The sequence below is a fragment of the Varroa destructor genome, unplaced genomic scaffold (assembly GCF_002443255.2).
Source record: "Varroa destructor unplaced genomic scaffold, Vdes_3.0 BEIS01000007.1, whole genome shotgun sequence".
NCBI classification, from domain to species: Eukaryota; Metazoa; Arthropoda; class Arachnida; order Mesostigmata; family Varroidae; genus Varroa; species Varroa destructor.
The window spans coordinates 5544191-5809408 of record NW_019211460.1 but is presented as its reverse complement, the minus strand read 5'-3'; the positions used below and the strand labels follow the sequence as shown (position 1 = coordinate 5809408).

Sequence of the window (265218 nt, the reverse complement as noted above, 5' to 3'; positions counted from 1 at the left end):
TATATATATATAATGCTGTATCAGAGAACAGTAAAATAAATTAGACACGACTACGTTATTGTATTGTTTGTTTGTTTGTTTATCCTGTAGTACACACAATTAAGCTTATAAATTTTGTTTATAAATTGCAATATACCAGAGAAATACAGCATATATATATTCACAATTCGTCAGCCCAACAATTTATGTGATCTGTATATCAAAATCTTAAGCCTAAGACATTGGCATAAAAACACCGTTCAGAGCTAATGCAAATTATTTTTTAGCATTATAATACAACAACAGTCTGTATACAGATTATTTGTATCAAAAATTTTAGTACGGCATCGATAAAATTCCACATTTTTCTTTGCTACAAAACAATTGCAAGGCCCATATAGTTTCGAACCACTAGTGTACAATATAAACAATACTCCTCGTAGCACATCCTCAAGACGCAAATCGAATATATAAAACCCGGCCTACAATGACCAACATCACGCAAGAGTTTCAACGGACCTTTTTCGCTGGTTCCTTTCAGTGTCCTCAGCCACGGATCATCTATCATCATTGTCATCCCCTGTGTCTTAACCCACTGTTTTCCACCAATATATCAGTTGCGAAAGCAAAACTTGGCGCATATTATGAATAGTTTAGACGTCATGTTTACGTTATGCTCATCGCAAATTACCTTTTAATAATGGGCAATTTTATTCTGGCCGCTATCTACTCTACAAGAGCAGCTCTTTTGATAGGAACCCTGGTAAAGTCACATATAACCAACGATATATGTCACCTAAGAATAGCAAATGTAGACATAATTTTTGTAGAGTATAGTTGTCTCTGACAACTTTAAGATTAAGCTGAAAACCTTTCTTAGTCAAACAATTAGAACATATGGACAACCTTTTTATATAAATGTACGTAGCAACACGAGTTTCCGCTCCCGTTCAATTTCAAGAATTCTATATTTATTTTAGAGCAAAGGATTACTAGTAAAGCAAAAACTGCCCCTAAAAATGCAACCTTACTGTTCCAGTTTTTACGAAAAAGGTGGCAGGGTATAGTTCTTACAGTTGCATTTTCCTCTCTCTCTCTAGGGATTCGACAGGGTTAATCAACGTATTCTATTTATCAACTTTTTAGACTTGAATGTAGGTATCAGGACTCACAGTAGGTTGCTAATTAAAGTCGTGAACTCAGCACTTTCAAGAACCTTGCCTAAAGCATGTGAGTCAGATGAATATGATCTCTTTTTTTCTTGAGAGAAAATAAGACTTTTAAATATTAAGACCAACCGCAATCTCCAGCAAGTATGAAAAAAGTATAATGATACGATAATCTGCCTGCTCCTACCCCTGATTCAGCCAATTGGTCCCGTACGAAGTAATTTGAAGCTTGTCGCCAGAAGTCTGAAGCCATCAGTCCATATTTTGCGAGTACAATTTACCCGCAGGTCGTCTGAAGCTCACCGAACACAATTTCGTAACGTACATTCTACAAGTAAAAATGTCATAAAAAATTACTTGAGAAGATCATTGGCTATATTCAAAGCATTTATATTTTTACAATTTAAAAACGGAAACCTTTATTCACTTATATATCTTTTCAAGATAAGAGGGTTTGTGGTGACAAAGAATATCAACGGCATGCAAATAATAAAATTACGTTATAATAGGTTATTTCTTATAATGCCGAACTTCTGAGAATTTTCGAATGCCACCATGAATGTTGAAATATGCTCATTGTCCTTACCAGTGAGTGGCAAAGCAATTTTTAGGGTTCATGGAATCAAGCAATACCGTAACGGATGATACATAGAACCCTGTCAAGCGATTGCACAAACGCTAAGCTTGCCCATCCTCGAGCGGCACCCACCTATCGAACGACTTCGACGGTACGGAAAAACCAAAAAGTTCATGGCATTCATGGCTTTCTGCTACCACGACAAATTCAAGAGGCTTTTACTTTGCGCTGATGCTCTCAAATATCTCACCTCGATCGATAACACGTAAAATAAAAGGAAAAGACGTAGAGGTTCTCAACATCTCCATTTACTAGGAAAAGAATACTATTGCGTGCCCCACACAGCAAAAATTCAAATAGAAATACACTATTTGAGATTTTTTTTGTAATATTCGTGGATCGACATTTATTGATGCGGTAAACACGCATGAAGAAGTTTTTTTTGTTGTTCAAAAAAGCTTGCATTTTCAAGAAGTAGTCCTCCAATTACTTCTTAAAGACGATTATTGGCAGAAAACTATAGTGTATGCCGAACAAATGCAAATATCTCAGGCAATCCAAAATGTATCCGTAATTAGTTCAATGACGAAAAAGTTATTTACGGAACCTTTTCACGAATCACCGCAGAGACTGGTAACTGAAAAACAACATAACTTTTCCTATCACTCTCATCCATAATTATAAAGCTCACATGCCCTTAAGTTATAATAGAGGATATTAATCAGAACTCAAAAGATTTCGATTACCAACTGCTCAATATAAACACTAACATAATGAAAACGCCGACATTCTGCAGGAGCGATATGACTAATACAATGCAATTATGAGCCACTTTTATATACGCAATAAAGGAAACTCCGGACCGATGTTCGCAGTTGTCTAGAACAAGGCAGTCGCCTAATGATCTTCAGCGATTGTTCAGGTGTAAAAGGTATAACCTTTGTTACCAATCTAACGTTAAGCAAAGTAAATAGGACGGGAGCGTATCTGAGAAACAGTAGTCCTAAGGATGCTTGGTTTTGCGAAGGAAACGGATTCGCCCGCCGAAAGTCGCTAGAAAGCTTCTTGGTGTAGTCCTACGCAGATTGACAATTAGCTGTCTCTCCATCAGGGTACATATCAGGCGTAAGTAGAGAGGGTGCAGCCATGAAAGGAATGGGCTCAGAGTGCACAGCGCGTGTACTAGCATGTATAAATAAGCCTATGTAGTTGTTGACCGTACCTCCACGAACACGGGTGAAAAACGGCCTACAAAAATCTAAATCGTTGGTTGAAGAAGGCATAATAAAATTTACCTTATGTGGCTAAAAAGATGCGTGTACTTCGTCAGTGGCTGCTGACAGGTTTTGCAGCAGACTACGCAGCTACGAAACAGAGACTTAATGACTTGATGACAGCGAATTGGCCAAACATGTTTTCGAAGTGCCAACAATATGACGTTGTGGTGATGCAACACTAGCATTGCAGCCAATGGAGCTTTTCGGCATGACGAGGGATGTTTCTCGTCATGCGTCATACGTCAACTGAGCCTTCGCTCTCAACGAATCCTCATCATCGAAGAAGAGTGTAAAAAACGCTAGTGTAGGTCTTAATGGAAGACGCTCACTTGTTCGGATGATGACTATTTTATCATTGCAAGATCGATGTATAAATAAAAAAACATTGGCGATTACGTAAAGCGCACTTTTCTATGTACTAATGTGGTTAAGGCCAAGAGGAACCGCGGGCTGGCAAACGGACGTCACAACGTTGCGCAACTCGATGACGACCTCTGACGGATCCGATAACGGGTTGATACGAGGTTAGGAAATTGGCCGGTTCTTCTCTGCCTTTGATAGCCAATTTGATCTGAGCATATACTTAATGATGAGCTTAAGGATACTAGCAGACACTCCGCGAGTAGCGAGGTCGGCATTGTTGGACAATACTAGCACGTGGAAACATTCGTATGGGGATGAAGGTTGCTGAACCTCTGCGGCGCGGTTGCTGATAAACATCTTTCATTTTGACAGCTGCTCGGATGTGCACTTCTAATTTGGTACTCTTCAATCAATATCAATAAACAACTCGACTAACCTTAGTTGATAACCGTTCGACGACATATGTTCGAAATCGAGTCACCATAAAAGAGGCAAGCAGTTCCAACCGAGATAGTAAGAGTTTATCACGAGGCGCTAGCTATAATTTTACTGTTTTCGTAATTCTACTACAGGCACACGGCTTTGACATCAGCGAACGTGTGCAGGTGATATGCTACAACTTGCTCATTACTGAAACCGCATTGACGTGGAATGCTCATTTGGTGACCTAACATAATTTACAGACTTGGATGAGCTCAGCAAGTTGGAATCAGAAACGATCTTTATAAAGAGCCCAAGGAATGCCCTCAACAAGGCAATCGGATACCCAACGTCTCTGCCTGAATTGAGTCGCTAGATGACGGTTGGAGGGTTGGGTTTCCACCTGGCTAGCTTCATATTGGCAGAATCCGTCTAAGGAACAAGTCTCTCAATTAATGTAATGTCAAGGTTTGACGCGAAGTTCCGTAGTATATCATGGTGGTACAATGGTTCACGAAGTCCATGAGTCGATGTTGGATCCATCCGTTTGAAAACTGCGCAGTGTTACTACGTAAAGAGAAGCACTGAAAGCTGCCCCAATGTGATCTTTTTCAGTCGGTAATAACGAACTTCTGTGTTATATGGCCCTTGTCAGAAGAAGCGGAATACCGGATGCTACTCCGCGGCCATGTTGATACTCATGTAGGCTTGAGTGATGTGTGTTGGAAGTACATGGCGGTGTAGGCAGAAGATAACCAGTAGGCTGCCGAAATTCTGCCTGAGGTTTGGACTCGGCAGGAAGAGTGTCTTGAAAGATATCTCTCCAAAAAAAAACTGCAGAACAATCCAATATAATCCTCTATTTTTCTTTGCTGTGCAAGGTTGAAATGATTTGATGGTCAGACAGGTAGTAAAAGCGATCATGGGTACCCCGTGGTAAGGGAATTACATTACTAACTTCCTCGGCATGTTCCTCTTTAATAGGTTGTGGTTTCCGTAACGTGCATATGTAGCAGGGGTGCGGCGCAAAGATCAGATGTCCGAAATGAGACGATAGCGGGTAATTTCCATGCTGTTAGCAATTGTCAAGCGCTTTTGCATCGAGACCGTATAGGTTTTGCTATCATCGACGAGTTTACCCTAAATTAATAATCGTAAGCGAGAATATCAGTGCCGAAGTTGTTGTAATTAGCATAGCTCGAATTTATCGATTGGCCAAACGTCAACCAGCCGTGACGCAACGACAGTGAGCGTCCTACCTGTATCATAAGTACGTGTATGGAAGATAAAGAATTCTGGAAAGCTCCGTGAGCAGATATCAGGTGGATAAGTGACGCACTTGGGCAGCTGCACAGGCAGTCTGACTGTAGCTTCAGTCATTATTGCGATCGGCGAATGCGTCGATGAGTAGTGGCACAAATTCGATATTTCTATAGAGCATCTCGTGCAAGTTCCATGGTCATTCATTGAATAGCTGGCATTGTCATTGACAGATGAGGCTTGCACTGCTAGGAGCCATGGCAAAGAAGATACGGTTTGAAAATTTTTAGACAACATTGCGACAATAGAGGGTCTGTTAGCTCAAGTAGAACATTTGGCAGATCGTGCTCGCTGTTGGCAATATTCAAGATTGCGGATTTACTTTTTTTTGTAGGATTTCAGGAGAATTGCAGCGGGATGTCGTACGTCCCAAATCCCGCTATAGTTTGTTTAGCTCTACTTAACAAGTATAACACTCGTTCATACCGACAAAGGCCTATGAAATAACTGGAAAACGGTGACAATTTCAATGAAGCACGGCAACTGCCACCATCCAAACCATCCTCATAGTGCTCGTCTTAGGTTGGTTCTCTGTGGGTTCCTCAAGTATTCTAGCGTAACCGGCGCGTAGCATCGAGCCGCTTGGCTAGGTATTTTTTTTTACTGAGGAGATCTTCTGTCTTTTATAAAGCTTGTTTACAGCTGCAAATGACCACTTTTCAGTACATAATAGCAGAGTGACTACACTAGTAATTTCTCTATGTTTCTGTACATACAATCTCGTTTATTTAACGGGGCGGGGCAAAACCTATCAGTTTGGTCCATCGTACCAAAGATGATAAATAGTGTGTTTGTCCCACTCGAAACGATCCGCTAAAGAAGTCAGATTAACATGATTTTTTGTAGATCTTTAATCTGAAAAGCTTTGCGGGCTCGTTGGAAAACTGATTTCTCCTTAGAGAGAAGAATTTACTTTTTGCCATAAAGCATAATGTTTGTCGCAAAACGGACATCAACAACTTTGTCACGTTCTACATGCCGCAACAGTATTTACAAACACCGAAATGACCACTGTCATTGTCCTCACTGGTATATAATCAGCAAGAAAATTGTGTTGGATGAATAAGGTTGCTCAGCTTGCGTTTCGTGGCTAATATTTAACATAATATTTTTCTTAACGTATGTTCTATGAGAAACGGTGTCAAACAATACACCAGCTGACACATATAATTTAAAGCATTTCTGGTTTGTTTGTTTGACTATTGCTACTATAAAAAAAATTATACGGTGTAGTGATCGATAATAATATGCACTACTAACAAGTTCTAAGTTGTAACAACCGAAGTAAGCTGAGAATTATTTTGTAGAGTTTGTTTTTCTAACCAAACGGTATTATTTTTTACGTTGAAGTTTATGTAACGAGGGATCATTCACGTGAAGAATCGAAAACAAACGTTTAGCAATATGTTAATGACAGACAAAGCCGCAGGCTGAGCCAGGTAGGTTGTTAATTACTGCGCTGCGTGTATCAGACCATCCAGGTTTACTTAGCCCACGATTAACGGTGCCGCGCCGCGCCATTCAACTCCAATCATACCCAGATAAAGCCAGTTAAAAACCGTCGCCCGTAGACAGAGAGACGTGGTATGACTTCCCCAACTTGCCAGTAGATTTGACCCGGCAATGACAGCGACAGCTTAAATACTCAACTTAGCGCGACTCTCTGGAGCCTTTGGACCGTGTTATTGGACTTCCACTATAGGGTAACACGGCAGCACTGCAGGCAGCCCGGGACGTTTCCTCCCTGCACTCATAAGTATGCTCGGCTATCGCCGTCGCCTCTGCTCCAAGGACCTGCCCACTTACAGCCGCGCCCTTGCCTAAATTGACAGTGGGAACCCACTCCCTTTAAGCAGGGAGGCTTGAGATACAGATTCATTCCCTTGCACCGCGGAAAATGGCCTAGAGGAGGGCTCCAATTCGTCTTTCGGGTACCCTTCCTTACTAAGTTCGCGATCACTATTCGCCGACAGGCCTATTTGCACCCAGGGGCCGGGAAATAGCCCTGAAGGGGAGAAAACGGCCTGACACAAGCAAGGAAAATTAGCGCCTTTTGTAATGCCCGTAGGGGAAGATAAAGTTAGCTGTCATACAAACTTCCGCGGAAGCGGACCATCTACACAGAAGCAACACACCGGCCACCCAGGCCAAATTCCAAAGAAGCAATTGGCACTACAATACACTCCTTCAAATGATGGGTTTGAGTGAATGGGGAACTCGAGTGCACGTAAAACCTAATATACACGCCTATACAGGACGTAGTATACCATAGAGTGGGCCCGCTAACGCTACTTTGCAATGAGCCATATCAAATTCTACAAATCTACCTGATTAGAACAGGGTGGAACGTCGCCTACAAGTCATGCACCAGCCTGAGTGCCGTGACACCGATGAAATCCCTGAAGGTAGTCTCGGACGGGTCAGTCTGTATATTCGCCTTGCTACGTGATGAGTGCCAAAGCGTTTACCTTTGACCTTCAAGACGCTCACATCATCATCATTGACTCGGACAGGCGGCCAGTGGAGACTCATAATTGACATAGTTGACGAGGTCAGATGCATTGTTTAAACCGGCTTGGCCTCCTGAGTCATACCGTGTCACCCTAGTACCATGATACCGTTTACTAGAACACTCATTGCAACAGACACTTCATGCACTTCGTTTCGGAATCACGACTGGTTGCCGTACGTCCTATTTTCACGCGGGAAGGACAACTGCCATTTTTCGATACTGTCTGTCTAAAAATATGAAACGTATCGCCTATCGGTACTGATATTTACCATACGTGATTCGTGCTAGTTCATTTAATCATATCATACACGCAAAGCGATTGTTTCAGTGGTACTTGGAACAGATGGTTGCGAAGATTTAATCGGGTTGATGTAGAAAAGGTCTTCTCTATTCGGATAAAACAAACACAGTTCTCGAACTATTATAAATCGGGGCTTCATTGCCGTAGTACAAAATTACGATGATGTATCCAGTGCCAAAAAACACTACGTCCCTTCATATTCCTTCCTATATATGTCTAAGTCATGCTACAGTGTACGTTCGTGTCTACGGCAACGCGTCTGTTCCTCACGATAACTTACATCGCACCGCGATTCGAAGTTGTACTGAATTCCACTGAGGGCCAAATCCCGCATGTGCGCATTCTCCTCACAAGCGTGATTTGTTTTCATTTGGGTTGGAATACTTAGGAAAGTAGACCCTCAAAGTTAGTGCTTAAACACATAATACATGGGCGGTTCTACGTGGTGACATTGCTGTGTATTTAAGACTGCTTTTGCTCTAAAGGATTTCCTAAGCCTTACACTATCTGCAAATTTTACCTATCTAACGCATGAATGGAGCTTACCAGAAATGAACGGCTTTGTTGGCTACAAAAAGAGCGAACGCAAGGCGAATCATCCAGCTACTTTAGAGTAAATTGTGCTATATAACTCCTTCTGAGGGTGTACGACTGTCACCTTAACGTTGACGTATGCTCTTCGGTGAAGTTAAGTATTCCGTGACCAACGAAGTTAACATCTTTTATGTCTTTTGGTCAGCTCGACGGGTTCATCAAATCACTGCTTTATGCAGAAACACTGAAGTTCTACACCTGGATGAGTCACACAGGGGTCAAACGCAAAAGAAGCGCGTCTATCCCATACCCTTTACAACACTACCAAGTGAACGTTCTCGGTCGGCTCTATACAACAAGCCCGCGTTAGGCCGAGGTCTACCATTTGCGCTTCCTAGCCCACCATGCTCACGGGCCAGTCTCTTTCGATACATTGAAAACATATGACGGCGCTCTTTTTGCTTCTTTTAAAAAATCTTTCTGTCGTAGATTAATATTGGCTGCAGATTTGCACAACATATATTTGAAGAGGACTTTAACACTTTTTTAAAAATTGGGATGCAAGCAAGAACTGAGAAACGATTTTTGCTGAGAGTTGCTGGGACAGCTCAGGTTGGACTTGTAACACTACCGCGCCCGTGATTTCTCAAGCCTTCTTTCCAATGGAGGATAATTTAGATAGAGGCTGACATAATCGTGTTACAACAGCTACCAGTAGGTTGCAAGAGTTCCAGATTTTAGGTATTATAGACTCTTCGATAATGATAAGGAGACAGCCTGACCCAGGGGCGACATAGAGTGTCAGAAAAGAAAAACAAGACGAGGCATTTGTTGCAGAGGGAACTAGGATAGTCATCGATCAGGCCACGATGGTCAATGCAATCACCCTGAACTTGAATAACATATCAACCATCACGGATAATGAAACTAAAAAGCAAAACTGCACGAGCGACAAGCAAAGAAGAATAAAGAAATGGTCTGTCTCGGGTGTACCCGAGGCATCGAGCCTGCCCATTCATGTGGAAATACTAGCAAGAGGGAAGCCAATAGAAAGAACAAACTAGACACCCGGATGAACCTAGGCGCTGATCTACTACCTGACTATGATTAGGTTTTCAAGAAAGTTGAAAACTTGTTAAATCTACTAATAGCCTTTTAAAGAGATATATCACCACTCAAAGCTTAACGAAAGCGGCCATAACAGTATACAAAGTAGTCGTTTTGCGGCATTCCGAAGAGTACAAGAAGAGAGCAGATTCTTCAAGGTAACGTTGGACAACCTACAGAAAAATAAACTGGACCTTGAACAGTGAAATGATACGCTTGCATCGCAGAGTGAGGACCTGGGCAGCTGTCGAGGTGCATGAAGTGCATACATGAAAAATACCTAGCAGCAATTATGAGTGGTTACATTTGGCAACGAAATTAAAAACGGGATCCGAAAAGCGCACATGTTTGACGACCTAACTGTTTGGTTTCCAAGGAATGTTTTTGCATGGACATGTATTCTGGGTACATAGGAGACACGCATAATAATTGTCATCCATATGCTCTCATCGAACAACTGGCGGCACAGCTTCCCTCTGCTCTCGCAGCCAAGTGACTGTCACTGGGCGCTGTAGCGATGAAATGGAAAGAGTACACGCCGAAGGATAAAAGGAAGACACCTCTGCAAAGTCAAACGTTACATTTACGGATCACTCATAAATGAGCACCCCCTCGGCCTTCAAATTTCCGGATCTTCAATGAAATAAGCCACCGAGGTTTGTCGAAGAAAGAGCGAACGCAAAAAGGAGCTGACCGAAAGAAAACTCTGGTAAACCCAACACATTTGGCATAGGGGATAAAAAGACGAATACAGATAAAACGGAGCAGTTTGTAAGGACTATTGTCAAAAAAGATTCAAGGATATCCTTCCCAATATAAGAGCTCATGTATAAACAAAAGAAGCAGAGATAACACTCAGTACAGTCAAAAAGACCAGGAAAGGAAATGTTGTCATAAAAGAAGTGAGCAGGAAGTGAGAAAAGCTAAAGTGAGTGGAAATAAAACTTTTGCATAAACATCGTGTGGCCGAAAGTAAGTACAATAGCGGACGTGCAAAAAGTCTTACGAGCTTACTCCATTATTGTATTGGTGGGTGTGGATCCTTTTTTAGTTATCAGCCAGATCACAAAGGAATTAAAATCTACACTGATCCTATTTGAGGGCGTAGGATATGCATGGAGGATCCTCGCACGGGGAAAAATGGAGTAATGCCTGGATACCTTCTCTCGGATTGCTACAAATAGGCTACGCTCACAGAAACGAATCACATTAGGGAACCGGGATTGTGAGATTAAAAGGTAAATTTCGCTGCCTACGTGCTCCAATTGCTAGACGCTGAGCCGCTTTGCCAAGGAGTACAAAAGCGACAAAGTCGAAGGGCGGCCATGTTACACGTGTGGAGCAATCGAACACACTTTCAGAATGTATTCAGAGAATGTCTCATATTTTTATAGAGTCTAAAAAAGACAGTCACACTATGAACTCGATGACTTGCCCCGCATTTAAGAGGGCAGTCTTGGAGTAGACGCACGCGGCAACGGAGAAAACTGCCCCAGTCAAGACACAAGCAGAGAAAAGGAAAAAGCGGCCCGCAACAGAGGTAATCGCAAATCATTCATGGTTCGATTCTCATTATTCAACGTAGAACTGTTAACGGTCAAGAATGCCTTCAAATTTTTTTTGTGAAGATTAAAATAATAGTTGAAACAATGGTTAAAAAAGCTGTCGTCGAGTTTATAGCGGTCTTCTGATTCTTAGTTTAGATTTTTTGCAGGTTTCAAAAAGAGTAAAAAAACTCCCCCTTAAGACATAAAGACGGCTAAACTGCACATTTCTCAAGCATATTAGACAATGGGTATGTATCTCATTGGCCCTTACCTTTGGCGATATACCCCTATAGGACTTAAAAGGAGGAAGCGACCAAACAAAGGTGACCCTGAAAGGTTCGAGGAAGCTGAGCGTTTGGGCAGAACTATTATAGAAGGGTGGCAAATCGGGTGAGTGGCCATACTAGCCGGAAATCCGGGAGTTGGATACCATAACCTAATCTCAGATATCGGGAAATGACTGGAACGATCCGGAGGAGAGGTAGGCTTTTATGTAACACTAATCATTACGAATTATGGGGATTTCCTATCTTACTTACACAGGATTAAAGAAACCTTATTCGATATGTAACAGCTGCTATTAAGGGGAAGGACATGACTCTGCTCACACTTTCCGGGCTGTGTGAACAAGAGCCAGAAACAAAGTTCTGAGTAAGCGAAACACAGAGGCCCTTTCTGTAGGAGAGGATGGTTTTTTGAGTTGCTTAGAACAGTGCTAGCAGAACGTATACAGACAAAGGAGACGCCATGAATAGAATTCCAGGTTCACAGGTACTAGGTACATAGCGTCGGATGAGTGAGGCACCACCAATTGGCACATAGGCATCTACCGCTTCTCCTTTCAGTCGGTAGTACCATTCAATGCAACTCTGAGCTGCCAAAGAGTGAAACTAAAGCAAAAAAGTACGTGACCCAGTATTAGTCTCTATTAAGTCAAGTCCACCGTTAGGAATGGGTCTGATACTACACTGGGTGTTCATGTATCATGTATCCTTAGTTATATGCGTCAATGAAATAACTCCGCTTACTAGAAAAACCCGCACAAGAGTGCCATGGTTGAAGAGGGATAAATTTACAATAAAGTCTGCGTTTAGATCTAGGCAAAAAGTTTGAAAGAGAGTGATGTTTATTAACGTACTTGGTGGTACACACCAGACTTTAACAAAATAGGTTGGTTCGGGTACGAGGACATACACACACGGGACAGCCCCCTGCCATTACTTTCTCCGGCATCGTAGCAACATTAATAGTCGACAGCCGCACTGTTTATCCTCTATTCGAAATTCCAATTTAGGTTCATGAGGAATGTGTGTAACAAATAAAAAGCTGAGGATCATTGACCTTTTTTGCGTAACAGCACTCATTGTTTGGAATGAGTGCCCTTCAATTAGACGGGGCTTTCACAATCGTCGATCGTTCGTTCCAAGATGTACGCTGGTGCCCCTTTCGGTGAAGTCCTAACCCTATGCTCAGACACTTCTGCCAGTTTATTACCTGTTGTGCAGCAAAGTCCAGATGTCGACATTGAGGGCGCCTGCATGAAACACTAGCACCTATGATAGGTTGTTCTTCGTACGCAAGTTGACCGCTGACATGCGGCTTGCTATGTCTGCCACTGCATATTCTGACTTCCTGTTTGAACTTGACGAAGTCTTATGCGTCTCGAGAACCGAATACTACGTATTTATGATGTCAAGAACGATACCGACGCAGCGGACTTCTTCAATAGTTCAGAGCAGGTCTCTAGGTTATGGAAGAGGGTTTAACGTTTTGTAAGCTTAAAAAACGAATCAAATTAGATAAATTAATCAACGCCAAGACTAAATTTTTTTCTCCTTCGTTTTGCGTTTTATAAAGGATGACGTCATTCATTCGAATTGATCCTTTTTTTGCGATATGCTTCATTATTGTTAAAAACTTAATTTTTCGTACTCAATAAAATGGGCACAACGTTGGTTTCGGGGAGTAATTTTCGGCGAGATAATTCATAACTGATAATGTATGAACCGTCGCAATTCGTACTTTTTTTTTTATATGGGATAGTTTCTTTCTCTCATAGGAGGCATGATGCCAATGCTGTCGATTTGGAAAATGATTTACGAACTTTAGGCTATTTCCCCTTAATTGGGTGAAGCTCGTTCAGCGAATAGGTGTTTTTCTATTTCTAAGAGCGTAGAGCTAATTTGACCAAGTTAACGCTTTCTCGACATTTTGTTTTTTGTTGTTGAATTTTTTAAAAAGTTTGGTTCTTTTAAGTTGTACAAAACAGGCAAAACAATTAAAACTGGAAGTTTGAGAACGAATAAATTAAAATAATAGAGGAGGATGTATGCAACTAGATATCGTAACTGAAACAAATTTCAATTGAAGAACGAAAATAATTTCAGAAAAGTGCGGGGTTTGGGTTAGGTAAGATCTCAGCGTGGCGCTAGGTGCACAATCGCAGTTTAACTTTACATGAAAAATCATCTAAGATTTGTTCGAATTTACATTTGCGACTTTGAAATTAGGCAGAGTTGCTTCCTTAAATAGCAGAACACATAGAGAACATTAACCTGTTAATTAAATGAAATATTCTTTCCAGCTATTAGTGGAATTAGAATTAACGGAATAGGAATATAGAAGAATTACACCGACGTATGAAAAAAATTAGATAAATCAAAAAAATACTTTTTTTCCTATGACCAAAGAGTTGCAACAGAAAAGAGAGTTGTGTTACAGATCTCTAAACTATTTGTAGCACAACGAAAATGTACGGAAGAGAAAAGGTACTATGATGGGATAACCGCAAAATGGCAGCAAGGCTGTTAGAACATTTCAGTGGGAGACTTGCATGAATGTTGCCAGAACATTGCTAATAGCTGAATCATGGAAAGAATTACTTTCTGAGGACATCTATAACGGAATAACAAAACTGGTGCTGCTGGATCTCTAACCAAAAAACTGTAAACAATCGAACTATAGTTTATATTACGCCAGGTATAATAGAGCTGAAATTTAGGGCTTAGGAAGTGAATACAATATAATGGCAAAGAGTGGGCTCTTCGTGGACTAATGTTGCCACTCGTCATAAAAGCGAACCTTTAACTATGCTAATAGTGACGACTACTAGTAGTGAGTACTGATGGACACTACCCAGATCGTTTCTTCATTTCAACTAAGCCCGCGGACCGTCTGAAGGTCTATATTAAAACGGGCTAATAAAATAACTACCGAACAGTAATGTACTAGGCGGAACGAAATAATTACAACGAGATAACTATTGGTGTTTATCTTAGTTTATATTAAGTTGGACGTGACGTCCACAAATGACATAAATCAAATCGACGGTGACGGGAGCGCGAAGCAACGTCCGCGGGATCCGTCGAGTTGTTTTGCCTATTTTCGGCACGCAGTCGAGACGTGTGCAACTATTTTTCTTGCCTAGAACAGGACAGTCGAAGCTCACAAATAAATACGGTACGACAGTAATGCAGGCCATACCACCCGCAGCGAATCACTTGGTTTCGCTAAGTACTAATGTTTGAGCCGGTTGGACTCTTGAAGAATCCACAGTCAATGGGGTAACTTTCAAACATCTCCGACAGCATCTCTCAAGCCTTCCTTTCGTTACGTCTGTAACAGCAGTAGATATGGAGTTGTGTAACACTGTAACTTTCATTCTATGTTTAGGCTGTTCTTTTCACATCGTCCTGGATCTTAGGATGGAGCCACACTGACTAGCTGACGCATAAACGTGTCAAAGGAGGTCAGTTTTGAATCAGTTTAGTTCAAATTATCATACACTAAATTCCAAATCGTCAAACACACGCAGTCTGCGAAATCAACTGAGCTCGTGCAACCCGGAATGGCCATTCGGTTGTGCATCACTAACGAAGACCTTTTATTTTGGAATAAAAATTAATGTATTATGTGATTGTGTATAGGCAGCAACATTAGGTAGTAGGAATGGAATGAAAAGCTTGCGCATTGCTTATTTAGTGGGGAGTTTAAAACGTGTTGAAGTTTATCTTAGTCGTATCCCACGGGTCACAGGCATAGGTTGTCATACAGTTACCTCAGCCCATAGGATAACCTCTCAGAGATGAAACCTCAAAGATAATAAACAACGAACCAATACATCACTTTTAATATCCCTTTATTCTGTTATTGAATTTATAGCATAACACATAACAGTTCATTCAGACACAGAATAAGATCTTAATGCATGCAGACTGCGGTGCCGAAAAAGGGATAGTAATTGAATTACAAAACGACTAATAATCTAGCTCCTCTCGAATATACAGGATAAGATAAACATCTCAAAAAAAAAAAAAAATTCTTTTGAGAATCTTTATTTTGCATCTGTTCAAGTAGAAAAAATTACGCATGCCGCAGGAATACCATTAGTATATTACTAATGTTATAAACTTAATACAGTATACAATATGGTGTAGACTGCGACTGGTCACCGCTCAATCAGCTCGTTTGATGAATCCCCAATTTCTTTTGAATATGTCAGCTGTATATTTGTGCATTTCTGTAGCCAATACGCAGTACTAATAGGCCTGCGGGCCGAGCGCAGTGTTTTTCTTTGTACAGTTTGAACTGGGCGATCTTTTATTTCAATAAAGTTCGAATCACAACAGGGATGAGGCATGTTCACGTAGGGTTTTATATCTACAGGGCGCGAATTATACACGAACTGTTTGCGTTCATATCTTACTCAAAAATAGTCTCGCTTCTGAGCGCAAAAATATACTACGATTTTTTATTTGAAATGGACCAGCAGCGCCTTGTACGACGGGCATCAGTTGCCACCTAGCGACTATTGCCTAGAACTTCCATTAATTGTATTCCTATTTTATCTTATTGAATGTAAACACTAAGAAAAGACAGCATTCAAACAAAGGTGAAAGGAAAATAAGCGTGGAGCACTTGCTTATAATTAAGTGTCCTCCATTTTTTTCGACATAGTTTTCTTCTAAAACTACATTTCCTACGTTCCTGGAGTTCTCGAAATCCATAGAAGATGGCTCGAGAAGTGACAGGCTGCGAACAACTACCCTGGAAGGAAATCAAGCATTGGCTCTCGTAGGTTGGACATTTAAAACGACATTTAAAGGCATTAAACACTTTGGAAAAACTACATGCAAAGGCTCTCTTGACTTAGATTTCCCGGATAACTTTTCGGTGTATATGTACTAGACTGGATATGCAAGCAATGAAATTGTTGAATTCGACTATTTGTGGTCTGATACATAAACGGTGTACTCCTGATATTAGACGCAACATGACAATGTTATAATATATTTCAAATATGTTATTCAATGTTGAATATCTGTGCCCCGTACACTCATTGTTGTACAGATGTGAAAAGAAGGTCTAAAAACTTCCTTTCTGTTAGAAAGCTTTTCAAATTGTCTAGAGGCTTTTGCTTCATTGCATATGTTTTTTGAGGAACGGGCCAAAACATTTATCCACTATCGGAGACATCCAATGCTATAATTTATCAGTTGAATGTCTTCAAGAGTTCTGGTGTGATAAAGCCCTCAGACTTCAGTTTAGTACACGTATACTTTTAAGACTAAACTTCAAAAATGAAATGGATTATAAGAACGAAACACAGGACCCAACCAGCGTTGTGGTGTGAATTGGGTTAAATTAGGAGGATCTACTCTTAAACCATAGCCGCCGGTTGTGAGACTATGGAGTTGTTTTTGGTAAAGCTTTTCGTCTGAGGTAAACATATGGTTAACAAATAGTTTCTTAAACAATAGCACAACTGTCTATTGTCAACAATATTCGACTTGACAGCTTCCAAAGGACAAAAGTAACGACCAAGTACCTAACGTATTCGGTTATAATTCCCTTTTCGTATGATGCACAAAACAAAATGTTCAGCGCTCCAGTGTAGTATTAAATGCTGCTTTCTTGTCAACGCAACGAGGATATCAACGCATACCTACTAAACAACACTTGTTTAACAATGACAACTACAAAAATGAATGATACTGAATGTAAAGCTTGAAAAAAACAGAAATTGCATGCACAATATAAAGCCAAAATAATTGCTTCCCCAATAACAACCTTCGTTTAACGAAGAAAAACATTTAGAATCCCTAAAATCTGCTAATTAGGTTATGCGCTTCTCCTTTGTAGCTTTAGTTCATACAAGCGACTTACACTATTAAAGGCTTAGCTAATTATTAAAACAGCAAGCAGCGTTGAAGTACGTCTAACGATAACACCATATCTACAATTTACAACGCACGTAATTACAGAATAATTTAAGGAAAAAATTTATTTGTGCGAGGGTATGTTTTTTACTATCGTAATCTTACTTTCAATAAATATCTACCATTATCTGAGTTTGTTCATCTCTCCATGCATGCTTCAAATGGTGCTGCTTTCTCATCTGATTTGTTAACTACGTTTGAATCAGAAATTAGCGAAATGTCACTAATATTGCTGGTTTGGTATTACTTGAAATGTTTGAACCGTGTGACCCAGCTCAATAATTGACACACATTTTATCAAAGAATAGCTACAGGCCATTTTCCACACAAAAATTTACAAAAAGGCTTTGATGTTGTGGTCTGAGAAAACATTTGGCCAATATTTAGAACGTTGAATTTTCTGCAGGAAACGATAGGTTTATTAACGTCATACAGGAAATAGAAAGAAGCACAAACCCTTTGTTATCTTCTGTGCACTGAGCAGGGATCCCCGCAGTGATTTAGTAAAAGGGCATAAACCAGGTAACATCTGAATTATCTATGTGAAGCACGATATAAATTTTTACGTTACAGCATCCTGTCAACTTTTTCATTAAGATCCGTACTCCACCACTACGTCTTTACACGGAATTGCGTATCGATCCTTGTACGTCAGTTCCCTGTCACAAATACTATTTCCAGCCTACATCTGTGCTGTAATTATCGTTGCGTCAACGTCATGGAAACAGATGATGAAGAAATGGGATTTACTAGACAGGCATTAAGAAAGTGTACGTAGGAGTGGAACTAGAGATAAAATGAAAAAAAAAAAAAAACATAAAGGTGAAGCAACGAAAGGTGGAGAACAGGAGAAAACCTCCTGACGGGAGCTGGGACTTGGCGTTTCAACTAAGATAGGTGAAATGCTATTTTACAGTGTTTCATAGGTCATATTTTAGGCGTTATTTACATGCCGAATGATCACGAAATAATAATGATTATGAAAATTTAAAGCTTCCCTGCAAATTCTGAATATATTTTGAAACTTTGAAGATTTCACTCTATTTCCTCCCGAACCACTGCTTTTAATAGTGAGCCTATATATGTAATAGAAATTTTCCCGATTTCTAGAAGAGTCAACATCGAAGACCACGCGTTTGTTTTTCAGTTTTATTCGTATCCAACATGGCAAACCATAGTTTTTTTTCTTCATGCAAATTGGTGTGAAAATGATATGTGGTGTCTGACGTGTTAATTTCTATAGGTCCGCTTTTTAGCTTTGATGAAAGAATAATCGCACATTAGACGCAGGACTCAATAATTTTAATAACTTTATTACTTTTTAAAGGTCATAAGAAAACATTTATTTCAACAACTAAGCCTAAGACAACGCTTAAAAATTAGGGACTAATCTTATACTGTGCTCTTCCAATTTTTAAACTTTAAGGTTTATTCACGGAATAGGTAGGGGCTGATTGTACCGTCTGGACCACGATTGCATAACGCGACAACTAACTATTTTACTCACATTTTAACGTTGTTTACATGTTCAGAATATATTTTGCACGTTTTAGCTTATCTTGTAATCATAACTGGTTTTGTTATTTTTAATATGCTAATTCATTGTTTGTATATATATATATATATATCAGCTTGTATTGTAAATAAAAAGCACGACCTTAGACTTCGTATGAGTCTATTGTTCTAGAGGTAGTCGTGTCATTCAGTGAGAATACTGTGGTATTTCTAAGTATACTGATGTAAGATTATACCAGTATAATAAATAAATGTTTGGGTTTTACGCCCGATATTGCCGCCAAGTATTGCTTCAGACAACCCGCCCTTTTCAGCAGGAAGTGAAGGATGTGTACGCTTGGCTTTGAACCTAGACCACCACATATCAGTTCGTAGATTATAGTCGGACCGCCATAACCACAGACGAAAGTCAGATCACACAATACCTCGCACGAAATATACAACTGATGCATGCGTTGAAAAACAGGATTGACCACCTTATCAAATGAAAGAACAAAATGACAATACAACTTTAGGTCAAAGCAGGTTGTAAAATCGCAGACGACCATTGAACCTTTGGAACAATAAGTTTTTTCCCAGATTGGCTAGAATAACCAACATTACATTGGATCCAATGAAGATGTCGTGTGTGACCGTGAAAAGGTGAATGTACTGAAGCAGGTTGCTGTCATGTTGCAGTTCTGTATCAAGTTAATTGGATGGAGGAAAGGCTTATTGTACATAAGTTGATTTAAGCATTAGATGAGTTCGGTTGCCTAAACGCTTAACTTTTTTATGGAAATGAATTTTGATGCAGATTCGTGAATCATTAATTAGAACTTTGTTGAGTTACTCCACTTGTGCTAGCCAGCGGTATAGCTTTACACCGGAAGGGACACTTTTTGGGTCAATACCCCTAAAATGGTTACCGTCACAGTCCAGTTATTTTATGAGGTCTCTCGCAGCTTCGTAGGGACAAACAACTATAAGCATCTTCAAAACACATCGTAACGGTCCACGCCCTCACAGCAGACAGCCTTTATCTAAAGGAGATCGCTATCAGAATCGATGTGCTTTGCTCTAGAGTTGGTCAATGCGTTAGGTGAAAGCAACGTTTTAATTCGTGGCAGATTATTGAGCCGGCATTCAAGAAAGCAATGCAGCTGTCCTTGCAAGGATTCATTGGATTGCAAGGATCTTAAACTAATTGACCCGGTTGATCGGCAAGCGTAGGTAGAGTACACCGCTTGCCGCTCCTATTGAAGAATAGAATCAACAAAAAATAGCTATGTGATAACAACAGTATTGGAACTCAGTTCTACTGGGTCCTCAGTACTCAGCAGTAGAAGCTATTCTTGCCGGTGTCCTTTTTGTCTTTAGGTACACTTTAGCAAAACAAGTAAATGTAGAGTTTGAAGAAAAAGCGCAGGCATTTCTCGTAGTCGATGCGAGAAGGGCTTTAATTACTTTCCCATTCATATGGAGTTAAGATCGCACTGTCACAAGTTCCACATATGTACAGAAAACTTATAGGCACCATGCCGCTCGTAGCTTCCAGGTACCATTCTATAGATGCCACCTAAATTTATCAAAAGTTGAACAAACTAAACTAGATCTGTGTTCCAATGTTTTTATGTATACTCTGATGTGCGGTTAACTTGGAGAATCATTAGAGAAGACATTTTATCGCTGGACGCCAGCTTTCCAAACAAAAAACAATAGGCCACGTGTTTGGTCGATTCTCTTAGTAAGAACAGAAGTTTTTTTTTAACAAACAGTTTTTTTATTTGTTCAGTCATTTTCGAAACTTTTATTATCAAAACATAGAAAAAAAAAAAAAAACTCTTGTGTGTAAGAATGGAGGATTGAAAGATTGGCCACGTGCCCGCAAAAATAAACTGAAACAATGACTACTTCAACGTCCGAACGAAACATGAAACTGGTATTGGACTACCCTAAAGAAACACGCAAAAAGCTTGTTTATGAAAATACGCAATCATTCAATTGCAAATGCCCACGACTGAGTTGGTTGCCTTTTACAATCCTAGCTGAGTTTTTTTTGAATGTGAGAAAGGTCGTACATCAATCGTAGGGCATTTTTTTTTTATTGAAGCGAACATAATATGTGTTTGGACTGATTTTGTGTCAGACTTAATGCGCAGAATAAAAAAGAAATTAAGCGTAGATCATGAAATCGTACAATTCGAATCGAATTAATTTGACATGAGTGAAACCACCACTTGTTCTTTACCATTGACAGCGACAGCGGTGCGAGCTTACAACTAGTTAAGTAGTACAGAAACGCAAAGGGGGACGAGGACCACTTGTCGAAACACGTCTGCAGTGACATATTGAACAAATTGCTATCTCAAGGGAAAAGTGCTTAGACCAAACAAGTGAGGTGAAATTCTTGCTTGGTTTGCTTACTTGAGCCACCGGACGAAAATCAGCTACTTCAACCGAACGAGAGGTTTGTGGCTCAAAGTATAAGAACAATCTCAGAAAAAGTAAGTGGAGAATCTGGTAGGAAGTTAAATCGTATTGAAGAATCGCTGCTTTAAAATGAAGAATGACGGGGAAATAGAGAATTAATGGAAAACAATTTCGATTTCCTTGCAAATACAAAGAAGTGACATTAAGTGGTACAGGAAAGAGCTCTACTGAGAAAATAGAAACATTCTTTAGACTTTTCGCGTGTTTTAAAGAACAAGTAAAGTTTACGAAATTCGGCTACCTATGAGAATAAGAAAACTCTGTACCGAAATATTAATACGTAAACTTACCGATGATTATTTTACGCCTGTTTTCATTTCCCATGCCAGATCAAATCGACCGATCTTAAGTTAAATGCAAATCTTCGATGATATTTCAATGGCGATACGATAATACTGAAATATGTGCAGCTCCAAAAGCTTTATAGACGTCCAACTTGATCCCTAGTGGTAGATTATGTTGAAGTTCATCATTTATCGCCTCTCATCAGTTCCAGTGGCTAAGACTGCCTGCTACAACTAATAGAATGGATTGCATCGCGCTAATGTGTCCCATGCATATTCGCCAATCATTTTAAATGTGTCACATTGGCAATTACATGATTACCTGGGGGTCGTTTCTAAACCTTTGTGCCGCCTGGCAACGAAAAGCCAAAATCAGCTTCTGATTTTTTTCAACCTATTGCTGTCAATGTACTCTGAGATTGAAGTTTATTTTACATCTAATTGGCAAAATAATTATCGGTGAAAAGTCGCCTGTCAAACGTGAGAAGTGAACAAACAGAGCAGAAAACAAAAGCCAAATATTCCTTAAAACAGATTGAAAACCATTATAATCATTAAGATAAAGCTAACCGTGAAAACTCAAGTTTATCGGCGCATGGCACAAAAATATAGTATCATAATCAAGTTATAACTTATTCTTTTATAGTAATACCTTAAGATAACGCGGATAAGCGTATATGTTGTCCTACCCAAGAAGCTAATTTCGTTTCTAAATATTGTAATCTTCACTGAAATAATGTTAGAAAAGGCCTAGCAATAATATCTATTCAAGTAAAAACCAAAGGAATAAGTAATGCTCATAGGGAGAATACACTAGTAAGCAAAATCGAATACGCAAAGGCCATTCGGTATTTATAAAGAATGTGATAAGATAAGATCGTAAGGCTTTCTTACTTAAATTTGAAAAATCCATTAATATGAACATGTCTCCGGGCTCATCCCAAAATTTGCGGCGTCATCTAACTGCAGCAATATAGAAAGCTTGAAGTTGCTTACGACATTTCTGCTTCTTGAAGTATTCTTGAAAAAGCAAATAAGCAATTATTCTGTATATCAAACGAACTTCATTTATGATTGTAAGAGAAGGTCGACGACATTCAAACTGAATGATTAGACCTGAAACTTCATAGCAACCGCTAAATGACATTTGGGTTCAAAATGCTTGGGAGCTCTTATTTTTAAGGAAATCATCTTTATGTGGCAAAGGGTTTGCGATATGTTACATATACATGATTCATACGTATTCTTACAGGCTATAAAGTGTCACTTTTTTAATTTTACGTATATAATAATAAATATAATATTAATAATAACAGTAATTAATTCGGAGCGTGGCTCAAAAGTGGCAAGAGGAACATACGCTGAGCGTCAACCTTCTCAAGCAAAAGAAAATGGAACTTTAGAGATTAAAGATCAGGCCTATTGACTAAATTAAATACTCTACTGATCTTGATTATCTTAAGGAGACACTGCTTTATCTTTTCTATAAATCTGGCTCATACCTAAACATTCAGAGTTTCAGACTCGTGGGGAGCACAGCTAGCGATCAAGGTGTCCAAACAAAGGAAAACACTTAAGGTGTAATTTTAACAAATTATTTTATCGCCATTGCCGACGGCTTAAACACAGGCACATCAAAATGTCTACAGTCATGATTTAGACACAACTTGGGCCTTGTAAGGCTCACTCTATTCGGAGCTGAAAGTGTAGTTCAGTCTACAGCCCAAAAAGCTGTGCTTTCATTAACACATGTCCGGTTACCAGTAGCTTCAAACAAATTTCGATTTGCCAAATAAAAATATGCCTCGACAGATTTTCTCACGCCTGCGTTTGTATATCAGCAATTAAGCGCACTCTAGCATAGCCTATTTGCCCCGCTCGCATCGCGTTCTTTTCTTGCCCACGACTGGTGCTTCTATATAGTGCACCATAACTGTCTGGTTTAAGCGTTCCTCTCGTGAACCTTCTACAGATACAGCAACACCTTGATAATTTGGAACTTCCTAATAGCTCTTCTCTTTTTTTTGACTGAAAATACAAAATGCAATTAAAAAATAAAGTAGAAAGCGCTCTCTAATGACTATTAGAGCAAAAGGCATTTACTTCGACGATTTCTGCACACTCCAACCGATGACTCCTAAAGAAGCAAATAATTAGTTTAACAGCGTTTTCCTACCGATAGAATCCTAGACCTGCAGGCAGTTGGTAGAAGTTGAGAACTAAATTAAAGAAATAGTCAGCCAAAGCATTGGCATTAGTATGAATTCATGATACCTAAGAAAACCGTATACGTGTGGGAAAAATACTAACAACCTCTGAAACGATAAGTACGCTTGATTTACGAAATATAGTGGCGACATTAGCGACGTCTTATATTACGTTTTGTTTAGATTCACGCAGGCTTCGTGTCTGTTTGCGACTATCTGAGCCTTTAAAAAGAAAAGCAAAAATAACGGAATGTAAAATTGAAAAGAAAATCTGCACTTTACCCAAGTATTTTTATTACAACCGTGGTAACCTAAGTACTTTGAGTATATAGAGTGATGGCAAAATAAGTATAATACCATTGATCTAAGCCTATCGATCAATTAAAATTAGTAGACATTGAGATAGTTAAATTGGACAACAGATCTGTTCCTATCTACTGTCTTTGCGGTATAATAATTTTTTTGCCAAAGAAACAAAGGTAAAATTAACGTGTAATTCGGGTACTCCTTTTATATACTCTAATGGCCGTAATATCCTTGTATGAAAAAGTGGTCTTGAGTAAATCGTCGCCATGAAGTTCACGAACGATTATGATCTCCTTATCGCCTAAACTTCGTTGAACAAGCTTTCCGTTTTCTAATGTACATGTAGTTTTTACCTAAAACAAAAAGTAACATTTAAAACAATAGATACTAGATAGGCAACATGCTGAACTTAAAGCCGTTTAAAAAGGGCAGCTTGCTTACACATAGGTAACAATTATATTTAGCACAGGCGAACGTATTTCTCTTATGTATGAAAGAAAAATTAGTAGTTTTCTTCCATGATCCTAATTATTTAAGAACTTTAATAGAACATCTGGGTTTAGGCAAACTGCATTTTCATGCTAGTCCTATAAATCCATACATTTTCCACTCAACTATTTAATATGATACTTGTTTTGTTCCGCGTGTATTATTTTCTCCAAATTTAAAAGATGAAAATCGTAGATATATAACTTTTCATTACGAATAATAATTTTAAGCGAACGTATTTTTCCATTAATAGACGGAGTCTACATATATAAAAAACAAAAAAAAAAAAAAGATTTTATCTCGATTTGAAGAATTTTGTTTCAGTATAATTTGCAGTTAGATTTGAATCAACTTCTTATGCGATGTCAATGTTGTTCGTTATATGATTCAGATAAGGTGAGATAGGGTCTCAATCAGGTGTCGCCGTTCATTCGATGATGCTTTATGTACACTACGTAATATTTAAAGTTCAATATAGGGGAAGCGCAACTTGTTTATAATTAGTAAACATTTCTAGCTAACGAAAAATAGCTAAAAAATTGATAGACAGAAACGCATTCGATATACTCACCCTGACGCCATCGAGTCTTGTCTCAATGAATTCTTCACCGAGTGTGAATTTCAACTCATGCGTTTTCAACAACGTGTGCGTCTTTAGAGTCCACTGATTTCCATTTATCGCAATTTCAATAGAAGGCTTCGAACCTGATGAAAGTACCCTCCATGTAATGCCGACGTCAACCGCCTTCAGAAAATCTTCATAATCCACCGACTCAACCGTTTTCCATATTCCATTAAACAGAGAAATAGCTTTAACCTCGGTGTTTCCAGGCTCGCTCATGGTTATAGCACACGATTTGGTATATCTATAGGTTCAATCCCTAAAATATTACATTGGAACGTTAGCAATGTAATGTTCACTGAAACATTCGCTATTTTATTTTAAATATTATGCAGAATATATGCATTTTTTACACACTGACAGTACTAGCGAAAAATATGCGCGTGTTTAGAAAGGGGGAGGGAGGACTTTAAACAAGCTAGTAATACATGGCCTGTGGTTCAATACTGCGGGAAGACATCTAGATCTGTCTTATATACAAAAAGGCTAAACTATGGGAAGGTGGCTAGTTATATTTGCTACTGGATTGAGTATAAAGTTCCCGTTAACAGATAGCGTTTATTCGAATGGTAATATCTAGCTGAAACTTTCAAGGATGATTGCTTTGAATTTTGAGCCGTCGTGGAGCTCTAGGAGGCGCGTATCCGACATTTTCTACTTCAAAGAAAAATAATTGTTTGCGAAGGCAAGCATGCAGCAAAGTTTCCACTTGCCGCTTTAAAACTAGACATTTCGACAAACGATGATCCGACCGGTAAAGAAAAACAAACGACGGAGGACTGCAGGCATCCCTTAAACGTGCGGTCAACCCCAGAGCTAGTTGCACAGACGGAAGTAACCCAGATGATTATAGATAAGGTCGAAAAGGAAGTAAAGTGAACTTTACAGAAAAGGACCTCGGACTGGCAAAAGGGTGACGCAATCCAGCGTAAACAATGGCTCGAACGAAAGCCCCTTTTTTTCGTTAAAATTAACTTAATTTGCGCTATCAGAGTTTTCAAATTTGATGGCTCTGTGAGCGATAAAAGACCTCCAATGGAAAACCTGTTGGATCCGGCGTACAGTCCGCACATCGTTCCATCTGATTATCAATTGTTTCAGCTAATGCAACTAGGCAAACACTTCAAAACAGAAGCCGAAGCCCGCTAATGGGTCAACGAATAAACGATAAAATGTATTGTATCTGTCAGCCGATACCGAAAATGCACATTAAAGCGTTATCCTCGTCTAAGAGAGAAAGTACCTAAAAAAAATAATATTGTTTGTTCTTAACACAACACTTCTATCACCAATTTGCGAATTCATTTTTCAAATGTATATGCATTTTAAATTGAATTTTACAACATAAAATAGGTTATTTCAGTGTCTATAGAGCTGCAGATTCAAATCCAAATAGAACTTCTACATTCTTTCGCATCATGGGTTTGCCTGGTTTGCTTTTTTTCGATATTTCCAATAATTTCGATCGCGTAAGCTCCCACGGAATCTGTTTGAAGACCGACGTTTTTATCTTGCTAGTCCTGGTTTGAAAATTGCAGGGAGTAAACCCCATTATTCACTTTGCTAAGTGGTTTCATATAATTAAGAAATTACTTTGCGCTTAGCGGATCCTGCATTACAATTTTGTTCACCATTTACTTTTTAACTGCCATTATGATGGGTGGCAAGCAAAACACTGATAGCCAGCTCGTTTGGCATTTAGGTATAGTTGGAAGCTCAGGCCAGAGGGAAAGCCAGCACTCTCTAGCTTCTTCTAGAGTAACTTTCTAAATTAGTCAGCCGCGGTCTGAATGAACGGTTCATCCTTTTCAGTGAATTCGACCCTGTTTTTCTATAATCAACTTTTTTTTTAGGAACGAATATGTATGCGGTAGAGTAACATATATGTGATGAAACTCTTAGCTTCTAACTAGAGCTTATAGCGCATTTAGCGCTTCTTTCAATGGCCAAGAATACGCGTCTCCGCTTGGTTTTCACGCTTGAATTTCCGTCACACTCCATTTTAGTTCCCAACTTAGATTTTTACAAGGGTGTCTGGCGCAGTACGCTAGGTTGTTCTCAGGAATTTCTGACCCATTATGCTATTTTTTCTTGTTAAATAAGGATTCGGGCAGATTTGGTAAAATCATTAGGGAGGAATTGAGAATTGGTTGGTAGCAGTCTCGAAGCAAAAAAAATCCAGCCATTCCTGCACAAGCTAAAATTATGCTTTTGTAGCACCGATCACACATAACTGCAGATTTCTTTTTTACGTACTAGATTTATGCAAGGACATTTAGTTTGTGTGCATATCCTTGGGTGGTAGCAGATGGCTTCTGACTCGTGACGAGTTTAACCGAAACCGGTTATAATAGAAATCAATTTTAATGCAAAAAAAAGTAAAATAAACAATGATAACGGTATCCTAAAGGATGTCTTAGGTTCTCTGTCGTCAACAGAGCTTCTTACAGGCTTTTTAAATATTTGCCAGCTAACAAGAATCGTATTAAGTCAAAACCTTAGCTGCCTTTAGTAATAAGGGTTTGATAGATGGCGGTGTCTCTCTTTTCTACCCGGAAGAAAGAATTTTCGAACTAAAGCGAACTTGGATTGCAATTTTGGGTTATCACATCCCGTATTCTTTAGATTAGGATGAGCAGGTCAACATACAAGGCCACTTTATTTTCACATGAATATCTTTCGCTTTAGCAAGGGAGAAACTATTCTGGGTCAGTTGAACCGTACCGTTTTCGTATTTGCTTCTAATACTGTCGTATAAAATAGTTTCACAAATGCGGGCCGAAAGCAATGCGGAAGATTTTTTATCGACAAAGAGCTGACTAAGGTCGATTCAATATGAAAATTACTATTTTTTCAACTTTAAGGTAGTGGTCTATAATTTGTTTTTTCAGTGACAAAATTATCTTAGCGATATTCGTAGGGCAAGAACTGTGAGGTCTGAGTAAAATATGTGGTTACAGAAACGTACGCACTGAAGTTGGGCAATTAAGATCATAACAAATGCTTTACATTAGAATGGAGCAAAGAGAAAAGTTATAATAGAGTGCAGGAAATCTTACAAGTTTTGATTTATTCAAGAGGCTAAATTTATATAATCTTAAATTATAATTTTACGCATTTTCTTTTCTCATTTTCAGTTTAGTAAAATCGAACTACATATATAACAATAAATCCCTTAGCATTCGGGAAAATTTCATTATTTTAAATAATACTGGCTATGTCATTGACCTCAGACGGATTTGACATGAGCCCACCCAAGAGACGAAATCAATGGCCGGCGGTCTCATTAGCTCTGCATGATTCTTTTTTAATTTTAAATTAGTTTTTTTCTGATTTATTAGCTGCAAAATATAGTGGCGACTTTTGTTTGTTATTCCGCTTTGCTAAATCTTCATATGCTTATGGTCAATTGTTATAAATTCCTGAAAAGCTTTTTCCGCTCTGTATTTTAGCTCTACGTTGTAACAGATTTGTCCGGGTTACAAAATTTTACCGTGAGTTTGGATTCTATAGACTACGCCACCGGGTAAATACAGAACTTGCGATATCAACTTCTCGCCAATATCAAAGTACTGCGGAAGCAACTCAGAAATTTGTTTCGCGTACGGTGAAGATTTTACACCTAGGAGATACGGGCTAATCTAACAATTACATTTTCACAAAACTTGTTCAGAGCTGTTTTTGTCGAACTGGCGCGGTGAAATGAAGTAAGTCCTTTACGTGGAACACGCGATGCGTAAACGAAGCATGCCATTTAGTAGGAATACTCTCAGTTATAGAGTCGTCGTTTTACGCTCCACACCCATTTTAGGGTTATTCTGGCAGCTTTTTAATTTGAACGTCGAACAAATAACACTTACCTATTTTTGAGTATAATACGTTACTTATATATATGATAAAACAAAAAGGTACAGGATCGGAACAGGAAAACAAGAACCGCCATTGCTTCTCGAACAACGTAGGGCAATCTATAGAGACTTCACAAAACGATTACCATCGAAAGAGGCAGTTTCACGCTACTAGTACTATTACTAGTACCAAAGCCAAACTGCTATTGTAACGCGATATATCTGTTGGTAAAACGAGTCTAACTATAGTTGTTAACGAGGTCATTTTAATGGTAAAAGGAACTTTGTATAAGCCAATTGGTGCACGTGCGCTTTGAAAATAAAAATTGCGTTTTTGTTGTCGCTCACATATTGCTCCTTTTTATTAAATGGCTTTCAACGAAATTTTAAGCGGGAAATAAGAAGTGCTTAAAAACAATTGCCGCTATGGCTGTATACTGTTAGAATCAAACAGACGTGCTGCCATAAAAACATAGGACACTTTTTTTGTAGTGGTCAACATTAACGTGATATTTTTATGCTGGAGGTGCCAGGTCCATATGTTATTATAGATTTTAGCTTTTTTATCATACATAATAGGGCAACTTAATATTTCTTATTTACAGGACCTTATTCACTTTCTTTTCATCCTGTCATCTAATTTGTAGCTTTTTAAATTGATAGAATTCAAATTTTGATTGGTTGACAGGAAATGTACAGACGACTCGATTTTTTCGCAATCGTTCGTTTACGTTACGTAAAAGAGCAATGACCCTTCTTAGCGATTCGCGTATGGATATACAATAGCAATGTATTAACTTTTTGTCTTTTCGTGCTCTATTTTATTATTTTACATAGAGCGTATCTTTAAGAAAAATCGCCACTCTCTTACGTAATGTAGGCGAACGCTGAGGAGCTTTATAGTCAGGAAATGGGCGTCGTCTGTACACTCCTTGTCAACAAATCGAAATTTAAATTTTAGCCCTGCTAACTGACATCTTTGTTGGCTATAATATGTATTATCTTATTCGCAAAGAAGAAGTGAATGTCGAATAATTATGAGTATCTATAAAATGGTTACTACTTTCAAAAAACGTGTTCTTTTTTAAAAATAGCGCTAAAAAACTCTTAAATTGTCTCTACCTATGTTTCGCACTCTCGTAAATGCTCGAGACTCCTTCTGTTATTACGTCATAAGCTTATAGTTGCTTTAATTTGGTAGAATACAGTCCGTGTTTCAAAGACGATCTCAAAACTGAGACATGTAACACCCGAGTAGAATAGTTTAGCATTTACGAGCAACTGTTTTCTTCTTAGAATAGATTTAGATAGTTTTTATGGACAAAATTGCGAAAAACACATCTGCATCACACGTATTATAGCTGGCATGCCAGGCTTATTTGAACAACATACATTTTACACAATCGTTATCTGCTGTTTTCGCATTCTATTAGAAGAAGCTGTCGTGAAGCTATGAGGCAACCTTTGGATTTACAAAACTGACCATACATCGTAACCAGTCGAAGAGAGGGTATACCGTCAAGCTTTGACAAAATTTTTGTATTATTTCTGAGATTTCGCTTAGCAGGGACAGACGTGACTCTTACGGCTACACCAAACTCGGCCTCCGTTAGAACTTATATGCAGTATGGCTCACTTATATATAGTAACGATTTAACGCCTGCTGAAGTTGTAAAGCTGGCCTTACCCCATAATGGTTCGAAAATAATGAGCGAAAACACACGTAAACCACTGAAAATCGAAGATCTACGGTTTATAATGCCGCTAACTTTAACACCAGGTTGAAAAGGAAAGTAACGATCATGTATATCAGTGGCCGAATACACAAGAACGCTGAGTGTTCTTATTTTATACCTACTTATCCTTTGTAACAATCGTACTGTGTCCACTGACTCCTAACAGGACGCTTAATACACTGTTCACAGCAATGGCTTGCAGAGTATGAAACCTATAGTGGCGCACGGATGCGTGGCGCACGGATGCGTGACGCCTGAATATTGTCTCACATTTGATCGCACAAAAGCAAGCAGGAGTTGGTATTCGTTTGTGCTGCAATATTTGTTATTAATAGCTTACTGTCGCACACCTTCTCGCCACTTGTTGTTCTGCTGCTGTTAGATGAGAAAGAAGGACGCGGCGAAACGGAGCAAGGATGAACATTCGTATCTGAAGCAAACACGTAAAAAAGAAGAGGGAAAAATAAATGTGAATGGCCGAAGCGTTGGGAGAGGGACCTGAGCATAAGTCCGGAGTTATTGCAGTCCAATGCTGACAGCTAAAAGATAACGTTGCACAACATGAGCTGTTATGCAACTTAGCAGTGAATTGATACAACACCATAATTACAGACCATTTTATATGTATAAGGTGTCCTTAGTTAGGAATATTCCGTAGCGTTCGGGCCCGACCCCATCTTACTCTAGAAGCTTTTTAATTCGACATAAATTAAATAGGGTTTCTTACTTGCCTCCTTCAAGCGTATTTACTGAGCCAAAATGATTCGAGAAAAACTAAAGTCCAAGAATCTACAGCATTATGTATTGTACCCACTAACTTTCTAGGCATGGCATGGTCTGGATGACCAAAGTCATGCCGCCATCGCTGGCTCAAATTTGGGTATTGGCAAATAGTTATCATGACATATGGTAAAAAAGTTGTCTTATAGGTCTGTTGGTGAAACGCCACCTCGACTAGACCTTCTAACGGGTGCAAGCACCTGTTGCTATACTGAAGACGTGCTTTACTATTATAAGAGGAGACTGGTGACATTAGAAGGGCCGGCCAATATAGTAATTATCTATGACCTTCCTTTTCGCTTCACTAAGAAACCAAACTGTCTATACCTTCTTCCGGATTCGAGCTTAAACCATCTGTGCCCCTTCGATTACTAGGCAAACGCGTTAATACTGCCCCATTGCGAGGATCAGAATTTAATTACAGTTGGACTATATGTGCGTGCAAGTTACTAGCGAACTGAGTATATGTTGGACAGCCTAAATCCAAAGCGTCATCTAATTTTTGTCTGACTCAGTAGTGTTCGCAACAACAACGAAAGAGACGGTGAAAATCGTGCCTCTAGTGCCTTTCCTTCTTTGGGGGCACAAGTCATGAAATATCTTCAAAAAAAGTTGTTCTTCCATACTTTCTCTATTGAGGTTGACATTTTTTAAAAGAAGATTGACTAGTCTTCGAAATAGCTAGGGTTGACATTGCTCACAGACAAGAGAAATAACGGCTAAAGCATAACGCTAAAAAACGGTCACCTGCTAAGGGAGATGAACGGGTCATAATTGTTCTTGTCTCTGCCCATTCTTTTGTTCTCTTCTAAAGACTACTTTCACAACCGTTATGACGTTCTTCGAATAGTTTTCTCAATGAAAACGTACCACTTATTTCTCATTATCCGTTGTCTGCTGCTCTGGCCCTCAATTTTTTACAGCTCGTACGATATAAGCGCCACTGTGAGCAAGGGAGCAAAAACTGGACGTTCCGAGTTTTGCAAGCCTGCTTCATCTTTTCAATTGAGATAATATAACAGCGACCATAATAACGTAGACTACGAATGTACAATAGAATAAACAATCATGGTTTATTTTAAGTCTAGGCCAAATAGGTAAAGGATCATGGATCCCGTTTTTGCAAGGAGTATAGAAAAGTAACAAATGCATATGTTAAAGCAAGTGATGACAAAAATTTTAATAAGCTTAAGTTTCCGACGAATTGGATAAACCTCGTGCGATTTATACTATTCCGGCAAGGCAATCTCAAAGTACCCAGATGAGATTTTAACCGTAATAAAAGCCCTGTAATTAAACCCAGCTACTAAATCAGGCACTACATATCTCCAGCCCCTACATTTATAGCGCAATTTTCATTAGCACGGCCACTTTCTTTCATATTCATGTCTACCAGCGGAAATTTCGAAAGCCAAAAAGTAAAAATGTCACTAACTTGTCTAAAGCATATGAAATTTACTTATTTATTTATTTATAAAAAAAAAAGTTTCTCTTGCGTTTTATTTCCAGAAACATCATAAATCTTATTTTTCGTCGATTTTTTTTAACCAAATCTCGTTAATCAACCAATTCCGGTGTATACATATTATCTTTGAAGGACAACAATTCTGTTAACTTTTTGAATACAAAAACTTAGTCAGCTTGAAGTTGGCCTGAAAGATTATACTTTTAAAAATAAGAGAGCGCATAGTGTGATAACAACGATGCCTCTGCTTTGATCGCGATAAGTTGATTGCCAACTGAACGTTTAAGGCCAAATCAATTAATATGAATCGTAATTTGTACACAAAACTGATCAGAAACACACCAAAGCAAAACTTGTACCATGAAACTTGTCCACACAGTATAAAGTTATACAGTCAATGTTTCCTTTGGGGCTATGATTATGCGCAAGTGATACTACCTTAAACGGTAAAAATACGGCCTTTGTGCCTTGTCGCCACTGAACTTATAAATTATGTGGCTATCAACAGTCTACTTGATGATGTCGTAAGGCCTCGAATATAGGTTGTCTATCCAGCTGATTGTTTGTGGTCAGCATAGTCAGAGATTCTGCGCATTGAGAAACTATACTGTAGTGGCATCAGCGTATAAGAGCATATAAACTGGGCACTTAAGTGCCCAGTTTATATGCTGGACGTCCGCTAGCCGACCTAGTTTAGGTGTGTGAAATCTGTGTGCTCCATTTACTAAAGATATCTGCTGCTTACGATTCAGTTTCTGTCATCAATGGTTATCATCAGTTATCTGAGCTGTCTTAAAATACGGACCAAGGAGTTCAAATGGTACGTGGGTCATTGGGTTCTGACACACAAAGTCTAAGTAAACTGAAAACATATCTGTGAATGTTCCGTAATTAAGAGATCAGGTACTCATGCTTTTTGGCATAGATTATCCGAAACATAATGACTTATTCCTAGTTAAGATGAAGCCAGAAAGAATTTTGCTGGTTGCCTCAAGTTATGCTGACATGTATCTGGGTGTAGAAGCGAAAGAATAATTAACTTTTCGATAAGTGAACACACCCACAAGTGAATAAGGAGTAGTTTCCTTCACTTCCTACAATTTTTGCCCATATCGCGTACCCCACGAAGGAGAAGCCTTCATTGTTAAGAGCAATCAATTTCTTGACCCATTTGCAGACTTTGGCCTCTGTTCAGTAATTTTTCTATAGCTATACTGCATTGATTGACAAAAGTGATGATCAGACGGAGGGATGTCCGCCCTGTACACCGGGCGGAGCAGAGTTCTTCATTAGAGATCTGTTAGCGCTCACTGGGTTACCCAAGCAGTATGTAGCGTAGCGTTATCAAGCAGCAATTTCACCTTACGCCGCCTTTTGCCGCTCCAAAATTTTTCTTCTTAATTTCATTGCTTAGACGGATTTGAGTTGCGCGATCCCTTGTGACTCTTTCCTCGGATTTGAGTGGTGGTACTTTTTTTTTTATCCAACTATATGCAAAGGCGCAGCGTTTAGCCATATTTCTTCGTAGCGTCGAATTGGAGAGATATGCAGGGTAAGATATTGTGGGAAATTCATCTTTTATCTCCGGCAAAAGTCTTCTACAGAGATTACTTTTTCTGTCGTGCTAGCCACGAAAGGAATTGTCAGGACGTTGAGATGTTTTTCTCTTTCATTTTGTAATATTTTTAGCGCATGGATTGACAACAGTCATTTGTGTCATCTCTAGCTGTGCAGAGAGCTCTCGGGTCATTTGCGTAGGAGTTCCTGCACTTCGTCGTCGTTGACTTATTGTTTGTTGTCTATGTGGAAACCTTTCGTTCGAAGGCCATTCGTCGCACCCTTTCAACTTCACAAACAACCGTTTAATATTCGCAGCAAACATTGAGCAAGTTACGATGTGAGCGAATTCAGAATAGAAGGAAATATATTTTCTCTTATCAGCAAGTTAATGTACTTTTAAGGTCCTTTGCACAAATTTGCAAGACTTTATCCATGTGAACACTGACGGGTACAAATGAGGGTTAATATTCCAGGATTTACTAAAATGTATGCCATGTTGTTGAACTTGTATTCATATCTATGTTTCTAATGTATTTCTTATTAAAACTTTTTTGGAAAAGCTTTGAGTGTGCAATTTTAGCCATCAAGCCACTAGACTTATTTTACACACATCGTAGTCCGGCATATTAAATTCCATTGTTTCCTCAGTTATCTTCTATACATTCCATATTGCAATGCTCAGTACCATTATTAAGATGACACGATGAGCTGACGTATGCTGATATGTTTAGTTTTAGTTTATGCAATTGTAAATGCTACACTTAAAACTATGCAGAAAGAGTTACTTTTTATAAGATTGGCGTAATATAGCAATTTTTACAGTATACAGGGTTCATACCTTTAGGGGCAACTGGAGTTTCTGGTTTGGACTGCCGGGATACTTTATTCCTGAAGACCTTATTGGTTTGGCTTTCACGTGAACACGTGAAAGAAACGTGGCTAGCTATGATAAGACTTTTCGCCATCAGAAGCGAGTATCTACGAAAGAAACATGGACCATCAATTTCGTGGTCTAGTAGGTCATTAACGTTACAAAGGAAGTTCTGCTTAAGTTTAGGCACCGAGACCATCTGTCGGACGAGCAGTGGGACACCTCTCACCATCTGTTCTCGAGGGAGCAGAGGCAAAAAAACAACGAATGGCTCAAGCCAACTCTTCCGATGAATATTAAATAAAGACTAAAAGGTACTTTGTTTCCGCAAAGTGAACGAGGGATAAGAAGCAGTCAGGGTTATAGAAAAATTTGAATGGCAAGGTTAACTCGCGAGATTTTGACAGATGATCAAGTTGGATGGGTGAAACTTGAAAAAAGCGTTGTATACTTGGTAAAAGTAGAGGACGCGGTGATGGCTGTGCAGCAATGGGTAAGTGTCCACTGTGTACTTAGCTACCTTGGTAACGAAGAGGATCTTAGCGATATTATGTTGGGGTTCAGAACCAGTTTAGTGCGGAAGTTTATCGGTAGCGAGGGCGTTGGATTAATAAACAATAAGGAAGTAATAAATCAGTGGCGACATATAGCAGTGTGGACTGGTAATGCAGTTTAATGAAATGGTATGCATACTGTTTACTATAGAGAAAAGTATCAAGGGCTGTGAGCGCTAGCAATATTAAGAAAACATACACAGAGGATCTGAGGCCATTAAAAATTATAGCTATAGTAGTGACCAGTGATCCTCTAAATATGACGCTATATTGTGTACTGCATACGTCGACGCATGTCTCCGATTGGCACACGCACGCTTACCGCGCTACAGATGTTAAAACGCAGTATCAGTGAGTTGAAGGCTTAAACAGCTTAAATGCTTCTCATAAAAATGCCTGTAAAGCTGTGACAAATAATAAGGCCTTAAAGTTACAGCTGACTCATCGAGCTCTCTTTCTTCTTTCCGACTGTGTCGTTCAAGGACTAGAGCGCGACCTTTGAAGTTATTCTTATACATGGATTCATTGCTCATAACGATTGTACGTATGCTGATCTAGAAGCGGCTAATTCTATCTCTGGTTTCATAAAAATTTTATTTTTTTCTTAGTCAAACGTCGCTTCTTTCGGTAATAGACTACGACGCAATTGTGCTAGGGGCAGATATCATAAGTGATTTGCCAATTTTTGGTGTAAAATATATCATTACGGAGCAAATATCCGAAATACTGCTATAGTCAATTGGAAAAGCAACAGACAGTGATGTAATGTCAATAATTACGCATAAACAATGCTGCGCTGAGCGTAGGCGCTAGACGGGTGAAATGGTACGCATTGGTTGCTCGAAATGTCGGGCAGGCAAAAGAAGAGCGTTCAGTTATCAAGTTTACAGTAAGAATAGCCAGCAAGCTGTAAAGTTTTGTACTGGTACCTAGTAAGCCCTAGAAGAACATAAAGCGAAAAGAAGAGAGTTAGACAGAAACAACCAAAAAGCGGAAAAGATAGCGTTTTCCTATTCACCGTTATTTATCGATCATTTGTCACCGCCTAATCGGTTGCCATGCGCCAATTCGCTCGTTAACTACTCATTGGTTGAAAACATAAAATGCTTGTGACATGTTTATAGGCGAAAGCGTGGACTTATGGAAAAAGGCTGGTCTCTGTTATGTTTGTATGTAAGCGAATGTATATGTGCTCTTGGTGTCGTTCGATATAATCGCCAGTAACGAAAGAATCTAAGTAAGAATGTTCGTAGAAAATGTTTCCTACTGCACAGTACGACCAAATTGTATGATGGCAGCAGTATTTTCTACAATTTTTACGACCATGGACTTCAAAAGTTAGATTGACATTGAGCATTGCACAAAAACTTAGTATCATTTAGCATACTGAGAATTAATCTTCGGAGTCAGGGTTCGCTTAATTTATGGCTGCAAATCTGCCCAGCTGCAAAAACTCCTATCATCTCTATTTTTGACCTGTTTACCTGTACTTTACTGATCCAACTTGAAGGCCTTCTAGCTCATCCTAGATCACATGGATGATCCAAGCTGAGTTCTCATTGAGCGCAGTTGGGTCGTCAGCATACTGGGTAAGCTTTACATGCTGCAGCACCTTGAATATACCATCACTCAATATATTCATCGATGGCGTGGCGGAACCTCCCTTTTTCCTTACGCCATGAGTCTCACGTAGGAGTATAACTTCAACGCCCTACTGTTCTTGGCGCTTCTGAAGGATCTTTCAACGAAAGTCCGCAGGCACAGAAACCTTGTGAAAATACACTTGCACGCCAATAACTTTATAAATTTGAGGAGCTGTTTTCAAATCGATTGAACTGGGAATTTGGCGAAAACGGCGACTATAAAGATTGGGAGGGAAGGGCATACTGCTTCCAAGACGCGTTTTCTATCGCGGAATCGTCTTCTTGCTTACGTGAACAATTTTTCCCATTTCGAGGTACTTCTTTGATTCGATGGTAGAAGGTTTTCACGTCCAAAAAAATGCGGAAAGGCAACGGTAGCGAAGTGTACCGTCAAGAAAGCCATCTCCACTCGCTGACTATCGGTTTTCGTATGTTCGATCTCAAATAGCTTTACTAGTTGCCTACAGGCTATGAATCATATCGGGGACTTGTTTGTTACAATCATAAAGCATCTAAATAGGTTCAAAGCTATTTATCTTAAGTGTATTCTTCGACTTCACCGCACGGTTTAAAATCGGCTCATTTATCTTCTCGCTGAAACAACTTTGTTTACCGAAGACTCAGAACAACGCGTTCATCTACCGTCTACTACGACTTGGCAACTTAGCTGTTTAATATAAAGTTCTACATATTAGGAACTATGATAAATCGCGCATAAGTAGCACTTGCAACTAGCTACGGAAAGCATAGCTTTCGTCGTAAGCTCTGTGCCCCTGAGAAATTTGAATCAATATATTATAAAAGAGTGGGCCACCTGTTAAATCTGAACCACTGATGTCCGCTACGATCCGCCACATAGGTAGCGCTTAGCTCATCTTTTCTTGCCTTCAGTTAGTTAATCTGTTTATAGAACAACAAGTCCAAAAGCGCTGCCATAGCAAACAGCCCTTCTCCGTATTTCTTTGTAACTCAACGTTCTTAATTACGCAAATACGAATTACGAAATAAAAGCAGGCAGGTCAATACAGATTGATTCTATGTCCACTCATCGTTCGAGTTCAACATTTTTCAAGTAAGTCTTTTTCCCGTTGGTGAATAACTTCACGAACCGAAACAGCCATGTCCGGTCTCATAAAACATAAATAGTTCGACCTGAACGATCTAAAATTTACTTCAATTAATAAATATTAAAAATGAATCAAATATTTATTTGAATAATTTACTTTCCATATGACTATTGTATTTCCTGAGATTTTTGTAGGCTGAAGTACCAGCCAATAGGAAAGTAAGGCTAAAGTCAAGATTAAATATGGAGTCAACCAACACTGGAGCATATAAACGAGGTTATGTCCAAACAAAAATAAACTGCCTTCGTGCATGGAATTGATAAGACCAGTTTGAGTGTATATAAAAGACTAAAAGAAAGTATGAAAAACCAGAACAATACAACACGCTATGCGTTAGAAAGATGGCTTCTCTGCCAGTAGAAAATTTGCTAGAAGAGTACTATAAAAATTATGTATAGCGAGCTAAATTATGGTCTAGCAAGGAATACAACCATATAATTTGTATGCGCGTACGTCTACGCTGTAGGCAAACAATTGGCTCCGCAGCTTCGAAAGCTCCGTAATAGATTAATGGGTAACGTATTTGCTCTCTAACCTTGTCGTTCAAGTTCGGGTATCGACACTGGACGTTTCTGTCAAGGAGCCAGCCGTTTGATGCAAAGTCTAACGGTTACACTGTAAGACTGAAAGAACTGTGAGCTCGAAACACAAAGGTTCTTCAAAAGGAACCCAGAGGTCAGCATCGCAATGCCGGAGGTCACCAATCTCTCAAAAGGGACCGGTTTTAATATTAAAAAAAAAAGTATCAATAAATTCTTCGAGAATTTAAGACGTGTCAGGAGAAAATTTTAATTCGAACTCAAAATATCTAATGATGACGAGACTAAGCGCTCGACAGCGCACTAAAGAGCACAACTGGCAAATAGTCTCGTTAAGCGCGGCGAGCAATTTCTGTCGAAGCAGTAATCTTTTGCCATCAAGGCAATACAATGCGCCCGTTCTTTATGTTTTGTCGGGTAAAATACAATGAGGTCTTATCCAGATGAATCAAACGGAACTATTTATTTTAGTCATTGATTGTTTGAAGTGTCTCGTCAAATTACTACAACATTTTTTGCAATACGTAACTGTCTCCCAAAAAAAAAAAATTAAGCTTTATTTTATTTTAGATGATTGCGGAAATCACGTGAACATTAAAGGGACTCGCTTTGCTAACGAGCACAGAATAACATTGTTGACTATTCCACTGTACTACAGCGACAGGCTGTAACTGTTAGACATCTCAATCGTTTCGTCATTTAAGAGCACTGACAGTGATTTACTCCAACAGGAAAGAAATTACATAGAGCCAACGTAGCTTTAAGCACTTCGCAAAGACCATCGACGTCCACATGATCGCAAGCCGCTCTAAATTCTAACGAAAGTATATTGATCTATAATATTTGTCAAAATATAAACGTAGCTCTTGTTGTGGTAGCCTTGAGCATTTAAGATGTCGTTGGCACCTTTGTGGGGCTCTTCATGCGATAACTAGACTAAAGTTAGCCCCGTCAAGAGGAAGTATTCGTAAGAGAGCTTCGCCGAACAGTTTACGCTTTGTGATTTTAGAGATGAGACACAACTCGGCAGCCGGACGATTGGCACGTACGTAACTTATCACTACATTTTATAAATTACATAGTTCAATAGGCATTCGGCTTAGCACAACATTTTGATCAGCATCCAACACTAGCCATAGTAGTAAATAAACACACTAGGTAGTCAGTGTATTTACCGAGCAACGAATGTTGTCAATCAATCAGAACTAGGCAGGTTCATCTCTTAGCTTTAATTTAGATTCGGATGGATGATAATCTGTCTTAACTTGGCCCAATGTTCGGGTAAGTTAATCCTCCTTTTTGCAGACTTAGCATAGTAGTTTAAATTAGTCAGAATAGCCAAATAACGTTACTATGTTACTACAAATCTGTATGTTACCTACACTAAATCTTCTCCCTAATATTATACATACAATTTCACATCTAATAACTTATACGTTCATCTCTAGAACGAACGCAAAACCTTCAAGTAACACGCTTTAATCATGCAATCACCGCTCTGTCCATTTGTTCGAATAATTATTTTTTTCGTTCCGCTCAGGTTAATAGGCTTGTTCGCAGCGGTTTGAACCGGTTCCGAAACATTTAGGGTACTCGACAGATATAACTTCGTATTTACCTGCTAATCTTAGGGACAGGTTATAATTTGGGTTTGGGTTTGAGCCCGACACACTTCGTTTTGTGCTACTACAAGCCGGCCGTCTGAGGGAATGCCAAAACTCGAAACATAGAGACACGGGACAGGAAATAAGGGACTTAACATATAACAATATCTTGAGCTGTAGTGGTTAAATGAGCTGGTTTGTATAGTCGCGGAAATTGATGAGCCTGAGTTATCTTCTCTTTAGAGTTAGCAGCAACAGATTGCACTCAATTTTTAGCTGTACGCCGTGTTTACGGAAACATGTATTGAAATATATGTTTCTTATATATGTATATCACTGACCCAGACGTTGACAGACGTTAGAAGGGAACACCGAAACTGATAAAACTTAACAACAACGGGAAATGAGAAGCCAATAATCACCAGAGTTCTTGCAAGTAAAGAACTTTATCCACTACAGACCGCCTACACATATTGCTTGTCATTGTCTCAGTGGTGCCTTGGAAAAAGTTCGATTGCAGCAACCACAGATGTACGTCATGTCTATTCTTTTGCATGTAACTAGCGGTCAGCTTAAGTATGCTTTTTATAAAAATCAAACTCGCGTTTTAAAAAAAAGCTTAAAGTTTTTCTAAGTCACTCAAGTTCATCTGGCCATATGGCAGCCCTTATAATAATCCAGCACGTCTCAGTGTTCGAAGTTTTGTGTTCGGTATCGTCATTAGGCATCCCACCAGAAACGGTTGGTTCTCAGAATCAATCGAAATGTGTTCATGCATGGATTCGAACCTAGACCAAAACGTGTCTATAATAGTAGGCAAACACGTTACCAACAATGCTGCCATGGGGGCCGATATACACACACTACAAAAGCTTCCAAGTCCTTTTCCTAACTAATTAATTTTTCTCACGACACCGGCACCTGGTCGTCTAATGCGGTCAGAGATGTAGGTTTGTAATTTCTCAAACGGGCTCACTAAACTAAAAAGTCTTGCGATTTTTTTGACTTGCTAGAGAGCTACGGTATTGGTGATTTCGCAATATTGGCTTTTATCATATCTGCTGTACGGATTGATAGATCAGTCCGCTGTTATACTTGTTACCGCTACCATCTTCCTATCCTGAACCAACTATAGTTGTTACTCTGTTACAGAATATCGTAGTTTAGTCGTCTAGTTCAACGTTTATCGACCCACCATGCGGACCCATGTGTATATATATATATGTGTGTATATACTTTTTTTAGTCAAACATTTCCTCAGTTGACTATTTTTGTAAAGAAAACATTTATATAAATATTCACTATAATTCATTTTTTCATAGCTAAAGCGAACTAGCCCACATTTTCAACAAACAGGTTATTCATATTGGTTTATGAAAATGACGGATGATTTAGAAGCTCAGTCTGCCCTCGTGACAAGATGGAAATCGGCAACAGAGCCTCCGTACCTGAGGATGAACAAACTATCACTCATTGTCATTGAGAAAAAATCTTCTGCAGAAAAATATTTGCCCTCGTAAATTATTTTTTCTACATAATCTTTGCCATTTCAGTCTCATAGATTGTAAGTCTTCCTTTGAAGTATATAGTTGGTTCCGCCGAGCTGTACGAGGTCGAGGCTTAAATGACCCAAAGCTTGCCAGGTCTAGAGTTTGTAGCTTAGTCGAGTAGTACGAAGGAAGCGTAATGATCTGGTCCCTTAAAGCCAACATGATCACATTTGAAGCCTCACACAATTAGCAGGTTTTTTTTTAAACAAGAGCAAATGACTGCAAACTTTCTGTGTAATATATCTCGACGGGTTGGCGCAGACGAAGACAACTATTGTAAAAAGGATTCCGCTTTCTTGTGATGTCGTCTAAGCAATTAGTAGGCGCAATCAATTTTTGGAGGATCTATTACCGTAATAGACGTCTCGTTTCGATTAAAAATATTTGGCGGAATGAAATTGCATGGCTTCACCAAAGATTTCGAAAAAAACTTTGACTTCGCGTTAGGTATAGTACGTTCTCGCGTGACTTTTAGGCATTGGATAAGGTATCTGCTAATGTAGCCTCTTGAAATGTATCAAACACACAAAACGAATGAACGTATGTTTACGCAAGCTCCTTTAAGGCATCAGTCGTTACAATTTTTACAAGAACCTTGAGCTGTCTTTGAAACTTAGTATTTCTCAAACTAAATCTGCAAACTGCTTCGCTAAAAAAAAAAGCTCACTTTCTATAACGGCAGCTACTTGTCGTATAGTTTCGTGCTGCATTCTATCCCTATCAGTCTTTTTTGTATGTACACGCCATTTTGTGATATCGAACGCACCACAAGTTAAATATACAACACATTCTACAAGGCAAGGTATAACCTCGGTCACTCGTGCATAAGCAGTGATAGTAGGTAAAATGATTGTCTAATGTATAGAATCTAACGCTGATCAAAGGGACATGGTATTTAAGTAATATAAGAATTTCAAAAATTGGATGCAGTCTCGGTACTATGAAAATAGGGTCGTTTTACTGAGCTGTTGAATAAATCTGCCGAGTAAAATCAAGGAAACAAGCACTCCGAAAAGTACTTATAAAGATTGATATTTGGACCCTGAGTGGGTTGAGAGTCGTTAGTCATCCATTGTTTGTAATTCAACATTAATCGCCAAAATAAAGCACATGTATCGTATTGGCGATAGCGTTCCTCTGTTTGATGAAAATGCCAGTTCATAATTGATTTCAAGCGTCAAAAAAACATACGATATGTTAATTTACTTTTCTATTTTCTTTCACGTAAGTTCGAAATAGCCTCAGAATAATATGAAGTAGTGATAAATAAAAAAAAAGGCCGGCTTTTCTTTTGACATCGAGAATGTAATTTCGGCACAGCCAAGGCTGTATTGAAGAAAAGAGTGATTAATTTGCGTTCAATGAAATTCTTACCTTTTCCTTACAGCCTCACTTTTTGGAATCCGGGCAAAGAAAAAATCCAATAGCATAGATTGCACTACATATCCGATTATGTATTAGAAATTTAATAGAAATGAAATTCTAAATTAACGATGCCTGGTTAGAAAGCACAGGGTGGGCCGTATAGACCCACCCTTTTCAAAATTAGGTTGTAATACATGTGCCCTTGTTACAAACGAGATCTTTATTTTTTACCCCTCCATTGTTTGCTTCCCTGTATATACGCTTAACAGTTGCTGCCTCTTCCAGTTGATTGTAGTGGACCAGCTTTACGTTCGATTCGGGTTTTAAAGATGGTTTCACGTCAAATACAAGTGCATCTTCAGCACCTACTTTATTTCGCCTTTTGCTAAGGTCAAAAAGCTGCTGAAACAGCGCAGAATATTTCTGCCGTGTACGGTATCTACGCAATACTTAAACGGGTCATTTAAAGTGGTCTTCACAGTACAATAACGGTACTTTGCAACTGCAAGATGAACCCCATCCCTGTCGGGCGCCTGAGGTAGATTTTAATAGGCTGAAAACATTTTTGAAAAAGGGCTGCTAAGAAATAGCGTGTAAATAAACAAGAAGTTAGTCAGTGGTCATCGGCAGTGCAGTCCTATGGTTATCGACAAACAACTTCAATATATGTGATTTACTTAAAGCTTCAGATCATGGGTGTCCCACGAACCAAGTAAACAGTATGCGAAAAACCGGGCTTCTTATATATCGACACTTCGCTTGCAGCGAACAACACGCAGACGAAATAATCATTCATTCCCGGTGTTTTCACGAAGGTATAAAGCAGAGAAAGGAATGGGTAGCTTCGTAAAATACGCCTCAGATCAGAATCAAGCTAGCTTTTTTTCTCATAAAGACCGTACGTTATGTCTGCTCAGATTGAAAAGTTCTTACACACTAAAGAACGCTTAAAAAGAACAAGACGGTGAATTAGGGTTTTTAGTTTGGAAACTATGGACGAATGAATTTGCGCGCAACTCGTATACCGAAAACTATTACTCTCGTAGTCAATAATAGGAAGCCACATATGGGCTTCCCTAAAAGTCATTTCGGAACAGCTGAAATCCTGATGAGATTCAGCCTCGCTGTACTCATTTTATCGGCGACCTTCAAGCTAGGCAAAATCGTCCTTCTTAGGCAACCTTAGCTCCCTGAAAGCCTGCCTGGTGTCAGGCCCCTCCCCTTCTTTGTTCTTCAGTTTCCTCTTTTCTTGTCATCGCACGGTTAAAAAACGCTCAATCCTTTTTCTAGGTTTTTTCTGATTTTGTCATATGTCTGAGCTATGTCCAATTAGGCTCATTCGGCTCCCTATCTTCAGCCCTCCCGTGGTCAGTACCTTAATAAAGATAGCATTTTGGCCAAGACTAGCGTAACTTCTGTAGACAGCATTTTATAATCGTCTTAAGAGAGATTATCCTCTGAGCGTCTATCAGCATCTTTTTGATTGTTGCATTTCTTAAGGCTCTATTTGCGTAGGCCAGAAACGCACAAGGACATCGTAGTTAGCAGATGCTTAATGTCCTTATTTGGGCCTCTCATTTGTGGCATAAAACCGGTAACGCACGTTCTTAGTTTTTCGTTTGCATGTGGCTGCAAGACCAAGGTCGAGATCAACTTCGAGGTATTTCACCTTCTTTTTAATCCTGGCAAGCTTCTCGTCCACATGTGGATTCACTTCTTTGTAAGTAGTGCTTTATCCAGTACGCTATGGCAGCAAACATTTCGTTTGTCTTGGACTCAAAACAGGTGTAACCTGCTCCAGCTTGTAGATATCCCACATGCATCGGCAGACGTATAGTATTACTTTGGATACATGAAGAGTTGCTCAATTCCTACTATGTTTTGTGCCTCTTTGGGCCCTTCGGCGCTCTTCATTGCTAAATCTTCGTTTTTGAATTTTTCCTATTTCTTTCTTTCTCGTTATATCTTCAAGAAAAACTATTCCAGGCACACATAAGTCCTGCACGTTGTTGATAATTTCTTCCTGCTCCGCGGGCGACAGCGCTCAGTTTCGCGCCATTTCTTAGAAACCTCTACATCCAAACATTGTGTGTTACGTCCATCTTTTATTTGTTGTAACCAGTAACCCAAATTAAGGCCACATATTCAGCTTCATCCAGGCTCTTGACAGCCTTTTTTCTAGAAACTGCCTGGCAAGCCTTTACTCCACGTTTTCTGATATCGAAGCGTGATCCAACTGAATCACACGCACGAACATGCGCGAATTCTTTTGCAAGACTAGCAAACAGAAAGAAATTCCTTTCATCCAAGTACACACTGACATACAGCCTTTTTACGAACAACAAACAAAAACTAACTACGCATACTTTCATGCACTGTATCGAACAAACCTTTCTTCTTCCCGTTCGACAGGTGATATATATAGAGACAGCATATAAGATATAAATTTTAAAAGCACGTTGTTGACTTACAGCTTCGTGATGGAGCCAGCCAGAATGATACTGCATAAAAATACATCTTAATTGAGGATTTTGAAACGAGTATATTCATAGTTCCGAAAGCTAATTTTGAACACCCTTAGTAATAATTGGCGCCTTTATTGCTGGTTTGATTTGATCAGGAGTTAAGCCTCTGTCATTAAAATATTCTACGTTTAGGGTATCTACAATAAAACGCAAGTACCTGGAGCCGGACTCATCCGATACCATGACTGAATCCTTGGCGGTGTTAGATACCTCAGTATTACTCATTTTCTATATTTGCTATACAGAACTTCCAGTACGACTTTTTAGATAAATACAGAAAGCATTTCATTAAGACAACGTCAAGAGAACTATAACAGAAGCGTCTGCAAATACCAAATTTGAACGCTAAGCTTTTTGGCTATAAAACAGAGCACTGGTTTTGTCCGTTTGACTACTGGGCCTTTTTATGTACGTAAAACGTCCAGTATCGCCATTGCGTACTCGGTCTATGTGACATGGGCCAGTGGATATTGACATGCGGCGTGATGTCTGCTAATTGGTACTCCTATTCTTACTGGAGCGGCCCTTTTCTGTTAATGGGCAGTTCAAAAACACAACAGCCCGTTAGCGGTTCGTGCTATATACGCATAAAGACAAATGATGGATATCGATTTTTCGCGTTATATGCATAGATCTTAAATACAAAATATTCGGTACAATTTTGAGTAACCTGTACACTATAGAAAAAGGGTAAGGGGCATGCTTACAGACCGTGCATGAGAATAAACGGTCCATATTTAGCTTAGAGATTCTTAATCTTCTATTTTTCATTCTAACACATTTTGTTTGAAATTATAGCTATTTTAGTTAGCAATTATAGCATATATGGCAGTCGATTTATAATCTATTTCATTTCTAAGGCTCCTGTTCATTCATGATATTCACGACTCAAGGCAACCTATAATAACTATGCCTGTAGTGATACACTAAGCGCACGCATAAGTTGCTTCTAATTTTCGTATGGTAAACACTAAATAAAATCACCAATAGACCTAATCTAGAAGAGAGTTTTTTTTTTATACAATTTATACTTTACATTTTCGGATTAGCTTTACAGATCACCCACAAAAGTAGGAAGCACGTACGCTTACATAGAAAATAAAGTAAAAGCATTAAAGGGTAAATCACTAGATGTACTCGTACGACGGAACCAACTACATTTTTAGAGATAGAATGTAAATAGAGTTTTTAACGACATTTTACAAGCACATCTACTTTATGAGACTACCAACTTATAGCGTTCAAAATTATAATCGGCTGATCGTTTCATAATTCTGTATCGTTCTTCTGTTTCGTGTAATGTTTACGCTGCCTTAGGTACATAGTGGATGACGTCGTAGTCATCTTAGCCTATTATAATTACAAACTATTATTTTGCAGAATAGCAACTGCAAGCCTACTTTTTTTCCTTTTCGACTTCAGCTCTAGGTTTCCTCATGTTTTTCACTCGCTGTTGCCCCAAACGACATTTGACTGTTTCTCTTTACCAAATCTCCTTACATAAGCATTAGTCTCTTGCCGGCCAGAAACCATCGCCTATGTCGCTCCGCAATTGAGATACCTGGTACTAGCGGTTACGTCGGGCTTTGTCTAGCTTAGCCTTGTCGGCCTGCCTTTATTGGTCATCACGTCGTCTTCAACGGCATGTGAGTTGGTAGCCTACTTCTCTTGACGGCTTAACCAGTAACGTCTGCATTTCCGGTTTTGTCTACCATTATCTGCGGCATTAGCTGTTATCGACTAAAGAAACAGGTGTACTTAGCCTACAAAAGGCTCAAGTATTTAATTAGGAAATATTTCTTTTCTTTATCAATAACGAACATAAAACTACGTTCTGGAAAAATGGACGAGAAGCCTGTCTAGAACAGACCGGTAAAGGTGTCGGCAATGACTTAAGACAGAGTTTAGGTGACACGAGTCGGCCGGAACTGAAGCGGTAGCAAGGTTAGCAACACAAGGCAATAAAGCTGTAAAGGTCATGTGTTCGAATTCAAACATCCAACAAGAACGTTATTAATGAGCCATTTTCCACGAGAGACTATTTTCTTAGGAATTATAGACGGAAATTGCATGGCTATGTAGATCTCGATGCGTGTAACTTACGGCTTCTATAGTGGTGTGCGGGGAAACTTCACATCCAACAATGGTGAACATTAAAAGTCAAGAGTATGCCAAAAGAAAATTAAGATGAGCTGGAGAGCTTTAGCAGCCGCAAGATTTGATAAAATCTACGAGGTTAAGGTGGAAGAAAAAGTTCAAACTGAACGGGACGCTGGGCTAAATCCTTATTGCAAAACTGAAAGTTGGGTATCGTCTTCATCAAAAGCGGTTGTACATTCCTCTGAATTCGGGGATCTGGATACTGGAGATTTGGTGGCGCTGGCTGAGGCGAGATTTCAGAATACTGCGTGATATAGATAACTAATGCTTGGTGAATAAGAGGCCACGAAACCCGAAAAGATCTAAAGAGCGAGTACGCTTCAGAGCCAAGAGCGAATAAAGCCAGTGAACGAGCTTCCTAAGAAGACAGAATTAACCTGTGTAAAAAGGCCAAGCTTAACAATGAAAAAAGTAGTAGAGGTTACCAAGAGAATGCAGCGTGACTCTATCCAACAAAGTTATATGATAGACCGAAATAAATTAAGTCGAGAGCCTCCTAAACTCTTAAACTAGCTGACCAGTGAGACAAGAACGGTTTGTTATAAGAAGAGAAGGAAGAGATATTGAAATCCATGGTAGTCTGAGCTCATGCGTTAAGAACGTTATCGAAGCGGATGAGAAAAGTAACATTGAAGAAAGTAGCAGAACTGATTGATTTACTAGCGGAGGTTGCAAGCCGATCATCCGGGAACCTGCTGGACGACTAATCTTCATCACTGAAGTGCGAGAACACACTTCCCAAAATACAAGAAAAAAAAACTAGGCATACCAGAACTTGTTGAATCTGTTGGACGATCAGATTCAATAGGCCAGTTCGGTTCAACGGGTGCAAAAACGGGTGCCCCACCCGTTTGCTTCCTCAGTACAGAATGTAAGTCGCAGCAGGAGTTGACGAGCATTGTCCCAAACGCGAAAGCTCATATCAGAAATCAGGGTGGTACTCGAGGGCATCGGAAGAACGACTTACCACTTACCACGGATTCGTTCCAAAAAGAGATGCCAAGTGGCGTGCATAATGCATTGGTAATAATATTTTCCGAGTTTTATGTTTTGACCGCCAAGGTGAAGGGACATGTTTTTCTTTGCGAAAGGATTTTTTTTAGTAATTTTTGCTGCGCAAGAAGACCCTTCGGTGTAATGCTCTTACGTTCGTTTAAAGTACTTTCTTTGTTTTTATAACAACACTTGTGGACGGAAGGTAAATGGTCCTCCGTTATAGTTGGTCCTTTTTAGGCTTTGTGCCCTGTTTTCCTTTCTTGAGACTTAAACTTAGGGCTAGAAAAATTTTTCTACATCAGCGCTTGTATATACATAGAGGTCAACACCTAATTCTGACATAAATGGACCTCGTAAAAGAGCGAAACCTGCATGATTAGCAACAGTTGATAGGATTCCATGACGCGAGGGTGGACTGGATTATTTCTCCAGGTTTCCTAAATAATTTTTCCTGTCGTCTTTTGTTTCGAAATAAGGAAAGAAGAAAAATAATTATTATTATGGGAAACCCGAATAAAGATCGCGATTTGGAAGGTAACACAAGTGTCGACGGTATGTTAAAATAAATATGCCAAAAAAGGCAAGATAGAGGTGATGGCGACCTAAGATCTGACAAAAAGACTTCTGCGTTTGGGCATTGAAGCAAAAGCTAGAACTAACAATTCCATAAGTAGATTTCTAAAAAAAAAAACACACATAATGGAGGCCTCGATTCTGGAACGTTGTGTCTGAAAGCGAAGAACAACACTAACACGTGCGAGCTGACAACGTCAAACGTTCTATTGACAGCCTCAAGATTCTGCGGTTCTAACAATTGTTTTGCTCTTTTGCAAAGTCCACCCGAACCAGAATTAAGTGCTAGCTTGTCTAAGAAGTATGAGAATAAACAGTGGTATCACGAGACTTGGGTTAGTTGCGTAATGGCTTGATGGATAGGATAAGCGGAGCGGTTTTCTTGAAGATGCGGAAAAGCTCAAGGAACTTTGCGGTCACAATAGGAACTTAGTTGGTCTAAATAGCGAACTACAAAAATAGTCCAAAGATCTTGAGGAACAGACTGAGGTGCTACAAAACAAAGAACTCAAGCATGGCCTAAAAAGATGAGACACCAACCATTCGATGCACAAGGCAGGCTCTCATCATCTAAGAAACGAACTACCTACGTTTTGTAAAAATACAAAAACCAAATAGAAAGTCAGCGCCTGGAAGGACTTAGGCCAACTAATATACATAGCCAAATCGCCGTTGCCATTGCAAAAAGCAAAGATAATAGCGAAACTGGCAAACTTCGTCACGAGGCTTGAAAGCACTCTCAAGAGTTTAACTCTCGCACATAGCAGAATAACAATTGCCCGAGATATGGGAACCATGGTAACTAGAATAAGTAAGGTTCTTTACCAACGCACTTCCAATATCCGTCTGCGAAGTTAATCATGGTCACCGACACCGCCACCTACTAATTTTCAATTTTCCTCCTATGCTTTACTCTGAACCAATTTGTACCTTCATGCACCCTTACTGCGGGTTTGCAAGAGGGAAAGGCAGGCACCTGCAGGGTCGAGTGGCCATGGCCGTTCTTAAGTTCCCCGTTTTACCAGACGCATCTTGTCCCGCTCGAGGATTATAATACTCCTAAACAACCTGTGAGTGGTTTGGTTTTTTTTTAACATCTTTGCTATTTTATTTATCGTTTATTGATCTGTTTTTCCAGTTGTTTAGAGTACACCTGAGCCATAACCGATGAATCAGGACGCTATAGTAAATAGCGTCTGTACTAGACTAACTACACACCGTAAGCTATTTCAGCTACACATTTGCTCTAGAGTGATGTCCTGCGTATGTGACCGTCTGCCAGCATGGTGAAAGACTCATTTTTTATCAAAAGTGTCGATTCATTCAAAATGGATCGCTGTTGTAACGTGAAACTAAAGGCAAGCATCTCTACATCTCTGTTTCTGGTCCTCGCTTAAGCCTTGCGGCACTCATTAGTTCAATCTTTTTAACTAAAGTGAACAAATGTAGTATTTTTACATACGCTAACACTAAATGCCAGGTATCTTATGTTTTAACCAGGGCTCTGAACACTTCGTAATCCACCCTCGCATAGAGTTTTTTTCGAGACTCATTTTCTACTTCAAATTTTTTTCAAGACAACGGCTCATGGTGTTTTTAGTAAATTCTTCCCCAAACACAATATTTACAGGGCTCCCTGTCTCTGCCGGCATAGCTCCAATATTGAACTCATAATCGTAGAATATTTGAATATTCGGATTTTCCGTAGCTTGCTGCAAATGCTAAAGGCCTGACTTATTATAGGGAATTAAGCACCCTCAGATATTAAAGAGTGCTAGTGCTTAGAACGACTGAATTATATTATATAAACTGAGAAATGTAATTTTGAGGTCGGTGAACCCCACTAGAGGAATTGTCCAATTGCTACGTCTGGTGCAGATACGCATTGTTCCTAGCAGATGAAAGCCCACTGTGCTACACATGATGCGATGAACCATGTGCACTGCAGAATGTGCCAATGTGTTTTCTCTGCCATCCTTCTCTCCCATGTACTTCCCAGGCAACGGTGATGAGGACTTTGTTTCTGCTTCTCAGCAGCGGATTCCGTTTATTAATTTAAAGAAAGCGCGGTTTAGAAACTAAGGTTTAATTCAGTAAAGTCTTTCGAGCTACTTTAATGAGACGTGACCCAGTGGGGTCATTCTGTTATTTACGCTTATCAAGTTTTCCTGTAATATCGTCCTAATTAAGTGCAGCATGTTCTGTAAGACTCCGCATTCTGCAAGCCTTATTAACAATATTGTCAATAGGGGCTATATCAAACGTCGACCTAAAATTTCCAAACACAGCGACGAGCGCCTGTTTTGGTCTGTGAGAGACACGGTGCACCTTCTCAAGCATTATGCCTCATGGATAAGGGTGGAACAACTCGTGCGAAGTCCTTGCTGTTAAACCGAAATACATGAAAAAGCTTGCAGGAATTTCCTCAGCCAACGTGGGATGAGATAAGCCAGACGCTTGTAACAGCAGATTTTCTTCGTGATCGTCCTTCATAAGGATGGGAGAAGATGATAATTGTTCCAGATAGGGCAGTATCTCAAACTTAGAGAACTTCCCCAGATTTTCGCGTATCATAGAAATATGCTCATACCATGCATTAGTATATAAAGGCAGCAAACATATTCCTGAAGCGCTCTGTGTGTTCTAAAGCACGGCGCTGATTTTTCTTTTCACACCCATTTGTATAATACTTTTTACTTGCCCTCCTGCAGGTAGAGATGATCGGTAGATGCAAAGTATTCGTCGATACCAGCTTCTTAGGATGCTACAAAGCGGCTTTTTAGCCAGGTAAAGCTTGGTCGATCCCCGTATTTTGCGCAGTGCAACAGCGGCTAACTTACAGCTTTTACTGAACCACTGGCGCTGTTGTGGAGCTTTCTAGTAAGCTGCGAATGATTTTTGTGCCCTAGCATTCCTACTTTGAAAGGTTGTTTTTCGCTGAGGGAGCAGTTCGACTTGCATATTCCATCCCACAGTGCTTACCTTCAATGTATTGACCTTTTCCGACTGATCTCGTCATGTAGCACTCAAACGTTGACATGTTGCTATTGAGGAGTAAGTGAAAATCGTTCAGCAAATCTAGTAGTGCGTGGTTTAGGGGTTTTTCGATTGTAAACCCTCGTGTTCAGGTCAACAAGTGCTGTGTTCAGTAAAGACAGTATATGCATAGCATGAGTGATTTTTGTTGCTCGGGAAGCGAACATATGCTACTATTGTCCTACAACTATTGCGACCTCAGTACCACATCGCTCTATGCAAGTGAGGTATTAATTTCTCCAAGTGTTTGATTATACAACACTAGTATTCATTCACTAAAGCGGTTTTACCCAGCATATAAGCGTGTGAATGAATGGACACTTCCTACTTATTAACAGTTTTTCCTATTTCGAATTCTTGATTAGCCAGTCTGACATGCTGCCACCCTTTCCGTCCTGTTAATAGCAAAGCCGCGCTTTTGACTGAAGTCTGCAAGGAACAGCACAAGATCTTTATGTTTATAGCATGGGTAACTGATTTGTGTCACTTAAAGATTATGTGAAGTTCATGCGTATACCGTCACTGCGAAGTCGTCAACTTTGGCTATCCTTATCATGCTTCAGAGTAGATTTCTTAGGCGGAAGATCCTGTCATAGACAATGTTTCGTAGCCGAAACTCAACCATGGATCCTTGCGCAACACCTATCATATGGTATGTTTCGTAGCTCTGAATCTACCGATTTCCAAAGCACCTCGCAACCAATTCTTATCAGATACAGCAGAGCGTTTCTTTCAGTCCACGCAGCATGACTTTCCACAGAAGGCTGTGGAATTCGTTCTGACGTCCAAAGAATTGTGCTAAAGTGAACGCTTAAAACCACTAAAAGCACGTAGATCTTCCCGCGTTTCCGACTCTCAAAATGATACGGGTAACGCTTATAAAACCGAATCGTAAATTGGCTTTATAAGGGCTCTGTGGTAGAAATCAAGGAGCGACCAACCATGGAAGGATCTGAGATTCATCGGCATTTTTGTCAAGCCCGATGGAGATAGAACTTGGATGAGGGCAGTCACAAGAAATAGATGGCAGTTTATTAGGATGGTAGAAACTATGTTTGGTAACGAGGCCGTTTTCGCTACTATAACCCTCCGAGGACTGATATTGATTCACCAGCATCACAGATCTTGCCATGCAGTTTTACTGCTAGATGTGGACTCTTCCCTGGACACGGTTAAACTTGAATCAGCTCTTCACGCCAGTTTAAACCTCCCGGAGAATTCACAAGTATGTACAGAAGACTCTTGACTGAGCAAAATTGGTGTTGGCAATGCATCATTGCCCCTCTAGCAACAGCAGAAAACTCAATAGCACAAGAATGACTGGCATTTGGAAACACCTGCTTAAGTTAATAGACTGATTTTCCCCTATTTACATTCTATAACTGTCAAAAATTAAAGCATCTCACCTATCAATGAAAAAATGATAGGCTTTGTCGTGCAAGGATTCAAAAAAAGGGGGGGCTCAGCGGACGAAGCTGCATCAAATTCGGTTCTCTTGAATGCATGCTGAACATTTTTCCTTATTGTTTTAAACGTTTAATCAAAGAACACAAAGCTAACTCCCAGATTTTCCTGGTCTTTAGAAAAAAGCTGTTTGAAATCACAAACGTCTTAGGTAAAAATAGGGTAAATATAAAATTAAAGAAAAATCCGACTGGGTTACTAGGATTATGGCACATGGTTTGTTACCAATAAATGTATGGTTATGTCTGGGTTAAAATGGAGAAAGTTTACAGGGTTTCCTTCCGCTATGTTATTTCAAACTCAGAAAAAAAGAATTTAGACGACTTCTACTTATCTTTCTATGGGGACGTTCCCGAGGTAAATGAATTAGTTAATTAAAACTAACGGCCTCTTCATACAGAACACAAACTGTTTTTACAGAGGAGCGTTTTTAGCTCACATATCAGCCTAATTATATGCAAAGAAGAAGTAAATGCACATTTTAGTGGGTCACCGGTTTTCAGAAGAGGATCTGAGCAATCATTTTTGTATAGAGTTCGTCATAATTATCGACAATCACGTTTTCCTGTAGCTCATACTCTCAATTCAAACAACCTGACAAGGAGGTGCTTAGAAAGGTATTACACAAGATAGTATAATGAACTTCCTCGATACCCTGACTCATTACAGGGAATGCAAGTGAAATCATAAGATCCGAAGCAATGCTTAAGGACAGTATTAGGTGTAAAACTCGAAGTACTTAGTAAAAATAAGCGAAAGGGCCAACAAACCAGAAAATCGTTAGCCAGTTCAACCAAACTATTGGTGAAACACGGACATCGTACAGCCGCAGAACAAGCATGTAACTAAAGAGCACCATTACCTGATCTGAGGAACCATTACCTGACTTAAACTGCAACGGGCCGCTGCAGCCGTTTTTAAAGAACGACTGCAGGTAACAAACGAACTTGTTAGGAGGCATTCCTGGCTGAGGCAGATCATGTCTAAGAAATGGAGAAGAACAACGAATCCAGCTTGTCTGACCTAAAAGACGGTAAGGTCCTGAAGAAGTTTCGGGTTGCGTTGATTTTTCTGGAGTAGAATATAATTCCGATCAATTTTCTTTTTATTAAGTTCCGCATGGTGAAATAGGAGTAATGTAATATACGGCAAGTGGTCATATAGTCATTAGATTCGCACATTTAGTAATTCTGTGGCGATTTCCTTTAGACGTATCTTTATACTCATTACGATTGTCGAACAATCCTACGTTGATGTCAGCGCTCTTACCCCCATAGGGCTCGATGAATCCTTTGTACTCTCAGGTTCCTGTTCCTGGTAGCCTTCACTATTTTTATTTTTTTAATTCCTTAGTAAAGACAGGCGTGTCTGCTAGTAAGTTAATAAATCTGTCTTCTGGTTGTAGGGTGTAAGCCCACTGAATAGAGCCAATCTGGCTTTCTTTAAATGCTGATAAATGAAAGTGTTCCCAGTAAAGGTGTGGATAGTAGGAAGCCGTCGGGCTTCACTGGGAAGAGTTCCAGCACAATCTTTCTATGCAGACTACTAATCGGTATTACTTAAACTAATGCTTTATGCATCTTCCTTTCAATATACGCTTTACATACTCCTGATTCAGCTAGTCATTTTCTACGTCGGAATTCCGGGGCTTCGGTCCTATGTCAGCTTCCAATCATCTCAGAGGCATAGATAGTGAGGGGAACCAGGGATTTCTGGACGCGGAAACGGCTACTGCCGTGTATAATGAAGTTGTCTACGTACATTTTGACTTTTGCAAATGTATGCCTATTTATAATCCGTTGCAGGGGATCGATACGAGAAGAGCAAATAGTGAAGACTTTGCTAGTTTGATAGGAAAAACTCATATTTTGCCACGCCGTTGTCTCTTTACTTAGCGTTGATTTGTAGTAAGATCCACGATAAATTCAAATTTTTACTGGAGATTTTCAAATGAGGTTATCAAACACACCAGATTATTTTGGATGTCTTCTAGAAGTATTTAGCATGCCAGCATTATAGATCCTTAAGCGAGAAATTCGTGCCGGTCTTGGACAGTGTGTCCTTATAGTCCTTATATTGAGTTAACCGTTACACGAGTTTATATACATTGCTTTTATCGCTATCCGCCGCCACATTTTTAGGTCTGTTGGGTTTCGTTTACTCGTTGAAATCAATGTCAGTGAGCGTGCCCTCCAAGTCACCAATATAGTCCCGATATGTAAGCTGGTGTTGAACAGTATCATCCAGCACAGGACTTTTATGCCTCGTACAGAATATCGTCTGGTCCTGAGAATTTGTTACTCATAAAAGTTGCTTCGCCTCAACAATATCTTACACTGTGAAATCACATTGCAGGGTTTCTTGCCAGTAAATATCATTTTCCAACCAGGAACTGCAGAATTTAGGAATTATATTGCGAAATACCAGTTACTTCAGCAAAAAGTAACTGCGCATTCGAGGCCCAAAGGCAGCCAGTTCTTTAGCCTGCTGTTGTGCAGTCTTAATCCTTGAATATTCATCGTTCCATGAAGGCTCGCTTTCCTTCCTTTTTGCTTCTGCCTGTGATGTATAACGCTGCAGTGAGTTGACTAGGATATCACTGTACGACTTGACATCTGGTGCTTGCGGATGTAGGACTATTGTCAGAGCCATTCCTTGAAGACGATCTTGTCTAAATCGTCTTGCTGCAAAGCTTGTAGTTGTGTTTACGATAGTTGTATATACATATGCCCCCAAGTATGTCGTAGTAATTAATTTCCGTTTTCCAGCTCGTCATCTTGGCTAATCTAGCTTGTGACGTAAATAAATCTTTGCAAAAACATCTTACAAAAGGATCCTATAAAGGTCGCAAGTGAAATGTAATTTACCACCCAGAGACCCAGGTTTCCTAAAGTATCAAGTAGCGGAATTGTCTGGTTACATGTCAAAACTTGCATTAAAATATTCAGCAATAACTATGAAGCTCACCCGACGCGGAAGACTAACACACCGAGTTTGCTTCTCGATAAACTTGGATCGTATCTTGGCTGCCAGCTGGTTCGACATACATAGCATTCATGATGCGTATGACATTAATATGCTTTCCTTCGATAACTACACAGTTTCCTCTGCGACAAAGACTTTCATCTGACTAAAGCAATGATTGTACATAGCGATGTGTCACCACTTGGGCGGCATGGGACATTTATGCGTGTCGCTAGGGGATGAACTAGGTAATATACCTGAATGCTAAAAAATATGAAGCTCTACCTTTTGATTAAGCGATATCTATTATACAAATCAAACGTAGTATTCGTAACCTGGATTTGTGGCTAAGCCTCCTACTAGTCTTATCACTTGCTAGTAGCCAATTGTAGTAAAAATTGAGGGTCGACAAAACAGGGACACTTCCAGTATCATTAAACGACGATTGGATTACCCTCTCCTAAAGTATTACCACTCGTCTTCTCGCGCGCCTACTTAAACACTGGCACCGCAGTACACAATCAGGCATCTTTTGCGTGCTTGTTTCATTGTGAAGGAGAATCTTTATGAAACATAAGATATTCAAAGCGTTAGATCACAGGATAAAGCGTTCGAAGGTAAAAGTCGCCTGCTGGTAGTGTATTATAACAGAGCTGTATTTTCAATAATTTTCACAATTGAGCCCGCAGATAGCATTATGAATTTGTTCTGTATTAAGGTACATAATGAAATATTCTGATGACAGGAGTCGATTGATTACATAGGTCAGCTTTTCTATTCTTGATCACTCTGGCATTGGATCTTCTGTCGCCTTTATTTTGTCCACAGAAGCTCTATTTAGTGACAGTAATGGAGAAAATTGACTTCCCTTTGTCTCTGTTCAGTGACTTTAAAAGAATAGTAGTTCGCAGCTATTCTAAGGCAACCAAGTTAAGAGCGTTGAACAGAATAACGTCGTTGAAACGATAAGCAGAAATTACAATGGTGAAGTAACTGACTGAGCTCAACACAGAACACACTATCTGAGTTCACTTGAGTTATTAGTTGACACTTGAGCCCAAGTGGAGGCAAGCGAAAAGCAGATATAGAAGTGGAAATTCAGAGAACAAAGAGAAAAGATAGAAGGAGTCATGCCGATTCTAGTGACTCCATTGAAATAATGAGATGTTTGCGATTTCTTCTATTTCCAACTCTGGCGGCTGGGAAGTCGTCTCTGACGACGAGGAAAGTCTCAAGAGTCCGTACGTCCGTTTTCAGTTGCGATAGAAGGGAGAGAAGAGAGCTAAGATACGGGGAAGAAAGCGACGCTGTTTTCGTACAGAGAAAAGGAAGCAGCAAAACGCAAAGGGAAGAGTATCCGGTAGAAAGACGAAAGAGTAACACTGCTACCGTTAGCGGTCTGCCAGATTCAGCTAATCGAGACAAATTTAATGATGATAAACGGCGTTTCTCGCTCCCTTCATGGCTTTCTCGACTTGTGAGGGGATGAGCAAACGAGAGCGTCGGCGGGGCTAAACAGTTTCGCTAGAGGCCTTCTACTGTTGTTGAAGCCCCAATTCAAGGTAGTAGCAACTCAAGGGAATGGAGTAGAGCGGTTCGCGCCCCCGGTCGAAATAGCGGCTCATGTCTAAGCAGCATTATCGCATACTATTGAGGCTCAGAAGATATGTGAAGGCTTTCCTTTTCAAAGGCCCATCATTGGCTTCTTGCAGTCAGTCTTAGTTTCCAAACTTGAAGAAACTGAAGTGTGAATGATATCAAGTGAGAGAAGCGTGAACATGGTACTTGATAGCGTATTGTTCTACCAAAAGCAAATTCTCTGTATCACAGAAGCTTACTGATATTTGTTTCGGACCTACGCATCCGTCGTTAATGGACTGTAAATTAAAAACTGACGAACCTACCGACGAATTATATTTGGTTGCGAAAGGGACAGCGGTATGCAGGAAAAAAGCTGGGTAGCAGTACTGCGCTTGTAAACTGGTAACGTACGTATGAGACAAAAAAACAACAAAGAATTAAATTAAGCACAAGAAACAGTTTGTAACAGAGTATGACGCGCTGAAATTATTAGAAAAGCTAATAAAAAGGTAATCAAGACAGACTGAGACTTAACCTCAAAAGGTATCTATTATTTTGCCCGAACTGACAGATGCGGCTTAGAACGCTGATCTTATTATTAGATTTTAAGTAGATTTTATCTTCTTAGAGTGTATTTTATTAGGGCTTTCAATTGGCGTGTTATTGATATTATGGAAAATACTTTTCCAACTATTTTATTCCAATTCAGCTGTCAGGTAATACTATGAGTACTTTTGAGTAGTCTATACACACACATATATATACATGATAAACATTATACAATGTTTACTCAATTAAACCTATCGTTACGAAGATAAAAAAATGACAAATGTATATATAGACACGGACTCATGATCTACGGCTCGCGCTTCTTTTCGATTGATCCAATTCATCTGACTCGTTCGTATTTACCATACTAACATTCCGTTGCAATTACCTAACCCGTTATCTTCACGGTTATTTTACCCGGTTCTTGTTTTAGCGATTTTGAATCAAAAAAATATGAACCAAATTCGTATGAATTCGATTTGTGCTACACCTAGTGCAATATAATCATAGTACAACGACGGACTTATATTTCAATTTTGCTGAGATCATGCTCCAGCAATTCCGTTATCCCGTCACAACTTTCTCGCCATAACAATTTAATTTTTTTGATTCGCTAAATTTTCACCTTACTTACAGATCCCGTGCCTTTCTAATCTGGGCCAATGCTGCAGTGCCGATTTGAATTTGGCATAAAACGAACGAATCTTTTGTTAATTTATTTTGTCAATGTTGCACTTAGCCTAGTTAAGTATATAGTAGTAGAAGTTAATATATACCAACATTGCCCCTATTAAACTGACCCTGTTCCATCAGCCTGTTCTAATATGAACGGATTTGATTCGTGTTACATCTAGCCCAACAAAAAATAATTAAATTGCAAATTTACACATCTTTGCAATTATCCAGTTTTCTAAAGATTCTACAGTACGAGTTTCGCTTTCCTGTTGCAGTAATTCTATTTTCTTGATTCGATCGATTTATTAACAACATATCTGCCCCCTAGAGCTGCTAGCTTGTTCTACGTACCCTATTCTCCCATTAGATGTTCTAAAAATCTCGCTGTCGTATTGCAAGCTGTTCATCAGCGGGTCAAAAAAATCAGAAAACTTTTAATATGAAGTCGTTAGAACTCATAACCTAACGCAAATGGTTGCTTAATTGCAAGCCGACTTCTCCGCAGACCTTACGTTGCAGTCCCCCTGAGCCCCGGTTGTATCCGTTCTGTTATCTAATATACTTGAAGTTCACTTAAAAATTCTCAATATAAACCGATACAGATTACACTCAACTTGTACATATATAATTTAAGCTCTAGCCGTGCACGCGATGCCAGTCCGAAACCTCGTTTAACCCATATCCCGGATTGTTCGACAATTAATCTCCCAAATCAGTTAATTCGGAAAAAAGTATTAATTTAATTCAAGAATATCAGTTCATATTCTATATTTTTAACGACCCACCAAAAAATCATCCTAGCCTGATTATTCTGCGGAGTCGATTTGGGCCAAACAGACGATCGTATACAGACCCCCCATGCTATACATCAAAGTTATGAAATAACTGCCCCTGTAGCCACATCACCAATCTATTCTGATATGATAGCTGAACAAACTAATTTGACTGAAGGCCCACTGAAGGTCCTGTTGCACTTCTCCGGAATCTTCGATTCCAGCAACATTTACCATGCTCCACTTATTCTATTCTACATTTTCAATCCTTTTATTAGATTTTTCCAACAGTCTACTAATGGCCATTTCGCAATGATTTGATTCCCCCTCAACCTAACACATTAACACCGACACTTCCACAGACGTACTCCACTTTAAACACTGATACAATTTTTGTAGTTCAAAGCTTTGTAGATTCAGTAGATTTTCTCTCTGTTCGCAATCCCGTTACCTTGGTTCAATTATCCCTTTGCTTCAATAATCACTTGCATTGCTTGTCCCAAATGAATGTCCCAATAATTTTTACTTTTAATAGGTACAAAATCTAGCTTAATACTACTTTATAGGCCACTTAAGTTGAATATAATTCTTCATGTAACACTTGGTTATCCGCACGTATATAATGGTTGTCAACAGCTACATCGATCAGCGTCGTTGTTTGCAGCGATCTTTTGTTGTCAAATCAAGCAACGTTTATCGTTCGGACCGCTTCTATAACAATACTATGAAGCCACTTTTACAGCGGAGGAAATCACTCCTGTAAATACACCTCTAAACCTTTCATAGATTCTCGAACAAATTGTTTGAATCAGTGTCGCGGTCTATGGAATGGGAAAAACAAACTCAAAAAATATTTATTCGATCGATTCCATTTTACGGCTTGACTAGAGCGCCAACCGCGAACTTCACGACCGTTTTGCTAATAAACACATCTTAGATGTACAGGTAACGATATTTACAATAGCGTTAATATTAAATAGCAACTTCTTAGTACATATAACCCAATAGCTTTTTTCTCAATACAGCTGGTAATGCGCACTTATTTATTCAACACAAGTTGATCACATTTTTTCGTGCAGCGCAATCTTCACACTGATAATACTTTAATGTGGACGATGCTATGGCCGCTTTTTAAGTAGGCCGGTGTGGCGTTGTTTTCAAACACAGTACATGAAAAATTTCTTCCGTTTATGACCAATTAAATATGCTCTATCAAAAAAAAGCAAATTTTCTCTCTAAGGAAAACAATATTTGGCTAATCGGTTCCGCTTTTTTGCACAAATTTTCCGAGCACGAAATTTTAGCGACCCCCAGAGGATCAGCTACTTCGAGGAATGAACTTGGGTATTACAAACAAGCAGACAGATACGTATTATATCAGTATAGTGAACGCATACGTTAGAACTTCACCAAAGAACTTGGTATTTATTTTGCTAACGACGTAGGCCGCGTTTGTGTTTGTAAAAGGTGATATGGCGTTGTTTTCAAGTGTGGAAAATAAGAAAAAAGTTACTGGCGTCAATTTACGACGAGTCAAATGAACGTTGCGTTTTATAGGGAAAAGCAAACTCTTGTCTTTATGTATAATCGATTCTTCACTGCACTTTCCATGATATACCCCTAGCTGGCCATGAAAAATGAGCTCGATCGGTGCCCTCTAAAGTAGCATTTTAGGTCGGACAAACCTGCTTTCCTAGACTATAAGGGCCCTGATGGCATCGTCCCAGGCTTGTTATCCCATTAAATACATTTAATTTTACCTTCTTACGTGTAAAAGGGAAAAAAGTGTCTATATCAGAAGTAACCTCGAATAATGTTAGCTATTTAGCTATAATATTTATTGTCTTTATACCTAATTGCTTCCTTCATAATAGAACGTAGCCACAGGTTTCCACCAAACAAACGTTGAGCGCACTTTAAGCTGACCGTTGAAGACCTGGCTGACTTCGCTCTGTTCTGTGCAAGAAAAGACATCATATATAGATTATATTATTCTTACTTATGCAGAACATTTTTGACCGAGGGCGCGAAAGTGGTCGTCCGCTGGAAACACGTAAATAAGAAAAATATGGCAATGCAGGTAGGTATCCCGCAATTTAAAATATGGTAAAGAAAACGCAACAACATGTAAGCCAGAAATTGGCAGCGGTAGTTTATTAATAAATAATATCGGGTTCAATGTTGCGCTTGACGTCAGGTACCACCTGGTGAAAATATCCTTATTAAGATTCCACCGAATGGTTAGACAAGACTGTATGGGTCAAAAAGAAATCGGTCAACGTTCTCTAAGACTTCGCGTTTAATTATGGGGCATTCGTCCATACAATAAATACTGTCAGGTGAAGAAGGTCAGCTGTTTTCGAGTTCTTGTCAATAGCACATAGAGCGTTTTTGGTAAGCGGCTTAGGGATCCTGAAGTTAGAGTGCACAGAATGGCCGCCAAGTATCAAGGTTGCAGTGTTGCCTGAAGGAGTTACTGCGAACACTTTTCCCGACAAAGCGCATTTTTTCGAGGAGTAATTTAGTAGGAAAGGTTTTATTCATGCTTCCCGGCGCATCGAAAAAAATAACTTTTCCCAGACATGCTTCTAGGCTTCGATATCTTTATAGACAGCTCATAGTAAGAGAGAGTATGGAGACATGGTAAGAGTCCCGATTAATAGGTAAGTGTGGTAGGTAACGTTGACCGACGTGTATACAACCTTATTTCTATCAATAACCTTTAAAAAGTTTTAGATGCTGCTGCGCATGCTTCTTTCATATTCATCCTAGTGTCGCTATTTTGCAAAATCTTAGTTTCTGTGACCCCAGCCTTATGTTGCAGCGGTTTACATCCCACTGAAGCTTCTTGAAGATACTTGCAAGTGATATGTGTTCGTCTTTATAAAACTGTAGGCGGTGTCGAATGCCTCTTTAATATTGTTGTTTGTTATCGCCAGGTTCAGGTGCATCCCGTAAACTGCAATATTAAGAATATACAATACGCCAGAAACCTGTCGTTTCCCGTACTCAGATTTATAAAGCATAATATTGTACAGTCCGACGGGCGATTTACTGACTAGAAGGATTCGCTAAAAAAATTTCCAATCTCGTTTCGTGAGGCCTTTTGTCTCAGACTGGATGCAACTACTGTTCTTTTAGATATGCTAGCCCAATCTTCACCCTCTTCTTGTATCGTACGGAATATAGATCTTCCTATAAGTGCCGCGGAGTCCAGACCAAGTTTCTCTAATCTCCCTTTCTGACGATCGGCACCTGTAAGGCGTTATCAACGCGTATGTTAAACTTCGACCGCCTTGCGGTTCTGTAAGCTTTTTCAGACCACTTTAAATCTAGCACGAACTCAAGCTTTGAGTCCGAGTTGCACTTGTTTATCGCTGCTTTATGTCCATAAGGCTTCTAATGGCTTCATGCAAAGCTTGAATGTGCAGGTCTGCATTTTCCGTCGAGCATACTGATCGTTGTTCTTGTTTCCGTAAAGATTTTTTGTAGGTAAGAATCGAATTCACCGTTTGAATAAATGTCGAATTGCTCAGCTTCCTGATCATGTCTACACTCGATTCTAAGTATCTGGGAACAACTTACTGTTACTTACCCACGAAACAACCCACATAGCTTTTCGCATTTCTCTATTTATTTCTATGCAAAGACCTGCAAGACCGGCAGAATTTAGGTCTCCCTTTTGCCATGCGTAAATCGTAAAACCCGGCAAACATGCTCTTCACGTACTAATCAATCCAACTAAACCCGACTACCGTAATGAAACCATTTTAACTGCAACGGTTGTCACTTTAAAATTACTATCTGTTATTTGACTCGTTACGTGTTTGGTCTGATAGACCGCGTGGGGGGTCCTTTTGCCAAAAAACTTCAGGCCGCCCTAGTATGAAGCAAAAAAAGGCTGTTCAAAAACGATCCTTTTGAATGTCGTAACTCTTCTGTACAGTGCATGCAGGGTTAGGATAACAATCTGTAGATTTGTCCAATCGCATTTCGCGTTGCTATTAGTAATTGGCTCGAGCCGCTTGTCTGTCTGATACTACAGTAACCACGACGTAGGAATTATTAAACTAAAGAAAAAGTATGGACAGACGAAATATATTGCATGAATCACCAAATTACCATTTTCTTTGTAAGGCATGAGGCACGCAGACTAAAAGGCACTAACAGCTCACACTTCACCAGCCTTTGGGAGCCTACGTCAACCACAAGCGCTCTCCCTAAAACCGTAACCAGATTTATTAGGCACTTGTATGAGTTGGTTCTGGTCGATGCGTCCCAAATTCTCATTATTTATAATAAAGTAATTATTTATAATCCTATTCTCTTCATTTTTGGAAGATCTGTAAAAATTGACTGCGAAATGGGAAGATAAATTATGGCCGACGGTAACGAGCACCAAATTTTTCATTTGAGTTCTTCGAGAGATTTAGTCGGTTCACGTAGTAAGTAATCTATAACCACAAGTTCAAAAACTCTGACTTCCTCGTCGGTTGCTCGTAATCAGACCACCCGTAATCCATACGAGGATGATAAGTCTTTGATGTGTTAGTAATATTTGTAGCATCTTTATAAGGTTTTGTTAATATATGTTTTATTTATTTTCCAGACCCGTTCCGTATAATAACTACGAAAAGATTTTTTATCACAGGAATTTTTCAACCGGTTTTCTTTTCAATGTGTTTGTATCGCTTCTACAAATAATATTGCAGAACGTACGTGCATACATAAAAGGCCGTGGTTTCGTCTTCCAAACTACTATTTGCATTGCTGTATATCTAGACCTCTACACTTAAATTGGTTCATTCAAATATAAATTGTATTGAACAAAGAGCACTTATACAGATAAACTCTATGCATAGCTTCCGTTAGTAAATGCGGTCCAATGAACGGTCCGTCAAACTTCAGATTGACAAGTGTGCTTCCGATTTACAACAAGGCAAATCTTAAAATACTTACAGTTCCGCTTTTGAAAAATCTTGGAACGAACCAAGTTATCATTTAGTGTATAGATGAACCCGGTTTCGAGTAGACATTGAGCGACCCTAAATTTACAACGTGCTTTCAACCCCACGAAAACAGAAGCATTACTAAAACGTGTATCTTTCGCCTTAAAATCTAACCTTAGGGTTAAAATCTTGGTGCCTCGCGCACCGCCGGCAGCATTCGCTTAAGCTACATACAAACCACCATGGATGTCCCTCATGAGCCCTGTATCTGCAGTCTCGTATTTGATTGTTTCATTAATGCTACAGAAAAAGTAGCTAGCTACGATAAAGCTATTGGAAGTTATACTTAAAATCTGTCTCAGTAACACAGCTTATATCGTATCAGTTAGTCGTCTAGTCAAAGCTAGAAACTCTACTTGTTCTCAAAAAAACAATATACTATGCCATAACATGAGGACGTAGGCCAGAAGAGTATGTGATGAGTCTGATGAGTGAACACTTCAAAAATAATTATAAAGGGCGTGAAGAAAGCTTTAGGTAAAACAGCAAAAGAGTAGTTTGCAGTAGTATTAGAACCTGTTACGAGCCAAGCCCCAAGCATGTAAAGTCCAGAGTTTCTACACTAAATGGCACCGTGAACCGCCACTTCTTGATACAAAGGAAATTCTGTTAATTAAGTGGCGCAAAAAACATATTTTGGGTTTCCACATTTATTTAAAATGGAAAAAGAAATAGGTATTACCATCAAATACGTCTAAACTCAAAATTAGACCATTCGAAGGATTCGAAGGAAAAAAACGTAGTTTTGTTTGATAGAACTGCAAAGCTCTGCAAAATACTTAAGAACAATAAGACTGTCGATGAAAGCCTATATATGGTCTGGTTACATCGGTCGAATGAGGCTATTCAACATAAGACCCAATAGATGGAGCGAAGCCATCCTTCTCTATAACAGTCGCAGGCAGCGCAGGGCAAAAATCGCTCAAGCTGCTCTGGAAAAGCTTAGGTGGAGAGTTTTCCGCACTCACCATACTCTCCAGGCCTCGCTTCGAAGAATAATTATATTTTGCGATCATTGGCAAATGACTTCCGTATCCCCAAATTTGTCGATGAAGAAGGTTTCAAAGCTTGGTTGCATGATTTCTTTAATGTCAGACCTGAAAATTTTCGGCGTCTTTGTATTCTACGCCTCTTTAAAGGTGAAACACAATAGCAAATGTCACCTCTTTAATATTGAATCGCATGTCAAAAGATTAATATTATGTTACGCAGAGTTATTTAGCGAGCCGGGGAACTTGTATGACCTTTAAACGATGATATCACCATTAACATCATAACATAAAAAGATCGATAATTAATTTAAAGAAATTTTTTTAAAGGTTTTGATTCATGCAAGATATAAGCTCTTCTTTTATTTCCACATTGGGATTTTCTACAATACTACAAAGATTTTATTACCGATGGTTTGTTTAAGAATACGAAAAACTACGGAAATTTAAATATCTAGACAATATAGAGGCTAAAACCATCTCGTTTTTCCTTGAGGCCATAGCTGAAGCGTGATGATGAGGTTGTGCGTTGTTGCCAAGTAATTACACTGTGTGCTATAGGTTGCCACGCTACTTTGAAGCTTTTTAGGAATTTGAGATATTTGGCAGCTCTGGTCATTGTTTTTCCGGCCAACATCGTGTAGTTACGCGCGTGACCGTCAAATTCAGCCTGAACCATTCAGTACTATCACCGAAATCGCTTTTTTTCTTGTTGGACGCTTCTTCTAGCCTGGCCCTTATTTGGTGGGCAGCCCAGTATCATCTAGGCGACGGCGAGTTATAGCTCGATTTTTTGCTGAAAATAATTGCGAAATTATTTCTTTCATCTGCCCTGAATTTGATTCATGAGGGACCCATTTTTTTCCATCTTGTCTTTTCGTTACAATTTCAGCACATGTATTTCGTATCAAATTATCGATATAATTATTTGCCGTGTTGCCTGTTAATGGTGCAACACTTTAAAGTCATTTAGAAATTTTCACCAGCTAAATAGCTCCGAAAAACAAGGTAGTAAGTCCATTCTATTCCTTGTTACGGTCGACGACACGAGCAGAGCGATACGAACAATGTGCAAAGGTGTACTAGAACACGAATATGCCAGAGGTTACAGATAGTAAAAAAAATTGTCCCAAATCGTCTCGAAGACTATATACGAAATTGAGCTATGAGTAAAATTGTGCTCTTCAGTGCGGCACTTTAAAACCGTTGTCGTTAACTTCAGAATATTTATTAACAACACTAGAAAGTCGGTGGCACTGCAGGCCGAGAATTAGTCATAAAAGGTTCTTTTAATTATATATATATATATATATATATATATATATATATATATATATATATATATATATATAGGTTGTTACGTAAGGAGAATGAGTCAGGGTATTCGTTGGATGTAACTGAAATCGGATGAGAAAGTCCTAAAAGAGGAACATCCAAATATGCAATAAACTTTCAAAGATTCAAAACATGGACCTGGCTTCCCACGGATGACCTCTATCTGTGGAAAACGAGTAACATGTAAGGCCGTAATGGGTTGCTATGAAGGCGAAGTGACTAAAACGCAATATTAGTGTTTGGTAAGTAAAACCTTGGATAGAAACTGGAGAAAATAAATTTCCTATAGTTACTTATGATACACTAATAGCTAGTTAATTGTATTAATCGCTAAGCAGATATCCATCTTGAGCTTATATATCTTGAAACTAACTCTGACAGTATGGGTACGACTCTGGCTAACTCTACTTTTCGATACTAAGAATCGATACTAAACACTCGCTCACTTTCTGCAACCCTTTATTGCCTCCCATGTACCAAAACGATCTTTGCATACACTACCGTTGACGCCTACAATAACCGGATTATCACTTCATTTACTCACTGATCTTGCGTACCAACTTCCTAGTTAAGGTTTCTTAAGAAACTGCGACGTGGTACAACCAGCTGCTGGCATCTCATTAGTTGAAGCTCAACATGAAGGGTTTTCGAACATGCAAAAGAAGGGCGGTATATGCGCAGTGAATTTGCCCCTTATGGTTACCGGCAATCAACTGTGAGTAATTACATGGAAAAAAACATTTTCAACTACTTCTAATAACAATACGTTGTTTTTGGTAAAAGTCACTCAGATGCTGCTCACCGGACAGTCATGGGCCTCGATATCAGGGTGACTTTTGAATAGGAGATTAAAGAATTTACGACCTGGATTGACATCTGAGTTGCACCCCCCAAAAATCGACCTCCGATTCAGTTTAGGAAGCAACGTCTTTGGCAAGTCTTGGACATCAGCTTTAAAAAGTTTTTTAGGCAGGAGTGCTACCCTGTTTTTGGGAAAAGCATCGTAACTTCCGTTTACTAAAAAGGACAACGCTCAGATGCTAAGAACCATCGTGTTTCTGCTCGTAAGTCCCTATTTTGTGCTGTTATAAAGGGTATCGTTATAAAAAAAAAAAAAAAGAAAAAACCTTTATTCGTCTAGTCTTTGGATCGCTTTTTGGAATCAATGGGTTCATTAGAGGGAGGTCAATCTGTGTTCAACTATTGGTACTCGCCTACAGTTGGGTAGTCTCTATAAAAGAACAAAATGCACTCTGTGGAGTGAATTTTGCTATTTAGTTTATTTTGACTTTTTTCTTGTTCTTTAAGTAGTGTACTGTGGCCCTTTACTTTCGACAATATTTTCCCCCGGAATGGGTTTCAGAATTACTAACTGATATCGCGTCTACTTTAGAGTTTAATTTTTTGGGTCGGATTCTGCGGAGGCTCCGTTTGAAATACCACCGAGTTCTTGTCAAGGCCCTATTCTATACTCATTTAGCGAACATCTAAGAAAAATGCTTCTACTAAATAAATAGTGCATGCCAAGAACCAAAAAATCTGCACCAAAAGAAGTGACCTATTCACACAAAAATGTCCTGATATTAAGACTATTTAGGATGTCACTGTGCATTTCAAAAACGGTACTATATGTGTCGCTACATAACCACTTACATGTTATTTTTGACGCTGATGTCAGTTTCTGGGATCTTGTTGTTTAAATGTGTAGTTTTATATTACGTACTTTTATTTCACTGATCCGCAGGGTGAAGGTAGACTTTTATAGTGCCATTATCATTTCTAGATGGTTATATTGCTCAGAAATGTGGTCCCTATTTCGTAATACGGATCGAAAAAAAGGACGAAGATATGGGTAGCCTACAATATGTTGAAGAAAATGACCTGCAGGCGCTCAATGATGTACATGATAACCTCGAGATTAAAAAAAATCTACGTAGTGTGTCCATTAAGGTTCCAAAAACCACTGTTAATAATTTTTTTCATAGAAAATGGCAAGATCAGTCGACAGGGAGCCCACTCTATGTAATTATGACGTTATGGCTTTGTAAACCCCTTGAATAAAGAAGGCTTTGTATTTCCGTAGTTTCATCTTCAGCAACTTCAGTGCTATGTAAACTTTAAGAAGAGAATTTACAACAATATCTAGGTCGGCAATCGTACGTACTTCGGAAGTGAGTTACTCGTTCGGAGTATATACTCACAAATATGTTGACCACAAACAAAACTCCACACTTAGGCGTTGATAATAACATTTTGTTGTTATCTCACCATTTTGATACTACGTTGATAGAAAATTACAAAAAGTCGTCTCCTTTATTACCATCATTCATCAGTCATAATGATTTTCGTTAGACGATTTACGACCATTTGTCCGCACGCAGTCTAAAAGCTGTAACTTTTAAAAGCATTTATTAAATAGCAAAAGTGCACAAAACAACAGAAGAGCAACATAATTATTTCTACATCCCCGATGGACTTTTCCCCAAACAACTGAACTTTCCATTTACCTTGAACATTTTGTTGCATAAACAAGCTGCAGTCAATCTGGAGTTCAACACATGCGAGTAATAGAAATGTTAAACTTCAATTCGATCTTTATTACTATATATTATTATTATTATTATTATTATTATGATTTTTTATGATTTTCTGATATTATTATTTTGGTGTCAGTTTGTCTAACTGTAATCGTAAGCACAATTGTAACCAGTATCCCTTAATCGTTAGTTGTATTTGGGTTAACAAAGATCGCGAACAAAAACTCGCGAAGAGATCTTAAAACTTTCAGTTTTTTCAGCATTCTACTTTACAATATCATTTAGCTGAACCGATTTATTCAGCCCCATTCTTTTCTTTATTTTCATATCTGAACTCTTCACAGTTTTAAAAATTTTTTATTTTAAACTTCTGAGTTACACTAAGTTTTAAGGTGGTGTATCTTTTTATAAAATCAATTTATTTTGCCATACAGAAATAATGCGGGTACATAATAACCGGTTAAATCTCTACCTAGGCATCGTTTTTATGTTTTACTTCTCATACCCTTAGCGGTTTGGCATTATTTTAGACGGCTGACTCCATTATAAAACACTGAATGTTTACGCTCAGATTCGCATGAACGCCACCGTGTGGTTTTAAATTAAGCAAGTAAGCACGTTGCCCATTACGCTATTAGCGAAAAATTCGAGCTCGTAAAGGACGTCTTGTTATTCCTGTTGGACCTGACTAGCAAACGAGAAGATCAAATTATTCCTATTTTTACTTATCGTTTTCCAGATGCCATTGGCTACGCATCAAACGGTAATATATTGCGAAAAAGTGACTCAGAAGCTTTGAGGAAATTACTATCCTTTCTCTAGCCGGTTCAGGAATGCGTCGATATTCGTTGCTGTTATTATCTTTAGACCAACGACGATTTTGTAACTTTAGGTTAATCTTCGACTATTTCGTTTTTATTTAAAGTCAACTTCCACCGCTACGTTATTATCTTGAAAGTCTCGCCTATATGATAAGTCTAGTGAAAGTTTGGCGATAAAGTCGAGTTTAAAAAGTGTGTATTCTATTTCAAATAAGTATCACTAAGTAAGGATCACTTTGGTATATAAATTTATATCTACTACGCTTCTTCCTATAGAAGCATGCATTTTGATGATAGCTTTTAAACTGTTATTGTAGCTTTCAAGAGGCATTATCTATATTAAAGGGTATATCTTGCTTTTGTACCATTAGACCTCGTTTCGCACTATCATTACTCATAAGTATTGCTAATTTGCTTATATTTTGCCTACACCTTTGAGAATTTTACATGTCAGATTTACGAATTTACGAATTATTGAAAAAAGAGGTAAATCACAACTTAGACGACCTTAGCATTTTTCAATGTAAAAGCAAAAAAGTTCTAGATTTCTTTCTCCAATACTGGTGCATAGCTAGTACTTTAATGAAGACTAATGTTTTCTCAAAAATATTTTGATTTATTGACAAAAACTGATATCTTGCTGAACTAACTTATAGAAAGTGTTTCAATCTCAACCCCTAAAATGCACTACAACTAAATGGCTGTAGCCATCCGTGCTGAACCAAGCCTTACGCTGACATATTACCTCTATTTTTATCACTGCGCATACCTAGACCTTTTTTTCATTATTTACTGCTACACACTAACTAGCGACCTACCTTTTTTCATTCAAGTGTTCCATATCTTGTAAGATATTCTTGTAAGACTGTCCTGCCATTTTTTTACGATACAGTCTGCGCTGCATCGAGAATGTAGATCTGCTTTGTTTCGTTAGTTAGAACTAAATTTTTAATAGTCTAGTCACAATGTTATACCGAACTGTTCTCGTTAGCCCGTTCTAATTCTCTTAATTTCTTTGAACTGATTTTTCCGAACCGGTCGCTTTGTTATCATTCAGTTGTCATTATCCTCATTTAACTGTTTCCGTCGTCCTTGAGTCACTTGCGTAGAGGTTAGTTAATAAAGCAGTAATTTTCAACACCAAGAACGCAACACATGCTCCTACCAAAAGAAGAGAATATTGTTTTAAGGGAAATTCAATCCTTTGTTTTTTTAGATCTCTAAAATAAAGAACTTTCATTTTTGAATTTAAGCACTGGTGAAACAATCATCCAAAGATGCCGTGTTCTTTCCACCACAGTTGTTTTTTGTGAAAAGGTTAGTATTCACGAATCAAATTCATAGAAGTCAGTCAATAAGTTGGTGAGTTTTTGATTGTTCCGAAAATAATGTACTGCACATATCTACATTCATAATGGATATTTTGTACCATTACAAAAGCTGTCCATGATACTATGATAGTTAGATAGGTCTAAATAAAAACAATAACAACGTTTTTAAAGTAATTAAAAATGTAAAAAACTATTTACTCGCGGATGAGAATTCAAAAGATGGCCGAAGCTCAAGCAGCATTGTTTAAGTCAGTTGCTCTACTTGGGTTTGTGCACGCTTTTTAAGGAAATCAAAAGTACTTCATGAATCAAGTATTCCACAAATTTTCAAGCATCTTTAATCAAGTTGGTTGTTTGAGGTGTGTACGTTAGTTCCACCCCTTAGCCAAAAGGCATTTGAAACATTAATCCAATAACGTTCGAACTATAAGTGACGTTTACTTATTAAAAAATACTCAGCCGAGTCGGAGTACTTGATTTGACACAGATTGTTTGTGAGTTCTGTCCGGCTTTAAAGCAAAATTCAAGTTGATTTAACAAAAAAACCTTTAAAAGGTCCCTTTGAAGAAATTTATCTGCCATTTCGTAGGTTCTTCTATCAACTGCTCTTTTTATCACGTTTAGTTATTTTCTCTGCGTGAAGAAATCCCCGGAATCATTTCTTTTTTTTTAGAAATAACATCAAGGACTTAGTCCCATTAGGTCCCCTAACGAGACTGTTTTTGCTTGAAGAGAGGTGTTTCTGCACCAGACCTATAAAACGATACGCCAGCTATACAAGTTATTAAATTTTATATTAAAAAAAAGTATTATATTTTCTTTATTATCTTATTTTCCTAATTGTTAGTTAGAGATTAGAATCAGCGTAACGTAACGTTGACAACACGCTCAAATAAATGGGTATTAAACACCTACGACGCTACCGCTTTTGCTTCCCTTGAGATTAAGCAATTAACGAGTTGTTTGCCAATTGCTCATTCTGTTAAGATCCTTGTGTTGGCTTATTAGCGTATTAGCTTATTATTATATTATTATAAATAAAACTAAATCGACCCTGCGTCTAGAAGGATCCTGGCTTGGTCACTAGTGTTCATTTGTCCAACGTGTATTGTTTTTCATTGATAACTACACAACTTTCCTAGAAAAATCGGTTCTAACTTAGCATTCACTAAAATTTCCAAAAAGTATTCAAGAAGTATACTTTGCGAAATTAATTTGTACTTAAAGTAGTAGCGGTATGATCCATACCTATGATACAACATATAAACGAATAAACGATAATCGCATTACACGAAAGCATTTTATCGTATACAAATATTTAATGAGCGACCAGGTAGCACTCAAACAAATACTAAGTTCCATAAGTATGCGAATAGTAGCAAGTTGAAAAATGCCACGAAGCTATACAAAATGATATGCAAGTTTTCATTTAATATGTTGTTACGTATTATGCTTAAATCAAAGCCACAGAAACGTGATAGTTGGCCGAAAAGAATATTGTATTTTAAAGAAGTTAAGAACTGGTTCACATACTACAAACAGATTCAACAAACGATATTTTCCACTATACTTTTTATTTATTATATTCAGCGTGAGTAAGCAGAGCATAAAAGCTAATTAATAATAACAGTAGAAGAATTAAATGTACATGCACTTCATTACCGCGAGCCCTACCTCTGCTTCGACGTTCGATATGTCCATCGAATATCGAAGCGATATGTCTGTTGAAATGACTATGTGAAAGAGGGAACGAGTTTTCCATACCAATTCAAAGCTTATCGTAGTAGCCATTGAGCTTGTTGCTGAGCTTAAGCCATTCCTTACAGTAAGATGCCCTGAAATGCGAACTTCGTAAAAGCAAACGGACAAGCCAACCTCCAGTAAAGACAAATATTAGTGGATGGCATATTTGGCTTTGAACGTACAATGTAAACGACGCAGTCTTTTCTTGACGGTATAATATTTACAGGTAAAAATATTTTCAGTATATAGGTATATATATATATATATATATATATATTTGTTTCTAATTTACGTTCTTTTCACCACGAATGCTTACTATTCCATCATGGTCATGACAGTTGCTAAAATTATAAATCTAAACTATATACTGGCAAGTTTAATATTCTATGTGCAGATACGATAGGACATAAGGACGTATACGCTTATCAGTGTCATTAAGTGATTTAACATCGACTATCGAATATATTATTAGCCCTTTGCACACAAAATGCAGCTTACACGGCTACAAAAAACCCATTCAGAATATTCCACGACCAGGGAATAGGGTTAATTGTAACATGAATAATGTCAAATCAAATACATGCAAATTGTATAGCAGCACACGAAACTATTATTCCTTTGGATTTGGAGTGTGACGGTTCAACCCAGTTTGCATATCGTTTGGAAGCGGAAAGACTACCCTACAATGCTGATGTCTTCTACTACTAGATCCACATCTAGTAGTCTCCACGCAGGTTATTCATAATGAAACTTGGTGGCTCTAATCTCTTCTAATCAAGCTCGGATATATGGAACCTCATGACATATATCTCTTGTAACGTCGTATCCCACTTCTCAGCCGTTTTGAAATGGCCACGTAGCCCCATCTGGAATATTATAGCTGTCTTAGTATTGTTTTTGCAACGCTCTACGATGCAGTTTAGCTTTGTATTTATAGCAGAAAATCACCTGATAAGATCAAAAGGCTATATCTCGCGATAATTATGTCATGACTCACTCTAATCGTTCCATTGACGAGTGCACCGAAACAAGTGCAGTGTATATCAGTACATGACCAACAGCGATTTGCATTGTATGTGTTGAAACGATTTGCACTTTCTGTGTAACTGACTACTCACTGGGAAGTACTTCGCGCATATTTTTAGGGTCACGCTTGTCCTAGCGACATGTAGGCATACCTCAGATTGTTATTTATCATTTAATGTATTAAGGCGATCTTAATCGTGATCCAAAGTGGCGTATTTCTTGGGCGACCGGCAAGTTTTTGTATTAGTACATGAGCTCTATCAATATTTGAAATTATTGATGCATGATATTTAATTGCTTTTATTAATGATACAATAATTTTCTGTTGGTCGCCCTGCTCTCGCTTCTTGAGCGCTTTATTCTTTGCATTAAAAAAAAACTCACCGTAGACGTTCGGTATATTTGTTCCCTACTCCCATGTGTGTCAAGCGCATTTGTCGTGATGTTTGAAACACCACCTTTTTTTTTATATCCAGTATTTGATTTAGATAACAATTTAAACAGAGCTTCTACCTTGAGGTCGCTACTGGCGGATTGCGAAATCGAGGTTGAGTTTTGATTCGCCTGTTTTGCAATACCCCTCGCATTTTGATTGTTCGACTTCATGAATGAATTCGTAATATAAATGTCTTCACGCGCATTTTTCTCACTGTGCCGTTTGCAGGTCACTATGTTGGCGATTACAAAGCTCGCATCATTTGTTTCGCCTTCGTCCAATAAGACGTACTGTGCGAGCGTCGCAACCTTTATTGACTGTAAAGTTAACTTACCGACCAATGGAGGAACCTGCGACTAATGTAACGAAGTGCTTTGGTCATCTGCAAGCAGTTGTTGAAAAAAAAGTGTTTCTTCAAAAATGCTTACGGTTCTCCGGGCTGTGTTCACGCAGTCGGCGATCCCATCGCTATAGTTTCGAACGGACTACCTAACTGCGGATTTACGTAGCTGGTAAGGCCTAGAGAATCAGAGATAAAATCGAAACAAGATCCACCTGGGCAGCCATTCTCTCGACAATTTTGAATAATAGGAAACAATAATTCGGAAACTAGGCCCCGCGCTCAGTGAATTCAACGAAACTGCATCAAACATGTGTCACGTACATTCACCACATGAAGTTCCACTGCACAACCTGTTTTTGTAAAACGTCTCTCAGCCCCGAAAGTTAGCCGCAATTTGGATGTCAGACGATGCCGCTAAACTAGCGGATCAACCAGGATGCAACTCTAAAAACCTATGGGCTTCATTTTGAGAATTCACCCTTGAACCTCAGTATCTCAAACATAGTTTTTTTTATAGATTTTTGACCTTTTACTATTACATTATTTATCTTGCACGAATGTACCCCTTAAGCTCTATATGAAAAATTTAATAAAAGTTCAAAGCTTCTTGCTAGAATGCATGCCTTCTTCATCTAGCCGAACCGCCTAAACCCTGCTCACTCTCAAAATTCAGTCACACGTCAGAAAGTAAACAAGCATACTGTCGCGATATCATACTGAGGAATGAAGATACGACTCGAAAGTCAATCGTCAGTGAATTATTAAACCGTCTGTGTAGTAAAAAGAAGGGGTGGTAAGTTAATGTAACAGTAGTGCCGATGCGAAGCTTAAATGAACTTGCTTCCTTATGTGACACTTATATATATTTAACTTAAAAAGAAGCCCACTGTGATCTGTCTTCGGAATGTACCGCAGCGTGTTTATGGTGGCCGAGAAGCCATCGCTAGCTCAGTCACTAGCGAATATATTATCAAATGGCAGCTGCAAAACGCGCAAGACGATCAATGGCGCCTGTTCTGTACATGAGTGGTCCGGATCTTTCTTAGGCTCGAACGGAGCGCGCTTCAAAATGACAGCTGTGTGCGGGCACATCATGACAACTGATTTTCCCTGTATATATAACCATTGGGATAGAGTGGATCCCGCTGAACTATTTCTTATACCTGTAGAAAAGAAAGAAGCGTCTCCAAAATTGCAAATGCCAAGGATGCTTGCTAAAGAAGCTACTAATTGTGACACGGTGGTTTTGTGGCTTGATTGTGACAAAGAAGGCGAAAATATATGCTTCGAAATATTGGATGCAATCCAGGGAAGCATCAAACGAGGAGCATCGATTTTCCGAGCAAGGTTTAGTTCTATTACGGAGAAGGATGTCAAAGCCGCGATGAACAACCTCGGCAAGCCGAATGAGAACGAGGCACGATCAGTGGACGCACGCCAAGAGCTCGACCTGCGAATCGGCTGTGCTTTCACGCGCTTCCAAACTAAATATTTTCAAAATAAATATGGAAACCTTGACTCATCACTTATTTCGTATGGCCCTTGCCAAACACCAACGCTCGGATTTTGTGTTGAACGTCATGACAAAATCCAGTCATTTAAACCGGAAAACTACTGGGTACTTAGCGTGCAAGTAAGGCTTTACCTCATTAGTGTATGGTATAATGCAAGCTAGATTGCTTACAAATAATAATCGGCATGAATTTGTGAACATGCATGCAGCTACGTTTATACTGATCGTTTAAGCCACAAACAAGAAATACCATCGATTGTTCGCTAAAGAAAAGGCTCAGTTATTACACCAATCGGTTTTTAGCTTTTGCAGTATGGTAAGTTTTCATTCATTAGAATATTTTTCACATGCTTAAGTGGACTTCAGTACTTCGTGCTTTGTGTATCAAGTTTTTTCCTGAATTCCTTTATACAATATGTTGCTTTGTTTTAAAACACTAGCTTAGGACGTTCAAAGTAAAATTTAAATACTATCGACCAATACCTGGGTGAGTTTCAGATATTATTAAGCTTTCTTCAGTTTTATGTTTAACGCACACACATAATGTTGGCCCCTACTAATTTAAAACAATGGATGCCTAATGTTGATTCAAAAGTATTGTCATTAATGTTCACATTTTTTCTACTGTGTTATTTAAGGTGAAGCTCCCCAATGGCAGCATAGTGGTTCCTGAGTGGGACAGGGGCCGTATCTTCGACCAGGAAGTGGCTTGCCTGTGTTTGACTATGGCTAAGGTGTCACAACATGCAAAGGTGCTATCAGTTCAAAATAATGATAGAAGCAAGCAGAGACCTCTGGCGTTGAACACAATCGAACTGATGCGTGCAGCCAGCGCAGGACTCGGAATGGGTCCCCATCACGCTATGCTTTTAGCGGAGAAATTATATATGCAAGGCTACATATCATATCCACGTACTGAAACGACGTCGTACCCAGAAAACATGGACCTAAGAGGAACCGTGATTATGTTAAAAAATGTCAACGATGTGTCAAGCTATGTGCAGCAGTTGCTAACGCAAGGCATAAATAAGCCGCGCAAGGGTACCGATGTAGGTGATCATCCTCCAATCACCCCCACTCGAGCTGCCAATAGGGGAGATTTGGATGGCGAAAGCTGGCGTCTCTATGAATACATCGTAGCGCACTTTCTTGGTACATTAAGCAAGGACCTAAAGTATCGCCATTTGCAAGCAGAACTTCAGATCGGATCAGAGCATTTCACGTTAACTACGAAAAAGACTACTGATCCTGGCTATACGGCTATTATGACTTGGCAGTCAGTGTCCTCAGATGGCGCAGACTCACAGTTTAATTTAACACCGGGTTCACAGCTTGAGGTCGTTTCGATTAAGTTAGACGACAAACAAACATCTCCACCAGACTACCTGACGGAATCTGAGCTGATTGGCCTTATGGACAAACACGGGATTGGCACGGACGCTAGTATCTCTACTCACATTAACAACATTTGTCAACGTCATTACGTTACGATTGAAAGCGGCCGAAAACTCAAGCCCACTAACCTTGGAATCGTGTTAATCCACGGTTATCAGACTATAGATAAGGACCTTTGCCTACCGTGGATGAGAGCGGCTGTAGAGGAACAGCTGAACTTAATTGCTACAGGTCATGCTAACTTTGATGCCGTTTTGCGACACACGTTAACAGTGTTTCAACTTAAATTCCACTACTTTGTAGCTACAATGCCTGCTATGGACGGTCTCTTGGAATGTACATTTAGTCCGCTTAGCGCATCAGGCAAGCCGATCTCACGCTGCGGCAAATGCAGGCGATACATGAAGTTAGTAAACAGCAAACCGACCCGGTTGCATTGCCCAGCTTGCGATGAGACGCTCTCCCTTCCGCAAAATGGTGGGGTACGCATGTTTCGGGAACTAAAATGTCCCCTGGACGAGTATGAATTATTGCAATGGTCGGGTGGAATCAGGTGCAAGTCATTTATTTTCTGCCCATATTGCTATAATCACCCCCCTTTCAGGGATACTAAAAAGAACTCTGGTTGCAACGCCTGTACGCATCCTACCTGCCCGCATAGTATGATGTCGAACGGTATCTGTGGATGCCCTGAATGTGCAGCCGGCGTACTCGTTCTTGATCCAGCATCCGCACCGAAGTGGAAAATTGCCTGTAATCGCTGCGAAGTTCTTGTCAGCTGTTTTGAGGATGCTTGTCGTGTTACCGTCGAAGAAGAGCGATGTGAGACTTGTGATTCCCAGGTAGTGTTTTACTCCTTAACTTATGTCTTATATCTGCAGGCGAACGTGCATTCGGATACTATTTTTTTTCGACTGTTTGTCTGTCGACTGTTGTCGAATTCTGCCCTGTTTCGACATAATTAACAAGGGAAGGTCACTAACTTACGCACACTACCTGTGTTCTCAATTTTGTCTGGGTTGCGGAATCAGTTCTGCAAGTGCGTAATTATCAGATCGCTTATCTTGCAATCGAGGAATTCCAACATGAATTTTTTGAAAACTATATGAAAAGAAAAAAAAATTATATCTATATATATATATATAATTTTTTTCGATGGATGTTGATTTTGGTACTTCTCACACACTAAAGAAGACGTGAGAAGTACCAAAATCAACATCTATCGAAAAAAAAATCTAAAAAAAAATGCAAAACTAAGATCTTTTCATTGAAAAAATCTTAATGTTTAGCAAAGTCAAATAATTTCATATGATTCTCCGTAATCTTTTACTGTGGCACAATCCTACAATTAAATAAAAACAGCAATCTTGTTTGATGTAAAAATGCTACACATACAATATGATCCGTTGTAAAGCTATGTAGTAGTGCCCAGCGGTGTTGTTCAAGCAATTCAACAAAGCGCCAGTGCCCTAAAATTGTTTACCGAATGGTTTCCTTGTAGTTGCTAGTCTTCGTTGTTTACAAGACAAGCCTTTGTCGGTAGCAAAGAAACGTGATCATTGCCGTCTTATTATACTTTTTTTCCAATTCAGTTGTACAGTCAGCTCTGTCCCATCAGTCTCTAATAACCAGTACCGATAATACACCTTTTGGCTTCAACATGTTTGCCGAGTAGCAGGAACACGGCAGAATAATTAAGCAAGCATATTTTCACTCTTCGGGCGCATAAATTTAGGCGCGGAATGCTAGTATCTATAGATAACAAAATAAATAACAAAATCTGAAAATTGTTGCTTTCTTGGTGAGTTGAGATTATTGTCGAAATATGCAATGTTATTTTACAACTAATTTCTACAAGTTCTGCCTATGCGATTTATTAAGTAATATCATTGGACTGACTATTTTTTTGAAAAATACTTCACATAGTCATATCAATTTATCTAAGTGGTTCTGATTAAGAGCCAAAAAACAAATCTGCACAATGGTCTTTTTCTTTGTAAAATCTTTATTATTTTATACGACAGAATGAGGTTAATGCGACAAACCTGTAGCTAAATCGTTTTTATGCAGTTAATGAGGAGGTCGACTAAGTTAGGCTTTTTTTACAAGTCATCATATCTGCTAAACTTCAATTATATCAATGATGGCGGCTAAAGGAATCGTTTATGTTTGGCTATAGCGTTATAGTATCAAATTTTCCGTTATTTGATATTCCGTTGACAAGTTAACAGAACGGCAACGCAGTCGTTGACCATTCTGTCGCTCCGTGTTCAATGCGGCGTATTGTTAAAGATTAAAATTGTAACTGAATAATTTTTCATTATTGTGAATTGCTTGCGGCTATGTAAATTATGGTAAAGGAATTTGGCAATCTCCAAGCTTCCTTGTGTAAATAAAACTTGAACTTTATCAAAGATCCATTCAAAAACTTCAGTGTGGAAAGTAATGTTTTCACAAAAATTACCTCTTACGCCGAAAAACTTATATCCTTTTTATAAAGCCAATTTATAACCATATATAATCGGTCTAAATTTATGAAAAGTTTTTGAAAAATGGTTCTGTAATTCTGGCATGCGATTATTTTTAATACCTAACCTTTTTCGGTAAAGCAGGTAAATATAACGTTGACATAATTTCACCTTTCAGGTCGTGACTGTTGAATATAAAAGCCTTGAGCGCACTCGACTTAGTGGAGCTTTGCAGGAAGCCACAGGTTGCGTATTTTGTGATCCAGTACTGACCCCGTTGGTGGAAAAAAAAATGGCGTTGAAACCACGCATTATTCGCAATCGACCCTCACGACCCGCTGGCTCTAAAGGAAAATCTAAAAAAAAACCAAAACCCAAAGACAAGATGGCGCAGCTTGCCGCTTACTTTGTCTAGCGCCCCAATTGTAGAGAATATTCTTAAAACAATAGAGATCTCCCAACGAAGATTTACGATGTAACATCGGAAAATTAGTAATTATTTCTTTTTTTTTTGTGGGAATTTAAATTATTATAACATCATCACAAAGTTGGTCTACTCTAAAGATAAAAGTTCCACCGAATGATCACACGTAAACAGTCTATTCGTCTTGAATGACTTAGAACTGACCAGAATCGCTGACCGAATCCTGAGTAATTAAGCTAAATTTATATAGTTGACCACATAGCGAATTCGAGCTAGCTCTATTTTCCCTATCGTCGAAAATATTATTACATTTAAGCGAAAACCCTATTGTGGCTACAGAGTTTATATAAAAAAGAAAAACATTAATTTATTATGCATAACATAAGTAGAACGTGTCTGTTATTAAGAGTTAGCTGTATGTAAAGTGCCGATCAAAAATTTTTCACCGTTTGCAATGTTGACATGCCAGAGTCCTAAAACCATGCTGAACATACAGAATCACACTATGCCTTCATACATCACTAATTAAACGGTGACGTAGGTGGCGCGCTAGTAGTGTCCTTATAGACAAAGGCTTATTTCTCCGCCAAAATACCAAATAGTTTCGAAATTTGCATTTTTGGAGCACCCGAATTTACCGTGACTCACAAGTCCGACTACCAGTAGGTCTGTGGATTTATTAAACAAAGTCGTAACACGCAGTTTCTTCGAACGAAGATAACCAGTGACTGTTCGGGTGGAAGCCTACTGTAAAGGTCATACTTCTGTATATATGATATACTACGAGTCTAAAAAAGCATGTATTTCTGAGTATACATCTGTATATGGTGGCGTTTGTAGCGTTTTCGGTTTAGACGTTATCCGGAGGATTGAAGCATACCAATGCGAGTGCCTTATATATACCATTTTAAGAAAATAACAAACGTCCTTACAAAGTAATAGGTTTTCCAAAAGTTCAATAGCTTAAAACACTCAATATGTCTAGTCACTGAGTATCTTTGCACGTGGGAGTTCCGTTTGATAAAACTGTTTGGTAGGTCCACAGATCTAAACGCAGGACAAAATGTATGTACCAGATTGCATACTGGTGCTGCGAGTATACAAGAAATGGGATGATGGAGTTCGGTCTTTTGGGTAAGGGGTAAAACATATGGTGTTATTTATGATCATGATACACAAAAAAGCGTTTTACTATTCACCAAGTAAAAATAAAACCGATGGGGCAAAATATAATTGTATTGATTTCTATGCAGCATGTCTTTACCTCATTTAAGTTAGACTCAAATATATATTATTCCTTTTTCGTTGGTACCAAATTCATTATGCAAAAACGGCTCTCTCTTTCCCTTTATATATATATCGCTGTTAAAACTAGTGCTAAGTGTCACCTATTGCTATTTTTTCGGCAACTGATACCTCCCTATTGATTCTTTCTACTATTTATTTCTACTATTGATTCTTTAGACTGCATTATGTAGCTATTCCAGTATCATCAATACTCGCTGCTTGCATTACGTTCGGGCATATATCGCAACGTATGGCCCTGTATTCTCGCATTCATTAGTGCTTTCGAGTAGTGGCGACCCTATAGTGTGTAGTGCAAGTCTGTTTATGTTGTCATTAGTAGCTAATGATGTAGTAGATCATTTACTTTGAAACGTGATAACGTACTTTTTCACTTCTTTATAGGTTAACCTACAACTTTATAATATAATAATAAAGATAAGTATAATTTCTGACTTCCTGCCATTTAAAGGTAACTTATTCTTTCTGCAGCTATAAAAGCCAGAGGTTTAAGAGTTCACGAAGCCCATAAGCAATTTTAACACGTTCGGATTTGAATAATTTTCTAACGTCAGTATTTAAAAAAATAACAATTAAAAAAATAACAATCATGATTTTTTTTAATCGTTAATAGCATACTTTAGCAGTTTTTGTAAGTAAGAATCTAAAGCCGGTGATAATACCTGCATTAGACAATCATAAGTTTTCGCAACTGTACATCTGTTTTAGGGTAATGTCCTGCCGGTTTAGTTGCATCCAGCCATCGTTTGCAGTCACCGTAAAAGATAAATTTTTCATAGTAGATCTGCAATTCGAATGAATTGTATCGTGAAGCAAAGGGAAGTAAGCGTCTTCTCGTTCTGTTTGGCCATCATTCAAATTATGCTCGCCTATTTGTTAAATATTTTTATCACCGAGGTGGACAAATATGCTATTTTTTTTATATATCCCAAACCTAAGTGCTAACTCCAAAGCATTTTGGGATGGGTATACTTCCATTACAGTTCTTAAATTGTTGTTATGCACCTTCGCAGAAATATTAGATTTTCGAGTATTAAATTTCTTTTCCGAAATATTTTTAACAAACCCTCAAGGTGTTTCTAGTCGTAAAACCTTAACTTGCTTTATACGGCTGTTTATATTGCAGATAGTCATACATAATCCTAATGCATTATTTGATTAAAAATGAGCTCACTATGTTACATCGTCACAAACGTCCTAATTCTTCTATATATTAAAACAGATTGGCTAAACTTTTTCGTTCGCTGGCATGAACGAGCACTTTAGAGCCATTCTTACCCTTATATAGCCCTATACGTGTATTTATTCATATATGTTATACTATGTTATTTCACCGATGGCGATATATATACACATGGAGAGAAAGGGAGAGCTTGTTGTTCGTATATATGTATATAATCTTTAACTGCTCAACAAATCTGTTGAAAGCACACATGGTTAGCATATTTTGTTTAGACCTTTCTGCGCTTGACACTGACATATATTCGTTAAATTCAATATAAAATGCTTTATATAACGTAATGTATTATGTAATATACATGTCTGAATACAAAAAAAAATGGAATACAAACATTTTCATAATTTCTTTCTGTACCTAAATTTTTCGTTAATTTTTTCCTTCTAGTTGGTCAGGCTTATGATATGAATAGTTTTTGAAAAAAAATTCTCTAAGGACACTTCTTTAAAGAGTAAAAAAGTGGCTTAACATTAGCGAACTCTACATTACAAATTGATTGACGCTTTTCAGTTTATCTAAGGTCATACAAAACAGAAAATGTTAAAGGAAGCATATACATTGCAGTATCTCGTATACTATGTTTTATATTGATAACCTTCATAAAGATAATGAAATACGTTAACCTAGCGATCTTACAGGTAGAATTTCGATTTGTATACGATAGAATTTCATATTAGATGAATTCAGAAATACCAAGAGAGTAAATTTAGGACTTTTGCTTTCATCGAAATTATTACATACTGCAGCAAAATAGTATGAGAGATGTTTCAAAAATGGCCTTTACATACAACTTTTTGGCAGTCGCCTTGGCCAAATAGTACTAAAGTGCAAAGTAAAATAAAAAACACGATACCGTTTGCAGTGGGATAAAAAAACACGGGCTAGTATCTAAATATCTCGAGTTTTACGTCCGGTACCACCGTTACGCATTTCGTCAGACGGGTAGCTCCCAGCACGAAACAAAGAGTGCCCACGTACGGATTCCTGGTTTACTACAGACAAACATGTTACCCATCACGTCATCACCAAGACTCTCTCAGAAAATAGAACTAATTATGTTTAGTGGTTCAAAAGAAATCTAGCAATTCCAAAATTACTTTATAAAAACACGATTCTGCCCCAAAAAGGTCTGAACACTTTGAAGATAAAAATCGGCAGCTTGCTTTTTGAAACTGCTTATATCAAATACGCAACACAGAGAGTAACCAGGACATCAGATTAATGCCGAAATCTCATGGTCAAGAGGCAAGACCAAACAGAGTACTATCCACTTCAATGGCAAACTCAGTTGCTCTTTATGCAGTACCAATATGGCAACAATGAGTGAAAAAAGAATCAACAAGAGTAGATCCACGCATACCGAAAAGCAAATTACCTTGAAAGATGAAAGGACCTTCAAAACAGCTCTCCTCGAGACTGCAATAACGATTGGTGGTTTGATATCCTCGGAATTACAACTCGCAAGAGAGAACGAAGAAATTGGAAAACCGCTTTTCGGAATAAGTTCGTATTTAGGTAGTAAGGAGCGTGTAGTAATCCGTAAAACATCATTGCCAAAACAGCCAACCTTTTTTTACTACAGACATTGCGACTAACTATGGAAATACGCAACGACAAGTTTTTTCGTGGTTCAAATGTTAAGGTCACAGTTTCTTTAGACCATATTAACATTAAATCGGAAAAGCGGGGGTAAGGATGACTGCGACGTGTGTGTGTATGAGTCCGAGGCCTTAAGAAATAACTGTCGAATGAGCTAGAAGGTATGCTTGAGCCATACTACTGAGTAAACAAAATGTTAGAGACGAGATAGAACTGGAGATGCTTTTGTAACAGTAATATTAAAAATTAAAATCATTGACAAAATGCGATCAGTGCAAATATGGATTGATATAAAATGTCTTGTCTCTTCGTCTTATTATTCTTTATTAATATGTGTTTAAGGAAAAAAAGTGATGCGTACCTCCGGTTTTTCAGTCCCGTACCCCACACCAATAAACGCTGGGGGAAGTGAAGTTTTAGTAAGTAGAGCTATTGGATACGAATGCCTTTGCAGTAGCATAGAGGGACCCACTTCTCCCGACGTGGGAGTCCATTTGATGTCGCGGCAGTGTTATTACAAGGGTGATGGTAGAGAGGGTCCGCTAGTTTTAATCCTAGAAGCAAACAGAAAGGAAATAACTCCAGTATAATTGAGGGAAGTTAGTCATAATAAAAAAAAATGGAAAAGAATTTCAATTTATCCATCTCATGACGAATTCTTAATTAAGATTTTAACGACCGATGTAGAAATTGTACTTTCAGATGCAGTTTGTTTTCAAAAATAATTATTTTGTTAATTTCGTTTTAATATCGAATACTGAGAGAAAAGAGATAATTGTAATACAGTTATCAAATTCGCTTTTTAAAAAAATGAACACCTAACAGAACTAAACATATAAATGTCAAACGAGTTATTTTCTTCCAGATAGATGCGTGCAATGCCAGTAATGCGTGACGAAGTTTAAGAAGCTTCGTTGAAAGAGAAAGAGCCTCGGGAAATCGCTCAGGCTCTACTAACCAAAAATAATGGCCAACATTTTTGTGCCCCTATATATGAGGTCACTGTACTTAACAACGCAGTGTAAAAGTAAACCACATATTTATTTTGAAAGCGGCAAACGAGGTCAGTGATACAGGAGCATATATAGTAGCCAGACCCCGATACTAAGAAACCATAATAATAACTCGCTCTTTGTGCGTACAGATAATAGCAAATCGCCTCAAAAGTATATTCACTTACGCGACTTCGCTGCAAACGTGGCAAAGAATTCACTTGTGGGATTAACAAACGAGTGTCTTTTAGTAAATCGCAGTTTTTGTTCCTAGACCTAAGACTATAAAGGCTTCAAACCTATTAATGAGTGCAGATAGCGCTCAATATCCTTCCCCTATTCGGGCATTTTCTGAAGAATATCACAACTAGTTTTAAGCGCATCTTTTAGCACCTCGTCTTTCGGCTTCTTAGGATTAATATCGAGACCTTTATTAGCTTTGTTCTTTTGGGTGCTCTTTTTATGACATACTTCTTGTACTGATAAGTTAAAAACTGTTGTTCTTTTCCATAAAATATGGACTTGTGTATGTCACGGATTATTTGCAGTTTTTTTTTAACCAAGCATTGGAGCAAAAGCGCTTTCGTATGCGAGAGGCTGCTGCCCCTCAGCCAATGCCGGCTGCGCTAAAATGACGATCATCACGTTACTGTTTTTATCGAAACTTTTGCCTGGGGCGCCTAGCAATTTAATAAGATTTTCACGGTTGGCGTAAGGCAATATGAAAGAACTACATGCGTACCACTGCCATTTAATTACAAACATAACCGCTTTCCCCTTCCAGCCCCTTTTACAACCTCTCTACGGTCGTAACAAATATCTACATCCTAGCTCACATTTGTCAACTAATCCTCTTGTGAAATTTTTGCATTGTTTGATTTAACGATCAGTTCCAAATCGATTTTCTTCTGTGCCGTTGTTACTCTTACTTGAAATGCCCTAGTACCGTTCATAGGCTCCTTCTTTACATTTGACGCTTTGGCTTCAACTTGTCGTTAGACAAGCCATCGTGGTGGCGATGTGGCCTTCGACATTGCAGATGTAGCATTCTTTTTTTGTGTTGCAGTTTTATGCGTTCTGCCTAACTGTCAAACATCTATAGCAGTGTTCACCTTCAGATCTCTATCGTAGTAAATCCGAATTAATGGCCCACCATCAGACGGTTTAAGTGACACTACACATCATAAGCTCGGTAGGTGGGTTAAGTTATTCGTACAATTTTATTTCTATAGCGAGTAGCACCCGTCGCAGAGCTTGTCTGTCGTGGTGTCCTTATCTAGGAGTTTGGCCTTCATTGAGAGCAGTAGGTCCGCTCAGACCTGTCCGCCTAGGTTACCTTTTGCTCCGATTTTTCAAATTAAAGTACAACGCGAGGTCTCCGTTTTTGGCCTTAGTATATATTTATTTATATGGATATCTAGATTGCCCGGGTGAATAACTTCCTCAAGGATTTGTTGCATGTCTGTACAACATGCTTGTCCTTCGGCCATGCCTCGTACTTTCGTCGTTTACCTTTACTTTCCCCTTGGTCTGGTCGTTCCTTCTGCCATTTATTTTCATATAAACGCTCGGCAGCTAGCAGATTAAAGAGTATAGCAGTTTCCCAGGTGATCATCCCTGCTTCTTGGAGCTAATTTGCCTCCTAGGAAACGAACGATAGGAGCCTTCATGTAGCTTTCGTGATAAACAGTAGCCTGACGGGCTCGGTTGGCGTTTAAATAAGCCCATTTCACAAAAACGTAATTTCTAGCTATGACTATGGCCACTTTACCCACGGGAAAAGGGCGAAGCTCTTAAGTCGGATTATGCTTGGTACTTTTGTTCGTTCTATCATCCACTATGCATTTTTGATTAACAAAAATTACCTACATCGTATTTTTTTCTAACATTCTCCAATGAGCCACTTCCACCCTCTTACAAACCTTTCCCATGGACTTCTGCCTAACTAGACGTATTCTTGTTTAAAGTAATATTTGAATCAATATTAGCACAAGGCCCAAGCATGCAGGGTCCAGGATTTGGTGGATGAAAGTCAAACAGTATCTGACATATGCCTTAACATTAAAGTCTGCATAACGCATGCGCCCACAATCTCCTTAAAAAAGTATGGCACTCTCATTAGGTGATGTCATCTTCTTCCTTCATATCCAGTGATAGGTCTACTTTCCAGCAAGTTTTGTGCAACACTATAGAACGTGGCCGCTTGTTCTGCCACTGATAACTGCTTCTATCGGTTATTCCTTCTTCTCAATACTCTTTTACGTTTCCTTTATGAAATAGCGCGTTTGTTATCTTATTGGTATCTTCGGCTGTTTTTTTTATTTCTTCCTGGCTATCAGGGACACACAGAATTGTTAAGCTGTAGATAGCCGAATTAGCTAGCATAGGTTTACAATTAGAGGAAATCGTCCCTTTCGGCTGCTGTGCTTCTTAGCCAATAGCCTCTCCTTGGCAACCTTTTTGGGCGCTATCCTCATTCTCTTCTTTTTCAGCACTTTTCTGTAGTTTTTTTGTTCTTTCCTTTGTTTTTGGAGTAGTTTTATCAGGTGGCTAATGTGATGTGCTGTAGACTATAAGTAACCGAACTCTGTGATGAATAACGAAACTAGTGATTGTGTCAGGAATCGCTTTGAATAAAAATTGGCAGGAATAGATGCCGAAAAACAGTATGAGTTATTATTAGACAGAAACGCGTATCACATTCCGATTAGCTTATTCAGTATTGAAGTCATATAAACTTCAGACAGTTAAGCAGACGTCGCAAGCCAAATCGCTTTCTTTTTTTCCCATCTTTTTTTTTTAGGACATGCATTGCAAATACTTGATACAACAATATTTAGTTTTTCTCCCTAGTCATGTCAAACTCCCACTTTTGTGTACAAACTGTTTTTGTGTATGTTTCAGTGTGTATTGCAATGTATATTATGTATATTTGCAGTTTGTGGAAAGAATAATTAATGAAAAAAATTGTATTGCCATACGTACGTAAAGGCACACCACACAGGGTTCATAGTAGTCTCCGAAACGGCTCGGGAGTTGAGTGTTGTGAAGCACTTTACGCGGAGTGCCGCCTAAAGAAAATATTTTTCAATCAGATATTAGTTAAGATTTCGACAGTCAGTGAAAAATAAGACAATTGTGCAACCCATAGGGATATTGCTCGGAGGACTTTACGACTTCTGTACTAAAAGAGGCTCTTGGACAGAAACCACCAGATAAAGTGTTGGTGATGAAAAAATATTTAATAAGGGATCAGGTTCACTGCCACAGCATGGCTAAAATTTCTAAAATCGTAGATTCAGTGTTATTACCATAATTTAGTAGCCACGATATACAAATCAGTAGGCTGCTGGTTAGCTAAAAAACACGAGCTGCTATTGCAGCCGTTGTTTGGTGCAAAAGTATGTATCGCTTAACAGCCATTCATGTAAATAGACACTTAAAACTTTGGCTGTAAAGATTTAAGTGATTTGTGAGCTAGCAGAAACTAAAAGAGCTCTAAAAATTTTGCGAGGCATTTGACAGTTAGGAAGTTTGCTATTTCTCAATTAGAATATGTCTTGAAAGTTAGATCTGAAATATGTGGTTTACAAATTAGTGCATGTTTTTCCTAAAATATGTGATATTACAGACAAACCAAGACCACTGTTGGAAACATAGGTGCTTCCGAGCCCGCCTAATCGTTGTTGGCATCGGCTATCTGGATTCATCTTGTTATAATAACAATAGCTGTAAATTTTCGTGTATGTAGAAACGAATCTTGGCATATATACTTATTCTTTTGCTGCTCCACAAGTCGCTGTCGGCCAAGTGAGATATTCGTTTAAATAAACCAGAGTCATCAAAGAAGCGAGTTTTCACGCCCTGGGTTGACTTATAGCACGAAACAAAATGTGTCTATGTTATGTTTGTAATCTAGCCCACCACGTGTCCATATGTTTAGTAAACAAATGCGCTGTTATTGCACAATGATAAAACCGGCATGTCTCGATATAATCCAAGCAAAGGACTTTCGTTACCAAGTTTCTAATCCGGCGATTCTGCAACGAACAATGATATAACGAATAAATAAAGAATTTGAATATTCTCTGCTTGTACACACTGCAAGGGCCTATGAACAACAGCGGTACCTTTGATATCTCCGGGCTGAAATTCGTGCACTGTAAACAATGCATGTCAACAAATCGTAGTTTTATTTATTTTTAAGTCATAAAAACATATAAGTATATACGGGAAAGGTTTGTAGAGGACAACGACACATCAGAACGATAGAGTGTGTAATCTTGGTATTGGAGTATTAGATAGGAGGTAGCAAATTCGTTCCAGCAGGTCACAAATGAATCCTTAAAGAGCATGGCCACCAAGCATCGGAGAAAGAAAACGCAGCAAGTACCTCGAAGTGCTCATAAATTGAAAACCAACAATGAAACATACAACGAACATTAGATAGGAACCCACCAGTTGATTTTTGTCTGCACCTGTTACCTTGAGTCTTGCAAAAAAATACTAATGGTCCGTATCGAGACAGAAACCTTGATTGCTCTTTGCCGATCTTTGCTATAATAATATTGAGAAGCAACTGCTCAGTCTGCATAAATATGTCATATATATATTCTGTATAAGAAAAAGTTCATACGAGTACAATTATTTTATAAGTACTCAATATAATTGTAATAAAGTAGTCTGAGTAGAACTAAGAATTATAAACGTATTGAATATATACATTAGTAATGATTTTTTTAATACATTTTTTTAACACAAATTTAAATTTAATGCGGCTCACAGTAAATAGGCCACAAAGCAAAAGCTCTCGTAATATATGTAAATGTTAAAAGCTGCAGAAATCAGTTTCCGAGATAAAAAAAAATAAACGATTGTCTATACCAATCGACCTACTGTAAAGTCCATATACTATGGTTTCCATAATAGCCGAGAGCATGGGAATCGGCAAAGTGGGAGAACATGCGATTTAACCTTCATAACTGGTAACAAGTTAAGTATGCTTAGCAAGTACATATCAGTACCGTTTATGAAAAACGAATTAGTGCTTTGTAAGTAGTTAATAAACATAAACATGTATGATTCCAATTTGCTTGCGTGAGCTAGAGAAGCTTTTACGTAAAAATAATATTCTTACAATGGCGGAACTCGAAGATTTTATTTTAAGTAAAACCACGGTATTGTTTGATATTATAGTCGTTGTTCTATTCAAAATACTATGATACAGCAAATATGTTCGCATGTAATGAATTTGAACGCGGTATTTTGATTAATTCTGCACCGAGCCTTCTATGACTTATAAGAGCTTCGGCGACCAAATACAGGTTCCACTATTTCTGTTGTACTTGAGCATTTTAGGTTGAGTACTATATTTCATTAATGTGTTGCAGATGTATCGTAGAAACTTGTTGGATTAATCATGGACCTTTTAGAAACTATTTCATCACCACCAATCCAGCAGAAGGTTTGTTCCTTATTTTAGTTATTTTTCAGCAGTAGAACGTAACTAGCTTTTCAAAGTCTTACGACATAAAAAAATACTTCACTTTGTTTTAGGACCTTCACAATTAAAGTCATGAGGGATTCAAACTAGTGTTTTGCTTCTAGATTTAGCTTACTAAAAATGCTATATTTAGCTCACTAAAAATGCTTATAACACGACGTGGCTTGTAAGAAGTTTTATAGATAACTAAGTTTGTTTTGCGCAATGTCTTTGTTGATTGCTCATCTTCAACAAATTAATTTTATTAGTATATCCCAATTAAATTTGGAAGAGACCGTAAGGGAAGGGAAGCAACGATTTTCTCTTAATACAGTAAGGTAGTTATGAAGTTTTAAAAGCATTAAGCGCTTGGTAGAATACTACTGAATATGCTTTTAAATGAGATATCTCTATTGAAGTCCGCAGCTTATCGATCGATCCGTTTTTCATAATCTCACTTTTTTCTCTCACAACTTGATAGCCTAAAGAATAAAAAAATAAATAGATGTACTTTGCCGGTGTACAAAACCTTCGAATTTCACCAAGCACAGATCGGGACCTTCTTTAAAAGGAGAATAGGTTTAGCGTTGCCTTTAACTGTTCATCCTGTAGCTACTTGTTTCTTTCCCTGTTCCATCAAGATACCCTTGCTCAACGTCTATAACAACCAGGCGTAGGAATCTATCATCGTGAGTGTTGTTCTCTGCTAGGCTAAGATTCTGCAAGAAGCAAAGCTGCATATCCTTATGTTTTTTTACAAAATTTGTGAGGTATCTATGTTACTATTTTTGTAAAATTATATATATTCAAAATACCTGATGACAGTTCAGTGTTCATAGCTTATCTTTTGGGATTTCATTGGCTTTAGATATCGCACGGAAATGAAGTGCATCCACGAGGTTCAAGGTGCCATCTTTGAATTTCGCAAACCTCTCTTAGTAGTCTTTGGTCTGACGGGGTTCTCGTTTTACGCGTCAGTACAGTGCCGCAGTAACTTTTTTGACCGGGGCAAAGGACGAAATAAAATGAAGCCAAACGTACTTTATTTACCCAACACATCTATTAAAAACCTGAAATCGACAAAAAAATTGGTTTGCCATGTAACAAAATTGATTGAAAGTTGATTTATATGGGAGAGTAATAGTGCTTTCGAGTGGTCCTCTAAAGTAAAAAAATAAATGAAAAGTAAACGTGAATTAAATATCTGAAGAACCGCCAATTTAATACAAAAAAGTTGTTGATGCGGCGGACTAAGCGGCCAGCTTCTGGTCGAAAAAGGATTTGGAAAATTGGATTCCGCCAACAACAAAAAAAATACTACATCAGTTTTCAATAAAAAGTTATATGTGACGTAAAATATAAATAATAAGCACTAGCTGTTGGAAAAATTAGGTCAATTTGGTGCTCCTAGTACATGTCTTTCATTTTGTAATCACTGAAAATCAATTGATGGGTGAACGCCAATTAAAATATCTGAAATATACTGAAATATCTGAAAATATAACTTGCTTACTTTCCTTTGATGATTAGTAGAATAAACCGTCAAGAGTGGGGCAACTTCTCATTAAATTTCTCACTTATAAAAACCAGTCAACCATAAAAACCAGCTTATATACAAATTATCTTCTTAAGGTATTCATTTTATTACAAATGTGGATCAATATATTTATGTACGTTAAAATATAATAAAATGTTGCTAATTATTGAAGGGCAAAAATATGCTGAGTTAGTTCTACTGACTATATCATTATTTGCCTCAAACAGCATCTATTAATCCCATATTAAGCGAATCCAGAATGTAAGCCTTTCGAAGAGATTTTACTAAAATACTCCAGAACAATAGCAGAGCGTCCAACAAATAAAAAATTAAACTAGTCTTATAATGCCGAAAACTTATTAGTTGGGGACAGTGTCACTCTAAGGTTTCTAACCGAAACAAACTGTCTTTCGCCCACAATCGAATCTGCCTAAGTAACAAACCGGTAAACCTACGCGGCTTTCAGCAAGAACTTGGCAAGAATTGATTTTTCAGTGTTTAGTTTATATAATGTAGACATACATGCGGTTTTTTATTGAGTGTAACGTGATTTTTTGTGTGTTTGCAGTACATGGAAAGGATTCGATCGCAAATTATATGTTTGCTACAAGGAAAGAAATATAATGCAACTACACAACCGGTAAGAACCAACTTACATAACGTGAATACCTTTTTTACATAAATGTGAATGATTAGACCAAATATGTATAGCCTGTACACTTGTATGGCTGGTCTAAGCTTACAAACCTTACTTTTAATGTGAAAACTTTTTGAATTTTATTTTGATTTTTACCGACATCTTATAATTACTCGTGTATCCAAATGTTCTTCCAAATGTTTATATCACATTTGTTGAATCCGTTTACTTTAATATTATTTAGTGCCAACTTTCTACAAAACAATCCGGCAAATAAAAGCGGAAACACTCTAGGTTCAGATTTCCAGAAAGTATTATCTGTCTTTATTATCATTACCTTGTGACGTTTGTACATATCAAAACTCGCATAAGCAAGTTGAATTATCATCACACGGAAATTACAAGAACTATGTGAGAATGATTGTGTAATACCAAAGCGATACTAAATAGAAAATGATAAAATACTTGCTATTCAAATATTACAAAAAAGGAAAGCTGATAAACACTATTATTTAAATATATAGCTTTTATGAAAGATCTGTAAATCTGTTCCTAGATGGCTTGACAAATACTTCGCCATTAGGACACCGCATTTGTGCATTGCCATGCGTAATTCTGTAAAGGATAGAACACAACATACATTTTCAAACACAAAGTGTAACAAAACTTGCTATATTTATCCTGTTCATGTGGAACTAGCCCCGCGCCGAAATTACATATTACTAAGGTTATCCTAATCGAGCAGTGTTTCGAAAGTGATGAAGACGTAGTGGCAAAAAAATAGGAGCAGAATGTAACGGAAAATTCATGACAGGCCTTAAACTTAGCGCCGCCCTTAGACTTTATCAACCTCGTCCAAAAGCGCACTTTTGATTATCTTTCTGTTTTTGAGGTTGTCAACAAAGAAATTTAATGCGAATATATTATGTTACTGATTGTTCATGAAGACATCAGCTACAAATCGTATGTCACAAATCTTTCAAGAGTAAAGCAGCAAGATGTTTTCGGATTTTCTATAGTGAGAAAATTTTGGTCATCGATGCGAAGATTAACCGCACAAACTATTGCTGGTTTGCTCACGATTCGGAAGACGCGCCTGTAATGTAAAATAGAAACAATTTTCCGGCCGGAGTGTGGTGTTCAGTCAAAGGTACATCATATCAGCATACATTATTCAGGAAAAACAGTTTCTTACTCTAAAAGATTTGCATATTTTATAAATACTGATGTCTAAGGGAAAGCTATACATTTCTTGGTGGTGATTCAAGATGGTGAACCGATCTGTACTAACCAGTCACTGCAGGACTGGCAGTTTGAGAATATGATAATAATGAGCACATGTCGTGCCGTAGGGTCCAGATTAAAGTCCATTAAATTACTATTTATAGGGCATTAAAAAAGGAATAAAAAAAGAAATAATACAGCCCTCGAATTGAGGTTGTAGTTAAAGTAAACAGGCGTTTTATTGCATAAAGATGACCGGCATGATGTATATTCGTATGTGAAAAGAAACATATATAAATTTTATATGAAGGCGTTGTCTGGCCATGTACATACATAATGAGGTGGAGCACTGAAATTCGAGCAAACTTTGGTGGGCTGTTCGTTGTAGCGGGCATGCGTTCGTTCGTTCGTTAATTTTGATACCAGAAAAGAGGAAAAGCAAAACGGCAAATTCACGACGAAAACAGTGTATCATTTTTCGAAATTTGAGTTCGAAGTAATCAATTTAATCACTCAATGTCCCTCCGCAGGACAGACCTCCACCAAAATTATAATTTTCTTTTTATGCCCCAAATTAACAATTGGCGTTATTGCCATTGTTAATGCAGCTTCTAAGAAACAGAAAATATCTAGGAGCAAAATTGGAAGATCCTCAATAAAGTTCAGGTTTAAATGGTGCAAAAGCCTAGTAAAAATTTTAAAAAGACTTGGTTGTTTAGTACAAAAATTAGCGGCCGTTTTAAAGTGAAAAATATTAAGTGGGTTGTTTAACTTTGTCTTTAACAAATCGTCTTTTGAGAATGGCGCGCTTCCTTTGTATTTACTTTTTCCTTTATTGACCATTTCGAGCTTTTGCATTTTTAAGACTTTTTATCTGTTTTCAGCCAAACTTTAATTCCATGGGAATTTTTGGTACATAGCCTATTTGCGCTACACTTTACGAAGCTTACACTTACCATCTCTTTATGTGCAGTTGCCACTAAGTCATTCACATATTAAAGAAGAAATGAAAAGTTCTTAGTGAGTGGTTTAAGTTCTTAATTGAATATGTAACCTTACTTACGGTAAACTTACCGAACTTGAATGAACATGATCGTCAAAAATGACAATTTTTGAATGACAATGAGAGTGAAAAATGACAAAAAAAAAATCGATGGGACATATGTTTTTGTGAAGTAGTATCAGAAACAACTGATAAAGAAAGTTCGGATTTAGATGTCATATATTGAAACTGCTGCAAAAGTATGTATTGCTATCATACATTTACTCTCGGTTTCGGCGGGCTATGATTACATATTCCTTAGACGGCCAGTTAATCGTTAATGCTCAAACTTTAAGCCAAACGCGATCGGTAAAATTTAGCATTAATGAGTGAAATCAAGGCGCATACAAAGTATTTTTATAAGAAGGGGTCTAAAAGTTGTCCTATTAGACAGAAGTCTTCATGAAAAAAAATCGCCGTCACATCTGTTCAGTTGTGTGAATATTCGGTGATTAATTGGAACTTGTTTTTAGTATTTGCCCAGTGCCTGGCTATAGTTATCTCGAAATGTATTCACTGTAGAAGCCCTATGCGCACATTCAATAGTGTGAACGTCTACGTGTTTGAGCTGTACGACATGACTGTTCTATTTGTTATTTCTTTCTTAATTTAAGTTATATGGTTGTACTACTGGACGTCCCAACAAGAGTAAACGATTTGAATTTGAAGTTATTTCTATTGAATTGCTTTTAGATTGTAGATTGTTCGCCATTATTGGAAATCAATAGTTACTCGACACAACAATGCATTATTGTGATCAAAGATTATTTTCAAAATGTTTTACTGCGCCGATTTGTAAACTGTATGAAATTTTCGATAATAAAAAGTGTTTTAAGTGAATCAGTTTCGAAGAGAATAATCGAAATATTTAATAGAGACTGTGTCGATGGTTGATGTCAAACCATTGACACGTGTTCAGGTAATTCAGAAGAAAACACTAGGTTGTAATTTGACAACATATACTTGGTATAGTGTTCAAAGGTGCAACATGCGAAATTTAGCTGACTTAGTAGCCGAAGCCTACGAATCACGCATAACGCACAAAGAAAGTTCATCTATTGGGCAGTTGAACAACAAAATGGTTTTTCAACAACGTTGTATTCGACGACAAAGCTCATTTTCATATTGATGGCTTCGTAAACAGTCAAGAGCATTGCAATTTGTATAGCGAGAGCTTAGTTATGCTTTATGAAAAGAAAATACATCCTAAATTATTTAGTGTAAATTTTGGGCTGAGGACATATTAATTAGTCATACATAAAAGCTATATATAACACTTCATTAAAGACGTTGCCAAATATATACAAACAGTTACTAATGCGCGGCAAGACGACCTAGTTTTTTGTTTGTAAAATGCATCGCATGAATCTCAAAACCAAATGATCTTAACGATACGGTTCCCACTGCCATACGTCGCGTGAAACAACAGTAGTGTTGCACGGAACCTTTCCTAGTCATGCAATCATCTGCTTAGGCGAGGCTATAAAATTCAGTCACAATAACGGCAAACCATGTTTAAAAACACGCATAATATGAAAAACACACATTTGGCATACATTGTTTCATCATAGTTGTTAGCATTAGAAGTAGAACGTTAAAAACATTGACCTATAATGAAGATTGCAGAATAAATACATTTCGAAATAACTGTCAATTGCTGGCCAGTGTAGCCAAAGAAACCCGAATTACTTAAAAAAAAACTGAAGGTTGTTCTTTTATTAGAATTAAATCTTGCGATTAGGATAGATTTCAGACGCCGAAAGGGGTTCATGCCGAGAAAGCACGAACACCTAGCAGACTCTGTATATTCGTTAAGGCAAGCTTGCCGAAATTACGTTCCCGCTTTTTTAAATCTCACCATTTTCGAAATAAATGGAAAAACTGACTAAGTATGCATTTTATATGTATAAGATAGTAACACGAGATCTTAGAAAAAGACACTAATATAAAATAAAAATGATGGATTGAAATCGCACTTTGTATTTCTGAATTATTGGGTCACTGAGAAAATAAAAAATATAGGAGGCCGCTTTCGAGACCACCGTCAATACTGGTAGCGGTGTCAAGTTCTGCTTGACAGGATCACCAGCGCTGAACCAAGGAGTCGAAAAGGGATTCGGCCATAAAACTTATGCTGTCAGAAAGAGGCTTGACCGACGAGGAAGACCGGACAAGCCACGTACGAAAAACAAGCGGCCATATACTATACGAAAGCGCCAGGTCCGGAAATGCAAGACCTTTAGAACCCTTGGGGACTATGGTCACGATGTCTATCGATTAGGCTAAATAGCCAGCACGAAGGCGTTACTATAAGATCGCAAAACTATTGGCCATTTCGAAGAGCGTAGCCGCACGAAGGACATGCGGATGCTGCACGGACGCAGCACGGCAACAAATGCTATTAATCTCTAGTTATCGCGAAGCGCAATTCATGGCTAATGTTCACTATTTTTAGCACCTACAATAAGGTTACCATGTAAACTAGCTTAACAAAAGAGTATTGCCCAGATGCCGGAAAAATACTATATATATGTATATATATATATATATAAAGAAGGTGTAGTATAAGGGTTTAAGATCGTATCTTATGTTTTCGCGCCTTTCCAGTTAAAGCAATGGTTTTTCCATAATCGCGATTTGCAAGTTATGTTAAGTAATCTTGTTATACATTTATTAAGCCCGTTGAGTTTCAAATTAATAGACGGGTGCAGGAAGATTTGGCGCGTATTTCTGCGTTTGGCTATGAAATAGTGTCTCGATGCCTCATAGTTGCATTGTAAAAACACATGACACCTATCACTTTTCAAAACAGTTACTTTCGGAACGACCCTGCATATAGTGCGCATATCGTTTACCTATCATTTTTTTAATTGATATCAGTTTTATAAATAATTTTGCTTTTCATGTACCACGTCGACCGTTTTCTGGACCGTTGTCCTGTTCAGCGTTTGCCCGTCCTGGACAAAATTTTGTCTTCGACCGTGTCTTCATCTCTGAGTCTATCACAGTCGTGCTGCGATTTGTTGGAAACGCTTGTTAACGAGGGTTTCGTGGAAAGCAAATACGCCAGCCAGCAGCTTCATGCTGTTATTGCATGTTCTTTGTAAGTTTTGAGTAAAATTGGAGACCTATAATCGTTTCAGCTATGCAATGTTAAGGTAGTTTGGGTTACAAATATGAAAATTGTTTGTTTACATGGTACAATTAGAGGGATAAATTGCAATCGGTTTTAACTGGTGGTGATTTTACAGCCGATTACCTCAGCCCATGTGCCGAGATATATTGTGTAAGAAAAACTTTGTTTTAAATTTTATCTATGAAGCATTATTTGTAAGTGTTGAGAAAGAAGTTAGACCTCAAGCATCTACAGTAGAATCTTGGTTATCCGTTTTTATTGGGTTTATTCAATTTCTATTTGTAGTTGCAAAGTGAACCGAAAATCGGCACAACTTTTTCTTACCCTTGAGGTAACGACCACCCAACTGCCGATGAAACACATTACATATTTAGCCTCTAGCACGTAACGAAAGCACAAAGCGAAAGCATCTTACGTAAGGATGTAGCCACAAATTAAAAACGGTTTACCTGCTTTACCAGGAACGGAAACTTAGAACAATCAAAATGGCTTAATAGATATTTTCTGTCTTACGTTTAGTGTTGCGTGCACGTTTTATACCGAGTGAAAAAAAACCTAGGCGACCTACAACGGATGGTATAACTATATGATTACGTTTGTTGACAAAAATCTATGTCATATACCGATCGTGGTCTTTTACGCATGACCAGAACTGCGAATTTTCTTCTACAGCAAGGCCTAAGAAAAGCCCAAAGTTCAAGTAACATCTTTTACAGCAGGAAGATTATGGTATGAACCTGGTAGGATTGAAATGTCATAATCTCTTGCTGGCTCTTCCCGTGTGACAAACGATTGGAGTAAGATAGGCGTTGACTGTCACAGTATTTTTAAATTTAAATAAGTATCACAGTATTCCAAAATGCAACGTTTTTTGTTCTATTTTAGTAAGTACTTCAAATAATTTTCCTACTAAAGCTTTCGTAAATTGTTAGGCAAAAACGCTATAGGAATTGGGCATGCCAAAAGAATAATTTGGAGTAAGCGGGCATTGAGTTTTCCTTCAAAAACTCTGACATAAAGAACAAGTAGTGGATTTTGCGCGTTGTCCCAATGAAAAAACCAAAAATAAGCCTTAAATACTTCTGGGCTTTTCTGACAGCCAGAGTACGCGATATCTTCGAAACGTACATCAGTAATATTAGGATCGTGTGATATAAATTCATGGTAAATGATTACTTAGCGGTTAAGCGACTGTCAAAAGCGTCTAGATTTTGGCTATGCGCTACTTCATTTTTTTATTATTAGGGCTCTGTTTTAAAGCACTACTGTAAAGATTAAGCCGTAGTAAATCTAAAATCCATAACTTGTTACAATTCTTTAAGGCATTGTCGGGTACTTTCCGACAAGGTGCGAAAACGTATTTCGCTTAAATTGTAAGAATTTGCTCGAAATAGCTGGCGCTTTCGTCCAAACCATCAGAAGAAAACAAATTAAAGGCCCCTAGTTCTCCATTTGTCATAGCTCCGTTCGTCATTTTGACCAGCTAAAAAAATATATATATTAAATATATATAAATACTATTATACATATAGCATAATACTGTATATTGAGGACATGGGCCTTGTTTCCTGAAGTGATTGGGTTGTCAACGATGACAAATGAATTGCGAAGGAAGAACCGATACGGTAACTAAATTTTATTTAATGTCTTAACGATTGAGAACGGTATCCGCCACCTGTTGACGTGCGCCCCGTTAAATATACGAATATCTTTCAAGCCGGATGAAATTGCCTCAACTAAACAGAATTGGCTTAGATAATATACGTCTCCTATGTCTTGAGAATAATAGTTCCCCCCACTGCTTATTAAAGCAATATGGTATTGCAAAGGTCCGGCTTTGACGAAGGACAAATACCGCAATACATTTCGTCAAACTAACTCTTGCCTTATTATATTGATTAGTACAGGCATCATTAGGTCGCCAACTATGCAATAGTGTGCTCGTTTTGACCAAGATGATTATATCCTTCGCAACTTCGACCAGCCCTTTGATATAAGCGATGCGCCTTTGTGTAACACCTTTTGTTCCAGCCTATTATTTATCCAAGTCGAAAATATGTTACGCTAAAACTAAAGAGTTCGCACTTGAGTCAGCGTTCCAAAGATTTTTCCTCAGAAAAGAGTCTCCACTAATAAAATAACGTACCAGAGGTTTTCTAATTGCACACCTTGGTTTTCGATAATAGGGAAACATTTTATCCAAAGCAATTTGATGACCCGAAATTTGCAGTAAGGAAACCTGATGTTCAAATTTATGAACGCTTGTCAATTTTCTTGGTTGAAAGCTAGACGGAACTGAAGCTACTTAACTTGTCTACTAAGAATCGGTAGTGATTATAAAAGTTCCTTATAGGGGTCTTTTGCTTGTGATTTCCCTGGTATTCTAAAAGCTGCTAGACATTTTTTTCATGCAATATTGTTCTGGAAGCAGTTCATTCTGTCATTCTTCCCTGCAGTGTCAGAGTCATTGCTTTTTTTAAGTTTAGCTATATTTGAGGTTTGCGATCCCGTTATAGGCGTTATTTATTTCTTGCTTGGGGTATATTTCCGTGCGATTTTCTTAATTTTAGGCTCAGCATGCAGGGACACTCGACAGTTGGCACATGTAAAGATGCTGTGACGCCTTTATAGAAGTCCCGAACGCGAAGCAACTGAAAAAATTCAGAGTTGTTTGAGTCATCAAATGGCATTTTCAACTCGGTACCTGCTTACTCATCCGCAAGATAAACAAAATATGTAACAAACAAGTGACGATTTCTTGGAGACGAATCTTTAATGACAGGTTTCTCATTAAGCACTCCTACCGTCAAAAAATGGTCAAGATCGTTAAAGCCGTTTTCGAGTTTTCTCAGACAACTATATGTACATGTATGTGTGCAAACGTAAGTTGATTTTCACTGTGACATACCAGTGAGTGTGACATTTTTCACTGTGACATACCAGTGAGTGTGACATACCAACGACGTTCATTCAACCAATGCATGCTCTTATTGTGATGAACGTTAGCCTGACTAAAGCCTTAAACTTCTTTCTAATTGCAACCTCCTTTTAAAGGGTTAATGTATGAATATCGTTTATGGGTATCAGGTGTTACAGCAGGCATTTGCCTTGATAGTCTGAGTCTTTACTCAACTTTTCTAGCTGCACCAGTACGCACTAAGTACATACGTTTCTTTGTCTCTAATCCTACCTCGAGACTCGTTTTTAATACTGCTTCGACTCCACGAAGAACCTTTTTTATTCAACTCACGAACTTTCATTTGGTTCTTTTTGTGGTTCTTTTAGTCCTAAGTTCAGTTCACCATGACATCAGCCCTGGATGGGTGCCTTGCTTTTCATTCAGCTTCTGCTGTTTTCTCCTCGAATAGTATGTAGTTCTTTAATGTATAAGACACATTAACGTAAACGCTTACGCTGCAGATTGTCACTTGGCGTTTTCTCTGTTCTAAGAATACATGTATGACATCTTCCGTAACTGATAAGGTGATTAGTTGCTTCTTTAAAGCTCTTCCCAGTTCTATATTTTTATTTGTAGGATCAATGTCCTAATCCAGGTAGAGACTTTTATTATTGTGCTTTCCCACCTGTAATTTTTCGAAAGTGTTTTCAATAGCCTTATTTCGGCTAAACGTCTGCTTTTTATCTACTTTTCCTTCGTCCTTTCTGATCTCGTAATACCGCTGTCCTGACGATCATATCTAAAAGTTTAAGGTGGTTCAAACTGCTCTATTTATACGGAAAGCGAATACATGCTCTATTTTCCTTGAATGGAATTCATTTCTCTTCAATTTCATAATTTTTGTCTAGGGCTATCAAGTAGCTTCCTCCTTCTCTAACCATGTCCCCTAATTTTCCGCATCAGCTTACTGGAACTTTGTGCGGCCAAGGCACGCCTTTTGCTTCCCGTATACGCACCAGTTAGACCTTGATCGAACTTCATTCCCAGGCACCCGAACGACCTTTCCTGTGTATTATATGCCCCTTCATGTTAAGGTTTTCGCACCTCTTTTTGCCATTAAGATGAACTAAACTTCTATTTTCTCAAATGCTTGTTTAAGCTTTGCTCTTGTAACCGACCCCGCAACCCAGAGCTCTGTTTACTCTGTTCTTTAGTTTCGTCTCAGTCAGTAGAAACAATCAATAACTATTTGACCCTATAGGTCATTGTGTTTATTGCTTCCGGCATAAGGAGACTGAGCACTACCGCGTAAGCGAAGGTTCATGCTACGCGCTTCTAGATTGAGGCCTATAGCACTGCCGCCTTTATTTCGTACTCAGTGCTACTTTCCGCTTGTATATTTCGATCACTTTGGTAGTCAGTAATTATACGTTAAATATATAGGGCTATCCCCTTTGCTTCCAATGTATCCGACATCACGTATAAATTCATTGAGTTGAAAACATGCCTTCCTTTCGAAAGGATAGGCAAAGACTCTTAGTCTTCATCATTTTTACTATTCCCTCTAGGTGTACTTCAGGACCAATTCTATGTGTGATAAAGTCAGTTAACCCTTTTTAAAGCTAAACTACTTCCTCGAAAACGCTTCTTTTTCTCAATTTCTCTGGTCAGTTATTGTACGATAAAAACTAAGCATAATGAATAAGATATCTTATTAATTATGCTTAGGAGGTAACATGTCCTATGTGAATTCGGTAGTCTAACAGGATGTCAAGCTTTGCTATAAATACCAGCTACCTTGTGTGTACTCGTTTATTACGCGACCTTCTCGCAGAAACTGAGTGGCCACTGCTCAAGGTTTTCAGTTAACTGTATGGCAAATGCTTCATAGCGTATTTCGTTTTACTGTTTTTTCATTGCTATTCTCTTGCGCACCTCCACGACATTTTGGGTCAACTCAGTATTTTCCTAGATTTCAACCGGTTTTCATGCGCTTCCTCCTGGATGTGTCGGAAACACTATAACAAACCTACCACCAACTGGTTTTCCATTGTGCTATCTAATAGATGATAACATTCTTTTTTATACTTCTGCATCGAGCACCCATGGCAGTCCCTGTGAGGATAATAGCTCTTTGTGTATCATGCTCACCTTTTTTAGACACAAAGAGGCGTTATGGTGCCCGTTTCCGTCACCCTGTTAGCAATAATATATAGATAACAAGCATTAACTCTTCCCTTAAATCGAGTAAGTGTTATAATATACTTATTAGTATTATAACCATCGCGCGCGTAGTTCAAAAACGTCTAGCGAGTCCTCGGCGACAAACCATGTTAAACGGTTTCGACTATTTACCTTATAAGGGCTTTGGGAATCTGGGTCGCACCATACCTCGTTAATTCAGACTATCTTGTAGCGTAGACTGCCTTTGAATTTCTTGATAAGCTCTTGTCCTCTTTCCTCTTCGCTCTATTTGAATTCCCTGCGCAGGCGAGCTGTGATTTTACTTTATAAAGTTTACTGAATTTCTCCGTTAAAGCCCTTTTTCTAGCCCTAGTATAGATTCTACTATAAGATGTTTCCTGGTTATTACGAGTCTTCTTATTCAACAGTATTTAGGCTTTCGTCTATTGATCATTGTGTGTGCTAAAGTCTTCGTGTTCTTGCAACCTTTCGGGCTCGCTAGCTGTCCCACCTCAACCCCATACATTAGGTTCCTGTGATGGCTCTCCAGTGCATTTACGATCTCTAATTTTTTTTCACTAATTAGGCTGAACAAATTGTTACATCTATAATAACCTGCTGTCTCCTTCGGAGAAGGTGAGCTTATCTCCACAATTAGTTAATTGAAAATTCCTATTACTCAGAACGCTTCCCTAAGCCAACTTCATCCCTTCCTCTAATCAATGGTAGCTGCGCTGAAACCCCCCACCGAACACTACCTTGTCGTTGTCTTCTATGTCATCAATAATATTTTTTCCTAAAGTTAAAATCTAAAAGACCATTTACTTTATACTAAAGGTTTTATACAAGAACTTTATACTAAAGGTTTTGGTTGTAAAGGCTTTCGGTATTAAGGCCAGCACAATCCAGTTTGTCATTTTTCCAAGTATAGACGTCCCTACATCAACTTTTGACTTTGTATTTTCTGGTCTATCGAATTTCGTCCGTAATGCTAGTGCTGCTCAGGTTTTGATTCTTATAGAAATCAATGGCCTCGTTTCGGCTTAAAAAAAATTAATCTCTTTCTGCCTATTATCGTACTTGTTGCTTTCTTAAAAATATCATCAGTGTTGTCGCCGGTACTTGACACTTCAACGTATAGATCAGCTGTGCTGAGCAATGTCTGACAGAACAATCCTATGATTAGAATCATAGGATTGTTTTTAATCATAGAACTAGATTTGATATACTATGCAAGTGTCATCGCATTGTTTTGTGACCAATCGCCTCTATTAAATGTAGGTTCGCACTTTGCAATGGGAGACGCCTCGTTTAGCTTCACGTTTTTCCGTCTCGTGCCCATTAGCGCTTTGCAGGAAGAAGCCAGAGCGAGCAGCAGAATAAGTTTGTTAAATGTATTAGATTCAAAACACATTTTTAACATTTAATTAAATTCGATACGATACATAATATGGCAAGCTAAGGATCGTTTGAGAAATAAATAAATGGGTGTTCTTACTATATCTATGAATTCCATTTATTCTGTAAGCCTTTCTTAAATCTCATATGATCTTTACCTTGCTTCAGAGACTCGACGGACTCCTCAACAGTTGCTCACATCTCGCCAGCGTTTTCGTTACTGCCTCGAGTGCATCCAGTCACATCCTTCACTCACCCACTCATCTTTCTTTTAAATGAATACCCTATGGTGTGGCCCTATGTTTCCTGCATTTTAGAAGCTTGGTTGAAGGAAAGAAATGATTTGCAACGTTTTGAAAGATCAGTTAGTCGCATGGCAGCTGAAGAAGTGACACTACAAACTAGAAATTCACTGCGATTCGAAGAGATCCAGTTTATTGTCTTGGACATCATGTTGCGAGCTGAGTGGCCTATAGAACATGCACTATTAAGAATGAGGTAAGACCTATGAATGTTTTATTATAGATCTTACAGATTATTTAATGAGCATAATGAGGGATTTCTACATGGTAAAAGTTATGGATCGACCAGTTCCTTCGACTAACTAGATACATTGTACACAATATCGTACATTTTACTCAACACTTTTGTATTAAATACATGTTATCTCTATGAACTCAACGTAAGCATGCTGCCTCTAAAGGTGTGTGAAAGGACATGATACATTCATTTTATACCAATCAAGATTTGTATCTCTAAGAATAGCCAGTACCTGCAAGCTGCGATTAATTCACTAGCTACACAGTGTCGACAATATCATATTATTCTGTACTCCAAAGTGTATTGTCTTGTTATCTAACGAATAAAGCAATAACCAATTAAACTGTCTGGCTCAAACGCACGCACCTTTAAACTGTTATGAAACAAGTATGAGAAACAAAGACGCAAACATGATGTGCTATTTTCGCTAGTACGCGAGATTTCCGATTTGCGCCCCGGCTGGCAAATATGTTACTGTGTTGGCTTTACATGCATCTAAGCAATCAAATTTGAGTACGAAAACTACTCTGGCCCTCATATATATATACGGTCAACCAACCTGCAATGATAATTTTTGACTGCTGGCGATGAGCAACTAGGCGACTGGCTGGAGAATATTGTATATCCATCGCCGCTCGGAACCAGCTTGAAAAGTTTCCAGCTTAATACAGAAGCAAATAATTTTTCTGAATTCTACTTTTTTTTCTTAATCTCTATACTTTTCCCAATGATAATCTCATTGATTAAGCATGTCCTAATAGTTGTTGGCATCTTCAAATAATACGCGTCTACGAATGCAATTGCGTCCTCATTCGATTAAAATCCGTGCTCTTTAAGCGGATATTTAAGAAACAGAAAATTTTAAGAAACAGAAAAAAAATAGCTCAGATTAATCAACTCGAATCCCAAATGGCGCGGAAATCACTGAAAGGTGCATCACCTTGGTGCATCACCAAGGTGCACATGAAAGTGGTGCATCACCTTGGTGGAATAAACGCAGCTTTTTTTTACAATCACTGTTTTCAGCTTGCCAAAAAATTATGTACCCGTTACTGTATTTTAAGATAGTCGATTTACACAATCCTATAATTTTCCTGGCCGATGGAACAGTTCCGTTTTTTGAAGTTAACTTACCCTTTTGCAGTTTGCCGTTTGAACTGTACCATGGTTTCGTGAATATAGTGATGTATATCCGTTTTATCTACAGGTACTAATTAATCGACGCCTTAACTACTTCAAGTGCTCCAACGCGGTTTTCGAAACACTAATTCAAATGCGTTTTTGATCATCAGTGAGGAAACGTATCACGCAATGCACAGTTAGCTCTTTATACTCAGATTCTTAGTATAGGACAAAAGCATCCATTGGATATGCCTACGGCCCGTGCGTATGGCCTTAGCCTTAATCTGATGGTTGTCTGACATAATTCGGTCAAACATTCTTGGTGTTATTGGTATCGGTTGCAGATTTTGGTCAACTAGGCTGGCACAAATTCCGGAACCAAAGTTTCGCTTAGAGTTTTGCCCACCGTAGTATTTAACGTAAAATGTCGCTGGAAGCATCCAATAAACATGCGGGCAACTGCTCTGTAACTATGCGGATAGTCTGCTGTACCGGCCCATTCGGTGAATGAGAAGACTTGAACAGTTTTCACACGGTTGCAAACACTGCAGCATACAAAGTAATGTTTATAGTACCTACCCTGAACATAACTAGCGTTGTCAGTGACGCCGGCTTCTATAGCTTCCCAACAATTCTGAAGGGTGTATATAAGATCTCGTGCAGTCCATGAGCCGACCTCAGAAAAGATGAACGAGATGATGCGCAGCGATCCGATAGAATCGAAACCCACCTTGAAGAAGAACCGTGTTGGCGGATTTACGGGCACCTATGGCAGGCGACCTCGTTGTTTGAGAGGCTCAGCAATTGCAAACACATTCCCGGACAGACACCCACACACCCGCTTCGGAGAATTACATGACGCTAACTGGTAAACGGTCTTAATTAGGCCCGGACGATTTTGATGGTAAGGAATGGACACCGCTGACTCGGCCGATAGCCAGTCAGGGACATTAAGGCCCGAAATTGTAGTGCGTCCACGGTTCTAGAATGTCCCAATGAGTAGGCGCGATAGGGCATTGACAAGAGAGAAGTTTCTCTTTTTTGCAGGTATTTCAGTAGGCTACTATCGGGGGTGACCATAAAACATTGCCCAAGCATGTACAAATAGAACTTTTTACAGTTTGAAGGACACCCAAACATTTCGTCATTGACAAACTTCCCTCTCCTGGGCTGAAAATTTATTACATAACCACGACTTTTCCGTCTCTTGTACTGCCCGTACCCAACGCAACGCCCAACCCACACAAACCGATAGTAGTATGACGTTAGATCCAGGTATCTTCGCTGCTAGCGCACTATCGATATATGGCTATAAGGTCACCTTTTGTGAGTCAGGGAAAGCGTCCTATGCGGAAAACCCATAACCTAAGTACTTAACTATAACTTTCTATATAGTGAACGAGCATTTTGAGGCCTAATGCGCAAATAGCAGCGTTGAGAACAGAAGCAGTTGCTGAAAAAAAATACAAATGTTCCTCTAATTTTCTGAAAAAACTGTGATCTAGATAAACCAAAGCCATCTACTATCGCAGCTTACCTAAGGCTTGATTAGTCACCGGAAAGTTAGCCGGCTCGAATGGCATCCGGTTAAATTGATACAAGCTGTTCGGGTATTTGCTTTATCTCTGGGTGCTATGAGAATGAGCTAATAACCATTCATCAACTATTATGTAGAAAATATTGTTGTCCTTCCAACACGTCCAGGGCATCGTTCATTCGCAGCTCGATAAATACGTCCCTTTTTACTATGGTGTTCGATCCCTGATAGTCTACACAAAATAGAATCAAACCGTCTTTCTTCTTTACTAAGACAACAGGTAAAGTCCAATGACCAAAAGAAAATTCTATCACATTCCACACTGTTTGTATTGCTTTTGCGATGCGGGTACGGATACGACATGGGCTGGTTGCTCGTTGGCACCGCATGGGGGTGACAAAACCTGGGATATACGGCTTCTCGATCCAGCAAACGTCCTAAACTTGATTCTGCCTAATAGCGGCTTTCACGCACAATTGGCTGCAAAAATCCTACCGTTACTCTTAGGACTTGTAGTAACCATTTTATCTGTTGTGACGAACTTACCCATGGAAAATAAACGGATAACCCCGTTCCAGTGGATTGTCAACCGAGGTAAGCTGACTGCCCATTGACGACAGTAGCCATTGACAATTTAAAGCGCACCAACAAAGTCCGCAACGGGGTCTACGGTCCGAACTGACGTTAATTGATCTAAATATCTAACTATTTAAGTGGTCATTTAATCGTTCGAATCGAAGATGGTTTTATCATCATCCTTTGAGAAATATGTAAGAATTTTTCTTCCGCAATACTTATCGCCATCGTAAACAGAGAATACGTATTGGAACAGATAGTCATGCGTTATAAGTAGCGGAGTGCGTCTTTCAGCGTTTATAACCAGCACCGTATAGTTAAAAAGATAATCGCGTCGATCGTTTGTCGTCATGAAATTTTCTACACAACTAGAAAATAGGCATCTGGCAGTTGGTATGGTCCATATCCCATACATCTTAATCCGACTGCAAAATTATAATGTCATCGATCACTGATTAGGGTCAGGGGTAATTTTAGTAAGTTGATCACATGACTGCACACTTCAGTACCATCACTTTGCACGTAACCGGTAGTTTTTGCTGGTGATATACAGAACGGCGTAACTATTGCTTGAAGTAAATTTAGAGCGATACTTTGGTACATAATGCAAGATAATAGTGTTCTAAGAACAAAAAGTAAGCTTTGTGTGCTCTTACTTTCAATATTACAGAATCAATCAATTGCTTCTAAGTGACTTTAGCCGTTGGCGATCGCTGATAAATCTCTACACACGTTGGCTGCCCGGTTCAGTACCATCAGTTCATCTACTCCAGGTAACTTTATTCATGTTATAATCATGCTTTTTTTTACGCTAGCTCTCTCTTGCTCAACTAGAAGACGGTGAGTATGTATGGTAAGCGAAGTCATGGTGCATCATAGCCTTACTTCTAGAAAAAATTATCTAGAGAAGGAAATGTCTGTGTATATATATAAGTGAAAACATTTGTTTCGCGGACTCAATTTATTATGCAGTCCAGTAAATGTTAAGTTACGGTCAGAGTTCGCGGATTCGAAAATATTATGATAGATAGAAAGTGTTTAGTGCGTATATTCAAGTATTCTTTCTGACATTTCTACATTCTTAATTTTGTTCTTTTATCCAAAAGATTCAGGTTTTAAATGGCTTTGGAAAGCTGCAGTAGATCAAATTTTAGGTTTGGTAGCGTAAGGTGGTAATAACAAGAAGGACGGTGCTATTTAAGCGAGTCCGTAGGCAAACCACAGCGTAGTAAGCAGCAGTGGCCGATTTGTGCTCTACAAATATAATCACCACTGCTGAAAAAAGTTGCGATCATGATCGGCCTGCTGTTCGCCAACGGAGTCTTGTCTTCTAATACAAAAACGTAGCGTGCCTGCTTCCCGGATCAAACTCGTACATTCATAATTCGTTGCTTGTTACGATGTGAACAACGTATCAACACGTGCCATCTATCACCATTCCTTGGCTCCTTAATAAACAAACGTAAAATTCATTTAGCACGATCTTTGCCAGGTGCGAAAACCGGTAGTGCTTTTACTGATACCTAAATTTTAAGTTGGTTTTGAATTTAGTGCAAATACTTCCACATAACATTTTTTTAGTGTTAAAGGTTTTTTAATGAGGTCACCTTTCCATGTCGAAATTCAAAAAACTAAAACTGCTTTGGTAATGGCCAACTGGTAGAAATGTTGTGTGATAAACAAGCATCTTCCTCATATAGTAGTTTGCAGAGGGAAAAGGAATTCTGAGCTTCATAACCGTACTCTAGGGATTAGGATTTCAAAATTCAAAGATGTCTAAGCTTGAAAATTACTGTAATTATTAACTGTTTCCAGTATTGTATAGTAGCTCAACCATACCCGTGCGCTCTGTTCTCCACGCATGTCAGAAACAAGATTTCATATTTGGCATTACTATTTATATAATAATAAAAGTAGTTTGACCTTATTTTCCTTGGGGCGCACATAAGCAGACTCTTCAACTTCTTAACGGCAATTGTATGTATATTATTAATCTTAAATGCGATATAGGAATATATAATAAGAAAAAACAAAGAAAATTAGTGATGATTATACAGGTTTTAAATGCCACCTTCAGTCAATTGATTTGTGAGAGCAACCGCTGCAAGAAAAGGTTATGGATGTGTTGCACGTTTTCTAGGCCTTTTACGCGAAGCTCACGATAGCTAGTTAACATCTATATTCAACTTACTCAGAAAGTAATGCCGCTACGCACATTTTTATATATTTAAATAGTAGATGCATTTCTGAGTTATAAACTAGGCACATTCAATGTCACAGCAAAACAGATAGTAATGTCGATCTTTATTTTCCAAAGAATTTGTGCCGAGGAAATTGTTTAACAAATCAGCTTGAGTCAGAAATATAAACATTTTTCACCGACACAAACATGATGTTTGTGTGAGGCATCAATATTCGCTTACCCTACACGATTTTTTTTTCACTTTACAGCTGGGCCAACTGTTGTCCGATAATTTGGGTTCACTTGGAGGGCTCTCCTCGTTGGTAGCAGCTCTGGTTTTCCTACGAGATGCAGCGACGAAGAAAGATGCCGATTTCTCCTTTGTAATATTTACAGCGCTGCAAATTGCTAGCAACCTCAAGGTTAGTACGAATAGTACGAAAGCTGTTTTTTGCCATTACTGTTATTGTACAAGTTTCTGTAGATTCACAGAAATCTATATTTTATTTGTCACTTATTAAATTTTCGAAGATTACTGCACTTTTTTCGATCATTATTTCTCTTGATAGTAGCGTGCATTTTATAACCTTGAACAGTGCAAAAGGAAGTTTTCTTATTTGCTCTTCGGCACCGCAAGACACGTCAGTATCTAAGTAAATAGTCAAATATCAATCTGAGTTGAAACTTGATTTATTTACAACGTTGGTACAACAAGTGTTTGTGCGCCGTAGAGTTGAGACTGGAGGCGGTAGAGTTACAAGATCTAAATGGAAGCTCTGGAACACTAGATTTTTTTTTGAGAAAATTTGGGAGAGTGTTCCAGGTGACAGAAAGTTGGTAATTCAGGTCCTGATGGTAACAGAGATATGAGCTGAGAGGAGTGAGCGGTATATGGGGATTAATCGAGTAACCACCTCGTAAAAGGTGATGCAGTGAGGGATTCAAATGGACTTCTCGGTTAACAATCTAAGGCGTAGTTTATGTATGGGCCGAGTATGGAGTAAACAATAAAAAAAGATAGAAGAGGCACGAGGACTTACAAAAACGGCATGCAGGGCGTAATTTTGTATAACATAACGAAGACCTACCCCTCGATATAACCTCGCAAAAAATAAGAGCAAAAAACGAGGATTTGTAAACTAAGATCAGTATTTTCAGAGGCAGTCCAAAGAACTTTAGATGAAGACACGTTGTGACAAAGGCGATTATTATAGGGTTGCTAAAAAGGACATGTTCTGTAGTAGAAGACCGAGTAGAAGATTGGTATAATTAAACTGAAGTAGGCCGTCATCAATGGTGAGAGCAGCAGGCACAGGAAAAGCAGGAGAACGGGAGCACTTAGAAAGAGATGGTCCTGTTTTGGAGATGTAAGTTTTAGGGAGCGGTAGACATCAAGTGCGCTAGAAAGGCATGAGTCAGCCGGAGTTTGGTCATCGGCTATGGAGTGTTCGTTTATTTCAATCAATATTGTCATTAGCAATTGGGAGAATGCGAAGGTATTGATTTTTCATAAATAGGAGAGGGTTAACGTTGGTAAAACTACGGAACGGGATCTAGGACAGTAACCTAGCCAACGCGTTGTAGAAGCTACACTGGTATAGATAGAACTTCGATATGTTGACTTGGGTTGATCTGTATTTGGATAAAACGTTTCTCCGGCCACCTTTTAGTTCCCGGCCGCCTTTACAACTGCTATTATTTCTTTTATTTAAAAAAAATAGGTTTTATCCAAGCTTTTATCCGCCCATAGCTGTTATCACTTTTTGCACAACCTTCGAGCGGCGCACATCGATTAAGCTTCAAGCACACACAAGTTTGGCTTTCGAAAAAGCTTATTTACCGAAACGGTCAATCGGACTGGTCTCCATAATACCAATATGCATTTCGTCGGTGGTAATGCAGTGGTCAACTATTATCCCCTCTAAAATACTTTGACGGCCATGTTGAAAAATTTCAGAGGACCAATGTAGTTGTTCCTTTTGCTAGCTGTACAGCCACTGCGGATTTTCACAATTAGAGCTGCGTCTGTGGGCGAGGGGTTGGTGACGAAATACGAATGCACTGGGTAAAGACGAAAAGTAGCTTAATTCATGCTGAGCGGGCCAGAGGCGACTATCGAGCTATCTGTGAGAAAGAAAAGATGGGCAGGAACTTGACGATATCCTCGGGGCTCATAGTCGCCCTAGTGCCAGCTGAGAAACCACATCTCCAGCCTGGATTAGAGAAAATAAATCCTAGGTTTGTTCTACTAATACTGTAATCCTCAAAGGACTTCTGAAATAAAATTTTATAAATAAAATGTTTTCTAGCTCAGAGAATATAGCGTCGAAAGTCTTACAGCATATATACTTCGGTTTCATAGACATATTTTCCACGACTAGTGGTAAGAAGGCTGTGTAACTATTATTCGGAGAATGTCAGAGTCTAAGGCCATGAATAACTGCTGTCAAATTCGAATTGGTAGCGCCAAATATCCCGCCAACAGCCGAGTAGGATGTTGGAAACGTTATCTGAGAAAAATTAGTCGTGGAAACATGTGGCGTCGGGATAGTGATTAGATAAATTAGAGATGTTCGAAACACAAGATCGAGTAGCCGCTAGCGATTCAGGCCTGTAACCCAGCCATAGTGGAGACAAACGCCAGTGTCAGTTCTCGTGGGAATACTAATTAGCAAAAAAAAAAAAAACAGCTAGATTGGTAGATTGTATATTGGTAGTTATTTCACTTTCTCCTCATTGAGTGCGACATAGATGCAAAGCGTTATAATTATTAATGGCAAAGTGTGATCAGTCAATCACGTCTATGTTAAACAGCATACATCAAACTTCTCAAAGATTTATGACGATATCAGATTGTAAACATGAAACAAAGATATCCTGAAAAAAAACCGGTCTTTTATAAATATGTGAACAGCTACATATTTGCGTGCCTGCAGCACTAAATCATCTAGCAGAGTTAACATAAAACTATGCTGTACGGGATAGCGTACTAGTTACCACTTTCATGTACGGTAAGTGCGTTGACTGAAACAATACTCAACTTTAGGGAGTTACTACAAGTGGAGGCTAATATTTGCAAATAAAACCAAATGCACAAGAAGAGTAGCCTACCCAAGGGCGAGCAAAAGAAAGTTCGCTATGGCTGCACAGATGTGGAAATTTATTCATAAGGATTTGTTAGACTATACCCATTTGTCCACAGCGGGTTAGTTACGGGAAGTTAGGAACTACACGAACTAACGTTATTTATTCCTGCATGTAGTAAGCGATTACCTTGCTGTCGTTTACATGTTGGTATGGGTTACTTATGGATGTGTTCGTTTCATGGCTCACACTTTAAATTCCCTTATTTTACTACTGAAACCGATCTAAAAAATATAGCACATAAGCTATGTGATATAAGCTCATCCGACATATTTTTATCTATAATACGTTACATATGTAACTAATGTTTTTTGTGTTATTTTTCCTATTTTAACAAACGCATCCCTGAATAATAATTTTTGTCAGTATAAGCACTGCTTACTTTGACCATTTTTACAACTTTAGATCAAGCTGTTTAAAAGGTGTATTTTTTACGTTCTTTAACGAAGTGTCTTAAATCGTTGACTCTGCGCAGCCAAACGCCTCTACTTCGGCAGCAATGCGCCCGACTCGAAGATTCTAAATAATGGTAATTTTTCGGTCATATTGGAAGCTAAACGATGATGAATTGCTTTTTATTTTTGAGGGGAAAGGACTTACATTTTATCACTAATTAAAATCTCACAATTTGCGGCTGATAAAGCGTATTCTTCAAAATCGCTTCCACTTATTTACAAGTCGGTCATAGTTGCAGCCATAAACCGGACTTCACCTCGAGTAATATTATGGCCTGTCGTATGCCTGTAGCACGGTATCATAATAATAGTATTAGGGTGCTTCTACTACAATAACAAGCGTATCCCCTGCAGTTATGGTAGATACCCGCAAATTGTCGTAGGGCTTAAGGGACTTCAAATTTTTAAAACGTTTTTAACCCACCCCGTGTAGAGTTTATTTATTAATGTAATTTTGCTTTAATTACGAATGTTTGATTTCATTATAAAGTACACATGTGGGATTTTCATGTAAAAATAACACATATGGGGACAACGCATCTGGACATCTGCATTCTTTTCATAGCATTTTCAAGTACGGTCCTCGATCATTATACCTGGATCTCAGTGATTTTATAGCAGTGTATAATTTCCTCTTTAAGGCCTTAGCGATAACGAGCAAGTTAAAATAAATTTTCGACTTCAAATATTTTTAAGGAAAAATGATCTAAGCGATAGCCAATTCTGCTCATTTAAAAGGGAAACGATGTGTCATTGGTTCATTAATGTATAGCGAGAGGAATAGTCCTTCTGATATTACGTATCTTTGAGATGTATAAAATTTATTCGGTGGATAAAAAATTGAATGATAATGTTTGCGTACCGTCCACCGTTGACTGCTTACGCACTTCAAATAGAAATGAGCCAGTGCTGTTTTCCAGTCTAGAATCATCACTAAGTGGTAAAACGTTTAGAACGCATTTTCGTTTTATCAAACGTATGTACATCCCTCCAAATACAGGAGCTTTGCTTGCTTACAAGGCCATCGATACGAAAATCAGTCACGTCGCTCAATACAACTTTCTTCGAAAACAACTTTTGCAAATTCACTTCGTTAACAATGGCCTGCGAGCTTATGTTGTTGAGGCAGCTGGACTTCGTAAACATGAGTACACGAAGTTTTCGTGAAAATACGCTACGTAGTCCTTGTTGCTGCATTTACTAAGCGCGACAGCAAGTAGTTATTTCATATTCGTGGCCATAATATACCAAATAACCGTAATATTTCCTTTTGTGCCGATGGTTTTACATCGGTAGTCGACCCAGGGTTCTCAAAGTCTTCGATTATGTTTTTTACAGTTTGTCACTTTTTTTTTTGTCTGCAAACATTTTGTCTGCAAAAGTTCAACGTAATCAATGACAGGCAAACTTCCTGTGCTTATTAATAGGAATTCACTTTTAATAATACCGGACTGTCAAACTGTAGCACTGGAGGCAGTGTGAGATTAAAGTTGCCCACCTTCATTGAGACACCCTCTATATAAATACACAAAGCATAATGTATATAGCATAAGTTATCGAAAAATTATGGATTTTCCTTCTAGCTAGAGGTTTTGAAGCCACGTGAATCTTAGTGGTACAGGGTCGGAACATGTTTTTTTGAGAGCTAGGATTTTGCCATGATATATGTGTTAAAAAAGAGTGACATTTATGCAAAAATTCACTAGATTTCATAATCATGCAATCTAACAATGAAGATACAGAGGCCGTTTAGGCCTATGAAAAAACTTGTTCATGATCAAGGTGTGTTATCGCTGGGAACGTCCCAATGACGGTTGTGTCCCTTTCTTTCTGGAAGTTTCGGTGTGATGTCGGCCGGTTCGATAATGGTCGGCCAATTAAGGAAAAAACTAATGAAATTATTTTGAAAGTTGAACAGATTGACATGTGAATACGCATGTTACTGCCAAGGAACTGAGCATTCCCCATTTATTAGTTTTAAACCAGTTGAAAAGGTTGGCTACAAGAAAGTTCGATGTCTGAATGCCACATGAATTGAGACAAAATAATTTACTCGGTCATATGTCCATCTGCGAAGATTGATGGACACGCCGCGAAATTGAAACAAATTTAGAGCGGCTGATCAAAGGTGATCAGAAGTGAATCATGTACGATAATAACGTGGTGTGACAAAGCCCGGAGTAAGGAAAAGGAATCCTACACTGTTAGTAGCTGCCGCCTGGCAAAATGGTTCATTCGGATTTTTACTGTTAGCAATTATTAAGATTACAACGAGTCAGAATGCTGCTGATGCTAGTGAAAAAAGGGCGTCGTTTATTACCATGGCAATGCCAGACTACATACACGTTCGGCTATTCAGAAAAAACTGAGAGAACTTAGATCGTAAATTTTCATATATCTGTTGTACACCCCGAATCTTGTCCCGTCAAACTATCGTCTCTTCCAGTCTGTGCATAACTTCCTTAATGATGTCAATTTAGTTTTAACGGAGGAATGCTATAAATGGAGGAAAATCATTTGTTAGAATTTTTCGCCCAGAAATCGCAGAAGTTCTATTGTGATAAGATTATGGTTCTACCAGAATGCACGAGCCGGAGGTAGCGATCAAACTATTTCATAAAATACTTGCTCCAATTTTAGCTTGGAAGCGGTCGATATTATATATTTTGAAAATCTCATATTCCGACCATTCCGAAAACGACTTAATTTCCTAGATAAGTGTATATATAGTAAAAAAATAAAAATGAGGATATTGATATCTCCACCAAAGAAAAGATCAGTTTCACAATGAGATATCGGAGTACCTACAAGAGTGTAACGGGTCAATGGCAGAACGAGATACTTGCTAAGGCATAACTAGAACGGCACCCTCTTTCGAGCTCTCCTCAAAAAGCAACTTTACTAAATTGGCAATAGAAATGGTTTGTTTGCCTACTCGACGGCTATACGTATGATAATACGCCGAAACTTCCAGTTGAAAATGCAGTTTCCCTGCTTTACGTCTCGCGTTTTCAAATCGAAATGTTTCAGTAGTCCTGCTACCACGTCGCAAATATTACCGCGTGGTAGTAACAAATGAACGTTTGATGTATATTACAGGCAACTTAACAAATGATTGCTCAATTATCAACTATTCTACTAATAATATTTCTTCGATGGATTTCCAACTCTGTACTCATGACCTGGCCACCGTGGTGCGGTTTTCTATTACCTTGTTTTAGCAGTGATTGATAACTCTTAATTAGAATGCCCCAGTAACCTCGTTATTTTGCAAACGCACTGATTCGAGTAATGTACGGCACGTGGCCTGCTACTTACAGAAACGACTGAAAAATCTCTCGACTGAAAAAAAGTCTCTACATATAATGTTAACGATTAACAGTGCATGTGACGGCAGCCTGAGATTTTACCTGACTCAGACTTACACAGTTATTATTAATCCACATTTACTAGATTTTTACTTAAATGTTATTGCGATCTCGATACTCTGCTGCATCTACCCGTTTTCCTATTTTAATCAATCCCGCTCTAGATAAAAGCATCTATCTAATTCATAAAGAAAAAAACCTGCTCCCAGAAAAAGTGTTTGTACGCTTAAAGTAAACCATGGTAATTTATATTTAATCATTTAGATGAAAATCACGATTCATTACTAAATTGCAAGAAATTTCTGCAAAAAGAAAATTTCCCTCTATTCTAATTTAGGCCAAGAGCTCGAAAAAGACAATCTTTCTTTGTAAATTGTTTACAGGTTTTTCACATTTATCTAGCATATCTCAAAAACGACTGATTTGCTCAAATTAACGTCACGATCTATGGAAAAAAGAAACCTTGTGCAAGAAAAGTATTTATCGAATAGGCTTTACCACCTGGACAGCGCCTTCCAGGATAAAACTATGATTAAAAAGCAGTGCCTACCTCAAAATCAAAATCAGCCTAATTTGAACTTTCCACAAACATTATAAAGCTGGACGAATAACAAACGCGGGGTTTTAGTTTTAAAATAGATAGCTAGCTATCTATCTATCTAAGCAGGTAGACTAAACAGATATAGCTGTATTAACATTGACAGCTGTACAGAAACTCATAGAAAGAAACAATGTCAGTTAAGTAATTCGTTAAAACTTCATCTTTTTCAAATTCCAGGAGGGAGACCAATCGTCCCACCCTTGTGTCACCTTGCTCCTTTGTGTGCTCCTGACAACCTGCGGTCGTCTCTATGGGCTACTTCTCCTTGAACTAGCCCGAATCCTCTTTTATAAACGGCTTTTACCAGGAGTACATCACCTCGCACTTTCTCTCTGTCACTCAGCTGTAGCGGGACATCCAACGGCCAGAAAAATTATTTTGGATATAAAAAACGAAGGTTATGGGGACTCGAAAGATGCCTATGTTGGTACGTGTCTTACCCGATGTATAGGAGTTATCTTATATATTATATAGAACTATTATTAAATGTTTTATCATGCATGCAGTCGCTGGTTAGTCAAATTTCTAAGCATATAGGCTATATAACTTGTTACAGGAATTTTTAGACTAATATACATCGAATATATCTCGAACTTGATACTTACCCGATGAAAAGCTTTGGTCGAACGTCATCAATAATAACGTAGAATTTACTGAATGGATAACAATACGCTACTTGCCTTATTTTTTCTGCAGCGAAACATCTTAACGTATTTAAAGCAAAACAGCAAAAGCGAAACTGGTATATATACCACGGACTTCTAATGGGAAATATATAACAAAAAAAAAGGAACTTCAGTTTTAAAATAAATATATCCGTCTCAGTGGTTGAGTTAGAGATAATTCTACAAACCATGTTGTAGTAGGCAAGTGTGTTAAGCTAATGGTATAGTATGTAACCGAGTAACGCACAATGACAATATCACAGCAGTGCAATACCGGCAGATTTCTAAAAACTAATGATCAGAGCGGGTATTGTTGAAGTGCACTTTGCTTGGGATAAGCGATCGGACCGATATTGAGGTCTGGGCACAATTTACACGACTGACATAAAATGAAAATGGGTTATTAGTAGTGCCTTTAGAATATCTCTTAACTGATTAAAAACGTTCTTAAACAGTTTTAAAGGAATTCGCATGTTTCACAAGTTTTGTAACCTGTTGAGTAAGGTCAAGTGAGGCTCTCATTTATACAACTAGGCCTCTCAGCATGGCAGTACAGAAGAATGTAATATCATCTATTTGTGTGCGTATCAATTTCTTTTATAACCGAGCACCTTTGCTCAGATCAAAGCATTCCCTTCTCATGACACCATCTCCGGTGCCCAAGCAGGGGAAGTTAATTTATCAGCCATATAAAAAAAATTTAGAAAAACAACATATATAGTAATTCTAAAAAATCGAATAAAAGCGGCACTCATCAAACGAGTGGGTCTTAGAAGCCACTCCAGAAAGATCTATTTGTGATCCACTGCCTGACCCAGATGAACTAGAGGTTCAAGCAGATCATGCGAAAAGGCTGTTTAAGGCATCTTGAATTTATAAATGGTGAATAAGACTTCATACTGACTATGCATCTTGATATACACAAAGCATACGACTAAGCTGCTAAAACGAGATCCATAGGAATACTATACAAAAACCTTGGAGTACACAATATTTTGAGCTTCAGCAAAAATGAAAAATAGAGGCCGGGGCCTACGTTTGCTTCAAATACTATGTTTTTATACATTTTCGTAACATCATAATATATATACAAAGATAAAAAAAAAGTTGAGCGTCAATACTACATATATTGCCAATAAAATATCTAGATTATAGCAACCAGGACCCACAACTACTCTGTAACGTATCTTACCATTCAATTAAGGAACTGAAAAATTGTAGGGTCGTTTGTAGGACCTACGAAGGGAGCGAAGCTCATCTATACGATTTTCCGCCCTTTCAACTCACACTTAACTTAGCTGGCACGCCGAATCACTACTGTTCAACTATTACGATCTTTTACAATTGTCATTTTTGTATGTTACTGATTCAAATATGACTCCCTGATGAATGATCCAATTAATAATTATGTGATTATACCATTTTATCATTATTATAACTCCTGATGGTTTCTAATTTTATCGTTGTGATATCATGATTTGATTGCCTCACATGCTGTTATACTGCTCGATCAATCGATTATAAGCCACTCCAGTAACGATATAAAGAATAGCTGGTGTTGAGTTCTTCTCTTTTAATGGGTGATGGCTGTGCTTTCCGATAGCTAACGGTCAGTATAGAATTTGCTCTCATTTATTTGGCTGAGGTAAAGGCCAGCGGGTATGACGAGCACGATCAGCATGGGAACTCCTGTATAATCGTCTAATAAAAGCCTATGAGCACCTGATATTGTTTTCGGGTTTATATTCAGTCTGACACGATCTTCATATTAAAGACGCTACGCCTTTTTTCCTCAATATGGCTACACGAAGACCTTTTCTTTCCCAGAAGGTTATATAGCCGGACTAAATTCACGCCGGCTCTTGAAATTTATTCCACTATTCCTTTAACCATCGTTATTCAGACGGCCTTCATTAGGTGAGAACCTGAATCTTTCTACTAGCAACCCAATTTTTTTGTAGAGAAGGTTTTATCGTACACATACTAGGTTACGCTTGACTACATAAACTCGTATGATATAGTAAAGTGTGTATGAAGTTTAAAACTTCGACAATCTCAGTACTTAAAATACTCTCGGCCACTATGCAACAGAAAGTACTAAAAGGAGCCAAAAAATCTATCTTGAATTACGAATCAATTTTTCGGAAAACGCTATTTCTCTCATATCTTAGTTAGTTATACTACTTGGTTTTTCACATTAATCTTTTAAAGTTTAAGGGGAACGATCGAGTAGGATGCTATTGCTGATTACGTTCCAGGACCATCCTGATCGTTGAAGTCTGGTTTCTCGACAGGCTGGGTCATCTTTTTCATGCTCGTAATACAACAGCGTCCACTGTGAAGCTTTCGCGTGCGACAACCAGAGTTGACCAGTAGTTCCATCACCACTTTTTGTACGTTTAATTTTGCATATATTAATGAACGGATTCCTTTACGAGCTACGGCTTACGGCTATTACGAGAATTATAATATGGATTTATGCACGTGGTCGTGATCATTATAACTGCAACTTTTGTTATCGATCTACTACGAGGGCACTTTAATCTGTCGGGATGATGATTTCTCGCGCTTCTGTTGCATCGGTGGACGACGAGGTACCCAGCTTTGGTTGTTGGGCATAACCCCAAACGTAAGCTGTTCTAAATTATCTCGGTAATTACTATCTTACAATATGAATTTCTATTAAAATCACTGGTCATACATAAAAAGTTAGATAAAATCTGCCTTGAAACAGTGCGTGAATGTGTTTAAATATTTAATATTTTAAATAAAATTAAAAAATAAAGCTCACATCTGCGAGGCGATATTCATTTCTCGTGTGGAAATATCTTTGTACCACCTTTCTAATTTCGCCAAACGTGGCTTCTTCCGCAGTCTCTGTGACAGCAAACATACAAGTTTTTTGTGCCAACTTTTTTACAACGCTATTTCTTCCTCCTTACCTTTGTTATCATCAAATAATAATTCCATTAGCGACCAGTAAGACGAGAAGCTTGTGGTGGTCGAGCATTCCGACAATTGCGCCATGCTGAAATTGCTTCAGTTCCGTTTCGTGACTCCTTGGCCAAACTATAGAATCATTGTATCTTACTATAGAAAATAGAGCACACTGTGTGCTAAACTCTAAACTCATTTTTTCTTAACTCACTACATACTCTTGACTTAAGAACTGCTTGTCACAGAATTTCGGCTTGTCTCGAACTTAAAAAGGAATAGCTACAATGTGGGGACGGAACGCATCATTTAAACTACATTACAGCAAAGGATTAAGTTGCTGACTGTAGAAGACGAGGGCTACTGGCTCAAGCCCCGTTATGTGACATACTCATGCATGCCCTATGTAAAATGCATTTTCTAAATATATCAGCCCTCCCGAATTCGTAGTCCAAAGTTATAATTTTGTATGCACTGGTGTATCGCAAATCACTTTGCAAGTGAAGTATATTAAATAATGTCAGAGCAGCCGTTACAGTAGTTTGACATCGCTTTCTCTTATTTAATTTATTGAACTTTTAGCTTAAAGTCATGTAATCTATGTACTGATCGTTAAAGATCGTGAACGGTGGTAAAAATGACTATTAACTTTTCCAGGATTCATGTGTTCAAAGTCTTTACGCACAGTTCCAAGTGATCTTTTACCCTCATTGATGATGTATGATGATGATGATGGAAAGACAAAAGCAGCAGTTCCAAGGAATATTCCGTCTTCGCTTCGGGGCCTACTGGTAGCTGGAAAGGTGGTCGCGTGCGCTGGACCGCAGCTTCCGTCTTGGATTCGCATCCTTAAAGCTCTCTGTTGCGCTGATTCTAATAACGTGAGTTACCCAATTTATCGCTTTTACTTTTACCTTAATCACCGCATTAAATCTAGGGGATAGGTCAAGCAAGATGTCCGTTGTATCTAGTTACATTGTAGCAACTAGATTGGGCAGAATTACCCAAATAATAATTCTTACTCCATTCTAACGCCAAAGCCACTGTTTACAGGGATTATATCTTTGTTACTTATATAACAATAGTGATTATTAGAGTGAAGTTCATTACGATTGTAACTTAAACTACTAAGTTTGCATACAGCTGTAACTGCTTAAAGGTTTTACGGATCCCTAGATTCATTACTGGGCTAACATTTTCTTAATACTATTAAATATGGTATTAACATATTGACGAACTTGGTAAGGTCAACAAAATCGGCCATTTAATTTTGCTAGTTAGTGCTAGAAAAATCTTGGCACTCGATATGAAGGCTAAGTCATTAAAAGCTATTGGGAGTAAAGATATTATCTTAGATATTGTCTGACCAGATAAACTCTCAATATATTGTACCGTTTTTAGTTATGCGTGTGTGTATGTCATTCGGGAAAAAACAACGCCGGTTTGATGAACGTACGACAAATATATATAATTTGATCAGCAACAGAATCGCGTCTTACGATAAAACCACTGGCTATAGTTTCTGATGTGAAAACGTTCTAGACGCAGGGCGGTCGCTCCGAATGCGTACGGGAACATCTTGTGGAAGGTCAACTGCATGGGTACAATGGCAAATAAGAGACCAAATTGTTTAAACCAAAGCACAAAAAAGAAAGATGACGACCGAATCGGATTGAATCCCCTGTCAAGTCAAGAGTGACAAAACCAGCAGATTAGCAGTCTGCGGCGCATAAGATCAGTTTTCATACTGGGCGGGAAAAAGGAAATTCAACTAAAATCTTGCAGTCGACAAATCGGCCTTTAAGTAAGACAGGGGGTGAGATGGCATGGAACATCTCTCTAGTTAGTTTCAAGCTATACTGAAGGTACCCTTGATTGAATTAGATCGTTAGATAAGTGCGAACTGGCTAAATAACTGGAATCAACATTTCGAATTTTCGACAACTCAGGTCAAACAGACCAGGTCACGGCCTGTTAGTGAAGCAAATATTCTAAAGTGTTTTCGTTTTGATACATAGTCTCTAGTTAGATGAGAAGAAGCCCATGATCAGCCCTATTTCTATGTTGGAACAAGCAGCGTCCATATAATCTGTATTACTGTATTAGAAATAGGTAAGCAGGGATCTCAAAAAAAGTTATCCGAAAACGGCATCTTCTCGTTTTGGGCAAAATTGTGTCAGTAAAGGAGGTGGTGTTCTTGCACGGACGAAAAAGTCCATTGCTATTATTCCAGCCGATCTAGTAAGTGAAATATGTGTACCGATATTCCATATTTTCCGTCTGAAAAACTAATAACCAACCGATATGTATTGACTCATTACGTAATTCACGGGTGTCATTGCGTTGTATGTCGGGTGGTCCCTGCTTCCTATGACCTTGAAAACAGCGATGATGCGAGGGTTTATACCTTTAATCGAATGCTCACATCGTCCAACGTTCCCTTTTCTTAATGAGCTGCTACGTTTATAATAACGAGACGACAGAAATTCGTCGCCGTGAAACGAAGCTTTCTGAGCTGCTGTATTGATGCTACCTAAGAAGAAAGCATTTACGCCTTCTAAACTAATGCCTTTTGGGCTTGTTTTTCAGAAAGCTTATATTTTCATTACTGTCTCAATTATATTTTGTAATATTTAGTTGGTTTAGATGCCAAATACTGTAGTTAGGAGATGCGAAATTAGATGCATATTTAATACCAAATGGACGGGGTAGGGAAACTCTTTTTGCAATGTTGAAGTTACGGCTGCGATTATTAGAGAGTAAGTATTAAGTGGTCTTATGATGAATATTGGGATACACTACAATGTAATAGTTTTTTTTTATCACGTTTTGCTTCTCATCCCTAAAACCTTCAAGCTGGTCGTTACCTGCATAGATCGCCTTCACAACTGGCTCAATATTACGGGAAACGTAAGTGTGAACAGAGTCTTCAATGAAGAATAAAGAAGACTTTATTGCGACAACGACGCTTAGCAAGTAAATTATCGCAGGCATAAAGGATTAAACAAAGTTCGACGCTTACATTACATTACAAGGAAGGACGGTCTCGCGGCACCAGTATGAGATGATAGGTGCTCAACAGAAAGCAGAGGTGTTCTACCATTTATTTAAATCAACTACTTGCATACGCACACATCTTCCATGATTTTCGTCCCTACGAGCATACAACGGATCAATTAAATGGACGTATTAAAGAAAGGCTATCGCATTATCGCTTCGCTATGCCGAAGCTCGTGCGTATCGTCAATTTTTCATTCATCCCTTTTTTATGCCGACCAGTCGAACAGTTAAGCTGAGGTGTTCGTAGCCTCCTTTAGGCATGGATTGGAGGAGCTGCGTGAAACGTTCTGTAGACGTTCATGGATATGTACCACTAAACTTCTTCTGATTCAGACGACGTGGTCTTGCTTCGAAGAAGCTGGATTTAGCGGAACGAGCACAATCGAGACAGAAGCGCGGTTCAACGAGCATTACGACAACCATGAATGGCGGTCAGAGCCAGATGATGTTATGTACGTTAAAAGCTTCTGTACACAGGACAGCCAATGCAGGTCCCGGTAATAGTGCTGGAAACAAAGGGAATTACTACGTATCCACTCCAAGCGACCGACATTTCAAATACGTGCAAATCGTGGTTAAAAAGTTGAATCTAATTTGGTTTACCTCTGTCGTATACCTCGTCAGGAAGTAATGGAAATTAGAGAACAGACGCCCGTTACCTCTTGACGCAGCACGGCAACTTGGAGCTGCATTCGCTTGGTAATCGCTACTAACTAGAAAGTTCGCCACGAATAGCTGAAAATACAGAATTGAACTTATTGTTCCAAGTGAAGCGCGTTAGTGTCCAGTCTGAGAAGCTCAAGGTGCATAGGTTAGAATAAACCCACTGACTGGGTCACTGCGGAAGTTATCGTGCCTGGGTAACATGCACGCTCGGAACATGGGTTGGTAAGAAATGTTCTAGACATTAAACAATATAAGAGATCGAATTCGTTAAGAAAGGGTCGTTTTGTCCAACGGAACTCCCAAGTTAACTGTTTCATTTCGGAATCGACTGCGAACTGTCGAAAAAACCTTTTGGCTGAGCCTCTAGTGCCGCAGCCATCTGCTTGACAGTAAAGGTACACTTTAAAAATTATTTGAATTTGTCTTTACGTCCTATCGCGAACAGCCGCCTATTTATAGTTTATAACTATAAAGCTTTTTTTCAAAAATGTTTATTCAAAAGAATAGCCTGCTTCCTGCAAGATGTAGTTATATTCTTAACAGTACTCCATCAGTAGTTTTAACTCTTTTGGAACTGTTATATTATGTTTATATTATTATAGATCTCGGGAGACGTTTCGGCTATTTTTCAGCTATCACTTTTGAAACGATTCGTACTCTATTAGTGGTAACTATTGTCCCGCAGCTGAATTGCCCTATAGCAGTCATTTAAAGATATCTCAGCTGAAGGGCACTATGGATTCATAAAAGGCATATCGCTCTCGGTATAGCTGATTTCAACGATCCAAAATTGTTTCCTTCAAATTAACAGCAAAAGAATTTTGTGGACACTATTCTAAATCCTTTCATTTCCTATTTCATGTTATTTCTAATAACATGAAATAGGAAATGAAACTAAGAGACTTAGAGTCAACTACTGCTTCAGGCGGTGTTAACCATACAACCTGGTTTATTGTACAATATTACTTGTTCTTAGTCTCTAAATAGCTTGAAAAATTAAGTGTACAGTAATTGCATAGGTTAAGTGATCTAAACATGCGTTTTAAATTAACCCCAAAAAAAAGAGTCAAATATTAATTTCTATGCTATTTTAGAGCATAATTAAGGATATTTTATTTTTCAGTCTTGCCTGGCGTTCTTCGCGATCGGTATGCGTCTTGATGCAGAAATGTTTCCGAAAAATATTTTTTCTCTCTTGGAATCGTTACCTCATATAGCTACCAGTAAGGTGAGTTGACGTTTGCTTACTTAAGTTGAGTAAACGAAGCGTAGAGGAACAAATCAAAACATTCATCTCAGATATGATCCATATAAAAATAATTCAATCACATTGTATTAATTATACCATTAACAAGACGCAGCTCTCTTTAGCATGTCCGTGAGCTCATGAGGGTTAAAGCGTGCCAGTTTTTTATGAAGTATAACAAAACTTCTCATCATAAATCCGCCTATATATATATATATATATATATATAGAGAGAGAGAGAGAGAGAGAGAGAGAGCTGCTTACTGAGCATAGAATTCCATGACACTAACTGTTAACTGAGAAGAAAATCCGGACAACATAGAAATTGTGAGAAATCGCGCGTCAGGTAACTAGGTATCAATTAACATAGTTTATTCGATAACTGTGGGTTGAGGCTTGCACGAGACTATGTAAGCTGGATATCGAATCAGCGTTGAGATATTTATATAGGACAAAATCTTTTAGTGGTATTTTTTTATTTATATAACAATTCGTGCGTCTTACGAATATATTAATCATATTACAGCATTATTGCTATACTTACTGTTACTTATCGTACACTCTTATTTAAATGTATGCAGTTCAGTATTTGACATTGGGTCCTAGAATAAGGCCAAGAAGTCCATTTTATTGTCAAATATTAGAGGACTGAGTGGCTGCAGCTTTTAGAATGACGTATCCTTATATCAGTTTCGTCCTACTTGCTCACCGACTCTCATCGGGTACAGCCCGCTAGCGTTGCTAATTTGTAGACATATTTGTAAACTGGTGATGAATAAAGGTGCGTGGTATTCTATTAAATACGTTCAATAGAGATTCAAAATGAACATACTTTATGGACCTTACAAATCTATTAGACATTTGCATAGACCCAGATATATGTTGGGTAACAGGAGAGAACAGATGATGATCATTATTTTACACGAATTGCATCGTTACATCTACGGGTTTAAAATATGTATGGAAGATTAGATGCAGCTTTTTGATGTATAGTAAGGTCTATTTTTCGTTGCGATTGTAAGTCGACGAGTGCAACCCTAGGACTATGTTCAAGAACCACCCAAGACTCAGATCTCGACTTAGCTCTTGGACGACTGGGATTCTGTACGAGGCGTTCGGTGCACTGTTTAAGCCCAATATTTGACCGCGCTTCAGCCTTTTCAAAGCTTTTTTTGCTATCTTCTTTGCGAACGAATTTCATAGTAATGTCACGATAAAGCTAACAAGTTTTAAACATGCTCTAAGGAATTATTAGAGGCGATTTTTTTTATACTTTATGACCTTGGCCTTAGCTTGAGTTGATTTGTAGTTGCAGGCTAGCTTTGATTACGCAGGCAGTCAGATTATGCCGGCTGCAAGTGATGGTGACTTATTCCTAATATTACGAAACCAGCCCCATATGAGGTGGTCTTTATGTTGGGACGTCATTTTTGTATTTGCGAGGGAGACTACTGATGGAGAGAGAGAGAGAGAGAGAGAGAGAGAGAGAGAGAGAGAAGAGAAATTGATTTAGGTTTTGTGTTAAACCTGTTATTTGCTCAATTCCACGCCATCGTCGTTGAAGGTATCCAGCAGTTTTGCAGTACTTTTGTTAAGACCCCTTCTTAAGCAATTTGGTTGGCACGATCGCTCATGAACCGAAGTTAAAAGTCGCTTTGAAGTACATACATCGGCTTTTTTCCCTACTTCATTTATAAATATTTTAGTTTGAAGATTTTACTGTAGATTAATAGCGTTTAGTTCAATTCTGCATAGAATTGATAATCTAGTTGTGCACATTTCTGTTCCTCTCTGTAGTTCTAAAGATACGGTTTACAATACTGTATCAGTCAAAAATGACTAAGTTGCTATAAATATTCAAATAAAGTCCCGGTGTTAAAATAGCGAAAAAAAAGCGCTGTAAGCTTGTGTGCTATTAGTGACTTAATTAAATTTAGTTTGAATTATAGCTCCAGGACCTCCAATTGAGATGGCATTATGAAGGGTATAAATGGACCACTTTCAACTGTATTAGGGTACATTTAGGTCACCCATATAATTTAGAAATCTGACTTGTTGCTCGCTGTAAAATTCAGCGTTCAACAATTTTAAAGGGACCGTATTATTTAAAGTAAGTCGCATACAGTTTACGAATTTTTTAATTTTCGGGGATTATATATTTCACGCCTAAAATGTAAAAAAAAATTAAAAGGGAAGCAGGCAAGTCTCTGTAGATAATTAGATATCATGACACTACTATGCTAGCTATGATTCAGCCACCGAAATTAACATAAAGAACTTGTCTGCTAGATGTGATGAAGCCAAGGCGTTTTTCCTCAGCTCGTAGTTAGCTTTGTGTCGTGTACTGTTCTTGTGCTTCTACCTTTTTTTTTTCTTAAATTAGCACCAACACGATGTTGGTGCTAATTTAATCTACTTAATATAAGCTATACCCTACAACTAAAAAACCAGATCATAAACTCAGCCAGTCGTTGAGATGTGAAGAGCTGCCGTGTTGGTGTAGGGCAACATGTACATATGTTGAATGTTAACGTTTATTAAATACCGATGATGCCTTCGGTACTCAATACGTTTAATTTCGACAATTGCATCTCTGTACCTGATGTAAAGAATGATAGTACAGAGGTTATCATTAAGCCTAAAAATTCAACAAATACATCACGAGTATCGCTATTTTAGATGCTCAAGTAAGTACGGGTATTCCAAATTTGTCTGCGCATATGAAATGTACATACTAGCACAGAAAGTTGAGACACTGCCTTCTTCTATGAAAGCGGACAGCGAAGAAGTCTGTGCGCCGCAAGCCATATCTATATCATGTTTTATATGGTGCTTGATTTGTCTGTTGGCATTCAAAAGAATTCCTAATACGAGGAGGTGCTTAATTGCTCTTTTAATAATCTCTAAACCTTTGTATAGAAACTATTTGGTTGATGTATAATTAATTGATCTTCACGTTTATCTAGCATTCTCTTCCATAAGCCCACTAATAAATGCTACTAAAGGGTCCAGACTGAAAAAATTTTCTGGCGAAAAAAATGCATTATCGATGCGTCTTAAATATTAACTTTTGCTTAGGTTAGAATCTTTGTAATGTAATTCTAAATATTTATATAAAGTAGTAAATAAATATAAAAAAATGCTATGCTGAATTTCGTGGATTTGATGTCTGAGGAAACTGCCGAAAGGATTTTCAGAGGTTCAACAACGGCACTTCGGATCTGGAGGATGCTCGATTTTATAGATAAAGTTCATTGCGCTTCTTGACAATTTCATGCAAAAGTCAAAAATCATCCTTTCAAGTAATAGGAAACCGCAGCCTTCATTTATTATTCAGCTTTTTGAGAAGCGTTACTAGGCGGTCAGACAACCTTTGCAGCAGACGTATAAAATTGTCATTAGCTCAATCTATTTGCAAGGTGAGGCAACCATAAACTAAAAACAATCTATCGATATAAAGTAAATTTCGGAGCTACAATTGGATTATGAGCTAACCTACCCTTAAAAATTATATTAACAAACAAAGTTGATAGTATGAGGGGATGGCAGTGATGATATATGAGCCGAAAAATTGATTTTCGCTAGTTTTTGAAGAAAAAATAAGTTCGCTTTGCAGATAAAATAGAATAGCATTTTAGGGGATGATATGAAAAACTTGTAACCCATAAGCTTTTTTTAATGATGGGGGATAAACTTTGTTACTTAAACCGTCATTAATTGATCAGCCTGGACTGGGTTAATATATCTTATTGCAATAGTATCTTCCTTTTTGCTGTCGGCAGATTTGCAAGTGATACTAATAATTTTTGTACATCTAATGGTACTGAACTTTCGTTAGTTTTCCGTTTAGAACGAAAAAATTTGGCCTGCACTTGGCGCTTATGCCGTAAAGATGCAAATGTTTAAGCATAATTAAGACTAACCCGTCTCTGACAATCATCATGATTTTCACGATTTAGGTAGTTTTTTTGTCCAGTCTGCAAAAACTGTTCTATCAATGATGCGTTTTTTCATTCCAGACGTATTTTATGGCCAGCATTGATACATTCTCTGGCATCAGTTGATTCGTAGTGCGGTATACTTTTCTGGGACAAAAGATCTCAACCGAGAGTAGATTTCAATTTAGGTTAAGGTTACGCTATACATTGTCTTTAAATATAGGCATTACTCTAGATAGCAGACCAATAGGGATGTCAGACAACAAGTGCAAAGCAGCTTTTCCCTCTCCAACTGACACGCGCTATTGGTTTTACTTGTAGATAAAATTCTATTTTATCTGAAGGCTGAAATAGTCTGGCACCAATACTTTCCTGTGGAACACGTTAGCTATGGCACAGTAAAAAGCTTTAATATAATGTCTGTTCACGTAAATTAAATTTAATTAATTTGGCATCTCCTAACAAAGTCGAATAGATTACAAAATTGAAAGACGTTCAAAAGTGTCCGACCCGAGCAAGTAACGTGGCAGACCCATAAAACGTTGCAAATAACGGCTGCTAACGTTTACATCAGCTTAATACCAAAGAAAAAAGGCAGCGGTTGCAAATTGCTTAAGGAAATTATCAAAATCGGCGTGGGGGGAGGAGGAGGGGAGAGGGTGCAGGAGCGCTAAAAGCAAATATGAATAACTTGAGGACGTTATTTAAAGAAAGGTCATCTCATCTCATAAACAGCGGCATATAGTAACAAAGTAACATTTCGGAGCTTCCTTGAAAATGTTTCTTTCGCCGAACTTTGTCATCCCTTAATAAATCAATCTCGAAATCTATATACACTTAAATATAAAAATATAAGATTTATTAAGCTGTTACAAGCGAATCTGATGCACTTTGAAACTGTATAACTTTTTAAATACGCGTCGCCAGCAGATGAAATTTGGCTGGTAATTTCTTTAGTCTTCAAAAATATTAGCTAATAAAGACGATGGAATTTATTCCATTCAGAAAAATTAATTCAGAAAAAAAACATCTTTAATCTTAAAACTCAACGCCTAATGGTCAGGATTTTATGTCTGGAAAACCACAGCGCTGCGCAATATTACTGAAGTTTTAGTGAAAACATAAGCCAAATAGGCCTTAAGCGAAAGTACGGTACGTGGATAATGCAAACTTTACAAAAATAGAGACTGTAGTGTTGAGAACTGGCGAGGAACGAACCAGATGTTGGTACCCAAAGGACAAAAACGCATCGCTGCAACCAAGGAAATTTTGATAAAATCAAAGCTTGGGCTCAAGGTCTCTGTTGGTCGAAATTGGAACCGACACAACACATGTGACGTGTTGTGGAGCTAAACGCTAAAAATGCGGGAACAGAGTAAAAATGAGCCGCCTCGTATATTGATTCCAGGCCATTTGAAAATGTATGCTGTACATTACACGTGCGATTTGCAGAGCTTTGGATTCATTGCGGAGCATTGGATCGGCATAAACGAAACATCGTTCAATTTCTACCTCCAGCCGGAAGGGAACCAGGAAAGAGAATAGCGTCGCTTTGGGGAGAAGTCGAGTTTAATGGCAGTGCCAAATAGGTTTGGACGTAAAATGATGGCAGTATTTGCAACGAACATTAGAGGCATCTGCTAGTACACATCTACCACCATAGATTAAACACTGAATGCAGCCAGCTACGTCGAGTTTTTCAAAAAAACTCATGGACCGTTAGCACGGCAATCAAAGGCACACAGTCTGGTTACTTGATGACGACGCCCGAACTCATCGCGATGTTTCAATTATTTCCTGGCTTGAGGAAAGGAACATACAACATTATCCTCAAACCTATATAAATCTGTGTAATTGTAAAGTTTTTAGCCCTCAAGACGACAATTAATCGGAAAGTATATTTCACCTTCGAAAAAGCTATTGACAGTAAATTACATATGATAACCCCAATAGTAGGTACATGGCTGTTCAAGGAATGTCAGAGCGCTGGGGCGGGTGTGTAAAAGATATAGTACCGCTGATACATGTTAAAAAATGATCACTCGCCTAGTGTAAAAGTTATCAAATTTCAAAGTCCCTCCATATTATTTGGCCGATATCGAAATTTTGTTCTATATATAATATATATGTGCATTGTATGGTTCTACACAGATGTCTGCTGTATTGATCCGCAATATGCTTATTGCCATGTGGAGTGGCGGTGTATCGGGAGCTTCTGCAGTCTCACTCTCGAGTTTAGCCGTCGTTTTGCTTTCACGCTTGTACGTGCGTCATAATGCTTTAATACTACCTACCTTGCTCCGTGTGATCAGTAGTGGCTCTGAGGATGTTCAGCCTAGCTTGGCGCTTGCTGTTGCAAAAGCTCAGGCAATAAAAACCGTCATACAACACAGGTGAGGTCTTTCGCTAGGCACCAAATGTATATACAGAGTGAATCAAAAAACACTGCACAGTTTTTTTTCGCATTAGAAAAGTTTTTATTTCACATCTGTGAAGGTAACAGGAGATGCGCATAGTATTGCAATCAACAGTAAATTTAATTGTGCAATTTAGTATGTCTATAATATCAGGTTATAACCATACTTTTAGTGACTTTAGAGTATGTTTTAGTTTATAATATTCTCACAAAGTTTTGTAGGAGAAATTATATTAGGGTGTCCTTGCTACAGACATATTATATAGTTGAATTTGTCTTCTTGCGATAATTTATATATTTTCCGCTACTGTAAGAGATTCCAGCTGAAGACAAACTTTCCTGCTTATATATATAAGTAAAAAATATATCCGTGAATAAATATAAACGTATCTTCTTCAGATGCGTAGATATATATTCACGTTTTCTAAATCCAAATTTTTTATTATTACCGAAGATTTAAGTAGAATTCATCTTTCCTTGTTTCCTCGGTTTCTCCCCCCCCCCCCCGATTGTGTAATTTCTATATATATATATATATATAATATATATATATATAATATATATATATATATATATATAATTGTGTAAAAACAGAGCGTAGGACACATGAGAAAACGGTGCAAATATTTTTATTTCCAAAAAACAATGCCATGAAGAATAAATCTATTTGTATTGTCGTTTTGTACGCCGTTAAGCCATATGCACACAAAAATATATGCGCTTTTATTTTTTACAACTAACTACTTTTTTTAGCAAGTACTTAAAAAGTTGTACTTACGAGTACTGTACAAAAGTACGATTTGCGAGTATGATAAAAATTCACTGATTAAAGTCTAGTGCTGCGGACACATTTTTGATAGCGACCGCGCAGTGTCCATTGTAAAGCGATAGCAGCTTTTTGGACAGTCCCAGCATCGCCCATCCGACCCTCATCCCCACCACTGCGTTATCTTAAAATGCCTGCTGTGCGAAAACCCTCATCAGTACCTGTAGGGATTCCGCGCCTGCGCAGCTCCATGGCGTTGCATCGCCTAGCGTTCTCGCACGTGGAGAGCTTTCTTTCTCAGTAGCCTAAAGGAAGCCCAAAAAGCGTCTTTTTAAAGTTCTCGCTTATGGTTTTGCCAAAGTAAAATGCCACTTGGGCCAGTGGTCTAGGAAAGCCTAAGTTTCTTAACACAAGGAAACCGAGTCTGCACGCCGCAATCTGGACTATCTGCCAGGGAATGCCTATTAGCCGCCTTGACGTAATCCATCTGATTTTGCTTAGTGATCTTCCGCGATGTAAGTTAGGTCATGTAGAGGCTGTACCAAACCCCCGGAAGAGCATGGCAGCTTTCAGGGCGCGAATTGCAGGTTTCGAGTAAATAATAAATAATCGACCATTATCAAAATATGGGAAGACCTGTCACCCGAAAAAGTCCATCAAGTACGCTCACCTTCGTTCCGAAGCCGGCACCGGGTGCCCTCTGGAACCTGGTTTCACAGTTGTCAAATCTTACACCAGGCCACCATCATGCATACCAGCGACTTCAGCACGTTTCAGGGGAAAAACACTCCTACATTTCTTATAACGTGTTCCGAAGGCCAACGTGTGCTATTTCAGCAGAATGGTGCTATTTTCAGGGGGCGTGGAACAGTACGACTTTCCTATTGATTCTGCACGCCGCCAGACTATCCTTCAGCACGCATGCCGGGACGCGAGATCCCTTTTCACTTGGTCACACGTACGCAGACGAGAATCGTGCATTTAAGCTTTCCGCATGCCAGGCCATCCTTGACCGGGACGCGAACTCCGGTCCTTTTCTCACCTGGTGACACCTGTGCAGGCGAGAATAATTTTTCTGTACTTTCCGCATCCTGTTCACATCCAGGCCATCGTTCTGTACCAACGTACGTGAGTATGCTGTCATAGCTGACTGCATACTCACGTTCATGCTAGCGATACTCCTCTTATCGGCGACTTCAAAGTTAATTTCCAAGATTCTGCAGATATTAGGTCAATTGTAAGCAGAGGTTCATTTTATTTTAGGTAGAGGTTCGCTTTATTTTAGGCAGAGGTTCACTTCACCCTTTAGACACTTTATTGCAATGCTATCGGTGACCACTTTGAAACACGCTATTTCGCCAAAACTAATACAACCTTATCGATGGTCCATACTACTTACCTTGGAGTAATAACTCCTGGCGTCGGTGTCGCCTAGCCTATGCGACATTCTGCTCGTACTTGAATCAGCACGGTTTTTAACAGTCTGGTTACATGGCGTCTGTCTCTAGAATATACTGCAAGTAGCACGAGATAGTTAAATATCATCTTGGCCCTCTGCATCTGGGTAGCTTTATCGTGATAGCCGTCGCAAACAATGCGGCGTGAAGCTGGTTCATGGTCTGGCAGAGTCTCATATAGATCGGTAGTAAAAAACAAAAGCAAGTCCTTAATCGTTGCAAACGAACCATTCCAGGATATCTTGGGGGTCCAGGGAAGTCTTGTTGGCCTGTAACACAAGTACACCATTTCCGGGGTTGAGAAAGAGCATACTGTGTGTGTGGAAATGTGTATACAAGTGCTTCGAAACAGACGAAAGCTATGTCTGATATGTCAGAATCCGGATGACTCCATGAACCTCTGGAACATGGCGAGCGCATAGGCGAGGCTATATATACCCATCGCGAAGCATAACTCGAATCCATTATGATCTACATCAAGGGTGCGATGCGTCGCAGCTGAGCGTCGATTGGCGGTCATAGAGGTATACGGTACAAAATCGGTATGGGTGATTTTGTTCCGGCTCCCCGAAAAGATGCATGTACGTATCGCCACTAAAAGCTTAATAAGCGACCGTGTTGTTTTGCCGTCGAGAAGAAAGATAATTTATTTGGCTGATTCTAGCAGGGCACAATGGACCTGATGTCAACGTACGTTCGTACGATTTTTTATCCGAACGGGATGGTTTTCTAAGTTTGTAAGTAGCACTTTGATGTTAAGTGCTACTTATGTATACAGGCTCACGACGCTGTACGGTAATGCATATGCACCGGCTGGAAAAAAGGCCTGTGTGCAGCACATTCAAGGGTAATATGGTACCCGGATGGATTATTTGTGTCGTCATGTTCAGCGCATGTATATTTGCAATGACTTCACAACAATAATTAGAGTGTGTCTGAGAAATGCTGAACCTTTCTCGAATTAACTTTATGCCTTAAACTTCATCTCTTCTAAACCTTTTAATCCAATTCTTAGATTTACGCATTATTGAGCTTGCCGCCGACGACGAAAACGCTTTGTTCCGCTCATACTTGATAAACATGAGAACCGCCCCTAGCACCATCAGGCCGTCCGCAGAAGGTAGTAATCTAACCAGCCTGGACGGTAGAAACCGATGTTCGGGTAAACAAGCGACGAAGGTCTCGAGCGTGACGCCCGCTTCCGTCATATCCCCGTTACACACGTCCAGATATCTGCCTTGTGCTAGCCGACGTGCTGTTTCCGCATGCAGTAGACTCTCAACATTGCTGTCCATCTGTTCTATTTTGTTTTCAGTGGACGCTTGGCTGCCACTAAATATAATGAACAACGCAGCTGCTGGCGGCCAACTTGGATTTATTCAACATTAAACGATACCTTGTATAGTGCTTGCTAGCCTCATTTAGTTAGTCAAAATAAGATTATTTACATCTACTGCGAGGAGATACACACACATATTAGCAACCTATGTAAATTAAAACAAACAATCAGAGCCGTGTGTTAATTTAATTTATATTATATATTATTTTATATTTAGTGTTATGAGTTTGGTAGTGGTTTGTCCGGCACGAGAGCATTTGGCAAAAGCTATTCTATATATACCTATATGTTATTATGAGAAAGAAGGCGTAAAGGTAGGTCTACAGTTGAAGCGCAGGCAGTGATTGTCTTTAAAGAAAAGACGCTAATGTTTTCTTTTTATTTACCGTCACACTAGTGACTACTGAGTTACCATTAGAGGAAGAGTCTCACATGTTTGTAATGTGCCCACAATATTCACACACACATTGCGCCATTTCATGCATCCGCAATGTAGGCTTTCGCCTTGAAAACGTATCTAAATTTATACGCAGAAATTTCATACGTTATATTTTTAGCGATTAGGCGACTTAGAATCATTGCTTATTGTAAAATATACCTAGTTACCACGTAGTGCCCTGATGCCTCGTCTTTTTTAGCGAAAAAAACATAACTTTGTGCTTTTTTTCTACAGCGTTGCAGGATATGCTTTATCGATAACTATCGAAAAAAACCTACCTTATGTTTTTTTCAAGCATTGTTATTTCAAGCTGGTTTAACAGTTCATCAATTACCAAATAGGAATAATCTTAGCGTAGTAAAAAATTGGAAAGCTTCGACAATTACGAAGCAATTATTCTTCGAAATCTTGCGGACGGATCCCACCAATTTAGAGTTAGATTTTGTGAGTCGCTTGTTTGAATAGCCGAACCTCAGACGTAATCAGCGAGGTGATATTCCATACGACTACGCCTAAATGATAGCTCGAAATGTATAGAACTTTGCTGCGAAGTGAAAATGGCCATAAAACGAGTGATGTGCACGTGAATGAGGTGGTTCATCATGGTACGATTGGCAGGTCATGGCATTCGATCGGCGAAACTGACATTCTCAGATTCTTGTTTATATTTCAGCAAAGCGTTTCAGACAGAAAGGTTAAACAGAATCTGATGATTTGTTTTTCTGCCTACGCAGAACTTGGTGTCACGTGTTAAAAGGAAAAGCAAACAAGACGCCTACGCATATATGGTACGGTAGCTTCAAAGAGTTGTTTTTATTGAGGCAATAAGGAATTAGAAACCCTAATAAGAAAATACACCGATTCAGTGTGATCATATTGTGTTGTCCAAAAAGCATTAACCGTTTTTACAAGCATTATCAGAAAAAATCACATGGAAATTTCCATGTGAAAAACGCTCCTTGTAGTGGTTGACCAAAAAGTTGATGTGCGAAGGTGGAGCAGGACCACCGGCAAGTAACTAAATATTCTACACCAAATAGTCTTAAACTTTTTGAAGAAAGCTGGCTACGAGATAAAATTCGATGTTTGGCTGCGACACGAATTGACGTAAAAGAACTTACTCGGTGGCCTTTCCATCTGCGTAACTGTATACAAATACAATGAAATTAAACTATTTTCAAAGCAGTTGGTCATGGGTGATGATGACAAGTGCATCAGGTACAATAAAGAAAAAAAAAAACACATATCGTGGCGAAGTTCAAACTGACGCCAAAGGAGGTGATGTTATGCACTTGGTAGAATTGGTAGAACGGAACGTTGCATTTTATGTTGCCATCGCATGGATAGACAGCTGTGAAGATTACAACAAGGAATTGGAAAGAATGCTACCGGAACTACCAAACAAAAAAAGCGTCGTCTATGCTAGACAACATAAATATTTAGCTACTCGGCAAAAATTGAGAGAACTTGAATGGGAAGGTTATAATCCCTTCCCACCAGGTCATCTGTTTCGTCTCTGCTGAGCCCCCTTAATAACCCTAATTTAGCTACTTGTCATACTTTTTCATCAAGAAAGCATGGGAATTCAACACTAATGAGATTAGAGTGATACCAGAAAAACGGCAAAAAGTCATCGGTCAAAGTAGCGTATATTGAATTAATGATAGTTAGAAATATAAATAGAACCTATTTCAATTTTAGTTTGAAAATGGTCCGTACTTTTCGACAACCCAACATACGTGCTGCTAAATATATATAGGAACAAAAAAAAGTTAAAATCGAGTTTTTCCTATTTTAGCATATAGCTTAATGCAGGAGCTTTCCACGAGTATCAGTAGGACGACCATGATTTTTAACAATTATCCTTTCCATTTAAATGTACGCAATAAAGCTATTCTATATAGCTTATGCAGGTAGTTGCAGACGTCCTTTATGCAGTGTTTGGGTGGATTTTAAAACATGGATCTATTCTCTGACGAAGGGTAGTTGAAGGTTTGAATGTTATGATCTCTCAGAACCGCTCCTGGTTTCAGCCGATAACAGAACAAAACCCATACGGTTCTAATTTATGTGATAGGTTCGAGATGGTTTGGATAACACGTCTGCAAAATATCAGCTTCGCAAGTCGGCACATGGCAATAGTCATTATATGGTATATCCCACATTGAACAAAACTGCAAAACGTTGTAAATACCTTACTGTAAGCGTTAGTGGATAATCACACAAAGCTCGTGCTTCTATGCTGTCTAAGCTCACCTTTCCTCGTAGAAAAAAAATACTAGAATGTATTATACCAGTTACCATAAAAACATTAAAGTTTTAAAAACATAATTATAAAATCGTTATATTGGCCTCACGTAAAAGACCAAAAGCACGCGTTGCATTAGTTCATCATATTTGTATGAATGTATCTATGTCACTTATGTGTTTATTTTATTGATATATATATACACATACATATACAATACAGTTCTTCTTAGAAGACATAACATGTAGGAGACGGATTTGGTTTTTTCATCGAGACGGATCATCGTTTTTTCATTCATAGATTTCGAATTTTGACAGTTATTAAACTTCGTACAGACACGTAACAGTTACAGTTGACGTCCTTCAACTTCGTTTTCACAGCTATTATATCTCCTAGTGCGGGATAAAATGCGGGATCCGAAAAAGCAGACTTCGATTTTCATTTGTGTCCTGCTAGCTCCTTTAGCAATTTGCAGTTTTTCTGATTGCATTTGGCATTATACGAGTTACGGTCATGGCTTTGTAGAAAGCCAAGTCGATCAGTATCGTAACGAAATATATTAAAGGTGAAATCATTTTTGCTTGTAAAGTAATTCTTGAGAAATGTGTAACCATTGAGCTCGTATCAATGGCCGTGGTTCTCCTCTTTACCGGAGTATCCTTAATGCTGATCGAAACCAATATGCGTGGAACAGCAGTCCGACGAACAGCGTGCCCTTTTTAAAGCTAAGACGTTATTATAGAGCTTCTTTATTGCTGCTAGAGGTTGAAAATCGGACGCTCTAGCTTAGGTATTCTTAGAAGAACGTTACGGCTTCGTGCTAGTCTATTTATCAAGCACTCCAAGTAGAGTTGACTTCGAAACGTGCAGTGCAATCCCGGCAGATGCGGCCAGGGTACCGGTAATCAGAAGTCCTAGCACACATTGCATTCATTGCATGCAGCTTGTTCGAACAGCCACATAGGTTCTTGAAAAGATTCACTGCTTTTACTGCATGTATCTCTAGAACTCCTTTTTCCTTGATCCATTTTTTCCTGTTTTCAAATGTCTAGGAATAAATGTATCATTGAATTACGTACTTAACGCATTATCCTCTGCAGATGTTGGCTTGGGTCTGCATATTTCCATAGCCGAACAAAGAGTTTCTAGTGTGCACACAAAGTTTTTTTCATTGAATGATGCAAAATGAATGTCATGCCTAGTTCTCAGGCAGCTCTCAAATTTACTAATTAGGGATGAAAACTTTGTAAATGCCTTTGACATTAAAAAGTCGTGCCGCGTGCTTATCCAGTATTGGCAATGACGTAAAATACATTTTCTTAACGTTAAGATAAAGGTCTATAAGCTGACAACGAATCAGATAGTTCTTCAATAATTGCCATCAATCTTTTTAATGCTGTTCACTCTTCCCAGTGCGCGAAATGTCATACATATATACATATATATATATATATATATATATAAACTTTCATACAAACTGTATTCGGTTTGTAAATCATTATTGTCTAAAGTTGGAACTTCTGAAAAATTGTACTCAGTCCACCGTTGCTATTTATTTCAGCCCATGGTTACACGGCTGTGATATGCTTCCGTGGTTGTGCCGGTTGATGACTGTCCGATCGCCGGAAATGACGGCTATATTTCCGCTGTGTTTGGATGGTGTTCGTACTTTAATTGAGTGCAAAGTCGTTACTCTGTCGTCATTTATAGAGAAATTTTCCGAATGCTTCTTCACCGATTCTAGGCCTCAGGTCAGGGCTGCGTTTTATGAATTGATCGGTGAGTATTAATAGGAAGCTTAAAAATTAATTCTGTCATAATGCGCTTGTCATAATTTTAAACTGTTGGGCTCAAGTAGCCTATTCAAACATATTTGAACTACCTCAGAGTAAATAGGATATTTTTAGCGGATTTGTCCTGAAATCCAATTTTTCCAGCCCCTAACAATAAATGTTTATTCCCTTAATTACACTACCCCCTACTAGTACTAACGGCATCTTATTTGTCGACTTGAAAGCTTCCACTGTTTTTCATTCATTATTTCAACATTTTGTACACATTTCTTTGAATATTTGTTATTGAAGTATATATAACAATATTGAAGTTTGAGCGGTTGAATAATTATGACTTACATTTAAACTAATGAATTTTCGAATAGGCTACTATAAGTTGTTGTGTATCTTGCATGCGGTCATCTTTCCAAAATTCCTTATTCTTAAACCAGAACCAAGGGGCAGCGCAGACGAAGTGCGTTCATTAGAAATCATAGTAAAAATAGATAAGGTTTGAGAAGCCTTTTAAAAGGAAAAGGTTTTTAACCCAGCGTTAACTATCGGTCACTATCATTTTGTTTACGTTGTGTAACTCCACTGAACTGAGGATAAATCCTAGGTCACATGTCCGAAAGGTTTTTCCACATAAATTAATTAAAAGGAAATGCTACCCGCGCCCACAAATTCCTATTCTTCGATGGGTCAGAGAGCATTCAATAGCGACACAAGTAAAAATATAGATTGTTATGTGCTACAACTTAAATACCTAGTTAGCTACAGATTAAAGCAAAGTGCAAATGGTTCAATAGTGATTACATACATGTTCACACGCTCAAAAAGTCTCGGTGATGGTAAGCCTGTCAACATCGACGGTGAGCGATATCGAAAAAATATCTAAGAAGATTTTGTATCGAAAAGCACGTCAGCGAAGTCACGAGGACGCTCAGTTAGTGGAACCACCGAGTGCCGGTGTAACAGTAAAAACAGGCTAACTGAAGCAGAGTCACAAACCACCAGACACATGGCAGTATACATATGTTGAGGAAAAGGCTAAAAGGGCAACAGGGTTTTGTTTGGCAACCCTAAACACGGGCAGCAATCTTCCGAAATAAGAAACAAACTAACACAATTAACCCATTAGGTATATCATTTTTTTAGGTGATGGCGTGAGAACACATTTCCGTACTAAAATTGTTTAAGTGTGAACGAAAAACCAGAAGATGAAAAAAATGCCTTGGTAGTTACGTTAGTTTGTGAAGACAGTTGGATGGAACTGTTTAGTCAAAGGCAAAACATCAAATTGATTTATTAGATATTCGCAAAATGAGATCTGAAGAGGTTAATCTTTCTTATCGGCTGGCAGTCAGCCGTAGTAGAATATTTATTTACAATCTTATTCAGTTCGTATTATTCAGTCACGCTAATCAAGCGGGATATCCTCATCCCGCGACCAGTCTTGCTGTTTGCATCTTTCGACGATTTGTGATTTTTTTTAACCAGTTTCAACTGAAGATGCGTGTCGCAACCAGCAGAGTGAAGGCCTTTCCAATGCCGTCTCGAACGCTTCACTTTGAGTGAGCTGATATCTTTGAACATGAATGCATCCGGCACTAATAGTGTACGCATAGCATATCAAACTAAGCCTCGCCGTTGGTTCCTTCATCGTCTTTCCAAGCTGAATTGGTCATCGCACCAACCTTGTAAAAATGTGGGTCTCTGTTACCCCTTTTAGCCCGTATTCGTTTTTTTGGCTTCGTAGGCCGCTGAGAACTTTTGATAACAGAGAACGTAGATTTTTCACTTTAGGCCACCATGTGTTTTGTTTAAAAGGGTCAAGATTACCAACCCCATCGTCCGCTACGACTTAATTTAACCGCAGCATTTCGATGGGATATGTCGAGTGCGGCTTGCAAGTAAATGAATATTTCGTACAAGTATAAATGCGGACTACCAGTAATGTCGCTGAATAGGTTGCAAAAAGAATTGAACTAGCAGAGTACTGCAGCTGAAAGGCCTGCTGTTTTTCTGAAATGATGTCCAAGAACTGAAGATATGGCCAGAGGAGATCTGTGAAGGGTGAGATAAAATTTTATAACAGTTCCCCGTCGTCCGGAAAATTTCTTCCGGACATTGATAGCAAAGCTTTTGCCATTATAACGGAACACGGCCATCCGTTAGACGAGCGTTAAAAGGGCTGGTTAATATCGAGTTCGGAAGAAAGCCTCTTGTAAATGCTCATTGTGGATTGAGTTAGAGCCAGAGTTTTTTCCCGGGGTCTTTCGCTGATGGGCATCGTTTTTTGTATTTCAAAGTTTCAATGTATGTGGCATAGTGCAAGCATTTGCCAATCCATATATCTACGCAGAACAGACGGTCCTTGGTGAAGTCTTGACCAATCAGCATACATCTAAGACATTACTTGGCTGCTAACATTAAACGCTTACTTTGGCTGAGACTATAGCTTTCTAGCCGTATAACCGCAACCGTGTCTTCTCTAGCAACCGTTCTTGTTGATCCTTTCGATAGCTCTCTAGTCTATAAATTAGTGCTCGCCGTAAACTCTTCTTCAAAAGCAGTAGGTGCAGCGCAGGGTACTGCGATACCACTGCCTTCGTGGCAAGATATCCGCGTCCTACAGTTCTGCAGATATCGTCGAGCCACGGCTAGTGATGACGGCGTTAAGGATGCATTGTCATCCTAAGCATGGAAGGTTATTTTTTTATGTGTATACTGTTGCTGAAGGTGAAAGAAATCGGGATCCATCAAGAGCTGTGGCCAATGGAACTTGGAGCATTGGCCGCCTCTAGCTTTAGCTGCACTCCTACAGGGACATGCCACTCAAGCTCTTAATCTTTCTCTAAATAGGTTTATCGGCCCAGAAGTTCAGTTACTCAACCATTCGCTCAGGCTATACATAGCTACAAATTACGAAGCACCTTGGTTGCAAGTACAAAATTTCGAAATTTGAGTGAGATTCTGAGAAACGCGTTCTTCATGTTTTCCATATGGGTCGAGGAGACGGATTGAGCTGAAAGGCGACAGATTTAAGCAATGATACTTCTCGCACAAATGACGAACACATAAACATGCTAACTGAAAATCGACTCAAGTGGGCAGAGACAAGACTTTGTTCAACCGAGCCCCTGCTCTTGGACATCGTACAGTTAACAACCTCGTGTTATCTGTGAACTTATTTAGATGCCCCCAAACGCATTATATGTATTCTCACGAAAAGATTCAGTCTCTGGCTCTCCGCCGGAAGTGATCTTACGAGCTGCTTAATTGTACTGGCGACACGTCATTTGGCTAACAGAAAATGCTGTCCAGCTTTATCGGAAAACAATTCTCTCACGAAATCAAAAATGAATTACAAGGCTGCTGCAAAAGCAAAACCACAAGTTCAAAGGAACCAAAAAGTCCAAACGCAGCAACGGTCGGTTACACGTGGCTTCAGGCAATTACATATCTAAAATGTCACCCAGTATTTCCATCATAAAGTCACTTTAACCTCCAAAAAAGTTGGAGTTGGCTAAGCATACACTGAATTTTCGTAGCTCAGTGTAGTTCACACAATAAGTACATCTCTATGCGCTCTCGAATACGCAGACGTTGACAAATAACATCGATTCTCCTCAAGCATAAAACAGGCCGATAAAAACCCAGAGACATCCCTAATAGAATTAAAGTTGCGACTAGTTTTAAAACTAAACACTAAAAAAGGTGATCCGATCCGTTTAGTCGTTGCCTGCTCAGCTTCCTGAAAGAGCAAACTTGTATGTAAAACTTTACATCTCGTAAGGTTGAGCTCAACGCTTATTCAGCTTGCAGGTTCATAAGTTTGTATGGCTCCTATATAGGTCCGTACATCGTAAGTGAAGTTAATTAGCAAAGAATTTCGGCAATACTAGTAATATCACATTCTTCAAATCTTTATGATAGAAGTCATGTAATGATCACTCCGACAGCTGAGGCTGTACGAGCTGCGCGGCGTCCGTCAATGTTATAAGAGTAAAACTGTATGTACAAGATACAAAAGAAATATCTCAGTTTTATTCAGAGACCTTGGGGACCCCCCCGACCATGGAGGATACTACCTTATCTATTAATTAGATACCGTCAGAGAAGCTTTTGAGAGTATCACAGGTAAAAGACTGATAACAAAACTGCAGAAGAGAGGAGCGTTTTCGGGTGCTCAATAAGGATTCCACACGAATGTCGGTTCATCAAAAGCTCAGAAAACTCCACAAGGAGCCACGAATACGGAAGACCTTCAGTTTTCCGAAGAGGCAGGTTACAGTAGGCGTAACGAGAGATTAAAACGTTTTCGTAACCTTGAGAAGCTGGTCGCTTTTTACCTTAGTAACGGAAGCGTAAGTCATGGCAAAAAGAATGACCGCCATAGCGCCCCAGCTTGGCCCTTTGCTTTAGAATACAGCCTTTAAGTAGCTCATCTAAACTCAAAATTTTCTTTATGCTTTTTTTTCTAAGACCGCGTATGGCCAAAAGACGTATAACGACATTGTCTTAGGCGGTAAAAGTGCCCTCGCTGACGGTTATGTTTATCTATTCTGATCGTCATTCACCACTGTTAAAGTTTTCATTTGATTCCCAAACCGTGTACAGGCTCATTTCAAATGTTTTTTTTTGTAAATGTGCAAATGCGTGATTGACAGCAGAAGTAAGCGAATAAACATTGTCATGTCAAGACTTATTGGACTTTCTCTCGATAATATTTTATACATAGTAATCCAGCGGACTCAAATCTGGGCTGTGTAGCAGCTATATGTGTTTCTTCAAGAGCATATTCATATAACAACTAGCCAACCCTGCTCGTATGAACCAGGCATGATATCACTGGGACATACGGGGTCTTACCTTAGACATGTTAGCTATTCACGGTCGTATGACAATTTTGTAAAACGTGGTTCAGTATCTTCTCTAAGCATTTGCGCAGGTGCGATACTGTAAACTACCAATGGGGGAAAACTAAGTTTATTATCTCGCTGGCGCTTCGGCCAGCGCGAAGAAACCAACAATATAATAATTAGCTTTTGCCTAAGCTTTTTTGGCTGTGGTGAGTTTGTGGTTTTGTTCAGGCAAGAACTGGCGTTTATTTTACAATAAAAATGGGGATCAAAGGATGCTTTCTGTGACAAACACCCTGTTAAAATTTGTTAGAAATTAGGCAGAACACTCCGTAATGACACTGTCCGAGAACTTCTCGAGCTAGAAGTAGTACAAATGCTTGCAAAGGTAACATCCTAGAGTCACCGCGCACAGGGAACAATCTACAGGGCAAAACGCAATGTCAAAGGAAGCAAACACAGGCTCCAATTGACCTCTGAAAAGAGCGAAGCGGTTCCACTAATTTAAAAAAATCCACGAACCAATATTCCTTTCATTAAACCAAGAGGAATTAGAGATTAAGGGATCAGCCCGATTCCTAGGCGTTGCAAGAAATCGAGCCCTACAAAAGTCCTGAGATTGAGAAGGCGACAAAGAAGGCAGCGAAAGTAATAATGGAGCAATAAAGGTAATAAAGGTCTAGAGCAAAGAAAGCCGCAAAAAAAAAAGAACGAGAAAGGGGGATGGGAGTCAATCCAATTTTGCCCGCCGCTATTCTCGCGTGGAAATCAATCGCGATGTGATAAGAGCAAAGTAAGCTTCAAAGGCCTGCAAGTGTGGAAACTCCTAATAATAAGGATGGTAAGAGCTCATAAAACCTTAGCAACAAATCCGTGATCGATTTTAGATTTTTAGTGCGTAAAGGCGACACCCAGCTGAAGAATAACCCAGCACTAGAAAAGGAAGACCCAATAGAGCAAACAATAAGAAGAGTAAAAGTGAAGCACTCTAACATGGCTGGTATCTACAACCCTTAAGCCATTGCTGCAATCGGACAAAATGGTAACAAGAGAGTTTTCGTGAAAAATTATATATTTGTATCCAGTGGAAAACTAACATAAATGTGGAATCGCCCAGTAGCGTCCATGCGTCGTAACAGACCGTATTTCGGGTCATATCGCAAAACCTTTATTTACGTGAATATTTACGACTTCTTCAAAAATGTCTTTTGAAAACGGAATCAGATAATATAATAGAGAAGGCAAGGAATTCCACATAATAAAGCCTTGGATAAGAAAGCCACGATGTTGAAATTTATCAGAACGAGGCCCGGCCATTAGAAAATCAGAGGCATCACTACGCGTCTTGTATGATTTTCTGCGATCATAAGAATTCGAGAAGACAAGATACAGGGATATGAAGCCAAAGCTAACTATTCTACATAAGAAAGAAACGGTAGAGTGGGTATGTAAAAATTCGAAAATCGGTACAAGTGGCAAAAAGCTGAGTAACCATTTTAGTTCCCGGTTCTAAGAGCTTACTACGAATATAGTTCTAATGTGATGTTTAGGCTAACGTATCTCACTATGCAGGCCGATCATAAAGTAAATAGTGACATAACGGAAAACATTCAATAATTCTGGAGAGTTTTTCATAATGTCTTAAAAGAATGCCGCTGCAGCAGGTACTAATTTATGGCGTATCTGTCTTGTGAATGTGACGCCTAATGGGTCGTCTAAGTAAATACCCAGAAATATAGCTTTAAAAGAAGTGATTCAACTCTTGTGGGGTAAAGATGAATGAAACCAGGTTTTGTCACACTAATAGTCAAACAGTTATCACTCAGTCACCCACCGATTTCGGCTGGGTCGAATTAGTAAAATCATAGGTCTTCGATCCGCTGATAAAGCCAGACGTGCCATTGCGGTAAAGAGTCAGCCCCAAATGATCATTAATATTGGTGATATCGTTAAAAAATAAAGTGTAAAGTAGGATATGCGGAGATTTGCCCAGGAGAACTACAACGGACATGCTGTGTAGTGCGGACTCCCAAACTAGAAGCGAAACTTTACAAAAATATTCATCTGCCACTACTCCTGAGTGTTTTTATAGAAAATTTTGATGTTACAGTTTACGTTCCACTAGCATTAGTCGAGTATAACGTCTATTTCTGTATAAAGCTTAGCCCTGCTAATTTGATTTACTTTCGTGGCAATATTCACGAACCTTATCTAACGGTTCGCTTTGAATAATCCCAAGTCCTCATTAAACAGTACGACAGGCTGATAGGGGGGAGTAACTAGTGCCACCGGATCATCAGGTTCATCACCTCCTCAGACGAGTTAGCTCTTTACACTGTCCCGTGTAACCTATAAAATGAACAATGCATCGTTTGCTCAACCTTAACTTCATGACCCATTCCGTTTACTTTAAGATAACCTTCACCAGACTCTTACCCGCCCTCCAACACTCTCATGATTGAATGATGAACGATCTCCTCACGCGGTTTTCTAGAGACCTCTTTTTTTTCATGTGTCTTTCTCTAATATGGATGAGCGCCATTCAAATCGCTAGCGTGTCGTGTGCACTTTATTTTAGGCCCGCAATGCAGAGAACACAAATATCCGCTAGAGTTTTGCCAATTTAGTTAAGATAGCTTTAAAACGCTTCGTAGCCTGCGAGAAGCTTAGTGAAAAATAACAGAGTCCTTTACCTAGAAGTGCAATTCAGGCCTGGATGTTAGGGATGATGTCCTTCATTGCTATTTTTACTGCAAAATTACGTATTGTTTTCCACTCTTTTAGCCACATTTTCAAGATCTTGTCGTCTGCATCATGCATATAATTGTGCTAAAACATGCATTCTGTGATCCCAGGAAAAGATGTCTGCCAAGGAAAAGGCCGTATTTGTGCTGGCCGTGCAGGCTTGGACAACCCAAAGCGCAAAGATTCGTTGGGTACTTAAGTAGCTTCTTTATCGTGGTCCTCATAGGTTCGGGTAATGTCGAGAGAGTTGGCCCGAAGAGAATAATGAACTCTGCAACTTCTGTAAGAAGCTTTATCTTCCTTTCCTGTAGGTTGTGAATTTTTGACCACATTCTGACCAAACATCCACAACTTTTCTTTATTCTGGCAACTTTTATAGATTCTTTAGTCATCTATTGTGACAGCTTGTTTGGTGTGACGCACTCCTCTTATTGCGTGATTGAGTTGAACGCTCAGATGTCTCGTCGTTTTTACCAGGTTTATCATGTCCCCGCCGAGATTTAGTGTGAAACGTTGGATTTTTTTTATAAAAATAAGTAGTGTAGTTTTTGACTTCAACCAAACCAAAGATTGCTCGTGTGCTTGCATCTATATCGAGATATCTCTCAGAGTCCGGTTTGTTCTTCTTTGAGGTTCATCTGTCGCCTAGGCTTGAACTGTGACAGTGAGTCATTTGAAAAGGCAATCATTTCTATTTTCAAAAGCAGATTGCTTAGTCGTAGCACTCGATTATGTCAGGGTCTACAGCAAGAGCCTAGGATAGACTCTTGTGAAATCCCTGTTGAAATAGTTTCTTCATTGACTACCAAGCTGGTAGCTTACTTATTAGCTAACTGACTACTATTTAGTTAGTTAGCTACTAATTAACTTTTTTTCCTTTAAACATCAAAAGCATTTTTAACATTTAGGAAGGTTTTTAAAAAAAAAAGCCTTTCTTTGATCAGCTTTTCTTTGTTTTATCAACTTCTCGGAGGATTCTATCGATTGTCATCAACACTGATTTGTATTTCCGGAACCTATACCAGTTCTCAAATAAGACACCTTTTTTGGCAAGGTTTCTAAGCCTTAGTTCTATTATTTTTGCCTATAATTCCTTGGAGCTCGTCTAGGTCCTTGCCGATTGTCACTCCTGTAAGTATCTTTCTAGCTTCATTACATGCTTCTCGACCCTGAACAATTTATTTTACCAGTAGTTCGGTTTCCATTTTTAATTCACCTTACAAGATCGTCTTGCTCTGCAGATTTCTGCTAGGAGTTGCTGTAGATCTTTTCCATTTTGCAGGCCTCCATGTTCCTGTACTTAGCATTTCACGACGTTCCTTTTCCAGATACATCAGTGAAATTCTGCTACTAAGACTCCTGCTTGTTTGTACGAGATGTCCTCCTCCTCTCCAAGCTCTCTCCGGCCATCAAGGCAGGCAGTTTGATCCATTTCGTACATCGTGAGATCTATGAAGAAGGAAGTCGCATGACCCTAAAAGTCGGCACGACACCCGTGTTTAACATTTCTAAATTTTGCGCGACTATTGACTCTAGCAGCTGCCGGCATCTCCTGTTTGTCCAACAAACTCCCCATGTTTCTGATGCCGCGTTAAAGCTGACGGCAATAATTTACTAGAGCATCTGCCACTTCAATTACTCTGCTACACCGTTGAAAATTTTATTTAAGTCTTTCATAGTTTCAAAAAGACGAGTAGGAAGAATAGATGTAAGTTAGGTTTTTTGCACTCAAGAAAATCTTTCCGGCTCTACTACACATTGCAATTCTTCCTCGTTTTTTTATGCTCGGGCTGAGCCTTCGAGACTCCAGAGGACCCGCCGAAAATAGGTACGTCAGCCTTTTTATCTGAATAAACTCCTTGAAAAGATCGCGAGAGGTTCTACTTTGTTATAGTTTAGTTGGGAAACAATAATCATTACTCATTTGCTCCAAGATCCTTTTCTCTTATTTTTTCCGTTGGAGAAAGAATAGTTATTGGGTCGTTTTCACTACTCTTTTTGCCTTTGGCATTTATTGATGTCTCGAAGTTACTTACCTTGAGGATACAGGCACTGCAGTCGGTTCACTTGTGTTGTTTGTCGATGTCGGAACCTTGCTAGCGAGTGACTTACCGACATGATTTACCTATATTCGCTTACAAGTGTCCTTCACTTCGTAGAATTTTTGTTCTTGTGACCCTAGCTTTGTGTTGCAGCGGATCACATCCAGCTGAAGCTTCCTCAAGACATTTTTAAAGGATGTGTTTTCATCAGCATCGTTCAACATTGTCTGTGATTGCTAGCTACAAGTGCACTTCGTCAGCTACAATATCAACAATCTTCCCGAGAACCCCGTAGCTTCCCGGTTTACTGAGCTGAAGATTTCGCTGAAAAGGCTTCCAGCTCATTCCTACTGCTCTTCTAGACATGTACAGTAGATCTTTCTATGAATTCCGCCGGATTTCCTTTAAGTTCGCTGAATTATGCGTCCGGGGTTGTTTCTCTTCAGTGACAATTAGCTCTTGCAAGGCTTTATAGGTGCGTGTGTTACGTGCATATTTTTACCTCCTTGTGGCTATGCAAGCTCCTTCGATCCTGGAAAAACTTTAGCTTTTTGCCCAGGTTGCACTCGCTTATTTCAATCCAAATCTGCTTTGTATTTATGAGGTGCATGCTGGCATCAGGCGAAGATTGAACAGCCATATTTGCTTTTTCCCTTGAGCGAAGTTTGAGAATCGGATATCCCAGTTGACTCTCCGCCTCCCTCTGCTTCTACAGAAATCTTTATATTCGTTCTATGTCGCGCAGTATTTGGGTCTCCCGGCTGGCAGACCGTGTGTACGACCTAGTATATAAAAGCTGTTTGCTAAAGAAACTAAGTCACGCCAATACAAAACAAAAACGATACCTTTGATTTCCATAGTCCCTTTGTGGAGTGCTATTAGGGCTAATAATCTGTAAATTTGTTGGATTGCATCTCGCCCTAAGGTTAGAGTTTGGGTCGTACTGTCTGTCAGCATGTCACTTTGGTAACCATGATGCCGAAAATTATTAAACTGATGAAAAAATCACCCATCTTAGCATTTTGTGTCTAGGTTGAATTACTAGGTCAATACTCTTTTTATAAGGCTCCCAGGTTAGTAGGCACTAACAGCAGAAATTCTGCTAATTTTTAGAACAGTAGCTCAACCACAACCGCTCTCCGCGAAACCGAATCTGTTACATGTGAGCTGGTTTGAGTCAATGAGAGTGAAGTTTTGATTAATCCTAGTTTCTTCTTTCTTGAAAGACCGGTGAAGATTCTGTCGATTGCGAGAACGGCAAATGAATATTGACTGACGACGTGGTGACAAGCACCATATGTTTCGATTAGGTTCTGTAGGATATTTGACCAAACGTGTCCATCGCTCATAAGATCACTGTTGGAAAATATCATATTTAATATTATGCTCAGATCACTACAGGCAATGGCAAACCCATCTTCGATGAGACTTATTGGCAACGAAATTTTCGCTAGCTTTGTTATTCGTACATAAGGGCTCTATACAAGATAACGCTTATAACGCATAATGGCAATGGTCTGTTCTTGTCGAATTCGTCGTCCTACATATCAACAGGCAAAACAGATAGTCCAAGACTACTTCTGCACGTTATGTGTGCACATTACTAAGCAGAAGCAGCAAGCTTTGACATAATGTTGCAGTAGCGACAATTACGATGCTAACAGTCGTAGGTCTCGTTTGTGCGTTTAGAGTAAACGGAATTCACCGAGAAGATAAAATAAGCTTTACTAGCGCTGTAGGAACTCGAGGGAATTTGGTTATGGTAATATGACATCAATAGCACACAATAAATCTAAGAGTACGCTGGAAGCAGTCTGTAAGGTGAAATCCAAAAGCTTGTATTTTCTCATTCCTCCGGGAAAGAGACAAAGCAGCGAATTGCAAGGATGTTTGAAGCAATTGGAATCTAGGAGGCTGGACTACAAGCTCCCAAATCTTAGAATTGATAACATGACTTTAAGTTCATCTTATCGTTCCATTTTAAAACTATAGCATTGGTAGAAACAACGAACGCTAGAAAATGCCCTGCGTGTCGAAGCATAAACACTAACGGAGTGATCGACGAAAATCGCCGTACATCACGTTCGATCATACTCGTTTATTCATGACTTGCTTAGCAAAGCTAAGAAGAAGAAGATTTCTTGTTACGAAAAATTGTTTACTCATTCTCGAATTGCGTTTAGAGTACTGCTTATTTACGAGATATTACTGACTACATGTAAAAATACGCCGGAGAGCGTAGGACTAACAGCAACACCGCCTTTTAGTAAGTAGACCGAGCACGTTCATTATATCTATAAATACCGTTGATAAACTAAGATCGGCGGTACATGACAGAAAGGGTCACAGCCTTCCTCCAACTCACGTCTAGTTAATACGGTCATAGCCCTTAATGGCCTAATAAAAAAAGCGTCTGACCGACAATTAGTAGAAGTTCGTAGAATACGTACAGGTGTAGGTATAGTATAAATTCGAAACTAAATTAGACCATAAAGTTTGTTTTACCACTTTTCAGTAAACAACTAAATGGATTATCGAATTTAACATACCATCGCAAGTTATTATCTGCGTTGTATAATAGCTATGCCCCCGCACTTAAATTTGTCCACTCAAATATAAATTATATTTAGGAAAGGGAACTTTATTAGCAGCTTCTTTTAATAAGACTGAACAAACGGACGGTCCGTCGAACCTCAGATCGATAAGCGTACTTTCGGTTCAGCAAGGTTTACTGTTCATGGGGCAAATCTTGAAATATTTTCAGCTTGGCTTTCGAAAAAAATTAATAACAAACCAAATCTTTCTGATTTCGAATAGAAATTGAGCGATCCTGCGCGATATTAAATTTACAATGCGCTTTCGACGCCATGAAAACAGAGCCAGTACTAAAACCTGTACATTTGATTACATACAAGTTTAGCCCTATGACGAAGGTCCTGGAATAGCGTGCACCACTGGCACTTTTAAAATTTGGCGGCACTCGCCTTCGCTAATCACTAAGGCTATATCTCAAGAGTCCTGTATCTGCTTTATGCTTCATTAATATGGCCAACGAAGATAGAGCTATTAAGAGTTAGACTGCCTTAGTGATACAGTTTTTTGTTTATCGAAAGAACCTATGTTGTATCCCGAAATAGTAGACCATGTTCGTAGGAGTGATTTTAACATGTATAGATGTTAAGAAGATACTCTCTAGGAACGTGCAGGGGCAAGCATATAATAATAAATAAATTTCAATACGTAGAACTGCATAGTCTAGTATTATAGTGGTACAAAACGAAACACGGTGTTTTGGCCGCTTAGTTTGACACCGAAGCTATTGGATAGACTATATGATAGTCCTTTTTAAGAGATCTGAAGTCATTTTTTGAAAAATTTGTTAAACTGATACAAAGAAGATTTTACAAAAAAAAATTGCTAGATTCAGTTTTATTACACTTTCGTCATCTGTACTAAAATGAGGCATGAATCGATTACACGTATTCGTTGATTTATTATAATTTGCAAACAAGTGAATACATCTCAGTCAAAGTCCTTTGCTTTCTGCATCTTTCATCCACCTTCTGGAAGCTAGTGTATCCCGACTTCATCTTCGAAAGTGACCAATTCGTCGACTCATTTGCGGACTTTGGCCTCTGTTCTGAGATATTTGTTTTCCTAACTGATACAAGTGATAATCGGATAGGGCGATGTTTGTATTATATGCCAGGTGGGGCGGAGTTTCCCACTGGAAGTTCGTTGGCCTTGGCTGGATCATCGAGGCAGTATGCAGTGTAACGGTACCATAAAACAAGGTCAGGTTGTGCCGCCTTTTACCGGTTCAAGAGCTTCTTATTTCAATTTAGTAGCTCAGCCAGCTGAGCCGAATAACATATTTTTCCATGGAATTTAATAACTCTAAAACACCCCTTTCTGATTCCATTATAAGACAGGTACACCGGTTATCCATGAATACTTACTCATGGCGTTCAATTGAAGAGGTCTAATTATTCCAGTTCATATTTAGGGTTGTCGCCAATGTTTCATCGTCGGTAGCAATCTTGTGTAGAAAAAACCTTCTTATATGTCGTACAAGGAACAAAAGGCATGTTGTCAGACTTACTTTTTTTGTTTTCATTGACGCAATGGTTTGAAGGGTCAAGCTTCCGATTAAATAACAGGAGTTGCTGTTCAGAATATCGCCAACAACACATACCAAACAACTTGTGTGGACAAAGGAAATTATCTTTATTAAGTTCATTGGGACCCCAATTTGCGGCTATTTTGAACTTTTCTAGCGTATGCAAAGTATTGACAAGTCTGGGTCATTGCTGCATGCATTTATTTGCATACGCATTGAAAGGTCATTGGTCGACTGGACCGCGTTTTGCTTACCGAGTTCCTGCAGCTCGTCGTCGTTCCCTTATTGTGGCCATCCGAAGCGTGGTTTGTCCTTTGAGTCGAAATCCGCTTCTAAAGCCGCTCTCTAAACAACGCTCTCTATACGTTCGTCTTCGACTTGGTAAACAATTATTTTTGTTTCGGCAGCACTTTTTCATCAAGAAAAAAGTAATGTTGGATATGCGTTTTTTTTAGCTCTAAACTGAACGTACCGAATCGCCACTTACAGCGCTAATGTCTTAGTGAAAACAACAAGGCCATACTGGCAATCAAAACAGTCGTCAAAAACATCCATGAGTACTAGTAGATACTAGTTAATAGATAGATACTAGATAATAGATAGATAGTGGTACTCGAATGCTTTATTTCTTACTCTACACAAATATAGTTGAAGAATTGAGCGAAGTCAAATTCGTACAATCAAACACCATAATTTGATACACATAACGGTAGTATGTTAAATTTATCCGCATTTCGAAAACAAATCATTGTCTTTCTTGCAACAGTTAAATCTCGCCTATTTCCTAAATATAGATTTCACATTTTTTAAGGAAGCCATATTAATCAAGAAAAAATAACTTTTTGTCCCGATATATCACGATCGCAGAGGTCTTTAGTAAAATAAACTTGAAAATGAAGCATTCTATTGCTAAAGTGAAAATATATACGGGGAATTGCATGGTCACTATGGTTTACAGTAAGGTTGTAGACAGCTTGATCGTTTTCACATAGCCCTTAATATTGTTTTTAATTTGTTGCAGGGCACTCGATCTTGCGTGGCACTTCTGAGGGTGAATTGATTGCATACCAGAGAAAGCTATGGGTATCCTTCTTCGACCAAAACGAACACAACATTGTAAGGGCATCATGTCTTGATGCGCTTGCTTATTTTCCCGAAATTTCGATCGCAGCTCTTCCTGAAAAGGTTTGGATCGTGAATATATTGTGTACGATATATATTATGCATTAGTACTGGCACGACTACGACTTACTTGCGTGCATCGCATTTTCATATAATAACCGAACTACTTAGCGTTTTATGCTATTGGTAAACGCCATAACACTAGACGGCGCTATCTACGTATTTGTTCCAATATGTATACCGTTATTTTGCTCTGAGCCCGTTCCTGCTTGAAGTTCCAATCCTTCCAACATTTCATGATACTGTATTGAGAGTCGTCGAGATTTTACTGTATCGGGATTATCTTACCATTCCCAGCATTCCTTACGTCATCCCTCAACCGCCGCAGCCTCCGTCTCTGCTTGAACCGTATGTTTTACTGCTTGGACCACGCCCTTTAACTCTCGGCCGTATATACCTCAACAACCAATAAAACCGACCGCCTCTTCAATTCCGACTTTGATAGCGGTCGCTGGTTCACAGGCGTCTTAGTCTCTAGAATTTGAACTTCACCAACCTACGTACCTAGTCACCAGCTTGAATTGACACCTCATTACCTTTTGCGCAGTTTTTCCGATTCCTACACATTCGGAACCTGTTCTACCACAGCATAAACACGGCTTTAGCTTGGGATTGCGTCAACCCCAACAGTGCTCTTTAATTTAAACCATTAACGAACACATACCTAATCTGCTCTCGCATGAAGTTTAATAGTGACCTTATTCAGTCGAAAGCTCATTCATTGTATTTGCCTGAGCTGGGCTACCTCGAGGTCTTTGAACTCCATGACGGGTAATTTCAGCTGCCTTACATCTAAAATGAACCTTCTGTTGCGTTTCTCTCCACCTGGCTTCTGTTGGCACTGAGATGCTTAGCTTGGAAATGATTCTGCACATCACAGCGAGACAGATACTTGGCTGACCCTGTCTTTTGCTTGGCTTCAGCCATACATCGGTGCATTCGGTAATCATTTGCAAACTTTGCAAAAGCCGTGAAGTCAGGTAACGTCGCTTCAGCAAGATGATTCACAAAGCTGTCACATTGATGTAATTCCTCTTTTAACCGACGCGTTCTTTCCTGAGTGAACCCGTACATTTTCCTATCATCTATTTGGACCTGTGCATAATATCCTGCCGCGGAAGTGGAAACCGCTTCAATAGACGAGCGTTGAAATAAAAGCGTTGAGCGAGTTAAATAGGTGCTTATGCGATCATCCGTGGGCACCCGCCTGTGTTTCTAAAATCCTAACCATTACTTAAGTCTCGAGTAGTTAAGGCATAATAGGTTCACTTACAACGCAACTTCTTCCCCGTTTTCAAACCTTTCACCATGAACCTTAGCCTTGAAATTTGACCGGCCACTTCGTCCTTTTTCGTATCAACTAATGTGCGGGTAAGTGTGCTTCGACGATTTGTTCTCCTCTCGTAGAAATCAACTGCTAACTCCATTAATGAAGATGTAGTTGGTTGAATCTATGAACAAGAAGACTGAACCATGCATAGATTAGCAGCCGTGGTAGAGTAGCACCGCCGGCTGCCAGCCGTTGAACTAAGATTCAGTTTGCAAATAAACCTTTTTTTTATAAAAGATGGGTACAAAGAAAAAATACGCTGTGCTGTTACAATTACATAGCTGAAGAACGTAAGAAGATTAAGTAGGAAATCTCAAATATTTCCTGGAAAACAAAAACTGCTTATAAAGTATCTTTTTGGCAAATATGGACATGAAAGACGCTCGAGACAAGGCCCAAGAAGAGTAAACCAACTCTGAGCGTAAAAGATCCTGTTGGAAGCATTCCAATAACAGGAAAACCAGAATGACGACTGATAGCTGTCAAGCGCTGACAGAAAGATCTCTTGGTGTCACAAGTACAGTACACGAAGCTCACGAGTAAAATCTGGCAATAGATGTTGCAGCTTTTTTCGAAGCCGTAGTTATCAAAGATACCAATTAATAGTTTAATTCAGGGGCTGCACACATGTAGGGAACGGCGCGCCGAAATGCTTCACGTATACACGTCCAGGACAGAGATCCTATGCAATGAGGTTAGCATCACTGCTAATGTAACAAATGATCATATTCTATGTGGACTACAACCAGAATAGAAGTCGGTGATAACAAAATCGATATAGGCGTTACGAAGATGTGTCGTCGTGGTTAAGAGCTGTACACGGAAGCATTTAATCAGCAGAAAGCAGCGAATTAGTAGGCGAATGCAAATGGCCACTCTATCCAATAACGTACAGAAGTGTGTACGAGCGTATCGTCACTAAACGGAACAAAGTCGACCAGACCGAGATCAAGATGGTGACCATCGGGACCACTGAAAAATGATTAGCCAGAATGGATTAACAGATGGATATAATTATGCAGGCACAACAAGGTGGTTATATATAGAAATACAACTCGAACTGAAACCGTGATAGAAAAACGGTCTCAAACAAATCAGTATCAGCCTCTAGATAAGCGTGAAGCGAATGTGACTCATAATAGGGTAACTGTGAAGGGCTGGTGACAGTAATAAACAGGGAAGACACACGGGTCGTTAGTTACGAAGATTACCCAGGGCTTGACGCAATTCTGCACGACAAACTACCGACACATTGTTACCGCCAAAAATATGATACGTCCTGTAAGCGCAATGTCAGAAAAATGGTGCTGCCGATTGTGAATTGACGCAAACAAAAGACCGTAATTAGTAAGGGAGCACTGAAAAAATATTGCCCATTTTTCAGCGACAGTTACCGAAGAGGCAAGTAAACATTTTACAGGCAGACGATGCGGTACCGGCATTAGTTAAACAACATCTATGCGTGCTTGTATTATAAATAAACGCAGGCATGTACTTGCGGCGTTGAGTGAACGAAATTCTCTGAGTTCTACAATGCAGAAGCTGAAGGGAGTCGTTCAATGATATCAAGGCCATACAGATTTATCTTCGTTGAAAGAGGGGCACTGCAGAAAATCCTAAAAGACATCTGAGGCAAGAATAGTGATTCTATCGCTGTACATGCGAGTTCCGTTTAATAGAAGGAACTGCTATCTGTCACAGAATGATAGTCGACTGTGACAAGTGTGCAGACTGTACGGATGAACCTTCCAATGATGCTTACCTATGATGTATTTGACTTGGCGTAGTGCTATTTCCATTTATGAATAAAAAAGTGTGACAATAAAGATAACAGCATTCGATGATAACTGGCATCAAGGACAAACTGGGCGTCAATTTCCGTTTATGGTTATCCTCACTGCGGCAAGTGAGAGTTCCGAACACTGAACAAGTCAAATGCAACGAAACTCAGCGAGATCACTTAAATATATGAAAAGCGTGAACTTGTCAAGTAATATTGTTAGACCGCGTCCTATCAAGTACAAGCGATTAGTAAATACTCGAAATCGAAGAGCATTAGGAATGTACGAGAATTTTTTAAACATGTAGGATTTTTTTTTTAAAATAAAAAACTTCGCCATCAAGAACACTGCGAAGTTTGCATAGTCAGAGCAGTACAAACAAACGTTTCGCAAGTGTTTGGTCCGGGGTGTTTGGCTATCAACTGTGTCAGTTGTAAACCACGCATTATTTTTCATACAATCAGGGTGTGACGCTACCAAGGTGTGATCTCCCAACTAACTTTCTTGATATGCAATAAATTAAATGAATTTTTTAACAGCTAATAATAAAGAACAACGCTTGCTTTATCTTCACGTCTTGTTTCATCTTTATATCCACTGTTTAATAGCTTTTCTATTACCTAACCAATTGAGAAATTGATTATGTTGCCACTTTTTGGGTTCCCGATCGACAATAAGAAAATCGTATTTTCGGCGTAATTTCACAATGGAAAGCGGCGAAAGAGGAATAATGTTTCTTCAATATGTTATCAGTCACCCGCTAATATTTTGTGATCTCCGTAAAAACTCAGATCATACCACGAAAGCTTAACCTCTTAACCTAAAGACGATTCTGACTATGTGTGTATGCGATTTATTTTTTAAACATTTTAGGAGGTTTGCAAACTCCGGCTGACGCTTGAGTTTTCATCACTGAACTCGTCAGAGGAGGGTTCTTTAGCTGTACCAGCATCGTTCTTTACTGTAGGCCCGGTGGCCAACATCTGCAGTCATTCGAACTCTGCGCTTCTACAGAAAGCCTTCTCAAATTTTATTAGTACTCGTATACGGCACGAGGTTAGATGTTTACCAAGGTATGACATTTTTTTTTGGTATAATAGTAATATTCAACGTCACATTAACCACCATGTGGTAATTTACAATTTTTTTTATTTCACTATTAATTTGGAAAATATCGTACGTTGTTCCGCAAGGAAAAAGCGTGCCAACTGATTCAATTCATTTGACGTAAATATATGCAATATGAGTATTTTTAACCGAGATCGTGAACAGTGGACAAAGCTAGAAAGAAAAAACTAAGTAAAAAACGTTGCTGTTCTCTTTTGCAACAAAATTCGATCTAATTTATTGCCGTGAGTAGAATACTTTAGGGAAATTGCCTAATAGAAATCCATTTTAATTTTTGAAAGTGAACATAAATCTACTAATTTATGCGGAAATTTGGTGCGGAAATCGGCGTTTTTCCTGACAAAAAGAGTATCCTTTTAAGGGGATTTAAAGTCATTTTAGTCGAGTCTAGTCACATTTCGCTGTCTATATTTGACAACTGGTTCTTCCAAGCTGGTTTGAACATTCAGTTCGAAGTCAATATAGAGCTATCACATATTGCACGCCGGTTTAAGTTTACTCAATTAAGTTATTACGTTAGCTTTAGGGATAACAACAATGCTTGGCCACAATGATATTAACTTTTCCCAGCTACTTTATCTCCATATTATTAATCTCATCAGTTCCCTCAGATCGTTTTTTATATTAAACAGTAATCAAACGCCAATAGTGTGTTCCTGATCCTGTCTGTCTTTTCAAAGAGCCTACGTATTGTTAATATAAAATTGTGACTGCACTGCCTTCTATTCCTAAATCAGATCTAGTGTGTAGTTTATACACATTCCGTCCTCGATCTTCAAGTTATTTAAGGAATACGTCTGCTATTAGCAACGATTATTGGTTGTCTTTTTCTTATAGAGGCTGGCTATTATGGTTAACTTAATGGCTTTATTAAATGTTTTCTATTGCAGACAATAATTAAAAAAAAAACTTTCTTTCTTAGGAGTGCCATAACGGTTCGTGAGGTTCATCAATCATCTCGAAGTATTCAGCAGATTCGTACCTACTCCTCAAGTCTTGCACAGATCCCGAGACTGCAGCAGAGCCTTTTCCATCAAAATGCTCATGATATCCAACCGCAGGCCGCCGGTAGGTATATAGGTCTTCTTCCTTAAAATAATAAATATACTGATAAAATCATATAATGTATATGAGAACATTATTGATCGGCTCTCAACGAATTTTTTTATATGCTAAAGGTGTCAGTTTTACTGTTATATTGATGTAACCTCCGCTAAACTCAAGTAAAGCTTGGACTCGGAACCTAAATCGTAGGCTCACTCGAAGCTTTTTTTTTTGAAATTGTGCTAACGCTTTCTTGATGAAGGCATGGGTGATCTAGTCGACACTGCCAATTGTGGGCGCGCTGAGCACAGAGTAGTCCAGCGAGTTTAATTGTGGGCTACCATGCGACCAAATAGGCTTATTACAACAAATATTCCCTTAGGCACTTCATCTATACAGGGTTGCACAAGGATTCATGAAACGTGTAAATTATTTTCTGTGTAGATCGTTTCGTCTTTTTTGAAGAAACTTGCTAGCGTGACGTTTTTTTTAACTGGGTATCAAAGTCAAAAAATGAAAATTGGTCTGAGATTGGGTTTTAGCAGTAGACATATCCTCGGCCACTCCAGCGATCGTTCCTGCGTCTCACTCTTGTATCGATGGTAAATATTTTCTCGTCAGAGAAAACAAAAAAAAAGGAAAAGACGGCCTGCTGCACCCTGAGAGGCAAACGATATCAGGTATCTCCAACCTTAGAGAATACCTAACCGATTTTTATGGTATAACATGTAGAGGAGGTCTTCGTAAATGATTCATGGCGTCACAGCCATATCCACATGAAATATTTTCGCTAACTATCTTATCGAGGTAGAAGGATTATGCCTGTGAATCGTCATTATCCAAAGAATACGACAATTTTTTTTTCCCGATGCTATTTCTAATAATTTGTAATAAAATATGCTGTATTGGGATGTTTAGATTGTATGAAATGAGACGATTAATATTTATTATTTTATTAAAAATAGCTCGACAAATAATATCAAAAGGATATTCTAGAGATAACAGCGTTATCATTTTTAATAATTCATATTTGAGAGAAAGTTTGCGACCTTTATGTTGAATTAGAATTTACTTAAGGCAGTTTTTTTTATCGGTTAAATCATTACATGATTTAAGTTCAGGTCGACGAAAATCAAGTTGGTTTCTATTTATAATTAAAAAAATTCGTGCTTTTTACGAAAGGAATACGAAATAAAAATACAGATAGATGTGATAAATTGGAAATTTATTTATAAACGCGAGATCAAGTGACAATGTTTAAGTTTCAAAGAGAAAAAGAGAACTGAAAGGTCAGTGGGACATAGTTGCTCTTACCTTCCATCCATAAGGTCCATTTCATAAGTATATCTTTTCCTTATGCCTGTCCTTCCTTGAACCTTTTGAATAAAGTAAACGTTTGGTAGCCTCATCCTCAGCTGGGAGTCACTTAACGAATATAAACGTGAGCTGGTCTAGGTTAGAGATTCGTTTAATCTCTTCGTTTAGTTTTAGAGGCAATGCCAGTAATGAGAACGCTACCCGGTGGGCGCACGTAGGATTCACCTAGTGGGTTCGTTCTATCTGTGTCTGTACCCTTCTTCAAATATTGTGTTGATGAACATAACGCGAATTTAGAGCCCCAAGAGACGTCACTAATTACATGTTTTGTTGCGGATTCCCAGGCACCACAGTGGAGTTTTGGTACTATCTGATGGCTGGCTAAGCAAGTATCTATGTAATTAAGGACATAATTAATGTTGCTGCGCGCAGTAAGCAACGAGTGACTTGTTGTTGCAGGGATGAATAGCAGGCAGTATGACGTATATTCACACGATTTCCAAGAATCTAAAAATTACCTTCTATTTACTTCGTTCATACCCTTAGTGGAAACAACGGACCCAGAGTGCATGGTGATCCGGGCACGTCGCCTCGAAGCATTGCTGTTGTTTGATCTGCATTTCACTAGCTTTAGTCATTTATTCAACTTAAAATTTCATTTTTGTCCTTACTGATAATCAGTTAAGGAAACAATGTTTCCAAAAATCATATACATTCTTTTGGAACGCTATTTTGCGAAGATGATCAAAATTCTAACGTGATGAGCAAGCTCGAGAAGTTCTGGGCGTATCAATGGCAAGACTTAGTACTTGTGTAACCTCAGTTTGACATCATCTTGGCAGCGAGCCACCCAAATATACGACCCGAATCAACTAAATTCTATTGATGTATCAGAGAAGGAAAAAAAACGTACTCACTATTTATATCAACATGGTCACTCACGGCTATCAGTAGATAGATGTCGACCAATGTCAAACAGATAACGCCCTGGAAGTAAGGGAGTGATGATAAAAATGAAAAACTTATGTCTTCAAGTTAATTTACCTGTAAGTGAGAAGACATATTTTATTTATTTCTAGAGTCATTTCGGTGTACCCATGTATTGAGAAAATAACTTGCTTCTTATTATATTCCAGCTGGCCTCCTGCTAACATACAATCCTCCAGTAAAAACTGACCAAGGCGGAGCAGCAAGTAAAAACGCTATGATACAACATTCCAACTCGTTTCTGGCGATGTTCCGATCTCTACTTGAAACCGTGCCTCTTTTTAATGCAAAAGAATGGTTTATGTCGCTCACCTGTCTACCACAGTGGCATTTGCTTGTTGAAAGGTAGGTTTACATCACAGACTTGCACTATGTAGTCCCCATAAGGAGAGTTCTTCATGAAACCTTTACACTTGATACAGCTTGTTGTCTCCAGGGTTATTTTTAATATGAATATAATATATGACGAGCACAATAAACCGTTAACATAAGGAATTTTCATTTGAAATATGCAATGCTTATGCAATTTCAACAATGGAAGTTACAAAAAGGAGCGAGATGGATACCAGAGCATACCAGATACCGCTTAGTTAATCATTGAAAACTTAAATGGCGGTATTCATTTTTAATAATATCACTTAATTTTTTAAGAACAGCCCTCTTTGGCAGCTCCGCATGACTGGCATTTAGATCCTAGTGAGATGTTTGAGGGATCTCTTGAAAAAGATGTGCGTTGCATAACGTCTCGATGCGTATCAACTATCCTCTATGCAATTTTGAAGCACAATTGTTTCGTATTCAAATTGAGTCACTGTATGCCATTTATTGCTTACATAAATATTGTGACCAAACAATCTAAAACAGAAGTCACTTGTTAAAAACAAAAGTGTTTTTATTACAAAAATAAGACTTATGGTGTATCAGTATACTCTAAAGTGTACGGTAAGATACGTAAACTTACCAATTACTTCATAGATAATAATAAATAAGAGCTAGTAAAAATAAATAAGAGCTTCTTGGAGGTTCGATACCTGGTGAAACATTGACAAAACATAATCACGGAATTCCCTTTTTTGAGCTGTTTCTAAGACTGTATCTAAGCAAAATTAGATAGTATGACGACATTTTTTGCATGTACCAGACCTACTAACCCTGGAGGTCACGTTTACTTAATACAACCATTATTCGTTGCAATTGCAGCTTCACTTTAGATGTTGTAAGACAAAATAGTCACTTTCAAGATATTTGTTTTTAACTCCCAAATAATTTTTAAAAGTGCGTTAAGCGATATGGATAATACTTCTCACGTTAAAGTGTCGCCCACATAAGCTACATGCAAAAAATTCTAGCAACACTTAATTTTCACCTCATAGTAGGCCACACATAGTGAAAATCTAGTTAAGTGCAAAAGGTAAAAAAAGAACGCATAAGATCTCAATCATTGTAACTTAATTGAACAATCTAATTAACAATTGATGTTCTGTTTTTCAAAGTGGACGTTAATTTCGATACAGAAGGTCTAGGTGTAATTCTATTCTATGAGTTCTAAATATAAAATACATTGATGATTTCCCGGTTGCCTTTTGAAAGAATCAATCCTTCAAAAGCGCATAAAGGCTAGCAATAACATATATTGTCGATCTCGGACAAAAAAATCTATATCCTCTGTGGCAGTTCGTCCCGCATAGACATATTGGATGATGGCTGACCTCCTTTCAATTTCCGAAAACTACATATTGTTTTGAAACCACGATGAGTCTGTTGGTCTGCTCTAGAAAAAACTGACTTTCTTTTGTTACTGAGTCCGCTATAATAAGCAGCCCATCAGCGTTTATCTCAATTCGAATACCTTACCTTGTACATATGTATTACCGTATGAGTTACGGTCGAGAGTGTAAACAGTAAACAGCCGCTAACTCAAGCGCAATCAGGTTATGAAAGCCTTAGGCGCTAGATGAGACATTGTCGGTCTTCGACCAAGGGTTTAGTCTTTTACAAAAAATATATTTTTCAATAAAAACACAACATTTTTCGCATCAAAAAAGCTACTTACTAAAGGCGCAGTTAGAAAGTCTAAGTCGCCCACGGCTGGACGTTGGTAGCGGTCCGAGGACGAAGTGTAAAACGGGGTTTCGATGTAACTTTTCCAGCTGACTGCCTGCACGCAGGTGGTGATAGCTGCAGCTCCATATGGTTGCGTTTTGAGGGCTTAACACTGTGCTGCACACGACGAAGTTCGGATCGTATCAGGCTTTAACACCACAGTTTTTCCCCTTAAAAACTCACCGTGAGTCTTAAGATGGTCGCAAATTAAACAAAATCATGCAGCTAAACACCTAAATGGCCAGGTGTGCCCAACGTGAATTCAATCCAGGCTTTTGGAGCCTGTATGGTAAATGCATTCTAAAAAGCATAATCGAATTTTCGGTGATGAATTTTGTTGCGTGCCTTTTCTGACCGAATCGGTCTCTATTGACCTTTTTCCTTAGTAAGCTAGGTTCTCTGTTTTACGAATACTGCTATGAAGAAAATGATGATGTACCTTCTCTCACAAGGAGCAAAAACGACAGGTGTTAGCTAGACAGTTTCGGGGTTGTGTCGGATTTCAGTCGGATTGAAGTTTACTAACGGGTTTTACTCGGCATTCCGATGACTGTTCTGTATGATTGTTCGATTAGTGCTTCGTTTCCGGGTATTACTCAGAAGTCTGACCTTGATCGATACCACAGAAAGCCAAGGTATTTTTTAGTCCAATGACATGAGCATTCTTTCTCTCTCCCGTTTATGAAGACGGGCGTGGCCTGTGTGAGGATGATACGGTTGATCAGAAACTCCCTCGACTGAACCGCTCGATAGTGTTTCTTCCATTAAATACTTCGTTTGGTGATATATCGCGGTTGCATTAATTTGTCCGGTTAAACAATAATTTATCAATTTCAGTAATATGATATGGAGTGTTTGGCGTAAACATATATTGTACAAGACTGAACTTAATCGGAGATATTTTCCTCCTTTGCCGTTCTAAATACGAATGGATAAGCTGTCTGTGTCGTGTGCTTTGGACCAGAAACACTTAAACTACTGGAAATCCGTGTCGGGTTCATATGTCTTGCCTTGTTGTCAGTATGATAGGTACGTAAGACCCATAATATTTACCTGGCAGGAGGACCAGTCGTCCCTGTCGGGTAAGTTATACAGTTTAACCACGGCTAACGCTGATGAGGAAACTGCTCTAGTCACTGTTTTCAGTAGGGGCTGGTCGCATATAGATTATGATTACCTGTATCCTTTGTTCTTACCTAAAGCTTTTTACATCCTTTAAAGTATTTTGAAAGGCAGTCATCGTCCCGATACGCGTATAGATTACCGTTTGGCATTCCTACGGTTAAAGGGCCTACCCGCGCTAATCGATCGGTTAGATTTTTAATCAATACTGGTGGGCAGTGACTGACTACGGTGTTACGGTGTTGCGTTGGCCGCATGTATAGGCATGGGTATGGAAACTTTTTATTTCTTAGACAGTAACTAAATATTCTTGCACGATGATCGAGTAACGTTGCCCTTGATAGAGTCCGGTTACCGAAAGGGAAGACTAATTCCCCTAAGCCGCCGAGTTTCTGTGCAACCATGATGACCAGCCCTTGTGAACTAATATCAGTACTGAGGGTGACCAAAAATGCTAGACAAAATGAACAAAGAGACAAGGGTAGGTCAGACGTTCCCTGCGCATCGTGAAGGCTTCGGCCAGGAGTTCATTTTGAGGCAAAGGTGGCGCATACTCTAGTAAGTCATTAAGGGAAGACGCCGTTTTTTGGAAATTGAGGGTGAACTTCCACTAGGATGAGCAAAGTCAGGAACCTTCAGAATGCTTTTGCTCTGTTATTGTAGGAACCTATCTGATAGCTTTAATGCTAGCCGGGTCTGGTCAGATGTCGTGTTTGGGTATCTTGTGCCCAGGATTTGTTGCTTTATCGCTCCAAAAAAAATATCTTAATATTTAATATCGGCTAATTGTGTTACCGAAAGAGAAGTATCATCAAGGTAGAAGGCTCATTTTTAGCAACTCAGTCCATTGACCATTTGTTGTTTGAAGGTTCTCGGGTTACCTAGTCCGAAGGGCATTACATGGGCGTAAGGAGTGCTTTTCTATTTTCTCTTTCTTCGAGCACTAAAATACCCCTATTAGGAACGAGAAGTAATTTTGCCTATGTTGACAAACGTTGCTTCTTTGTGCGGTAAAGGATAGATGTCTTTCCTTGTTGCTCCTTGTAATTGCCATAGAAGTGGTACTCGCTAATCGTGTTCTTCATTGGTGCCACTGCGCTGTACTATCAACTCGACGAGGGTTTAGTGATCCCCTCGTTTCTGATTTTATGGACCTTGTCCTACGTTGCCACTCTACTTCAGCCTGAGGTTTAGAACAATATCATTAAACGGTTAAAGGAGTTTGTTGTTGCCCATCGGTTTTTGAGTTTTTGCGAACGGTTACAATGGAGGCGGGCACAGCTAACTAATGCTTGGTACGCGCTTTATTTGTTGCATCAGTTGCGTTTCTGTGGATGGCTCAGCCAGAACAGAATCACTGTTTACTTTATATCTCGAATGGTTATTGACTCAAGCGTCTGTGTTGACAGTCGGAATTAACTAAAGAGAAAGGGAAGCAAGATTCATACATTTTCATAGAGGACCGCAGTCAGTTAGCAAATATGGTTGTTTGGTCCCGCCGGGTGACGCGTTAAACAGTCGTATTCTAACATTTATGTAAACATAAACTATCGTTGCCCTGATCGATTGCTCGCAAACGTGTACTGTTCTAACGTTGCATGGTGGAATCATTACCGAAATCTCGAAGCGAACTAGAACTTAATGCGATCTTAAAGCGAGCTTAAAAATGTAGCTTACAGTCACTACATCACTACCAGATAGACCAAGGCCGTCGTTAAGGAATAACCGGTAATCCTGATCAGGACGTGATTGTAGCAGAGATTCACTCTGCTGGGTTCGAGGGAGTTCAGTCGTAATGGCTTTGCCCGTTTCTCGACATCACAGTCCGCCGACTGATATACTATGTCTAAAGAACACAAATGTGGATTGAACCATTAAAGCGTGAATACTCTGGGTCGTTTTGTGAGGCCTGCGGCTTTTACACATACGAGTCTATACGCGGTTTACGAGTAAACCGCGTATAGACTCGAAACCCACGGAGCTATGTGTCACAGTAAAAAATTTACGACTATCCAATCATAGTCGTCTACTCAAGGTTGATCATCAAAACACGAAGTAGCCCAGTTGAGTTAACTAACTTTATATTGGTGGTACGAACATGGCGCCGGTGTTGATCGCTCTAATATCTCGTGTATATGATTTTGTACGGAGACACCCTATTTAATGTTTAGTCCATGTTGGAACGCTGTACTCACGCAAAAGAAATTTTTAACCTTGAGAAAATATAAACAAACCATGTTGTGAAATATTTAATATCCTTTTGATATCATGGTGTTCTTGTTTGAAGTAATTCCGTATGCTTTTAAAATCTACGCTTTAAAAACTCAGAAACCTATTTGACGTCTCACCATGGTGTACTCTAACTTCAAAAATTCACCCACCATAATTTACTTCGGTTAGTTCTTCCAATATGTTTAGTCACTTTGTTCGCGGTTGCAACCAGTAATCTTTAGGAAAATAAATCCTTGGATTTTAACGAATAACCACCCTTTTTAGTTTTGTTTGCTAGAGGCGGCGTTTTGAATCACAAATTACGTTCGAAAAGTACAGCTTATCTTCCAATGCACTTCAACCATATCGTCATTTTCCTGGCAAATAGGCAATTATTGTGCCTGAATGTGTACATTTTTAAACCCTGTAATACGCATGGAGGACAGATTTTTGAACCACCTAGATTCGCGTAATAGAACTTTTTCGAAAAGCCATCTAATGTGACCAATGACGCATCATTTGCTCAGTTCCCTTAAAAACGCACGCAAATAACATGATAATGCATGATTGCGTAAAAACCACTTCTCTGAAGAAGAAGGTGAGGATACACACGCTTAGAGAGGCTTTGATCTGTAGTTTTTTTTTTTTAACTAAACTAGTAAGTCTGGTAGTAAAAGCTACAGAACACAAAAGATAAACAGACAGATAGCACAGAAAATCGAGCTTGCGGAAACGTCAAGCTTAAGTATTTTCTTAATTATCCTAAAATGGTCCTAAATTAAACAGTCGATGAGTGGCGTGATTCCTCAAGCTTCACTATATTCAGCTTTAATCTAATTATCGTTTTTCTGAACGTGTATTAATGACAAGGGCGCAGAACATAGTTAACAAGGACGCCTTGTCCTGTACACACTTCTACGTCCAGAACATACTCAAGGTGCTCATGTCTCTGTTGTTTTCCAGTTCTTCGAAATATGCATTTCTAAAAGAGTAATTGCAGCTTGTTCAAATAATAATTAAAATCTGCTTATTTTACATACCTTGTATTAGGGTGGAACACAAGTGCTTACCCCCTTTACTTCTCTATGTCCCTCCTCTGTAAAGCGTTGTAATTTTATTGTACAGTAAATAAAATTTTATGTTGAGTTCAGATCCTAAAGACGGACGTTTCAGATGAAAAAAAGTGCATTTTAGAAATCTATATATGTGTACAGCGAAAATTGTATAGCTGAGAGGACTATTCCTCTATGGTGTAATGGGTAACGAGCTTGTCCTCAAGTTGTTCAATAAGGACAAGCGATGTCTCAGGTTCGAATGCGGGCGTAGATACACTTCTTGTACCACGAAGTACCTGTTCAAGTTACTACAATAGCTTGTCTGTATGTAGGAGACTTTGCTCTGAAGTTTGGCCACAAAATACCAAATTGTTGTCTTAACAGCGTGTACTGGGAGCCAGCCGTCTAAGATAATGTATAAAGGCTTAGTTGTCAAACATGGACCACCAAAAAAAAACATTTTTTAGAATATTACTCAAAGCTAGCTTGTGAGGTTCAGGAATAATATGCTGGAGCTAGAGGATGCACCTTCCGCGATCGACCATCTGAAATCGATGAGCACCGGTTGAAGGTGCTTTTGGGAAAAGGCAGCCAGCAAATATTAACGAGAAAATTAACTGCGGTCATAAGACCACTGACAGAAGTTTGGGTACCCCATAAAGTGAGTCATTAACAACACGCCTTCTCATCATCTCTCAAGATCTCCTCCAGCACCGAGCATCACGAGCCACAATAATAGGTTTCTACATAGAATTGTCACCGGCAATTCAGGCGTCGTCATGTTGATATAAAAAAGTAGACAACTTGGTACCCCCCATATTCTCGAAATTTTACTCCAATGGGTATCACTTTTCTGATCACTAGGAAATTAATTAATAAGCGTATATTTGACAGTGAAGGTGGTCTCGAACCTGAGTGGACAAGTTCTTCAAGAGCAGACCTGGAAAGTTCTACCGAGAAGGAATAAATAAATTTATTAACGCATGAGAAAAGTCACGAAGAACTACGGCAAATACCTAATAAATTAATTTATTTAGAACACGAATACGTTGCGTCTTTTGTTGGATAAAAAAACCTGAAGTTATGTTCCAAACTAATAAAACGCTTCAACATGTGAGCATTTAAGGCCAATGCCATGCGTGCCTCAAAGTCTAGAGTTTGTGAAAGAACGTACTTCAATGGTTACAAAACAATGTCCATTTATTCACATATTTATAAGTATATATGTAAACGCTGAGACCGAAACATTTCGCCCAGTAACTGTGTCCGCATAATTTAAGCACTGAAAACATTAGTTTAAATATTTGTTTATATATTTTTGTCGATTAGCGCTAACGACGCCTACGCTGTCTCATAGAGCTAGTTTGTTGCGTGTTCCAGTTACAAATATCTCACGTTAACTGTTATTTACTGTATTAAGTCAGAGGCTGCGTGCCCGATAGGGTTTAATATCTCTTTTACTATAGTTACGATATATTACTCTCACTCAGCGCTAATGTTCAGCTGCATAGCACGCATCAATAATGTCTACTGCATCTTGTTCGTCTGTTTTTTTTTTGTTCACTGATTCTTTTGATACTGCTGATCGAATTGGGCCAAATACATCAGCTTGTACCGGTTTTTTCTTTCTTCTCTAATTTAATTTAGGGGCAAATCGATACCAAACCTCTGATCGCATTATTGGCTGTTGATAACCGCTCAACATAGACGAACTTGCTGTTTACTAGCGCAAGCTATTTGAGCTAACTGCAGTATTTTCATTTTACTCCATAGATCTTTCATGTCGATTCCTTCACCCTGCCGTCGTATGACGTATTATTAATCTTCGTGCAACAATTAGAGTGAGTTCTTTCCGTATTGCGTAGTGCTCGATATACCACTGCTATACAACAGATAGCTACGTACGGTGCCGCTCTTCATATCATTGTTTGATTATGTTTCAAATCGTTTGGTCATACAATCATGAAGTCTTCAAATTTCATGATTCATACCAGATTCAGTGGCGCTACTATTTGCTCTATTGGCATAGAACGGCATGTTTAAAGGCACAAGTAGTATTTAATATGCTTCTATAATATTACGATTACATACTTTAATTTATCGCTTCAATAGAATAACAAAATATGACAGCTCAGATATAAAGTGTAAAACTAACTTCGATACACACCTATAGAAAATAGGCCCTCTGACCTGGCCATGTCACGGCTTGGGAGGTGAGGAGTCACAAGTTCAAGCTCCGTAAACTGATACATACTTTTGTGCATGGATGCAAACGGCAAGAAAGATATGAACAAACAATAGTAGTGTATTACGAGCTGGCCATTATACAGACCTAAAAGTAATGGTATTGATAATTTTTTCAGGGCTTTCGTGTCTTTAACCAATGCTCGTAAAGCGGAGAGCGGCAGCAATGAACAATCGAAACTACTTGCCTCACTATGGGCCCGCGACCAATTAAGCGCCGTCGCAGCAGAGGTAGATATGTAATGTTTCGTAGTTTCGAATCCACGAATAGATTTTCTAGATATTTTTACTTGATTTATGCCGGTTAACTAACTACGTGTTAAGACCGCAGTCTCGGTTAATCACTCCTTAATTTACAAGAAAATCTTTATGCAAGAATTACTTATATAACAGAAACAAAAAATTATGATTGTGGTTGCTTTCCTAGGTCTGTTGGAAAAAGCCAATTAGTCGAGAACGTGTTATCTGTTCAATGAGACAGGTCCGAAAAGTGATTTGGCACCTGCCTTGCGATAAAAGGGCAGCCGGTGACTGTGGAAAAAAAACAGTTATATATACTGGCTCTAACTGTTGCCGATCTCTAACATTAAGCTTGTAACTTCTATGGTCCATTTTTCTGCCTTTTTCCTACTTTAATAATAAGCGCTGCATACTGCAAATTGCTAGAAATATCTAGACCGCTGCTCTTATCAATTTCGATGTTACGCTTATCCACCTTTGCAGTCAGTCAAACTCGTGTTCCAAGTGTCCTTGGCACATTTAACTTTGCATCACATTTGACAACTTGACGTTTAGCGACCAATAATTATTACACATTGGTTTAATTTGATTTTAAAAATTTTTATTATATTGTCTACATATAAATATACAATAACAATATATTGGATCCAAAGGTTTGACACCTATGACAACGACGCGAAATTTCCATAACAGCTAAAGGTACCGTTATTGTCATCGTGACTATACTTATTTCACCAAAACATCCGTAACTCTTACGCAAAAAACAGTTGGGCTTTACATGATCGATATTAATAAAAAAACATACCCTGATTCGTGCACTTTTCGTTCGTTTTCGCACGTGATTCGTACCATACAAATACAGTGGACACCCTGACACTATCCTGTTACTTCTCCTAAAGAGTTTAGACCTGTTCCCTCGTCTGTTACAATTGTTTCATTATCCCATTACACTTAGCAGTTACCTTTATTATCCTATTGCAATAAAATTTGTTTTTATATCGGGAAAACATCTGCGTTTTTTCCATCCGGTTGTTCGATTGCCCTGTTTTAGATTAACTGCATTTTCCGAATTACTGTTTTACATTGCTATGTTATTCTATTCTATTGAAAGACCGCTTCAATATTTTTGCTACCTTTCTGCTACCGTAAACGCCTTCCCTTTACCTTTCTTCAATTATATGTTTATAGCTTATGACCTGTACTCCTACCCCCTTACAGAATTTCAGCTAGTTTAAAGAGCGGGCTTTTTTAAAAATACTGTGTGGGTAAGCTTTTCACATTTTTAGCGTACAACGTTGTCAAGTGAAACCTGCTCTTACCTACCTTAGAAAAGTGTTCCGATCGATACCTTCTAAGTATATAAATCTAGGGCGTTCCGTCTAAATGCGGATACATTATCAGCTGCTTGTAATAGTAAGCATTTGCTGATCCGCTTTTATTAGTAATAAACAAAAACCACAGTCTTTAGGGCAAAATCGTTAGCTCACTATGGCAAAAAGTAGTGCGCCATTTTCGCTATTTGAACGAGGATTAGTTATTATTCAATCGCTGACAAATCACTACAAAGATTAAAAACGCCTGTTTTGCCTGAGTCGAAAAAAGAAGATTTGCAGAAAGTAAATTCTAACCAGAATTCAGATTTGAAAAGCTTGAAATGTACCGAAATGGTATAAAAAGCAGTTTCTGATAATACTTTTTTTTAAGAGGTCAACGATATATATATATATGTTAAAGAGCAGTGCTAATTGCATTACCCAGATGAGCTTGAACGCTTGGTTCTTTTAAGACGGTTTGTGCCTTGTTGCACCTTTTGGACTTCTGTCCATTTTTAACCCTTTTTTTTTGTCTATTAAAGCTCAAATTTATACTGGATTTTTTAACAACCTTTAGATAGATCAATAGAGTTTACGTTCGCCAATATCGCTTGACCCGTGGATAAAACTTTTTGTGGATCTTGAAAATGACTAGTCAGTGATTAAGCTTTATTGACCAGAACTTTCGATTATTGTAATTAAGGTGAATGAAACTTATACTGAATAAACGTCAAAAATGACTTTTTTAGCACATATGAAAAATCACTAAAGTTTTTGTTCCAGTTTAGTTAAAGTTTCAAAGACGAAGCGTAAGAAAGTTCGGACTTTAACCGGGTCACCCTTTATAATACATACAAGAGTCAATCGGTTTCTGTCATTCTAGAGAAATTATTTCATAAGCTAAGCTAACTTACTAGCGTTCCCAAGTGAATGGCGGCACTCCGCCTGTTATAGCAGCGGAGTTAATGCGAAGTTGCTTGGTTCTTGTCGAAGACGGGAAAAATTGTAAGAATCACTGCAGCTATTTTTCACAAGGTCCGGGTAGGTATGCATGGCGGTCTGGATTCGAATCCAAGGGTGGACAAGCTTTTTTCGTGCTTGTAGCCAGCTGTCTAATGGAACGGCAGTACCGGACGTAAAACTCGAAACAATTAGCTATGCATACAAACTAGTGCTCGGTAAGAATATAAAATTATTATTACTTTCCAGATGACAGTTTAGCTATCCTTAATATACCTTTACAGAATATTCCTTAATAGAGAAGATTCGCGTACTTTATTTTGTCAACCTCCTTATTTTATCAAATCTTTATTAAGAATAAAATAATAATTTTATTCTTTATTATCTGTTTTTATTTTACTCGCGGAACTAATACCAATGCCAATGTCAATATTTGCGTAAACGAAACACAAACAAACGAACTCTGAATATATTTCATGTCTATGGACGCACGTTCATTTCTATGTTTTCGAGAGATTAAATTGCGCGTCTTCGTTTACCTCATTAATCTTCGAAACAGAATAGTGCAAGTTCTCACCAAACATCTGAAGGAAACGTGTACCTCTATAGTCGCAGATATTAGTAAATAGTAGCCTAAATATTGATTTCACTTTCTGCAGTTTTACCTCTCATTATTCTAAATAGACCCTATAGAAACGTGAGGTTGATATACTGTATTGGCGTACAAATTTCGATCCCATATGTATGTCCTATTATTTATTTTATACGAGTCATTTCGTCCTTGTTCGCATAGTTGAATTATCTTTTATTATTCCATGTTTTACTTTTAATGCCCCCTGATTTGATGCTCTTCTATAAAAACTTCTAAAAAAAAAAAAACTAGAATTGGAACAGTGTTTCCGTAAACACCACGTCAGGTAGCTGCATCGATACTAAGTGCAACCGAACATTTTAGTCGGTTTGCCTGAAGCCGCTCAATCTCACTGCAGTGATCCGCGCAGTCTATAAATAGAAGCTATGCCCTGTTGTCATAAAAATGAATGTACTCGTTATCGTCGTCTAGTACTATTTGCGCATTTCCAAACATTTATTTCTATAGTAGAGAAATAGCTACCGAAACGAGCACAGGGTGAGGCTAATTGACTCTGTTTTATTATCTCTACTTATATCTTGTACCACGCTTGTAGTAAGCACGATTTCCGTATCTTCACAGAAATAACCGAAATCGCGTAAGCGGGTCAACTTTGCATTAAGTCGTCTTTCTCTGGGAAAATAGTTTTATTTAAAAATGTATAGTTAGTGGAAAAATGTGTGCAACTTAGGCAGAACAGCATTAAATTTTATAGCAGCAGCAGCAGCAAATGCCGCAAACACAGATCATTTAATTTTTTGGGTAGCTTTTTATTGTTTACGTTTCGCCTTTTCTCGGCAACTTCGTTACGTGCTTAATAATTCAGTACATATTAGAATGAGAGTTACGCTCAGATTCTTCATTCCGACATGAATATCTGACGCCGATAATTTTTCGTGATGCGAGTGTAGAGGGATCAAATTTGAGTCGAAATGTACACAGTTAGACAATGCCTGTGTAACTTCAGCCCGTTGCCTTACAATCGGTATCTATGCAGATTTTTACGTACAGACAAAAATAGTTGAAGAAGGTGTTTTTAATAGACGAATAATAATTTTTAGAGAGTGAAAAAGCTCAGAATCGTGTGTATTTTCAGTTTTTGGATAACGCTGACAAACATTTTTGTCTCGAATTTTTTGAGGCAAAAGGATCATCAAAAGAAGCCTATAGGGTTTACTGCTTTTCAAGTACTGGAAAAAAAACCTAACTATAAGCAAAACTAGTCGCTCTATGCACGTACTGTTAGGACTATCAATTGTGGATGAAAGGATTAGTCAAATCGTCGACAACTTCTTCTACAAAATAATTCGGTGTTGAACCTGTGTAGTACGTTAACATCGACAACGATTAAAGTCGCCTTAGAATTGAACAAAAAAGTATCTGCCGTTAGGACAACTTGTAAAAAAAGCGTTCACTTCCAGTCAAAATGGTAGCATAAAAACCACTTCCGCTGGCTATTATCGTAAGCAATGCAACTTTATATCAATATAAATGGAGATGGAAGTGCTATTAGAAGTAGAATTGGACATGCGGATGGAGGTCACGAGGTGTGCTACAATAACCACCTCTATTTTTAGCCCCTTTGCTGTCAGCGAAATTAGTAAGTTATTCCAAATGTTAATCTTCGAATTTCATCTGTCTATTATTTTTCGCTCAGCTATATATTCTTTCTATGGGGTGTGCAGAAAAATAACATTTTCATGTCTTTCGTTGCATGGAAGATTAACGGCCTACCACCTGTACACAACAACTAATTCGAAAGTGTGCATTGTCTGCAATGAACGCCATTGTAAGCCGAATAGAATGAAAGTAAGTCTGACTAAACCTATAAACAAGGTCAGGATCGCCCCAGTCCTGCTTCTTGAATACGCGTTTTAATATCGTGAGAAAAGGTTCCACATGTGTTAACATCTGAGTATGTTTTTTCTGGCGGCAAATTTGTCCCTGTCCTCGTTGGCCTTACACTCAAATTCGAAGTCTGCAGCTACTGTTGCTACACATATGATCCTTTAGTTCACTGCAAAAACTCGCGCCACACGTCTTTTCTTGAATTTAATATATTAACGTGAACATGTTGTTGATCATTTTAATCTTCTAAATATGCGTGTCAGTTGTTTCAAATTTTTCAAAAAGAGTTGAAAAAGACATGAATCATCTCTAAATGTTGATTAAATTAGTCCTAAAGATTTCACTAAGGCACGATTGTTCTTCCAGAGTTCTCTAGAATATTTCTTTAGAGATAGTACAGTTAGATAAACGCAATGGAAAATATAATACATTTAGCTGCCCTAAGTAGTTCTAAGTGGGTTATGAGTAAAAAAAAGAACGCTCGTATAACTTTGGTGAGAGATTTTCAGGGGTAAAATTGGTTCTGTAGTAAATTTCTAGAGTGCCTGATATATCTAAGGTTCAGAAAAAACTTAAGAATACTTTGTAATTGTTGCCACAAAAGTTGTGCGTATCAAATGAAGATGCTAAGACAATCGGCTGGCGGTACAACAAAGCGAAGCCGTCGGTCTGTCAAAATGCTCTCTTTGACAGTACAGCTTACGACACGACGACTCTGACAGGGAGGCAAGCGATTCACGTTCCTTTAACCGAAAGCTGGATATCATTACAACGGACGAAACTCCCGAAGTCGACCTTCGATTTCGTATATATGTTGAGGCTGAAAGAAGCAGTGATAATTTTGCAAGATAGAGCAGCGGAACGACATGGAAAGCGTATAAGTTTGCTGGAACGAGTAATTAAACGATTCAGAGTCCACCTCAAACGTAAACCAATTTATCAAAAATAAATAGCAATTAATTTTTTTTAAATTTAGTTTAGTAAAAACGAACAGTCGTAGGTTTTTAGTAGTACATCGTACAGTTAATGATTAGAGTCGGCTGTAGGGTGGCAAACTATTGCCGGGTCTGAATCAGTCGTGAATAAATCTCTGAAGTCGTGAATCAGTCGTGAAAAGAATTTAGAATAAAATCCGCGTAGTGGCTGACGTAAATAACTGAAGCTCATTGAAGCTTGGCAAAATAAGGGTTACAGTGGGGTCCGAGGTTGCGGCAAGTAATGAATTTGTGGAAAGTTAAAGTCACCCGTTATGGCTTATCCATCTTTCACAATTTATTGATACAGTCAAAAGTTTGGTACGACCAAGCTCAAAAAAGATAAAGGCACGGCTGAGAATTATTTCTACCATCTAGTTCTAAACCTTTTTTTTAGGCGGAAGCAATCAAATCTTCAACACTTTTTTGACCTAATAGTATGCTGATCTAAAACATAATAGTAAACACGTGAAAAGTACGGCGTTACAACATTATTAAATAATGTCATCCAATGAGAACGTTATAAATTCTCATTAGATCGGATTTAATAGATATTGTGTTCTCACATAGAGGAATCGAAAAGGCATTACTAGCTTTTGTGGAACTATGAGGTCAAACTACGCACCACTAGGATTACAAATTTGATACATTTGGTAAATATAGCGTTCTATAAATTGATCGAGTGTAGTGCTGAAAATCAGTGCTCAGTCTCTAGGTTGAAGATGAGGACGCTAGGGTAACAAATTGAAGATGGTTGAGAATGTAAGACAAGAAAGCCCTCAGCAAGACAATAATGAATCACTGGTGCAACAATCTTAAGAACAAAAATTGAAAGATCAAACACTTAAGGACCTCAAACGAGAAAAAGAATCGCTGTGATCCTAAAAGCTTTTGAGAAAAACAGCATACGCAATTAGCTCCCTGACGACTCAGTATGGGTCTCCTCAGGGTATTCGTTATCAAATTGTAACGACAACACTGAAGATAAAAAATCGGAACATGTTTTTTTGCGGACTAAGTGGAGGACCAATGAAAAAAAATACAATGTACTTTGAAGAAAATTTGCGCAATTGTTATTTTGAAAAATCCGCCTAGAGAACACCGCTGCCATGGCGGAGTCATGGCCTAGACTGTGCATTCCATCAAAGGAGAATAAAACAAAGGAATAGCGTTAAACAAAAGAAAAGGAAACTATTTGTGCTATCAAATATCTCAAATTGCTGAAGAATTTCATTAACGTAATGCACCAATCGATACTATACGGTAAGGTTATTATTCTATACCGTATGCAATATCCTGATGTCAGAAAAAATATACAGAACCACTTAAAACACTTTACATCATACTGGTTTTGTTGAGTTGTTGAGTTTTAACTTAAGATTCTAGAAACGACTTAAACATGGTACCAGCAGGCAACGAACGGCATGATATCTATCACAATCTTCCCCGCATCTGAAGTACATGTATCGTCATGCTCGTTACAGAAGTTTTCTGCAGAATTTATGGAATCTATGCACGGCAAGGCGAGTGATGGCATTCTGATTTAGCCGATTCGTCCTCTTACACTCGTTGTTTGTTATTACGCCCGAAGAAAAACCTCAATTAATCTCTACGATTGTTTGCTCCTAATTGCTAAGGCTTCCATTGCTTAAAGCTTGAGGTGACGACGGATATTTTCGGACAGCAATAGCGAACAAGCTAGAAGATGCGCGAGGCGATTTGGAGTCATTTTGTGTAACGCGCGGAGTCAGGCTGAAGCTTGTTACATTTGGAACCTGTTAGACCTATATATGATTACGTTTTCTAGATACGGGATGATGTATTTCCTCAGCCCTCTTAATTTGATCAGGGAAGCGAGATGAGTGACCTAAGAGTGAAATCAGGTTTCACACTAACCTAAGGTAAGCTAGTTGTTTGTTTAAAAAACGAAAGTTAGGCTATTTTATCATTGACGGTTATTGTGTTTTCCTGTCAAATCGCAATGAGAAGCTCGATCACGTTCGTAGAGCATGAAAGCTTGCGAGCCTCTCTTGAGTTCGGTTAGTTGAGGCGAGCATTGATTGATCAGAGGAAAATCAGAATAAGAAAACATCGGCGAACTTCTCCACCAGTTTGTACGGTGATTGCAAATCAGTCGGCTCAACATAGACTGGTATGATACGTAGTCGCTGGTTATATAAGGCTTTATTCTCCACTAGGCATTTTGTGAGGTCGCCTACCTTCCGACTATAAAAAAATGAAGATGCCTCTTCTAGAACAGCCTGGTCCATTGTTTTTTTTTTACCAAAGCAATGTACAGAATAGAAATGCGGTGAGTTAAAAAGGCTAGTCTCCGTTAATATGGGCACGTCTATACTGTTCGGAAAGAGGAGCACCAGAGTTGCAGCCGCCCACACAGCTTCATTGTGTAATTCGAAGCGTCCCGCAAGGTCCGGCCATTCTGCAAGATCCGTGATTATCTTCGCGAACGGCTGCAGTGATTTAAGGTGTCGTGTACTAAAGCTATATAAGGTCATCAATGTTGCCAGAACCTAGTTCACGAAGTCCTCGTTGAGGCAGGCGGGACTCATTGAAGGTAGTCTAACTGTTCGGCTGCCTTTCCCATTTGCGGTTCCTTAATTGACTTTGAGTGCTGATTTGTGTATTTGTCTAAAATGACCTGGATGCTGGAACGCTCAGCTCTAGGATCCCGGTTGAGCTGGATGGGTTTGCTGTTCGAGCCCTTCACTGTTGTCATCGCCCTATAGGTTGTCAGGATTTTCACGCCTAAAAAATTCATGTTCTAGGCAGTCTTTCAGGCCATCTCACTTTTGCAGCTGTGCCGTCCACCGTTGATGACTGGATGCTGAGATATGAACAGCAAAAGAATTTCACATTTTCTTGGCTTGCTTTTTTCGCAATAATATCGTTTGCCTTTTTGCAGTGTTGACCGAAGAGGAGAACGGAGGTCGTGTATACTTTTGACTCGAGTCACAAGGTTATTAACACCTCCGAGGAATTCTTCATTTTGCTAACATATCCGTTCTTTTCAAACTCTATGCATCTATGATAACCAGCCTGTGAAAACATTGGAACAGGTCCATCAGTGCTGTTAGTATATTCCTCTGCTTCTTATACGACACTGTCGATGTCTATTCTCAGTGTCGTACTGACGTATTCTTAATAACGAATCGTTCTACACAGAAATTTTTAATCTCTCACGATTTCGCATGCTTCTGTTTCGCTTGTAAGTTCGACATTTGCCCTTCCAGCTGTATCATTCGATAGTATGAGAACGCCAGAAAATATATTATTTATTCATCAGTGCACACATATCGAAATATTTCATAATCTGTTTTAACCATCAATCTGATGTTGACGCTGAGCAATGCGATTTGGCCTGCTAGATGGATTGTCGAATTAGCCTCATCACAATTCTTATAAGCCGCATATATTACATTGTTCTATTTCAAACAGCATACGTAAACATCGCTGCATCTCGCGCGATCTTTCATTCTTTTAGACGCGGTGATTGAAAATAGGGAACCTTAGCGATTGTACATGCACAGTTAGGTTATGTTTGTTGTTCGTTTCCTTGATGCTGCGCGTGGACTGACGATTCCCGCTATCCCGTCGTACTAAGCGTCGTACCTGGGATGGTACAGATGTGTGCCGATGGGGGGATTGCGCTTAATCGACGGCACACTGCCATTCAGTTTTCTAATTCGCATAAGTGCTCTCACAGGGCCAGCCAGTACATTCTCGATAAGATGGATCGTTTGCTCGTAACCCTTGCAGATACCAGGTATTTAGAAGCGCATGGAATGAAGACGGCTCGATTAGTACCTAGCACTCCTAGGAAGCTCAATGGGACTCCTTAACGGTGCTCATAGATTGAGGCAAACGCCCATGCGATTACACTGATCAGCGGTTAGCTGAACACCAACGGTGACTTCTATCTGTAATAAATAAAGGGGAGTAAATCTGAATAAATCAATTCATCGAGTTTCGCGCTCAATGGTACCGTTTAGCACTACTACAGACAGCTGGCCTTCACCATAAAATAGAATGCGTTTACGGAAGTTTTCGAACTTCACACCCAATATCGCTGCTAAGTATTGGTTTAGACCGTTAGCACTCGATAGGAAACGAACTGTCTAAGCTTGGTTTCGAACCTACGCGACCTCATATGATTTTATGTTTACTAGGTAAAAGTGTTATAACTGTATAATCACAGGGACCAAGGAAGTACATTCCAAGGAAGTACAGGAAGAATATCGCTGTTTGTTTCAAAATTTAGGTCAACTTTTTTTGCCCGCTAAATGACTCAGGATAGCCTGATATTTCCCAGTGTGTCATAAATGTCGCTCAAATTCCCTTTGAATTTAGTTGACTTACTGATTCACGGTTTACGTGTTTAATGTAAAAGCGTGAAACTATTACTATAAATCGAGTAGCATGAATAAAGTCAATACAACGTTAGCAGGGTAATACACTCTAATTAAACTTACTTTTATTCCACTTGTGCATATTTTAGGTTGGTTCGGGAAATGGCCTAATTGCCATATGCTCTCTCGTAAGTCTCACGTACGAGTATGAGAAGACTTTGAAACTCAAGGAGCGACTTCAGATGGATAGTCAACATCTATACAACATTCTTGGCGTCAAAGATCATAAATACCTTAGCCATGCGGAGTGGCCAGTCAGAGCACTTAGAAGCCTTCTTTGCCTTATTCAGAGAAGGCCCATAGATGATGCATACTTTGCCCAACTGCTGGCGGTATGTGCAGCTTACAATAAGGATAATATTGCGTAAAAAATTAGACATTTCGAAGTATTCATTAAAAGTATGTGTAACTTTAAATATAACAGAGAATTCCAATTTGTCAAGGAAGCATCCTATGTAGCCGTAGTGTGATATGAGCAATATTTTACACGGTAATACGGTGTGGTAAGGTATTGTAGTTGCTTGGAAACCTTTTTACAAGGAAAGTTTTGAGATAAATTACTAAATAATACCAGAATGGTGGATGAGGAGAGCTAAGGATTACCCTAAATCAGGAAAAAATACAATTGTATGATGTCTTTCAAAAAAGCCATAGACATATCTGTAGGAAGAAATACTTGTGCGCAAACTTCAACTGTGATGGTACAAAATACCTTGAAATTAGAGATCGATCGTCTCTTTCATCTTAGAATGTACTCTTTACATTCTAAGATCAAAGAGGGGCGGTCCAAGGCTTTCGTATTTTATGTGCTATGCTGTTTTCAAAAGGTACTCACCAAATTACGAATTGAACTCTTGTCTGTCCTTGATATATTTTTCGAAATTTTCCAGTCCGCATCCGGGTTGTAGTACCATGTAAACAGCGTAATTGACGTAATTCTATGATGGAGAGTAACGAAGGTGTTTATTTGATAATTTTCGTGACTTGTGATAGTGAAGTCAGATTTTAAGTGGGAGTGAAATGCACTATACCTAGCTCACACTGAGGCATATACTATAAACAAAACTCTTTAACATTAGTAGTTCAAAGGCTTTTGCTCAAAACCGACCCGTCATGTCGAAATATTAGGCTGGGTAATACGCGGTCACAAATATCGATTATCCCACATGCTTGTTATTGGTGATGGAAAGTGGAGCCTGTATGTCAACATAAACCAGATGTCGAGTTCTGGACTCCTATATAGGTTTTGTTGCACCGTTTACATCCTGCGGACTTTATGCCGACGGATTTCTGCTCATTGGGGAATCAACCTGTGCTTACTTTCAATACGAATCAACGATTCAGAACAACGGTTGGGAAACCTGATTAACACGTTACCTTCTGACTAGACAACATGCATTAGTTGGTAGAAATAAGAATGAAAATCGTGCACAATAACTTAATTGTTCCAGGAATAAAAGATGTGGTATTTTTACTTTATAAAACAAACGCTGACACTTGTTATGCAATTTAGTATAATTCAACGTTCGTATGATTATACTTTCAGAAGTTTACACGCAGCGCATCATCAACGGAGAAGGCCATTGGCGCAATATTGTTTTCGCTTCACCAAATGTTGCCGCTGCTGCAATCGCAAGGCTTACTTCGTGATGCCCTTAAATGCTTTTCGATTAAAGCTCAACACCAGGAATTCCTTGCTGCTGTTGGGGCAGGTTTGATGATACAAAAATGCATGTTTCACGGAATCTTTGAAGTAGCTGAAGATGTTCGAAGAATATGTGAGGACATCGTTCAGAAACTGGAGGCATGGGCTCTTGATGGGAAGAGCGGGACGGTGACCAGGTATGTGTCCTATAAACTCACCATGCCTAGTTGTAAGTTTTCAGTAATTGATAAAAGCCACTTTCTTTATTTATATATTACAACAAACGAAAATAGTTTTTTTCCGCTAAGTTGGTCACAAAGAAAACTTTACACCTTCTAATACTGCTAATATACAGAAGCAAACGTTGTGATCATATTGATTTTATTTTAATTATCTGGATGTCCATACATTTCATTGCATTATCGTATCGGGCGGAATACCATCATTCCGCTCATAGAATGTCTTCCTTCGTATGCCGTAATTTAATTCTGATGCATGGTTAGCGGAGCTCGACGATACAGAACAACCTCCTTTTGATCGAGAAACTAGCCACCACGATGCCGATATAGCTTTGAATGCGTTCTGTGTCATCGGCAGTAATTCGAAAGCAGAATCGTTCTCCTAAATTAATCCAACGTAATGCATGCCGCTCAGGAGGACCATTGATGGCCGTTGCGCAACGGCCCAGATCGTCCTGTTAGCAAAACTCTTTGTTAACCGTGTCATTGACAGCGATGTGAAGTGACAATATTGAATAGCCCGCGTTCCCCGTAACTGAACCGTAGCTTCATCGTGCTAAGGGCATCCCGTGCAATTCACAAACCGAGAACGGGTGCACGAAAGCGGTACAGTAACCTTCAACTATCTAAAGGGATTAGTTTACACACATGATTTATTTTCGATCTAATAAATAAAGCTCTGCACGATTTGCGGGGCTTGAAGCCATTTTCGGAAAAGTATCGTGTTTCTAACTTTTAAACAGTATTGCCAATAATGGACATCTAGTGAGCGTTGTAGCTGTCTATTCAACCTAGCAAAGCAGTACGGAGCTCAACACGTCCTGGCATAAAAGGTAAAGAATTTTCTCTCGGAGCAAACTAGTGACCAGCGGCATTGTTTCTCAGGGAGCCACGTATAAATTGAGCAAGGCACTACCGTTACGATCTGTCGTACATTAAAGGCATGTTTGGCGAACACCGAGCTCAACTTCAAAGAGTTCTGATGTTCCGCAAACAACCTTCAGACACACGTTGCGCTCGCTTTGCAGGCAAGCACAATATTTGTGAAGTAACCCAATTTCATAGCGACTATATCTCTTCAATTTTTTTGTAACTACAGATAATATGTGAGATTTATAAAAAAAAAAAATGCAATTAAAATATTTTGGAAAATTTTTAATCTTTATAAAAAAGAAAGAAGATGAATCATGCAAACTGGATGTTTACTGTCATACAACTGCAAAATATTAGTTTTTAAATGCTTCCTCAACCAGCAGCCTGTTGTCACCCTTGTATTCGATGAAAATGCTCATCTTAGCGGTGAAAATTTCTCAGTAAGGATACCGCTTGTAAAAGGATATGTATATCTGTTAATTAAAGTTTGGGTTTTTGTCAGGAACGAATGCCGTGTTTCACGAGTAACTCATCCAGCAGTCCAAAGAAATGTCCATCCTTAACGTAAATTAATTTCGAATAGCGGTTCATGATCATTTTTCTATTTACAACTAAACTTCTGCAGATAGGTATCTGCAGTGTTTTTCTGTGTTGTTTGTTTGGTACTGTGGGACTCTCACCCACTAAACCCTGGACCTTTCAGAAACTTGGGCTTTGGTTCAGAATATAGTTTAATATTACTTCGAAAGATGCAGATGCCTGTCTAGGTCGTAACTAAAACATTATAGTAGGGATAAGAGAAGTGTACTGAAAACCGAAATAGTTATACTGGCGGTCTAGCAATATTTACCTGTTACCAGCAACTGACACTCGTAGTCTCGAAAAGAAAGACAAATACACACGTACGTTTTGCTGTCTATTTGACACTATTCTCTAAAAGAAGTAATGTCCAAAATATCATCATGGTAAAATTATTCACAAAAATGAACGCCTAGATTTGATGTATTCGTAAAGTGAAGCTAGCGTGGCTAGTTACGGTTGTTGATACGTCGACGAGCCGCAAAGCTTCTCCTGCAGCGCATACGTGAACCCAGGTAACATGAGCGATTCGTCTATCTAGCAAGGCTGTTAGCCTAAGGTGTGAAGACGCAAAGTATTTGTTTCTTAAGTAGGCAACGAGCCTGGCGCATATTCTATTCTGTCGTATACACACATATATGACACATGTGACAGCATCGCGTGTCCTAATAGCTCAGCTTCGTATGCAAAATATGCTTGTTGTTAGCAGCCTGCTGCGTCTTAACCTGTAGGTTGTTAATACCGTTCTTGGATATATACCGACGTCCCTGTAGGTAAACGTCTATGCTGATGGAAGCTCGTCTGTCCACATGTCATTATATGGTCCAGTTGTACTTCAGTGTGACTCGACGCGCAACGGTCCTCTGGTAGATTGCCTTCTGTGCTTCTCATTGCAACGCTTATTTTAGCTCACTCCTGTTGCTAGCATAGGTGGGAATTATTGTAGATTACAGATTCCTCTATCAAATGCCATAATCGTTTGCATCATCTCAGTAGCTCTCTCAATATCGCGTACGATATTTAAAGGTCAAAAACCAAATATGTGAATGCTACACCATGGCTGTCGGGCTATTACGTTGGCTTAGCGTCTCATTATTAGCCATAGTCCTCCATAAAGCATTGTGACGTTCCTGTGAGTTCTCAGTAATGCGTCCCGTGTGACATCCTTCTCAGAAGACAGTATGATCTTTAACTTTTTCGATATTGTTCTGTCCATAATATTGTAGAAAGACCCAACACAGCGAATTCAAATCGCTGTCTATTAACCTTCTATTAACTTTCTAGATACACCATTTGTCTATAAAGGCAATTAACAACGCAAACTCGCTCTATTGTCTCTATTAGATTATTAGTTAAAGCTATAGACTTCAACAACGAGAGTAGGACAATATCAGATATGCTGAATCTGAAATGTTTCAGAAAATTCCCAAAGACATATAACATTATTAATTCAATCAATTAAATTTACGTGGCAATAATAACATAGCACGTCAGGATATCAGTAACGCTCTCATAAGTAAGAGGTTTCAGAACAAGTTAAAAACCCAACTTAAATCAGTAGTCGTACAGCAAATACGCAATAAAAAACAGTTTAGCATGTTTTACGGCTAACTTCAGACTTCTAGGTTTCTAGTTTTGGTAAACACTACATGAACAATTATTTTAAGAGTCTGAGGAATGAATAAGGTTATGAAGCTACGGGTAATATTAGCTGGACTCCTGGAAGAGAAACTCAATATAATTAAGATCTAAAAGTCGGAAGCACTCGGAGAAAATTAACAAGAAGTTTAAAAAAATATCCACGGATCTATTTTATAGAGCTCGTCTCAATGCTAGACTGAATACTCGCAGTTATCCTGATAGAAGCCTTAGTTGTGAGACTGTGTACCTACCCAAACGTTGCCGACAGCGAATTCGTAAATTATTCTTTTTCTTGACGTGCACTTCGTATAAAGCACCGAGGCGTTGGTCAAAGACCGACAAGATATCGGCCAGCGTTTTTATACCATAAACATGTCCAAACTACCAGCTTTTTAAGAAGAAATAGCTTAACGCCAAATGTATCACACATTTTTTCTGTAGAAGGTATGTGATATTAAAGTATTGCACTGCGTTTTGTTATAACTGAGACAACATCGTATACGACAAGTAATTTCGCAATGTTTGTGTGCGAAGAGAGTCGAGACGTCAACTACCTTCTTAACGGAGCGGCCCGAGGCATGCACACAGAAGGTAAAAATTAGGAAAGGTAGGCCATGGTCAAACACAAAATGCTCGAGAAGTAAAACCCTACGGTGTTCAGCAGTAAAAAACAGCTTTAGCCCCCTTGGAGGTAAACAGTCTACTTAAAAGGCTCAGACGAGGCACATATAATCGGAGTAAAAAGACGTCTGTTATATTTCCACTTGTGGCTGGGGAAGGCACCACGTTTAAATACGGCATGGAACATCTACCTGAACAGCATATTGGCGTCGCTTCACTATGTTAACTGCTTAATGCCATTCCTAACAATATCCCTCTGCACTTACTCAGTCTGAGATGCACAGCACTTGGAAAACGCAGTTGAAAACACAATTCACGGGGAGTTCAAAACCCAACTAACAAATCATCAAGTCCGGATTATGTACAAAACGAATATTTCAAGCAAGCAAGTGTCTTGGATCCGTACTGGAACACTCGCTTTTCCATCTAAATAGCGCAAGCATACAGAGGGCATAGAAGCAGTGCTTCTCTTCTCAATTCCTAAGAGTAAAAAATCAACTACAGACCTATAATTAACGTGTGTTATGATAAAGAGCGGTAATATCACTGTAATACAAAAACACTGTCAGATGAACACCGCGAATTCCGAGGAAAGCAGTCCATATTATAGGTGTGCCTAATATTTTTAGACAATATTAACATTAATAATAACATTATTAAGACAATATATACATGTAATATACCATATGCATGTAGACTTCATTTAGTTCCGCCTTACGCGCTCAAAATTGAATTCACATATCGTGGGCATGTAAGGCTCGAAACATAGAGATATTATAAAGAGAAACTGACTGATACTAGCTCTGCGTTTTGTAATGGATACTCATATAACAGAGATAATGAATAGAATACCCTAACAATGTATAGATATAAGTGGGAAAATTTGTCTAGTAATTGTTTCTCGATTCATAGCTTTTCTCGTTTACCTTTCAAAACCCACGGCATGTATGATACATAGTTTTATAATTAGCGGGTATTATCGTTTTTCTTAATTTTGGAAACGAATATAAAATAATAGGTAACTGACAGGATTAATAATGATCTGTTTTCGATACGCCTTGTAGGCGGTTATGCTGTCTTTTTGACATGGACATTTAGTTACTTTTTACCTGACAGGAGTAAAAATAAAAATAACTAATAAAAAAATAATTTTTTTAAATTTATTTTTTATTAGTTATTTTGATTAGAAAATTGTCACTTCTATAAGTGACCACATTTTTAGTATTTGCAATTAGTTTCTATTTTTGCCCCAGACGTCTTTTTTAGAACGTCGGCGAGCTGCAAGGTGGCTTCAAGTCACTGAAAAGTTTACGTAGCGACTACGCTGTGTATCCAAATAACGCTTATTACAAGTCATACATTTCAGCCGAAAAACAAACAACTTTCTTCATAGATAGTGTCTGCATACAATATGTTAAGCCAAAGACCTAAAATTATGTGCACATTTTATTCACATAATATTTAAGTGGGAATTCGTCAAATGTGAGTGAAAAAAAAATACTGTTTGTTTTTAAGTTGCATTCAGATGAAAACATTTATTTTTTTTAGGTAAATCGACAAAGACATTGCAACGTACTTATTCAATATAGCTGGGATTTGCTGCGAAAACGCAATCCGCCTGCGAGTTCTGCAAACTTCTGAGACTAACTTCCTACTCGGAATTCGCGAATTTTTTCGTGTCGCTATATTGATACGTTTAAACTTGTTAACATTACGGTTAAAGATGTTAGAGACAGCGTATTTCTTTTCAGACTGTTAAGCTTATGTCTGAACACCCTCGACCTTAAGACCTTCGGTGGAAGCTTAAATAATTGGAAGCTAGTTTTGGACTTCGTTTGTGACGGTTTCACTATCACGAAGGAGGCGGGGCGATATGACTTTTAGGATATGTGAAGTAGATCTTAAATTTTGCGGCGTTCGTATTCTTATAGAAAAAGCTTACCAATTCTGAATCGAGATACCGATACTGTTAAATAGGCGTCTTTACTTATTTTTTAATAGATGTTTGTCCTTTACTGTAGATTATTCGCGTTGGCGTACTGAAATCTTATCCAATTCCCCGCGAGCTGTATGAAACCGACGATTGCGTACCGTCAATTTGTAGCAACTGAAAAAATGTATAATGTTAGCGAAGGCTAGTCTTCACTCATATTCTAGTCTGGTCTTTTGTATCTTCCATGATGAGTTTGTAATCTTGTTCAACTACAGAGAGAACTAGGAACGACCTATACGTTCGTTAACTTATATACTGGTTCTAATATATTTATCGACAAAGTGCAGGGCATTTGCAGTAACGACATCTGCTCGGTGCTCTATTTGGTCTGGAACCACTTTTGAATCTTAATGGGCACGGTAGCATCGTAGCAGTTAAAAAAGCTGCATTCGGCAATATAGATTGGCTTTACAAGCCAAATGTTTGCAATTGAGGACTGACTCATACTTCTGCAAGGTTTCAATAACTGAGACCTAAAGGAAAATACCAAAGAAGCAACCGTTTACCCATTAGTAGACGGCTAATTACAGCGATGACTGTAGGACAATACGATGCACAATAGTGTCGCTGAAAGAATTCCCCATGGTACAAAGCGGGTAACGCTGGATCGAAAGTATAGTAACAGCACCGAAAAAAAACAGAATTAGCAAATATGCGTGATATATATTGCAAAATTGACTACCTTACCGCTAGTTCGAAGAATGGTTGTCAATAGGGAGTCTACTTTGAACCCCATTGTGCCCTTTTGCGAATTACAGGATAATTAGAAAGGATCATGGAGCTGCTCTGACATGCTATATTTCCATCTTTAAAACGGATCAAAGGGTAGGATCAGACTAAAAGGAGCTTCTAAGTGAATTGGATTAGGGAATATAGATTTTATTAAGAATGTAGATAGTCATAAACATTAAGAGAGACATTTTGGTATTATAATTAACATGTCGTCCAGTTCGCAACCGAATTGAAGAAGCTTTTTCATCAGCCGTGTCATAAGTACAATAAAATTCAACTGCATACAATTTATGACAATGTCTGTAGAAAGCGCCCTTTGAGATCGGCGAGTACTTGTGACCGTTGCGGTTGCCTGATGAACGACCACCTATTTGAATTTAGTTTCGTACGAATCTTGCATAGTCGTTTGCATACTTACCATTTGTGTTGAAGTGGGATTTCTGCTCAAGAAAATCTTCAGAAGAGGCATTTTAACGTGTAGATACAGTTTATGCGCAAACGATATAGAAATCTAGAAGGAGTATTTTAAGCAGTTGTAGTTTGAACCTGCAATGTATTGGTTTTCAATAAAGAGGATCCTTAATTATTCTATGGCCACGGCAAAGCCGAATCTGGTGGAATGGAAAAAGCATTAGTAATCGTAAGAAATGATTACATATCAAATGATTCGAACACTTGTTATCAGTAGATTGACATCTACAACAACGAGCGGCTACTTTCGCTACATTTCCGTAGCTGTTGTAGAAACACTGATAACATGTAAATCACCAAAATTCTGTTAATGCTTAAGATTAAGCAAGGTTTAGTAATTCATACATCAACTTTTTCCTAGCTGTTTGAAATTTCTGAATTTAATAGTTTGTGAAATAAAATACATGTAGTAGTCTGGACGCTGCTACACTTTTGTGCCTTTTTACAAGTATCATCAGAACCGTTGCCCCATGGTTTTTGAATCTGGTTTGAGATGTTGTTTTTAGATGTGCACATTTGCTTAAAAGCCTTTCTTCGCAGTAGAGTCATTTGTATTCATAGAATGAAAAATTTGCAATCTGGGCAACCAAGCAATACCAGTACGCCGGTACCTAATGTCATCCCGCAACTAAAAATATGTGACAAGTCTTGTATCGGTTTTTACAGTTTACTCAGCTCGCACACAAAACAATTATTTTGAAAATGCTGCTTTGATATATACACACAATTTGTAGACGTGTCTATACATTTGAAAAGTAAGTACAATATTTACATTTGCATTGTTTTGATCTTAATTTTTCAGCCCATCGTACCTGTTTGGAACGACTTTGGCAATGAGCAGTTTGTGCGCTCTTCGTATGTTTCAATCACCTGCACGGTCTTTTTGCGCTCGCATTGTCGCTCTTCTTGGAGTGTCTTCCCCTCTGACACTAAAGCCAACTCTTGGTCCTGTGTCGTCTGGCGCCGTCACGCAAACGCGTCAGCCTGTCCTTTCATCGAGCTCTAGCGATTCTCGGTGGACGTCTCACGAAAACGACTTTGACTATTTGGACGAGATAGCACTGTGCTGCGCTGTAATGGCAATCAATGGAAGACAATTTGTTTTAAAAAGTTGCGCAGGCCAAGACAGGTATGGGAATGATGGAGATGTTGGTGAGCAGAAATCTTTGCGCGATTTGGCGGAATGGTTAACTCAGAGGAGGGCGCAAGTTCCAATGAACGCTGGAGTGGCAATCGCGCTTGGTCTTATATTACACAATATGGCACAGTGTGATGCTGCTACTAAAACACTCCTATCACAACAAAGGATAGGACAACTACAAGATCAGGTATGAACTTTTAGGAAAGTATGATTTTCCGCACGTAGGTTTATGCAACGAATGATGGAAGCGGCTTATATGTTTGGTTCATGATCGCCAGCATCACTCGCTTGCTCACCATTTTTCAAACATGAAAAGTACATTCTTTGCTTAATAGTTGAAACGCATATTCCACTCAACCTTCAGTAGCTGTAAAATTCGTTTTTACACATTTTTTTTTTTAAGTAAAAACGAGTTTAATTTATACAAGGTGCAAAAATAATGTCATCGAACCGATTGATTTAAAAGAGGATTTCCTTACATTTCTAACACATAGGGGGTTCCAATTATTAAATACCATACCATACCTGCTTCGCATGATTTCATATTTCTCTATCTAAATCGAACGCATTTCTTAATCACACACTGTGCCTTGTCCTAACCCAAGTCTTTGTTGCTTCTCCATTAACAATTTGCCTGACTTCCCAAGTCAGTAACGTCTAAACGTGCCAAAGGCTTGCGTTTGATCTTCAGCACATAAGACATTGGGTAAGGATCTGTTCTCCCTTCATGTTAATCTTTTTTGTGTGCCCGAAATAGCTTCTGCAGACGACTCTGGATATTGATTGAATATTACTGACACAATATTGCTTAACGTTGAAGTCACTGTTATAATGGAAACTTACTGATCATTCCTGAACGTCACCAAACAGTAGCGCAGCACAAGTAGGTTTCTTGATGCCTCTGTATTACATATTTACCTTGCCTCTCGCGGCTTAACTTCTCTTTATTCATTATTATTATTAAAAAAAACTTTACTTTTTTAAACAAAAATGCCACGAAACATCACAAGTTACATTTTTTCCGAATCCTTAATGTATATGTTGAAAAGTATGTTCAAGTCGAATAAAAATACAATTAAATGATAGCGCAGAAAATGTCCTTGCTTGAAGTAAGGCGTCACAACTGGCTGTAAGCGCAACTTTTAGGCTGAGTAAGTAGATAAAACGAATTTGTAATGACATTATTGACTCGATCACTTTGTACGAGATGTCGAAAGTACGAGGGAGAGAGAGAGAGAGAGAGAGAGAGAGAGAGAGAGGGGAGAAATGGTACGAGAGTCATAAAATTTCGATCAAGCAAACTTCGTCTATCGTCGGTGTTAAAAAGACTTCCAGAATAGAGATGCTTTGTCAAGATTGATTCTTTTAGTTAGGCAAAATACAGTTAAGTTAAACAAACGTGTATGTCAAGGATTTTCTTGTCGACACACGCAAAAAACGTGCACTACAATGCAATTCACGGACGAGCGATATGAAGATTGTTTCTGCATGTCACTGCCACTCCGTGTTATTATGTCACCATGCACATATTCGCTATAATCTACCAGAGGTTTCTAAGGCGTTTGCTGAACTAAGTTATTGGTTGAGCCCAAATAATTAACTCGGTATCAGTAATGTGGCTGTACCATTATGTTTGGTAACGACCAATTTGTATTCAAGCTTTAAACAATTTTAATTAGCGAGTCGATTTCGGAGCAAATATGTCGTCTAGCAGGCGAACAAACGAATTTAACTGTAAATGTATCAATGGCTAACGCTTAAGCTTTGGCAGCTCTGTAGGCTACCAGTGGCAGGACTAGATTCTTATGTCCCTTCTTTAGAAACCGGTATATGAAACATTAAATCACTGCAGTTCCAATTAAAATCACGTCTACGATTTTCGAGTAGACTGCTATTAGGTTTTCCGCAAAAAAAATCGAGTAATTGCTAAGGTCTACAGGGAATAAATTCGATATCATTTAGCGTAAATCGACTTGGCATAACACACTGACAAGCTTAACACAAGAAGGTCCTTATTATACCTCATTTATCTGAATGAGTGGGAGCATATTAATATCTTCCAAATTCGGTAAAATGTGCATATAGAACATGTGAAACCACAATTCGTCCGAACGCGCTAGTATCGAAGTCCTTAGTTGACTCAGTGGTTATATGACAGTTAGTTTCATGATATTGTAGGTAACAGTATTTAAAGATGCACGCGTCGATTGGTTTGTGATAAGTCTGAATTAAAAAAAAATGTTGTGAAATACGCGCGTTACATATTTATCGAGCACCTAACAATTTGTTCTCCACGTATCCTTCCATTCGTTACCAGTCACTGCTTTTGTTTCAATATCAGCCATTTTGTTCCTATAAGACAATAGTCTTTTTTAAAAAACTTTCGGGTTTTGAATAGCCTACTCCTTAAGGGGGGGGGAATAGAGCTCCTTAAGGAAAATGTGCTTGCCAACAGGTGCACACGCCGGTCTCTAGTGGTAAGGTGGAGGTCCATGATTCGTTTAAGAAGGCCAGGCCTGACTCTGTGTTGATAAATGGGCGGCTGATATGTTTTCCTGAAAAAGGAATGTGAACCGTAAGAAGCCGTCGGCGATACCTTAATTTGAAACGGCTCTAGCGCAGCCTTTAGTAATAGGCTTTGGGGCTCCGTACTCAATGTTGCTACTAGCGCCTCTTTCGATATGTGCTGCAAGCAAATTTGCGCTTCTTGGAAGCTTGACACCCACCCACGTACGTAAATATATCTACGTAAAGTCTGCCTTTTAAGTGGAAATATGTATGATTAGGCTAACTGTTCTTTCCGTCGGAACTTCACAACTTCTGTGTTTGTGCTAGAGGTAGAAGCGATTGGTGCTGTATGTCCGCGTACCTTATGGAGTTTCCGAACAGACGTTTATTTTGTCCATCAGAGAAAATCGGTCACTAGCAAGCAGCTAAATACTGAGTTTCGGCTCAGGGCGAAACTATCCGTCTTTAGGGGAGGCTTATCCTTTTGCCATGCCTATAAAATTGCTCTTAGTATATTTAGCAGCTTCCCTGAGATGTACGCCAGTTTTTCAAATAGATGCATTCGTGACCCTCAGCCGGCGGCAGTCTGCGAATCAACAAGTAAACTTTAGCTAAATGTGCTTTTTGACGACTTCTATAAATATTAAGCATGATGATATGAGGGATGTTCCAAAAAATGTGCTGCTTGCCAAACATTATATCGCTGGAACGATCTTTTGCACTGTAAAGTCGCCTCACACATTTTACTTGCCAGTACCATTCTTCGATCAGACACTCGAGAACGCGGGCATGTCTTGGGAAAATTTGCAAGACACTAGTATTTTTTCGAAATAGTCCTTTGGATTCTCGGGGCGCACAGAGCGAATTCTCCGTGCGTTCCGTAACCAGAAATTCGATCGTGTTTTTGTTTGACGTAAAATTTACCCTTCTTTAGGGAGCGCCTGCAAAGCGCTTTTAGCGAAGAGCAGCAGTTGTTCATTAATAACAACTGCCAGTTCCGTCACTGCCAGCTTTTTTTTGTGTTCATCTCTTATGCACTACATTGCGGCGGTTTTACTAAAAAATTGAAAAAAAAAATCATTGACCGGCTCGATGTCCGATGTTTTCGAGTACAGTGACGTAATGAAGGCCGTTTCTTAGAGACGACTTTGTCTAAGCTGGTTCGCCGCTGGGAACTTCTTTTTGCGAGAGTTTGTGGTCTCATTTACAATGATATATATACCCCAAGCATCTTATGAGAAATTGACTCCTCTCTATTTGCTTATGGTCTTGGCCGGTGAAGTTTGTTACTATAATATCTATCACCGAATAGCTTATAGGCTCGATAGAAGTTAAAAGTAAATTTTCATCGCCTTCTGCTCAAAAACTTAGGTCCTCTAAATCGAGTGACATAAATGTTCGATTGCCTATTCTCATACCTACCGTTGCGTTAAGGTCTCCAGCTATAGGTGGGATACTCTGTCAATCTAGGAGGCTGATGTGTCGAGTTAGGTTTTCAATGAGCTTTGTCATATCGTATGCTCGGGTGGTCTAATGTGCATGACAACAAACCGCAAATATGCTCCCTTCAATAACTGTGCAGTTGTTTTCTGCCACCACTACTTTCGTTTTACTAACGCGGTGTTCATACAGTGCTGATAAACCACTGCTCGGGCAGCCCGGTGAATTTGTAAGTACTGCTAAGCACTAATATTGTAGTACCCTTAGATCTTAAATAGTGTGTGTGGGCCTCTGCCCTTCGGTAAAGATTAGTATATCAAGCCGTTTGAAGGTCTAGTTACAGGGAGCTTCATTGACACGTTTAAATTCTCATGATTCCATTGTACAATTCTTCGTACTTTCTCCTGATTTGCGTTTGATATGTGAAGTTGTCCACGCGTTCCATTATCTGTGGTACCATATCGTAGATATTCGGTTTCTTCAAATCTTCGGTGCAAACAACTAGATCGTCCCTCTGTCGTACCTTTCGCTGGCCCTTGCGGATACACTTCTGTACTTATTGTTTTTGTATTTCTTGCCGTCAGAATGCTTGCTTCTGTCTGAGTCGATGTTGCTTGTACCAGCATTGTTCGCAGGAAGCGTATTCGTGTCTGTACCAGCTTCGCTTCTAAAGGTTTACTGCCTTTAAAGAAAGTGCGGTATGCTACGCTCTTGCCTTTGCAACCACCTGGCAGTTCCTAGAATTGTTTGATACGAATAGTGATTCTTGTGTACTGTCGCACTTTGTGCCGGCTGCATTCGGATGTTGTAAGTTTTCTATTCTAGTTTCCTGGATATCAGCTTGTAACATAAACGCCTTGCAGATTGTTATAATCGTTAGATTTGAGTCTCCTGAGACTTGCGTAGTCTGGAATACTGTTGTTGGATTATTAACCGATCTTCGAGGAAGTTCTCGACCCCCTTTGCGATTAAAGTTACATCGTGCTTGGCACTGATTCTAACCTGCGTTAGCCAATTATTTTCTTTAGACAACGAAAAGGTTTGCTTTCGATAGAAAATTCGATCAAAATTCAACAAAATTAATATTTGTAGTATATACTTGCTCTAACTGGTTTTAAAACTTTAACTAGGGAAATTTTCATGCAGGTCTACTTCAGAGTTGGCTTTTTATCTACACTGTGCCCAATGCATATTGACTTCAATGAAGCACGTTTGGTTTATATAAAGTGGGCACTCTCGATATATATACATGTATATGTCATTTGTCGCAATATCTAAAATTTCAGATTAGGGAAAAAAGCCAGTGATCTTTGTATTGTTGTTTCTTTAGTAAACCTTCGAGCTCGTCAACCGGATTTTCTCGTCATATTAACGCAGAGCACATATTAGGGTCGGAATTTCGATTAAAATTTCCCTAGGTTCTGCGTCCAAAAGTGCGTCAATGTTACATTAGTCAGATGAGCTCCTGCCCGGAAGTCCAGTAATCAAACATAGAGCGAAATGAACCGTTGAAAATTAGTATTGTGAAACCATAGCACGGCACCTTCATGTGTGCGTCTATGACGTTGTCAGCATATTGTTCGCACATTTAAGCCTAACGTGGCAAAGCTATTTCGATTTGCATATTGCTAAATGTTTGCGGATGATTTCAGCATCGGCGCACCACAAATTTCATCAATACTGTATACGAATTATTTGTGTGATCGGCTTGATTTTGTGCAAAACGGATTCCTCCACGCCATATATTCTTTTTATCCTGTTCCAGACACTAGCACTGTGCAAATTAGGCCAATATTTTAGTATCTTCAGCCTTCTCGTGATTTCAGGCTTTTTTGGCACATTGCAGTCTTTCCGCTTATGAATTAATCCGTAGTTGTTTTGCAGACTGCTCATCCTGTTTTCGGATACAATTGAGGCTACAGCCCCTCTTGTTGCAGAAACAACCAGAAGTTGACCCGCGGACTTCTGTTCTGAAAGACAACTTTCCTTTGCACACTTTTATTTATCTGTTCTAGTTGTAGTTTAATATTTGTTATGATTTTTATATATAATCCTTAGGACTGTAAAAAATTTCGTACGGAAGTGGCAGTGAAAGCCGCTTAGGGCCAGGAAGATAACCCACTAATTACGGAGCACATATTCATTGTAAATTCGACTGAACTGGCTAGCTTTATGTATATAATCATTATTATAGCACTGGCTACCAAAAACAAAAGTGTATGTTACAAACTTCCGCACGTATAATCGAGCTCTAGGAAGATCATATTGATGTCATATAAGATCGATAGATCATCACGGAAAGGCGTGTACTACTTCGAGGTGGAACTCGTGACCCGACACCTTTGCAAAAACCTTAATTTTTGAATAGCTTCAAGGAAACGTAAACATACTTTTTTTAAATCACCTTTCGACCTCTTTTTACTTATTAATTTATGTATTTAATTAATCTTTGTCGCTCTTACATTTTATTGATCCTCAAATGCATATAATAATAGGCATGTTTTTTTTTACAGCAAAGGTACAGCAATTGTAGTTAGTAAAGAAGATCTGTCAATGTTGTTGGCTATTCTGTTCAGCCTATGCCAATTTTTTTCTTTCCAATGGTGTCAATCTGCGGCACTTTAACGTGCTCTTAATGCTAAGGTTTTGCTTTTTATTGAAGCTTGTGGTCAAGCACATCATATTATAATCCACAAAGCCAAGTTTCCTAATCGAGGCCGAGACCCTTTGGGCCTATATCCGCGAGATGCCAAAAAAAAAAACTATCCCTAACGAAGGGCCAAGTCACTTCGAATTTGCTCGTGTTGCGCCTATTAGATCTCGCTGAGCTATCAGAAAATATGCTCTGAAATATGGTTAAGATTGCGATAAGTTGACTAAAAGAATCGACATAGAGCAGGTAACAGGGTGAGCTCAACAGGGTACCCTAAACAGTTGCGCTTCTCGTTCCTCTCCAGCAAGGACAGTGTTTTATGAAGGTAAATTTTTACGCCGACGATATTGAAATACGCAGAAAGACTAAATTGCACTTGAAAATACTTCCAAGTTCGAATTCGAGCGTGGACATGCTCGTTTCTCGTCGTGCTGGAGGCCAATTGTCTGATGGAATGCCTTACGGCAGTATCGAACTTAAAAGAAACACTTAGCTCTTTAGATTCCATCGCGAGGATGAAATTAAGAAGCCCATGATAGCAGCCGCAACTATCGAGATCTGTATTTAAATAAGGACGGATGCATGTGTCATTATATCTTTAGAAATTATTGGTGGACATTTCGGCGAAATTATTCAATTAAAGGAGCATAACAATTATCATTTACGGTATTTAAATAATTTGGGAGAACCTATGCGGCCTAATGATTTTATAATTGAACCTGCGTTCCGTAAGCTAACATTTGGTGTTCACGCTTGACCGCCTACTATATGTATTGCCCGACACTGCACCATTCATCGAAAATATCTGCAAGATGTTTGATCTCCTCAAAACAGTAGAATATCTCATCATCATGGACACGCACAGGTTAAAGAGCATGGAAGTAAATTTTTTGCTCTTTCTGACGCTGAAAGTTCTAATGATTGGTTGGGAATGTCCAAACAGAAATATTTTTCTAATTTCTGAAACCTAGCATATCATAGGATGGGAGCTGCATTTGCAAATATTGTCAGACCAATAACAGTCGTTATTATTCAGAGTAGTATAACATTATGCAATCCGTTTTGACAAAGCTAAGAAGTTCCTGTTTGCTTATCACTTCGCCATATTTGCACATCTACATGTATATTTATAAAAACAAATATGACTGACACACCAAAAAATGACTGAGTTCAGGAAAACATGAGAGATTTAATTTTCAATTATCATACATCCGGTCTTTGAAATTATATTCAAATATGTATTGAGACTCTTTTACAATTGCTTTTGAATTTCTTAAGACAAGAGCGTAACTGTAAATGTGTCCAGTACAATAACGGATTAACTAAAATTAGGTAAAAATTTGATATCTCCAACTAGGTAATGGGAAGTTTGAATAAGATAGCGTTTTTACTGAAGTGGAAGAGCAGGTATACACACATTTAAACCTGAAATTGCCACCATGCTCGATTGATCGATTTAAATGCGATATATTATTTTTATGTATCTTAGTAAATTAATAGACTATAATCACTAGCTAATGCATGGGCTTCACTTCAATTTTTGTACAGATAACTGGTGCACATGACCCAGCCTCGAGGACGAAAGCTGGACATATTGAGAGTCACCGTCTGGTAGAAGCCCTACTAACAAAGGTGTGGTTACCTGTGGTTGCAAACGCCCACGAATCAAATGGTCACAAAATCGCGGCCGTCGAGGGTATTGCCGCTCTTACCGGAGCTCTAGACCATCTCATAGTGCAAGTAAGAGCTTTTCAAGAGTTAATTTAAAACCTAACTGCATTTTTTCTGTGCGATGTCTTAGTACTGTTAATAAGGCAAGCCGCATTATTTCTTTCAGTTGCCAAAAAACAGTACCAATCCATTCTGCGGTTATTGTCCTCACAGAATTTGTCGTGATACAAAATCTTACGATCATAAAACACAAAGACTTGAAATATATAAACTAATTAATTAGATTCAAAAAGATTCGAAGCACCCAGAAGGAAGGTTCCCGGCTTTTTAAGAAGGCAATTAATACTTTACACTGATATTGAATGGTCAAGTCCAGGGATCTTATTTTAAAACAAATATTTGTAAAAACGCTTTTTCAGGCATAGCTCTTTGCATAAATATAACAACTTTATTTTCACACTGCAGTTTTTGCCCTTTCGATCAAAGCACTCTAGCGTAAATATTTTATGGGGTAATTAAAATATGCATTGGTGATTTGCGAAAACATATCAGAACTAAGGTTCTAGATATATAATTTATTTAGCATGTAGTGATCGTAATATCGGATCAATCGCTTAATATCATCATTTAAGGCATTTGGCTTTATGGATGACTTATCTTTTTTATTTGTTACTGTACCAGGTTTACGGATCGACAAAAAATATACCACATTTAGCCTTCAGAAAGTGAGGATAACTCAATCAAGTATCAAAGCGTTTTTCCGAACTATAAAGCATAGCCAGTGTTTTGCATATTGGCAGGTCAACAACTTTTTTAGGCGTTAGGATTGTAGCGAATAATTACATACCCTAATTAATTCTTTAAAACACTGTTAAGCAGATTTCAACTAAAAAAGGGGTAAGATCATTGAATATAATTCTGTAGGACTGTGTAAAAATCAAATTGAAAAAACAAATTGCTTTGGTGCAAAACTATGTGGCTGTCACGGGGAAGGAAGTGGGCAAAGCAGTTATCTAGAAATTTGAATCTCCACACCAGTCTTGCTTTAGGAAGTAATTGAGGCATGGCGTTGTCATCAAGTATCCAGATTACGTAATTTTGAATACCGTGTCAACGGTCCACGACTCCCTTGAATAACTCGAAACAGCGGGCTGTACTTGCTGTTAATTTTTGGCGAGTGTTTCAGCAGATACCCCTGCTGCCATTCCAAATACCATCTACACCCTCACATACTCGACATTACCACTAAACTCGGATTTCGCTTTAAGGCAACACCGTTCTCTCGCCTGGTCCCTCTCTGACTGGCGATAGGGATTGAATTCTCGTCTATGGTATGCTTTTGAGATTCGGCAGAATGTACGTGGATTACACCACACTCGTACACCACACACACACACCTTTTAGGACACGGGAAATCCATTATTTAGTTGGCATCCGCATTTTGATTATTTGGGTCAATTTTACAACTCGTTAAATGTGAAATGCCGGCTTTGACTAATAAAGCCCGTAGAATTTAAGCGTCAACACGTCCTTATCCTTTAGGTCTTGACATATGATCACCTCCTCACTGATTGTCAACACCCCGATTTCCGTTTGTGGAACGTTTGGAATATTCCGTACTGTATTTCCGATTAAAGCCACTTTGCCTAATGTCCTTAATCTTCGGTGAATTTCCGTAACGCTATAACCTCCGGGGAACAATATATTGATTTTTGAGATGTAAACTCAACCGGTTTTCACCTATTTTTTAGAAGGTTGGGGTATTTACTGGCTTTCTGGCAACTTGTTAATTCGCGATACATCTGTAACAAGGTATTGCTCAATTGCAGACTGACATCTTCACAGGAAACCGGTTTACACCCCTGTTGTCTTGATAGGGTTATTATATCACATTGTTACCCTACAAAGATGATTGCCCAATAAGTAATCCTTTAATGCACTACATGGATTCTGAAAAATAATCTCAAAAAATACTTTAAAAAATAATTTGAGCTTTACTGCAAAGCTGTCAATCAAATAACTCATTTCAAGCCGTGCGCGTGACTCCAGTTTCAAGACTTTACCTAACTGGGACACAATGGCCTTCTACAGTTATTCCCGTTCTTCCCTAAACTAAGGTTAACAGCGTTTCTCCGCTACAGTTACATTTGCGTAACGTATTAGCAATATTTATTCAAATGTCCTGTCTTTTCATTGGAGTATTTCAGTCTTCTGCTGTAACTCTGGTTTCATTAGCCTGTTCCAATATCTGGTCATCCTAAAATTATTTCTCGATTGCAGACCGATACTTTTCTAGGCGCCCGTTGTAGTCTTCCTAGGACCATGACGGCCACTGTTCTACATACTTTTTTCATATGATAATTTAAAAACACGGACACAGCTTCAGTTGTATAAGTAAATAGATATAATAGCTTTTATTACCAAGTTTTCACTGCCGAATCACTGCGTACTGCTGCTTTCTTAGCCGAATTGTTACTGTATCCAGATATTGCAGTGAACTGACATCACGCGTTATATAATTTCTTTTGAAGAAAAATTTTTATTCAAGGGGTTTTCTTTCTTTTTTTATTCTCTGAAGGTCACAGTGCTATGGAAATTTATGGAAATTTTAAAAACTTTAGGCATAAAAGCACTAAACGGAAGCACAGTACAGTGATACGAATGTTTCAAGAACAGATGGAAGTGTTGACGACGCATGAAAAATCGAGCAGATGTAGTAAAATAGATATCATGACGTAAAGGACAAGAACGTACTGCCGCAATTGAAAAGAGTTTTTACAAAGGTAGAGTGTGGGGTCTGAAAATTTTGCCGGCCAAAACTAGCATTTCGTATGCAACATGTTATAAAATTATAACCCAAAAATTAAAACTTAAAGTTAGTAAAAATTGATTCTTAATTGAGTTGATTCCAAGCTAGTGAAAAATGCATAGGCGTGTATTTCGCCAAACTTTGAAATTCGCTTGGAACATACAGTCGCCATAGACGAGATATGATTCAATCTCTATTGCTAGCGGGAGAGGGACCAAACGAGAGAACAGTGTCGCCGCGGAAGGCAGTCGAAGTTTGGTAGCAGTATGGAGTAGGTTTGGACATGAAATAAGGCCAGTATTTGTGATGTACATCAGGGTATTTTCTACTGAAATAATGAATATAGCCTGCTATCTCAAATTTATCCAAAGCCTTACAGATTACAGCCACGGCAATCGAAAGCACGCAATTTGAATACCTGATGACAATGCCAGACCTCATCTGTCAACTATTTCCTGGACTGAGCAGGAAAATGTCCCACGTTGGATGAGAAGGGCAATTGGTAGGCAAGCATATTCCACCATTGATTTACTCGGATTTACGAGGAGTAACTCTAACACATTAAAGTTGCTAGCCGAACTAGTTGAAAAATTCAAGTTGCTTGCAATAGCCTACTAATAAAGGCAGATGTAGACCCCCTACGCTAAATCGGCCCAATTGGGCACCTACGCTTTGACTGGGATTCCGTATCGGTGCATTGGAAAGGATGATTCCTAGAATATGTTTGTATATATTCTACTACTCTACATTTTACAAAAAGTCTTCCAACTTTTGTAGCCCATTTCACTTCATTGAATATTTTCCGGACTGTGGGGTGTCTCCGGGCAAACTGGCATTCTGAGATACCTTACAGACATCAATAGATACTCCAAAAATTGATACACCTCATGTTACAGTTAATTTTGTGGTAGGCTTGATTATTGTAATGATGAAAAAATCTTTGTCTAGTAATTTTAACTAACAACAAAACATAGACTAACATTGACGAGCATATCATATTTCGTCGATATTTTTGCTGATCGTGCCTATTGCCTTCTGTCATTTAATCAAATGTTATAACGCTTTAAAATTATTTTATTAATTATTTTATCGGTCGCTTAGATACCTTAACCTCAATGTATTTATTATAGTTTCAGCAAGCATATCATCATCACAGCTATTATTCTAGGGACACTTTCTGCAAAGTGGGTTGATTTTACAGTTATCTAGCCATATTATACTTTTTGGTGATGAATTGTCTAAATAAAAGGATATAGGGCGTTTGTCAGAAGCCGAAAAAGTAAAGCACGGACGATTTTAAGTTGATTATGAAACCACTTGTTCCGTTGTTCAATCAGTAACATGTATATGGCCAAGAAAATGTAATGGTATTTTACCTTTCAAAATCGACTTTAAAGCGTGTAGATGACCCCAGGGGCACGCCAAGGCAGATTCTCAACTATGCAGCAAATTCTTAAGCTGAATGAACCAAACACTTTCAAAGAGTTTGCAGTTTGTTCTAATTTTGCTCTGTGTAAACGTTTGCGAATCTCTTCACTTGCATTCAACTTAATTATCATGTACGTATTTAAAATCCTTGCTATCCCAGAACGGAGGAGGGAGCTTCTTTTACCCTGAAAAGGCTGTGTCGCATATCGATTTCTATTGATCCCTGCAAATATGTAAATTGTGCAGCAGACATCCAGCTAGCTTAACGAAGAGGGACACAAAGTGGTACCAAAATGTGTATAAGTATCATATTATTTAAAAATTGTCGGAAGTTTCTGAGATTATATATCTACGCTCAAATATATTTAGATGTCCGATAATTCGAACTAAGTTCCTCAGGAATCTGAATATTAAAATTGGACATCGGTAAAAGAAACTATCCGTTTGAATAAGGTAATGAAGCGTCGAGCCACGTGACAGACGTCATTAAGTGAAACGCATATTCTTTGAAAACCGCTGCACCGACTAAAATAGTTAGGACAGATAGGTGCAGAAGAGACTCTGTCCTGTTTTGTAATAGTTAGTTAACTGAGATTGAATAGTATTGAGAAGTTAACGAAATGCTAAATTATTCAACTAGATTATTGACTTCTATTATAGAGGTTTTATTAACAACTTTATTTATAAAGTTGTTAATAATATTTGCATTTTTGTCATAGACCTAGAAGATTACTGTTTCGTCTGGCACCAATCGAGTGGTATGTCGGGTGATTTACAACGCTATTCAAATAGCTGTAGAATATTAGCATTTTTGATACAAGTGTCTTGCTGATGTTCGAAAGATAGTCGAGATTCTTCTAGCGCGATACTAGATACTAACAGGTGTCAACACCTGTTGAGATCGTTGACCATAATCCGTGGTTATATCTAGTACAGGATGGTTCTAGCCATAAAAATAGCTCACTTTGCAAATCTCAACGCTTCTGCCCGTGTCTATAAACACCGTAAGTTGTTTCAGAGCATGCTAGATATGTGTTCTACCACATGTGTGTTCAGCTGAAAAAGTATGCATTTTTTAGATGACATATATGATCGGAAGTAGACGGAGAAATGCCAAATGGATGGCAAGGATACGATCTAATAGTCATATTACTAATTCAAATTGTAGAGTTATTACAATAAAATTCTAATAAATAAATTTGATTATAATACCAAAAACGGTTATCTGGTTCGCTGTTAGCAGCTTTCTAATCATTTTCTGGTCATGATATCGTATGAAACATTTTGGGCGTACACCCTCCGCCCTTGAAATATCCTGCTCTTTACTGATGAAATTCAATAACACATGGCACACCACAACATCTAGGAGTTAAGTGAATCACTACCGTCTTGAAGCAACAAAGTCAGTGGGATTTGTCGCAAAATTGCTAATTTCTTAATTTATATTCGAGTATAAGGTAATATTAATATTTATTATTACTGTTATTGAATTTTTCATAGACAACAGTCTATTCGAGTCGAGTATACATAAATATATATTCAATTAGCTTGCATGGTTGATGGGCATGTATGGCGGCTTTTCGGGATCCCTGTGTATCAAATAGTTAAACTCAAAAACGTGCCTTGCTACAGAAAACTCATGTAGTTAAGGGGATTCAAGTACATTAAACCGAGATCAGTTTTTTTTTTTTATATTTGAACGCATACAAAAGTAAATGAAAATATTTTACATTTAAGAATGTGATTTCTTGAAAATAAAAAATAGGATATCAATTATGTGTGTTATCCAAATCGATATACATAACTATAGTAGATTCGACTAAAGTTCGACAAAGATATGGTGTATCTTCCACTTCCAATAGAAGAAGTTGGCCTCACCAAATTGTTTGTACCCCCCCCCCCCCTTTAAGTATATATGGACAAATGGGACATTTTACGCAAATGAATAATTCCTGTACAGGGGGATAGATATTTGTGTGCATTTTCAGAGATTAGGATAAATAACCACGATAAACAGATATAAAAAGGAAGGATCTAATTTTGTCTAACGTTCTCAGAATTTGCTAAGATCATAAGAAAGCCAGGTATACCATTGAATACATTTTTATTATTCGCTCTCATTAGATACATTAATTTAATGAAATTAATTCATTGGTAACTGAATAATATGAAAGTATGTAGTCTTGTTTTGTAACAGAGTTCTCAAATGTGCCAATTTAATTCACTAGTAAATTTCGATTGTTGTGATTTTCGGGTCTTTTTAATAACACAAAAAGCACGCTTTATTTTTCCAGATTCCGGGCAGATCTAATCAGACAAATTTCCATTACTTAAACTACGCTTGTTGAAAATAGATAACTTTTCGTGCAGGATCCACTTGTGACGTTAAAACAGCATAGAATACATTTGGATTGTTACCTTGACAGTGTTTCCTCGTACAGTAACTATGGGAAACCAAACAAATCAACAATAACGAGCAGTAATGTTTCTCAGTACACATCTGCGCGTACTTTATCATCTTACTATTTGTACCCACAATACCATAGAGATATATTTTACATGATGTCATAGATATTTATCAGTACAATTAACATTCTCATTTACGCTTCTTAAGCTCTTCAAACCTCCTAGAAAGTTCGTCAAAGTCAACATCATTTCCACTTGTAGATGTTCCCCAATTATCGCTTTGAGGCGTTCCTGTATCTGAACGAGGCACATCAGGGAGATGGGGTATTTCAGGAAGGTCTAAAGTAGACACATCTGGGGGAAACTCGCTTGTGTTTTTACGGCCTGGAACAGAGAAGCCAAACATGTACAACGTAGTTCGAAAACATTAGAGCTAAATTTGTTCAATAGTCATTAATGCAACTATCACGCTATTCAAGAAACATTTCTTCCGTTGTCGGCGAACTAGTAGTCCTAAAACAGTTTGCTGTATTTACACTAGGTTTATTTCATAAAAATGTAAATGACCAGTTATTTTTTTCCAAGATAAGGTGTGATCAGGTTAAGGAAACCTATAAGCGGAAACCAGTTAAGAAGGCTATGGTCGGTTGCACGTGCTTTTTAAAATATTAAGGTCTAGAAGATAAACAAAGAAATTACTAATACCTTAATACTCTTTATACCACGCACTCAGGTGTATTCCATACTCTTATGTCAAGAACTGCGTCGGCATTAAATTAGACTACTGATTTAAAACGAAAAATAAATGTATCTGCTCCAAAAATCTCTATATACAGCAATTCTATCGTGCAGACTAAGTGCCCTAAATGGGCAATTACGTATCGGCTTTATTTTCTAAAAATATTGAGCATTTTAATAGCAATGTGAATCGTAGTTCAACCCGGAACGCCAAAGCAAACGCCCGGGACTCCTTTAATTTTAAATATTTTGAAAACTAAGAACCTTCAAAAAAAATGGACTGGAAAATACTCGATAGAAAAATCATCAATGTGCATACTTCATCAACACAAGAAGGAAGACAATTATATTTTAGAAGCAAAGAAAGTAAAACACATAGCCGCAATTTGGGATGCAGTTAGGGTATATAAGCCTATACACTAGCCTATATATTGCTAATCAACGGCATAGTCCTTCTTAACCCGGTTGCGGTGATAAAATCAGCTGCGGTCAAGAGTGAGCTTCAGGTCACTGGAAATGAGGCCAGAATTTACCGGCCAGATTGTCGATAGAGGCAATCAAATTGAAAGCCAGGTAACCGATACAGGCAGGACATATTCGTCATTCTTGTTGGAGCCGGTCTACTTGTGACACCGTCCTTGAAACGGTTTTCGACCTAAACCGTAAAAATAAACCTAAGCTTTGCGCTTTTTTCCTGGATTTCCTCGACTGTCTTAAAGTTTTCTTCTAGTAAATGTTTCTTGAATTCGAAGAAAAGAGGTTAGATTTGCTGACTTTTGAAATTAAGGCGACACAGGCATCGAATTTTCCTGCAAATGAAGAACACATTCAAACGTTGTCTGGGTCGACGCAATTCGTGATAAAGTACCCACGACTTGTTCTGGGCATGAATATATAATACACAACTGCCCGACACTTGTAAGGAACGGTGAAAAGCATCTTAGCTTTTGACCTCGACTGCCTTCAAACGATATGCGGGCGATTGTACTCTGTCCTCTATCGGTACCTGTGATATATGTATATTAGAGCAAATTCACCTCATTTTTAAGTGCGCTAAAGTTTTCCTGAAACAGTTGTTGACGGATCTGCGTTTGCTCGAAATCTATATTCTTCAGGCTATACTACAAGTCTCCTTGTCCCCGAATAATCCTCAGAATGCTTCGGCATTATGTGAGATGTCTACGTCTTTGTGAATTTCCTAAGAATAATTAAGCGGTCTCTCAGTATGAACTGTTTTGCTGTTTCTTCGCTTTCGTCTGTACTAGCAATGACGGACTGCTAGTTTATCATCAGGATTCTGTAGCTGGTCGCAAAACCATCGCTACCATTTGTAGACTTAGCAATGACTCATAACAGGTCCCCTTTGTGCAGCACTGGCATTATTTTTATGATGATTTTTTATTGTGATTACTTAACCTTGTTCATAACACTTAACGCATGCTTTTTGCAAATCTGGCCTGTAGATAGCAAGTAGACAGGTAAATGTGGCACTATAGACCCGCTTACACATCGACCGTTAACCACTAAAAGCCGGATATTTTATAAGTACCTTAGTGATACGTATTGCTCAAAAGGTTCGCGAAGCTTTACATAAAAGCTTGTATAAAATTTTTATTATAAAAATTTTATACAAGAATAAAAGAACTAAGTGTTCTGTTTCCTTACCTATAGTCGTGACAGCATCGTATGTTGGTGGAGGTATGTCTTCCTCATAAGAGCGGAACGTGGTGTCCTTTTTTTTAGGGACTGCTTCTGATGAGGATACACTTTGGTCACCTGAGACCGCAAGTGTCGAGGCCGAAGGCAAATCATATAAACCGTCTGAAAAGTTTATGGAGGCAAAAAGAATCTCGTTTTAGGTAAGTCGTCGGGTAGGATATTAGTCTCCGACAGAGCACAATTGTACATAGAATGCATAATTAGCGTCCTCGGCCTATAAAAATTTACCGACGATTGCAATGTGCAATACTTCTAAATGCTTTTCTTAGAAATACAGGGAACAATTCTTTTTCAGTGCCGTTTATGAAATACATGAATTGACCAAAAAGATGTTGAAAACACAAAATCTAATCGAAACATTACTATAAAATGTGTAAATATTCTAATGCTTCATTCATGATGATAAATCAGAGCCTATTGCCGGCTGGGTTATTTGGAAACAAACAATAGAAAGCTAAAGGTTTCGCGTCGTTGTAAAATAAAGCAAATTGGATTTATAGAAAACTGCTCCAAAGTGTTGGGCTAAATTCTAAATTGTCATACTTGCTGATGATGGCGTTTGTACTTCAAGCATCGGGGGCTCAAAAGCAGGCGCCATAACAGTAGGCTTTGGAGTAGATGATGGGTCTAATAAGTCAGGTCGGAATCCAACTGCAGTAGAGGGGTCCGGTGCTATAGGTCCAATATCGATAAGGTTACCTACGCCACCACCTTTCTGATGATCATCATCATCGACGATTTGGGGTTCGTATGATAAATCGTGTGTTGTGGCAATTTCCTTTAGGTATCTAAAACGAAAACAATCGAGTCATCAGTGATTCATAGTTTCTATATCGCAATAAGCAAATGCAATCCGGTGTGTTAACCAAATCTAGGCTTTTTAAAAACACGAAATCCAAATATTCGAAATACTGAACATAATTATGCGTCTCTTAGCATTTATTAAATATCGATGCATATTATGATAATCTTATCATGATCGTTTTCAAGGAAAATGGTCATGAAGCATGTACAAACGTGGTCACGTTTTCGTTTAAACAGTTCATTGTTCTTATGCTGGCTGATTGTTACCTTTCAACTAGGTTTCTTGAGGGAGGTTCCGCTGATAAGCGATGCATCAATTTCGCGTTAACTGTACCGATGGAACGTTCCCGCACTCCCTTTACGTACAATTCACCATACTTTTTACATAACTGGTCGCAAACCATCTTTATTTCTAGAAAAAAAAATCCATAGTATCAAAATAATCAGCTTGCTTTTTGAGCTAAAAATCTCCGTACTCTTTATACCTATTAAACATAATGTAACAAAAGCATTCCATATACGTATCGTCGACGCGGCTTGCCCATGGACAACTGCCTGGCCAAATCAATGAAAAACGTTAGCGACGTCGTATGTATGGGCGAACTACTTTAAAACGATTTAAGCTTAAGCTAAAGCTTTTATGTAGATAGTTTCTTCAGTTTTGTAATAAGCAAGAACTGTTTTGTAATTATGTCGCAATAATCCTGCTTTGCAATATACTGCAGTTTGTCCCGTCGTCCACTGTTGCCTGGCGGTGATAACGGAGTCAAAGAGGTTTAATAATTTTCATACTACCTGCAAGTCTGTGAACTGCTAACAATTCATACCTAACATACATTACTTTCTGTGTCGACTCAGATTATTTTTTAACCTTTATTTCTTCATTTAAGAAACACCGTAATCAAGTAAAGGTGATGATGAAATACTAAGCCAGCTATTTTCACCCGTTTTCGCCCTTAGGAACATCTTTTATGTAAAAAAAAAACAATATTTTTTTATATGATATTATATATATATATGTATCATATATGTATGATGTATCATACATATATATATATATATATATATATATATGATAGAATACAATTACAGTTAAGCAATTTATAACCATTCATGTAACTTGTTCGCTTATCGAACGATAGCACTAATGGTTTGCAATTGATATCAAGATAAGACCGTGAAACCTTTTAAGACGGCATCTTTGAAGCAACTATATTTGCTATTCTATTTATTAAATTTATATTATGGAGATGTATGGTGCAGGTCTCGCGAAAAGTTTTTGGCGTTTTTCTCTTGCTTTTTCTTTTTCATTGCGGTTTGCTAATAACCAAACGCTTATTATATGGAAAGCTCTTTCTCTTCTCATTTTTCGTGCCATTACTGCTTTATCGATTATAAATGTTGTTTTGAGTTTCCGGTTCCAAAACGGATGTACTATTTTTGTAAAATAAAAAATGTAACAAAACGTTAACCATATGAATACAGTACAACAAATGGAACTATTAAAATAAGGCTTCTGAAAATGCAAGGGACTTCATTAGAGAAGTGTGAAAAATGATTAAGAGATAGGTTGTACTTCGATGTGGTTTTTAACAGTACATAATTCATATTGTATTTATACAGTAGGATTGATAAGCTAAAACTTGACATCTCTTGTTAAAAACGATACTTCCTCTATTCTAGTGCAGAGTATAAAGAGACAATTCTATTGTTACTCTCTCTGAATGAAGGTCGATTTTTTCATATACAAAACATCTTTATATATTGATTATATTTACTAACTATGACAAAAGACAGAGCTAACGGAGCGAACTTGCCAGGCACGTCGGTAGCAATTCGTGGCCCAGCCCAAATAATGGACGATACACTCTCCTGAAGGCCGGAATCCAAAGTCTGACACTCTTTGACAAGACCAAACCGTGTTAAAATAAGATCACAGTACATTTCGATCAATTCCATTGCTTCGCAATAATAATCTTCGCGGATGATGTGCTCCACGCGTATTCTAGCACGGTCTGCCTTTCCTAATAAATCAAAAAAACCCGAAAAAAACGTTCTTTGGAGTTATTAGCAAAGTTAAGCTGTATACATTTGTCTAACTTTTTATTACATTGAAAGAGCAAATCATGGATAACGGAAATGCATTTGCCCTATTCATTGCCGCTGGGCGCTCACAGAGACAACGCCACAGTTTTCAGAAGCCCTTAGCTAATTTTTTGAACACCTCAATTTTGAATGCATATTCAAGTACAAAAGTCGCTTCATAATCGATGATATCTTAACGCAGGATTGTCCTTTTAGTATCGTGAAAATAGCGTTGTGAAGCGATGGATCTACTCAGTTCAAGGATAATTGTTTGCTTACAGAAGCTGCCAAGAATAGGCACCTTCAATCCTTCACTTGCATGTCCAAATGTAGTTATTATATTCGGCATTTTCGTTTGTATTTCGTTCGTAAGTCAATGAGCTCAGCATAAAAATACATAACCCTCTTTAGATAAGTGAATGAAGGATCAACGTTATCTATATTAACAAGCTGTGGCAATTCAAAGCTCCTATTTGATTAACGGACATTGAACTTCGTAAAGTACAAAGCCTCATCTCTACAACGATACCCCAGTTGCTTTTGTCGAATATTTGAGACTTATCGATGGTTACACAATCTTTAGATGATTTCAAAAATGCTGTATATACATGTTTCCCTAAGCAATAACATTAACCAAATTTAACGTAAACCAAACCTGTTTTCTGATCATTCTCGTCCGTAGCCGGCCGAAACGCAAAAGTTAAAAAAAAAAAGAGAAGGGAGTTAGCACCTTAAAGCTTTTGTATTTCTTTAGTATTTTCATAGGCTTTTGGCCGAAATGAAAATAAAGTTATCCTAAGTGGGCCGTTATGTACATTTACTTACCTGAAAACGTCTACAGTGAAACAACACATGTTTAGTTACACAGTAGAGATGTACTAGAAATTAAAATTTTGTTTGAAAAAAATAAAGGTTTGAAAAACTATATTCATGAGCGCAATAAAAAAGAATGATAAAAATTTTTTGATTCATTTTTTACAAAGGGTTAGTTATACGTCGTTTAGTCATGAAATGCTATAATGGTAAATAAATGGAATTTTTGTTACTAGTTCTTTACTAAACAAATCGCAGCATGTCATAGCATTTAATTTGCTAGATCGTAAATAACTTTCAAGCCATGAACTCGCTGACTGATCGAACACCAACTTCGCAAGTAATTTTTTACTTCACTTAGCATGCACACAATAATTTCCAATACTAATAGGGCGATTGTGGACAAATCATTTCTGTGTTAAGTGTGTATAAATTAATATACCGCTTCTTCTGACAACAATTATTGATTACTAGCTCAGCCAAATAAGTTATGTTGCAAGATTATCCACATATAATATTGTAGGACGCGGCCAGTTATTAAATTCATGCAGGAAGTATATAGGCTTACCATAAGTATCGTGCGCTAGTACTTACCCACCGCGAGATAATCAGCGATCTCCCTTCGGGATTTTTGCCCAAGTGCAGCCTTTTTTTTCTGAGCTAACTTTAGACGAGACATACTGAGTCTGAGGTTAGTTTTCAACTTATCATAGTTTGGCCCGGTCGCGAACATGGTTAACGTAGTAAAAACAATAAAACTGTGAAAGGTCTAAAACGAGAGGACTCTTATAGCTACAATGATGCAAACGTCTTAACTGGTAGTGTGTCGAATGTTTTTGTCGATGATGAGTAATAGAGCGGAGAGAAGACAACGCAGAGAAGGGTAGTACACACGACGTTTCACATAGAAGCTCGTAGTACGGTCGAGTTCTACGCGACAAAATATTTTGTTCATACATTGTCTTGAATTTATTCGTTGATTTGATAAATATATTTCAAGGCACACAGGGGTAAGAGCTTGTCTTTGTTGTTCGAAATTTAAATATATGAATGTATTTAAATAAAGCTAATAAAGAGCTTTCGCAGGGATATTCGAAGCTCAAAATTTATATTTACATTTGATTTATCTTATTACATGATATTTACAATGCATTCAAATACATATATTATAGTGTAACAAAACGCGGAACACAAAACAATGAAGACAGTTTAATATGATCCTCTTTTAGATGCTAATTTCAATTTATTATTGTTTATGCCTCTCTGTACTATTTGTATACATAGTAGTCCAATAATTGCAACGGCTATGATATTGCATTGAAAAAACCACTGTTGATTCCTTTAAATTACTAATCAGAGTTTGTAGACCTTATCCGCATATCGTGCTAGCCAGCGCCAAATGTTTTCTGTCATTTCAAAGAAATAAATATTGCGCAACGAAAATTAGCGAGTTGTCGCCGTTTCAAAATAGTGACTGTTAAACGTAATCAACATGAATTTAGGCATTTATTACAATCATCTTCAATGCATGAATTGCATCAAATCGCTAAAAACGGATCTGGATTTACTTTTACCCACGGCCCTCGTTGGCATTGTTTTTATATACAACTAAAAATAAATCTCTTCCGAGTTCTACATCCGTTTCGATCTTGTGTCAAACGGCTAATCCTTATAACAAAGTAAGAGCCTGTATAATCTAAATCAAATATTTATATTCGCTTGAATTTACTAGGCAAGCACATTAGCACTTGGTAATTGTGGGAACTGCTTTTTGATCAACTGATATGTAATAACAAAAGAGCTTTGACACACACACAATAAACACACTAATGTTTTACGTGCCCTCTAGCGTTTTGTAAGTATACTGGCACATAGTGAGCAAGACGATTGTAATACGCCCTGTATAGGCTTTTCATATCATATAGCTAATGTAATAATCTTGAAAAAATATGTTGTTCCCCAACCTATGGCTGACCCCTTTAAATTACTGATTGGAGATTGTGGGTTCTGACACTCTGAGCACGTTACAACTCGTTGAAACGTCGCCTTGTAGAAACTCTGTCTGTTCCGGAAAACCCACTTTCAGGAACGCGCTCGATTATAATGTTCTTTTTTCCGAATTTCTACTTATAGCATTCCAATTTGGTACTGTCTTTCTAAAGTTCTAAATTTCAAAGGCTTTATCAGGTGGCATTGCCGCAAAATATCGTTTGTTAATAGGCTACGTTCTCGCTGCTTCAGATATTCCGAGGTGTATTTGTTTTATTTCAGACTGCCTGTCTATCGTGTCCCATACCACTTATGGCGTCCGCAACATCATTACAATAGCATTCCTTAATGCTTTGTTAGTTAGTCTTCGTTTTTGTTTAAAATTTCTTTTGAGAAAATCAGGTGCAGAAATTGGTTGTGAGCTTGACCCTTTTGCAAGGAGGCCGCAACTTTTAACTAACTTTTGGCGTACATAGGTTCCGATTATTGCTGAAACAATTTGGTAGACTATTAAGAAGACCAAGTGTTCTGATGATATATAGCGTCAAATTGAAAAAATTGATTTACACGCTTTTATAAAAAAAAAAAAAGAAAGTTTATATATAAGCTGCGAAATGAAACCAGTCGGGCTTTTCGTTTAATCCTAAACCAAACCGCATGTAATTCCGCTCAGTTCCTAGGCTTCAACATAATCGTTTGTCTGAGACATAACCATAAAAAATATTGTGACTATCTTGCAACGTTGAAAAGTAGCAAGTAGTTAAATCTGTTCTAATTTAGCAAAGTGACCAAGCTGATTCTTCACCTGCTAATCACTGAAAAGTTAAAATTAGTGCATTGTTCGACTCGAAAAAAAACTGGGTTTCAGTAGCATAGTCAGTTCTGTGTCAGGTTGAAAAAACCCAAAGCTTGAACTCAAATGAAAGATGAGTCACAACATCTCTAATGGAAATAAACTAAGCTGTATAAAATCTGGAGTATTAGTAAAACTATTTTTATGTATTTCCAGAGCGCCGAACTTCCAGATGGGAACGTATGGTGTGAAAGCAATGTGCTCACCCACGACGTTACCTTAACCCTCCTTGATGCCATGATCCGTGATGTAAATACGATGCCGCAAAATGTATCAAATACAGCAACTTTGAAAGCCCATCATATTTGGACGCTTGGTTTGTTTCATCGGGCGTTAACGCGGACCTGCGGTGTAGACCCAGTAGCCAGCTACCCTCCTATTTTGAATCTTGGCTCCAACGACAGGGCTAGTTCACTTCTCGCTGAAACAGTCACAGCTGCAGATAAAGGTGGGCCGTGCATAATTGGTGGTAAAAACTGTAGTTTTAAAGATATATTCTGGTATCAACAGAATCGCTTGCTGATATGATCGTGCCTCTTTGGAATTCTCACTGTAATGGTCGAGCCACACATTCGTCCGATATGTAAAGTACACGAACTTTTCCAAAGTGATAACTCTTAGGCAGCACAGAATGGTCAGTATTTACAGACCTATAATTAAATACTGTATCAGCTAACATAAAAGACATATTATTCTTTGTGAAACAGCGTTTCGTGGGCTCAACTTCTGGACTTGGCCCTGAAATGGTTGAACCTAAAATGCACAAAACAACTGAAAGCGCAAGAAATTGCAAACTGACACTTGAATTCGTTCTTTTAAGATACTGTTTTCAGTTTTCCAAGCACTATACGGTTCTGAGTAGCGACGATACTATATTAATATAATAGTTAATATGTTTCTGCTGTTTAGTGCTCCTTCTTTTATAATTTGTCGTGTAGTGAGATTAATTATTATCTACTATTAGAAAGCTTTTTATTTCTTCTCGAAGTATGCTCTGATTGTTCTTCGCTTATTCGCGTTACTAAAGTAGTATATTATCTCGAGTTCGTGCTCTGACGCCGTTTTCCTATTTTTTAAAGTACAGCTTCAGTATTTAGGAAACACAGGATATTGAAATTAAAAAAAAAAAAAATAAAAAATACAAAGTCGAAGCCAACAGAAAAAAGGTTAGGTTAGTTATTAAATACAGAAGAACAATTCAAGGCAATGGAATACAAAAGAATTAGCACTAACCATTAACGGTCAGTTTCATCATTTGGAAATTCCTTTTGCAGCTTTATATATTTGAATGTTTAGCATCTTTATTAAACTTTACACCATCAAAACACCAATGAAAATCTACATCTAGTTATAAAAACAACGAAGAATATTCCATTTTGACAGAGCACAGTTGGGACCGGTATAAAAGGACTATTGATATTATGTAGTTTTGTGTTGTTTTATTACGGGTCGTCTTTTACGGAACTCTAAGTATAGAGAGAGAGAGAAAGCTAGCTAGTGCTCAGATCCCGTGAACCCGAAAAGCCAGCATCGAGGTTATCATCGTCTGTGGTTCATTTCCATGCCAAGCAAGGTATCTCTCATCAGCTGTGCTCTCGTTCCAGTAGCCTCGAAAAATAGCTTTGAAATTAAAATGCTTTTCAAGAATTTATTTGTTTTCTGTGCAATTACTTATCAGACATTCGTCGATCAGTGGATCCTTTACATTTTATAAGACACTTAAAATTATTATAGGGAGAAAGCACACAATTATGTAAACGGTATCCAGCATAACGTTTGTCATAAAAATAGTGGTATCCTATTTTAATTTTTTATTCTTAATTTCTTCCGATTCTATTTTTTGCTTATTACTTTCATTCACTTTTCATTTTATTTGTTTTAAATTGAATTTTTATAAAACGTTTCTAGTTTTTGATCAGTTTCTTAAATACTTTTCAATGAGTTTTGTTTTATTATTTCATATTTTTACAGTTTATTCTTCAAGTATATTTTCTACTTTACGAAATGTTGACTTTCACGTATTTCGGAAAGCAGGAAGCTTACTTTAAAGCCCGAACTTAAGGCAATCGTTTGGGATCGCAAGGAAATCAATTTTAACAAAACAAGTTTTAAGCAACGTTTTCCTCTAAAGTCCGTGTCAGTCTATCAAAACTATCAAGGGCAAGCATTGCAATGTTGATTTGAATCACAAAAACGATGGTCCTAATGTGATAAAATCATATTTATATAAGCTATATAATAACACGGAGGCTGTGAAGCTTCCATGAGCTTATGTATACGGCTTGGTGTATACAGTATAATATCATAATAGAAAAGATCAACAAAACTAGTTCCACGACCATTCGTATGGCTAACTAATTAATTTTAAATCACACCAAGTTGTCTACCATATGTACTCGTACATTTTTAACCCGGGTTAATTCCATTTCAGATATGACAGCCTTTGGACTATTGGTGGATGGTCTGGGTCAATCGTTTGATTCTCCTCTCCCTTGCTTCGCATGGATCCAGTTGCGACAACATTTGTACAACCGCGGTACCCAAGGCGCGCAAATTCAACGGGCTCTTGTCATTTTGGCTGTTGAAAACGCCAAATTAACTCCAAGTTTAGTTCCCCTGCTTGAGGCCATTATTAGCTCTGCTGTACTTGACGTACTTGAGGTTAATGTTTTTTTTTTTTAACTTCTAAAACCATTCTTCTAACGTAAAACAGGATATTCGTGATGTAAAAATTTCCTCATCGCCAATTTGTTCCTTGAACTTGTTTCAGTAGTGCAAACGATTATTTGAAGTATCTTTTAAGGGCCACTAACCAGGCACTCGAATCTCAAAAAATGCGTTTTTTAGGACAAGGTACGCAGTGGACGGTTGTGAAGTGGTTCCTCCGCTCTCCCTTAAAGAACAAAAGGAGCTGTGCTTATTTAATTATTCCGCGTTATAGCTATCTCGTTATTTCCTTTTTTAGCTGTTCTCTAACTTCGTAGCTCTTTCTATTATTAGAAAACAACCAGTTGTGCATTTAACTGTTCAGTGACATTACATGATAAAACGGATATTGCTCGGACTGTATTAAATAATTAAATATATAACAATATCTATGGGTTGCTGGCCATAGCTGAATGACCATTATAAAAATTACTAGTAATAATATTAATCACTAGTATAAGTAATAATAATCATTATTATAAGTGCCGTAGCTTTAATTAATTCTGCAGATGGTATTGGACCTTGGAACCTGTATTTACTCCATTAATCATACCATAAAATGATACTTGTTACTGTCTTTTACGCTCGGTCTACATATTTCTTCATTCTAGATCCTACAGCAGAATCCCTTGAATGTACATAGTAGGTTGCAGCATTAGTAAGGGCGGTTGTACTTGCCGTCACTCTTCACGAATTTCGCTCTTCTTTCAACCAGTCTATTTATTTCTTTGTTCTAAAAATTTTCAGCTCTAAAATTAAAGAATTTCGCCAGCCAGTTTTCCAATTTTTTCTTTATTGTCATTGATCTCTTTATTGCCACTGATCGGAAAGGGTGGCCTTTCGCAGGCGTGCCGTCTGAACAATGTGCTAAGTGCTAAAAAGTGTTTCACTCAGGCTCTCGCAGGGTGACTTCTCCAGCTTTTTGTCTTATACGGTCTAGTACCGTCGACAAAAACGATGGATTCGCTTCCTCTTCCATACAGCTTCATCTTATAACTGCAACTCGGTCACATACAAATTATTGTTAACCGTCTTATACTTTTTGTGCATTTTTCACTTTTTAAGACCCTTTCATTCCCGCCAAACGCAAAACTCAAAAATATTCTGCGATCGAAAAACTTTTGGGGATTTGTTTCGGAGCAATTCTGTGGGTGCACCCAGTTTCGATATACTTCTGTAATATGCGTCTTGTTTTATCCGCAATATCTATGTTTAAAGCCTAAGGTCGAGGTATAATTTTATGTAATAAACTTACAACGAACAATACCACGGAGTAAAGAGAGCTATTTTTAATTATGTCTGAAGTAAACAAATAGTGGATTGGTAAAAGATAAAAGCAATATTTAAAGACGACTTTTACTTTTGTTACGGCCTAATATATACACAACTAAAATCGGTCTTTTTGGCAGTCTCCTGGTAGTTTACGAATGCGTTTATACGAAAATGGTACTACTCGACGAAAGCTTAATAATAAGTAGATAAATAATAAGCTAAATAAGCTTATACACTTGTACACAAGATAAAAAGTGTATAAGCAAGCTTTCCATGGCGAAAAACAGTGCGCCGTTTTTGAGATTAATGCGAAGGTTAGATATTATTCCATTCCTTAGTCAAGAAACCCCACCGAGATTATAAACTTTTTGGGTTATCCCAAATCAGTTTGGTATGACATTGGACATGAGTGTGCGGCTCCAGAAAAAACAAAGGCAATGTGAAGTCCACAATTAATTGATGCTGTTTGAAAGTGGTTGAAAGTTCTTACGTTTCGATGGGCCTTATGTGAGCACGTTTACTATGAAAGACCACGCCATTGGTCGGAGATTGACAATATTTCCATCAACGGCTCAAACCTTTAACTCAAACCGCGTCCGAACCAGCAGCCGTTAATTGTTTACATTTTTTATCATAATACACGACCACGACTACTAGCCAAGCTGCGTTCACGCAGTATTCGCGTGTCCGTCATACGGCTGCGTCGTTTGCAATAGGCAGTAGCCTCGCGTCCCTGTTGCAGCACTTCCCGGCTGGCTATCTCTCAGGCTGCGCGCCGTCGCTGCAGCTTTCTAACGGTTAATTTTCGTGTACCGTCGTAATATGTCCCGGCGTCTTTCTTTTCTAGAGTCGTTAAGGTTTAAATCTGCTGACTTCATACAGCATATGGCTACTCATGCTCCATACGGCACACATCTGGTCTTCCTTTTCGGTGAAAACTCCCTCTGTTGACACTCGCCCTTCGTAGCCGACTCCGCTATTTTGTTCTTTGCTTCAGCGCCGACCACCATGCGGAATTCAAGCTGACATCGCAATCAATCATCAATCAATGAATATCCTCGAAGGAACTGTAACAATTGCTTCGAGGATATTCATTTCCTGAAACAATATGGCTCCCAAGCGGTCTCTTTCCCGGGGCAAATTGACCAGTTGGCTGGAAAGTGGCCAGCATTTTGCGGTTGATCCGTGGCAGTTCGCGGTTCTGGTCTTGTCCTCTAATAGCCGGCGGGGTTCCTGGTCTTGTCTTCGATCGCTTTTACAGGTTTCGTCGGCCGGGCTTCTCCGCTGCCTTCAACACATAGAGGGCTAGGCCGTTGGTCTAGATTTCATCTCAGACCAACGTTCTTATGACACAAAGGTTAGACAGATGCTCCGTGAAGGCAATAAAACCTAAACATATGTCATTTGCTCCGCAGTTCTTTAAAGAATAAAGGGGAAAGTTATCTTTAACGCTTCTCTAACAATGTTTATTCGATATTATCGATGCAAAAAGCAACCCCCAAAAATGCCCGTTCGTTGTTTCAAAATTAGAGGAAGAGTTCTAGCGGAGTCTATTACGATTACAAGCAGTTGTCCAGCCAATGTTTATTTTCTATATGTGGTGTCGGTGACGCCATACCATCATTTTTTTTTAAAAAAATATGGACAAACAAAAAGGTTTATCTGCACGTCTTACAAAGCGCACCATGGGTAGCTAAAGTGTCTAGCAGAAGAGCTTTTAGTAAAATGATACACCGGCTCATACAAGCCTGTTGCTGTAGCATTAGCTTTTTAAATATCTCAGCATGCTTTTGTGATTAATCAAGCACATATGGCTGCCTGACAGTACAGGCTGAAATATTACTGAGCAAGAGCTCAACAAATCTTAACATGGCAGCGTGCTATCTGAAGTCGTTCACATAACTGTAACAGAAAATTTTGAAACAAGCCGGTGACAGATTGGGGTCCCGAATCAAAGTTGTAACCGTATTATATTGAATGAACGTGGCCGTCAGGACACATTTATTACGAGAAAACAATACACTGAAACATCTGTTTTCGTTAAGATACAGTGGTAGAAATAAGTCCTAAGCAAATTTTGCTGATTACCCTGTATATATGTTGCAAGGCATCGGGCCTTGAGCTAAATACCCACAAACTATGCATTATGACACTTTCCTAAATCAGTTCGTTTCATTCGGCCAGCGTTACAGGACAAGATGACCCATCCTGTGTTTTTGCGTCCTGTTCTGCTGATGTATTACATTGCTCTCTTTGTTTGGAAGCGACCGATTAGACCACGTGTTCTGACTGGTACCCCAAGTGAGTCGCGCTAATGGTTCAGGCGCAGTTTGCCTGAATTTAGTTAAGGAACTGACGCAAGCCCCTTAAGATATAGTGGATTCCTTGAACAGACCCCAGCACCTAGGGCACCATCTGGCTAAATGCCTTCACACTTACGATTTTGCCGGTTCGTATCCTAGACCGTGGTATTTACGAGACAAACTTTATTTGCTGGCGGCGCATAATTAAAAAGTTATCTAATTTCAAAATCACCCGTATATATATATATATATATATATATATATATATATATATATATAAATCACTACTCGATATATGATGTAAAAGAGAAAATGTTGCAGATTACAAAAGCTGCAACTGTGGATTGCGAAGGGAACTCGCAATATACACTTAAGCGTTTCTTTTTAACTGGAATTTGAGGCATGAGGATAAAGTGAAGTTTGGCATTGTCATCGGATAATCAGACTGCGTCCTTTCGATTGTCATATCAATGGTTTGAGTCTTCTGAGAACCTGCATTCATTCTTTTATTTTTGGTATCTCATAGTAGCAGATGCTCCCGAGGTTCATTGCAGGTACTACTACCATCACCTAACGTCCGAAGCTACCCGGCACTGCCACCGAACTCGATTTCCCTCCAGAGCGACGGCGTTCTGTCCCCAAATCCCTCTTTGGCTGGCGACAAAGATCGAATCGTGCCTCATTTATGGTGACCGTATGGTGGTTTTTGTTGCCCAAGTCCCGCAAACTGCATGTGGAATACGCCATACACATTTGTAACTGGCGTGGAATCGATTCATGGGGAATTTTTGCCTAGTTTTCGCATCCTTAGTACTTAGGTTATAATTTTGTAACACGTTACGTGGGGTGCAGGGAGAACTTGGAACATACATTGTCCTCTTTGAGGTTTGAAAATTGGTATAATTCAGCTAATGCGATTCAGTCCCAAACAGTACCGCAGTTTTGAGCATAATAAGAGGCAGCTATCCATTTATGGTACTTTTCTAACTCCGGAAATACTAGCTATAGTTTTCTTTATTCACGTGCGCATTGCCAAGCAAGTGGTTGGATAGCTCTTCGAAAACAGACGGATTTAAATTCTAACGATTTTAAGAACATCACTGTAATATATAAGGCTAATTATTAGACTCAAGTCACATTTAGTGAGTACCAGGACAAAAAATCTTTATCTATTAAAAGAAAATGGAAAATGATGCGACGATGTTTCTGGCCGAAATTGTAAGAAGCTGTGTTAGATGATTTCTTTTTTGTGTTGACTTTTTGTAATACGAAAAGTTGGCTAATTAGGAAAAAGCAAATGTTGATATATTTGTTTATGGTAAACCGTATTCGACTAAATATGATTTTTTTCATTCAATGTCGCAGGAGTTTTGCAAAAACTTCTTACTGGACCGCTTGAGACTTGTGCTGGAGGTTTGCGATCCAAGCAAAATTGGCCCTTTTCTTTCACTTTATAAGGACCAAAGGGTTAACAGTGAAGATATTCAAGTAGCCGAGGAGGCCTGGAAAGTAAGCTTCATAAATATTCATCTTTCTTTTTAGCGTTAGTGGTATTTTTCATATTGTTGAAAACTATAAATATTATAATTGCTTCCAGGATAATTATAATTACAACTATATTGCTAGTTATGGCGTATGCAATTATTGTCACTATGTTATTCCTTACTACTAATATAGTCTTGCAATTACGGTTCTTATCTTATTGGAAACAATTTCTTTGTTTATTGGATTACAATCCATGTTCAGCAAATGTCCTAGTTGCGCACCCCTTTCACGGGATTTTTCGCTCGTCTAAATAACAGCATTGCTCATTCGGTAAAGAGATCCGTCGCACCTACTTGTTCCTCAGGAAAAGTCACCTTGCGCAACGTACATATTGAAAACTCATGGCACTTCGTAATTAGACTTCTTAAATACGATGTATGTTTATTCCATAAGCACGGAATCTTTAATAAATGAAATATGGTTCACTAAACCGAGCTGCTAAAGAAAATTTACAGTTGTGAAAAAGTTGGCATAGTTGAAAAAAGTAAACATAAATGAACCAATAATGAACAAGCAGCCATATAAAACAACTTTATGTTAATGATTCACGCACATTTTAACAAAAATGTGCAGGTACCATTTGTTAAAGTAGTCATCATACAAATAATGTTGTTAAAATTGTTCAGCTACAAACACAGCTTATTTGTCCCGATGCTGGTTAAGGCAGTGACGAGGAAAGATGTATTGCGTCGAAATAATGCTTCCATTTTTTATTAAGCCGAATATTTTAGAAGACAATTGTGGACGAAATGTCCCAATATTTTAAAATATTCAACCGCTTAAACTTTCCAATTAATATGTATTAGAAATTCGCTCCATATAATCAATCCGAGATAAATAGAAATTTATCTCGGAACACAATCACACACGTCGTGTTTACGCATAAGTATCCATTAGCAAAGAATTCCTCATATGTTTTCAACGACTCAAACATGCAGGTTCGAAGCGTGAGGAAATAGAATTGTGAAAGAGTAGGTTTCTCCCCAATATCAATACGCGACAGTGTATTGCAAAAAAACTGATCAATTTCCCTATGTTTGGTGGTTATTCATTGTTCTTGATTAGTTGTACATGTATACCTTTCTGGAAAAACACCTGTTGTTCTTGCCACTAGGCAAAGGTGAAGTTGCCCGGAAGGCGGGTATCGTTCATATATTGGAACGTGAATATGCAACAATTTAAGACGACCCTGTGCATCAATGGTTATAGTATTGTTCGATTCCATCTGCTTTAGAGAAAGCTTGGTCACTTCCTTCAGTTGTATATTTGGTATATACTTGATGAATTTCACCGACGAGCAGTTAAAGTAGCAACCAAAAGCCTTACAAAAATTCGGCATGATGCAGGACGGCCTACTATGACTGAATTTCGTCATTTGCAGGCTGTTGGCCCTCTTTATAACACACGAGGCCTTTTGATCTTGAAAGGATCTTACTTGCAGGTGAAATATGTCTTCAATATACAATGTACGTTTGATGGATAGCTTCTGGTGCCTCTCAGCTATTTACCGTATTTTATGCAAACAAATCCCCTGTGTAAAACGGCCCGTGAATATCACTCTGTAATGTTCCGGATCTGCATTTTAATCCGGAACTTCAGCTAGCACAAATGTATTGTAGTTGTGTGGCTGAGGTGTGGTGTCCTCGTCGAGCAGCAGTAGTCCCCTTTTTTAGTATGCTAAATAGTCAATAACGTTTCCAAATTTCTTTGCATAGCGTTTTCCGAAAGGGTTTTTCTCAGTTAAAACTTTTAACTAAGTATGATTAATTTTCCAGTTGCTGGCCTGCAGTAGGGTCGTCCATAAATTTTAGCCAGTGCGGATTGCCCGCTGTCGTCATTTCCATACGCATAAATGTACATTATGGCATCCTTTAGATGTTCTACCATGTATCTTAATCGGCCCTTATGAAAGGATAAAACTAAATTCAAGTTATGTGAGTACCTCGTTGTTTCTAAGGTCATTCAATCTTCTACATATGCTTGATCGTTAAATGTTTGGTTATTTTGAATAAAATAGATTCTCAGACTCAATCTTCGCAGCCATCTTCTGCAGCTTCGGAGACTTTCTTTGCTCTTTTCGCATCTCGGTCTTTCTTGGATGCTGTTTTTGACCTTAATCGTTTCGGCACGGCAAGCCTCGGTGTTAGGCTAGGATCTTGAAGGACGCGAGGCTTAGTAGCCTTTTACCAAGTATAGTTTAAACACGTTTGTCATGCAACGCAATACAATTTTCATACTGATAGTATATCAGCACAGTCGATGCCGGCAGCCTTTTTGTGTCTTGTGTTGCATTGTGTTCAAACAGGAGAAATGGGAACAAGTTAGCATTGATGGCTTTAGAAGGGATGTATATCGCCAATTAAGTCAACAAATCTGATCTACCAGTGTGTCGTCACTGTAAGATGTATGTATGTTAGGCAAACCATTCCAAGCGAGTCGGGAACTTCTGCGGCATTAATGGTAACGATGATTATTATTATTGACAGATAAATTGCACTGCAGATCATCCGTATGATGACACAGTCATTCTTTTGCAATAAGTATATTTTTATAATTGCATCCGCAGATCCTTAGAGCATACAAGGTCTTCTTAAGTGTCGGTGCATATTAATTGTAGACCTATTTTTTCTTATTTGTAATAATGAGCAAACTTCGCTGATTTAATTATTATAGAGTTTATAACCACTGGGCCAAAAATAATCAATTTATTTGACAGTGAAGGATGTTACCGTATCACAATTATATCTGTTAAGTGGACTAACCCTCAGCACTCGAATCATCACTTTGCAGTTGCTTGCATCGTACCTTGAAAATTCGGCAGCCAATTCAACATTAGTATACCTCATACAAGAGATGATTTGCTACGCTCTGCCGTCTTGTAAAGCGCGCCACTATGTTGCGGCATGCCTTATCAACTTCAGGGATGTAACCCTGCGTGATCTCATACTGAAAAGCCTGCTTGCTCAAGAAAAGCTGACGCTGAAGAGGGCTCTTGAGCTTCGTATGACTCTAGCTGGCGTGATTGAAATGGCAGATGTTGAAAATCCTTTCACGTTTATTGGCGCGATGAGTAACAGGTAATAAGTATAGCAGTACCGAGTTACAGTTTCTATTTTTGTACTACTAGTATTGACTTTCAATATTCTTCAGTGTGTACCGTTAAGCAGAAAAATAGTTGACATGCTGAAATGGTGATGGCTAGCTTTTTTCATCAAGCTCGATACAGGTAAGAGAGCAATTAGAATCGAGTAACGCTTCTCTCTCCGTCAATCACGAAAGTTTATTACCGAACCTTTGATTTTAAAGGAGGGTGAATTTATACCAGCGATAGCTTACTTTATGGTGATGGTGTTCTAGTTAGGTGGCCTTGCAACTAATATTCGGGGTTCTTTATTAAATATTTTTGGAAGGTTGTCGAAATAAGAAAGCAACAGGTTGCGGCATCCCAACGGAATCTCGGAGTTTGATATCAGGGCTCCTCACAAAAAGGCTACCGTGTTTCGCTCAAACCGTAGCACAGTAAATGCCAAGTAATTGTTTAATATTTATTGAGGAGAAAAAAAGGTGTATTGCTGCTATATCAAGTAAGACATGGGGATACAGATGTTAAGTAATGCCAAACTTTATACAGTGGTAGAAACTGAAGTTCTAAATGGCTGAACTAGCTTGAGTCAAGACAAGAGCGATTCAATCACACGAGAAGGGAATAAGGGCTTTTCTTAAGATACGAAGGAAATATTTTTTGGTGGCTACCTATAACAAGCAGTAGTGGGTTTCTGTTTGATCTCAAATAATAACAATCTACAACTAAATTAGAAATGTGGTGATTATGGCAACAACTATCAATAATTTCTAAAATATTGTCAGTAGTTGAAACTTTGGGCCACATCGGTGTTTCTTCTGAGAGTCAAAAAGGTCTTTATGGTTCAAGGGTTTAAAGTTGTACTCCAAAGGGTATATGAAAGAGGTCACCCGAATTAAGAAGTTTATTATGCATAAAATAACGAACGAGATATAACAAAAAAGTAACATCCTTTGTAGTGGGCTACGGTTTTTGCAAAAGATCAATGTCATCGTCAGCCAACAGTGGACCTTCAAGGTAGCATTTAAGATTCTCCTATTTTCATCAATCTCTTGGATTTTTTCGTTCTTAAGCTACGCCGGATGGAACTAATTGAAACGGCTTTCGGGTGCTATACCGGGCCGGCTTCGCCTAAAACGGCTTTGAATTTCTCACTATGTGGTGTGAGATTATCTATACATTTTGTGCCATATTGTTATGGGCCAACTGGCTTCAGTCCAAGCTGCATCGTATGCCGTTTGATTATTGAGACGTATACGACAGCCTTTACGTTCTTATGTGTTGTAGTGATATACTTATATGCTGATCATTTTGTTGCACGATGTGAATATCGAGCGCTTGTCTGAATTTGTACTAAATAATCTGGGGTCATGCCTTCACTAAGGTTGTGCATGTTGGCAAAATGATGAATTGTTTTTGTGTACACGAGTCCCCTTATTTCGATAAAAAATAATCTTGTATAATGCATGTGAATCTTTTGAATGGCAGTGAAGATGTACTGTTTGATAAACGTTTAACAACATTCTGAAAATTTTACCCAAAAAGTTGACAATAGATAGCCGTGGATAAAGCATCCTATCTTTGCCAGGGCACTATTTTGGTTTTCCCTGTCAAATATATACAGTTGATGATGTTTGTTATGGGCTACGAAGAAAACAGGCAGCAGCTCTTAAGCTTCCCGCCATGTAGACATCAGCTATGCTTTTGGTGTTAACCATAGTAAAGACTCCCCAAAATACATCTTGGTGCAAAATATCGAGTGCTTTTCATTAAATTAAAATCTGCCTCCGGTATGTCCGGATGTCTATCCCACATTTGAATAAAGATTGTGGGAACATCTGCTCGATAAATAAACCACGCATTCATCCATACAAACGCTTTGATTTAGCGAGTTTACAGAGTTTTCTATTGAGTGCGCATCTGTCAACTGCGCTGGTCCTGTCGTCGAGAATTCCGTGAAATGGTTACTCGAGATCCTTCCACGTGGACAACCTTCTTGCCGTTCGTTGACTCTACTTTCTTTAATTGCCAACATGATGATCCAACCTAGCGACTGGGAGGATGGGAGAATTGAAATATCCAGGACAGAACAACAAATAATGCTCCTGCTTCCCTATAGAATAGACCAAATGATGCGAAGCAAAATTTGGGGAACAGCTGCCGTGGAACATGTAAGTCAAAATAGAAACACAAGTAATTTCTAGATGTTATAATGTGTGGTAAACTCGTATTGAGTCTGCAGTTCAAATTCTATAATTTTAAACAGATTTTTGTACTCGTTTCTTTGATTCTTGTTTATTTTGCTTTAAATACGCATCTGTATTACATTAAATTCAATATATCTGTGTAATATACAAAGATACACAAGCAACACAGCCCGAGCCAAATGTATTAACTCCATACTGTTTTCTTGCAATCAAAGTTTACTAACCACGTGGACCAAATCAAAAGATCTGTACCTGAAACTGGAGCTGTAATATTATATCTGCCGGAGATTAAACATACTATGTAAAAATTGATAAGAACCGTTTTCGAAGTTGTTTCTTGGAATAGCGGAACAGGAAGTGGTGAAGCCATATGAGTCAAGATCTGCCTTGGGCTATCGTACTTACCACGCGAAAATATCGACCAATGGCGTTTACGTGTTAGGTGCTTAGAGCTCCACAAGGTTAGTTTGCGTGTACCAGACTTCATACGAGGAATTTTTAGTTAAGCGAAAGGGGAAATTCCTGTTTCACGAAAAAGGCACCTACGATCATGATTGGAGAAGATAGTGCTTCAGCGTCGTTTGCTCCCCAAGCTATCTAGGCCAATAGTTGCAATTGATCTACTACAAGTCCTAATGAAGTGCAAATTTTCTATATCTTAATTACTTTCTAAAAGCTAGTCACCTTTATTTTGTCGAAAGGGGAATCACTGTTACGCATAAATTGCGCGTTCCATATGTTAGAAACAGATTATTTATCCTTTCTGTCCTCAGAGCTATTGTTGTCAGCCCACGTATGAAACTGAAATACAATTAGATTTTCAATAATCATCCGTATAGGTATCAGTTTGGAGCGTGGTTGCAAGAGCTTTAATACATGATCTAATGCCAGATGCCAAAACCTCTTATAGATTCGAGCATGAAAGTAACGCCTCTATATTAGAAAACATAGTACATGAATGAGCTAGTAAAGTACATTAATAGCCATTTTCTAAGTGGACGTCAGCATATTGAAACACACAGATTCTCTGGGGGTATTCAAGCGTCTATTGTAGTTATTGGAAGATTTTCAAGTACGTTCGGGCCACACATTATTAAGGACAGGAGAAGCCAGTTTCTTTTCACCACCTCAGCCTATGGCTAAAGTTAGCCAAACCAGGTTCGCAAAAGGTTAACTAGTTACCTATCAATAAATGATTTTTTACTGGTTATTAGACTCTGGAAGACTATATTTAGCCAGCTTGAAGCCTATGGCAGCTATGGTCGGCCTATCAAGATCATAAAGAGATAGAGAGGGGAGAATCAGAAATTATTCTTTACGCTAAGCTTTCAATAACATTTTATATATGCACGTAAACTGCGACGGTTTTGACATTAATTGACATGAAGCTTCACTTCGCAAGACCATATCCATATTTTATTCAATCAGTCTATACTCTGTATGCTCTACCACCTCTGCCGCAGTCTTTACAAAAAGAAAGGAATCATAGCAAGTGGACTGCAATTTTCATTAGTACGATCCACTGATTAGGTTGGATAGGCAGCTTCCGCGTTTCCTCGATTTATTGTTTACTGCTGACGTATCGATCGAAAGCGCTTCCTCTCTGCTCTATCAGCGCGCGCTGTATTATAAATGCAACCTCAATTCGATAGAACTCTTCAATTACAGATGTTCCAGGCAGAAAAAGTGCATGTTCGACACGTTTCGTATTATACCTATGGTCGAGCCCAAACTAGGCCAAAATTTTTTTTGCAACATCTGCCTTGGATACAATGTTGACGCTGTGGCTAAAAGGACTGCTGAGGGGCGGTTTGCCAGGTTGCCAGGCCAAAATAGTATTCACAACCGGGAGGCTGCCTTCCGCTATGGCCGCCGCTTTAGTTTAATAACGGCCATCTGAAGAAATCTTTCTTTCATCTGAACGAAGGAAAGAGGGAAGGTAGCCGACAGCAATTTGAAAATTTATACAAGACCTTGGGGCTTTGATGCCTCATACAGTTTGTGAATCCAGCAAGGAATTACCGTTTAACGCTGTATCTCAGCGTATCGTCGAGCGTGTAACGCGGCTCCAATGCCCGATGGTTGCGTAAAATTATCATTGTCGTTAAAAAGTATGCCTGTACGTCAACATGAGCTAAAGATTGGAATGGACGACTCTAAAAGATACGCTAAGGCCCAGAATCCAATTATACCATCATATAAAAAAAAATGCGTTACCTTTGGATTGTGAAAACGTACTTCACAGTAACAAGAATGCAAACCAGATAGTTAATTGGATTAAGTCAAGTAGGCTATTTAAAACAAAAGACTCAACGAATGAGGTTGAACCATTTTGTTCCACGATAACGAGAGGTCACAGACTGTAAACATCGTCAAAGCTGCACTTTTAGACTTCGAATGGGAGGTTCCGTTGCTCCTCAGATCTTTCGGATTTTTACCTTGTCCGTTCAATGGCCAGTAACCTTCGTAGCCTTATCTTCGACAACTCAAAATATGATTAAATCCTGTCTAGCGAGACGGCAAATATTATTCGGTAGAAAAATAGTAGAAAATTGTCAACAATGATGGGGGTACCCATAACAGAGTAATTTATTGACACAGGAATGAACAACATAGTGTCTTTCACATAATACAAGAGGGGCATGAACATTTTTCCACCTCACGAAGAGCATTCAATGAGTCACACGCGCCACTAATTGATCGGGCATTGATAGCTTCAAATTGTTATTAGTACATTTATAATTTAAACTAATAAGTTAGATGACGTTATAAGTTGTTGGGAGGTCGGGGGCGGCTGAAGTGAGAGGACAAAAGATTTGGGGGTGAAATTACATCGTGAGAGATGAACGTGTAGGAGTGTGGACGAAAAGTGGAAAATTGATGGTAGTGAAGGAGAATGAAAAAGATAATGTAAAAGAATTGGCGGCCTGGGCGGAAGAGTGGACTATAGGAGAGAGGAACTATTTTTCTATAGCAATATAGTTTATTAATGATAATAACCACACAAGAAATACATCCAGTGACTGTCTCTTTGAATAGTGAGTGGAAGCTGTAATGATGGCCTATCGTCTTCCAAATCTGACTTGATCGTACCGTCGGTATCTATAATTCTGGTCTAAATATCTATAATTAATTATGATCCATAATCGTAATCCTCTAGAACGTGTTTTATGTATTAGGATACTATTTAGTCCCAATGGCACGCTAATGACGACATGGTATTGATATTACCAGAAATTTTGTTGGTCTGTTTTAAAAATGTGCTTCTGTGATAGGAAAAAAAAAAGAGTAGAAAAGTGGCCTGGCTGTTTTGCTTTTTTAACGCTGAATAGAGTACGAAAGATGCGTAGCTGGCGCAAATAGTTTGACTAGTTTAAAATTAGAAAGAAAAATATCCAGTGACTCCATGCGTTTGATACCATATGTGTCTCAAAAATTCGGAAAACCAGATTGCCTAATAATCCTCTTTGTATTACATAATGGATAAAACACGGGAGAGCTATAGGGTGCTCATATTCCAGTCTGTTCAAAATCAACTAAACATGGAATATTTGAAATGTGAACTAAATTGATGGATCTTTGAAGAAAGTATTAAAAAATACTTTCTTAGCTTTAAAATAATTAAAAAAAAAATTTGTGTCCATCAGAACTGAATGTTTTTCATGTGTGTAGATACAAAGAAATTCCTCTGTGGGGAGTATAGGCTGCTGATACCACGAAGTCATTCAGTGGAGGATCGGTATGGGCCTGTTTAGGTCAATCAATGTTAAATTTGCACTCGGATCTGCACACAACTAGGTGGGTGACCTTGTGCTAAAGTATATAAAGTTTTTCAGTAGATCACCGTCGTTCCTATTCGAATATCCGACATCTTGAAAAAAAAGGCTGCTCAATGTCACGATAGGTGCCTGGGAGTACGGCTAAAGTGTAAAAGTAAACCCAAGTTTACAGTGTGTAATTGGGAACTCAGGTAAAGGGAATATGGAAAATTTTCTAAACCTAGGCAGAAAGTTGGACAAGATTCACATGATCTTAACGAACAATTGAAAAGAAACTTCGCATTGAGGGTGAAAGTGTGTCGACTACAGTAGCAAGGTAAAACCGTTAAGTTGGCAATCACTGCTTCTGGTAGTCCAGATCAACTGTTCATCAGAAATTACTTAAAAGAAAAAAGAACGGGAAGACGAAGCTTATAGTCTAACACGATAATGAGCTACGACATGCTCTTATTAGACGAAGACCACACTGAGCAAAAGTCAAGCCATCAAGTCATCTGTTCTGTTTTAAAATTTTAAGCCAAGATTCATGTTAAAAATAACTAAGAATTGTTACAATGAAGCGATTGGTTTCTAAGTTTTTTAGATCTAAAACACGACTGAATAATATTAGAAGAATATCATTCTGTATTTATAAGATATCTATAAGATAAACATCGCCATACCGTTGTCTTTCGGTGTGTTATCTATAAGTCCTTATAATATCACAAGTGTAGATCCTGACTTATAATTTAAGTTTTGGCTTTTAGTAATGATAAATATCTGCTGTTGTCGACTGTTGCTCTTTTACCATAGATATTACAATGGTTAATCTCAGTTTTGGAAAACACCTCGCCATCGAATGATACGTACGCGGTGCTTCATGATACCCTCATGGCTCTACGGGATAAGCCGGTCTTGAGGAACAATAGAACGATGTGGACCAGGGCCGTAAAGCTGACCTTACCTAGCTCAATTTAGCCTGCAATATACCGCTATTAAAAAGGTAGTAAGGGAGCAGGCCGACGAGGCATGAATAACAATGCATTTATAGAATTTCCCGAAAAAATAATGGCACAATAAAGTAATTAACTAAAATGTTAAAATGTATTTATTTTAAGAAAAATATGCTATGAATTAGCAAACGTTGTGATTTATATCTTAATTTATTTTCATTTCTACATAAAACATATGCAAGTCAGATGAATATACACGTCCAATAAAAACTCGACCTGTACTGAATGACCAATATTAATAATGATAATATGATATTAAGGACGAACTTTGGCATGAAATGAAATTCACTACATTTCGAAGGTGATTCAGACACAGCAATGACGTAAGAATCCTTGTCGGTCAAATGACGGGGGTACTCTAAATGCAGCTTTTGAATATACTTATTGCGGCACTATTCGAACGTTCGCATTGAACAGACGTATGCGAGACAGCTTTGTATTCAGTTCGTGATTACCGGAGTTCTGCAGGTTGAATAGAGTGCGTTTTTGAGTCAAGCTACGGTTCGCGGCCCCGTACATCGACGAGCGCAAGTCGTTACGGATTACGCCTATGAAAAGCAGTTCCAAATCTCGCTGTCAGTCACCAGCATGCTTTCAGTGAGAAGGTTTGCACCGGAAGCTTAGATGTAGTCAATATCGCTGTGCTCCTGGATATATGAACCACCGACCCCTTCGACTTTTCACTTCGTCCCGTTCTACGACGAAGGGAACAGGCCACGGCTGTCCCATTGGTGGAGTTTCAGTGTTTTACATATATGGAGATGGGGACCTCGTGTCGCGTCATGTCGCGGACAACAACGTGGCTTTGCGCAGGTTAGTGGCATCGTATGGGCGACCCAGTGGCAAGGAGTGCGCTCGACCCTTGTGGGAAAGCTCGTCGAAGGCCCATAGGCTGTAGCGGACTCTATTTCCAACGCTCTTATCATTATCTTTGCAACGAACGGGAGTAAGGATCAAATCAACGACGTCGGAAAGATTCACTTTGTGGGAGGAGGGGGGCAGCATTAGAGACCCAGACTTGTCGCATTAGATTCCAAGGTCCCCTTAGGACCATCGCTTGTTTGAAGGAATAAACCTTTACCGCGTAGATTGGACTCGAAGAAACTCCCAGAACAGGCTCTTGAAGTCCTCTGAACGCCAACTTCGATCGATATTAAGGTCTGGTCATGTAATCTCGTCGACATTTTGCCATTTTTAGTTTATACCATTCGTCCCAAGAGGCACTGTGATTTAATTACAATTGCCATTTACCTCAGAGTGCCCTTAAAATACCGGTAATATTAAAACTGGCAGTGAAACCATTAACCGCAGCGTTCAATATGATCTGCGGGAAATGTATGCCACTCAATGCAAGATGAACCTGAAAGCGTAGGAAGCTGCTCTCACAAAAAAAGGACGAGCGTCAGCCATGTAAATGCCTTAAGTACCCTAGACCGTCCTCATGTCCCATTGCCTCATCAATATTCATCGACTGTTTCGCTCAAGTATTCTCACTTAGGAACATCACTCAGCGCAACGTGGGACGAACCAATAACCTAGCGAACGCGAACAGTTGAGCCATGAGAAGTGATTTAGGCGTTTGAAAATCTACCCTCAAGGAAGGTAGGACTGGACAGGATTTCGAAAGAAAGGCTGAAGGTCGCCATGCGGCTGACGCTATGCTGGACGGTTTTGTTTAACGAATGTTTTCTTTCCAAACTGTTTCCTCCTCCTTAGCGGAACACAATGTGTCTCATCATGCCAAAAGCAGAGGAGATCCAACCGACGTCGTGGCGCAGAATGGTGAAAAAAAAATGTCTGCTACGAATTTCTTTCGCATCTGCTGGCAAGAACATTTCACATGTTCTGGAGGAGTCTGAACGCAATATCGAAAGAGCAACACGTATTCAAAAGGAAGATCTCGCCGAGGTCGGAATTTTCGCGAATTTACTTAATATGTGATACTTACTAATTAATGGTATTGTAGCACAACACAGTTACAATCGATGATGGGGTCTCAGAGCTGCCAGCGTGTTCTTATATTAAAGTTGTAACCCGGAGTAACAGCTTAAGCTTTCTTTTCTTAGTTTTGCTTAAGCATTTTCCAGACAATATATATGGCCTAAAAAGTATGGTGAAGGTTTTTCTCTGTGCAAACGATTTGTGGTTTACATAAGCAGTCATAGCTAGGATACACCTCGCTATCTCTGAATTAAGATTGACCATTAACACAAGCAATAAAACTGGGAGGTGAAAAAGTTGCGGGTCGTGATACGTTATTCCTCTCAGGCCGACCGCTGACATATGTTGATTAATTTACTTACCGCTGATTTTTCCCATATTAGAGGAAAAATACAAAAAGATTTTTATAGCTTCGTTCCTAATATTTAGCCCCCACCGATGGCTTCTTTCAACCGTTTTGCAACTTTTCAACCTTAAGGTTCGCCAGTTATCGATTACAAGGTAAGCTTAGTCTGGGATATTTTGAGAGCGGAGAATCTTGGCTATTTGAACCAAAGAAAAACCTCACTCCTCAAAAAGACCCTGGGACTTTCCTACTTTCTAACGGCGACGTCACTGTTCGTCGACAACCTTCGTCGGCACTTCAACTTATTGTCAACTCCAACTTCCGCGAAAAGGCTGGTACAATGGGACTAAAAATTTGCAGAAGTCAATCGCGAATTCTATCACGTGGGAATCACAGCAAAAGTATTTGATCATCGAACAAACATGCGATAACGCGCTATGTAGTGCACAGTTTTGGCTTCTGTCTTCGCAGAGTATAGAAGTTTCATAAACCTAATCAGTATTGTGCTTATATTAGGTGCAGGTAATCTTATAATCTGGATCATGTTTCTCGCTTCCCACAAGTTTAACCCTCACGCAGCGTAACTTGGTAACTAACCAAAACGTGACACTACCATGGCGTATACGGTATAATGCAATTACCTTTCACGACTTGAGCCCACCATCATACGAAACGATATTAGCTTTAGCCAGGCTCATAAAGCGGTCATATATATGGTATGGAATAGCACCTAAGGTTTAATATGCCAAAAAGTATAACCTCAACGGTTTGATTGATCGATTGATTAATTTATCTTTATTGCATGCCTAGTTTCTACTAACGTTAACTTGGTTCACTCGTTTTATACATACACGTTTATACAACTGACGTCAAACGGCTAAGATAATAAACAACAATACATAATGTCTTTTCTCAAGTGGATATTTGCCTTACATTTGATCTTATTTCCTGTCAGTATATTCTTTCATAGAGCTTTCAAAGCTAGGTGTGCTTCGCGGGAATAATAATTAAACGCCCTCCGATTTTTGGACAAAATTCTGTAGAGGTAATGCACCCATTATAAGCAGAGAAACTAATGGGTATTTTCTTTCGAGATTTCCTTATTGATATTTTCAGAGCCGACCCCTTTCAAAGCTTCGGGATCAAAAGCTATACTCGCAGGGACTACGTTTAAACAGTGATATGTGTATCCTAAGCCTGGCAAAAATATTTTCTTGATTATTTGGAAAGTAGTGAATTGTAAATACGTTTAATAGTAAGTGTAAGGTTTCATTCAAAAAACGATTTTATAGGAGGTTTATTGTTTATTGTTTATAACTTGATATTTAGCTTAGCATTTTGTATAAAATATCTACTCGCACAATCTTAATAACATCAAAACACACAATGTCTTGATATAATTTTCCTACGGTTTCTATTGTTGCTGAGATTTCGGGCTTCAATCAGGACTCGGGAATGTTCCTTCCGTTTCAGGGAATAAACCTGCAGCGAAAGAATGTTAGTAAGGTACGTTGTAACTCGCGCGGTCTTTGAGTCGCTTCAATGAAGAAAACAGCAAGTTTGTCGAAGCACTCGCAGTAGAATGGATCTGAAGCGCCCGGTAATTTCTTAATGTCCTGAAATTAGTCTTGTTGGTCCCGATCGTATATCTCATCGCCGTACCAACGAAAATGCTTCAAGCTTCTTAGCGCATCATCCTTATTATCTAGAAGAAAATTAAACCTGGGCCAAACCGTTCTTAAAACAAGTGACCACTATCGAATAATCAAGTATCAACTACCTGTATTACAGTAATAGTTGGTATTTCAGTTGTGAAACACACTTTAGAATCAATAAGGATTCGGTCGCACGCATCTGATGGGTTAGGTGATTCGTAAAACGTAGGCTGTTAAAATACTCCTTGGTCAAAAACGGCATTTGAGCAATTTTTTTTAGTATTATTCGAACGCCTGGCTGAATATGCAGATATTAAGTTGACTAAAAAGATTGCGACAGTTTTCTAACCTAACAGAGAAACGCAGTGTTTCGCTGAAACTCTAGTAACAACTTGGCCCTCACTTATCTTTCGGCAAATTGATTAATTCCGTTTCGCCAAAAATGTTTGGATTTGTTATTAAAAAAGTCATCCAGCCAGATTTTTAAAGCCTTTATACTGTCAGATGCATTTTTACTTTTCTTTTTTTTTTTTGAAGAACATGTGAAGGGTAGCTAGCTACAACGGAACCTCACGCAGGACCATATTTGCTTTCGCATTGAGATTCGAGTTAACGCAGGCGTATCTCCATGAGATCAATTTTTTCTTTGTTTCGTTGTAGCTGCGCGGTGCTCCTTCTTGTGTCTTATTCACTCAGTCTATGTGACACCTTGGCTCTGCATTTTCAATTAGATTTAAGCTGCCTCATAATAGTTTAGTAATTGCAGTTCTCTAGACGAAATCCAAGATGCTCATCGATTTTGGGTGGCTAACTAATTAAAGCAAGGTACGATGTGCAGATTTTGTGACTTAATGAACTACCTTTGAGTCACACATGGGGTCTACGCTGTACATAATAAGCCCAGCTGGTTAGGTACCTTGTTGGTCTGAGCATAGGAAATATTGATGTTTGCAGCCTGAACTCCATTTGTTACACAACGTAATTATAACGGGTTTATGTGAAAAAGAGGTAGCACTTTTGAATGGTATTTAGAACTTAGAGAATAAGCAAAAGCGAAAGCGAGAAAACCGTTATTGCTTAGATCAAATAGTTTGTGATACAATGATTAAATTGAAGCTATTCGGACTTCTGAAAATAATCGTTTACCATAGCGCGTAAACCATACAAACGCGTCCCACCTATCACTAGTCACGAGAAGCACAGACGCATAGACCGGCGTAGTCACTCGCCATGCTAGCGCAAGGCTCGTCGTGACAGGGTAGCGCCTAGATAAGCTATTTCATTTTGAAATGCAAATTGGCATACATTCTAACCTTTTACACCTATCATCAAGTTTGATTTAAATGAAGAGTTTTCTAGATCATATTTGGCATTTAAAGATGGCCGGTACTCTACAATAACTAGTTTAGTTGACACTGGCTCCCCTTAGGAGAAGTATATGATGCCCTCATTAGGAGGGAATATATTGAGAATATGATGAAAAATCGACCTGACTCTACTTGCAATCAGATCTTAGAAGTTAAAACCCGTGCAAAAGTCCTGAACGACATCTGAAAAGGTGGAGCCCTTGGTGAATGTTAACGTGCATGCTGTGTCGAAGCAGGAAATTGCGCTCTCAGTGGAGTTTGAAGGAAGAAGTTTCCATCATTATAATGGTAAATGGATACGACCAATCGAATGATGAGTTTTTTCATACAGAGATTTCAATTTTAAGTATGGTATGGTATGGTATGCGGAACATTTTTACTCAGCTCGTTCGTACCTGTCGTTCGATAACCGAAAATACGTCTTCTGCATAGGGCACCATATCAAGCTTTCACGATTTAAATTACATTTTCTGGGGAATATGAATATATATTACATTTTAATTCAGCTTATCGAATGCTCCCGATTTGAGCAAAGAATTACTCCCCTATGTAGAACTTAATTCACATTAAGTTCTACATAGGGGAGTTCATGTTCACATATTTAGCGGCTATTTTTGCCTATCGCAATTTTCCGGTTAGAGTAATATATATATTTTTAACTCCTCTTATTTTTATAATAATAACCACTTCATTTTATTGCCATGATCCTGTTAATGCGTTGCATGTATTCTGTCCATGCAAACAACTGGGTGTGATTTCCAGTATACAAGAAAATAAATTTCTATTTGTGCACGTAAAGCTAACCCACAGTAGTGGGCATCGGCGCCAGTCTGAGACCTTATTTTACCAGGGGCCCGTGCCCTTCTATAGTTATTTTAGCATTGGTCTAACCTAATTACCCTGCTGTATTTATCCAGGTTTCCCATTTCAATCAATCGCACCATTTTTAAAAACGTATTCAGCCAAAGACTACGAATCATATATGTCGAAATGGTTCAAGCTTTATCAATTATTTTGCAACCTAACTAAATTACCCTTTTTATAGGGGAAACTAACTGCCCACGGAAAAAGATACTCGCTTTTACGCTTTAAAAATAAACTGATATGGTTCATATGTCATCAGTTATAAACTACTTTGAAAAAAAATCGCCACTAAAACGTGAAAATTTTAAATTTTATGCTAAAATTTAGTGTTGGGCCCATTCTTTATAACTTAAAACATAAACATATTCAAAATGGAAAATTTTAAGAAGTTACCAGGCAAACTGCCAAAAATTATCTGTTTGCCTAAATTAACCTGACGCTCTAAAGGAAAAAAGAAATTTTACTTTCTAGGGAAAAAATATTTTTCCGATTGGCTTAGCTCACGCGCAATTTTCCCTAGAGTGAAATTCTATCCGCCAAAAGTCAGCCCAATCCGACCACTTTACAGGATCGACTCAGGACGCACAAATAGTTAGACAAGCGCAGGGTTTTAATGACGCATTAGACGCTCTCCCAAATTTTGCCCTGCGCCTCTTTAATTTATTTACTCATTGCTACCATAGGTTAAATATACATTAACAGTTATCCGATTGCAATTATCTTGCCTCACCTAATGTTACCCAGCTGTAGCCATTTCATCAGCCTGTTCCAATATGTTCGCCAGAAGGCACAGTTAATTCTACATTTCTTAAATATTGTTTTTGCTACATTTCTACAATTTGATGACGAGATTCTCTAACGTTGGCTGAGTGACTCTGTTTACAGAATGCATGAAGGGTCGGCCAACTTCTGAAAGACGTACATGAATCGTGTTGGCTTTCGGCCAATTGTTAATAGATATTGTGATTTATGGAGCCGGCTAACTTATTAAACCTGTTCGGGAGGCCTCAGTTTATTCAAATATGTACATTTTTTTTTAAAAGAAATGCTTAGACATACTATATCTGCTCCTGAGATGTCACCGAATTTCTTTACCTTTTTATTTTTTTATAATAAGTGATACAGATATACACGCATATATAAAAACCACCATAAAAATTAAGTTTAATTTTTTGTTAATAAACTGTCACATAAATTATACGGAATATTTGATACATACTAGTTGGCTAATTGATCGTGTTTCTAAGGTGTCACCGAAACTTGAAAATTCTTTCTATCTTTTAGTGAAATAAAAATGAATTAACAAGCTCAACGTTACGTTTGCCGTTTCTGGCAAATGTTTCTGGCTCGGAATTGACATTTATTAGAAAATTTTTATGCCGAAATATTTATATAATGAAACATGTATAGTATTTTTACTGGATTAGTTGAGGTTTGTTATCATACAAAAATTTGCATATACAAAAATATTCATCTGAGTATCACACAAGCGAAGAAACTACTCTATTTGGTTTTGACCTTCTTCAAATCAAAATATTCATTTAAGTTATAGGAAGATGTTTACTTAGCTCGTTAAGATCTACCGATTGGTGCAAAGAATTAGCATCAATAAAGTGGGGTAGAAAAGGCTTTTCGATAAATTAGTATTTTTCCAACAAAAAAAAAACTTATAAAACATAAAAAAATCTTCAGTTAAAATATTGATCATATCAGTTACTACACCTTTTGAATTGCCCTTTACGAAAAATTTGTTCAAAAGTAGTTCTAAATACATTTTTACCTTACTGCCAGATCGGCGAGACGAATCACTCAATTTTTGACTATCTTCACACTGAGGAACATGTATAGGAGCACCGTAGTTCAGCTCGACGGGAACCTTCGGTTGTTACTAAGTACGATTCCCCCTACATAAACTTTTACCAATTAGAAAAATCTTTTGACGATAATTTCACTAAAAAATAGCCCACTCGAGTCCCTTAATTTTTTCTATTGTGTCTATGCCCTACTTAAATTTTTTCTATAAGAATTTAAAAATTCTTGTAGAAAAAATTTAAGGAGGACAAACATTGCAAAAACAACACATTGTATATTACTCTGTGGGATGGAAATATAAACTATTCCCAGAAGAAACTCTCCCCGGATAAAAAGCATTCATCTGATCGACTCTATTTTACGCGCAGCAGTTTCCAATACGAAATTCTAGCGATTCACCAAAATTCAACCTAATACGGCTGTTTTGAAGGGTTTATTTGCGTCGGACAAATCGACAAATAAATGCAAAGTTTTATTAGCATAAAGGTAGATAAATCAGAACATACAGAGGATTTTTAGGGAACTGAGTTATCCATGGCTCGGCCTTGTATCTTGTGTGTGGGTCATTGCGAAGCAAAATTCGGAAATTTGTTTGTACGTCAACGTTTTGGCAAAGAATAAGAGTAACTAGAGAAAGCAACACGATATCATGTTTAAACTGGCTCGTGGTTATTGGGGCGGCAATTACATGTGAATAGAACGCATGCACGACGATCTTTGTGCCATTTCAGAGGAACAAATTATCCTCACCGAAGGTGGTCGGCGTCAACTGTGGTGAGGTGCACGTTGGTGGTCAATTTGGCGCCTCCACAGACGCGAGTACTTGATGCAAACATTTCCAATGTTGGTACCGGCGGTTTGCATAATGGTAGGTAGGAGCTGACAAGACACTCTGCAGCACACTGCTAAGATTTCACTAAATAGTCCTTCAGCTGCGTATGGCACGAAGGAATTGGTATCGGCTTCCAAAGCTTCGCATGTAATCATGAGACACCCGTCTTATATATTACTAGCTAAAGAAGATCAGCGAGTAAATGACCTCTACGGGAATCTTATAGTGGGAGTGCGCAGTGAAGATGAAAGACATCAAGGCAGCAGCGATTTCCAAAAAAAGGCCCCTGCGAGCGCCGCTTTCCCGTCAGCGTGCTTTTTTTAAGAACTAAATTAGCAAGGAAGGTTTTGCCTATGCCTTAGGTGCGCCAATGAAGAGCATTTTGCCTAGGTTTGTTCCTAGACACGTGCAGGCGTCACTGAAGACTACTCCATGAACGTCAATTAAAAGTCGTTCGTGTAAGTGTGATTTCGTGCTGTTTATCAAGTTCATATCGAGGTCCTGTAATTATCCTGGCATTCATGTTGACCTCTGTACATTGTTGTGGAGAAGATTAAAGTAGTAAAAAGTCTTCGTTAGTATACCCTGATAGTACGTCAGCGCGTTATCATAGTGAGTGTCAGCAATCGGAAGCGTCATGCTGCACGTCGACATGCATGTATTATGCGGGAATCCTTCAGCCATTGCAAGCGCAGCGGGTTAACTCTTTGATTCGTCATCAACGTGACGATAAATAGATCCTGAAATGCCCATGGCACCTATATGGTGTCGTCTCCTGCCATTTTCTGGTCCCAATGTTCGTCGCCAAGGAGAAACCTCTTGTGTATGACGGCATTTTTTAAATATGGCAGTATGACACACATCGATTGCTTTCGATGCGTGAAACGATGTAGGCCAATGCACATAGTTGAGCCGAATACACAGGCAATAGAGTACGTTCTCGCGAAAGATAACTGTGTAGATACGGATAAGAGCATGGCCAGGTAGCATAAACACAGTGCGCTTGGTAGTTTTTTGAAAATCCCGGAGGAAAATGCTGTGTCTTTGGAAAGAAACGCTGGCTGCTCCTGGAGTAAGTGTAGCTCACATCGCTCAACATGAAGGTTCATGGTTATGAAATGGAAAGTTCAAAAATTAGCACCGTTCATCATGCGTGAAAATTCTACTGAGTAAAATGGGCTGTGAACCATGTGTTTCAGTACTAACCTGTGAAGAAACTGAACAAAAAAAAAAAAAGAAAAACTGAAACACATTTTGGATAGGCGATGACATCGCCAAATTTTCGCATATGATGGTGCATGAAGAGGTTTTTTGACTAAAACGCCATCTCGACTCAGTTCGACGAATTTTCAGGCCGTTAGGCCTTGGAAAGTTGACGGAAGATATGTGGCCATTGTGCGTTACGTCATGTATAGAAATAACGACGCATTACTTGAGGTACGTATGCATATCATTACGTCCTGCCTGAGTCCCGCCGCGGATTGCAGGCCCCCTTCAAACATTTAGAAGTGGATACACTGTTTTGACACTAGGACTAGGCCGTAAAGTTTGTCGCTTGCGTAATTAGATTTATCATATGTCGTTGCTTCAAAAAGCTGTTGATTGCATTGAATATAGTATGGGTCTTCTAACTTAATTTTCACCGCCATGTTGACAAGATTTTGTTGGCACAGGCGCTCTGCCCCGTACAGATGATTAAATGTACCGGCCCTATTTGTGATGTGCTACGCGTAGCGCAATGGGCTTTCTGCTGTAAGTTGTCCATGGCTGATGATGCCAGCCGTTGTCAGCAGACGAAAACAGGAATACGTACTCAGTACTGTTGTAGGATCGGTGTGATTTGGTGAATGGCATGGAATCCGATTGCCTGTAGGTTAGGTGTAAATTACCTTGCTAGCGAAGGATAACTTACCTGGTTGTTATAGATGAGCTGCATCAATTCTGAACAATAATTCCTATTTCGTGGCCTAATCGCATATTCAATATGTGGCCGTCCTCGCCTGGTAGTCGTCGTTCCATATTAATAATGTGCAGGCTTTACGTGCGTTACGAACGCTCTATTTAGCTGTGATGAGGTAAAAAATAGCTCGTCGGGGTACAATCTCTAGTACTTTAATGACTGTGCGCAATTAATAACGATTGATAATGTGCAGTCGGGCTTCGATAGCGTCGATGGTAAAGAACTGACCACACGTCGTCATGTACCGACGTTAGTAAACTTATTTGGTATTACAGGGTTTTTTGTACAATCAAAGAAAGTTCGTACGTACACTCAGGAAGATGCTGCTGTCTGTTGATCAATCCACGTCATTTAAAAAAGCATTTTGTATTGTTCGCGGGCAGCCAGAAACTCCTTGCCGGCAGTTCTGTTCAGCGCGTCAAGCTTCTAGGGTAGATTCATGTCATTTAATTTTACGTTACCTTCAATGTAGCAAGAAATATTTTCTCGCTTTTAACCAATATGAATTTGTAGTGACGGCACACTTATCTCGTTAAGCTGAGTTGTCACTGGTCGACAGAAAGTATTTTGGTTCCTGCTTCATCAGAGGGCCGTTGAATAGCAACCAGCAAACGGCTGTAGAAATCTAAATCAGTTTGTAGCTGGATAAGGATTAGTTTTGCATCTGAATAGGCTAATAAATTATTGTTCACCTCGTGCTCTACCTCCGAGTCGGCAATTGTATCGTCGCGGTCAGGTTGTAGTTGAGGATTTTCGTAAGGCCCATCCAGGGGCTGCGTTTTACATAAAGTATGAGGACTCTTCCATTTGGTACGGCTCGAGCCGGTGTCTGGGTTCTGTTATACATCGGAGGCGTACGGGTCGAAATGGTCTGGACGCCGGCTATCGGGTAGTTGTCGTAGACCTATAGTTCAAAAAGTGCCGGAGAGGCCATGGGGTAAGTTCGGATGTTTTCCGTGCCGCTGTCTGTGCTACTCTTGCGACCTTGTCTCTAAGACAAGTGCTTTCATCTGCAACAGTAATCTGTCGGAATCAGTTGTCCATGACAGTGTTTATCGAAGACAGCTGAAGCAGTGCGGGCGGACTAGAATGGAAAGACAAATTGTTCACGGTGCTCAATTTGGCCACAGGGGCACAGTGCTCCGTTTCCCATACGTTTGTCAGCGTCTGATAGATGTCATACCCAGCGACTGGAACGAACGAATACAACGCTATAGTAGAGGAAACGACTTTTTCCATTAGAAGCAAAAGTATATAAAATAAAAAAAAACGGTTAACTGAACATGAAGTTATATATTTGATGATGTATCCGTGCGATTTATGCTTGTGACCGCCATAGGGTTTCGTAAGAGTGCTGCGGCTCTTGTTAAGGCAGAAGTACACCGACTGTAAAGAATCCAGTCTATTCTGTCTACGCTAAGGGGTTAAGTGAAGTCGGAGGAGACTACCTATCCAAGGCTTTTAAGGCTTAGTAGATAAATAGACAGACCAGCGATTTTCTCCCGGTCCTATTTTGTCATTGATTGATTTATCTGATTTAATCCTTTAATTAGGCTAACGAAAACTATAGGTCGGGTACACAATAACAGTTATCCCATTGCAATTATCCTGCTCCACAAACCTGATGTAATTACTTCAGTGGCCTTTCTAATATGTTTGCCAGGAAGGCTCAGCCAACTTTACGTTTGTATCGCTCGTAATATGTCGGCTTTTCGTGTATTTCTGTACCGTAATTACGTGTTTTTTTTTTTTTTTTATGTTGGCTGATTGTTTTTAGGATGCACGTAAATAGGTCGGCCGGTCAAATGTCAACGAAGTTTCAAGTAACTCTCCTAAACTCCGCTACTCAATGCTCAGGAGGAGCAGATACACTAACTCGGTAATAAAGCATCATAAAAATGCTCGGAAAAATTCGTAACGAAATATTTTGGTTTTTTGTCTGCGCAGTACGTAATCATTTGTTACTAGTGCATCTTCAACTATAGAGACGCTCATAAAAGCATGCGCAAAACTACAATCCGCAGGAATTGTTAGCCCCGTTCGTAACGGCTTTAAATCAAGTATCTCAAAAGGGACATTTCGCTAGTACTAGATTTGACACGACTTTGCCACCCAAACTGCCTAAGCAATGCTTAAGTTGGTGTGGAGCTAGAGCAGCTACCAGAATTTGAAGCACTAGGATGCCTAAACATATGCCTGGCAGGCAAATGCGATAAGCCGTGCGTTCTTTTTAATGCGAGCAGGAAGACTTATGCTGCTAGGTGGCCAAGTTGGCGTCATTGAAACAACTTGAAGCACTGACCGTTTCCAAAAAGGAGCTGATGACGGCTATGCCTGCGGTACACCTTTTGCGAAAGGTAATGAAATATTTAAAGCCTGAAGTTCTACGAATGTACTTCTGACCAGATGGAGTGTTGCACTGGAACTGATCGGCCGAGCTCGAAAGGCGGATGCATCCTCACGAAACCGACTGGTCGAGATATTGGAGCATCCAACACCGGCGACGGAGTCTTACTGCCCGGCTCGAATCCGGCCGTTCTATCGTCTCAAAGTTCTATGATGATCGAGCTTGAGAACATGCACCTCTGGTGTTAAAATTGTGTAACGCTTATCTGACATTCAAGCATGGTGACATACTGCTTGAATCGTTGCTTAAAGTTCAAGAGTCTGTTATCAGTCACTTCTGAGTTCGCGTGTATGATTTCCAATGCCATAGAATTGAATATATATTCGTTACGTATCACGTACGGTTGCACAGTATGTATTGGAAAACCTCGAATAAGATGATTGTTAGCTAAGAACATTGTACAACAGAGCATTACACTGATAACGTCCTATGAAGGAGGATAATTAGCTACATGGTGGTGGGTAAGGGCACGGAAAACTTACTTGTCAATCCTTCATGTCATAACTTCTCCTTGCATTGGGCTCGTGTTGCTTTCTGGATCCAGGGGACTATACCACGATTGACAGAGAAAGCTGTCTGCCAACAACAACTGCTAGTGAAAGCGTTGAGCGCACATGAGATCGCTGCAGCAACGCGGCGGCTACTCATCGAAGTGCAGACACGTCGCTAAAATGTGATGGCAACTTTCGAACATGGCGATGGGTCAATGGATATAGCTATAACTGCTTTTTTTGACCTGGTTGGTTTAGTTTCAGTTAGAGGTAGAACGCAGTTTGCCGATGAATTGTTCAAGATATGTCACCTCATATTGGTGCGGGATCATATGTTTATTAGGCTGCTTATCGCTGATATCCATCGCGGAGAAATGAAACACATGAGGACGAATATACGATTTAGTATGTAGACTTCAAGTTGTACGAGCGCCAACGTTAGTTAAGTCAATAGTTCACAAATGCATAAATTGTCGGAGAGGGGCGGCAAAAATTAGCTTGGTCTAAAAAACCCTGTTACTCGCACAGCGCATGTAGGTGTCATTCCCGTCATTTAAAACGACAGGAATTGGCTATCTCAGACCGTTGGAGGTAAAGGGCGATGATGGAATCAAAATAGTCTGGGGGCTCTGTTTATATATGTCGTAGCAAGGTCCGTGAATCTCGTAGTGGCTCATGATTTGGCGGGAAACTCGTGTTCAACGGCCTTTCGCTGATTGTCAGAACTGTACGGAGTTCTAGCAAAATAATACTTCAATAAAATTTCGAGAAAGGCGTTAAGATATCTAGCGGGCCCTTGGAAGGCGTTGTGACGCGATGAGTTAGTTCTAAAACTATTTTGACTGGTCTGGGATTGTCTGATGTTTCAGTGTCCTACGAAACGCAGGGTCGAATACTACAAGTGTCTAATCGATGTGGCAAAGACAAAACGATTAGCTCTAGCAGATTGTCTTTAATTAGACTTTAACTAATGTGCTTCAAGGGGCGTTACTATAAATCAGCGGTCTCACTCCAATACAAGATAAAACTGACTAGCCAAACGCCTTGACCAGTCAGTTTCATTAATGCTGCCATCGGGTCACTCAGTTGAAGCTGGTGGGATTTACAATGGTCTGACTAAGGTATGGCATCAGCAAATGCTCAGTGTTGTTTTAATCATCTTTGACATTCTAACTATTTTATCCTTGCAAAAAGGTTTTCACGATCGTCTCTCCTAAATACAGCATCAAGCATTTGCCCTCCCTCCCGCCCCCCATTCCAAAAAAAAAGTAGACTAGGATTGTGCTGGACTTCTCCTCTGAAATTTCCTCAACAGACCTATGAAATGGCACCGTAATCATACAATCAGCTATTAAACTTTACAATAATCAATTATTTTTTCTTATTTCCCTGTTCCTCTCAGTTTCTTATTTTCTTGGTTATTCATTTCTGGGTAACATTTTCGCCCACAACGAGCTTCAAATCAACATGGCAACGTGTTTGTGTTTGTCATGGTAACACATTTAAACATGGACGTCATTTACCTAAACCATGTCAACCCATCTCAGTGCATTTTCGAGACGATAAAAAACGAGTACTCCTTAATACTCCGCGCAGCTCAGTCAGGCAGTAAGATACTAATGACATCGTGCTAATTGAATGAGATAAAGCTCCGATAGCCTTCTGGAGACTAAAAAAGTGTTACCGAGTCGAGATGTGTGCAAGTCAGTAACGGACGTCCCGTGACGAAACTTGATAAGACCCGACCCAATTTTTTGCGCCCGCATGTTGGTGAAATTCTGAATCATCAAAACGAGTGATCTCTATAACTATAATGTCCCGTTAAGCAGCTATTACAATTATGAATACAATTAAAATAAAATAGTACCGTTCTATAAGTTGAGATTTTAGCTCAAGTATATAAGTGAGGTAAGGGTATCTAAGGTTTGTGGAGATGGCACCTTTTCTAATTAAAATTGTCACCATTAAAATTGAAGTGTGAAATAGTACCATTATATGGAATATTGCGCTTGCTCCGCACAGGTGTTGATTTGAAAGACGCGTGTCTTATCGATTTTAGGGGCGAGGGGGCGCCCCCTTCTCAAGTTGCATTGGTAGGTAGTTCTACACAGGGTCCCTAAGCGGTGGTGAGGTTGACCTCAAGCTTGCGGTTTCGTCACTTATTTTCAATCGCTGTTAGAGTATCGTAGAACAAATTGGCCCACAACGGCGGACGGCAGGTCGGCGAAAGCAAAAGAGAGAAGCGGCGCTTGGGTCGGTAGCGGTATCAAATAGTGTATAAATAAATCGTGAGTCATTCTCGTAGTCATGGTGCAACTTGCACTTTTTTCAGTTATTAGTTTGCAACATCCTATTTATTCATAACTGCCACATAAACCGAACCTACTTTCTATAAAAAGCTGATGTTTTGCTGTAACGGCCATTATCTTGCTGTTAAATATGCTCACTATGGTCTGTATCAAAAATACGAGACATACAAAAGAGTCCAATATGAATCCCGATGACTATTCTGCGTTAAGTGCGTTGTCGACACCATGAGCCTAATGACTTTGTCTATTGGCTTTGCGTGACATTTTCATACCAACTTGTGCAGAAAAAAAAAGCGCAGTCGAGTTGAAATACGATTTTCTGCTGTCGAGCTAGCACATACACAATTTTAAAAACATGAAAAATTAAAAATAAAAACAAATAAGTAGAAAAAAGTGCTTACGAAGAAAGTAAGTTGTGAAAAAAAAGACCTACAGCTGAAGAAGAATGACTAAGAGATGGTTGATAGTTGTTCAAATACAAGGAATGTACGCCGATTACAATTAAAATGTTGCTTGTTCGATAACGTTATAAAAAATATTATTATTTGTGGACAGGTTCAATATTCCTTTAACTTTTTCAGGAAGTATAATTTATGTAGAGCAATTGAAGTTAAGATTAGTAATTTAGCTTATACAACGCAAACTGTTGGCCTTTTAGACGTTTCGTTCCACGCTTTTGTAATGGTATTAAGGTTTACATTTTTAGAACGCAATATTAAACAAACCAATACTTTTCGTGTTCGTCTTACAACTAAAAGTTATTGTTTTAAACAGTGGACATAAACAGACCACCGTTAAGCCATGCCTTTTGTTTTTTCAAAGCTTCCAATACAGATATGTCATAATGCTCTGCAACAATACGTTAGCAAGCTATTAGTGCAAAAGACAGATTGGATTACACGCAGAGGAAAAGTAGAGCTGCTCGCTCGTTAGTAGGGATCGACGCCAAAATCAACAAGTTTGAGAAGACGTTGTTTTAGCATTTAGGTATGCCCGGCACTGCCAGAACCGATTATCATTATAAAACAGAGCCAGAGATCTATGAAATACTTCGAATCGAAACCTAACGTCAGGCTACGAAAAAACGCGACGATGGTAATAGACAAGACAATCACTCATTCGACTACCTGGATTTGTTTGTTGAGTTTGGATCAGAATTTAAATAGGTTTGTTTAAACTTTTTTTGGCGATTCATGGCCATTCAAGTTCAAGTTGTAATTCGCAAAAGAACTGCGAGCCCTTAAAATATCTCTACTGTTGCGAAATCGAAGAAGCCAGGTGACCGTTTCCTAAAAGAAATGCTGTGTGATTCTGTATACGGATGACAGCCGTATGTTTGCTATCAGAGCTATATTCTCTAACAGGCAAAAATGCTGGTCTAGAACAATTTTGAATCTGCGCGCGCACACACGAACACCAAATTGGAACATGAATGTTTTATGTTAGGTATGGTTAAATAGTTGATCTAGTTCGCAAGCGGTAGCCCTTTTTGACTATTTCCTAGTTAGAAATTTCAAGCAGCGTCTACTTTCGCATTTAAACTACCTGTGCAGCTGACATGATATCTGCTGTAAGCGATTTTTTATTTTGCGTACTGTAAATTATAATGAAGATGATTCTATTCTCACGATTACGTTGTGCAACTAAAAATGTAAATCGTAAACGAAAGCGTGTGAAATATTTCAATTGTCATGCGGAATCTTGGAGCTATATGGGACAGGGGCTTTGTGTGACACTTCGTTTTGCGTGGACAAGGGAACGCTTATTAAAAGTTTTAATACTTTCAAACTTTCAGAGTTTTGGTAATCCATACAAGTCGGGGATGCGCGTCACGGCATTTTTTTTTTATCACATTTCAATATGGCACAGCTAAGTTTTGCTTACGTCATACTGAACTGTTACTTAATGATAAACAAACAAACAAACAAACAAAAGAAGTAGCTTGTTTTTTTACCACAACCTCCCCTGCTCAGGAGTCAAATCTTCAGAGAGGAATTGAAAACAAGTTACTTCTTGTAAAAGCGATTAGATTGAATTACATTCGATAATTGCTCTGGGTAACATATGGGCCACTTTCTAGCAAATGTAACACCGGATGCAGCCGATGCCAACAATATCAGATATGTCTGAGAGTACAACTCAGTTTAACGGAAATGCGTGTAAGTGTCCAATTAAGGCATTATATTTTCACACAGGTTGTGGCATATCACATGTAGTGGCTTTTGACGATTTTAATAATTCAACAAAACATTTCCGACATGTGAACTGCTGTGGTGATAATCATAGATGAACATTTAGCAAGGGTAGCTGCCTGTACCTAAATCATGTATTTCCACGAGAGTCACAGCGATCAAATTGGCTTTGGAAAGCAATGCGTTACTGTTCCGAAGGAAGTGCAGTGTGTCACACCGTGCAGCAGAATTTCAATATTATTATTACTACCAGGTTGTAATTTGTTTACCTGTCCAGCGTTTCCTCCAATTGTTTTTATAACTCTCCTTTCTTTTTTTTTCTTTAGCTCTAGTTGACTTTTTCGTCCGAAGTTTCGTTAGTGGGTATTCGATCAATCGATATTTTCTTCAAAATAAATGAGATGAATAAGCTCATTAGACTATATAATTATAGAGACATTGATGAATATAATGGTGTAGATTTCTCTCTTCTATAGCTCCAGACTTCAGCTTCTATAGCTCTTCTCTGTATAAAGATTCTGCTAAAAGTGTGTTCCGAAACTAAGAATTGGCAAACTAACACGTGACAGATTCTTAGGCATAGCAGCTTTGTTTGAATAGAACTGAAATATAACAGAAGTACTCTGTGTAACTGAGTTAGTTAGAAAGCTTACCACACTAAATGCTATACCTATTTACTTTTATTCTATGTATTTACACTATATATACATACTATATATATATACACATACATACATCCTATATATATATATACACACTGTATATATATATATATATATATATTTTTTTTTTTTTATATGAAATAGACTAGTGAAATTCGTTTAGGTTTTTATAGAGCATCTGTGAAACCTTTTTATATTGTTTCTCAGCAGTTTATCAGTAGTCATTCTAGTGCGGGACACTAGGGTGGAGTAACGCTTTTAGGTCTACTGGCACGATAAATCTTTACCAGAGTTAATATATCATTTAGTACATTTTGTTGCAATCTTTCGCATTTCTAGAATGTATCATGTAGCATTATGCAACTATGACGCCCTGAAATAAGCGCTGTTTCAGTATATATACATATTGTATGATACACGCATGTTCTATTTTATAACAACAGATGTGTGCGTAATTTAGCTATACAATTCGATGGCTTCATTTTAAACGAAAATGTGCAGCTGATGCCCAGATCCGTGAGATCAAGATTTTCAAAAAATCTTGATGTTATGGTGCACCTTTCCCAAGACGACGTACTGCAGCAATAAGGTTTATGATAATACTTCCAAATGGCAACAAATCCGAAACAACTGCTAGCATGCGCGAGGTCCACTGATCCGGTGTACAAGATGGCATAGTTCTGTGCATTATCAATGAACATAAAAGCTTTCGCTTCTCACGCACGACGACGGCTAGTTAGCAAGATTAACTTCTTCTAAGGAAAACTTGTTTAGTTTCATGGGAAACTTGGACGAACTTTATTAAAACAGCAACGTGTTCCGGCTATTTTTCACTCCTCTTTCAGATTAAATAATATATGATTCTAACTTGGACAAGGATTCATGTTTTGTAGCTTCACAACTCGACTTGTTGTGATACACATTATCGATTGATCACTTCTATCTCTGCTAACTTCTCATTAGTGTAGTCCAACCTTCGATGGTCGATATTGTTTCAACGGTAAAGCATTTTCACAGCTTTTTTTTTCTTTAAAAGAAACTATTTAAGCTTTTCTCACCCGATAATGTGTCAAACTGCGTACCTTTTAAACCAACACCCTACCGAGAGCAACAGCCTTCTATGTGATGATAATATTTTATACCATTACTTTGACGGTCGGTATACTCATTTTAGGTTTTGGACCATCTTGATAAAGTCAATTTTCCCTGCGATCACTTCGAAGAATTGTGCCTTACATTTGGCAATCTGTTCTCTGTGTTAAATTACCTTAATCACTATTGAACAGCCGCTTTACTTATGTTTTGGCTAGTGTCGTTTTCTTACTCGTCACTTGGTGCGTTTTTGAGGCAGTTAAGCTATGATCGCGTTCATTAATTTCATTTTCCTTCACTTTCAAATCCCCTATATCGAAACGGTAATATATAGTGGATCGGTAGCTATTTCTTGAGTTTGGCAATAAATTCTCTCCTGACACTTTTTTTGTAAACGACTTGACGGCCAATATATGCAAATTCCGTCATTGATTATTGATTCCGTCAAAGATCGAAATTTCCTACTTATCTTTTTATTAATTTAGCTTAACAAAGGAAAGCTTCTTATTTGTCTGAATGACCAACTTTCGTCAATCGCTTAATCGCTTCTCTTTAGAAATTATTCTCCGGAAAATATTGTGCTAAAAATATTATATATTTCTTCCTGCCAAAAGCAATGAGCGTAAGGAGTATGCTACGCTGATTTCATAGTGACTCGATATGTAAGTTGCAAGGGTTTAGGTCAGTTTTTCGTTTAACACATTGCGAAGGAAGAACTAGTTCATTAGCCCCTCAAACATCTTAGTCGTTTCCTTATTCCATAGCCTTGATGTTTTGAATCAACTTTAAGATGTCAGCCCTTCTTGGCAGTAGCTTTTTTTTAAGTTACTGCGTAAAAAGTAATGAACCGAAGACAATAAGATCTACTCAAAATCTGATTTTACTACATAATTATTTTAACCAGATTATGTAAACTTGAAACCAGGAGGATGGCGGCTTTTTGCGTTTGACGAACGGGGCTGCAAGGACCCATTTAATCGTATTTTACTCATCACATATGATTTTCAGGTTCAACAAAATCAAAATACTATTTTTATACGGGCACTAAGAGAATTCACGCGTACTGTCTTTCTATTAACGCGGCATCCGTTATATTTTTTTCTCTAGTGAGTGTTTTAGTGTTTTGACAACTGTTCGGACGACGTCCATAGTAGTTAGTAATTTTAAGATATCATCTGGATAACATCGGAGTAACTATGATGAAGATGTTTGTATCCATGTATATATTACATTTATGAGATGGTAGGCGACAACCTGCTGTAGGCAGTTTTTCTCTCGTCAAAATTGGGCATATTGTCTTTACAGCACACGACACGCGTTTCCACCTTTTCTGAGCTTAATTCGTGAAGAAGCCATCTTTTGCGTTTTTTTATCTTCAGTATTTTTTCTAAACGGTTTCATAAAATGTGCTTCAAGGAATCTAGTATGGAGCCGACAGGGAGCCCTATTTCTTCCTAAAACGTGTGTAAAAACGACAACTTGTTTTTTCCTTTGAGGTCTTGAAGTATTGTTATCTCTGCGGGCTTCAATCTTTAAAGTTCCGTTCTTGCAATGATTGCTCAAGGTCTAGTAGTTTCGTCAACCGTCAATGCATTCTGCCAGCGTTCTTACCTTCAACAAGCAAACTAAATGATTGACATTTGACTTCAAAACTAAACGATAGATTCTTCTTTTAAATTATTCTATGATATTTAATCTATGGTCATTGATGGCCAAAGACCGGATGTACATATTTTCTAAATTTCGTTAGAGTGTTAGAATGTTAAAAAACTTCAGAGTTTTTCAGATTTTTGTACTGTAAATAATGCTCATCTGGTACATCTTGTTCTAAATCCTAGTGAGAGAAATCTGTAAAGGGCGTTATCTTGGAATGCGATTACAAGAAAAATTGCCATTGGTGCCAGCTTGAACCAGGATTGTCCCTTGGTCTTGCTGGCGTTCTTTTGTACTTACGATCTTCAAGTAGCGCCAAAAATGACGCAGTTCTCTTACTTGGGCTTAAGCAATTGGTAGGTAAATTTATGCTTGGAGCTTTAAGTAAAACATAAAGCGAATTAGCAATCCGTGCAGAATCTCCCATGAAGCGCCCGTAGCAGGACGTGAAATTCATAGCTGAGTAGTTAGGGGTTTTTCCTTACTTAATAAGTAGTAAGTAAATTAATTAGGGTTTGTACTACTTAAGTCTCCTTGAAATTCAAGAAACTCTAGTAGCAGTCCTGTGCTCGAAATGCGCCACTCTTTGGGTCACCAAGATGCATTTCTTGAGCTGTAACTATAAATCGACGTAATCGATGGCCTCCAGCATTTTCTTCAAATATGTCGTATGAGTGTTAACAAAGTATCCTACAACACGGTTCAGGTAGTTAAAAGCAATCTGGCTTTAATGACCTCGTATATAAGTTTCTAATATTCGTTCTAACATTAAGTATTCGTGAGATCAAATGGCATTCGCCTAAATTAGTAGAAGTCTTTTCGCAGGTAAAATGCCTTTTTTTTCGTCTTTTGTGAATGTACGCTAATTGGTTAATATTCGATGATCAGGTCCAGTATGCCAAAACAAAGACACCCACGAAAACATTCATAGAACCTTCGATGCGTGACGGCAATTACACGTTTTGTTTCATGATATAGTTTGGTCTGGAATAATTTTAGAATCGTACCGTTTAATTTTTTTTTCATTGACAAAGACGACAATTGACGATATTGACGAGGGATCACAGTCTAGGCGAAGATATGACGACGTAGCTACGCCGCGTGGCTAACCTTGTCATCTCTGAGCTGATGACTTTGATGTAACGCTTCGTGGCTCTGTGTCGATTGGTAATGAGTCGCTCATCGTTATCGTGTATTAGACGAAATTGGAATATGTGTTCGCAGGATTATCCGAAAACATTACCGTATTCGTGTCTCAGAATACTCCAGCCGATTGCTTTTCTGTCAATATCGTACTTTTCCTGAACAGGCTCACACTACCGGAAAAGGGATTTTCTTTCTCAGGGCGGGGGTCAGCTTCATAAATTTCGCGTATTTTTACCAATTGCAATGCCGTTTTTATCCTAAAGGAGCGGTCTCTAAAGTTCGTAAACAACATTTGACACATCCGTATGCATTAATAGTTACAAGCTGACCACAAAGCAGGACGACGGCCTCATAAAGTTTCTCTTGAGCGACCAGAGAAGCCTGGTTACACTGATTTTTCCGAGCATACGATACCGACCGGCCGCGATGTGCTGTTTTCTCTTCTATATATATATATATATATATATATATATATATATATATATATATATATATATATATATATATATAGCGGATCTTCTACATAGGTCATAGCGGATAAGGTGCAAATGTATGAATTATTATTGAACTTTCGTCTAGCTCATGGTCCTTCTTCATCCTATTTACGAGGACAAGTAACGGAATAATGCGTTCCACTGAACCGCATCATGTACCAGCATATATATACCCACTGCCACGGATAGATAGCGGGTGTTATCTAACACCCGCTACCTCAGTAATTTGGACTTGATTAGTGGATATTGCTAGTGAGCATGCATCCAGTGACATAATTAAAACAGCATTTTGCACGCTGGCGGTCTCTACCAATTTAAGCCTCGCTAACGAGTCCACATCTTCCAAAGGCTACTGGATAGAACCATCGGAGCCTTGAAATACCAAATAGCCCTCGACTACTTCAACTATGTCATAATCTACTTGTGCGATTTTAACATTGACATTGTACTTCCAGGAGGCGCTCGTGTTTATCGACCACAACAGCCGGTGGTTCAGAACACAGGAATGCTTCAAATGCAGAATGCTTTTTGTACCTTATTTAGGACTTATATTCAGTATTTTTTATTTTTAGGAAATGAGGTATTTAGTCTTTGAGGTATTAAGTGTTCTGACCAAAGCTGACGAGATTTTCCCGAATTCCGAGGAGGTCTGTCTGTAACTGTTTTATCTCGGAAGCCACAGAGCTCTTTCTGTCTTGCTTCATACTATTGGTAGTTTATGCAAGGCTTGACTCACGTCACAGGTTCGATCTTCCCTTTAGTTTAAACGCATCATTTAAGGTGTGAATCACCATGGGGCTTTTCGGCTCCTGAAGGCCAAGATAACCGAGAAGCCCGTTCTGTATTACCTCCTGCATAAACTAGATACACGGTTACAGATGGACGCCAGTGGGATCGGGCTTAGAGCCGTGTAGATTTTGGCTGAAAGTGGTGGTCGCATACGCTAATTACGTCTCAAAAATAGACATAATTCCTTTGAGACCGAGTGCTTAACGGCAGTACGATTTATTGACCAGCTCTGGCAGCATTTGTGCTGGCAAGAGAATCAACAATAGTACTGCACTGTAGGCAAAAGCGACCCTTGTCCAAAGCTGACTTGGTGGGCTCTGACTCCACAGAGGTACGACCACAAGATCATCAACAGAAGCGGCGCCGCTAACACCAACTCGGATGCTCTATCGCTGTTATCCGTACTTTTAGTTCGACGCGGCAGCGTCGAGCTGAGCGAAGTATGCAGGGCGCAAATGAGAGACCCAATAAGCGGCTGAACAGATTACACTGCATCAGGTGGTGGCATGAAAACGCTTCTGTGAGAAAATAGGCACGACTTCACGGATCTTCTTAAAGATCCGGGCGGTAGGATCTTCCACATCCTGGTAACCGTCAATTATTTCACGCCTTCTGTTCAGGTGTTATCGGTCCGCAAGGTAACGTTCGAAATTGTAGTCAGCCCGTTGAAAGCCACCTGCTTCACATGATGAAAGCTGACACGCGTCAGCTCTTAAACAGAATATATTTTTAACAGAACTATTTTGAACACCTTTGTTGTACACCCCAGTATCACGATTCGACAGAGCAGGTGGCCTGTACTATCATTGATACATGCGGTTCTTTGGAAGCTGAAAGGCCCCGTTTATTTCAGGACCTACTACCTTGGATGGCGCTTCCCTCAACGCGACTAGAAAGAAGATTTTAGGGAAGACGTCGTTTGGACTACTTTTAGGTATCGGGCCACCTACCCACCTAGCAACAACGGGTGGAAACCCGGTTAGAACAAGGAGCGTCCGCGCTGCGAGGATTCCAAGATGGCACGAGTAATGGCAAGCGTTGAACAGCCGAAGTCGCGATTATCGAAAGAGCTCGACTATGCTAACATTTTTGCTCACGCGCACTGGGTGCACCTCCTAATTACCAATATGCTACCCTCTGAGGCTGACAGCTGACCCTGAGCGAAAAAAATATAGGGCCGTGTGTTGAGAAACATATTCTGATAGTAGCGTAACTGAAGAGGAGCGCTCGCAGTGAGTATTAATGACATTATAATCCCTATATATATATATATATATATATATATATATATATATATGCTGCTTAGACCGATACACATGGTGCTGCCCTTTACCGAATGATTCCCAATAAGCTAGTGGAAGTTTTATGCACTACAAAAAAAAACACGAATTAGAACAGATTTCAGCGAACTGTTTGTTTCAACGGGTATATGCTCATTTGCAATTCCTAAGATCAGACGAAAGCCTATAAAAAAAAACTTGTAATGTCGTGAATTTGATAGGAAATTAGCTATTATCTAATTCCTATGCGCTGGACGAATTTTGAGAAAGACTATGAACTCCTTTGGGTAAGCGTAAACCAACAGTATACAGCGTTGCCAATGAGACGAGAATGTGGCTGCATTAGGGGTGGGAGCAGGTTTCAACACAGCACAACGGAAAAAACATTAAAAAGGAAGAACAGTGCGGACTCGAACGCTAATCGCTTTCATCCAATAACAACGCGTAGCTGGAGAATTTTAAAGTGATGTCACGGGTTGTTCACGAACAGCTTGTATAGGTACCGTATGTAGGAAGTGAGGTAGGTTCTCTCTGATAACAAAGTGATTTGACTGGTATTGTTCGCCATTCAATTCTCTTAGAGATGAAGCAATAACAGGTCGCTCTTGGTTCTTCTATCGACAAATTTTTATCCTCGATCCAAAAATATATGGCAGAATTCATCCTTGGTTCACTCGCGATCCGAAGAATATACTTACTAAAAGTAGTGATAATTTTCGGCCAATTATATTTCTTCATTATGAAAGGTTATTCTACAAACTGTTGCATAACGGTTTATAGCTAAAATGTCTAGAGAAGAACCATATGTTTTCCAATAGGATTGTGCACTTACTCATATAAGCTGACTAATGTAGAATTAGCAGCTTACGTGAGCTTATAAGCGTATTCTGGGATGAGAACAAATGGGATGAGCCAAGAAGCCCATATTTGAACCTGTTCGATTAATACGAGTCTCAACGCAACAAGGCTGACTCGCATTACTTGTGCTATCAAGAAGACATTTACAAAGTTACAAATAAAACTTTTGAAACGGTGTGGGACTTGATTTAAAGCTGTGATCGCGATGGATGGCAGTTATATTCAAACAAACATGAATAAACGCATATCTCAACAATTCGTTGAAATATATGTCATTAATTGAGAGACTATCGGTACTGAGAATTTTCAAAAAGAGTACTCAATATTCAAGTTACCTTGACACTCTGCGGCAGCTGTCCCATTTACCCCTATCTGTTCTATCAGCTATTATGCTCAATCTGCTAGTGAAACTGATCTAAAATTCCAGAATCCCGCGCAACAATTAGGCTGCTCAAGCAGCCAAGCAAACAGTATGATTCTCGAGGTAATTGGTTATCGTATTGATAGGTAAAACACCACAATGGACATAAAAAAAGTTTTTTTCATTTGGAGCTTTCGCAGGTTTTCAATTCTTATGGCCAAAAAATTTGACCGTCGGTTTATCTATGAAGAGCCTGTTCACGCCTTAGCCAGATACAGTTTACTTAACGCTTGTATCTTTAAGGCAAGCTACCACGCAAAAAATCATAAAAAATTGATAGAACATATACCCCATTAGTTAAAGAGGATAATATGACGTTATCGGAGAATAGAAGTGCTATATGCGTTTGCTAGTATCATCATGGAACAGTACTATAGCTCCTCTAGGGGCCAATATACTGAGTTACTCAAGAAAATACTACTATAAATCGACTAGGGCCAGCGAGCGCAGACTTACGTGAGAGTCTACGGAGAGCTTTTCCGATTTTTTCCACCATGCGTCACCTCAGCTTGCCAAGCCAAACTTGCAACCAGGAAAGCACAAAAAAAGTTGTTCTTTAGATAATTGTTTTTCTTATACATATAAGAAAATGATTCTGTACACATAAAAGTAGCCATGTTTCATGCAAAACAATCCAAGTTAGTTTCGATTTAAATCGAGAGCAACGGTCTTTTTTTCTGGACAGATAATAGAGCTATGACTTTTAGTCGTATCAGAATTATTCATAGAGCTAAGTTATATTTTCGGCTAGGTTTCTTAGCTAACGTTCGGCGTGCTCTCACTGTAACTTATTCGTACATGGTTTTAGGATTGCTTAAGACTCCAAGGGACCTTAAAAAGCATTTTATCGGATTATAATAAACAGCGGCTAACGACATTAGTAAAGTCAACGAATACTAACTTGTTTTTAATCGCTTGCAGTACACCTATTATATACAACAGCTTGCTAGAATAATTATAATAGTTGGACAGTATACAATGTTGCTGGTGATCCATTTGCGAGTAAACTCGGCAGCTCGTTGTTGGCATGGGCCCAATACTAGAACGTATTTTGGTTGTTTACTAAACCATTCGTTATCCAAATGCGCGGCGCGAGAACGCAGCCTATCGTTGCTAAACTGTACAGTCCCCAGGAAACGTTTTCTGTATGCAATTTTCGCTGCAAATCTTATTATCGCAAAATGCCTGTTCCACTATACGGAATAGTAACTAAAAGTGAGTAAATGAAGGAGGCGGAAAAAAGACATTGAAATAAGGAAAGGATAAATATTGCAAGATATGTGTATCTTGGAAGTAATTTGCCACAGGCTGACTAAACGTAAGTGCAGTGTGCAGTACGTATGCAGTCAGTTACATTTCCTCGAACTGCCTCAAATACTTCAGACACGTACAAATCGACGAAAATATAATTCATGATAGCTTGCCTCGAACACTAAAAAAATATGAGACCAGAAAAAAAGCGGAACTCACATATCGTTTATATAGATTGAATGAGAATGGTGAGACATATTGTCGACGCCTTAGTCGAAAAATATTTATCAGCTTTGAAGAAACCTTAAAGAAAAGGACGG

At 38.6% G+C, this 265218-nt stretch overlaps 4 protein-coding genes and 3 long non-coding RNA genes across 18 annotated transcripts; 2 read left to right on the top strand and 5 right to left on the bottom strand.

The window, feature by feature from the left end:
* Positions 1 to 24074: 24074 nt before the first annotated feature.
* On the bottom strand, positions 24075 to 76944 carry LOC111254729 (fatty acid-binding protein-like). 3 transcript variants are annotated; one of them, XM_086975613.1, is made up of 3 exons: positions 76813 to 76944; positions 25169 to 25478; positions 24075 to 24461 (listed from the first exon to the last, which is right to left on the bottom strand). In XM_086975613.1, the coding sequence occupies exons 2-3, from the start codon at positions 25436 to 25438 to the stop codon at positions 24288 to 24290; spliced, it is 444 nt and encodes a 147-aa protein (XP_086831739.1). In that variant the 5' UTR covers positions 25439 to 25478; positions 76813 to 76944; the 3' UTR covers positions 24075 to 24287. The 3 variants fall into 3 exon arrangements, with proteins under 3 accessions (XP_086831739.1, XP_022671614.1, XP_022671613.1); XM_022815879.2 differs by lacking the exon at positions 76813 to 76944 and adding an exon at positions 30922 to 31111; XM_022815878.2 differs by lacking the exon at positions 76813 to 76944 and adding an exon at positions 30926 to 31110.
* LOC147754235 (uncharacterized) lies at positions 74737 to 92676 on the bottom strand. Its single transcript, XR_015317637.1, has 3 exons — positions 91791 to 92676; positions 90646 to 90731; positions 74737 to 87222 (listed from the first exon to the last, which is right to left on the bottom strand). It is a non-coding gene; the product is annotated as an uncharacterized LOC147754235 (long non-coding RNA).
* On the top strand, positions 77632 to 83760 carry Top3beta (DNA topoisomerase 3-beta). Of its 2 annotated transcripts, none has more exons than XM_086975612.1 (3): positions 77632 to 78345; positions 78879 to 80477; positions 82282 to 83760. In XM_086975612.1, the coding sequence occupies exons 1-3, from the start codon at positions 77632 to 77634 to the stop codon at positions 82516 to 82518; spliced, it is 2550 nt and encodes an 849-aa protein (XP_086831738.1). In that variant the 3' UTR covers positions 82519 to 83760. The 2 variants fall into 2 exon arrangements, with proteins under 2 accessions (XP_086831738.1, XP_022670569.1); XM_022814834.2 differs by having other exon boundaries at positions 77632 to 78360.
* Positions 92677 to 92960: 284 nt separating the features above from the next.
* LOC111254977 (uncharacterized) lies at positions 92961 to 237158 on the top strand. Of its 8 annotated transcripts, XM_022816501.2 has the most exons (26): positions 92964 to 93124; positions 95248 to 95319; positions 100528 to 100685; positions 107368 to 107697; positions 111645 to 111747; positions 113426 to 113578; positions 120902 to 121151; positions 124981 to 125204; positions 129173 to 129277; positions 135385 to 135626; positions 143460 to 143677; positions 158464 to 158627; positions 162609 to 162808; positions 163786 to 163931; positions 166361 to 166556; positions 175066 to 175177; positions 185429 to 185671; positions 186886 to 187181; positions 194936 to 195461; positions 203424 to 203615; positions 219347 to 219638; positions 221622 to 221851; positions 226837 to 226980; positions 229807 to 230093; positions 231987 to 232269; positions 236877 to 237158. In XM_022816501.2, exons 1-26 carry the CDS (start codon positions 93080 to 93082, stop codon positions 237039 to 237041), a joined length of 5376 nt encoding a protein of 1791 aa, XP_022672236.1. In that variant the 5' UTR covers positions 92964 to 93079; the 3' UTR covers positions 237042 to 237158. The 8 variants fall into 8 exon arrangements, 6 of the variants coding, with proteins under 6 accessions (XP_022672238.1, XP_086831736.1, XP_086831737.1 ...); XM_086975610.1 differs by lacking the exon at positions 231987 to 232269 and having other exon boundaries at positions 92963 to 93124; positions 236877 to 237043; XM_022816502.2 differs by lacking the exon at positions 100528 to 100685 and having other exon boundaries at positions 92966 to 93124.
* Positions 103074 to 109576, bottom strand: LOC111254979 (uncharacterized). Its single transcript, XR_002675301.2, has 3 exons — positions 109441 to 109576; positions 107358 to 107519; positions 103074 to 103369 (listed from the first exon to the last, which is right to left on the bottom strand). It is a non-coding gene; the product is annotated as an uncharacterized LOC111254979 (long non-coding RNA).
* Positions 209871 to 217195, bottom strand: Ist1 (increased sodium tolerance 1-like protein). 2 transcript variants are annotated; one of them, XM_022816504.2, is made up of 6 exons: positions 216943 to 217193; positions 215268 to 215474; positions 213718 to 213862; positions 213190 to 213434; positions 212593 to 212748; positions 209871 to 210573 (listed from the first exon to the last, which is right to left on the bottom strand). In XM_022816504.2, exons 1-6 carry the CDS (start codon positions 217079 to 217081, stop codon positions 210380 to 210382), a joined length of 1086 nt encoding a protein of 361 aa, XP_022672239.1. In that variant the 5' UTR covers positions 217082 to 217193; the 3' UTR covers positions 209871 to 210379. The 2 variants fall into 2 exon arrangements, with proteins under 2 accessions (XP_022672239.1, XP_022672240.1); XM_022816505.2 differs by lacking the exon at positions 215268 to 215474 and having other exon boundaries at positions 216943 to 217195.
* Positions 237159 to 237253: 95 nt separating the features above from the next.
* Positions 237254 to 264694, bottom strand: LOC111254813 (uncharacterized). The gene is made up of 7 exons (XR_015317638.1): positions 264549 to 264694; positions 264104 to 264169; positions 250743 to 251105; positions 248546 to 249043; positions 248164 to 248314; positions 245030 to 245153; positions 237254 to 240845 (listed from the first exon to the last, which is right to left on the bottom strand). It is a non-coding gene; the product is annotated as an uncharacterized LOC111254813 (long non-coding RNA).
* Positions 264695 to 265218: the final 524 nt, after the last annotated feature.

Excerpts from the sequence above, each read along its gene's own strand:
- Top3beta (XM_022814834.2), top strand. The coding sequence starts at position 77,632 with ATGTACCGCAGCGTGTTTATGGTGGCCGAGAAGCCATCGCTAGCTCAG. Across the intron at positions 78,361-78,878 it reads ACTGGGTACTTAGCGTGCAA|GTGAAGCTCCCCAATGGCAG; the intron begins GTAAGGCTTTAC and ends GTGTTATTTAAG. Across the intron at positions 80,478-82,281 it reads GTGAGACTTGTGATTCCCAG|GTCGTGACTGTTGAATATAA; the intron begins GTAGTGTTTTAC and ends TTCACCTTTCAG.
- Ist1 (XM_022816504.2), bottom strand. The coding sequence starts at position 217,081 with ATGTTCGCGACCGGGCCAAACTATGATAAGTTGAAAACTAACCTCAGA. Across the intron at positions 213,863-215,267 it reads AATTGCTACCGACGTGCCTG|AAATAAAGATGGTTTGCGAC; the intron begins GCAAGTTCGCTC and ends TTTTTTTTCTAG. Across the intron at positions 213,435-213,717 it reads TCAAGAAACCTAGTTGAAAG|ATACCTAAAGGAAATTGCCA; the intron begins GTAACAATCAGC and ends TTTTCGTTTTAG.
- LOC111254729 (XM_086975613.1), bottom strand. The coding sequence starts at position 25,438 with ATGAGCGAGCCTGGAAACACCGAGGTTAAAGCTATTTCTCTGTTTAAT. Across the intron at positions 24,462-25,168 it reads CAAGACTCGATGGCGTCAGG|GTAAAAACTACATGTACATT; the intron begins GTGAGTATATCG and ends TTTTTGTTTTAG.
- LOC111254977 (XM_022816501.2), top strand. The coding sequence starts at position 93,080 with ATGGACCTTTTAGAAACTATTTCATCACCACCAATCCAGCAGAAG. Across the intron at positions 111,748-113,425 it reads CATCAGTTCATCTACTCCAG|CTGGGCCAACTGTTGTCCGA; the intron begins GTAACTTTATTC and ends TTCACTTTACAG. Across the intron at positions 232,270-236,876 it reads GAACAGCTGCCGTGGAACAT|ATATTACAATGGTTAATCTC; the intron begins GTAAGTCAAAAT and ends CTTTTACCATAG.